The 274811-nt window shown below is 56.3% G+C and overlaps 5 protein-coding genes, 1 long non-coding RNA gene and 1 pseudogene across 16 annotated transcripts; 4 read left to right on the top strand and 3 right to left on the bottom strand.

Moving 5' to 3' along the window:
• Window positions 1-36350: 36350 nt before the first annotated feature.
• On the top strand, window positions 36351-175623 carry MAN1C1 (mannosidase alpha class 1C member 1). The gene is made up of 12 exons (XM_008265652.4): window positions 36351-37004; window positions 95753-95849; window positions 145691-145806; window positions 147895-147975; window positions 153499-153593; window positions 158420-158537; window positions 159557-159650; window positions 163846-163961; window positions 169804-170023; window positions 171856-172028; window positions 172799-172914; window positions 173613-175623. Exons 1-12 carry the CDS (start codon window positions 36507-36509, stop codon window positions 173737-173739), a joined length of 1851 nt encoding a protein of 616 aa, XP_008263874.4. The 5' UTR covers window positions 36351-36506; the 3' UTR covers window positions 173740-175623.
• On the bottom strand, window positions 109015-110080 carry LOC138850709 (uncharacterized). The gene is made up of 2 exons (XR_011390835.1): window positions 109387-110080; window positions 109015-109233 (listed from the first exon to the last, which is right to left on the bottom strand). It is a non-coding gene; the product is annotated as an uncharacterized lncRNA (long non-coding RNA).
• Window positions 175624-188296: 12673 nt separating the features above from the next.
• SELENON (selenoprotein N) lies at window positions 188297-200107 on the top strand. Its single transcript, XM_070079057.1, has 12 exons — window positions 188297-188500; window positions 188942-189059; window positions 191966-192099; window positions 193429-193638; window positions 193847-193971; window positions 194406-194543; window positions 195109-195190; window positions 195274-195462; window positions 196461-196566; window positions 197627-197739; window positions 197838-197939; window positions 198723-200107. The coding sequence occupies exons 1-12, from the start codon at window positions 188315-188317 to the stop codon at window positions 198891-198893; spliced, it is 1674 nt and encodes a 557-aa protein (XP_069935158.1). The 5' UTR covers window positions 188297-188314; the 3' UTR covers window positions 198894-200107.
• Window positions 200108-202822: 2715 nt separating this feature from the next.
• On the top strand, window positions 202823-215795 carry MTFR1L (mitochondrial fission regulator 1 like). 7 transcript variants are annotated; one of them, XM_017346584.3, is made up of 7 exons: window positions 202823-202961; window positions 204923-205052; window positions 205532-205636; window positions 209246-209355; window positions 209574-209785; window positions 210960-211281; window positions 214798-215795. In XM_017346584.3, the coding sequence occupies exons 2-7, from the start codon at window positions 205029-205031 to the stop codon at window positions 214901-214903; spliced, it is 879 nt and encodes a 292-aa protein (XP_017202073.1). In that variant the 5' UTR covers window positions 202823-202961; window positions 204923-205028; the 3' UTR covers window positions 214904-215795. The 7 variants fall into 7 exon arrangements, with proteins under 7 accessions (XP_017202073.1, XP_002716155.1, XP_069935161.1 ...); XM_002716109.5 differs by having other exon boundaries at window positions 202823-202990; XM_070079060.1 differs by having other exon boundaries at window positions 202825-202961; window positions 210996-211281.
• AUNIP (aurora kinase A and ninein interacting protein) lies at window positions 214854-243147 on the bottom strand. 2 transcript variants are annotated; one of them, XM_017346582.3, is made up of 4 exons: window positions 242956-243147; window positions 220638-220779; window positions 217293-218105; window positions 214854-215036 (listed from the first exon to the last, which is right to left on the bottom strand). In XM_017346582.3, the coding sequence occupies exons 1-4, from the start codon at window positions 243031-243033 to the stop codon at window positions 214930-214932; spliced, it is 1140 nt and encodes a 379-aa protein (XP_017202071.3). In that variant the 5' UTR covers window positions 243034-243147; the 3' UTR covers window positions 214854-214929. The 2 variants fall into 2 exon arrangements, with proteins under 2 accessions (XP_017202071.3, XP_017202072.3); XM_017346583.3 differs by lacking the exons at window positions 214854-215036; window positions 220638-220779 and having other exon boundaries at window positions 217090-218105.
• LOC138850312 (G1/S-specific cyclin-E1 pseudogene) lies at window positions 223678-225906 on the top strand (annotated as a pseudogene).
• A 2713-nt stretch (window positions 243148-245860) lies between the features above and the next one.
• PAQR7 (progestin and adipoQ receptor family member 7) lies at window positions 245861-262462 on the bottom strand. Of its 4 annotated transcripts, none has more exons than XM_051856860.2 (2): window positions 262244-262462; window positions 245861-247828 (listed from the first exon to the last, which is right to left on the bottom strand). In XM_051856860.2, the coding sequence occupies exon 2, from the start codon at window positions 247804-247806 to the stop codon at window positions 246769-246771; it is 1038 nt and encodes a 345-aa protein (XP_051712820.2). In that variant the 5' UTR covers window positions 247807-247828; window positions 262244-262462; the 3' UTR covers window positions 245861-246768. The 4 variants fall into 4 exon arrangements, with proteins under 4 accessions (XP_051712820.2, XP_051712821.2, XP_008264144.2 ...); XM_051856861.2 differs by having other exon boundaries at window positions 262175-262266; XM_008265922.4 differs by lacking the exon at window positions 262244-262462 and adding an exon at window positions 252489-252646.
• Window positions 262463-274811: the final 12349 nt, after the last annotated feature.

Below are 274811 nucleotides of genomic sequence, written 5' to 3'. Positions count from 1 at the left end.
CGAGCTGGGTGGTGCTGGCCTGGGGCTGCCTCCTCCCCCGCCTCCCTGCAGAGCAGAACCTGGGCCTGTTTGTTTACTAGGCAGTGACCCTCGGCCCCTGGCCTTCAGGTCCAGCATGGTGACACTCGTCCTCACAGCCGTGCCACACGCTGGGTGGTCCCTGCCCTGATTTCCAGATGGGGCAGCCGAGGGTCAGGGGAGGAATGAGGTGACCGGAGTCTCACAAGAGCTGGGCCTGGGACTCTGACTCCAGGGTCTGCCCCACACCAAGCCTCTCCTTGCAGAGCGAAGGGCATAGCCAGGCCCAGCTGCCCACAGTCCGCTCTGCCTTGCCCATAGCCTCAGCCGCACAGCACCCTGGGAGCTGCCAGTGCGGGGCTCCGGGCGCAGGCAGTGGCCGGAGCAGAACCTTCCCGCCCTTCCCAGGTGCTGCCCTTCTGAACAGGTGCCCTGGAGGACCTGGCAGGGCTGTGTCTCATCCCTGCGGGGCCCCGTCCTGCCCCAGGGGCGTTGCTAGCCTGTCGGTGGGTCCCCGAGTGGGCTCCTCGGGAGGGAGGCTTCCCTGGGGCGTGGTGAGGAGGAGGAGAACACGTGTCTGGAACAGTGGCCGCATCTACACATGAGCTAGTTGACGCTGCTGCATAGCGAGCGTGCTAGTAGATGTTATTAGCCCATTTTCCAGACAATGACACTGAGGCACAGAGGTTATATGAGTATATGACCTGCCAGCCTCACAGAGCTGGTAGGAGGCAGGTCTGGGATTTGGAGCCCAGGTGTTCACGGTCTCCCAGGGGTGGCCCTGCCTCTCTGCCGGTCACTGGAACATTTGGGGGACATGATGACCTGACTGATGGAGGAACTTCCAAGCCCAGCAGAGAAACCTTAGCCAGGTGACCAGCTCAGGATTGCTAGGCCAGGTCAGTGCCTTCGCTTCCAACCAGGTCAGCTGTGGGCTGTGGCCTAAGTCCTGTTGCCAGGCAACAGCTGACCGTGCCTGCTGAGTCCCAGCGTGGCCTGTCTCCAGGTGGCTGTGACATAGCTGCCCTTGTGACAGCCCTGTGCATGGGGTGGGTTTGCACCATCCCAGCAGGGCGCTTAGGAATGGCAGCTGGGGGCACCAGGGCAGGCCCCTGGGAGGGCAGAATGTTCCAGATGGGCCTTGAAGGAAGGCTGGGAAGGTTGGAGACTTCCTTTGCTAGCCTGGGAGATCTGTGTGGCCAGGGCCTGTGTCGGGTTCACCCCATGGCCTCCATGCCCAGCATAGCACCTGGCACAGCCTAGCAATCTGTCAGTCACTCGGCATCAAAAAGGGGGAGAACCAGGGCTGGCGCTGTGGTGTAGCGGGTAAAGCTGCTGCCTGCAGTGCCAGCATCCCACAATGGCACTGGTTTGAGTCCTGGCTCCTCCACTTCCAATCCAGCTCCCTGCTAATGCACCTGGGAAAGCAGCAGAGGATGGCCCAAATACTTGGGCTCCTGCACCCATGTGGGAGACCTGGAAGAAGCTCCTGGCTCCTGGCTTCGGATCATCCCAGCTCCAGTTGTTGTGGCCATTTGGGGAGTAAACAGCAGATAGAAGACCTCTCTCTCTCTCTCTCTCTCTCTCTCTCTGCCTCCCTATAACACTGCCTTTCAAATAAATAAATAAATCTTAAAAAAAAAAAAAAAAAGGGCAGGGGAGGGGAGAGAAGGTGCCCAGACAAAGGGCAGCCTCAGTCCACTTTCCTTGTCACACGTCGCCCTGGGCCTGGGTGCTGCGGGTCTCAAGCCAGCAGCCTCAGCGCCCACCCAGTCCTGATTTAGAAAAAAATGTGAGGTCCATACCTCCGCCCTGAGCGAGGGTCTTGGATCTTGCTTCTTCAGAGAGAGCCCTGTGTGCCAGTGCTGGAAGAGCCCCCAGGGCCTTGCAGCTCTGCTCTCAGGACCGCCCTCGATGGCACCCTGTCTAGTGCTCCATCGGCCATGGGAGGGAGAAGCCCCTCTGTGCTCTCTGGGAGAGGCTACAGAGCTCACCAGGAAGTGGGAGCGACTGTGATGAGAAGAGGCAGGCAGAGGGCCCTGGTGACCCCCCCACACGCACAGTGAGCTCCCGGTCATCATCCGCCTCTCCAGGGCCCATCTGTCAAATGCAGCCCTGGAAGAGCCGGGCTCCTGATCGCCAGCGCTGGCCCTGGAGCCGCAGGCAGCACTGCCTTTGAGTCCCAGGTTCGTCCCCCGGCTGTGTAAATGGCTTAATGGTCTGCACCTCAGTCATTCCACCTGAGAAATGGGGTGATGACAGCCAGAACAGGGATGCAATGAGGTGCCCCGGAGTTGCTAGATGAGTTAAGGCTTGTAAGGAGCTGGGAGCAGCTCCCGCTGTGGCCATCTGCTGTTGGCTGCTGGGGGGCTGGGGCGGGGAGGGGCAGGATGTACTCCCACCCAGGAGTAAGGCCCACCCAGGGCGGCAGACTCAGGGGGAGACGGGCTTGTACCCCGATGCCACCCAGGTGCACGCCCTGCCCCTGCCCACCAGGAAACTGTGCCCTGGGGGGAACTAGAAAGGCGATCGCCTGGGCTGCAAACATTCCCCTCCCTGCTTCAGAGAGGAGGGCTTTAGTAAAGAGGGGCGGCTCATCCACCTGCTGGGAGGGGCAGGGTGTGAGGAGGTCCCTGTGCAGGCCGGGGGAACAAGGTCAACGCTGCCCCCGCTGACCCTGGCGGTCACAGACCATGGGAAGGGGCCGCTGGACAACCAAACCCCCCGCTCCGAGACACAGGAGGCGGGTGGTGGTGGGGGAATGGCTGGACAGCTCAGGGCTGGGGTGAAAGAAACTGCAGGCAGTGAGCTCAGGGACCTTGCTGCTGTCCCAAGATGTGGCCAGTGCTGGGCTCGGCATTCGCGGGGCCAGCCAGGTGAGAGCCAAGGCTCGCGTGAAGTGACCAGAGAGAGAAGTGACAGGGCCAGGACTGGGGCACAGATCTGCGTGCACGTGAGAGCTGGGTGGGGGAAAGAGCTGTGGGGTAACACCGTGGACTACACAAGCCCCCACCCTCCCCCGGTGCTCAGGACACGGCAGCTCCCAAGACAATGGGAGCCTGGCTTGCTCACAAAGTGGACGTTCCTGGGTGCAGGAACAGACCCTGCCCCCGGCGTGTGGCATCAGCACTGAAGGAGCAGCGGGGAGGGGGCAGAGGCCACAGCTGCTCCACGCGGGGGCTCAGGGGTCCCTGCCCAGAGACCTGCAGGAGGCAGGGCGGTGAGTTGGGAGGCTGGCCAAGAGCCCGGAACACAGGAAACAGCAGATGCAGAAGCCCTCAGTGGGCCTCATGGGAAGCAGGAGGGGGGCAGGCGTGGCTGCAGAGGAGGAAGGGCCCTGAGCAAGGGGCCAGAGGGCAGGCCCCGGCGAGGGGCTCCAGGCCAGAGCCGGGCTCTCCACCTGCTCCGGAGAGAGTCTCGCGGCTCTGTGCAGGGGGCTTGAAGACCCGAAGGCTGCACATGAGGGTGGACTCAGGTTCTCTGAGGCTCTGGCTTCTTCCAGGGTCAGACCCAAGAGGAAACAGGCTCTGGACCTGACAAGGGGCAGGCAGAGCCTAGGGTGGGGACGACCCTTCCTCCCGGTGATGGTGACAGATGCCCCTGTGAGAGGCAGGCCCAGCCCCGCCCCGAGGCCTGCAGCAGCGCCCCCAGCAGCAAGGCCCGAGTAAAATCAAGAGAGTGCACGTCTTGAATGCCACTTCATCGCAGTGAGCTTGTCGATCCAGCTCATTACATTTAATTAGAATTATTTAATTAGAATCTTAATAAAAGAGTAAGGCAGGAAGGAGGCCGGGAAGCCGAGGAGAGGAGAGCTATGCCTCGCTGAGCGTGGAAGGAGGCCCGGCCTGGGAGCGGGGCTGGCGGAGGGGCGGCCAGGACGCCTGCAGGAAGGTGGGGCCTCTGCCTGCGGCTGCGTTGGGACCACAGGGACCCGAGCACCCAGCCTCCTCCCGCCCTTCCTCCTGCAGCTGCCTCAGGTCCTGGGCCGAGGGCGCTGGGCACACGCAGACGCGTGGCACCCATTGCCTGCCCTCCGGGTGCCCTGCACAGGAGGAGGTCAGCCAGGGCAGGGGCGTCTCCCCCCACCTGGGGCAGAGAGGCTCTAGAGCGGGGCTGTGTGCCGAGCAGGAAGTGGGCGAGGGCCGCCAGCACGTGAGCAGGGGCAGCGATGCGTGTGGGGTCCTGGAAGGACAGGGAAGTGGGGTTCGGAGCAGGGATCTGTAGCCGGGGACCGGTTCTGCCGGCACCGCCCTGGCCGGTTCTGGCAAGTTCCTGCGGTACGGTAGACCGGCCCTCAAAGCCTCGTGTCCCCTCTGCACAACCAGGGAGAAGCCCAGGGAGCCCAGGGAGAAGCTGCAAGTGTGAGAGAGTCACCCCAAAGAGTTTGGGGGCTCCTACTATACACCCATCTCCAAGTCCTCCTTTCTGAAGGACCCCGTTTTGGGGCCGGTGTTGTGGCGCAGTGGAGCCAGCCACCACTTGCAATGCCAGCATCCCATGCCAGAGCGCCAGGTGGAGTCCCAGCTGTTCTGCCGCCTGGCCAGCTCCCTGCTCATGCACCAGGGAAAGCAGCAGGTGATGGCCCAGGTGGCTGGGTCCCTGCCACCCAGGCAGAAGACCTGCATGGCCCAAACCAGTCACTACCTTCTTGCCTGGGCTCTACCCAAGCTCCACCAGCAGGTGTAGCCCTCTCCTTTCCCCCCTCCTCTTCTCCCCCATCTCTGCCTCTTCCTTCTTCCCTCCCAGGCATAAACAAAGAAGCTCATGGCCTTTGTTTGCCCCCGCCCCGCCCCCTCGCAGGGAACCTGATCTGAGATGCAGCTGGCAGTGGGCTGGTGTGCCACCTCTGCAAATGAGCACGCACCCCGTGATTTCTAACATTTTCTGCTCTCCATGGTGCTCACCGTGGCCACTCCCAAGCTACCAAGAGGTCCTGGAGTTAGCCCACGTACCATCTGTTCTCACAGCACCGGCACCCACAGGGTGAGGCCCACCGGGGGACGGCAGAGCAAGAAGAGCACCTGCTGGCTCGCAGAGGGCCCGCCCACCCCTGGGCCTCCCCTTGCACGGCCCGGCCTGTGCTGCCAGGCTGCAGGGCGAGAGGAGAAGAGGACCCGGGCAGCTTGCAGGATCGGTCGGCCTTTGCGCAGCAGGCAGCAGAGGAGGCCATGGGGTTTGGCACACAAAGGAGCAGACCTTGCACTTGGCTTTTCCACAGACCTAATCCTGCTGCAGGAAAAGATAAGAGATTTAGCCCAGTTATAGGAAGTTCCTAGGCTCCCGTCTCTGCCTGGAGCCAGGAACCAGGGCACTGAAGCTTGCGATTCTTCTCTCGTAATCTCCCCGTGTCTTCGGAGCAGCCAGCTGTCTTTGAAATCTGCCAGTCATGCGTTCAGGGACAGTGAGGTCTCAGGCCCTTGGAGCTCCACCTTCCATGGTACTTTGCTCCAGATGGCCACAGGCCATAATATAATCAATCAATTAATTCGATTAGCTGTTTCGCCACTACATCGCACCGGCTGCCAGATTCCCATCCCTGGACACAAGCCGGATTTCTCCCTCTCTCGAGCCCCGACTGGACCAGGTCATTATCTCCCTCGTTCCCCTGAGACTGTGGCACCTGCAGCCCACCTGCTTCGACCGCCAGGTTGCCTGGTTGAAAACAATGGGAACTGACTCACTAATTGAGGCAGAACAGGGACTTGCTGGGAGGGCGCCAAGTTGCTTGCAGAACTGAGGGAGAGTGGGAAGAAGCCAGGGGAGGCTGGCACCGCGGGCAGAGGCAGGGCACCCCGTAGGAAACATGTGGCTCCGCTGCGGCACCAGGCCACTCCCTGGACACCCCCCACCAGTGAGCACCACTGTCCTCTGTGGCTCTCTATAGACAGCTGACAGCTGACAGCCTCTCCTGGCCGCCTGGGGCAGAAGGCCAGAGCTGTCTCCCTCCGAGCTTCACCCTACGGCGTGGTCTCCAGGTAAGAAAGGAGAGCGAATGCTGAAAGGGAGAAAGAAAACACAGCAACGGGGCCCGGCGCTGTGGCCCAGCGGGTTAAGCCACTGCCTGAGATGCTGGGATCCCACACCGGAGCGCCGGTTCCAGTCCCGGCTGCTCCACTTCTCATCCAGCTCCCTGCTAATGCACCTGGAAAGGCAGCGCAAGGTGGCCCAAGTGCTTGAGCCCCTGCCACCCAAGTGGGACATCCAGATGGAGTTCCTGGCTCCTGGGTTTGGTTTGGCCCAGCCTGGCTGTTATAGCCATTGGGGGAGTGAACCATCAAATGGAAGATTCTCTCTCTCTCTCTCTCTCTCTCTCTCTCTGCCTTTCAGATAAAATTAACAAGTCTTTAAGAAAAAAAAAAAACAAAAGAAAGAAGAAAATGACAAACCAGTAAATGGCCACCTTGGCTAGAGACTACTGGCATTTCCACTGCTCTGGCCCCATTCGGTCTTCACATTTGTCTTTGAGAGGTGTCACGTTTTTCAACCCCGTTTTATCAGCGAGGACACAGGGTCTGAGCGCCTCTGTCAGTAAGGACTGCAAGGACCGGGCTGGACCCGGGTCTTGGCAGAGGCAGGCAGAGCTGAGCAGTCTGCAGGCAGGTCCTGGAGCAGGGGGCCATCCGTGGACGGCAGCAGCCATGTGAGCTCAGCACACAGTGTGTTGGGAACACGTGTTCTCTGTTCAGCCTCAGTGTGCAGACAGCCAGCCGGGGTGCTGGCAGCACTGACCACCAATGGTGTGGCCCCTTGCCCTGGGATCCAGGAGAGCCCTTGAGCTCTGCAGAACAGGCGGGAGCCGCTGCCCCACGCTGGGGAGAGGAGCGGGCGTCTGAAAAAGAGGGAGAAGCAGCCAGAGCCCATGCATCCACACAGGGGCTCAGCTGGTGGCCCAGGTCTCGCCTGTGGGATGGGGGCCTGGGGTGGTCTCCCAGGGCGGAGCTGCACCTGCTCCAAGAGGGAGCTCCGTGTGAGGGCTGTGTCCCCCACCTCAGGCTAAGGCTCCCCTCTTGGATGGGGCGGGCTTGAGGAGCAGGACCAGCAGAGCTGCGTGGCCGTGACTGCCTGGAAGGGGAAATGGAGACCCACAGAGGGGCGGGACTTCATCTCCCCCACCACCCGGAGTGACAGCTTCCGGCCTCCCAGCCAGGGGGACTTGAGGTCACTGGGTGGGGTGTGGGCTGTCCCATGCAGGTTCCAGAGCCAGGAGGGAGGCTCTGGCTGCTGAGACAAGACACCGCCCCTCGGCCACGCCTCCTGTTGTTATGTCCTAGATGCTGGCGCCCTTGGCCAGGTTTCTCTTGATTGCCTCATCCCGCTGAGGCCGACAGATGCACACAGCTGGCAGAGGGCGCTGGCAGTGCAGGCCTGAGCCCCGGGAGGTGGAGATCCTGGTGCAGTCTGTGCCCCCACCTTGCCTGACTGTGTGGCCCTGGGCAGTGCCGTGACACCCGAGGCTCTGGGCTCTCTCTCAGCCTCCTGACTCCAGGATTTGGGGGAACACAGTCTGATTTTGGGATACTTCTCCCCATCTATTGTTAAAAATATTTTTTAAAATTATAGCAAAATGTGCATAACCTAAAATGTACTATTTCTAAGTGTGCAGGTCAGTGGCACCAAGTCCTTTTGCACTGTCCTAAAACCGCCACCACCGTCCACCTCCAGAAATTCTGCCTCATCCCAGCTGAACCCGCATGTTTAAATAGCAGCGTTATTGTGATGTCATTCACACATCGTAGAGTTTGTACATTTAAAATGCACATGGGCTGGTGTTTAGCTCACGTCACAATTGATTTTTTCAACATTTCCATCACCCCCAAAAGAATCCCCCCTCCATTAGGAAAAGAAAAAGGGCTGGCACTGTGGCGTAGCGGGTAAAGCTGCCGCCTGCAGTGCTGGCATCCCATATGGGCACCAGTTCGAGTCCTGGCTGCTCCACTTCAGATCCAGCTCCATGCTATGGCCTGGGAAAAGCAGTAGAAGATGGCCCAAGTGCTCATGCCCCTGCACCCATGTGGGAGACCTGGAAGAAGCTCCAGGCTCCTGGCTTTGGCCTGGCCCAGTGCTGGCTGTTGTGGCCTTCTGGGGGGTGAACCAGCAGCTGGAAGATCTGTCTCTCTCTCCCTGCTGCATCAACCCCTGACCCTGTACTCCAACTTTCAAATAAATAAATAAATCTTTAAAAAGAAAAGGAAAAGGGAAAATTTTTATTCCGCGTTCACCTCCTTCCTCTTCAGTACCTGCCTTGCTTTAGGTGGACCTGAGTTTCCAGCTGTATCATTTCCTGTCTCCCTAAGGAGTTTTACGAAGCATTTCATGCAAGGCAGGCCTGCCGCCCAGGAACTCCCTCAATTGTCGTTTGGGAAAACCTTTTCTTCTCTTTCCCCTTTGAAGGATAATTTTGCAGGGTGAAGAATTTTAGGTTGATGGGCCTTTTCTTTTAATAATGTCTCTTTCTTTCTTTCTTTCTTTCTTTCTTTCTTTCTTTCTTTCTTTCTTTCTTTCTTTCTTTCTTTCTTTCTTTCTTTCTTTCTTTCTTTCTTTCTTTCTTTCTTTCTTTCTTTCTTCAAGGGAGAAAGGAGAGAGAGATCTTCTATCCACTGATTCACTCCCCAGATGGCCAGTCCGAAGCCAGGAGCTTCATTCAGGTCTCCCACATGGGTGCAGGGACCCAAGCACTTGGGTCATCTTCCACTGCTTTCCCAGGCACAGTAGCAGGGAGCTGGATCACAAGTGGAACAGCCAGGACCTGAACTGGTGCCATGTGGGATGCTGGCACTGCAGGCGGTGGCTTAACCCACTACACCACAGCACCTGCCCCATTAACAATTTCATTGCTTATTTATTTGAGGGAGAGAGACAGATAAACAGAGAGACAGAAGGCAGGGAGGGGGAGGGCACCCCCATCTACTGGTTCCCTCCCCAGGTGCGTTCTATGGCCAGGACTGGGCTGGGCCGGAGCTGAGCGTCCAGAGCTCAGGGCAGGTCTCCCACACTGGGGCAGGAACCCAAGTATCGGAGCCATCGCTGCTGCCTCCCAGCACCCGCGTTAACAGGAAGCTGGAGTCGGGAGCCGGAGCAGGAAACTGACACGAGGCACTCTGACACAGGACCAGGGCGCCTTCGCTGGCGTCTTCAATGCTGGGCCAAACGCCCACCCCTCGCCCTCCACTCTCCTCTCCTCGCGCGGTTTCTGAGAAGTCAGACCTAGTTTTCTTCCAGGAGTCCCCCCCCCCCCCGCCCCCGCCATCTCTGATTGTGTGCAATTTGAAAACAGCATGCCTCCACGTGGTGCTTTGTTCTTCATCCTGCTCTGTGATGGCCGAGCTTCCTGGACCTGTGGTTGAGTGTCCGGCGAGAATGTAGGGAAATTCTCAGTCATCATTGCTGCGGGCGTGGCTCCTGCTCCTTTCTCTCGCCGGCATGGGTGTGCCACACCTTCCGTCTCGGCCCCACCCCTGTCTGCTGCAAACCCCATCCACCCTCCTGCTGCCCGCATCTGCCCGCGTCCTGCTGCACCTGCGGCATGGAGGGAGCCCGGCACCGCAGGCCGTCTGTGACCGCTTCTTTCCTTGCTGTCAGGAAGCTCCACCCATGGAGCCCTCGTGGTGGAGTAGAGCGTTTGGCTGCCTTCTGCGACACCGGCATTCTGGCTGCTCCGCTTCTAATCCAGCTCCCTGCTAGTGTGTCTGGGAAGGCAGCAGGTGGTGGCCCAAGTCCTTGAGCCCCTGTAGCCATGTGGGAGACCTGGACGATGTTTGTGGATCCTGGTGGTCTGGCCCAGCCTTGGCTGTTGTGGCCATTTGGAGAGTGAACCAGCAGACAGAAGATCACTTTCTTGCTCTCTGTGTACCCCGCCCTGCCCCCGACAACTCTGCTTTTCAAAGAAATCTGTTTGAAAAAAACTTAAAAAGAAGATGCATAATGACCAACATGGAGGCCCCCTCCAATCCTCTGGGGGAGCAAGGGTGAATTTTCTGTCTCTGCTTGAACTGGGGCACCCATCCTCTGCCCTCCAACATGGTGCTCCTGGCTTTGGGCCTTTGGACTTGGACTGGATGACACCAGAGGCTTCCCTGGATCTGTAGCTGGTGGACGTGATGGTGGGACGTGGCCTTGCCACTGTGTGGCCAGTCCCTGTAATGAATCTGCAGCCTCTTGGTTCTCTGGAGAATCCTAACACACTGAGCTCCAGGGCTGCACCACGTGGCCTCCGGCACAGCCTGGAATGATCTCGGCTCCCAGCAGCATGGCCCACCAGTGCTGACGTCACCTCTTCCGCACAGACCGGCCTGTCCAGCAGAACCGCTCTGCTAAGCTACCAACGGCAGGACAGAAGCGGGTCTCCAAGGCCCTCCAGGGTTGTCCCGCATCAGAAACACATGCTTCGGGGCTGGGGTCTGACGCGGTGACTGGCGTGCTTTGGGGACACCCATACCCCACATGGGAGCACCTGGCTCTGAGTCCCAGCCCCACTTCCCATTCCAGCTCCTGCTGATGTACACGCCCTGGAGGCAGCAGGTGGTGGCCCAAGGACTCTTTCCCTATCCCAAGGTTTCTGCAAACAGTTGGCCTGGGGCTGGCATGGGGCCTCCCCTCCCTGCACCGACTCTGGGGCTCCTGGAAGCTGTCCACTTGGGAGACCTGAATGAAGTTCCTGATCCTGGCTTGGGCCTGGCCCAGCACCTACTGGTGTGGGCATTTGGGGAGTAAACCAGTGGATGGAAGATTCTCTCTCTCTCTCTCTCTTTCTCCCTCTCTCCCCCCACACACACCTCTGCCTTTAAAATAGATTTTTAAAAATATATGCTCCGGGGCCAGCACAGTGGCACAGCAGGTTAATGCCCTGGCCTGAAGTGCCAGTGTCCCATATGGGCGCCGGTTCGAGTCCCAGCTGCTCCTCTTCTGATCCAGCTCTCTACTTTGGCCTGGGAAAGCAGTGGAAGATGGTCTGAGTCCTCAGGCCCCTGCACCCACGTGGGAGACCCGGAAGAAGCTCCTGGCTCCTGGCTTTGGATCAGCGCAGCTTTGCCCATTGTGGTCAGCTGGGGAGTGAACCAGCAGATGGAAGACCCCCCACCCCACCCCCGGCTCTCCCTCTCTCTGTAACTCTGTCTTTCAAATAAATAAAATAATTTTTTTTTAAAAAGAGTTGTTTGTGAGCTTTGGATAAATCGATGAGAAGATGACGAGATAAGGACCAAGAGCAAGGTACTGTGCAGGGTGGGGGCCTCTGGGAAGGAACCCTGCTTCTAGAAGTTACTCCTTAGGGGAACAGAGGCTCATTAGTAGATGGAGTGATAAGCAGCAGCCAAGGTAAATGTTAACAGGAAGTGCCTCCGTGGGCTCAGGCGGGCTGTGCGCAGGTGCAGAAGTCACCCCTCCCCCCAGTCTCAGCCGGGAGCCTCCTCCCTGCACCCAGAGAGAGGCTCGCTGCTCACCAGAGGCTCTGCCGGCCCCTAAGTGCTCCTTAGACGGAGCCAGCCTGTGCTCACCTCAGGGCCTTCGCCCTGGCTGTTCCTTCCCTCGTCCCTGCACCTCCCGCAGGTCCCTGGACAAAGGTCTCCGCCTCTGAGAGCGCCTTTTGTCCCCAGCCTACAACGGCAGCCACTGTCCCCACCACCGCCCCGCTTGCCTTCTTTTTAAAAATGTATTGTTCATTTATTGTCATTTCATTTGGAAGACAGATCTCCCATTGGCTGGTTCACTCCCCAAATGCCTGGCAGCTGGGCCAGGCTGAAGCCAGGAGCCCGGAGCTCCATCTGGGTCCCCCGCGTGGGTGACAGGAGTCCATCTGCCTCCCAGGGTGCACATTAACAGGAAGGTGGCATTGGGAGCCGACCTGGGACTCAAACCGAGGTGCTCCAACAGGGATGCAGATGCCCCAAGTTGTGTGTGGGCTGCTCTGCCAAACACCCATCCCTCCATCCTTCCCTTCTTAATACGCTAACCTAGCCCTGCTTGAATTTCATGAAAGCATTTATCACAACAAAAATATATAAATTTTTAAAAGAGATCTATTTTATTCATTTGAAAGGCAGAGTTGAGAGAGAGAGAGCTCGTTCATCTGTTGGTCCACTCCCCAAATGTCCACAATAGCTGGGGCTGGGCCAGGCTGAAGCCTGGAAAACCAGGAGATTCATCTGGGTCTCCCACGTGGGTGGCAGGGGCCCAAGCTCTTGGGCCATCCTCTGCTGCTTTCCCAGGTGCGTTAGCAGGGAGCTGGATCAGAAGTGGAGCAACCGGTACCCATATGAGACGACAGTGTCACAGGCAGTGGTCTTATCCAATGGGCGTCAATGCTGGCCCCTGTATTTTAATTTTAATTTTATTTATTTATTTTGCCATACTCCTTCATCCTAAAGGAGAAGTCAGACAAGCATAGTTATTTTAAGTAAATAATAAATAAATAAATAAACAAATTCCTCCTGTTTGTTGCTGTGTCTTGAGCACTTAGAACAGGGCCTGGCACTTAGCAGTAGGTTCAGCTGTGCTAGGTGAACAAGCGAGGGGTGGGCGGTCCCTGCCTCAACCAGCTCCCCCTTCCCAGGTGACACAGGCCTGGGGCAGAGCGACATGATGACAGGCAGGGCGCTCTGGGAGCAGCGGCCGAACCTTCCCACCCTGCTGGAGTTGGGCAAGGGTGGAAGGCTTCCCGGAAGAGGCCACATCTCAATCAAGAGCTGAGGGTTGAGCAAGGGCTCTGAGTAAGGAGGGAGGAGGAGGGAGTTCTGGACAGGGCTGTTCAGGTGCAAAGTCCCAGAGGCGGGGAAGCCTGGAACGTGAGCAGAGCGTAGAGCGTTTGCAGTGGGGCGGGTGTGAGGGCGTGGAAGGGGCTGGGCTGGGCGCCAGGCGGGAGGGAGGCGGCAGGACCAGCCAGGGTTTCTGCATGCTGGCGCGTCCTCAGCGTTCACCATCTCGGGAATTTTGCCGCGTTCAGCATCTCTTGTCCCAGTGATAAACGCTTTTCACTTAGTGTTTTACTTACAACTGAATCACCTTACTTACCTACATGCATTTGAAAAGGAAACCTTCTATGAAGCAATTCTAAATTGGGCATAGACACCAAACAGCAGCAGAGCCAAACCCAAAGGAAACAGTGTTGCTTCCATCTCTCGTCTAAGGCTCTCATCCCCAAGGTGGATTAGAGGCCCGCGTTGGACAGGCAATTTGGAAGCCACCTGGGACAGCTGGGCTCCGTATCAGGGTGCCCGGATCCAAGTCTCAGCTCCACTCGGGATGCCAGCTTCCTGCTCACACACACCTGGAAGGCAGCAGGTGACAGCTCAAGAACTTGGATTCTTGGCTCCCATGTGGGTGACCAGGATGGAGCAATCTCTCTCTCTCTCTGCCTTTCAAACAAATAAACTAAGTAAATAAATGCAAATTTTGAAGAAGGGAGATTAAGAAGCATCAGTGAGGTGTTCCAGACATGACAGCGCCAGATGGAACGTTCTCCTTGACATCAAGTCGGGAAGACTGACGGATGACTCAGACGGGAGCGTCTTTCTCACCACGGGGCTGGGGCTCCGTGTTGCTTCAAGCTGTGCCTGGGTTTCTTATAAGGTTAAATCAGTAACTAAACAACGTAACCCTGCAATGCACAACCAGCGGTGCACTTTCTACACCTAGACACACTCCTTGTAAACTTCTCAGGTGCCTTCTACTGAATGGGAAAAGGGGATGGAAGAGAAAATGAGGCAGAAGGCCAAGAGAACCAAATGAGCCATCAATCAGCTTCTACCCGCCACTCCTCCTGTGCTGTCCAACTGCCCGCCCACTCACACACCAATGCCTGCTCCTCTACTCACCTGCCAAGTACAGGTGCCCACTCTCTCCACCCCGATACGCTGCTGAGCAGCCCCATGACCCTATCTGCCCACGCACCCATCCACGTGCTCACCAGACCGTCCATCCATCCGCCTCTCTGTGTGCCCCACACATTGCCACCCCACACCGGCATCCTGACTCCTGGTTCTCCTATTGATTCTTAGTCTGTTTCGTGTTGCTCTGACAAAGTACTCGGTTAGGGGTGCTTTATACAGACGAGAGGTTTACTTAGCTCACGCTTTGGGAACACGTTCAAGAACGTGACGGTGACATGTGCTTGGCTGTGGTGAGGGCCTTCTGGCTGTATCATGGCCTGGCAGCCGGCATCATGCTACAGGGGGAGCGAGAGAGATCCAGGGGCCAGGCTTGCCCTCTGCTGCAGCCCCCTGCCCTCGCAGGCGCTAACTGGGGTTGCTCAAGAACTACATGAACTGGGTGGCGCCCCAGTGACCTAATTAGCCCCACAAGGGCCTGAGCCATAGCACTTTCCATGCCAGAAGCCATGGCCAGGACCCCTTTAGTCGACTTCGGATTTGGGGCCTCGCTGCTCCCTGCTAGCTCGGTCTTTTGAGCTATCTCCTGGTTCTCCCTGAACAGAGTCTCGGGAGAGCGCCTCATCCTTGCTGCCCCCAGCCCCTCCCCCTTGCACTCCTCCCACCATGCTCTCATTTGCCCCTTCCCTTACCAGGGCCCAGCCCTAGGTTGTCAAACCAGAAAGGGACGGCTGGGGCCACCAAGCCCAAAGCTTTGCATTTCTCCTTGGGAAAACCAAGGACTAGCGGTGGTGGTGGGTGGGGGGACAAGTCACTCAGGGCCGTGGGGCCAGCCGGTGGCAGCATCGGGGACCTTGCCTTCCCCAAGCTCCATCCTCCAGGTCCTTTGACTCCTCCTGGAGCTCTCAAGTGGCCAGGCCTGGGGCATCCTGGGACTGGCTCGTCCAAGCTTTTCCACTCAAGGAATGGGGGCTGGCCTAGGCTGACTGCCCACGTGTCCATGTGGCCAGAGAACTACACCCCAGTGCCCTCACTGCGGCAAGTCCGGCTCTCGTTCAAGGCCGCACAGCAGGGAAGCGTCAGAGCGGGGCCTGACCCAGGTTTCCTGGTCCCATTGCTGAGCACCTGCTGGCCTTAGCGGGCCCGAGTTCTGGTGGCGGGGGAGAAGGAACGCTCTTCTGTCCCCGGAATTCCTGGCTCCAGCTTGGAGATGGACCCCAGCAACTGTTAGGACCCGAGAAGATCTTAACCTCTCTTTTAATCAGATTTTTAGTCAAATGTGATCCTTGGGCCCCAGCAGCCCAGGGGAGGTGGCAGGCACACCAGTTACACCGCAAGTCACTCCTTCCCAATTGCTCGCTCTCTGCCCCACTAAATTCTTTTTATTATTATTATTATTTTTTTAATTTTGACAGACAGAGTGAACAGTGAGAGAGAGAGACAGAGAGAAAGGTCTTCCTTTTGCCATTGGTTCACCCTCCAATGGCCGCCACGGCCCGCGCACTGCGGCCGGCGCATCGAGCTGATCCGAAGCCAGGAGCCAGGTGCTTCTCCTGGTCTCCCATGGGGTGCAGGGCCCAAACACTTGGGCCATCCTCCTCTGCACTCCCTGGCCACAGCAGAGAGCTGGACTGGAAGAGGAGCAACTGGGACAGAATCTGGCGCCCCTGACTGGGACTAGAACCCAGTGTGCCAGCACTGCAAGGCGGAGGATTAGCCTAGTGAGCCGCAGCACCAGCCATCCCCACTAAATTCTCCCCATTACAGTTCAGAGAACCAAGCACACATGGTTCACTGGGGTGGGGGATTTTGTCCCTGAAACTGAGAAGTCCCACTTGGGAGCAACGCGAGATGTGCTCCCTCCGACCCACAGTCCTGACTGCTCTCCTCTGCCGAGTGTTGGGCTCTGTGGCCCCTCTGGCTCAGCTGTATCCAAGGTTGTCTGGGCGCTGGCGCCACGCCCCACAGCACCTGACGCATCCTGGGACCTTCCACCTGCTCTTCCTGTTCTGCTCAGGGTTTCGGGCTCACCAACAGTCCCTGAAGCTTCACCTTTGGTTTCGTTTGTTTTGTTTTGTTTTTGCAGTGCAGCTTCGTACCCTGCCCCTGCTTTAAACATGAGAGAGACTCACGTTTGTAGAACATAACCTGCTGGCTCTGGAATCAGGGTACCTGGTTCAAACCTCAGCTGCACTGCTGACGGGACCTCAGTTTGCTCATCTGCAGAATGATTTTATCAAATAACAGGAAGATCAGTGGAGAGGCTTACACTGGGATCTGAAGAAGAGGGCAAGAAGAGAGAGCAAAGAGAATCTTGGTCAGAGAAGGCCAGCATGAACAAAGGCCCTGTGGCCATAGAGGAAGTGGAGCACTTCCCAAGGACTAAAGAAGACCCGAGGGGCTGGCGCTGTGAATCTTCTGCCTGTGCTGCTGGCATCCCATACGGGCGCCGGTTTAAGTCCTGACAGCTCCTCTGTGGATCCAGCTCTCTGCTATGGCCTGGGAAAGCAGTGAAAGATGGCCCAAGTGCTTGGGCCCCTGCACCTGCGTGGGAGACCCAGAGGAAGCTCCTGGCTTCAGATCAGCCCAGCTCTGGCCTTTGTGGCCATTTTGGGGAGTGAACCAGTGGGTGGAAGACCTTTCTCTCTGTCTCTCCTTCTCTCTGTCTGTAACTCTATCTTTCAAATAAATAAAATCTTTAGAAGAAGAAGACGACGATGATGATGATGACGACGAAGACCCAGGACTGCAGAGACGCTGCAGCTTCGCTTGCCCGGCGTCCTTTGCCGTGTGCCTTCCTGCTGGAGAGGAGACGCCCGACGCCTCTGAAGCCAGGGGTGAGGTGCCATCTGTTTCCACCGATCAGGTGCCCCACAGACCTTACCGTTCTGAGGCGGAGGCTCTGCGTCTCTGGCTTTCGAGCTAACAGAGTCCCGGGGGGGGGGGTGCTTTTCTGCAGCAGCTGTGCAGGGTCCAGGGTCTAGCTTCGCGTTTTGTGAGTGTAGGGAGGAGCTCAGGCTTCCGTGGATCAGGGCAGAGTGTTGTCCTGGGGTCAGCGATGAGCAGGACACCTGATTCCTCTGCTTGTTCATGGCTGAGGTGGCAGCTCCGGAGCCAGGCCTGTCCTGCAGACTCCCCCGGGGGCCGTTTCTGGAAGCTAAGCCCGGAGCCAGCCTCTCCAGCCATGCCAGCAGTGCCAAGTACCTTTTCCCTGCACGAGGGGAAATTCATGGGGAAATGGAGATAAAAGATAAGTGTGGGGACCAGCATAGCAGGTAAAGCTGCCGCCTGCAGTGCCGGCATCCCATATGGGCGCCAATTCTAGCCATGCTGCTCCACTTCCAATCCAGCTCTCTGCTGTGGCCTGGGAAAGCAGCAGAAGATGGCCCAAGCCCTTGGGCCCCTGCACCGTGTGAGAGACCCAGAGGAAGCTCCTGGCTCCTGCCTTCAGATCGGCTGTTGCGGCCAAATGGGGAGTGAACCAGCAGATGGAAGACCTCTCTCTCTGTCTCTGCCTCTCCATAACTCTGTCTTTCAAATAAATAAAATTTTTTTAAAAAATAAGCTTATATTGGTTAAAAGAAGTTGAAATCCACAGCCAGGGTTTTCGTCATCCACGTTTTCTGTGACCTTCTTGCAGACCCCTCACCGTCTGCTCCTTTTTACTTAAACAAGCTGCAGGGTCTCTGTGACCTGAAGCCGAGACTGGGTGGACTGGAGAGCCACACACTCTTCCCACCACAGAACCACTGAGACACAGGGCTCACTGCCCCTCCCTTCAGCGTGCCTTGGGCCTGTGTCTTCTTAACAACAACAAAAACATTGGCAGAAGTTACCCTCGCCTGGACATTAAGAACCAGGAGTTTCTGGGGCTGGCATTGTGCTGCAGTGGGTTAAGCCAATGCTTGCAATGCCAGCTTCCCACACAGGTGCTGATTTGAGTCTTGGCTACTCCACTTCCAATCCACCTTCCTGCCACTGTGCCCGGGAAGGCAGGAGAAAATGGCCCAAGTCTTTGGAAGCCTGCACCTGCATGAGAGACCTGTACAGAGTTCCAACATTGCATGGAGCACACTCAGAGTAAAAATCTTTTGTTGTTTACCTGAGTTTAAATTTACCAGGACTTCCTGTCCAGCATTTCATCCGATAAATCTGGCTCGCATGGGGCAGAGTCCATGGCCCTAGATGACTTGTCCTTGTCCTGTGGGAGAATTTGCTGCTGCAGAAGTCCCCGGACTCCAGCTGGGTAGACAGGGACAGGCACAGCTCCCCCTGGCTGGGCCACCTGGGGTCAGAGTCAAGCAGCCTCCCACATCCAGCTGATCGGCCCCAGTGCCCAGACTTCCACCATCGGAGCCGATAGCTCAATCTTCGGGAGCTGTTGATTTTCACGTGGTCAGCAGAGTGCTTGGCTGCCCTGGGAGGTGGGAGCCGCAGGAGTTTCTGCTAGCAGGAGGCAGTGGTAGGGTGCCCTCCCAGGGGCCTGGGGGAGGCAGGAGGAGGCCGATGTCTGCCTGGGTGAAGCAGGGGAGGCACGAGAAAGTGGGACTTTCTGAAGAGAAAGACTCTATGGGGAGGGGACTCGGGTGCAGCGGAGGCCAGGTGGGACACTGGCGTCCCCTCTCAGAGCAGCTGGGCTCCAGTCCCATCTCTGCTTCCAATTCCAGCTTCCTGCTCATGCTGACCTTGGGAGGCAGTAGGTGTCGGCTGAAGCAGTCGGGGTCCTGCCAGCCGCGCCTGGCAGAGCTGAATGGAGTTCCCAGCTCCTGGCTTGGGCCTGGCCCAGCCCTGGCTGTTGTGGGCATTTGGGGAGTGACCAGCAGATAGGAATTCTCTCTCTCTCTCTCTCTCTCTCTCTCTCCCTTCCTTCCAGGGGAGGGGGAGAAGAGTGAGACTCTGGGGCAAGCCTTCATCCCCTCAGCCTGAGTTCCCATCTCAAGGTGGGCGTGGTCAGGGCGTGTCCCCCCAGGTGGCCTGCCCCTTCACGATCTTCAGCTCCCACCGGCAAACTTTCTTCTGGGTTCTGCGAGGCTGCCTTTGGGGACAAACCCACTTCTGCTGTGCTTCTGTGTCAGCTCCTGTCCCGACCCCAGACCCCTGGGGCTCACCAGGGTACCCAGAGCAGAGCGGGCTGTTTATGTCCAGGCACGGCCCAGGTGCCCTTGAACCTGTCCCTCCGACCCCAACCTGCACTTCCTTTCCTTATTTTCATGTGTTCTACAGGTAGAGAGACGGAGATAGACAGAAATGTTCCCAAGTGTCTGCATTGGCTGGGGCTGGGTCAGACCAAAGCCAGGAGCCAGGAACTCAGTCTGGGTCTCCACGTGGATGGCAGGGACCCAGGTACTTGAGCCACCACCTGTTACCTTCCAGGGTTGAAGCTGAAATCTAGAGCCTGAGCCAGGCGTTGGATGCGGGACACAGGCATCTTAACGTCTCAGTGTAAATCGTTTTCCATCCATAAAGCAGCAACTGGTTATAGGAAAAGCAAGGAAGGAGCTGGCATGGTGGTACAGTGGGTTAAAGCCCCAGCCTGCAGCGCCAGCATCCCATATGGGTGCCAGTTCCGATCCAGCTCCCTGCTAATGCACCTGGGAAAGCAACAGAGTATGGCCCAGGTCCTTGGGCCCCTGCACACACATGGGAGACCCAGAGGAAGCTCCTGGCTCCTGGCTTCGGCCTGGCCCAGCCCCAGTCATTGCAGTCATTTGGGGAATGAACCAGCAGATGGAAAACCTCTCTCTCTGTAACTCTGCCTTTCAAATACATAAAAAAAAATCCTTAAAAAAAAGGAAAAAGCAAGGAAGAGAAGGGAATCACTGTCTTGCTTTTAGCGTCTCCTCTCCTTGGTCTCCTGTAGAAAGAAGTTCATGGAAATGCATATTATGAAAAAAATTCGCACCAAAATGAACTTATCATTAACTCTGCTTGTGCACACTTTTTAAGTTACCCTTGCGGAGAACTGCTGAGCCTTCGGGGTTCTGCAGATCAGTCAGGTGATTTCCAGCGTTCCCCCGGCAGGTCAGGGGATGGGGTTCTCAGTTCCACTGAGTTACAGCCCATCGGTCTGCTTCCTGCCTTCCAAATTTTGCTTATGTTATTTCCTCCTCTGTGTTAATTATCCATGTGGTTTTATGTCTTTAAAAATAATCCTTGTTGCCTTCGCATTAGCGGAGTGCCAGGAGGGAGCAAAGCTATATGTGTGTGCTCAATCTGTCTTATTTAACAAGAATTCATCGTCGGTCTAATCTTCGCGGCAGTACCAAGGGGCCAAGAACACGCAGTGGAGAAAAGACAGTGTCTTTAATAAATAGCGCTGGGAAAACTGCTACGTGCGTGCAGAAGAATCAAACTGAATCACCGGCTCGCACCTACTGCGACCTAAAATAGAGTAACGACCCACGTGTAAGACCCAAAAGTGCAAAGTTAGTAAAGAAAAGGGGGTGAGGAGCGTTACACTCTGGTTTTTGGATGACCTCAGAAGCACAGGCAGCCAAAGCAGAAAGAGGCCAGTGGGATTCCCTTGAATTAAAAGCCTCCCTATAGCAAAGGAAGCAGTCAACGCAGCGAAGAGACAATCTACGGAGTAGGAGGAAATATTTACAAGTCAAACATCTGATAAGTGGCTAATATCCAAAATAGGTAAGGAATTCAACCAACTCGGTAGCAAGAAAACAAATGATACGGTTTTCCAAATGAGCCAAGGACCCGAAGAGACGGTTCTCGGGAGGACGGCTTTACAGAAAAATGCTCCACATCTCTTGTTATCAGGGAAACGCAAATTACTATCACCGTGAGAGGTCAGCACACACCTGTTGGAATGGCGATTAGCAAAAAGAAAAGTGTTGTTGAAGACGTGGGAAAGGGGAACCCTGGCGCCCTGCTGGTGGGGAGGAACGTTAGTGCTGGAGCCATCACTCACTGTGGTAGAAATCCTGAACCAAACTACGGAACACTGAACCACTGTGGGCTCAGCAGTGCATCCTGGGCGCGTGTCTTGGGGAATGAGATCAGCACGTGGGCGAGACACCTGCACCCCAAGGATTGCTGTAGCATCACCCGACCCAGTGTCCACCAGCTGGGTCAAGAGAACACGTGCAGATATTCGAGGGAGTGTGATTTAACCGGTAAACAGGAGGACCTCTGTCACTTGGGACGACATAAGAAACTTAGAGGAAGGACATAACGTTGTGTGACCCAGGTCAGGCACCTAGAGACACACACTGCACAATCTCACTTCAGGTGGAATCTTGAAAAGTGAGACTTGAGAAGCAGACAGTGCAGAGGCTGGGAGGGGAGGGGACTGGGAAGTCGTTGGTCCAACACACAAGATCTCAGGGACCAGCATCGCGGCACAGTGGGCTAAGCCTCTGCTTTTACAAGGCGCTGGCATCCCATATGGGCACCAGTTCTTTCCCTGGCTGCTCCACTTCCAATCCAGCTCCCGCTAATGCGCCTGGCAAGGCAGTGGACGATGGCCCAAGTGCTTGGGGCCTTGCTACCCATGTGGGAGAGCAGGATGGGGTTCTGGGCTCTTCAGCCATTAGGGGAGTGAACCAGCAGATGGAAGAGCGCTCTCTCTCGTCTCTCTCTCTTTCTGTCACTCTGTCTGCCTTTCAGATAAATAAATAAATCTTGCAAAAAAAAAAAAAAAAACATACAAAATTCCAGTCGGTCAGGCGGGACGAGGGATCAATTCGAGCGCTCACCTGCAGGCCAAGTGGCCCTGGCCGATCAAGCGCGCTGTGTACTGGAAGACCGCTGAGGACAAGTTCTGAGTTCTCACCACAAAAGCTGAGAAGTGTGTGAGGTAACGCACGTGTTAGTGAGCCGGCTTTGGCCATTCCGCAGTGTGTACACACATCAAAGCGCCGTGTTGTGTGCTTGTTGTCCATAAAAAAAATTTCAAACCACCAAGGGGCCAGTATCACTTTTCTCACTTCCTAAAGAGGGAACCTGAGGCTTGGATGTGGGAGAGCGAGCGAGGCGAGCGAGGCGGAGCTGGCGCCACCACCGGCTGCCTGCCTCCAACACTCTTCCCACCACCGTGCAGCGCGCCCTCCTTACCTCCCCAGAAGCTGGTCTCTTGTGTGGGGAAACCCCGGGTGCTGGAAGGAGGCCTTGGGGTGACGGCTCCTCCCCCATCCCAAGGCGCCCCCAGAGCCCAGGCAAACTATGCACCATCACGTGATTAACCACAGGAAGGGACCTGCTGCGCCCCCCACAGTGGACTGGGGGAGTGAAGTCCGCTATATCCAATTTTTAAAAATAAAGACTTATGCCAGCGCCGCGGCTCACTAGGCTAATCCTCCACCTAGCGGCGCCGGCACACCGGGTTCTAGTCCCGGTCGGGGTGCCGGATTCTTTCCCGGTTGCCCCTCTTCCAGGCCAGCTCTCTGCTGTGGCCAGGGAGTGCAGTGGAGGATGGGCCAAGTGCTTGGGCCCTGCACCCCATGGGAGACCAGGAGAAGCACCTGGCTCCTGCCTTAGGATCAGTGCGGTGCTCCAGCCACAGCACGCCAGCTGTGGCGGCCATTGGTGGGTGAACCAACGGCAAAAGGAAGACCTTTCTCTCTGTCTCTTTCTCTCACTGTCCACTCTGTTAAAACACACACACACACACACACACACATTGTTTAGCAACACCCCTCAAAAAAAATAGACTTATTTATTTCGCAAGTCAGAGTTATATAGATAGAGGGAGAGAGAGAGAGAGAGAGAGAAAGAGAGAGGAGATCTTCCACCCATTACTCACTCTCCAGATGGCTGCAACAGCCAGCGCTGGGCCAGGCCAAGGTTTGGAGCCAGGAGCTTCAATCCATCCCACCTGGGTGCAAGGAGCCAAGCACCCGGGCCATCTTCCACTGCTTTCCAGGCGCACTAGCAGGGAGCTGGATTGGAAGTAGAGCAGCCAGGACTCAAACCTGTGCCTATTTGGGATGCTGGCCTCACAGGCAGCAGCATCAGCCACTATGCCACAACACTGGGCCCCGGTATATCCATTTTTTAAAATATGATTTGACTGTTCAGAATAATGCAGAAGAATATTTAATTTCATGGGAAAATGCTCCTGACTTATTGGTACATGGAAGAAGCCAATTTCTTAGACAGGAACCGCAGCACAATCCCACTGCTGCCGTAGCACACACATAAGTAACAAATTAATTAAGAAGGAATCAGTGTTTGTGTGCTGTGGCTGCAGAGCCCCCACCAAAACTCACGGTGCGGTCTGACCTCCACAGTGAGGCACTAAAGGAGGGAATGTTAACCGCACTGACGGCGGGAGGAGGGCCCCGGGAGGGGGTTCAGGTTCAATGAGCCATAAGGGACTCCTAGTCCCGGGGCCTGTGGCTTCGTGGAAGAGGATGCAAGAGCTGGCTAGGACCCTGTGTCACCACGTGCCGCGTCACCCTGGGCTCTGCTGACGCCTCCCCTGATGGGGCCCTCTAACACCTTTCATTCTTCACAAAATAGCTCAGCCTGGGGCCAGCGTTTGGTGCAGCAGCCGGGGAAGCCTCAGCTTGTGACGCCGCCTCCCATATGAGCGTAGGTTCGAGTCCTGGCTGCTCTGCTCCCAATCCAGGTCCCTGCCATGCGCCTGGGGAAGCAGTGGATCATGGTCCAAGTGCTTGGCTCCTGCTCCCACATGGGAGACCTGGATGGAGTTCCTGGCTCCTGGCTTCAGCCTGGTCCAGCCCTGGCTGTTGTGGGCATTTGGGGGAGTGAACCAGTGGATGGAAGACCTCTCTCTCTCTCTCTCTCTCTCTTTCTCTGTCACTTTGACTTTCAAATAAATAAACAAATCTTTCACAAAAACAAAGGACGGTTACAGAGACGAGTGATGGTGCCAGCTGCCGCACTGAGAAGATGTTTAGCAACAGTTACAAGGGAAAGCTGGCAAGTTTTACATTATGTGTATTTTACCACAACTTCCTGAAAATCGGAAAACACAAAAAAGCACACTCAACAAATGGCAAAATATAACTAAGAAGAAAAACACCGAGACAAGAAAAGTCATCGGCATTTTCCCGCCACCACGAGCCTCGGCGTTGCGGTCCCCAGCCAGCGCCCAGAGCCCAAAGGACCTCTGTGCATCCCAGGTAGGAACTCAATCCGCAGGGCTTGGTCTCCGCCTCCTCCCCGAGACCCCTCCTGCCTTGGACCTCAGCTGTGCCCCACCCACCCCCGACTGGGCTCAGTGACCCCCCTCACTCGAGCCACGCAGGCCACGGGGAGAATGTGACTTCTGCGGTCACCGGTTTTGCTTTCCTCTCGAGCTGGGCCTCTTGACTATTTTTTTCTTTGAGGGGAAGTAGGGGCGAGCGGATTTGCTAAGCGGAGGGAACACCAGCTCAGGAAGGAAGCTCCCCCGGTGCAGACCCAACAAGGAGAAAGGAGCTGAAACCCAGCGCCGCTGTCCCACGAGACTCTGGAGTTCCTTTTTCGGTTGTTGTTGTTGTTGTTTATCTTGTTTTTTAAAGACTTATTTATTTGTTTGAAAAGCACAGTTACAGAGAAAGGAGAGAGAGATTTTCCATCTGCTACTTCACTCCCCAAATGACCACAGCCCAGGCCAGGCCGAAGCCAGGAGCCAGGAGCTTCTTCAGGGTCTCCCTTGTGGGTGCAGAGGCCCAAGGTCTTGGGCCATCCTCTGTTGCCTTCTCAGGCACATTAGCAGGGAGTTGGGTGGAGCAGTCGGGACTCGAACCAGTGCCCACATGGGATGCCGGTGTCTCAGGCAGAGGCGTAACCTTCCACACCACAGCGCCAGCCCCTGGGGTTCCGTTTCTACAGATCCTGTGGACAAGGGTGCGGCTTTATTTACACAGCCACGAGTTTCCGACTGTGAGACTCAGCAGCCATCACAGCTGGGCCAGGCGGTCGGGTGCCCACCGGCTTCTGGAACCTTCCAGTGGGGCTGGTCTGCACAGAGGCATGCTGGGATGCAAGCCATGCACCAGCTTATGAAAGCTCGGTCTTGGACAACGTGGGTTACCCATCTCACGAGTGACTTAAAAGGTTTACTTATTTGTTCAGAAGGCAGAGAGACAGGCAGACAGGCCTTCCCTCTGCTGGTTCACTCCCCAGGTGCTGGCACAGGGCTGGGACCAGACTAGGCCAAAGCCAGGAGCAGGGATCTCCATCCAGGTCTCTGACGTGGGTGGCAGGGACCCAAATACTTGAGCCATCACCCGCTGCCTCGGGGGCTCTCACTAGCAGGGAGCTGGAAACAGGGGTGGAGACACAGGTGTTCTGATAGGGACACAGGCTGCCCAGGCGGCAAACACCCACCCCTGATTTTTAAAATCATGATCGAAAAATGATGATATTTTGAATATATTGAATTAAATAAAACTGTTATTAAAATTAATTCCACCTTTAAAAATGTCCTGAAAGTCAAAAACCCAGGATCTCAAAACTTCAGAGGTTTCAGTGGCTCGAGACACAACACACAGCTCCACCTCTGATGTAAGCTCCAGGCCGGCACAGCCAGTGCAGACCTGCAAGGCTCTGCTCATCACACAGCGACCCTGCCCTGTCAGTCACTGTCTGTCACCTTGCCAGTGGCACTTAGAGCTTTGTCCCAGAAGGGACAGCTGTCTGCTCACAACCCATTGGCCAGAACTCATCACATGACTCAATTCAACCACAAGGGGGCAGAGCAACCCTACTATGTGTCTGACCTGTTTCTGATCCAGACACCCAGCAGGTGACCGGCTCGGTACAGGCTTCTCATTTGCTTAAAATACATAGAATAGAATAGAAGAAAATGCATAGGCTAATAAAACACATAGACCAGGATAGAAAAGGTGGATGGAATAAAATGCGAAATATGGTGCACTTAAAAGCTCTAAATACTAGACTGCATTTAAAATTTTCCTAAATTATAGTTGAGGAGGCACAATAAATATTTGTGGAATGTTGAAATTTCTTTCTGAAAAGGAATCAGGTTTGTGTGTGTGTGTGTGTGTGTGTAATGTACCTGTTTCTTTGGCACCACTACTATCAAAACTCTTGCCTGTTGATTATCTTGTTTAGGAGTTTATGAGGGTTCTCTACAGATAAAGAAACCAGCTTATGACAGGTGTGGCTGACCCACCCAGGTCACTCCATCAAATGCAGAGTTGCGATGTGGGGACAAGTCCAGTAACTGATGAAACTCCCTCTTCAAATCCCAATGTATTGGGGCCGGTGCTGTGGCTCAGCGGGTTAATGCCCTGGCCTGAAGTGCTGGCATCCCATATGGGCGCTGGTTCTAGTCCCAGCTGTTCCTCTTCTGATCCAGCTCTCTGCTATGGCCTGGGAAATCAATAGAAGATGGCCCAAGACCTTGGGCCTCTGCACCCACATGGGAGACCCAGAAGAAGCTCCTAGCTCCTGGCTTCGGATCAGTAGAGCTCCGGCCATTGTGGCCAATTGGGGAGTGAACCAGTGGATGGAAGACCTCTCTCTTTCTGCCTCTTCTCTGTGTGTATGTGTAACTCTAACTTTCAAATAAATAAATAAATCTTTTAAAAAATCCCAGTGTATTTTGTTTATCAACCTCAAACCTGAAATTTCTATTCTTTACTGATTTTAATAATACTAGCGTTTAACACATACCTACTGAGTTTAGCAATGTCATCATGGCTACCTGATGGACAAGGAAACAGGATTCAAACAGGTGTGCAGACTTGCCCAAGGTTATACAGTCACGTAGACGGAGGACTCAGGTTCAAGTGCAGGTCTCTGAGAATAAAGTGGTAACCATGATACTCTCCTGCCACTCTGGCATATTTATCTGGTTCTAGAAAATTCTGGGGACTGGTGCGGTGGTGTAGCAGGTAAAGCTGCCGCCTGCAGTGCCGGCAGTATGTATGGACCCCAGTTCGAGTCTTGGCTGCTCCACTTCTGATTCAGCTCTGTACTATGGCCTAGAAAGCAGTGGAAGATGGCCCAAGTGCTTGGGCCTCTGCACCTGTATGGGAAACCAGGAAGAAGCTCCTGGCCCCTGGCTTCGGATTGGCCCATCTCGGGCCGCTGCAGCTATTTGGGGAGTGAACCAGTGGATGGAAAGTCTCTCTGTCTCTCTCTGCCTCTGCCTCTCTGTAACTCTGCCTTTCAAATAATAAATTAAAAAAAAAGTCTTGAATGACAGAAGGGGTACTTTTTTTTGGGGGGTGGATTTCCCATGAGCATTTGGCCCAGTGGTCTCTACTCAGCAACGCCTGCCTTGGGCCCTTCTTATCATCCTAACCCTGAGGGGATGAGCACCTGGAGACAGAGTTGAAGCCTCTGCTCCCAGTGGTGAAAAAAACAGATATCCAAACAAAAACTCCTTGATATCATCAAATTACACCAGGGTTGCATTTTAACGATACTGTTTTATTTCTAGCTCTATGAGGCTCGGTGCAAGCTTTTAGAAGTGCGTTTTTATGAGATTCAAGGATATTTATTTTACATGCCCTTTAAAAAGTGCCAGTACCATAAATAACAATAGCTAACATTCGGTCCCTGCTTTATGCCAGGCACTCCGCTAAGACATTAGCATGGATTATTTCTTCTCATCCTCACAATGTCAGCAAGGTAACCGTGGAGATGAGAGCCCCGACAGCCTCCTATGCTTGTGCAAGTGGCCTTGTTGGCAGACACAGCTGGAACAGGGACGGGAGGCAGAGAGCAGTGGTCAGCAAGACAGCAAGGTTCAAGGAGCATCCTGCAGAACGGGCGGGCACCTCTCCGCCGGATCAGAGAAGTGCCCGGTCTAGGCTCAGCCTGGGCGGTGGGCCCACTTCTTCCTCCCCACCCCTGGGTCATCCACTTGGTGCTGGGCAGGGAGGATTCTCCCGGGGAGCTTCCTTAGGGGGAACACTGGAACCACTGGTAAAGTGACTGGGGCACGGACAGCACTGGGCAGCTTCCAGGGCGTGCTTTTGAGGCCACCCCATTCCTTCCCGCAGGTGCTTTGCTCCCCTTCCCTTCCCTTCCGCCCCTCTCATGCACACAGGCTGACTTCTGTCTTCCCATCTGACAGCCCAAGCCGGGATCCTCAAGTACAGAAGAGAACTGGCGCCTGTCCTGCCCCACTCGGGCTCCGCAGATCCCTCCAGGGCGCATCTGCCTCGATCCACCAGTGGGTGGAGCAGTCTCAGGGCTCCTGGAGGGGAGGCGCTTCCCTGCGCAACACTGAGCGCAGCGGAACCTCTGCCAGCAGCCAGGACTGTCATGGTCCAGCAGGAGTCACAGTTGCCAGGAGTCAGCGTGCGAGTCCCCCGGATGGATTCTCACAGGGACCACGGGCACAGTGGTGGATGTGGGTGTCACCCTGGAAACCTTGCCTTGCAAGGGCTTCGACTGGGGGACACGAGGCAGCACTGGTCCTTTCTGACTCTTGTAACGCGGTTCACACTGGCGGAGTGCTCACCAGACGTTTACAGACACAGGCCCCTTACATCCTCACAACCGCCCTTTGGGGTGAGTACCGCGATCACATCCATTTCACAGATGAGAAAACTGAGGCGAGCAGCTTCCCCAGGGTCTCACTGCTGGCAGCTGACTGAGTGTAGACTTGAAACCGGCACTCTGACCTCCCCACTCTGACCCCACCCCTCCGAGGGTCTGTTCCCCCTTCTCCAGCACACGGAAAACTTGGCTTTGGGGATAGGCCCCGCCCGGCCCCTGTTTCCTGGAAGGATGAGTGTACCGGTTGGTCCCCACTCTTGAGATCCACTGTCTCACTAAATGCACTCATCATCTTGCCCAGGTGTTCATTATTATGAGCCCCATTCAACAGATGGCAACATTGAGGCTCAGTGAGGTCAGATGGAGATCAGCCTGGCAAGATGTGACAAAGGCAGGATTCAAACTGACGCCAGTCTCTCCTCATAGCCTTGGTGCTAAGCCAGCCTTTTCCACCCTCTGCACTGCTGCTGTGTGGGGCTGGAGCAGACTTGGTTGTGGGCCTGGGGTGGACACGGGAGGATGTGTACTGGCAGCTCTGACCTGCACCCCCTGGACCCCCGCTGTACTTCTTCCTCGACTGTGAGCTCCTCCCCAGGCATCTCCAGGCAGTGCCAAAGTGTGTGGCGGAGGAAGGATTTGACCCCTGGCTGGGACCCCCCCAATCCCCTGTACCTGCTGAGCCCCTCGTGCTGGGACCCCCCAGTCCCCTGTACCTGCTGAGCCCCTCGTGCTGGGACCCCCCAGTCCCCTGTACCCGCTGAGCCCCTCGTGCTGGGACCCCCCCAATCCCCTGTACCCGCTGAGCCTCTCATGCTGGGACCCCCCCCCCAATCCCCTGTACCCGCTGAGCCCCTCGTGCTGAGAGCTGTGGGGAAGGGCTGCCTGATGGGACTGCTCTGATGCAGGGCTGGGTCTTGGGCCAGAAGCAACGTTCATGCTCTTCTAATGGGAGTTTGAGAGCAGGTGTTCCCGCGACCCTGCCACCGGCCCCACTGCACTGCCTGGGTACTGCCTGGGTGCTGCGGCGCCCGGGACTGCTGAGGGCTCTCTAGGGACTAATGGATGTGCTATCTCAGGGCAGGCTCCACCCCAAGTATCAGTGTCTGTCCTGCGTTGGGCAGCCACTGAGGAAGCTGCTTGCGGGCAGGAGCTTGGCTTTATCGCAAATCTTTCCTTCTAAGTGGGACAAAGGATTCAAATGCCCTGTGCAGGAGACAGGGGAGCCCCTGACAGTCTGCTGTCACTGCTCCCATCTTTACTTTTGTAAGGTTTTATTTTGTTTGAAAGGCAGAGTTACAGAGAGAGGGAGAGCTTTTTCCATCCATGGTTCACTTCCCAAATGGCTGCAGAAGCCAGGAGCCAGAAGCTTCTTCCAGGTCTCCACTTGGGTGCAGGGGCCCAAGAACTTAGGTCATCAACCGCTGCTTTTCCAGGCCATCAGCAGGGAGCCGAATCAGAAGTAGAGCAGCTGGGACTCGAACCGGCCCCCATATGGGATGCCAGCACTGCAGGTGGTGGCTTAACCTGTTATGCCACAGTGCTGGCCCCACTGCTCCCGTCTTAGCCAACACCTGCCCCCTTCCTCAAGGCTAGAGACCCGGGAGTCGTGGCAGATGCCCGCTCTCCACCACTGCCTGATCCCCGGCCCTCACCCAGTCCTGTCAATTTTGGTGTCTAAATGTGGCTTGCTCCTCCCACTGCCCCAGTTTCACCCAACACAGCCTGTTGCCATACACACCAGGAGACACCCACCTCATCTACTCCCGCCTTCTGCCGTGTACCCACGCCGTAGCTTAGCCAGAGTAGCCTCTGAAAACTGCATCGGAATCCACTCCCCTGCCCCCACATTCCCATTTCTGTCCTAAATCATCGAGTGACACTTCCTGTCTTGCTCCATCAATGTTTCTTCTGCAGACATCCTGGCTTCTTCTACTGCCCAAAGTGTCACTTTCCCTCCACCCCAGGGCCTTTGCAATGCTGTCTGCTCAGCCTGGGCAGCTCCACTCATCCTTAGGGAGCGTCATCCTTTACCGGTTAAAATCGGGTGGGAATGCTCACCAGCGCTGGTGGCCAGAGCCAGGGTTATTCCTGGAAGGCTGCATTCGTGGGAGCAGGTGGATTTCTTTCAGCCCAAATTCGCTCTTCCCCAATCGCAAGCCGGCAGGAGGACTTTGAAAGGAGAGGGGGAGCTGGGCGAGGTGGGGGAAGGTAATGGGGCTGGTTGGTGGGGGCATGGCAGCTGCCCGGGCTCCCTTTGATGGTCATCCTGGCGCCAGGATTGGGTGACGCTTCCTTTGACGTGAAGCTCAGCTGTGTGTAACTGGTGGCTATAAATTTTCTCCTTATCTAGCACCCTTAGGCTTTATTCATTAGTCATCTGAGCAGACAACGTGCTTAGTCACATGGGGGCGGTGTGTTCTTGAGGACCGCAGGGCCTGGCCACCTCCCACCAGACCTGAGCCTGGGCTGGGGGCCGGCGCCGTGTTCTTGTGGCAGGTGCTCCTCCTTCCTTGCTCTTAGCAGGGGGCTACCCATTTAAACTCTGTGCATTGGGAGCCATGTGTTTGTTTTCCTTGGTCCTGTATCCCCACATCCTAGCACAGTGCCAGGAAGCCAGCAGGTGCTCTGTGCATACTCATAGAATGACTGGATGAGCTGGTGCAATAGTTGCAATGCAGCCAGGAAGAAGGTGCCCCAGACCAGGGCTCCCCCTCCTTTCCAGTCCAGGGCCGTGGACTCTAGACAGCAGGGGGGACTCTAGAGGCTGACGGTGGGGGTTCAATCTGCCCTCTGCCAGTTGGGCTGTGCAGCGCTGCACAAATTCTTTTGCATCTCTGTGCTTTCGTTTCCTCCTTTGTAAAATGCCCGTCCTAATAGCGCATGACTCACGGGGTGGTTGCAGGAATGAACAAGGGAGATAGTTTGATATGCTGCACAGTGAGCGCCCATTCATTTTAATGCTAACATTATTAACCAAGCCGGGATCACCTGCACCTGGTTTCCTCTCTGTCGCAAATTATTCCATGTGTGACTCTGACCAAGTCACGCCACACCCCTGGGCCTCCACTTCCCCACCTGTTAGATTGGGACCTCAGGGCCTACCTGGGAGACAGGTGCTGAGAGGGCGTGCCAGGCTGTGAGAGAAGCATCTGGCAGGGTGTCTGCTGCCTGGTGGCTGCTGCCTGCCTGCCCGGGCTGGTCCACAGCTGCCTTCTAGACAAGAAGCTGCAGGAGGGTGGGCTTCACGTCGGCCTTATTTGGGGCTGGGGCTCAGTGAACAGTTCTTGCCCGAGTGAATGGATGTCCCACCCAGGATGAGTGCAGTACCTGGCACCGACTTTGACTAACTGTTGGTCGGCAGACTGTTTTAGAAATGGCCGTTTGGGGCCGGCGCCGCGGCTCACTTGGCTAATCCTCCGCCTTGCAGCACCGGCACAACGGGTTCTAGTCCCAGCCAGGGCGCCAGATTCTGTCCCAGTTGCCCCTCTTCCAGGCCAGCTCTCTGCTGTGGCCAGGGAGTGCAGTGGAGGATGGCCCAAGTGCTTGGGCCCTGCACCCCATGGGAGACCAGGAGAAGCACCTGGCTCCTGCCTTCGGATCAGCGCAGTGTACCGGCCGCAGTGCGCCAGCCATGGTGGCCATTGGAGGGTGAGCCAACGGCAAAAGGAAGACCTTTCTCTCTGTTTCTCTCTCTCACTATCCACTCTGCCTGTCCAAAAAAAAAAAAAAAAAAAAAAAAAAAAAGAAGAAATGGCCATTTGGTTCTGGTCCCAGTTGAGTTTCTGCATTCAACCGAGAAGGACTGTGATGGTTAATCCTATGTGGTGCATTCCAGGGATGTGCAGGTGGCTGGGAAGACGGCATCGCAGGACAGGAGCGGCTCTGAGTCAGCAGAGGGAGGAGAGAGCTGCCCTCACCACTGTGTGCAGAGAATGCAAGGCAGAGGAGGGCCAGGCCGAGCCTCTTGCTGGCCCCGGGATGCCCACCTGCTCTCGCTCTCGCACCCGGACTCTTGGTTCCGAGGCCCTCAGCAAGATCTCACACTGCTGGCTCCCTCGTCCTCGGGCCTTCTGCCTGGGACTTGAGCTGCTCCGGCACAGGCCCGTCAGCCTTCCTGCAGAAGGGCGGCAGAAGACAGATTGCGGAACTTGTTGGCCACCACAATCACATGCGTCAACACCTCATGGTGAATCTGTTTCTTTTTAAAAAAATTTTTATTTATTTATTTGAAAGAGCTACACGGAGAAAGAAGGAGAGGCAGAGAGAGAGAGAATCTTCCATCTACTGGTTCACTCCCCAGTTGGCTGCAACAGCTGGAGCTGTGCCAGGAGTCAGGAGCCAGAAGCCAGGAGTTTGGGTTATCTTCTGCTGCTTTCCCAGACCACAGTGGAGAGTTGGATCAGAAGTGGAGCAGCCGGGATTCGAACTGGCGCCCATATGGGATGCCAGCATCTCAGGCAGCAGCTTTACCGGCTATGCCACAGTGCCGGCCCTAATGAATCTGTTTCTACGTCAATCTACATCCTTTTTGTCTTGTTTCTCTGAAGAACATCGACTAGCGCAGGTAACTTACTAACTTGTTCCAAATCTCTGCCAGCCTCAGTATTCTTATATATAAAACGGGGCTTATTAGCATCTACCCGATAAGGTTGTTCTGACAAGTAAACCAGGCGACATGCACTCCCCACATGGAAGATGTCGGTTCACTCCTGTCCCCTTCTCGCAGCCTCAGCTTCTTCATCTGTTGAATAGACACCCACTCATTTGTTCATTCACTTACTCAAAAAATAAATAAGTAAAAGCAAAACTCAGGGCCCACATTTCCTGCCGGGGGAGCTCTGTGTGCTGTGAGACAGCTCATCAACAGTAAACACGCATGGGGGAGGAGGCACCCAGTGTGTGAGCTCTGTGGAGGCTGGGGTGTGCAGAGAGGGGGCACTCGGGGTTCCGGAGCGCTTGCTGTCATGGGGAGACTGTGAGGGTCACAGCATCACCAAGTTGGCCCACTGTAGCCCCCTGGATGGAGTTACAGTTGTGGTCTGCGGGCTCCAGGTTTTGCAGCCTGTGTTTGAAACGCAGGGCAGTCCTGGCACAGCCTGTCCACCCTGGCTCTCAGAGCGTCTCATGCCCCAGTGAGCATTGTTCAAACAGACACTGCCCTCAGGGGCTCAGCTTGCTCCCGCCCCCCTTTTTCCGGCTCCTACCACCATAGGGGCACTGAACAGGGACTCCCCTCCATGACTCCGATGAAGAACAATGCAGAAGATGCCTCCAAGCAGTGCTGGGAATTCCTGGTTCTCCAAAGTCAAGACTGGCCTGCCCGAGGGGGGGTCCAGGGCAGAGAGGCCAGGCCAGGGCTCCGGGCTCCTGCACCCAAGTAACTCACATGCACTTTCTCCTCTTCTCCTTCCTCCTCTTCTATAAATTTGTGCTTTTCATCCACTAAAGCTGTTCCAATGAGGTGGTTTTTTTTTTTTTTTTTTTTTTTTTTTTTTAAAGATTGATTTGAAAGGCAGAGTTATGGGAGAGAGCAAGAGAGATCTTCCATCTGCTGGTTCACTCCCCATATGACTGCAATGGCCAGGGCTGGGCCAGGTTGATACTGGGAGCCTGGAGCACCACCCTGGTCTCCTATGCCGGTGCAGGGGCCAAGTATCTGGGGGCCATCTTCCTCTGCTTTCCCAGGCTCCTTAGCAGGGCGTTACATCGGAAGTGGAGCAGCTGAGCTCGGCGTCACAGGCAGAGGCCTGACCCACTGCGCCACACTGTCTGCCCTGGCTGGCTTGCTTCCTTCCGCTGCTCAGAGCTGGCTCCAGGGAACTGACTCCTGCCAACCAAACTCAGGAGAGACTGAAACACTGGAGCTAGAATCTTACAGTTAAGCTGGGTGAATCTGTGGGATTGGGAGGGATTCTTCTCCTCCAGTGAGTAAGTATTTGCACCTGTTCCCCCCACAGTGGTAACAGTGGGAAGAAATGTATATGCCAGGGATATTTAAATATCAGGGCTGGGTCTGCTGTCATTGGTCCAGCCTGAGGTAGGAGGGTGTGGGGGTCCCAGCGGCCCCTCAGCAGCAGGCACAAGATTTAGGAGGCCAGAGCCTGCTGGACAGCATCTTGTGATGGGGAAGGCCCCCCTGTAGATTCTCATCAACGCCGCGTTTCATTTTAAATTACAGCTGAAAACAGACACCTTCTCTCTCTCGCCATTCCACCTCTTAATTTGTCTCTCCCTCTGCTGTTATTTGTCTAAAATGTTTTGACGAAAGACCCCCCACCCGCCCCCGCAGCACAACGGTGCTTTGCCCTGGGGTAGGCTTAACAGAAGAGATCGGAGGAAAGTGTGAGGGACGGGGTCCCTGCCTAGTGGGGGTACCTACGCGCAGGTGTCTGGAGGTATCTGCTATCGGCCGCGGCTACATGGGGGCCGCGTCAAGGTTTGCAGGGAAATACTTCTAAGTCTATGAGGACTTTATGATCACATAATCACTTGGGCGTTCGCACCTGAGTTAGGTGTGCGAGTGGGCTGAGTGCGGGCTCTGCGTGTACATGCATTCACGCACAGAAGCGCACGTGTGCACGCATTTAGCTGCACGGATGTCACCTGCTGTGTGTGGGCTCCTGCGCACACACCAAGCTCGCTCTCTCTCTCTCTCCCTCTCCCCCTGCCCCACCAGGGATCCCGGCCCACACTGGAGTTGTGGGGTCTGTGGGAAGGCACGGGGACAGCGCCTTAGACAGACCCAACTGTGGCCCCAGCCACCAGTGACCCTCTTGCGGCAGAAGCTCCAAGACGCCCTGGGCAGCTCCGAGGAACGACAGGGGCCACCCCCGACGGACCGAGCCCTGCAGACTAGCCCGGTCTCCAGCCCCCTCCGGGGCTGCGCGGGCGGGGGCGGGGGTCTCGGTCGCTCGGGTCCAGCGGTAACCAATGGGCGGCTGTGCCCCTACGGGGATCCCTCCGAGGCAGCCAATGACCTCGCTCCGCTCTCCGCCCCCGCCCCCGCCAGCCCCGCGCAGCTGGACCATTGGTGCCGGTGGGACGGGGGAGTGTGCGCGGCGCGGGTCTTCGGGCAGGGGGCGTGGCCTGAGTCGCGTCTCCCTCCGCACCCCGGCTCAGCCCCTGCACCCCCAGATTCCCAGACGCGAGGCCATTGGCCGGGCGGCGGCGCCGCCGGTGCGGCGGTGGTGGCGGGGAGGGGGGAGTCCGGACCTCGGGGCGCGCGCAGGTGGGCGTGGCAGGAAGGCGGGGCCTGGCGGGGGCGGGGCCGCGGGCGCTGTCGCAGTGAAAGCCCGGGCGGCGGCGGCGGCGGCGGCAGCAGCAGCGGCGGAGGCGGGCGGCGGGTGTGCGCGCGTGCGGGACGCAGGCTCGGCAGCCGCGGCGGCTCAGCCTGCGGCGGCGGCAGCGGCAACCCGTCTGGAGCGGCCGCGGCGAGGACGCCAGCTGCAGCGGGGGAGGTGCAGCTAGGGCTGCGCGCTCCGAAGAGCCGGCGGGGGCCGGGAACAGGTGATCCCAGCGGGAGCCCCGAGCCCTGCAGAGTTGGCTGGGCGGGAACCCGCGCTCCCGGGTGCAGCTGCAGCTGCCCAGCCGGCGCTCGGCGCCCGGCTCCAGACCCGGGCTCGAGCATCCCCCGGCTCGCGGGGCCTCGGGGAGCACCCCCGCCCCTGCAGGCTAGGAAGTGCAGGCTCCGGCGGCCGGGCCCCTCTGCGCGCCCCGCGCCCGCTGCCCCGCGGAGCAAAGTTGTGGACGTGTCCCGAGAGCCGCGCCCGGGCGCTGTCGCGACTCTGCGGGCTGTGCCTCGAGCCGGCCCCCTCTGAAAACTGCCTCGGAGGCGGAAACTTTGGGCGCCGGCGAGCGCGGGAGCGAGGCCGGGGCCCGGGCCTGCGGACGGCCCTCGGCGCGGCGGACGGCATGTGACGGCCCCGGCGCGGCCGCAGCGCGGGAAGGCGCGGGCCCCGCGGGCGGCGGGAGGGGCTGCGGCGCGCGGTGACCGCTGCGGGCCCGGTCCCGAGCCGCGCGCCCCGCTCTCCTGGGCCCCCGGCGCGGGAGGCCTGGCTCCAAACTCGCTGAACTTCGGGGACGGTCTCCGAGGCGGCGGCCCTGCCCGGGGACCCCTACGGCGGGCGGCCTCTGCGGGCCCAGCGCCGCGCGGACACGTGCCTGGTTGCCCAGCGCCGCCGGAGTCCTGCACGGCGCCGACAGGCCCCAGCCCAGTGTCCAGCCACCATGCCCTGGAGGAAAGCGCCGGGCTTGGCGCCGGCCTCCCTGTGGGGGCTACGGCTGCCGCAGAAGTTCCTCTTCCTCCTCTTCCTCTCGGGCCTCGTCACCCTGTGCTTCGGGGCCCTCTTCCTGCTGCCCCACTCCTCTCGCCTCAAGCGCCTTTTCCTGCCTCCGCGGATCCAGCAGCCTGGCCTGGAGGTGGTGGCTGACATCGCCGGCCACCCCCTGGCTCGCGAGCAGGACCTGCTCCCCAACCCGGCGCCCGCGGCCCCTGCCCCGGGCCAGGATGGCCCCAGCAGCCAGTCCAGAGTCCGTCGCAAGAAAGGGTGGGCGCGGCGCGCGCGGCCCACGGGCGCGCGGAGGCTCCCGGACGATGGCACCCGGTTCAGCTTCGACTTCAACGCGTTCCGGAGCCGCCTCCGGCACCCAGTCCTGGGGAGCGGGGCTGAGCAGCAGGAGGAGTCCGGCAGTCCAGTGCGAGCCCAGCGCGAGAAAATCAAGGAGGTAAGGAACCCGCGGGGAAGCCAAGACCTCCTGGTGTCCCCGTGCGCTGTCCCTGGCCCGTGGCGCGCAGTGGGCCCTGGATGTAGCATTTCTACAACCTGCACACTTTTCCACCGTGAGCCTCCAAACCCTCCGACCGCCTGCCGCCCACCCCCAGGCTCTGGGCTTCCGGTCCAGTTCTCAGCCCTGGTGGCCTCCACTCCTCCCCTTGGAGTTGCTGGTGAGAGTGGAGTTAGGGTCATTAGTTGGCACCCTCAGCTTGCCACCTGCCGTGGTCGTTCTCTTGACGGGCCCTGACTTCTCCAAAACCCCTGTGGGGACCGGCTACCTGGAAACCCAGGACTGCGGCCGGGTGTGGTGCCCTGTAATGAATTTGTGAGCAGAGACGCTGTGCATTCTTGCTGGCCGATTCCGTGGAGCGTGGGAACTGTAGTACATCCTTGTCTGGGATGTGGGAATGACGGAGCAGTGCGGAGAGAGGGGTGATGTTCCAGGAGCCCTCAGATTATTGGTTCTTGGGCCACTTTTCTGTAGGGCTGGGACCAGGGAGGGATTTAGAAGGAGCTGTCTTTAGAAGGAGTCTTAGTTTAAGAAGTCAAAAGCAAACATGGTCTTGCCACCTGGTGAAGATGGTTGCCGCGTGGCCACGGGTGCCTGATATCCTGCTGGACCCCTGTTGGAGCTGCTTGCAAGGGGTTTGTGCTCAGCAGTGCAGCGGGGGCTGCAGTGACACCCCCAGGCCACGAGGGGGCTGTGGGCCCGGCCACCGGGCCAGGGTCTCCTCCCTAGGAAGGAGGATGCTGTGCCCGCCCTGGGGACCCAGAAGGAGAGAGCTGCTCGGTCGGTCTGGACGTCTCGGCTTGCTGCAGAGGCGGCGGCAGGGCTGTCCTGATTTCGAGGGCGCTCAGGCAGCCAGGGTCAGGACGCGGGTGGCTAAGACCACTTAGCAGGGATGGTGGCGAGCTGCACTGTCCCTTCTTATGTGAAGTCGCCTCTCTGCCTGCGGGCCTCGCATTTGCACTTATCTCTGCTGCTGTTCTGTGCTAAGCCCTGTGTGGAGACTCTGTCTTAACTGGCAGTCACAGGGGATTTCGTGAGATCGAGATCAGAAGCCACCAGAAAGCCAGAGTACTTGGTGTGTGTGTGTGTGTGGGTGTGTGTGTGTGTGTGTGCGCGCACAAGAGCCTGTGTGCACGCTTGTGCTCTCAGTGGCTTCCAAATTCTTGTTGCAGTTGCAAAGGCAGGTTGAAGGCCGGACTTGGCAGGGGCTCCGCAGGGGGCTTCCTGTCTCCCTTTTCCGTTTAGCAGGTATCCTGTGGTGTCTGACCTGGCCCACCAGAAGCTCCCTTCTCCAAGCTGCCTGTGCCCTGCCAGACCTCCTGGGAGGGCAGGAATCCCCCGGAAATGACATATAAATTGCATGCATGCAGTTTTTCATGGGGTGTACAGAGCTGCCATCAGATTTTGCTAAGGATCCCCAAAAGGATTAAGAATGAACTGCTCTCCCCCTCGAAAGACAAACCGTCCACCCTCGCATCCAGACGTGTGACCGGTTCCTCAAAGCCTGGGCTTGGGAGCCAAGGCAGGAGAGGTGGGCCAGCTAGCAGGGGCTTGGCTCTTGCCTTCTGTGTGAAGACAGCCTCCTTTGCCAGCACAGGCTTGCGGCGGTGACTTGCCGCTGCCGTGGGGGCAGGGGAGGAGGTGCGAGGACTACGCTGTGCAGGTGGGCGTAAGCTAACAGGATGGGAGGAGGGCTCTCCCCATCTCCTTGCACCCCTGGTAGTAGCTGGAGGCCTGCTCGCTGCCTGCCACGTGCAGCTGCCGTTGCCCCAGCGGAGGGGCTGCTTTCTCTACACTGTGCCTTGAAGCGTGGTGTGTCTACAGGCTTCTCGGATTTGACCTCCCCCTGCACCGTCCAGGAAAGTGGGGCAGAGTATGTGGCTTGGCTGTGAACACAGACTTTGTGCCCTGCTGTCCTACCTGAGCGCCTGGGGCCGCTGCCGGAGGGCCCCCGAGTCCCTCTGGTTTACATGTCTGTGTTGTGCCTGCGGGGAGACTGCTGGTGAGCGGTGCCTTCACGGAAGCGGCTGTCGCTGTCCTCTCGCGTTTCTTGGCAGACATGGAGGGAGTAGATCTCAGGAGCACAGGGGAGCTGGCATCGGATGGAAAGGGTCCTGTTCTTGCAAGATGGGTTGTTGTTGTTTTGAGTCAGAGTCACACACGGAGAGAACAAGAGGCAGAGAGAGAGAGGTCTTCCATCCACTGGTTCACTCCCTAATTGGCTGCAAGGGCTGGAGCTGCGCTGATCCGAAGCCAGGAGCCAGGAGCTTCTTCCGGGTCTCCCATGCGGGTGCAGGGGCCCAAGGACCTGGGCCATCCTCCACTGCTTTCCCAGGCCATAGCAGAGAGCTGGATTGGAAGTGGAGCAGCTGGGACTCAAACCGGTGTCCATATGGGATGCTTGCACTGGAGGCGGTGGCTTTACCCACTATGCCATAGCACCGGCCCCACAAAATGAGGTTTTATAAAAGTGAAACAAACACACCCAGGTTGTAGCTCCCCAAAGTGTATTTGTGAACATTCTGGTTGGAGAGATGGATGCGGGCACGGGGTCTATGCTGAGAAGGGGGCTCTGAAGCTGTACCCCCCAGGCATCCGGGCATGGGCAGACACTCACTAGAGCCCACTGGGTTTTCTTCACTAAAACCTTGGAGAAAGCAAGGTGCGGAGAGGGGCAGCCCAGAGGACGCGGTGGAGTTGCAGTTCGGCTGTGGTGGTCTGGCTCGAGGCCGGCCGCCTCTTCTCCTCCCCGGGCCTTCCTGTAGAACAGGCCGGGAAGACGTTTGTGCCTGCAGCCCTGTTCCTTCAATGGACAGGGTCTCGTGTACAGTCGTGTCCTCAGCTGTTTCAACCCATCTCAGTCCCATGCAGTCTGGGACGATCGTGTGGTGGTGGTGATGGTGAGGAGGTGGGGGTGGAGGAGGTGGTGGAGTGGTGGTGATGGTGGAGGGGTTTGGGGTGGAAGAGGTGGTAGCGGTGGGGTGTGGTAGAGGTGATGGAGGAGGGGGTGGTGGATGTGATGGTGGCGGAGGTGATGGTAGAGGTGGTGGTGGTGATGATGGTGGAGGTGGTAGAGGTACTACAGGAGGAGGTGGAAGTGGTGGTTGTGGGTGAAAGTGGTGGTGGTAGTGGAGGTGATGGAGGAGGTGGTGATGACGGTAGAGGTAGTGGAGAGGATCGAGCTGGTGATGGTGACAGGGGTGATATTCACAGTTGTATCCCTGGCACATACCCAGGAGTAGGGTATCCGAGAGCTGATGAAGTTCTTTGCTCATATCGCCCAGTGAACCTGGGAGATGGGAAGAATGGAGTTCTCAGCCAGTATGTGGAGGCAGTGTGGCCTTGTGCTCAGTCTGCCTTTTCAGATCCAGGGATGGAGTCAAGTTCAGAAAGTGACTCTTCTCACCTGTGACAAGACTTGGTGCTGCACGAGTATGGCTCCTCCGTGGTACATCCCGGTGGAGGAACCCAGCCTGTCTGCACCTGCTGTTGAAGGTTGGCTGCTCCTCTGGGCAGCCCTTCCAGGAAAGGGGGCTTTTTGTTCAAAGGAACGTGATGCTGAGCCCCCAGGGTCCCATTGGCTGGACAGATGCAGCCCTACTCTGAGTGCAGGGCTGACTGAGAAGAAAGGGGGCTGACTTGACCCATCTGCTGGCCCCTCTGCCCAGAGCCTTTATGCATCACTGTGTGTGTGCAGTCCTACTGAGAATGCAACCTGGGTTCAAGTCCTACCACTCCATCGACTCTGACCTTGGGGGAAATCCCTGTTTGTCACGGGCCTCACCTTCGTGGCGAGCCCGAGAGGCTGCTGCGACTCTCTGTCCCCCTGGTCTCACTTGGGTACCATTTGTTTATGAACTTGCTTAAGTGCCTGGCGTGGCTTAGATCCTTGACTGAGTGGCTCCGCTAAAGACCTGCAAGTTCCCGTTTCGGTTGTTGGTGACAGAGGCTGGGTCTTCTCCCTGATGGAATTCCAGGGAGGTTCAGAGTGGGAGCTACAGCCAGGTGTAGGGGCCCAGCAGCTAAGCAACTCAGAGAGACTTTTGGAAGTTGCGGTGGATTTCCCAGTGCAGGTCTGACTCGAAAGGAGTAGGGAGTGATTTTTTTTTTTCAAATGTTGATTTATTTATTTGAAAGTCAGAGTTACAGAGAGAGAAGAGGCAGAGAGAGAGAGAGAGGTCTTCCGTCTGTTGGTTCATTCTCCAATTGGCTGCAACGGCCAGAGCTGTGCCAATCTGAAGCCAGGAGCTTCTTCCGGGTCTCCCACATGGGTGCAGGGGCCCAAGGACTTGGGCCATCTTCCACTGCTTTCCCAGGCCACAGCAGAGAGCTGGGTGGGAAGTGGAGCAGCCAGGACTTGAACCGGTGCCCATATGGGATGTCGGCACCACAGGCGGCAGCCTTACCCACTACGCCATGGTGCCCTGGGAGGTGATGCTCTTAAGAGAAAGCTTTGACGCCTGGCTAGCAGACACCCTCTGGGCTGCCTTGAGTTGTCCCCGAGTGCCCGCGAACACCCCACTCTTGCGGTCCGTGTCTGCTGCGCTGTCTCCAGGACACTGCTGGTTATGACAGGTGAAGGTGTCTGAATAAGTCATCTTGGCAAATGATCTTTGGCTCCCCATTAAAGGGCTGGTTCATTAGTCGTGTGTGGTTTCTCTGTGCGTCTGATTCATCGTTGCTGGTGCCAGGGACAGGTGGGAAAATGAAAAGGCCTTGTGCTCTTTGTAGCGTGTGAATCTGAGCCTGGGAGATGTTCAGGATAACTGATAGCAGACACAGCTCAGATTTAACTGCCTTCCTAGGAAGAGCTCTGAGCTGCAGATCCACCGACGACCCTTGCGTTCCCTCCCATCTTTCCATGTCTTCAGTTTCCCTCTTGTCCTGCTCTAAGCTGCCTTTCACAGAGCAGGAGCCTGGCCTGCGAGCCCTGGGGGGGTCCCCAGGGAGACCTTCCATCCTAAGCCCCGCCCGGCACCTCCGCCTTCTTCCCTAGAACTCAGTGCACGGTTGGAGTGAAGCTTAGAGCTTGCTCCTGCCGGGTCAGGCAGCTTAACGCCTGCAGGGTGCCGCTCCCTGCTCTGGATGGATCTGCACTGTCCCTTTGGGGGATTAGGCATTCCAGTGGCAGTCGCTTCTTGGGCCTCACATCCTTAACTCCGTCTTCAGTGTTGAGGCTAGAAACAAATAGAACGATAACTTTTACAAGTCAGCTGCTTATTTCACAGTACAGTTAAGGGGGTAAGAATATAGATTCCCCTGTGGTTTTCATAGTGACTGATTTACATCCAAGTTCAAGAAATGCTTTTTCTCTAGCTTTCCCGGAAGACTGATCCATTACTCCACCAAAAATAAATATTGTGATGTATATCAGGCATACTTTGCTCAAAGGGACTTACATCTTTTCTCTTATTGCAAAAAATAAATCAGGCTCGCCGATTGTAAAGCCCCGTGGAAGGAGGCTGCTCGCCAAGCCAGGTGGGTGCCCAGCCTTGGCAGGTGCTGGCTATGCCCTGGGAAGGCACCTCTCTGTGCACCCTGAGTGAGTGTGTGCTCTGGGAAGCGCTGGGAGCCGTGGGAAAGCCCCTCATGCTGCCTTGCTCTCATCGGCCACACCTGAAAGGCTCAGCGAGGATGGAATGAAAGCACAGTTGCCCTGGTGGATTCTGGGTATTTAGCACACTACTTGAAGAAAGGGGCCACGTGTGGAGCAGAGGTCAGTGTCATGAACCAAAGATGACGATGATTCCAGGTCTGTGCACCTGCAGCCCCAAGAGACCTGGCCTACTGAGACCAGAAGCCGTGATTCTGGTTCCCCACTGCCCCTGGGCCAGGAGCTCTGTACATGGGAGTTCGCATCCTTTGGGGGAAAGAAAGGACAGGATTTTGCTGGCCCTGTGTTGCCGTGGCAGGTGATGGCAGGTGACACCAAACTGAAGGCTCCTCAGGGAGTCCTGAGGCCTGCAGAACCTTAGCTTCCCCCCTCTCCCTCTGGGGCGCCGGCCAGCAGCTCAGACGGTGTGGTTTCGGTGTTCTTAAATTCTGAGTCGTTTCAGCCGAGATTGCTGTAAGTCCGCCCTGTTTTGGTAGCTCCGCCTGCCAAGAGAGCTCTGAGAAGCCACAGAAAGCACCGCGATGGCGGCTCCGGTGCAGGTGTTTGCTGGTTTCTAAGATCTGGGCGGAGAGCGCCCCACACCCGGCACCCAGGCAGGCACGTGGGCGGAACAGCTCTTCCTCACGAGGATGTCTCCCACCTCTGCAGCTTCCGTAGTTGAAGGTGGAGCAGGGCCCGACAGCAAGTGTAACCCCGGCCCGAGAAACTTGGGCATATTGACTTGTACGCTCTGGGAGTCAGTCACTTCACCGGTGAGCTTTGCAGGCACGGTTTTCACTCAGTAGATCGATTTTCAGTGGCCAAATGGTAGTGCGGTGGGCTGCAGGGGTCCAGGTTCTTGCCTTCAACACAAAGAATTTGAGGACAAGGTGTAGGTAAAAGTCAGTAGAGACGCAGGATTTACTTAGCATGCAAAGCAAAAACACACACTCAAGAAGGCGTGTGGGTCTGCCGGAGAGACGGCTGCACTCAGCGGGGTTCAGGTCCCGCCTCTGTGGGATTTGGACTCTGGGTAGAGTTTAGTCGAGGATTCATAAGGGGTAGAGTCTGGGGCAGGACTTGCTCTTTTCTGGAGATCTGAGAAGTGTCGTGGTGTCAGGTGCATGATGGGAGTAAGGGAGTAGGACTGTCAGCCGTGGTGTTGGACATTAGGACGAGCTCAGAGATCCTTGCAGGGATACGGCTGGCCAAGCGCTGGTTTTATGGAAGCTGTGGCTTTCCACTGCGTGGGGTGGGGAGGGTTTGGGCCGGGGACCCCTGCTGCTTCCTGCCAGCTACTTCCTTTCCCCCTCTCAGAGGTCTTCGTCCCTTCGTCCTTACAGGAGGTCGTGGGGGGAGGGTCCGTCTCTGTAACTTCATGCTGTCGGGGTGTCCGTGGTCCCTGCCTACCCAGGGAGTGACAGCCCCTGGCCCACTGCTCTGGAACTCGGTGGAGGAGCTGCAGGTTCACCACCAGGCGTCGGCAGTGGCTGTGGGCCCTTACGGCACCGGCTTTACCCGGAACTGTGGCATTCTGCAAGAGATGCGTTTGGCCGTCAGGAGGAGCCTCGTGGGCCGGAAAGGAGCAAGATGAGAGCTGTGGGGGAGAGGAGCAAGCACTTTGGGCTGCTTCCCAGGGGGTGGGAGCCGAGAGAGCTCCCTTTACCGAAGTCGTGTCGGTATCAGTGTGTTCACTCAAGAAAAGGCCTTTTATGTACATCCGAGTTTAGCTAAGAAAATTTAAAGATTAATCAGTATGTATTGAAGAGACTGAAAATCAGCGTTAGCCTGGCACAGATGGCTTTAAATATTTTCATCCATGTGATTACTAAGAAAAGAGTCAGCTGGACCTGTTTAATTTGGGTCATGAAGAGATGCAGAAAAAGATCATTCGCTGCTTCTGCCAGCCGTCAGCGCTGGCCCAGAGGCGGCCTCGGGAGCCTTGCAGGCGCTGCCCTCCCCAGGCTGTGCTGAATCTAGTCATCAGCAGTGGGGCCCAAGAGTTATTTTATTAGCGCAAAACTTAGTCGGAACTCAACAGTTTCTAAATAAAAACGTCAATAACAGCGGAGCTCCAAAATTTGCTGAATTAAATAATCCCCAACTGCCTTTAAACTGCTTTATTTTTAGCAGCATTGCTAAGAGGCTGTGCTGTGTTTCCGGCTCCGACTATAGGTTATGCGCTTGGTGGAAATCGTGACTCAAAGGCAAGGCCGTTCCTCTTCCCCAGGGACAGAACTGTCCATCCTGTGGCCTTCTCTTCTCTGGTAGCTATTTCCATGACAAGTGCTTGATGACCACCTGGCAGAACGCAAGCCGTAAGGGCTGTGTTGTGGCACAGTTGGCTAAGCCACTGCCTACCATGCTGCCATCTTGTATAAGCTCTGGTTGGAGTCCCAGCTGCTCTGCTTCTGATCTGGCTCCCTGCTAATGCACCTAGGAAAGCAGCGGAAGACTCGGGAGACCTGGTTGGGGCTCTGAGCTCCTGGCTTTGGCTTGGACCAGCCCCAGCTCTTGTGGCCATTGGGGGAGCAAGCCAGTGGATGGAAGATCTCCCTAACTCTGCCTTTCAAATAAATTGTTTTAAAAATGCAAGTGTAGGGCCGGCGCCGTGGCTCAGTTGGCTAATCCTCCACCTGCGGCGCTGGCACCCCAGGTTCTAGTCCCGGTTGGGGTGCTGGGTACTAGTCCCGGTTGCTCCTCTTCCAGTCCAGCTCTCTGCTGTGGCCCAGGAATACAGTGGAGGATGACCCAAGAGCTTGGGTCCCTGCACCCACGTGGAGACCGGGAGGAAGCACCTGGCTCCGGGCTTCAGATTGGTGCGGCGCCGGCTGTAGCAGCCATTAGGGGAGTGAACCAACGGAAGGAAGACCTTTCTTTCTGTCTCCCTTTCACTATAACTCTCTCTCTGTCTCTCTCTCTCACAGTCTAACTCTGACTGGCAAAAAATAAAAAAAAATGCAAGTGTGTTATATGTATGTATATATGTACATATCTATGTTAGTGTGTATATATACAATGTGTATATATAATGTACATATATATACACACATACATATGTAATGGCTAAAGCTCCAACATAGTACTATTTAGAAAATATTTCATTAGAATATTTTTGTAGTCCTTACAATGAGACATTTTGTTGGCATAAATAAGACTTTAGAACTTGGTGATAACTATACTCACATGAAAATATTTTTAGTGAGAATTAGTGTGCATAGTTTGCTGCCTTAAAAAGCGAATGCATTATTCACAAATGAGGAATCTAAGTTTGTTACAGTTGATGCATGAGCAGTATTGGCTACACAAGGAGACTGTAGCTCATAGAAACAGAATTTTTTTAAAAATTTGTTTTATTTGAAAGGCAGGTGGGGGTGGAGGGGGGGAGAGAGAGATCTGACTGCTGGTTTACTGCCTAAATGCTCGTAACAGCCAGGGCTAAATCAGGCTGAAACCAGGAGCTAGGAGCTCCATCCATGAGGGGCCCAGACACGTGAGCCGTCATGTGCTGCCTCCCGGTGTGTTAGGGGGAAGCCGGACCACAGGCAGAGCAGCGGGGCGCGCACTAGCGCTCTGAGAAGGAACGGCCATCGCAAGCAGCAACTTAACCCGCTGTGCTAAGGCGCCCACCCCAAACACGATGGTGGCTGTCACTAGATCTAAATCAATGCATTTTTCGGAAGTTCTTTCTATACGTGGGCATAGGTTCAAGTTCAGAAACACCTGACACGTTTCACCTGCAACTTGAGACAGAACGATTCTGTCGGTGGTAGGATCGAGGGTCCTGCACGTGTGGCGGGATTTGTAAGGACACGTGTGGCGAATGTCGGCAGAGGTGTTCCTGCTTAGATGGAGGTGGCGTACGTGAGACGTGAGGGCCTTGCAGTCCCACAAGTTCAGCCGCCTTTACGTTTAGCGCTCACACAGCTCAACGTTAATTTTGTTCATGGCCTGAGACAGAGGCTGCGGGTGGTTCTCTCAGTGTGGCATCCGGTGGTTTTGCACTGTTTGTTGAGAAACTTTTCCTTTCCCCGTTGCACTGCTTTGATGCCTTTGTCAAGTTAATTGACGTCTCTGCTCCTGAGCGGTTCTGTTTCCGACTCTCCTTTCTGCTGGTTTGTCTTTATGCTGCCTCGTGCTATCCTGATGCTGTGACGTGATAGTAAGTCTTGAAAACAGGGAATGCATTCCTCCATCTTTGAAATTGCTTTTCAGGTTGCCTTGGCTATTATGGTTGTTTGCATTTCTGTCCACATTTCAGATCATGCTTGTCAATGTCTATGAAAAATCCGGTTGGGCTTTTGATTTAATTTGCCTTGAATCTATAGAGTAGATTGGAGAGAGTCGTTATCTTAATACTGTTGGGTCTTTCAGTCTCTGAATGTGTTCTTTCTCTCCATTTATTTAGATTTTCTTTAACTTCTCTCAGTTGTGTTTTATAGTTTTCAATTGAGACAATTTGAACATCTGTTATTAACTATATTTCTTTCTAAAAACTATTTTCATTTTTTTTATTAGAAACAATGCTGTGTTTTACATTTTGTGCTGTTAATGGTATTTTTATAAGATTTATTTACTTACTGATTTGAAAGGCAGAGTGATGGAGAGAAAGTGAGAGAGAAATTTTCTATCTGCTGGTTCTCTCCCCCCGTGGCCACAGCAGCCGGATCTGGGCCAGGCCAAGGCCAGGAGCCAGCAACTCCATCTTAGACGCCCACATGGGTGGCAGAGGCCTGGGTACTCGGGCCGTCGCCCGCGGCCTTTCCCGGGGTGTGAGCAGAAGTGGGACAGCCGGCGCTCCTGGGATACTGGAGCAGCCCAGCCTGCCGTACCACTTCCTGGTCCTTGCGGAAACGCCCCTCTCTTCCTGGCTTGCCGAGCGTTTGTTTTGCTCTTTAATCAAGGGTGGAATTGAATGTTGTCAAATTCTTTTTCTGCATCTGGGGAGATAGGGATATGGTTTGCCTCTTAATTCTGTTGATGTGATGAATCATATTGATTTAAAAAGAATGCTAAGCTAAACTTGCGTTTTATTTTCTGATATTTTGTGGAGGAGTTTGGCATCTGTGGTTATGAGAGATAGTGGTCTATAGTTTTTTTCTTGGTAAGCCTTTGTCAGCATTATGTTGGGCCCATAAAGTGAACTGAAAAGTGATCTTTTATTCCATTTCCTGAAGGAGTTTGTGGAACACTAGTTCATCTTTCCTAAGTGTTTGATAGAATTTACTGGGAAGCCTGATAAGGGCCTGCGAGATCTTCTCTTGGGAGGTAGGATGTTTTAAAGTATTAATTGAAGTAAGATACAAGAGTACTTTTAACTCCATTTTCTATGATTTTTAAAGCTAAGTTTATTTCTTATCTCTTTTGGATTAAAAACCATTATTTCTTATTCGTGTGTTGATGGGGCTAAGTTAGGCAGGTCTGAGGTCATGTGTGTGAGGTCACACACTTGTGTGTCTGAGATCACATGTTCTATGTGTCTGAGGTTCCCTGTGTGTGGTCACTTGTATGTATCTGAGGTCACATGTGTGAGGTTCTGTGTGTGTCTGAGGTCCTGTGTGAGGTTGCATGTGTGAGGTCACATGTGCCTGGGGTTACATGTGAGGTCATCTGTGTATGAGGTCACATGTGTCTGAGGATAGATGTGTGTGTCTGAGGTCACATGTGTGAAGTTCCGTGAGTGTCTGAGGTTACATGTGTGAGGTCACGTGTGTGTGTCTTCATTCATCTGATAATTGCCTGGGACTGAAATGTCCAAGATGGAAGATAAGATTTATTTATTTATTTGAAAGAGTTACACAGAGAAAGCGAAGCAGAGAGAGAGAGAGAGAGAGAGAGAGGTCTTCCATCCGCTGGTTCACTCCCCAGATGGCTGCAATGGCCAGAGCTGCGCCAGTCTGAAGCCAGGAGCTTCTTCTGGTCTCCCACACAGGTGCAGGGGCCCAAGGACTTGGGCCATCTTCCACTGCTTTCCCAGGCCATAGCAGAGCTGGATTGGAAGTTGAGCAGCCAAGACTCGAACCGGCACCCATATGGGATGCCAGCACTGCAGGCGGTGGTGGCTCTATTTGCTACACCACAGTGCCGGCCTGGATAAGTTTATTTTGATGCAAAAAAAAAATTGAAATCCATGTGTATGAGGGGTGTTCAAAAAGTTCATGAAAATTGCATACTATGAAAAAACGATTCATGGATTTCAAAGGTTTTTGTATCCAAATGAACTTAGCCTTTTCAAAGATTATTTATTTTAGAAACAGGGAGACACATGTCTAGACAGAGAGCAAGCGAGCCTCTACCCACTGACTGGTTCACTCCATCCGCTGCTTACTTCCCAAATGCTGTGAAGGCTGGGGTGGGCCACGGCTACAACCAGGAGCCCAGAGCTCAATCCCAGTCTCCTCCGTGAGTGGTGGGAGCCCGATTACTTGGGCCGTTAATTCTGTCTCCAGGGTTCACACTAGCAGAATCCTGCAGTCGTGATCCAAGGCGGGTGTTGAGCCCAGGTGCTCTGGCACGGCACAGGACACCCTGACCACTAGGCCGAGCTGCTCTTCCTCCCCTCCCACCCCTACGCTGCCAAATTTAGTTTTTTTCACAGACTTTTTCAGAATCTCTTTTCCTGTATTGATGTTGTCAATTTGACTTTCAAGGAATTTGTCTGTTTTACCCAAGTTGCAGACTTTATCACAGCGAAATAGTTCTGAGGTTTTTGTTTTCCTTTTAATGTGCGCGCTTGTCCCCAGTGGCGTCCTAGTCTCCGTGCCAGACGCTTGCCCCTGTGTCTTTGTATTTACCGGGTACCCTGTCACCAGGGGCCGGCACTGTGGCGCGGCAGGTTAAGCTGCCTCTTGGATGCTGGCATCCTGTATGAGTGCTGGCTCAAGTGATTGTTTTAATAATTAGAATTTCATCCTGTCCCATCGACCTTGAAGTAGTCTATGGTTTCACCGCTAACTGTAAGCTCTCACAGCTGTGTGTTTCCACCTGCCCTCTCCAGCATGTTCTGTGGCTGTCATCTATTCAACACGTTATAAATATTGTAACACAGTGGTATCATTTTTGCTTTAAACAATCAGTTGTCTTTTTTGAAAAAAGATTTATTTATTTGAAAGTCAGAGTTATGGAGAGAGAGGGAGAGACGAGAGAGTTTGTCCATCTGCTGGTGCACTCCCCAGATGGCCACAGTGGCCAGGGCTGGGCCAGACTGAAGCCAGGAGCTTCTTCCAGGTCTCCCACACGGGTGCAGGGGCCCAAGGACTTGGGCCATCTTCTGCTGCTTTCCGCCATAGCAGAGAGCTGGATCGGAGGTGGAGCAGCTGGGACCCGAATCAGTGCCCATATGGGATGCCGGCACTGCAGGCGGTGGCTTTACCCACTACGCCACAGCGCCAGCCCCTATTTTGCCTTTTTTTTTTTTTTTTTTTTGACAGGCAGAGTGGACAGTGAGAGAGAGAGACAGAGAGAGAAAGGTCTTCCTTTGCCGTTGGTTCACCCTCCAATGGCCGCCGCGGCCAGCACACCGCGCTGATCCAAAGGCAGGAGCCAGGTGCTTATCCTGGTCTCCCATGGGGTGCAGGGCCCAAGCACTTGGGCCATCCTCCACTGCACTCCCTGGCCACAGCAGAGAGCTGGCCTGGAAGAGGGGCAACCGGGACAGAATCCGGCGCCCCAACCGGGACTAGAACCCGGTGTGCCGGCGCCGCAAGGCGGAGGATTAGCCTATTGAGCCACGGCGCCGGCCCTTTTTTTTTTTTTTTAAAGAGTATTTTTGCTGGATATGGAGTTTGAGGTTGACTTGTTCTTGATGCAGAAGATCGGAGCCTTTGGTTGTTTCTGGTGAGACGCCACGGGCATTCATTCTCCCTGGCCATGGGTCTTCGCCCTGGGGTGGCGCTAGGGCTCTCCGCTTGTCTTCGGTTTTTGGCAGTTTAGCCGTGCTGTGCTTTAGGTGTGGTTGTCTGTCTGTATCCTTCTTGGGGTTTATTGAGCTGTCTTGTCCGTGGGTCATTTTTCATTAGTTTGGAAGAAGTTTGACCTGTGTTTCTGCGTACATTTTTTCTGCCTCCCCTCCCTCTCCTTTTGGAACTGCAGGTTCAGGTGAGTGGATTGCTTGGTGCTGGGCTGGAGGCCCGAGTCTGTGCAGGTTCTTTGCAGTGTTTGTCGCTGTGCGGGAGTATGGATCGCTGGTAGGAACCCAGCTATAAGCTTACAGAACTTTGCATCCGTAGGGTACCATCTGTTGTTAAGCCACGCAAGAAACTTTCAGTTTGAGTAGTTTTTATTTGTTGAATTTCCACGTGGGCCTCTTTATGGTTTTTGTTTTTCTGAGATTGCTCATGTGTTCATTCATTGTTTCTGTATTTTTCTGTCATTCCTAAGGGACATTATATCATAGCTTTTTTCCCTAAAATGGAAAACAAGTATTTATTTGCAAGTCAGACACACACACACACACAGAATGTGAACAAGAATGAAAGGCCGTGTACCACTCCCATCCACTGGTTCCCTCTCCCAATAGCTACAGCAACCAGGGCTGCTGGGCCACATCTGGGAGCCAGGAATCCGTGCAGAACTCCCGCATCGGTGAGAGGATCCAGCTGCCTGAGCCATCGCCTGCACCACCTGTGTATTAGCAGGAAATCGGGATCGGCAGTGGCGCTAAAAGCTGAACCCAGGCACTCCTGTGTGGAGTGCGGACATCCAACGGGCGTCTTATCTGCTCCGCCCAGTGCCTGCCCCTGTGGTAGCTTTTTAAAGAAATCTGCTGTTCCCAACACCATGGCCATGTTTGGTCTATCTCTACCGACTGTTCTGCCTTCTTGTTAAGGGTCACATCTCTGTCTTACCGTGTCCAGCTAGGTTTTTAATTCTGTGCCAAACATGGATGCTACTTTTTGTAAAATTCTAGATTCTTCTGCTCAGATTTTTTTTTCCCTTTCTTTTTGTTAACTTGTCAGCTGTCACTTCTTGGAGCCATCAGGATGCCTGCCTTTGACTGCTTTATTCTATAGTCTTCCTATTTTGTTCTTTTCAAACCTGTAGTTGGCCAGGTAACCATTTAACCCAGATTATTAGCATTACATATGGAGCACAGGTAAGCAGACGTGGAGTAGATCTCCAAAGATTCCTGAGTCAAATGTATGAACCTAAATGGACAGATCTAAGCATAGTTTAGATATTTAAGGATTCTTATATTATAATTGACATTGGGTGAGTATAGTATAATTTTATGCAAAAACTATGTCCCAAATGGAGACAACAATTCTCATAAAGGCCCTAATTCCTGGTTGATGCCATCTTAAATTATTTGTGCATTTTTGCTCATTTGCTTTTTGATGTTGGAAGAAATGTTTGTTGGTATCTGTAATATTCCAGCAGCTTCCATTAATGTGATTTTCCTCTCAAGATGAAAAAATCCTGTTAAATATTTTCTCTGGGCTCTTTGCCTTAAGTCTGATGACTGCATTTTAAAACTTGGTTTGTAGATCTTTACATTAAGAAAAAAAAAAAAAAAAACCCACCCCCATAAGCCAAACTGCTGAGTCACACAGAAGCCAAACTGCTGAGTCACTGATCAGAGGGGAAGCTGAGTGGTCGGTGACCGCTTGTGTTCCGGGAGATCTAATCTCAGCATCCCTCGTTCTTTCCTTTCAATGTGAGGTCGAGTCCTATCTCCCCAAAGGCCACCTTCCATGTCACTTGTCCCGTTTGGGAGGGGCTAGGGTGTTGAATACGAGCCTTACGCCTCTCATTTAAGATCCGTTAAGACCCCTATGCCTAAACTTTGCCAAGCAAATGCTGACTTCTGGGAAGACATTTCGGCACCTCCTTTGTGGTGCTGCACTTGTGTTCTTGACCTAAATCAGCAAATCTGCCAGGTTTCCAGCCCTCCCGAGAGCCGGTCTCCGTGTCTGCCGCATGCCTCCCCCAGCCCTGGGGTAGTCTTGGTGTTTAATGGTGAGAATCAGTGCGCAGGAAGACTGGAGTTTCTTCCCTTTAGTGCTGGACCTTTCAGAGCCCAGTTTGTAAAATACAATCAATTTTGCTACTTCAGAGAATAAGGAAAACCCTTTATGGAAGAAGTTCATGGCTTGGCAGAAAAATAGCAGCTCTGTCTGGAGACTGATGCAGCAGTCAGATAGAGTGCTTCTGGGGTGTTCAGTGCCGGGCGGCGTGGAGCTGCCACACTGATCCTCGGGGAACGCGTCATCTGGTGGCTTTGCCGCAGTCCTGCTGGGGGTCTGTGTCGGAGAGGCGGCGATCCCGATGGAGCCGAGGGAGGCCGACATTGGACGTTTCCTGTGATTAGGCACTGGATTAGATTACAGCGTAAGAAGCCCCTCTGTGCTCTGAGTGCAGAGCTCTCAAGCTGACGCCAGTGGGGGCAGGATTCTAGTTTGTCAACCTGGAATTTTTAGTCTACTCTCATGTTAGAGCAAGGGTTCCTGGGTCTGGTGCTGTGGTGCAGCCGGTTAAGCCGCCTGTGGCGCCAGCATCCTATCTGAGCACCGGTTCCAGTCCCGGCTGCTCTGCTTCTGATCCAGCTCCCTGCTAATGCTCCTGGGAAAGCAGCTGAAGATGGCCCGTGTGCTTGGGTCCCTGCCACCCACATGGGAGACCCAGATGGAGTTCTTGGCTCCTGGCTTCAGCTTGGCCCAGCCACAGCCATTTAGTGAATGAACCAGTGGATGGAAGATCTCTCTGTCTCACTCTTTCTCTCTCTCTAACTGCCTTTCAAGTAAATAAATAAATCTTACAAAAAGAAAAATAAAAGGATTTCTGATTTCTGATCTTTGGCCCACTCCTTGTCTGTTTCTTTAAATGATTATGTATTTATTTGAAAGATGGGGAGGGGCCAGAGACATCGTCCATCTGCTGGCTTACTCTCCAGTTGTCTGCAATGGCCGGGGCTGGGCCAGGCTAAAACCAGGATCCTGAAACTCCATCCAGGTCTCCCTGCTTTATGCCACAGTGCCAGCCCCCCTCATCTTTTGAGTGGAAGCCTGCTTTGAAGGGGAGTGGATACTGGCTGTTGTGACCACCCACTCCTAGGCAGAACAGGTCCGAGATTCCCTGTGTGTGTAGTATTCTAAGGAGAGCCCCCGAGTATCCCATGAAGGGTTTAGGTGACCCACTCAGCAGCGCTGTGACAGAGAGAACGTGGACCGTGATCCCGTTTTAGTGCCGGGAGAATGAAAATTCTGAGAAGGGAAGCAGCCTGTAGTTTAAGCCGCGGTGCCCCGACTTCACCTCCCGCCAGTTTAAGCCGCGGTGCCCCGACTTCACCTCCCGCCAGTTTAAGCCGCGGTGCCCCGACTTCACCTCCCGCCAGTTTAAGCCGCGGTGCCCCGACTTCACCTCCCGCCAGTTTAAGCCGCGGTGCCCCGACTTCACCTCCTGCCCTGCTGCTTAGTTTGAGTTCCTTCTGTTGTGACACCTGAAGGCTGATGGGTGACAATTTAGAAGAAGAGCTTTTGCTTTGGAATAAAGTAGAAATTGTCATAGTGTTGGTAGACATTCAAAAGGACTGGTCCTGGGGTGGGTGTTTGGCCTCGTGTCTGACATCGGAGTACCCAGGTTCAGTTCCCGACTCTGCTTCCTGACTCCAGCTTCCTGCTAATGGGGCCCCCAGGAAGCAGCAGTGCTGGCTCTAGTAATTGGGTCCTTGCCACCCACGTAGGAGACCTGGTTTGAATTTCCAGCCCCCAGCTTTGGCCTGGTCCAGCAGCAGCCACTGTGGGCATTTGGGAAGTGAACCAGCTGATGGGAGCTTTCTCTCCCTGCCTCTCAGTCAATCAGTCCATCAGTCGTTTTAGAAAGGGCTGATCTTTGACTCTTTAAAACACGGATGCTAACCTTCGTTTCTGCCTGGAATCGTCTAGGGGATTTTAGTAAACACAGATGACCCAGTGTCTCCCACTCGACCACACACAGATTCACCTGGTCTGAGCTTCCCGGGTGGTTCTGGTGTGCAGCCGAGCCGGGCAGGGGTCTGGCGCTGCCAAGGCAACTGCAGGCGGGACTCGAAATTCAACAAGCCAATGGCAGGCTAGTTTTTAAGTTGACATTTTTGTGCAGCCGACAAATGCTGCTATCAGTATCCACAAGGTCCTTGGCGCAAGGAAGGTTCCCCAGCTCTGCCCCAGGAGGGCTGACTCCTTTGTTCCCTTTTCCCCCTGCTGAGAGAGGTTGGGGATTTTCTTTCTTTCTTAACCCTTCCACCGAGATTGGGTAAGGAGAAAGCTGGGGAAGACTCAGCTGAAACTCAGTTTTCCAGAGCGAGTCGCATGCATTGTGCTCAAGAGAAGCCTGGAATTTATTAACAGAGGAAACGGCCGCTGTCAACACTGAGCCCGTGTTATACACCTGAGCTGGAGGAAAGTGAAGATGGATCTCCGGCTGCAGGGAGTCTCCGCGAGCCATGCGGTCAGGTCCCAGAAGCACTCCGGCCGCGTCCAGATGTGTGGAGGCAGGCGGACGGTGCCGAGTGCATAAACACCTGCCTGTCCCACCTGAATCTTTCTCGGGGGAGCAGGCGAGACAGAAGGTGCTGAAATGAAAACATTTGTTGTCCAGCGATTTCCCAGCAGGCCTTCGCTCCCGCGGCTTCCCGTGCCTCTTTCTGGACGTCCAAGTGGGCTTTCGCAGAGCTCTTCAAGCCTTGCGGAAATCCCGCGGGCAGCAGGGCAGGTCGCTGGCTGTCACATCCGGGTAACTGATGGACGCGCTGGGGAAGGAGACACTGAAGACGTGAAAGAGCAGAACCCAGCCCAGGTGTCGGACTCAATGCTGTGCTCTCTCTGGATGCCTGTGCCCTGCCAGGTGCTGTGGGGGACTTAGCCTGAGACTCGCTGTCTGGGGGCCGTCGGATCCGCCTGAAGTGGAAGCTGCAAGAGGCGGGACTATTCCACGGAGCACTGGGAGTGCCTGCTCGGGGGCTTCAGGTCGCAGGGTCCCTGAGCGAGCTCCATGCAAGAACCCTGTGCATGCTCAGCCGTTGCCGACTTGCCGTGTTTCTCCAATCTGTCCCAGTGATTTCTAGCGAATTCTTTGGCTGCTGCAGCAGCCTATGAAACACATCGCGTTCGTCCCACGCTTGTTTTATTCCGGCGTCAAGGGGTGGACATTTAGCCCAGGAACATGTACAGAGAGCCAGACTTCAGAGAAGAAATTTCTCTCTGTTGTTGCCTCTTAGATGAAACCGCGCGCGCATGCTCGGCGGCCGCTGGCTGCAGGAAGCGGTGGTGGGGCTGGGGCTTGGCAGATGGCTGCAGCGGTGCTTTCCCGGGGGCCTGTGTGGGAGACGCGTGTCTGTGTGTTGGTTTTCATTTGTGTGTTGGTCCTGTGTTCATCTTCTGGAGGTACCCAGATGTCATGGTGATAGATCGAGTGGAAACGACTCATTTGTCAGGGTTCCGTGGGGGACGTGGGTCCCGTCTTGTGCGCAGTGGAGTCTGAAATGTTTAATTAGATGCTGAGGCACTTCTGCCTGGGTCCGTCTCTGCCGGTCCTCCCAGGTGGGTGCCGTTCCCCAGGTTGGGGAGGGACTGGGGGCTTCCCAGGCTCAGCGTCTCTGCCCTGATCCCCTGGTCATGTCCCTCATGCAGTCCTCGGTCCTGACTAGTCCTCCCTGCTCCCTGTCCCAGAAAAACTGCTTTTGTGAGGCTGCTGGTGTTTCCAGAGAGCCGTTCGGGTTGGAAATCTGGTTGCCAAACAGGTCCGAACCAGACTCTATGAAATAACGTAGCTGACAGGCGGAGAGAGGAATGTCAGCTCCCTGCTGCTGACCTGTTGTGTCGCAATCCAGCTTTGCCGTGGCACGGGCTGTGCCCGAGATCCCGGGGGTGTCATAAGGGGAGGCGCTCCCTCAGCGAGTGGACCGTCCAGTTAGCCTGGCACACAGGTGTACACGATGTAACAGGTGTCGAAGGTGCAAGCAAAGGGTGAGGGGTCCTGGGGTCACCTCAAGGTATGAGCTAGAGGCCTGGGGCAAGGGTGGTGTTCCTGGCGCATGTGGGCAGTACTGGGAGGTATTGTGGCAGGCTGGCGAGCAGCTGTGCGTGCTGAATCTTTGGAGGTGTTACAGGTGTGGATGTGGGACGTGAAGGTAGCAGTGGCTCATGTTTCTACCTGGGGCGGATGGTGCCATCAGGAAGGGGGACAGTGGGGCTGGCGCTGTGGCATAGCGCATAGAGCCACTGCTGAGATGTCGGCATCTCCTATGGGCACCGGCTCGTGTCCCAGTTGTTCCACTTCTGATCCAGCTCTCTGCTAATGGCCCAGGAAAAGCAGTGGAAGATGGTCCATTAAGTGCTTGGGCTTCTGCCACCCGCATGGGGGACCTGATTGAAGCCCTTGGCTTCTGTCCAGCCCAGCCTTTATCATTGTAGCCATCTGGGGAGTGAACCAGTGGATGGAAGATCTCTCTCTCTGTAACACTGCCTTCCAAAATAAATGATAAATAAATCTTTTAAAAAAGGGATTAGGGACAGTGAGAAATCACAATGAGGTGCTGGGGCTGGCACTGTGGCATAGTGGGTAAAGCTGCTGCCTGCAGTGCCGCCATCCCATGTGGGTGCTGGTTCAAGACCCGGCTGCTCCACTTCCGACCCAGCTCTCTGCTGTGGCCTGGGAAAGCAGTGGAAGGGCCCCTGTACCCATGTGGGAGACCTGGAAGAAGTTCCTGGCTGCAGATTGGCGCAGGACTCCCCACTCTGACCTCGTCCAGGAAGGGCTGGCTGCTCTGAGCTGTCGGTTTTCTCATTCCGGCTGAGGATGCTCACGTAACTGTTTCTTCTCCTTGCCTCTTGCCAGCCCCTCCTTACCCCAGCAGAGTGCCCAGGGCTGTGCCTCTGCCCCTCGCTGGAAACAGGCCATGCGCAGCCCCGGTCAGGCCCCACACTACAGAGTCACGGTGTCTCCATCAGAAAAAGAAGGGACCGTGTGCACGTAGAGAAGGCGTGGCTTAACCTACATCGTTGTCCAGGAATGGAAGGAGCTGTGGGTGATGAGGCTGCTTTTCGCAGCGGCCACGGGCAGCCTGTGGCCGACGCCGCCCCGTCCTTCTCGGCTCGTGGCCGACGCCCCTGCTGGCATGCTCGTGTTTTTCTTGAAAGCCAGCCGCAGAGCACTGGAGGGGGGCAGAGCGCTGCTGGAACTGCCTCCCGAGGAAGCGCTGAGTGTGCCGCCCCTGGCCGCGCTCCGGCCTCCCCCTGCTCCCCGTCTCCTGACTGGGCCGTGCAGCCAGGGAGAGCCTGAGGACTCGGGTGCCCGAGCAGCCTTGACTTGCAGCCGGGTGGCCTTGGCATTTCCTGCCTTGTCCAAATCCTGCTGCCTTTTTCTTTTTAAAAGACTTAGTTATTTATTTGAAAGTCGGAGTATGGGGAGAGAGGGAGGGAGGGAGAGAGATCTTCCATCTGTTGTTGGTTCACTCCCCAAATGGACGTGATGGCCAGGCCTGGGCCAAGCCGAAGCCAGGAGCCAGGAGCTTCATCCATGTCTCCCATGTGGGTGCAGGGGCCCCAGCACTTGGGGCTGCGGCTCTCCCAGGAGCTGGGTCAGAAGTGAAGTAGTGGGGACACAAAACAGCGCCCACGGGCTGCCTGTGGCCACTGCAAAAAGCAGCCTCATCACTCACAGCTCCTTCCGTTCCTGGACAACGATGCAGGTTAAGCCATGGGTAAAAATGTGTCCTTCAAGTCATCTGAGCATGTACGATTCAGTGGTGTTAAGTACGTTCACAAGGTTACGTGGCCACCACAACTGTCTGGTTCCAGAACCTCCCCCCCCCCCCCGCCCCGTGGAAAGCCTATGCCCGTGAGGCAGTCCCTCCCGAAGTCCCCGGTTCCCGGGAGCCGCCAGCCTCCTCTCTCTGCAGATCCCTCCAACCCCGGGCATCAGCTGCAGTCACCGGGGTGTGGCTTTCTCACATCTGTGCATGTGTCGGGTTGCAGTTTTTTTTGTTTGTTTGTTTGTTTTTAAGTTATTTGGAAGTCAGAGAGGAGAGAAGAGAGATTGATCTTCAGTCTGCTGGTTCATTCTCCAAATGGCAAAAAGCAGCCAGGGCTGGGGCCAGGCCAAAGCCAGGAGCCTGGACCCTCATCCGGGTCTCCCACGAGGGTGGCAGTGGCTCAAGCACTTGCACCATCTTCTGCTGCTTTCCCAAGTGCATCAGCAGGGAGCTGGATCAGAAGTGGAGCAGCTGGAACTCGAACTGGCACTCATATGTGTGCCAGCAGTGGCTTAACCTGCTATGCCACCATGCTGGCTCTGGTCTCGTGTCTTTTTATATCTGAATAAAAGTCCCCTCTGTGGATAGAACACTTTCTTTCTTTTTTTTTTTTTTTTTTTTTTTTTTTTTTTTTTTGACAGGCAGAGTGGACAGTGAGAGAGACAGAGAGAAAGGTCTTCCTTTGCCGTTGGTTCACCCTCCAATGGCCGCCGCGGCCGGCGCGCTGTGGCCAGCGCACCACGCTGATCCGAAGGCAGGAGAGGAGCCAGGTGCTTCTCCTGGTCTCCCATGGGGTGCAGGGCCCAAGCACTTGGGCCGTCCTCCACTGCACTCCCTGGCCACAGCAGCGAGCTGGCCTGGAAGAGGGGCAACCGGGACAGAATCCGGTGCCTCGACCGGGACTAGAACCCAGTCTGCCGGCGCCACAAGGCGGAGGATTAGCCTAGTGAGCCGCGGCGCCGGCCTGGAACACTTTCCTTTGCCCTGTTGGAGGGCGTCTGAATCGTGTCCACCTCCAGGCTATTGTGGATACTGCTGCCGTGAGCATTCACAGGCCTGTTTTAGGGTGGACCCATGGTTTTCATTCTTGTGGGTGCAGACCTAGATGTGGAAGTGCTGGGGCACGTGCTGGGGCTGTCCTGGGTGTTGAGGAGCCGCCAGGCTGTGCTGCCTGTGGCTGCACCGCTTCACGTCCCCATCAGCTGGGAGGGGAAGACGGGAGCTTGGGGGATGAGTGTGGCAGCTGCTGTGACCTAAAGCAGGTCTGCCGAGAGCCTCCATGCAGGGGAGCTGGCAGCAGCAGGCAGGGGTCCCAGGGCCTGGGGGACACAGGTGCAGCTCAGCTCGGGGCAGCCCAGGGCCCCTCCAGTTTGTCACAAGGGTGTTGGGCAGGCAGGTGACTTGGATGGGGTGCGGGCACTGCATGGTGTCTTAGACGGCTGATCTGAGTGATGCCTGTGGGTGGGAGATACTTCACCCTGAGCCTGGGATGGTGGCAGAGTGTGGCCTCACCTGGGGAAGACAGGTTACAAGGCAGAAGGAAGGGGTGGGCGCAAGGGCAGCCTACACCCTGGGCTGAGGTGGGGAGTGAAGGCACTTCTCGGAGCCCCAGCATGGAACCGCTGGGCCCTCAGCATGGCCGCTGATTGCTTCCCAGCTGGGGCTAAGTTCTGAATCAAGATGTGAGGGGAAATCACGCAGGGTCAAAACTGCCCTTGAAAATCTCTCGTTTCCGGGACCCAGGCCCCCGGGAGCTCAGAAGTCAGGGCTTAGCGTCTCCCGTTGGCCTCTCAGCGGTGGCTTCTCGTTCAAGGAGACTGGAGATGGGGGAGCAGCTGGCAGACAGGTGGAACGTGCGAGGTACATGTGTGTGCTATGGACCCTGGGCCTCTGGCTGCTGACCAAGGGAAAGCAAGGGGGCAGGGAAGACCAGAAAAGCTGACCCCAGGGCCCTTGGGGCAGGGGCAGGTGCTGTGGGGGCTGTCCCGGCACCCCTTGCTGTACCAGGCCCCGGGACACCATAAACCTGCAGCAGCCTCACCCTGACGCAGGCAGTGTTGGGTGGGCGCCTGTCGCTGTGCCCGTGCACCGAGGACCTTCTAGAACAGTGCTCCGGTTCTGCAGTGTTGCGGGGTCGTAGTGATGCCCCCACACCCCGGCCTCCTCAAAGCATCTGGCAACAGGAAGCACATTCCTGAGAGAGAGAGCGGCGTTCAGAGCTGTGCTTAGGAAGAGACAGAACTGGGCCGTGCAGCTGGGACTTCTGGCTCTGGATTCAGCATTCTTTTCTTGCATTCCAGCTCTTGGGGAAGCTGTCCGATAGTGGTGCCAATGCGTTCCTCCTCTCTGTGTCAGAACAGATGATAACCTGGGGGCCACCTGACCGGGTTCCTGGGGAAGCGTCAGGGCCGTATCGGATTCGAATGTAGGTGGCGTTTTCTCTCCCTGGCCTCTGGCCAGACACGAGATGGCTCTGTTCTCCCCCGTCTGCCCAGGCCCTCGAGACCTCTGGCTGTGCCCCCATCTCTCCGTGCCCCCTTCTGGGCAGCAGCCTCCCAGGGAGACAGGCAGGCCCTCGGCTGACTCAGCTGCAATGTTCCAGGTGAGCCTGATACGGATGTGGCACTGTTAGCAGCCTCTTTTGCAGCCCCAGCTCCGAGCAAATGGTAAGCTCCACTCGAGGGCAACATTCAATTATGAAAAATCTATTTCTCTTGCCACATTCAAAAAGTCTCCTAATGCGCCTTTGTGCACACACAAATTTAGTGACACATCGCTAAATGTGTATGTGGTTGCCATGGAAATGTCTCTCTTGTAATGTGGCATTCCAAGAGCAAAGCCAAGGGAAGTTGTCTTTGTAAAGAGAAGCAGAGCAGAACTTGGCTAATTGTCATCACACTAATCCCCAGACTGTCATTCTTCCCCCACTACCTGTCTCCTGTTTCCTGTCGGCGACTTCACAGCGGAAGCCAAATCGGTGTGCGGGCCCGGGTCTCTGCCGTTCCCTGAGGAATTTCACATGCACCGTTCTTAACCCTTCCACCAGGCCCCAGCCGGGGGGAGCCCAGGTCTTGCTGAGTTTTCCCCTGGCAGCCCAGAAGGTGCACCGTTCTGCACCGACCAGCACCTGCCGCTCACCGCTCGCGAGGCGCCCCAGCTCCCTTGGCGGTGTTTCTGGGCTCGGGTCTTCTGATGATGCCTCGTGTTTCCCCTGGATACCGCGAGCTGCGGTTTTTGTCTCTGGGACACGTGCAGGACCTGACAGCACACAGCATGCCGGTACTAAGGCACTGTTTGAACATCAGAAATCCCAGCGAGGGGCCAGCGTTGCGGCCCAGCGGGTTAAGCTGCCACCTGCATCCCATAGGAGTGCCGGTTCGAGTCCTGGATGGTCCATTTCTGGTCCAACTCTCTGCTAATGGCCTAGGAAAGCAGTGGAAGATGGCCTGAGTGCTTGGGTCCTTGTACCCATGTGGGAGACCTGGGTGGAGTTTGAGGCTCCTTGGGTTTGTCCAGGCTGCAGCCATTTGAATAGTGAACCAGCGGTAAGAGCTCACTCTTCCTCCCTCCCTCCCCTCCCACTTCTCTTCCTCCCTCCCTTCCTCCCTCCCCACTTCTCTCCCTTTCTCCCTCTCTCCCTCCCTCCCTTCCTCCCTCCCTCCCTCCCCCCATTCTTAGAAATCTTAGAAAAGAAGGGGGCCAGTGCTGTGGTCTAGTAGGCTAAGCCTCCACCTGTGGTACCAGCATCCCATGCAAGTGCCAGTTCCTGTCCCAGCTGCTCTCTGCTGTGGCCTGGGAAAGCAGTGGAAGATGGCCCAAGTCCTTGGGCCCCTGCACCCATGTGGGAGACCTGGAAGAAGCTCCTGGCTTCTGATTGGCACAGCTGTTGTGGCCATTTGGGGAGTGAACCAGCAGATGGAAGACCTTTCTCTCTGTCTCTCCCTGTCTCTCTAACTTTCCCTCTCAAGTAGATAAATAATTTTTTTTTTTTTTTTTTTTTTACAGGCAGAGTGGACAGTGAGAGAGAGAGAGAGAGAGAAAGAGAAAGGTCTTCCTTTTTGCTGTTGGTTCACCCTCCAATGGCCGCCACGGCCGGCGCACTGCGCCTATCTGAAGGCAGGAGCCAGGAGCCAGGTGCTTATCCTGGTCTCCCATGGCCACTGTACTCCCGGGCCACAGCAGAGAGCTGGCCTGGAAGAGGGGCAACCGGGACAGAATCCGGTGCCCCGACTGGGGACTAGAACCTGGTGTGCCGGCGCCACAAGGCGGAGGATTAGCCTAGGTAGCCGCGGCACCTGCCTGATAAATAAAATCTTAAAGAAAGACACAGAGTGTGGAGGAAGGTGGGGAGCCCCCCACCCCTGAGACCTAAGTCAGGTTGGGAGCCTCTTGTCTTCCTGGCTCAGCCTCGGGCTAACTCTACCTTCTCCCCCTCTTCCCCTGGCTTCTTGGCTGAGCCGTCTGTGAGCAGAGAAGTCCTTGAATTTCTGGGCCATTGGGCTGATCTTTGGACAAGGTCATTGGGCTGCATTGGCCTCCCCCAGTTTGGAGGCTGGTAGCTAATCTTAACAGTTCTGAAGTTCAAGTGTAAGTGCGTCTTCCATCAGGTTCAGTCTTGAGATGGCCTCGGGGCTTCAGAGGCCAGCTCCAGCTTACACACGTTTCTATTCCTGGCATCCAGCATACCTGTGCCTTCTGGGGCTGGGGGTGGTCCCAGAATGCTGGCCCCTTGAGGGTCCCTCTCAGTCCCTGGGGTTCTCAGAGCCCACTCGCTGCCCTGCACCGGATGGCAGCCTCTGGCTCCTGTCTGAGGTCACAGGGTGAACCTCAGGTGAGCGTCTTCCAACTGTGTTACTTTTAATACTGATAATAGGGTGCTGCATCTTGTCCATGGCTGGACTGGCTCCAGGAAGACTTTTTGCCACTGGCCTGGCTGAGTTGCTAAGTTGGAGAGACAGAACCAGCTTCGGCTCAAATCAGCAGCCATCAATGCTGGACTGTTCCCCGCTCCCACCCAATCATGTACATATACCTCCATTCCCAGCAGAGCCTGGAGGGTCTTGCAAGTACCAGGGGTCTTGTGGTCCTATAAGAGTGGTCCTCTTGCTTCCATAAGTCGGTCTTCAACATTGTTTCTTACCCAGCCTCGACTTCTCCTGTCCTCCAGAGATGGACCAGAAGCTAGCTGGCCCAAGCTGTGACCTCACTGAATGTGAGTTTGCCAGGAGCCGGGGGCACCCAGCAGCAACCCTGTGGGCATTCAGAGCCTTGTGCTACCTGACGGTGAGTGCTGGCACTCACTGCGCTGAGGTCTCCGCCTGTGACCCCCGCTGCAGACTCTGCGTGTCGTTTTTTGCTTCTGACATTGTCCTGAGCTTATTTTAGCCCCTGTGTTGGGAGCGCGTGACTTTGCTAGAGAGAGACTCTCTGGCTTCTCGGTGGCCTCGCCGAGTCTCCCTTCTCCAGCAAGACGCAGGACTTGCGGGGACAGTGGTGAACTCCGCCGGGGACAGCAGGGAGCTTGAGTTTGACACATCACGTTCTGCAGTCTCTCCCTCCGCCCTTCTCAGCTCTGGTGGCTACCAGATGCGTGTGTTATCGGTGGCAACACGGAGAGCCCCTGCGCCTCTCTGCTCTTAGCTTGTGCAAGTAAATACCAATTTAGTCCTCACCAAAGGAAAACGTAGGAGCCTCGGTTGCCGCTAATCCACAAACCCTGTAATTCTCGCCTGGAAAACCCGGCTCTCCTGCTTCAACTCAGTTTCAGTGGCAAAGGCTAAAGGGAGGCTTTATTGCTCTTATCTGAGCTTATTTTTCAACTTATTTTTTTAGTTGTTCATCGAGTAAATAAGAACCCCTCCGAGGAGACTGCATGGGACTGGCTTAGGAAAAGACGGGCCAGTCCACGGGAAGCTTGGTGCTGGAGTGGTTTCCTGCTGGGCAGAGACCAGAATAGGGTCCAGCAGCCAAATGAGCAAGCAGTCTGGAAATCGGTGGGCCTGAGAACGGCGGAGGGCTGCTGCTGACTCCAGGCGTCACCTCCGGCCTTTCTTCTGTCCCAGAAGGGCAGCAGCCGTGGGGCTCAGGGGCCAGGAAGATGAACTTCCTAGGGAGAGAGATGGGGGTCGTGGTTCTCCTGGGCCCGAGCCCCAAGCCCGCTCATCTTTCAACCTCTCCCGGGTTAGGAGCTGGACAGCTTCCTGTTCCCATTCTTCCTGGGCATTTGTAAGCAGCCCTCCTAGTGGGTGGAAGAGAAAGCCAGTGCCCTGGGCCAAGGCTCCTCAGAAGGTGTCCAGCCCCTCCTCTGGCCAAGGGACCGTGGCCCAGGGCACAAATCCTTTCTTAAAGATGCTGAGATGGGCGTCGTGGCCTCGTGGCAAGCATCCCATACCAGAGCCCCAGTTTGAGTCCCCGCTGCTCCGCTTCTAATCCCGCTTCCTGCTAATGCACGTGGGAAAGCAGCTGGAAGATGACCCAAGTGCAGTGCCTGGGTCTCTGTCACACACATGTGAGACCCAGATGGAGTCCTAGGCTCCTGGCTTCGGCCTGGCCCAGCTCGGCTGTTGCAGCCATCTGGGGAGTGAACCAGTGGATGGAAGACTCCTCTCTCCCTCTCTCTCTATAACTCTACCTTTCAAATAAATAACTTAGGGAAAAAAATGTGTTTTCCACAGGGAGAGACAAGGACGCACTCTGGGCCCGAGTGCTCAGCAGGTGCTCAGGTTCGACAGGCTTATTCTCCCACCACAGACAGATCCTTGCATCAGGTTGGGGCGCGGGGGTCCCTGTCCCGAGGCTGCGACCTGAGCTCAGATGTCAGGTCCCGTCTGTGCTGTGGGGGTTCCACCAGGCTCGTCTTGGGGTCTCCTGACTGGCAGGTTGTGGACGTGGCACAGCAGTGGAGTCCTCCCACTGAGGCACAGAGTGGTCCTCGTCCCGGAGCCGAGGGACTGTCCAGGGCCTTCCGAGGCACTTGGGAGCCCAGCCAGCCTGTACTGCTGCCTGGCTGCGGCCACGCAAGGCCAAGTGCCTCCTCCCCTGGAGTGGCCCCTCCCTAGCAGTTCTTGGCACTTCCCAAGGACTCCTGCAGGCCCCCTCTCCAGGGTCTGGGCTGGGAGGCCTCAGCCTGGGTGCCAGGGCTCCTGGCCAGAGGCCTAGGCAGTGCGCGAGGGACCCCGCCCCTGGTGGCTGCCACCGCCCCGGTTGCTGTTGGGAAACAAATGGCTTCTCTGACACCGGGCCTCTCGCAAGCACCCTCGCTGCCAGAGAAGCCTGCTCCATGGGGCGGAGTCGCGCTGTCCCTGGAAGTGAGACTCCGCTAATGTGTTCTCAAGTTCTGTTCCAGCTGGCGCCAGCCGCTCCCACCCCGCCGGCTGGAAGGCCCCCAGCACCTGCTCGGGCTTGGGCTGAGCGGCTGGCAGCGCTTGGCACGCGGCTGGCTGTTCCGAGCCTTTAGCGGGGCCATCTTTTTTCCTGCTGCAGTGGGTCTTGACATGGTCATGGGGTGCCCGGCCCAGAAGCACAGTGTGGGGCCCTCCCTACCCTTAGCCCCGCCCCGCCCCCACCCCATCAGTACACACAGCGTGCACCTGTGCCTCACATAGAAGGTACCACTGCCTCAATTTTCTTTACTGCACAATGGGTAGCAATGGGAACAGGCTTAGTGGTGGAGTATGCATAAAGTGCTTAGCAGATTACCTGGCACACAGTAGGTACTTCGTAAAGATTAGTGTCTATGGTCGTTCTTGCCTGAGACCCCTGGCCGTTTTCCAGTGCTGCCAGCTCTCCGAGGGGCCTTGATGAGAAACTACCCTTTGGTGTTTGATTGACCTCTTGGGTCGACTTACTCAAATTCCTCCAGAATGGGTGGGGGAGGTCCTCCAGCTTGAGGTGGGGAGCATCCCGGACTGGCCCTCTTGGGCCCCCAGGTTCAGGTCCTTTCCCCAGGGCTGGGCCCACCCCCTGGCCTCGGCTTCTCCTGGGAAATCTGCCGGCTGGCCTGGGAACAGAGGCTGAGGCGTGTTTGGGACTGAGGAGGGGGGCCCGCTCTGTGAAATGCGCCGTGTGCCTCCTGCAGCACTGCTCAGCCAGGCCAGGCTCGTCCGTCTTCCAGGCGACATTTGTCGGTGTCACAACTGGGGTTGCAGCTGGCATTCTGTGGGTGGGGGCCGGGCAGGCTGCTGAAGCATCAGACGTACAAGGCAGCCCTCCATGGCACAGGACCCCAGCCCCGAACGCCAGCACTGAGACACCCTCATCTGCTCCCCCTGTGCAGCGGGAGGAGTCTGGGGACTCCCAGGCTGTAGGAGCGACATCAGCCCATGGGCCAGCCTGAGGCCTTCATCCCTTCATGTCCCCCAGCCCAAGGACGTGGAGTGGCTCTTACTGGTGTGCTGCATAACTGTGGGCAAGTTCACTGACCCCTCCGGGCCTGGTGTCCTCGCGTGCACCGCGGGTTTTCTTTCCAGGTGAAGATCCGTCAAAGCTGTGAGGTCTTGTGTAGGTGGATTGTTGTTGTAGGGGACCCTGGGCTGTTGCGCTGGGCCACGAGGCACCTGTCTCCTTGCCAAGGGTCAGGCTTTGTAAAGGGAAATCCGTTCCTATTTTTATTAGGGGTGGGGGGTACTGCTGAGTTGAGGAAATTGTACCAGCTGGGTGGGTGCTCTCCCCCGGGCTCACCCCAAGGCTGTCCCCAGGCTGTTCCCCAGGCTCACCCCCAGGCTCTCCCCCAGGCTGTCCCCCAGGCTCACCCCCAGGCTCTCCCCCAGGCTGTCCCCCAGGCTCACCCCCAGGCTCTCCCCCAGGCTGTCCCTCGGGCTCACCCCTGGGCTCTCTCTGGTCCTAGCTGTTGCGGAAGCAGCTTTCCTCTTCCCCAAATAATTTCCCTTTCTTTATGCTTTGCAAGTTTTGTTTGAATTTGCCTGTGGCCACGTGGGGAAGGCCAGCCGTCTGGCAGGTGCAGGGCTCATGTTGAGCCTGTAGATCTTTGATGCTTCCAGAGTGCTGTGGAGTTCATAGGGACACTGGCTGTGCCTCTGGCCATGGAAGGGGCTTAAAGCAAAGCAAGGCCTCACAGGTTTGAAGCAAACCATCTTACAAGCTTGGCTGTCTTAGAACAAAAACAAGACCCAGAATGGTTGGGGGAGCTTCAGAAAATTTGTGGCAAATTAGCATTTTTTAAAAAGATTTATTTTATTTATTTGAAAGAGTTACAGAGAGGTAGAGAGGTCTTCCATCTGTTGGTTTGCTTCCCAAATGGCTGCAACAGCTGGGTTGTTCTGAAGCCAGGAGCCACGAGCTTCTTCCGGGTCTCTCATGTGGGTGGCACAGGTCCAAGCACTTGGGCCATCTTCCACTGCTTTCCCAGGGGCACTAGCAGGGGGCTGGATCAGAAGTGGAGCAGCTGAGTCTTGAACCTGTGCCCACATGGGATGCTGGAGCTGCAGGCCGGGGCTCTGACCCTCTGCGCCACAGCACCGGGCCCCTCATTCTCTTTTAAATTCTCCTAAACCTTTTGAAGCCTACTTGTAGCTCTGGTTGACCACCACAGCTGGCTTCGTCCCCAGGGTCAGGGATTACGGAATTAATTTGCCATTGCTTTTTTTTTTTTTTTTTGACAGGCAGAGTGGACAGTGAGAGAGAGACAGAGAGAAAGGTCTTCCTTTGCCGTTGGTTCACCCTCCAATGGCCGCTGCGGCTAGTATACTATGGCTGGCGCACCACGCTGATCCGATGGCAGGAGCTAGGTGCTTCTCCTGGTCTCCCATGGGGTGCAGGGCCCAAGGACTTGGGCCATCCTCCACTGCACTCCCTGGCCACAGCAGAGAGCTGGCCTGGAAGAGGGGCAACCGGGACGAGAACCCGGTGTGCCGGTGCCACAAGGCGGAGGATTGGCCTAGTGAGCCGCGGCGCCAGCGCCATTGCTCTTAACTCCCCCAGGTCTGTTTCATCTCTAGAATCATGGGGACAAAGCCAGCTCCCCAAGTCGCCTTCCTGCTGCCTCTCATTGGGTTCTGGATCCGTGGGACGTAGGGAGGAGGGAACCTGAGCGGGTGCAGGCTGCTCTTCCAGGGTTAAAATTGCGCCTTCTGACAGGTGTGTGTGGGCGAGCCACAGAAACGAGCCGTCTCCTCGCCTCCGTAATTAGCACCCCAGATGCTCTCGGAACACCGGACGGCCGGGTGAGTTGCAGGGACCCGCAGGCACTTGCAGTTTAAATCTCCTTCCTTGGCTTCGAGGGAGTGAGCCAAGTTTGACAAATACAAATGGAAAGATGTTCTCCGGCTCGTTCTCGGGCCCCTGGGGACAGCATGTGACAGCTGCGCAGGTCTGGCTACCTGGCCGCTCTTCCTCCATCCCTCCCAGCCCACGGCTTCTCTGATCGTCTCGTGCACTTCAGACCCTGTTACTGCTGGACGGACTCTCTTCCTTTTGAACATAGAAAATGCCATTTTCCCCTCCGGGACTTGTTCTGGGGGTTAATCAGAGCACGCGGAAGTTCGTTTTGCTCCGGACACTTCAATTTCTCCCGTTCCATTTTGATTTAAAGAAGGAAATCTAGCTCTGGAGGCTGACTGTAGGAAATCACTCCGGGTGTGGGGGGAGGGGAGTGGGGCTGTGGCCAGCAGTATGTCCTGGCCTTGGGTTGGGGGGTTGCTGGGAGCTGCACCCCCTTTTCAGGGGGCTCCCAATGTTCTGCGCCACCCGTGGCTGTGGGTGCCAGGTTGGGATTGTGTCTCTTTAAAAGACACTGTTTTGGCATTTGGCTACAGGTACATTTGGCATGGGCCCCATGGCTACTGATTTGCCAGTTTTAGCGTTGGCTGAAACACTTTCCTTGACTTATCAGGTTCAGCTTCATGTTTGGCAGAAATACAGCCGAGTGTGGGATCCTTTCTGGGGTCCGCACCTCCCGCAGTGAATGACATCATTCCCGGCCTGCTCAGTTGTGGGGTTCGTTTGAAAGTGCTGAGAGGGGTCACATGTCTGGTCACGCTCCCGAGCCGGCATCCAGCTGTCTGTCTGGGTTTCCTGGTCCGAGAGGAGTCAAGGAGAGAGTGAGGGAGGGGCCCACCTGGCTGTCAGCCAGGCAGAGGACCAGTCTCTGGGTCCCCATCCCTCAGCCTCTAGGCGAGAGCCGATGCTTAGCACACACCCCGCCGTTGGACTTTCTGTCCTGAAAACCCCCTTTTCCAGGAGTGCAGGAGCCTCAAGGCCGAGCCCGCCGCCCTGCACACGCGCCTCTCTTAGCACCTGTTCCCAGCGCTGGGAGTACGGGCCCCGGGGCTGGCCGTGTCTCAGACAGTTCTCACCTCCCGGCGAGGCCCACGTATGGCAGCGGGTGGCGCGCTGCACTGTTCTCTCTCAGGAAGTCAGGTCCTCCGTGCCTCGTCACCTGCAGACTGCGGCCTCACCCGGCTCGCTGAGGCTGTGCGGGCTGTGTGCTTCTCTTCTGCTTACATCCCGTGTGGGAGGCTGGGGGCTGCCCAAACACACACACACACACACACACACACACACACACACAGAGCCGTCGAAGAAGGAGGGCGGTGACTGCCCATCACGCTCTGTTACCCACGGGGCCCTGAGCGATCCGCTGGGTGAGTTACTGCTGTGCCTTGGATGTGTCAGCCTCACCGGGGTAAAAACACCCATGCACCTGGTGCCGCACCAACCCGCTGGTCGCTTGCCGAGCGACGTGGTGCCGGCTCTGAGCTCTAGGCTGCGGCCTGCCTCCTGGTAGAGGGAGAGGGGGATCCCCCTTCCAGAGTGATGAAGCCAGCACCCTGGTGCTCAGCAGTGGTCTCCCGCCCAGGTTCCCCTGCCCTGGGCCTTGGAGCACAGTGCCTGTAATCCAGGAGCACCTGGCCCCACGCTGGGTGGCCCAGCAGGTCTTCGCAACCTGCAGACAGCAGCTCAGTGACCTCCATGCAGGGGAGGGCTTTGGCCAAGGTGGTGGCTCTGGAGACGGGGTGGGTCTTGTTTACAGGAGGTCAAGGCCTGGAGAGGTTACGCAACTAAAATGCTGCTCGGCCAGTGTCTGGGCCCTAGAGCCGGGATGACGCCAAAGGAGCCTCGGCTAGGTTAGCCCATCTGCCCTTGATCCCAGGTGCACAGGCTGCGGCCTGAGGGCTGGCGTGGTGGGGAGGGGCCCCGTGTCGAGATTGTGCAGGGGGTGGGATGAGCGGGAGACGACACGGCCGGTGCACACCCAAGCCTGCCTCTGAGGCTCCTCGGATCTGCCCACCCAGCCCTCTAACAGGGCCCTCTTTCAGTCTCGCCTTTGATCTGGAACATGGTCCTCCAAGGTTGCCTCCCTTCCCCGTGAAGACGGCGGGGCTCTGGGGGACAAGCCTAAGCACAGTGGTGTCATGGATGGCGAAGCTGGGGCTTGTGGGGCCCGGGTCGTGCGGACTCCAGGCTCCGTCCCGCACCCCCAGCCCTGGTGCACCGTGCTGGGGATTCTTGGCTCTCCTGACCCCCAGGCCTGATCGTCCTATGGGGTGGGCTCTGGGCTGCGGCCTGGGGTGATCTCTGTTCACTGAGCTGCTCTCCCCTGCCCTGGCCCTCCTAGCTGCTCCACCCAGCACTTCTCACTTCCCCAAATTCTATCAAGCTTAGAACCACCACTTAGTGCCGCCAGGAGGCTGGGAGAGGGTGTCCTGCACTCTTGCGTCCTCTGTCCCTGACCGGCCATGTTGTCAACGGCACTGGCCCTGCAAGGATTTTCCCAGCACGCCCCCCTCGTTCAGCCCAGGCCCCTGTCCAGGGGAGAAACATGGGGAGGAACCAGAGGCCGCCGTGGGGCCTTTCTCCTTCCCAACCCCCGACTGAAGGAGCCACCCGCTCACTCGGCTGTTCTCTAATTTAACCACAACTGCTCCCAGCTGGGCTCAGCTGGGCCGCGGGCTGGGTTTCGGTTTGCCTTGTTGCTGAGCCAGCGCCACCGGCAGCTTTCTTTCAAAGTCAGAAAAGTCACTCACGTCTTTGTCAAACAGATGAAATTCTGGTATTTTAAAAAAATGTTGTTTATTTAAAAGGCAGAGCGACAAAAAGAGACTTCCCATCTGCTGGTTGATCCCCCAAATGCCCACAACAGCCAGAGCTGGGCCAGGCCGAAGCTGGGAGCCAGAAATCCTGTCGAGTCTCCCACGTGAGTGTCCAGGACCCAAGGACGTGAGCCATCGTCTGCTGCCTCCTGGACTGCATTCCTGCACACTAGCGGGAAGCTACAGTCGTTCAGGAGCAGAACTAGAACTTGAACCCAGACACCAATAATGGGATGCAGTGTCCCAAGCAGAGGCTTAACGGCTGCACCAGTGCCCGCCCCCAGTTATGTTTTTGTGGTTCCTACTGGTTAAATGAAAATAGCAGCCAGTGTTCCGGTTGGAAGTGTGTCCGGAGAGCTGGTGGGGACACACACACCACGTTGGAGCTTTGCTGCGCGGCCCGTGGGTTTTACCACCTCCTTGCCTTTGCGTCTGGCTATTTCCTCTGACTGTCATGCCCAAGTCCCCTTACATTCGCTGATTCATTTATTTCACAAGTATTGAGTGTGTGCAGTGAACAAAACAGACACAAGCGCAAATACCGCTCTAGTGGAGAGAGAGAGGAAGGGCGGCGACTCCGTCCTGCGTGTTGGCAGGCCCTGCCCCCGCTCCTTGGGGGCACAAGTGTCCCCCTCTGTCTCTTAAAAACCTTTTGTAAAATTTTCCCGTTACCTGAGCCATCGCTGCTGCCTCCCGGGGTGCACAGGAGCAGGAAGCTGGAACCCAGGCGCTCTGATATCCCAGACAGTGAGCCGCTGTGCAAGGCACCGCTGCCCCGTGTCTTGGTCTGCTCCCCAGAGCGTGAGCTCTGCCTCCATGGGGGTCGCGTCCTCAGCCTCACATGGATGGGGCTGAGTCTCAGCTTGAGGAAGGGGTCGGAACCGAGTCGTGGATGAGTGGCGAGAAACCCGGCGTGACGGCCGGGGGTGGGGGTAGAGCAGCTCTGTGGGAGAGAGAAGCCACACTGGGGACTGGCTTCCTCCCAGTCTTGTGACTTGTTAGCTCTTCTCCATGCTGTGTGTGGGTTTGAAGGAGATCTGAAACCTTTGCACCTCCAACGAGTTAAAAATACTTAATATGAGAAATATCCCAGGAGCACCTGCTCAGTCTCCCGTCTGTTTGTTCAGCAAATACAAGTGCCTACCCAGCACCAGGTGCTGCAGGCTCTGTGAGCTGTGATGCCAAGTGCAGTTTCTCCCTTAGAGAAATTTGCGAACTTGCACGGTGGATTATAATCCAAATTGCTGGCCAATGAGCATAGCGATCAGGATGCTACAGAAGCCATTCCCCTGTCTCTGAAATCCTCAGCCCACCACCCCAGATATCCATTGTCCCCTCTCTCTGTCCTCTCCCTACTTGGCATGGCCCTGGGTTTGTAGTTGTACATCTGTGTGACGTGTGTGTATGTGTGTGTATAATTTTTTTTAAATTTTACTTTGATAGCATAATAGAGGGAGTTACAGAGAAAGAGAAATATTCTATCTGCTAGTTCACTCCCCAAAAGGGCCAGGCCTAAGCCAGGAGCCTGGACCTCCATCTACGTCTCCCACATGGGTGGCAGGGGCTCAAGCACTTGGGCCATCATCCACTGCCTCCCAGGCAGGGAGCTGGACTGGAAGCAGAGCAGCCAGGGCTTGAGCCGGCACTCACATAGGATGCTGATGTCACACAGGCAGTGGCTTAACCTGCTGAGCCACAACGCCAGCCCCGTCTGTCTCTCACAGGAACGGCAGCCCCAGGAGGGCAGGCACCCAGGCCCGTCTGGTACACAGCGCTCAGCCCGAGGAGGCGCTCAGGAAACGCTTAAATGAGCAGAGGGAGGAGAGAGCATGGCGGAGGGAGATAGGGAGTTGGGTGTTTGTGAGAGACCTCAGGGGCCATCCGGGAGCAAGAGGCTTGAGTGGAAGAATGAAGCCTTCGTTCTTGGGCATCAGGCTGGGGAGACCAGACTCCTGGCCAGGCCGAACATTGCCTCGGCTGGGTAGCTTTTTCTTGCCCTTCTCTGTGGATGGGTTTCTGTAACCGAACACAGAGATTTGCTTTCCAGCTTTTATGTGACTTTTTTTATTTTAAGATTTAGTCATTGAGTTAGAGAGATTGTCCATCTGTTAGTTCACTCCTCAAATGGCTGCAACAGCCGGGGCTGGGCCAGGCCAAAGCCAAGAGCTAGGGGCTTCTTCCAGGTCTCCCATGCCAGTGCAGGGGCCTGAACACTTGGGCCATCTGCTGCTGTTCTTTCCAGACCATTAGCAGGGAGCTGGATCAGAAGTGGAGCAGCCAGGACTCGAACCAGCATCCATATGGGATGCCAGCATCGCAGGTGGAAGCTTTACCTCCTGTGTTGAAATGCCAGCCCCATGATTCTTATTTATTTATTTTTTGGAGTCATAGACCCTTGTGCTAGTCAGATAAAAACTATATTCTCCTCAGAGTAATACTGGTGGCACACACAAGCACTCACACATGTTAAGTTTCAAGAGGTTCACAGGTTCTCCGAAATCCATTGATAAATTCCAAACCAAGAACCTTGCTTTAAAAAACATGATCCCAGGGCTGGTGTTGTGGCATGGCTGGTTAAGCCTCTGCCTGCAGTGCTGTCATCCTATATGGACACTGGTTCAAGACCCGGCTGTTCCACTTCCGATCCAGCTTCCTGCTAATGTGCCTGGGAAAGCAGCAGATGATGTCCCCAGTCCTTGGGCCCCTGCACCCAGGTAGGAGACCAGAAAGAAGCTCCTGGCTTCCGCCTGGCCCAGCCCTGGCCATTGCAGCCATCTGGAGAGTGAACCAGCAGATGGAAGACCTCTCTCTGTCTCAACCTCTCTGTGTAACTCTGCCTTTCAAAAACAAAAACCATGGTCCCCCCAGCAGCCGTGCACCCTGTCCCTCCAGGGCCCCTGCTTCTAGATGGGGGAGATGAGTGGGAGGTGACTGGGTTCACAGGCGTGAAGACAGCGTCCTGACTTGCTAGGACCTCTGGAGCGGAGCAGAGCAGGTCCCCTGGACGTTGTGGGGAGGGGTCAGCCTGAGCCGGGAGTGGCAGCTGCTGCACCACAGAGCTGCCCGGGGACTGGGGCTCTGCCCTCACCCAGCAGGCTCGCCGCATCCTGGAGACTGTTTTCCAAACACACACTGAGAACATACACAACGTTCTGACTCATTGTCTGATTGTCTGTCTCATTGTCTGATGGGGAGACAGAAGGTTCGAAGTCTGGTTCAGCAGACTGCGGCTGTGTGGTTGGTTTCAAAGGAACCAAACCCAGTCCTGGGCCTTAATGGAGAGTCCCGGGGGCATTTGTTAAGCCCCCGCTGGGGGTGGTCAGGGACTGGGTTAGCGCTCCCGTTCTGGGTGGAGGGGCCCTCAGCGTGCTCTGTGCTCTCCTGTGCTGGGTCACCGGGCCTGGGATCCCCTGCTGAGGGTACCCACCCTCCCCTCTCCAAATAAAGCGTTAAATCCCTCCCTGGCTTTTAAAGCTCTGAACTCTGGAAGCCTGTGTTTGTGTTCGGTTTGTTGCTGTTATTTCTGTTTTGATCCCTGTTTTCCACATTAGGGCATTTGACAATGTGGATTTTTAGATACCAGAATTGTTCAAAACCCTACAGTTCCAGAGTTTGCCTGGAAAACAGTTGTCAAGGAAATAGATTTTGCAAAACATTTCCTCCCCAGACAGCTGTCTTTTCCCCTGTATTCCCACACTGAACATTATTCTCCTGTGTAGTGGTGGCAGGTGAGTTGTCTAGCCAGCATCTAATCGTGACTTAAAGCCCTGGCTGGCACTTGTGCAGCTCAGCAGCCAATGGTGGACCAAGTTCAAGTTCAGGGAATAGGGCATCTGAAATGTTCTTGGACACAAGGGAATGACGGAAGATTTCTTGGCCCTGGCCTACAGATGGGGAAATAGGATTCCGTAAGCTCTATTAGCAGACATGGTGGGGCATGATAAATGGAGTTGAAACTGTAACACGTTGCTCCATTAGAAGAAGGAATGAAGGCTGCGGTGGGAAGGGCTCACCTGAGGAGATGCCTATCTTATGATGAGCGGCACCGGCCAGCCAGGCAGCAGCCACTGCTACTCGGGGAAGCCGTCCCGAGAGACGCGCCGGAGCATGGCTGTCCCACTCCGTGCTGAGCCGGGCTGGCGGCTTTAATTAGCGTGTGTGAGAACTTAGTCAAGAAAGTGCCAGCCCGGTTAGGTTCTGGCACTGACCCTGGCAGGTGGTTAATTACCAACCTCTGCTTCTCCATGGTGCACACAGCCGTGTGTAGACAGTTGGAGAGCTGCTGGCAGTGGCCGAGCCGGGGCCCTTTCTCTCTATAATGCCCGTTTCTGTTGGGATCTGTTGCGGGAATCTTTATAAAAGCGATTGCTCTGGAATGCATTATCAATGTTACTCATTTCGGAATGTTGCCTGGTAACGTTGCTTTGTGCCCACGACCCACCTGTTCCCGTCGTCACAGGCTGAAGAAGTGACACCTCCCCTCTCCCTTAGCCATTTCACCGTCACGATGTTCCAAAGAGCTATTTTAAGGGTTGCGAAAGCCCGGTCGGTGGGGTGAAAAATGGGTAGCCTGCGTCGTCAAAAAGACTTAATTTCAACCAGTCATTCTTCACCATGCAGCATCCCCCAGGAGCAAAAAACGAGGGCTCCTAAGCACCCTGCCGCATCTGCTCTCCTTTCTGGGTACCGCTCTGTCCCATCGCAGACCACTGTCTGCCCTGGGGCCCAGCTGCAGGAGATGCAAGAAGGTACAGGTCCTCAGGTTTTTGACGATTTCCACCCTAAGAAATGATTGCTGATGGGGAAGTAGGGCATTAGATACGGCAGGTGGAGCCTCTGCACCCCTGTGGCGCCAGGTCATCATCTTAAATGCCCCATTTGTGGGAGAGATGGTGGCTGTTACCATGTCCAGAAGTACTCAAAAGTCATTCTCTTTAAAGGTCACGTTGGTGGAGTTTTCAGATAATACTTGGCATTGCTGTTTTTTTTTTTTTTTTCCTTCAAGTGGAAAAACAGCTGCCCCGGGCTTGGGAAGGGGTCACCCACTGGGCTTCAGATCTCAAGTTTCATCTGTAACCCCATAAAATTGGTTATTGCTTAAAGGTAATTACATTCCACATTGTTCATGCTAAACTCTTGAGATGGACTGATTGGCATATTTAAATCTTGTCTCCCAGGCATTTGCTAATTATCATAGCCTTGTTGGGGGGAAAAACCTAATCAAATAGCTGTTTAGAGATGCTCTGCATTTTAAAATTTTGCTGCATTCATAGGAAGAGAGAAAATGTGCCTTTGATTTTCCTCTGGTTCTTTCCCTGACCTCAAGCGGGTTTAAACTTTTAATGGTTTAAATGGCCCTTGCTAATCACTCGGGAACCATTGTTGCATTTAAATTCTCGGTCTTCTTGCATCATCTCTATCCTGATGGCTTCCTTACTGAGCCACTTCCCATCCAGGAAGGAGGCTGTTGAAATCCAGCTAATGAGGCTCATCTTTTTATCTGTTTTAAGTGGTCCCAGCTAGGCCTGGAGTTGAAGCTGAGAGCAAACGGTAACATCTTTTTCAGGTTCATAAGTGGAAGATCAAGTCCATGATCAAAGTCAGAGAGGTGTTTCTTCCTCCTGCCAGGGAAAAGGAAAGCAAAAGGAGCAGCCCCTCGGGTCAGCAGAAGCCACTGTTCTTGGGAAAGGCACCGAGAGGCGGGCGTTTCGTGCAGTGGATAAGTCACTGCTTGGGAAGCCTGCATCCCATTTCAGAGTTCCTGGTTCGAGCCCTGGCTGCTCCAGTTCCCATCCAGCTCCTATGCACCCTGACAGGCAGCACGTGTGATAGCTGAAGGGCCTGGCCCCCACCACCCACATGAGGGACCTGGATGGAGTTCTTGGCTCTTGGCTTCAGTTTGGTCCAGCCCTGGTTGTTGTGGACATGTGGGGAGTGAGCCAGCAGGTGGAAGATCTGTCGGTGTGCGGCTGGCGCCGCGGCTCACTAGGCCAATCCTCCGTCTTGTGGCGCCGGCACACCGGGTTCTAGTCCTGGTAGGGGCTCCAGATTCTGTTCCGGTTGCCCCTCTTCCAGGCCAGCTCTCTGCTGTGGCCAGGGAGTGCAGTGGAGGATGGCCCAAGTGCTTGGGCCCTGCACCCCATGGGAGACCAGGATAAGTACCTGGCTCCTGGCTTCGGATCAGCGCGGTGCGCCAGCCGCGGCGGCCATTGGAGGGTGAACCAACGGCAAAGGAAGACCTTTCTCTCTCTCTCTCTCTCTCTCTCTCTCACTGTCTACTCTGCCTGTCAAAAAAAAACCAAACCAAAACAAAACAAAACACTGTCAGTGTGTCTCTCTCCTTCTACCTTTCAAACAAAATGAAAATTTAGAAAAAAAAAGGGGGGAGGGGAGGCACTGAGACTTGGTGTTGTTTAATGAGCGGCAGCTGGGGGAGACCCTGCCCCCTTCCCACAACAGCTGGCTGACTTGACTTCGTGGGACACAATGGCTTTTTCCAGCCTTTGTGCTCGGTGTGAGCCCACCTGGTGGTTTACTCCTTTGTGTAGGATGTGTAGCTGTCAGCGACAGAAATCTTACCAAGGCCTTGCTTTTGTAGGGAGGCTCTGAAAAGGCCCAGGCTGGTACCTCAAAAGCAGCAACAGGGAAGAGGGATTCTGTGTCGGTTTTGTCGAATCGCCTGTCTGGGCTGTCAGTTCATTTGTCTCCCTTCCGTGGATGGTTGTGTTTTGCCCACTCGGCAGGAGCTGCCACTCCCCGCAGCAGGTTCCCAGGCCCTGGCAGGGAGCCGCAGAGCAGGGGGCAGCTTAGGAGAGAGAACCCCCCAGGCCTGGCAGGAGCCAGAGCGCCAGAGCCGGAGACAGGCGCGTTCAGCTCTGGGGATGCAGGAGCGTGCGTGGATTGCAGGGATGACGCGGAGAAAGCCGCGGAGCCAGCCCGAGGCCCGCCTGAGCTTTGATTCCGAGCCTTCAAACAGCTCAGACAATCTGTGCCACTTGCAGATCTGAGTTTCCGCTTCCTCCGCCTGTCCCATCAGCTCACCACGATGAGAGTCTTTTGGTTTCGTAGTTAATTGTTCTTTTGTATTCTACTTCAGGGGTTTGAAATCTGAGTGGCTGCTGTCTCCCCGGCTCCTTCCTGTGTGATCAGGTTGTCTTTTAGCTCGCGGCTGGGGGGAGCCCTGCCAACAAAGCACTGTGCTTCCAAGCACCCTGTGAAATTCAGAAAATACCACGGCCCCTTGTGAGGAATCCAGAAGTGGTCCCGCACTTCATCCATCACCGCAGACCTAGAAAAATGAGAAAACCCGCGTGGAGCTGTGTGATCCGCGTAGACCAGGGAGGCTACAGGGTGGCGGCTCCTTGGCTTCCTAGCGGACCAGAGCCATTTCCTGCGGCTGAGCCAGCCTCTTCACCGCTTTGGAATTCTCTCCCTGGGGTGCACCCTGAGCAGTGGGTTTTGTAAGCCCTTTTAGCCCACACCCACACGACACCCCCCCCACACACACACACAAAAGCAAATATGTGCTTGGAACCCTGTTGATGAGGACTTAGGAGGAACAAAGAGAAAACCCCAGTGCACTTTGCAGGTATAAATGGCAAACAGGAGGAGCAGCCCCTTTCTCTTTGTAAAAAGATTAATTGAGGCCTCCACTCCGTCACCTTCCTCGCCCTTACCTTCCCCACTGGGTCACCTCTGCCCCCTTCCGTGCTTCTCTCTGCCCGGGGCTTCTCTTTGTTCAGGATTCTCCTGCGCGTTACTTTCTGCTGCCCCACACATGGATGTGCGCGCCCTGCAGGTCGCCATTGCTGCAGGCACCAGCGCGTGCGCCCCAGTCGGTGGAGGGTCTGTCCATGTTTTCTGAGTGGATGTCAGACGGGGAAGGTGAGAACAGCAAGAGGCAGAGGTTGCGATCAGACAGACCTGGCTTTGAAAGCAACCTCTGCTTATTGGCTGTGTGCCTTTAGAGTAGTTGCTGAACCTCAGTTTCCTTGTCTATGAAATGGGCTTAACATCTGCTTCCCTGCCTGGCCGTGGTGGCTTAAATGGCACAGAGGCCGGAATATGGTGGTGCTCATTAAATGCTGGCTTACCCTGCAAGCCTTGATTGAGATAATTTTACTAGACAAGAAGCAGAGCCCTCCCGTGCCCTAGTGGGTCTTGGGCCAGGAATGGATCTCCCAGGAGAGTCTGGCTGAGCCTCTTTTGGCTTCGGGGAGAACCACTTGGAAACGCAGATGGCTCCAGGAGCTTTAGCACAGAGCCCCCAAGGACTCTGTCCCCAAAACCTGGCATCCCAAGAGCTGATGACACCAACTAAGACAGGGACTCCCGCCCTGGCCCAGGGCTCCTTGTGAGCCGTAGGCCCTGAAGCAGGTGCCCAGAGGCCGCGGAGCAGTCTTCGGCTGGTGATAGGGGCCTGGCCTCGGCAGGGTCCTCTCCTCAGGAAACCCAGCTCCCTGCCTCCAGCCCAGCCTCTGCCACCGGCTTTGGTATTTTCCTGGTGCCTTTTAAACCCTTCAGGCTTCCTGTGTCTGCCTCCTTCCTGTTTCCAGGCTCGTCATTCTCTTCAGCAGGCTGAGCCTTCAGGGAGCGGATTTGGGCGTTGCTCATTTTCAAAGAGCAGCAGACACGAGGACGGCCGCCTGGCGCTGGCACGGGCCGCAGCCAGCCCTTGGTTGGTTGTCTGTGTGCCGCCGTCTGGGGTGCTGGGTTGATGTTTTGTTGCTGTGGGGAGCCTGGTCAGACGGAAGAGGCACAGCCTCTCAAATCAGCCAGACCCCGGCTTCCGACGCTGGCTCTGCCACCTGCCAGCTGCATGGCCCTCGGCGTTGGGACACGGAGGGGCTCGTCCCGCCTCACAGGGCTGCTGGGTGGGAAGCAGTCTGCTGTCCTGGCTGAATGCAGGCTCCCGAGCCACCCTCTCACGGCAGTGCCTGGCTCTGCCTCTGTCCTGTGTCCTCAAGCCAGAGTGCTCCAGGTTGTAAAATGGACCGTAAGGGCGACCCCACCTGGGCGTGGGCTCAGCACACTGGCAGTGCTCAGTGGAAGTCATTACTGGGTGACGGGCGATGCCTGAGCCATTGGGGGGACTGCTGTGCTCTGTGCCGGGGGTGCGATGCACAAGGGAACGGCTCACAGCACTCCAGGGCAGCGAGACAGACATGAAGGAGATGAGCACCCTGCAGAGGTGTGGTCTGCGCACACCACTGGCAGGGGCTGTGTGAATGCCAGCATGCTTGTACCCAGATCCTGGATGTCAGAATTCCTGCTGCAGACAAGTGCTATGGAGGAGTGGAGCGAGTGCTGGAGATCGGGTGGTTGCCTTGTTCATCTGGTTGTTCCTTGGCAGGTAACAAAGGTCCTGGGATGGCGTCAGGTTCCTGTTGCCATAGGAACAAATGTGCCTCCTGTCACAGCTCTGGAGACCACGGTCTGACATGGGTCTCAATAGGGCTACATTCAGGGTGTTGCCCAGCTTGTGTTCCTTTCTGTAGGCTCTAGAGGGGTGTGTTAGTGAGGGTCTCCGGGGCAGTAGAGCCAGTAAGATACAGATACATGACTCGGACGGACAGATGGACAGACGGATGGCTAGATGAATGGATGGACAGGCAGATGGATGGATGGACGGACAAATGGGTGGATGGATGGAGGGATGGACAAATGGGACAGATGGACAGACAGACAGGCTAGATGGACAGATAGATACATGGACAGACAGATGGATAATGAAATGGACAGGTGGATGGAGGGAAGGTGGGAATGGAGTCACGTGACTATGAAGGCCTGAACAGGCTACCTGCAGGCAGAAAAGCCCACAGTGTGGCTCAGTCCAAGTTCACGGCCCGAGAACCTGGGGAGCTGACATTTAAAACTGTTGGTCTAAGGTCAGAGGCCTGGGGTCTGGGGGCTGAGAAGGCAAGTTCTTGAGTTCCAGGGCTGCAGAACTGGGGTTCTCATGTCCAACCGCAGGAGAAAGGGGTGTCCCAGCTCCACAGAGCGAGCAGATTCACCTTCCCTCTGACGTTTTGCTGTCTGGAACCTCTGCTGATTGGATGGTGCCCACACACGGTGCGTGAGGGCAGATTTTTCTTTTAAAAAAATCATTTATTTGAAAGTTACACATACACTGGGAGAAAGAAAGAGAGAGAGAGAGAGAGTTGTTCCATCTGCTGGTTCACTCCCCAATGGCTGCAACAGCAGGGGCTGGGCCAGGCTGAAGCCAGAACCTGGAGCTCCATCTGGGTCTCCACATGGGAGCACTTGGGCCACCTTCTACTGCCTTCCCAGGCACATTGAAGGGCACTGGATTGGAAGTGGGGCAGCTGGGACTTGAACCAGCGCTCCTGTGGGATGTCGGCATCGTGAGTGGCAGCTTAGCCCTGTGCACCACAACACCGGCCCCAGAGGCAGATCTTTCTTACCCAGCCTGCTGACACACACCGGCCTGTCCTGGAAGCTTGCTCACAGACATGCCCAGAGTCATGCTTAACTGGTTACCTGGTGTCCCTTGGTCAGTTGAGTGGACACCTACAGCCAGCCACCGTGGTGGGGAGAGGGTTCCTTCCCAAGGCTGCCTTCCCAGGCTTGTGGTCCGCTTCCTCCACCTCTCAAACCTCACATAGCAGGTGGCGTCTCTCTCCCATCTGCACCTCGTTCCTTTGACCCTGGCTCCTGCCTTCCCACCCCTCTCCCTTAGGAGGGATCTTGGGATTACCTTGGGCTCCTCTGGGTGTCAGCCTGATCGCTCCCTGTCGCAGGTGGCTGGCACACCACCCTCGTTCTGTCTTACCCTGTAATCTGGTAGCCCCGTCCATGATCAGCGGTTAGGGCCTGGGCATCTTTGGGGGCTGTTGGTCTGCATGGCTGGGAGGGGGTGATGCATGTTGGAGGTGCCATTCAGAAGCCCCTAGGGATGAAGTAAGGGGCGCTGGGATGGGTGGGGAGAAGCCACCGGGCAGGCGTTTCAGGCTCCGTGCCTTCGGGGGCTCTTGGAGGCTCCCACACAGAGGAAGGATGTTCGGTGCTTTGTGTTTTCCAAGACTCGCTCAGTTTGAGGGTCTTCAGGCAGTTCATGGAAGATGTGTGTTAAGGAAGAAAACTGTATGCGTGCACTTCCGAATTCTGTTGCACCACAATAAATGTTATCTTTTAACTCCATTTTCCGGGAGCATTTTACCTGCGTGTGAACGTCCCGATGACTCCCAGGAGCCCTGGACCGGGGTGACGGACCCGTATCACAGCCTTTAAAGGGATGAGCAGGTGGGGGCAGAGAGGCTCAGTGTCCCGTCAAAGGACACACAGCTGGGTGGCGCTGGGGTCAGAGTCAGCTCTTGCCTGCTGCTCCCCACTTCCTCTTTTGGAGCGCCTCCCACAGGTGTGCTGGGAACTGGTCTTGCCTGTGCACCCCTGAAAAACTTCCCGGTGCTCATTTGGTTGGCTTTCCACCCTCAGTGTGTAGCCAGCACCCCGCTTCCTCCCCTCCTCAAGTGCATCCTTCCTGTGGAGGCCCCATTGTTCTGTCTCCCTGTGGGACTGGGTGCTTTTCTGTGGGAGAGAATTCTCCTTGAGCCCTGAGGGTAACTGTCTGCCTGTGGGATGCAGCTTCTTTGTCTGTAAAATGGGGGCACTGCCCCCACTCTGCCTAACTCAGAAATGACCAGAAGGCATGGATGAAGGAGGCAAAGCGCTTTGGAAGGGTGGAGCCGCCCACGCACAGGAGCGTGTGTTTCCTTGAACAGGCCCTGCTGAGCAGTTTCTCGTTGGAGTTTCACCTGCAGGTGCTCCGAGGCCCTGCCCGTGCTGCTCATCTTTGCCCTGGCTCCTGTCCCCTCTCCCTGACCTGTCCCTCAGCCTGTGAAGGGATGGGGACAGGGGCGGGGGCAGGGACGAGATGCACCTAAATGCACTGCTCCTGGGTCTTGTGACCACCTCCACCGTTACACCTGTCTGCAGACTGCACCACGGTCAGAAAGACCTCTCCCCAGAGAGCGTCTCACCCCTTCTTGCTCCGCCTCTGCCCTCCCCCTTCATGGGCCTTTGGACAGTCCATGTGCAGGAAGTCAGAGCCACGGGCCAGTGGGTCTCTCTGTCCCGGGCATGCCCCTCTCTTGTGGTCTCAGGACAGGAGCTGCCCAGGGGAGGTTCCTGGGTGCCCAGCTGTGCTGTGGGAGAGCAGGGATCGGGGCCACACCACAGTTTGCCTTCGTCCCTCTGCGTCCGGTAGTCCAAGCAAACCCAAAAGCAAGAGGCTGGAGGCAGCACCTCCCCCTACCACATCCTGACTCCCTGCACAACCAAACCCCCGCCGTGTCCAGCTTCTGACTATAGACTGGGGCCTCTTCAGCAGGCGCCCATCGCATCGCACTGGTCCGTGGAGGGGGAGAACCAGACGCCTGACGCAGCAGGTTTCTGGCGACCAAGCCGTCAGCCGTGCTCAGTCCTCAGGGCTGTCTCTATGTAGTCGTTAGACCCCAGGATCGTCAGAGACCAAGCCCGTTCCTGCACAGCCCCTGCACACGGGGCCAAGTGTCACTGAGGGGCTGGGTGTCACAGTGTGAGCCCTGGTCTTTAACGACAGGGAAAATCCATTTCCTTCTTGCAGCTTTGCGACGGGGCCACTGTGGTTCCGGGTCACTGCCAGACCAGGCCCACATGTGTGTGCCTTGTTTTTAAAAGTGGGGAGGCATCTCATCCAGGGCTCACCCATCTCCTCCCCAGCTGCACCTCCGAAGAACTTCCTGGTGCTCGTTTGGTTGCTTTCCATCCTCGGGGCGCGCTGCCAGCACCCCGTTCCTCCTGTCCTGGTCCCATTGTTCTGTCTCGACGTGGGACTCCGTGGATTCAAGTGCTTTTCTGCAGGAGAGAATTCTCCTTGAGCTCTGAGGCGGGTAGAAGAGAATCTTAAACAAAATGATCATGCCTGCCTTGAGCTCGTAAATATTTTTCATGCTACGGTTTCGTGTCATTGTCACTCGTTCAGGTGGACAAGAACATCCTTTGTTGCAAAGAACTGAAGTGGCGTCCGGGGCCCGGCTTCCACGGCTCTGCCGGCGTCTCTGTCGTTGGAGCTCTGTGTCCGTGCCTTTGTGGGGTGCGGGTGAAGGGAAGGCTTTGCGTTTGCGTGTGCACAGCGTGGGCTGCTGCAGGGGAGGGGCTTAGCGAGAGCACCTGCAGCTGCCCCGGTCTGGCAGACAGCACCACGCACACGATGTCCGTGATGGTGACGGTGGCCCCCGTGCATTTCTGGAGCCCGGTGGGGACAGAGTCATGCCTCCTGACTCCTGCAGCCCTGTTCTGGAGTCTGTGCTGAGTCTTGCTCTAGTGCTGGCTGCCACAGTCCCGTTAGCTCCTTCAGTGCCCCGGCCCTCAGTCCCGGAAACACGATGGCTGCTGTCCTGTTAATTTCCGTGTCCCGGCTGTCCGTGGTGTGTCACTTCCTGTCTCTGGGGAAGTTCATACGTGCTTATTTTAAAATGTGGCTTTGGGAGTAGATGATGTGTCTGGCCCTCAGTTTCTGTTGACTTTGAAATTCTGCATCTGCGCTTGTTTGTTTCTTCTGCTGAATGGGCTGCTCCGACCCAGCCGTGAAGACCTCCTCTTTGCCAGCGAAGTCGAGCTCACTTCCAGCTGTCCAGGCACCCTGCTGGGTCACTCCCTAGATGACCACAAAGGCCAGAGCTGGGCCAGGCCCAAGCCAGGCGCCTGGAGCTCCATCTGGGTCTCCCATGTGGGTGCAGGGGTCCAAGTACTTGGACAGGGAGCTGGATCAGAGTGAATTGAACCGGCGCTCTGATATATGGGATGCTGGCATCCCAGGCGGTGGCTAAACCTGCTGCACCACACTGCCGGCCTGTGTATTCCGTTTCTTTCTGTTTCTTTTTTCTCATTTTAACAATCTTTTTTTTTTTTAAAGATTTTATTTATTTATTTGATAAGTAGAGTTACAGACAGTGAGAGGTAGAGACAGAGAGAAAGGTCTTCCATCCGCTGATTCATTCCCCAGATGGCCGCAACAGCTGGAGCGAGCTGCACCGATCCGAAGCCAGGAGCCAGGAGCTACTTCTGGGTCTCCCATGTGGGTGCAGGGGCCCAAGCACCTGGGCCATCTTCTACTGCTTTCCCAGGCCATAGCAGAGAGCTGGATTGGAAGAGGAGCAGCTGGGACACAAACTGGTGCCCATGTGGGATCCCAGTGCTGCAGGCAGAGGCTTCGCCCACTAAGCCACAGTGCCAGCTCCAGCGATCTTCCTTTTCTACATTACAGCTATTTCTAGATATTTGTTACAGAAAATTAAAAAATATAGATCGATGAGAAGAAAAAATAGAAATCACTGAACTTCTCACTCTCAGATACAGCCACTGCCAGTCTCCATTTCTGTGTATTTTCCTTCACCCACAGATAAAACTATGAAGCTTTTTTTTTTTAAAAATTAAAAATTTATTTTCATTTTATTCAAAAGGCAGAGAGACGGAGAGAAATTTGCCACCTGCTGTTCATTCCCTAAATGCCTGCAATACCCAGGTCTGGCCTAGGCCCAGGCCCAAGCTAGGAACCTGGCACTCCATTGCTGATCTTGCACAGGGGTGGCGGGGACCAGGCACAGGAGCCAACTGCTGCCTCCCTGGGTGCACACTAGCAGGAAGTTGGAATTGGAAAGGAGCAGAGTTGGGACTCGAACCCAGACACTGCCCTGTGGGCTACGGGTGTCCCAAGCAGGAACCTAACAGCTGTGCTGTGTATCTGCCCCCACCAGCAAGCTTTATAATATAGAATTTGATATCCTGCTTTTCAGCTTAATGTTTTTTTGTTTGTTTGTTTGTTTGTTTTTGACAGGCAGAGTGGACAGTGAGAGAGAGAGAGACAGAGAGAAAGGTCTTCCTTTTTGCCATTGGTTCACCCTCCAATGGCCACCACGACTGGCGCGCTGCGCCTGGCACATCGTGCTGATCCGAAGCCAGGAGCCAGGTGCTTCTCCTGGTCTCCCATGGGGTGCAGGGCCCAAGCACTTGGGCCATCCTCCACTGCACTCTCGGGCCACCGCAGAGAGCTGGGCTGGAAGAGGGGCAACCGGGACTAGAACCCGGTATGCCGGCACCGCAAGGCGGAGGATTAGCCTATTGAGCCAGGGTGCCAGCCTTCAGCTTAATGTTATACAATGAACATGTTTGTTTATCACTAAACATTGGAAAGCATCATTTAAAATTTCTGTTTATGGGTCCGACATTGTGGTGTAGCAGCATCCCATGTGGGATGGGATTCCTAATCCTAATGAGCCTGGGAAAGCAGTGGAAGATGGCCCAAGTGTTTGGGCCTCTGCATCCATATGGGAGACCCTCCTGGCTCCTGGCTTTGGCCTGGCCCAGCCCCAGCCATTGCAACCATTTAGGGAGTGAACCAGCAGATGAAAGACCTTTCTCTCTCTCTCTGCCTCTGCCTCTGCCTCCGCCTCCGCCTCCGCCTCCGCCTCCGCCTCCCTGCCCCCTGCCCCCTGCCCCGTCCAGTAACTCTGCCTTTCAAATAAATAAAATAAATCTTTAAAACATTTTCTCTTTACTACAGTGCATATCCTGTTTATTTAGCCCTTGCATAATGATTTCTGAACGGGATGATACTGATTGAGTGAAGCCACCGACCTGCATGAATCAGGAGATGAAGTCTGCCAGGAGCTGTGCCGTGCACCAGTGCTTGCTTGTGGGTAGGGCCCTCGGCCCCGGGAACCGCTGAGCTGTGTCTTCGCGGAACTGTGGAACCGCTCTGCACAGTGTGGGCAGGACGAGCTGCCCGGGCGCGGTCTTCCAAAGGGCACGTGCATATCCGTGACCTTTCCTCCTAGCAGTTTCCTAGAGAAGAACTGGAAGTATCTCATGCACAAAGATGTCCTCTGTGGCATTATTTACGGTGGTCTCACGCTAGAGATCGCCGACATGTCTGGTTCTATGAGAAGATGATGAAGTAAATGACAACACATCTTCTTGCAGGGTCCTTGTAAGGCCATTAGAAATGATATGAACACAGCCTTTGCAATAAAATGGAAAATGCTTATGTCATAATCACGGGAAGAATCAAAGTTAAAGAGGTGGAAAAAGAATAGAAAGACACCAAAATGAGGATGGTGGTTAGAGCGGAGGACAGGTGCCCCTTTCTGCAGTGGGTGCGTGTACCCTCTACGTGAGAAGGTAGATAGGCAGGCCCAGCGTTGTGGTGCAGCCGACTCAGCTATCGCATGCAATGCCGGCATCTCACATGGGTGCTGTTTTGAGTCCTGGCTGCTCCATTTCCCATCCAGCTCCCTGCTAGTGCTCCTGGGAAAGCGGTGGAAGATGGCCCAAGAGCTTGGGCCCCTGCACCCATGTGGGAGAGCCAGATGGAGTTCCAGGCTCCTGGCTCTGATCTGGCTCAGTCCTGGCCATGGTGCCCATTTGAGGAGTGCATTTGTAAATGCATTTGGAAAATCTCTCTCTGTGTGTCTCTCTCTGTAACTCTGCCTTTCAAATAAATGAGTAAATCTTTTTTTTAAAGGTAGATGGACAGATGGATAGATAGATGGATAGACCAGATGAAGGATGGATGGATGGACAGATAGGTAGACAGGTGGAGATCCACCTTATTTTTGAAATGACCTGAAAGGATGCTCCGTCCATTCTGTGCTGTAACGGAACACCTGTACCCCAGCCAGGGCTGGCACTGCGCTCACGGGCCGGGAGGCCCAAGCACGTGCTGCCCTGTTGGCTTCTGGTTGAGGGCCTCGTGTGGTGTCACATTGTGGAGGAGACGCAGGGAGGGGAAGAAGAGAGAGGCCACAGTGGTGGGAGACGGCACGAGAGAGCAGAAGGAAAAAGCTGTGCTCGCATCCGAGCAGCCCGCTCTCGGAAGCACCAGCCAGTCCCGTCCCACGGAACCCCTCCTGGGGCAGCGCCCCCACGCCCTGGTCACCTCCGCCATCGCAGTGCCGTTGGCACGGGGCCAACCTCGGGCACAGGAACCCTCCCCCCGGGAACCAACCACACCCAAACCGCGGCAGTGGACACAGGCAGGAGAGCCGGGGCAGCGGGCCCCCAGCCTTCTGGAAAACGCTCAGGACCACAGAAGGAGCCTTTGGATTTATTTGGGGCGGGGGAGGGCGGGGAGAAGCAGGAAGAACAGGTGTGCCCCTGGTTACGAGTGGCAACGTAAAATCTCTAGTGTCTGATCTGTTTGCTGGGCTCCAGCCTCTGACTGGAGTTGGGGGCTGGGGACCTACACGCAGAGCCAGCCAGGCTCCGAGCAGCTGGGGTAGGAGGAGTCCCGAGGAGACTGGCGCTGGGCACGCTGTCACCATTGATAAAACATGGGGAAATCGAAATGGTTTAATGGATACATTTGGGTGATAGTGGAATCCCTAATGGTTCTGAAAAAAAACAAGTTCAGACCCTAACACAGACCTCACGTTTGCCTTTCCCGGATTCCTCAAATGTTAACGTTTTATCCAGTTCCCTTTCTCTCTTTTGCTCATTCACTCTGTGTGTGTGTGTGTGTGTGTCCCCTTCCCAGGGTGTCACTGCAGATCACACACACACACACACACGTACACGCACGTGGCTGCTTTCTGAACCACTGAAAGTGGCCTCCCTCGGTGGGAAGTCCCCCAGTCGTCCTCTTCCAGGACCTTGCTGTTTGTGAAGGGAGGAGCCACTGGTGTTGCAGATGCCAGTTGTCCGAGGTTTCTTCCCCAGCAGTTCAGGTTATGCGTTCTTGGCAGAATCGTCACGGAAGTGATGTGGTATCTGTCTCTGTGCTCGTGTCAGGGGCTTGGACCCAGGGACTCCCAGATGTGAGGTCTGGGATGTTAAGCTAGTGTCTTAACCGCTGCGCCAAGTGCAGCTTGATTGAGATAGAACTCACATGCTATAAAATTCACCTTTACAAAGTGTAGGAGTCCGTGGTTTTGAAGTGTAGTCACAGTCGCACAGTCATCACGTTCCACTTTAGAACATGTTCCTCACTCCAGAGAGACTGCACCCCTCCCCACCCTCGCCCCAGCAGACACTGGCCATGGAATCACACAGGCCTCACCCCTCCCCACCCTCGCCCCAGCAGACACTGGCCATGGAATCACACAGGCCTCACCCCTCCCCACCCTCGCCCCAGGTAGACACTGGCCATGGAATCACACAGGCCTCACCCCTCCCCACCCTCACCCAGCAGACACTGGCCGTGGAATCACACAGGCCTCACCCCTCCCCACCCTCACCCAGCAGACACTGCTCTGCTTTTCTGTCCGTGTGGATCTGCTTCCTCTGGACGTCTCTGGAATCATGTACTGGGTAGTGTTTTGTGTCTGGCTTCTTTCATTTATCATAATGTTTAAAAGTTCACATTTTATTTATTTGAAAGAGTTACAGAGGAAAAAGGGAGCAACAACAGAGAGAGAGAGAGGTCTGCCATCTGCTGCTCCATCCCCCAGATGGCTGCAACGGCTGGACCTGGGCCACACCAAAGCCAGGAGCCAGGAGCTTCTTCTGAGTCTCCCACATGGCTGGCAGGGACCTAAGACTTGAGCCATCTGCTGCTGCTTTCCCTAGGCCATTAACAGGGAGCTGAATTGGAAGTGGAGCAGCTGGGACTCAAACTGGCACCCATGTGGGATGCCAGTGTCACAGGCAGCGGCTTTACCTGCCGTGCCACAACACGGGCCCAAAGTTGCTCATTTTTAACATATACAGGCCTTTGTTCCCTTTCATGGCTGAATAATATTCCACCCTATTATGGATATGCCACATTTTCTTGATCTACCCGTCAGGCCTTGCACATTCAGGCTCTTTCCACTTCGGGGCTGTTACAGACAATATGCCTGTGAGTATTTGTGCCTACGTCTTTGTGTAGACGTGTGTTTTTATTCTTCCTGGGCATGTGTTGGGGATCCCCAGGCCGCATAGTCCTACTCATGCCTGTGACTTGTTACAGTTGAAGGGGTGCAGAGCAAAACCAGCAAAGGGTCAGTAACTGGGCAGCAACCGAGAGGAACCGCGCGCAAGCTTAGCTTCCCCCAGCATGGAATCGGGACCCTGGTAAGAGGCTGTGTGCCGCGGGAGCTCCGCAGAGACGCGGGGCCAGGGTTTCCGGTGGGGGCTGGTACGGAGGCTCCCTCTGCCTGCATGAATGAAACCCAGACTCCCAGCAGGACTGCAGGTGTCTGGCGCGCGCCGTGGTGTTTGCACCGTCTTGGCACAGGCACTCAAATCCAGCTGCCTCTTCCCGCATGAGTCGCAGGGCACGCCATACATGGATTTTTTTTTTCCAAACTGTTTTCCTTCCCACTCATTGTGTGTGAGGGTTCCAATTTCTCCAGCGTGCTGGATGACATCCTGTCGTCCGTCGTTTTGATAGGAGCCATCCGAGGGGGACTCATGGGTTTTTAAGTTCGTGATTTTCCAGCCTGAGAACAAAAGCGCGCCGCTCAGAGGACGCCCAGAATGAGCGTGCTCAGAGCAGTCGTGCCGGTCCAACCCCTTATTTCCTTTCTTTTTTTTTTTAAAGCAATTTTTTCTGTACCAGGACAGAGTGTTTCTGTGTATCAGCCTTGTCTTTCACAATATCTTCATGTGCAAAAATGGAGCCCCGGGGCTGCGCTGATGGCAGCTTCCTCGGTGCTCCGGTCCGGGAGGGGAGCCCCAGCCGCCGGCCTCATACAACAGTGTCTGTTCCTTCCCGGGGAGGCAGGGAAGACGGCCCCGTCAGGTTTGCAGATTACCTGCAGCCGACGCGTGTGCGCACACACACACACACACACAGTCACTTGGTGAGAGCTGTTCCAGGAAGATCCTGACAGCGTGGAATGGTGGGCAGAGTCCCCTGATGTGGAGTTGTCAGGGACCCTCCCACCCTCCCACCTCCCCTCCACACCTACGGGATCGTGGCCAGCGGCAAGCAGGGCGAGTCCAGTCCGTCCTTGGGTTTTGAATCACTAAGGAAAGAATCAGCGAGAACAAACGGGCCCCACCCACGGTCTGGGGACACCCTGGGGCAGCCGTGTGTGGGTCTGTGGCCTCAGAGGCCATGGTGGGTGAGCCGTGCCATAAGGGGAGGTGCTGAAGGGGCCGGGCTGTTCTGCCAGCCAGCAGGCAGCTTCCGATGCCTGCAGGGTTGGATCTCCACGGGAAACCAGATTTGGACGGGCTGAGAGAGAGCTCTGCCAGTGCTGCGTTCCGGGGGCCGCGTGGTCAGGTGGTGAGCGCGCCGTCGCCGGGGAGGCTCAGAGATGCCTAGTCCTCTACGAAGGAACTTCTCCGGGGGCAGGAGGTGGCCCGGGTGACCTCTGAGGTCTTCAGGCTGCCCAACCATGAAGCAGGAACTGAACACCTGTAAAGAAAGCCAAGGTGGGGGTCGCCAACGGCGCGGTCACCAGTTCTACGGGGCACAAGTTTGTGTGTCTGGGGGGTCATTTCTGGCCCTCCCAGTCCTCCTGGCCTTCGGGACACTGCCCCTCGACACGTGACCTTGCCCCCTCTAGCACACCTGCTGCCCGGGAGCTGCTCGTCTCCTCCTGTTGGCCTGTTCCACGTTCACCCTTGGGTTTAGCTGTGATGTGTGGTGTCCATCCAGCGTTCTGGTCGGGTGTTAAGCTCCAGTCAGTTTTCTTGTTTGTTCTTACCTTCATTCCACAAATGGTAATGCCAGGATAAGTTGCGGGCACATGGCAGTGAGTAGGGGAGGGTGACTGACCAAACAGATGCGGGTCCAAGAGGCTGACCGCTGGCTGGTGCCCAGGGCTGTGCATCAGGAACCTGGTGCGAGTCTGGTTACAGGGCCTGGCTGAGACACGGCTGGGAGGGAGGTCCCCACAAAAGCAGCCCTTCGGCTGGGCCCTGGCAGGAGAAGAAGAGCTGGCAGGGGGCGGGCAAGCAGCTGAGAGCATTCCCATCACTGCTGCCACCCACGCTGTGGCCCCAACACAGCACAGGGCTCCCGGCGGGTGTGTGGTTAGGGTGTGCCAGGGATGAGAGAAGGGTCACGTGGCTGGGAGCGTTCCCAGGCCCTGGCCGAGCCCTCCAGTGTTAGGGGTGGGAGGGGCATGTCTCCTGTGGGTTTGCACCTAGAGGCAGAACCCAGTCCCAAATGACATGGGGGTTGCTGGTGGGTGTGATGCTGGGAGAACGGGCCCCATTGCAAACATCTGCCTGTCCCTGCGATGTGATTACCCAGGTCCCAGCCCCAGACCTCTGTTCCTCCTGTCACTCAACACCCTCCCACCCTCCCACCTCCCCTCACCCTGGCTTGTAAGCCGGAGCCCCCAGAGGAGAGAGACCCAGGGAGGAGGCCGGTCCCCCTCAGGCACTCCTACCCGGCAATTATTTTCTGTTATTGCCAATTCAAGATAAGTAGAAAATAACAGAGGAGTGGAACCGGGACTCAAAGCCCACACCAGGCGCCTGGCATGCGCTCCTGTGATGTCTGCGTCAGGCCAGGCGTGGGCTGGGGCTGCCGCCTGGCCGCCTGTGCAGCCCTGGCCACTCTCCACCTGTGAGCCCCAGTGTCATCGGCTGTGAGTTGTGGCACTGGGCTGTTCTGCCCCCTCACGGAGAGTCCAGGCCAGGACGTGCCAAGAAGAGGTGGCTTCCGAGGTTGGCACCAGGAGTGGCTGAGCACGCAGATGTCCTAGAGAGAGGGGCCCCGAGGCAAGAATCACGGGCGGGGGAGGGGAGGAGAGGGACAGAGGACAGGGTCTGGAAGGGAAATGAGCCACAGAGAGAATACACGTGACCGACAGGGCCCTTAGAGGTGGTCATGGCCCTGCTGCGTCAGAAAGCCAAGGTCCTGGGGCCGGCACTGTGGCTTAGTGGTTAAAGCTGTTGCCTGCGATGCCAGCATTCCATAGGGGTGCTGGTTCAAGTCTCACCTGCTCCACTTCCTATCCAGCTCCCTGTTAACGCGCCTGGGAAGGCAACAGAAGATGGGCCAAGTGCTTGGGCCCCTGCACCCACGTGGGAAACCTGGATGAAATACCTGGCCCAGCCCTGGGCATTGAACAGCCATCTGTGGAGTGAACTAGTGGATGGAAGATCTCCCTCCCTCCCTCTCCCTCTCTCTCTGCCTTCCAAATAAATAAATAAATAACTCTTCAAAAAAAATAGAAGAAAGACAAGTTTTTGGGTCCCACTGCAGACCCAGTTTTGTTTTTGCTCCTCAGTAACTCAGGGATGGTTAAAGCTCTCTCCTGGTTGTAACAGTCCCCGGCCCCCGGCCCCCGGCCCCCAGCGGTGCTGATGCCTGCTGACATGTGAGAGCTAATGACCTGGCTGGCTGGGAGAGGCCTGGAGAACCAGACAGGCGCCCTGGAGGCCATGGAGGGAGGAGAGCAAGTGTGCTCATCACCCCTGTCACCCCGTCACCCCAGTCACCTCTGTCGGAAGTGGGCGTGGCCTGGTGTACTTTCATTTAGACTTTTTTTTTCAGTTGCCAAATGGTCATTCTATCAGGTTGTTTGAGTGCTAATTTCTCCTTGTTTGCAATCCAGAATCATTACCTGAAGTGTGCTGGTGTGAGTGTGAGTGTGAGTATGAGTGTGTGTGTGTGTGTGTGTGTGCGTTTCCAAAGCTCTTCGGCAGTTTCCTGGGGGCTGTCACCAGCGGAGCGGGGGAGGAGCTTTTCTTCCAGGCTGCCAATTCTGAACATCTCGATTTTGGTTTGTTTGGGTTGTGGCTCGCTCTGTGTTTGAAGTCTGGGTGCTTTATTTGTAACAATTGTATTTTTCTATATCCTCTAACTCCAGGGGTGTCTCCTTCTCCCCGCTCCCCCTGCGTCTGCCTCCCCCGCTGAGCCCTGGGACGGGCGCCTTGATGAACAGAGCAGGACAGGCGCTCTGACCGTTCGTCAGTGTTTTCCCTAGAATAATTCAGAACAAAACAAAACCTGAAGAGCATTTTTCCATTTTTTCTTTCACATCTCTCGTGCTGCATCTGTAGATAGAGCTCCGGTTTTATCAAATGCACCGTCCAACCCTGTGTTTTCTGGAGAAAAGGAACCTCAGTGACTTGTTGAGAATGTGGATGCCGCCTCACGCACACACACTTGTTCTCAGGCTGCGCAAACCCCTCCCTCGCCCTCCTCCTCCTGGCCAGCAGGCACACCGGGCCACGTGCAGCAGAGGTGGGCTCGAGAGCCAGGCCCCTTCTTTGTCCTCTGTAGCTCATCTAAACTTCTCAGGGCTGCCGCAAGCAGGCCTCACGATGCCTGGCGCCGGAGGCCTCAGATGAGCAAATGAGACAGGGAATTCAGTTGCGTGCTGCAAAGGTAGAGCAGAGGTGGGATTAGAACCCAGGCCTCTCTAGACTGCAGCCTGAGATTCTTGCATTGCACCTGGCTGCTTCCCCACCCCCGCCCCATGCCTCCCCCATATGCCCATGGCCCCGTCTCTGCCCCACTGTCACCCCAGACCTCCGCTCTGCTGTCCCCCTGCAGCCTGCCGTGCACAGACAACAGGCAGGCGTGCACCGTGCAGGCAAATGAGGGGGACCTCGGGCACCAAGCAGTGGGGGTGGGTCATCGTCGTCAGCCTCCGGGTCTCGGCACAGATCAGGGGACGAGGTGCTGGTGGTGCCGCTGAGAGGCTGCACAGTGGCTCTCCATAGGAAGCACTCGTGCACACACCCGGTGCTAAAGTCCACGCGCCCGTGGCTGCTTGTGTGTCCCAAGCCTGTGCTGGGTGCTGGGGGAAACCGAGGCAAGGAAAACGTAGGATTTGGCCTCTGTGAGCTCCGGAGTGAGGGGCACAGTGACCTGCTGGGGTCTCCGGAGCTGGGGATGCCGAGGAAGTCAAGGTAGCTCGGAGAAGCTCATGCCAAGACCGTGGCTTTGGGGGATGCACCTAAGGCTTCAGAGCCGGGGGCATGGGTTCGACTCTCAGCTCCCTCCGTGGCCTGTCTTTGCCCTGGCACCTTACTACAGTGTGGGGTTAACAACACCTGGCTCAGAGGTGGTCCTGCTCGGGGATGGCAGGCGCTACTCAGCGAGGCTTGGTTTCAATCCCTGCAGCAGAGGGTGGCTTCAGGCCAGAGCAAACCAGTGAAGGCTTCACGGAAGAGGTGGCTTTTCATGTGGCCCTGAAGCATGGCTGGGATTCAGTGGGTGCTTTCTGTGGCTCCTCTAGGAAATCTGCAGGGAGACTCTGGACGCCCGGAGTTCTCCCGGGAGAGTGACTTTAGGCAGCTGTAACCGAGTAGAGCTGTGGTGAGATGGAGCCGCCTTGCCCAGTTCGGAATCCTGGTGCAGAGGCAGCGCGGCTGAGCGGTGCGCGGTTGGTTCAGGAAGCGTCACCCTGGGCTGTTTCTCTTGCAGATGATGCAGTTTGCCTGGCAGAGCTACAAGCGCTACGCGATGGGGAGAAACGAGCTCCGCCCGCTCACGCGAGACGGCTACGAGGGCAGCATGTTCGGTGAGTCGCTGTCGCCCGCCACCGAGTCGGGGCGCCCGCCGAGTCCCGGTGCTGAGCCCGGTTCTGTTTCCGGTTTCCGCCTCCTGAGCTCTGTACCGTTTTCTCCAGGGCCGGGGCGCGGGGGAGGGGGAACTTCCGGGTCTGCGTTCCTCCTCCTGGGCTGTCCCAGAGGCTTCCTGGGTTTGGGGAGAGCCAGGTGCTGCTCTGGGACCTTGGCGATGCCACCGTTGGCTGTGTTAGGGCAGCGAAACTTGGCGCTGTGAGCCGGGGTGGCACAAGGTGTGTTTCACCGGAGGAGGTGACTGAGTTTAAACCTGTGGCTGGAGAGAAACTGATCCCGGCCCGATGACACTGGGCACCCTTGGAGTCAGGGGACACAGGGAGTCTTGCACGCACTGCTCAGGTGACCACAGAACAGCCATGCGTCAGGGCTGCGTGCTCTCGGTGTCTTTGCCTTATCCTGGCTGGGGAGTTCTCCAGAGCCGGGGAGCCTCCCTCCATCTTAGAGGGACCGCGAGGTGCCGGGCATGGCCTCAGATTCCAAGCACGATGCCCACCGCAAGGCCCGCTCTCCTCCCTGCAGGCCTTCCAGGGAGGGCAGCCTGTGGGGACACAGGAGCTGCGTGGGGCTGGCGAGGGGAAATGCGCCACCCGACCCTCACCCCTGAAAGACACGCGCTGCTCCAGTCAGGAACCAAGAGCCACGTCTGAGATGGCTTCGCCGGGTCTACCAGGGATGGCCCTGATGCCGACGGCCTCTGGCCCCTTCCTACCACCGAGCCTGGCAGAGCAGGGGCCGCCTGGAGTGCTGGAAGGGATCTGGAGCTGGAGTCAGGAGGCCTGAGCACAAGTCCGCACCGTACACTGAGCTGTGTGGCCAAGTCCAGGTGCCTTAGCCTCCCCGGACCCCTGTTCATTTCCCCTTCAGACTGGGGCTGCCATGAGGAGAGAGGTGTATGGACACACAGAGGGCCGGGCAGGTGTGAGTGGGGTACAACGTGTGTGGTCAGCGAGTCTGCCAGTTGCCACAGCGAGTCCCTGTGCGCTCTGAGGTCCCCGAGTTGTCTGTCTGCCGGGAGCAGCCTTGGCAGGGTCTGGGAGCCCAGCACCTGCCGTCCTCCTGGCCGTGAGGCAGCCAAGGAGCCACCATGGCGGCCGGCTCCTGGGAAAGGAGGAGGCAGAGGGAGGAAGCAGGCAGCAGGCGGGGAGGGCTGCTCTGGGTTTACTCACTCGTTCTCTCAGCCAATGCGTGTGGGTTGCCGTGCCCAGGGCTGACTGCCGGGGCTACAGCGGCCAGTGGCACAGAGAACGCATCAGCAGCTCTGCCAAGACACGCGCTGGCCTCTCTGGGCTGTGCCCGGTGCTCTCCGAGAGAGGCACAAGCAGAGGCAGCCCCAAGCGATGGCAGGAACGGACATTCCTGGCCTGGCTGCCGCACTTCTGCCAGCCAGACCTCGCTTCAAAAGCTGTGTCTTGGTGGTGTGATCCTGCGAGGGCATCTCTCCCTGAGGCTGTTCCTCTGGGCACTGAGACCAGCGGCCACCTCGGATCCCGAGTCCAGGGCCTGTGTGGTACACGGAACCTGGGAGCGGGTGGGAACTGTGGTTACCATTGTGGGTCCGGCGATCCAGAGGCTCCTGGCTCAGCCGCGGGCTGGGGCTGCGGGAGGGGCTCTGGGTGAGTGGGCTGCCAAGGGGCTTTGCAGCTCTGCTCCCAGAGGTAGAGGAGAGCTGGACTCGGCCGCTTGTCACACCTCCGCTGCTTTTCCTGAACCCGTGGGGGCCGCTGGCTCGTGTCATTCCTGGGCTCGGCCACTGCTGTTTTCGGGGACCTTGCTGTAGCCAGCCCTGCAGACACGGGACGCTTTGGGCAAGGTCAGCTGAAGGCAGTGCCCACCCTGCCCAGTGCAGCGGAGCCAGGAACACAGAGCCCCACCCCCACCCCAGCAGCGCCAGTGCTCGGGCTGCACGTGGGCAGTCTCGTCCTGGGGCCTGTGGGCTTGCACGCACGTGGGAAGGATGTGAGGGCAGCCGTGGGCCTGGGCCTGGTCTCTGCAGCGTCTCACCCAATGGCGTCCCCTCCCGACCGCCTGTTTGTTCTTCCCTGAGTCTCTTCTTTCTTTGAGGACAAGGCCTCTGGGTCAGCTGTCTCTCCAGCCAGATGTGTGTCCTGAGCAGTTCAATGTCAAAGCGACTTCCTTTCACCCGTTTCTGGCTCAGCAGGCCCTGTCAGCACCACTCCTGAGACCCCCGTGGTCCCCAGCAGAGGACATGGCCTGCTCCTGGCCCTTTGGCTCAGGCCCAGGCAGATACCCGCTCTGTCCCCTCCTCTGAGAGGCGGCCAGATGGGACAATTAGTGTCCAGCCAGGTGGCAGGAAGAGCAGGGAGGTTTTTTTGCATCCTGGGTGGCCTCAGTCTCCGCATGGGGCAGGGGCCCCATCTCCAGTCCTGGGGTGGCAGAGAGGAGATGGCCCAGCCCCCCGCCAGGCACAGAGCAGGCATTGATGGGGGCACTGTCATCGCTATGCAGTCACAGAGGGGAGTTTGCAGCTTGAAGACCGCGTCGGGCAGTGAGGCAGGGACGGGGTAGCCCTGGGCCGTTGGCCAGCAGCTTGGTGCCGTGAGAGTGACTTCTTCACCCGTGGAGAGGGCAGGTGTTCATATCCGCTGCTGAGACGCGGAGGACCAGCAAACAAGCCGGCTAACGGGCACAGAGCCAGGGCCGGTGGCTTGGGTTTGCACCTGCTCTGCCAGTCACCAGCAGCAAGTTTCTTAACTTCTCTGGCCTCAGTTTTCCCAGCTGCGAAAGTAGGACAACAGCAACACCTCTTTCATGGAAGCATTTCTAGAACAAAGTCGGCCAGTAGCCGTGATGTGCTTGCATTCACGCCGGGCATGTAGAAGCGTCATTTGCGTGTCCCCTGCTTGGCTTTGACCGGGGCATCCCCTGTCCCCTGGGCCCAGCCCTGATCCCTCCTGCCCTCAAGTCCCCAGGGCAGAGATCTTGGTGGGCAAGGCACCTCTCCCCTTCATGTGAGCAGCCTCTCTGGGATTGTCCCCAGGGAAGAGGGAAGGTTAGGGCTCAAGGCCTTGACACAGATCAGCATCCTGCCAGCCTAACGGTTTCTGGGCAAGTTACAAGTGACGGATACTTCAGGAGCACTCATCTGGGGCTGGTGTAGTGGCGTAGCAGGTAAAGCCGTCGCCTGTGACACCAGCATTCCATGTGGGCGCTGGTTCGACTCCTGGCTGCTCCACTTCTGATCCAGCTCCCTGCTAATGCGCCTGGGAAAGCAGGAAAATGGCCCAAGTGCTTGGGCCCCTGCACCCATGTGGGAGACCCAGAAGAAGCTCTGGGCTCCTGGCTTCAGCCTGGCCCAGCCCTGGCTATTGTGACCATCTCGGGAGTGAACCAACGGTTGGAAGATCTCTCTGTCTCTCCGTTTTTTCTTTCTCTGTAACTCTGCTTTTCAACTGAATAAAACATAAATATTTAAAGGGAGGGGCAGCGCTGTGGTATAGCAGGTTAATCCTCCACCCGTGGCTCCAGGATCCCATATGGGCACCAGTTCATGTCCCAGGTGCTTCTCTTCCAATCCAGCTCTCTCCTATGGCCTGGGAAGACAGTGAAAGATGGCCCAAGTGCTTGGACCCCTGTACCCATGTAGGAGACCTGGAGGAAGCTCCTGGCTCCTGTTTTTGGGTTGGCCCAGCTGTGGCTGCTGTGGTCATTTGGGGAGTGAACCATTGGTTGGAAGACCTCTCTGTCTCTGTCTATCTCCCTCTGTAACTCCGCCTTTCAAATAAATAAATAAATAAATCTTGAATAAAAACAAATGCAGCACTCATCTTTGCAGCAGCCAGCATACTCAGGAGAGCTGCATTAACCCTTTGCAGCAGGGAGCCTTGTCACGGGGCACAGAGTCCCGGGGTCTCGCTGCTGCAGGGCCTCTGGTGGGGACTCACACCCTTGTTTTAGAGTGTGGGGGGGGGCAGGCTCAGAAGGGACGAGACCTGCCTGAGGTGACAGCTCGTGAACGTCGGTCCACGGCTGGGACTCCCTGAGCCCGAGTCCCAGTGCTCTGTGCACCACCTGCTCTGAGCTTAGCCAGGCTGTTGGAGACGACATCGTTGCAACCCAGGCCCGCAGCCGTGGCCTGGTCACCACCAGGAGCTGGGAATTCTCAGGGCTTCAGGAACAAACTGCCCTTCAGAAGGCAGTCATACCGGGGCCACGGACTCCGGGGCCACGGATTCCAGGGCCACGGACTCCGGGGCCACAGACTCCCTCTGCATGCATCCTGTCGGGCACCGCAGTGGCGTTCTCCTGTGTCCACCTCACAGCCCTCGTAAGGTGGCTGTTACCCAGCTCCTCTCCAGTTCACAGAGAAGGAGCTGAGGCTTGGCGAGTGCAGGGACTCGCGGCAACTGAATCCCGCATCTGTGAGTCCAGGCTCCACGTGCTGCCCACCTGGAGCGTGGCCCTCGGAGCTGCTGCCCCGCTGCCCTGTGGACGGCGGGGAAGGTGCACGCCTCACAGTAGGGTCTGCCGCTGCCCATCTCCAGCTGCCTGTCTAGGAATCGGACGTGAGCTGAGGGGCGGAGCTTAGAGAAAAGACTCATTTCCCTTTCTCTTCCACACAGGAGAATCTTTTGTCTCATTCCCGTAGCCTAAGATCACCTACCTGCAAAGCACGCGTAGGTTGGCTTCCAGCGCGATGACTGAGAGGGGCAGGGGTCTGAGAACCAGGTCAGCCCGAGTTCGAGTCCCAGCCCTGCCTCTGAGGTGCTTGAGTGGTTCTGAACATCTCTGCTCCGTCTTTGCCATGGGGATGGCACCTCCATCACTGAGCAGCTCTAAGGACTGACTCAAGCTGATGATACAAAACAGCCAGGACACAGTGGTTCAGTGTCAGCCGCTGTCATCACTACATTTGTTAAAAAATACTAATGAGCGTAATTAGAGCCCAAGAACGCCCAGTGCCTGGCGCGCAGCAGCCTCTCGATAGATACCGCGGCCCACGTGAGTCCCCTGCTGCAGCCTCTGCCCGCTGTTCCCCTCCCATCCCTGGCCTTGGCGTGGCTGGGGCCGGGCTGGCTCTGCCGTGCACGCCCTGTGCCTCGAAGGCACTTCAGCCACCCTGACCTCCGGCCGCGCAGTGCACTGAGAATCAGCAAATGGACCCTGTGCAAGTAGTGCTTCTGCTTAGTCAGCAGATCTGACCCCGGGGAGGGTGGAGGTGTTTACGCGGCCAGAGACAACGCCCCCCTCCCGGGGTAACCACAACCATGAGAGCCCCGCGTGGGATTCCACCTCCGCCCTGAGAACCCCTTGCTAGAGCTGATGACCAATTCCCTGTTTGCTGGGATGACTGATGGCCTTGAGTGAGCTAAGAGGCAACATGAACACGGCATGGTTTTCAGATCACAGGCGGGGAGTGTTCGGCCTTGGCAGAGAGAGAAATCATCTCCGCCTTGTGAATGGAGTAGCTACGATGCTGGAGAGGGAATTAATCCAGGCCCCGGGATGGCAGGTTTACAACTGCAGTTGCTTTGTGGTGTCTTAGCAGTGCCTTCTACTGACTGCTTACACTCTCCCACGTGTGAGCACACACACGGGCACACACACATGTACACACGGGCACACACACATGTACACACACACATACGTACACACAGGCACACCGGCCTCACTGGGTCCTTCGTGGAACAAGCGTTCCTCCACCTGCACGTCCCCCTTGCAGCTGCAGCGTAGCCGGCCCGTTGGTGAGAACCCCCGCGTCGCAGCCTGCCATGGATCTCCCCCTCGCCTGCTCTGGGTTTGTTTCTGGGAGGGAGCAGATTTCATGTCAGCTGGGGGTTTCAAGCCCAGCCCCCCCATTTCCCAGCTGACCACACATCTCTCTGGGCCTCAGTTCACGCCCCTGTGCCCGGGGGGGTTGGCACCCAGGAAGTCCTCCCCAGACAGACACGCTCCTCGCCACACCCTGCCCAAAGCCGTTAGCCTCTTTGGGTTGGGAACCAGAGCATTTTGATTTATCTGGTGAGAATTCCGTCTTTTATGAGTTTTGGTTTTTGATTTTCCCTGGAAAAATCAGTGTCAGGCTGCATTGATCCCTGAGCATGGCGGGCCGTGGTGCTTTGAGTGATTTCTTTATTATTATTTTGTCTTGTTTTTGTGAAAGAACTGTGGCCAGCCTGGCGCGCGATGATGTTGCAAGGCCTCAGCTAGGACGGGTCAGGCCTCAGGGTACTCACGTGTTTTGGGGCCGGAGGCAGTGAACGCCCAGAGGAAGTGGAGCGGAAGTCCTGGCCACCAGCAGACAGGCCTCTCAACGGGAGGGGGTGGGATGGAAACAGTGACCACCCGCTCTGAAGGACGGGCAGAGCTTGAGGGCGCCAGACAGCAGCTGCGGCCCCAGGGTGGTCTCCCCGTGGCCTGAAAACGACAGATCCTCGGCCGGCTTCTGACAGCCAGCGTCCCTTGGGTCGCCGTGGCTGACTGTCTAAGCCGAGTGCTCGTGCCGGAGCCGCCTGCGGGGCCTTGCCACACTCCGGCCACTGACCGCCCATGCCCCCGGCTCTGCCCTCTCCTCCCACAAAACCCTGTTTCCCGAGCGCTCTCTAATTAAGATGCATCTTGGCCGCCTTCCCTCTCTCTCTCTCTCTCTTTAAAAGGCTTCCCACCAGCACGGAGCATGATTGATTTCCCCAGAAAGGAGTAGCAGGCTGTTGGACAAAGGAAACTCGAGGTTAGGAGCGGCGGGGCCGGCGCCGGCCGCCTCCCTGGGGCCCGCCTTTCTTCACCCCTACGAGGGGGTCTGCGTCCAGGGCCCTCACGCCCCTCTCTGTGGTCCTGGGTTGACTGTTTTTCCCTCTCCAGCTCTGGGAGTGTACTTGGACTACTGCTGATTCTCTTGGAAGCTGAAATGTTAGCAACAAGTCTTGTTCCTGTCAGGAGCGTAGTGAGTCAGGGTATCTATTCCCAGAGCAGGTTGCTGGGGATGCATCAGATGATTCAGATTGAAACTGACATTCCCTCCTGGTGGCGGTGTGTTCCGCCCACTTCCCAAAGGCCTTCCTTCCCTGCAAGCAGGGCTGCACCTAAGCAACCAGCCCCGCGCCGATGCCAGCCACTTGCCGGGTCGCCCAGCAAGCCGTGTGACAGGTGTGGGGGCCGCAGGACCCAGGTGCCGGGGCCGGCTGTGTTCTTCACAGCCATCTCATCCGAGGCCTGAGGCTAGGGGATCCATGCCAAGAGGGGTAAGGACTCACTGGAGGCCTGATGGGCAGGATTTGAACCCTGGTTTCCTAACTTGAACCTCTTCTTAAACGCAGTTTTTTAAAAACTGTGCTATAGGGGCTGGCGCTGTGGCGTAGTAGGCTAAGCACCTGCCTGCAGCATTGACGTCTCGTATTGGGCACCAGTTCATGTCCTGGCTGCTCCCTCTTCCGATCCAGCTCTCTGCTATGGCCTGGGAAAGCAGTAGAAGATGGCCCAAGTGCCTGGGCCCCTGCACCCGCGTGGGAGATCCAGAAGAAGCTCCTGGCTCCTGGCTTCAGATCAGCTCAGCTCCAGCCATTGTGGCCATTTGGGGAGTGAGCCAGCCGATGTCTATAACTCTACCTCTCAAATAAATAAATCTTTAAAAAACACACACACAAAAACTGAGCTGTATTGGATACCTAGATTAAAAGGCACAGTTCTTACGTGCCCAGCTCATTGGATTTTATGTGTGGGAGCTCCTGGGTGGCCACAGGAGCAGACAGCGAGCACTCCCATGGCCCAGGAAGGCCCCCTTTGGTCCCCCCCGGAGTTGCCGCTGTTCCGACGGCATCGCCGAGGGTTAGTTTTTCTGCTTTGGAACTCCACCTCACGCTGCACGTGCTCGTCTGTGGTTTGGTGTCTTCACTCCTTCGTAGCCCATTCTATGTCAAGTCTACGCGCCCATTCGACCGTTCCCGGACGTCTTTGCCCCCGGTATTTGGCCGTTCCGAGTGAAGCTGCTGGAACACTTTTTGTTTAGTTTGGTGATTTTTTTTATAGTGTATTCACAGATTTGCAAACATCGCCATTGACCGTTTCAGGTCATTTCCATCGTCCCTAAAAGATACTCTGCACCCATTAGCAGTGACTTCACACCCCTCCCTGCCCCTAGCCCTCCCCGGGCGGCTGCCCAGCTCCTCTCGGTGCCCCCATGGATTTGTCTGTCTGGAAGACTTCGTGTAAAGGGTACAGCGTGTCTGGTCTTTGGTGACGGGCTTCCTAGGAGGCCGAGGTTTCGAGGTGTGTTGATGGGGCGGGTATCAGGACTTCATCGTCCTCTGACTGCAGAATTAGTCCCTGGAGTGGCCGATAGGTGTTTGCTTGTTTCTGCTTTTTGATTGGTTGGTTTTGCCTTTCTGAACGATGCCGCGTTTGAACCATCAGGTGTTAAGTTACTCCGTGGGCCGGGGTCTTCATTGCCTTGGGTGCGTGCCTGGACACAGAGTCACTGGGCCATGTGAGAACCACGCACGCAACTGCCAGGAGCTGCTGGCCTGCTTTCCACACGCCTAGTAGCTCTGTGCATTCCCACTGGGAGCGTTCCGGGGTTAGGAACACTTTTGTACCTTTAGAGGTTGTTTTTGTTTGTTTTTGTTTTTTATTTCCCAGAAATAAGCTGGCATTTATGTTGGGATACATCCCAGGGTGTGAATCGCTGGGTCACACCCCGTGAGCTTGGGCCAGATGCTGTCAGGTTAGAGGTGACGCCGGTGGCGCCCCCCGCCGCCACTTCCTGCCGACACACCTGTTGTTCCAGTCGCGCCCTTACCCTTGCCAGCACTTGCCATTGTCCGTGTGTTCACTCTAGCCTCCTGCTGCGTGTGGCTGCCCTGTTTATCAACCCCACCACGTGCAAAGCCCCGGCTTCCTGGCCCTGTGCTCCCCAGAGCTGCCCCCCACTGCCTGCTCAGCCCTGCTCTGGAGGGGGTCCTGCTCTTCCTGCCTTCATGTGGGGGTGAGTTGGACCCTCAAATGCATCTTTTTTTTTTTTTTTTTTTTTGACAGGCAGAGTGGATAGTGAGAGAGACAGAGAGAAAGGTCTTCCTTTGCCGTTGGTTCACCCTCCAATGGCCGCCACGGCCGGCGCACTGCGCTGATCCGAAGGCAGGAGCCAGGTGCTTCTCCTGGTCTCCCATGGGGTGCAGGGCCCAAGCACTTGGGCCATCCTCCACTGCCTTCCCAGGCCACAGCAGAGAGCTGGCCTGGAAGAGGGGCAACCGGGACAGAATCCGGCGCCCCGACCAGGACTAGAACCCGGTGTGCTGGCACCGCTAGGTGGAGGATTAGCCTGTTGAGCCACGGCGCTGGCTTCAAGTGCATCTTACAACTGGCAAAGGCCCCTCTCACCCCCCTCCTCACAGTCTCCCCAGCACCACGGGGCAGCCACTGGACTTCCAGTCCACCCCAGCTGGGGCACAGCCGGCTTCAGAGGGAGGAAGTAGAACTCCCCCAGTGTGCTGGCTTCCGGGAAAGGGATATTTATGGGACAGGTGTTGAGCTGGGAGTCAGGAAACTGGGTTTTCTGAATGCTGGCTCTCCCTGTAAATCACCGGTCCGGGGCCACGGCTGCTCTCTCAGCCTCAGTTTTCTCTCCTGTAGAATGAGGTGGACGCTGGGACCCGGGAGACCACGCCTTTGTGGGTCAGTGACTGTTCAGTGCCTGCTGGGTACCAGGCTCTGTTCTAGGCACAAGGCAGACACCCCCGTGGCCCTCCCCAGCTACTGGGGAATTGGATGCGTGAGCCCCTGGTGTCAGTGAAGGCAGCACGACACTCCTTCCTGGAGGGCCGGGCTTCCTGGAGGAGGACGGTGAAGAGGCATGGGAGGGGGTCACAGCACAGAAGCACACGTGCGGAGGGCCAGAGGGGAGACTGAGCAAGACCACGGCCCCTCCTCAGGCTTGGAAGGGTGGTGGTTGAAATGCGTGAGAGCCTGAGAGAGACCACGTGTGAGCAGAGGCGGGCCTGTACGTGGGTCCCACGAAGGTGAGCAGAGGCGGGCCTGTACGTGGGTCCCACGAAGGTGAGCAGAGGCGGGCCTGCAGATGGGGCCCCGACAGCTGCCAGTGCTTCCTCCCCGCGCCCGCCCCGAGCCAGGGGCCCTCTCCAGCCCTCAGGCTGTGCTGGGACCCAGGCAGGGCACCATGCAGCCTGGCTCCCTGACCTGCGGGCTCTTGGGCTACTTCCCGGTCCTTAAGCAGCAGGCGATTGGGCCACTTCTGGGTGTGCCACACCCTGGCCGCAGGGAGTGGGGGTGGAGACGGAGGTGCCCGAGTCACGGCCACTTCTCAGGACCTCGGAGGCAGGAGGATGGGTTTCCCGGCGCTGGACAGGGCTGCTCTCCCAAGCATAAACAGTCCCATGAGAACCCTGCGGCGATCAATAGAACCGTGGAAGGATTCTGAAAAGAGGGCCCCGCGGAGGGCAGAGAGAGCCGGAAGTGTGTTGTCAGCACAATTTGGCGCTGGCGCTCAAGGCTGTTTTCCTTTTCATCAAGTCTGAGAGGCGGTTTGGAGCCCCCGCCTCCCCGCCCCATTAATGACTGGACAACACTCGGCCGCATTTTCTCCCCCAGCGACTCTGAATTCTTGGAGCAGACCACGTGGGGATAACTGCCGAGGGCCCCCCAGCCCCTGGGGCACAGCCCCCGCCTGCACCTTGTGCCCACGCCTGCATCTGTGCGTCCGTCTGGGGCACACCTCCCCGTGGAAGACTGTCCCAGAAGTGTGCCGGCTAGCGTCTCACCGCCGCCAGCCCCCCACGGCCTGCACAGACGGGAGCATCCAAATTACCTCTAGTTTCCATTCGGTTCAGCAACTTTGTTCCATGTCTGAGTGTGTGCCAGGCTCTGAGCTGGTGCGGAGTGGGGAAGAAAGTGTGGACAGGAGCCAGGCCCAGTGGGCTGGTTGGTGGCAGAGCAGATGGTGCGCCCGCCCCGGCCACCAGACAGAGGTGTGCCCGGGGGCACAACCATAGAGAGAAAGCCACCTCCCGGGAGGGCTCCTCCCGCTTCCTGGGACTGCTTGGAATGTGTTTCCTTTCATCCCGTGTGAAATGCAGAGTCCCAGAGAGAGCTCTCCACGCACGGGTTCACTCCTCAAATGCCCGCAGTCATCAGGACTGGGCCAGGCTGAAGCCAAGAGCCAGGAGCTCCATCCGGGTCTCCCACGTGAGTGGCAGGAACCCGAGCACTTGAGCCTTCACCTGCCGCCTCCCAGGGTGTGCGTTATCAGGGAGGGGGACCCTGTGGTCTCCCTGCTGTGTGCTGTAGGGGAGCCACAGAAATGCAGAGTTAGAAGGGAGGGGCGGAGTCCTGGGTGCCAGAGGTGCTGGGTTAGGTTCACCGGACTTCAGTGAGATGCCTGTAATGGGCGGGGGACAGCACAGGCCACGTGTAGGAGGCCGTGCCAGGAAGTGTTGTGCTGCAGACCATGGGGGGCGGGGGTGGGGCTGTTCCCTCTCCATGCCTCTGGGCTGGCCAAACCCTGTGCCACACAGTCCTCCACTGGGCACTGTGCCCAGGGCCCACAACAATGTTGTGATTTTAATTTCCTTTAAAATGAGAAGAGCAAAATGAACACCACAATCCGTTAAGCCTGGATTATCCTCTTTCTTGTGCCCACGTAATTGTAAACAATGATTTTTAATATTTTTTATGGAGGAAGGCGGCATTGCCAGGGCCCAGAGACATCGTAACATAGTCCTGCTCCTGGTCCTGGCCTTCCTCACCGTGAGGCCTGGAAGCTGGCGCCTGCTTGGGCTGCTTGAGAGGGACCCCTTCCTTCTCCCTGTTGTCCCGAATTGGCGGGAAGGCCACGGCAGTGTGGGCTCTTTGTGTTAATGTTGAACCGGAAGGGCTTAGCCATGGTGCCCGCCTGCCAGGCCAGGCGCCTTCTCGTGAGTTTGGTTTCTCTGCAGCTCTCACCACGATGAGGAGCTGTGACTCCCGCCCCCCTCCCCGCTGCACACCTGCTACAGACAACAGCGCGGCCCTTCACTGCCCGTTTCCTCGGCCTCTGCACGGGGACCTCGGCTTCCTGTTTCACCACCCTGCACAGCACCACGGGTACCAGGCCCAGGCGAGAGGCAAAGCAGTGTCTGTGTGTTCTTTTGGTTTGAAGGCGGCCACGAGGTCCGTGGGTGCCTCTCACCCTGGCCCCTGGCTCCCTCTTCCCATGTCGGGCATTAAACATAAAGCCACGTGGTTACTTTTACCTTCCCCAAACCGAGGAGGACGAAGTCCCCCATGCCGCAGGCCAGGCTGGCGTCCCTGGGGGGCGGCCTGAGCAGAGCGTGAGCACGCAGCTGTTGGCTCTGGGTCTTGCCCAGAGGTGGCAGTGAACCACGCCTGATGTGACTCCATTGAAGAGGCCTCGAATTCCCAAAACACAGACCACGCCTGGAATAAGTGCAAAAGCAGGTGGGTCATGCAGCCCACAGAGACTCCCACTCCCCCAGCTCCCTGACTCTCCCTCCTCCTCCAGGGAGCAGGGCTGGGCAGCTCCTCCTCTGGGGTCACCCCCTCCCCCGGCAGCATTCCAGGATCTATAGCTCCACCCACAGGCTGGGGAGAAAACAAAACCCTGGGGTTTGGAGGATCCTGGTTTTTTTGAGGCAGTTAAGCCCATTGGTTAGGAACACAGACTTTGGCACCACTTCTGGCTGTGTGACCTTGGGCAAGTGGATCAACCTTTCTGTGGCTCAGTTTCCCACAATTACTCTGCAGATTTTCCCTACTCTGAAATCTGAAATGCTCCAAAAATCTGAAACTAAATACATATACATATATATATATATATATATATTTGAAAGGCAGGCAAACCACAGAGATCTTCCTTCCACCGGTTCACTCCCCAGATGACCGTAACAGCCATGGATGGAGCAGGGTGAAGCCAGGAGCACGGAGCTCCAGCTGGGTCTCCCACACGGGTGTCACTGCTGCCTCCCAGGGCACATGTTAGCAGGAAGCTGGGACCGGACATGGAGCTGGGACCGCAGCCCAGGTACCCCAGTATGGGATGCGGGAGGGAGTGCCAGCTGGGGCTTTAACTCCCGCCAAACACCCACCTCAGTCTGAAACATTCTGAGTATCCTCTCTGCTCAAAAAAGCCTTGGATTCTAGGGCATTTTAAAAAAATTTATTTATTGTATTTAAAAGAGTTACAGAGAGGCAGAGGCAGAGAGAGAGAGAGGTCTTCCATCTGCTGGTTCACTCCCCAGATGACCACAATGGCTCGAGCTGCGCCAATCCTAAGCCAGGAGCCTGGAGCTTCTTCTTGATCTCCCATGCGGGTGCAGGGGCCCAAGCACTTGGGCCATCTTCTACTGCTTTTCCAGGCTATAACAGAGAGCTGGATCAGAAGAGGAGCAGCCGGGGCTCGAACTGGCACCCATATGGGATGCCAGCACTGCAAGTGGTGTCTTTCACCCAATATACCACCAACCCCCCTAGGGCATTTTAGGTTTGGGTTTTCTGATTAGGGATACTCACCCTGTAATGTCTATGCTGACATTCCAAAACCCCCGAAAACTGCAAGATCTGAAACACTTCTGATTCCAAGCTTTCCTGGTAAGGGGATTACTCAGCCTTTACCTACTTCATAGAGTGGTTGTAGAAATTCAGTTAATTCATTGCGAAGGCAGCAAGTAGGTCCAGTAAGCAGCAGCTGCCTTCGCCGTCATCATCTCCTTCATCATTAATGCTGGCAGGGCTGGAAGCAGGGGAGTTGGGTCCCACCCTGCCTGTGTGACTTCCCCGTCTCTCCCTGGGATTCAGTCTTTCATCCTGTGAAATGAGCAGCTGGGCGGCTGGTGCCTCTGAACCGGGAGGAAGCAGCAGAATTCCCTGCTGGGCTTTTGCAACATGAACTTCAGGTTCCATCCCCAGAAATTCCAATTCCGTGCGTCTGGCACTGGGCCAATGATCTGCATTCAAAATAGAATCTGCAGTGCCAGCATCCCATATGGGCTCCAGTTCACGTCCCGGCTGTTCCACTTCTGATCCAGCTCTCTGCTGAGGCCTGGGAAAGTAGTGGAGGATGGCCCAAGTCCTTGGGTCCCTGTACCCGCGTAGGAGATCTGGAGGAGGCTCCTGGCTCCTGGCTCCTGGCTTCAGATCAGCGCATGGCCAAAGGACACGGGCTGTTTGTGATGTTGCAGCCATCTGGAGAGTGAACCAGTGAATGGAAGACCTCTCTCTCTTTCTCTCTCTCTCTCTGCTTCTGCCTCTCTGTAACTCTGCCTTTCAAATAAATAAATTAATCTTTAAAAGAAAAAAAAATAGAATCTCTGGGAGTGGCCACTGAGTCCAGCAGTAGACACCTGCATTCAGCATTGAAGTGCTTGGGTTTGAGTCTTGACTCCGGCTCCAGCCTCCAGCTTCCTGCCCCGGGAGATACAGGGGACCGCTCAAGTTACTGGGTTCCTGCCGCCCACGAGGGAAATCTCAATTGAGTTCTGGGCTCTTGGCTTAGGTTTGGCCCAGCCCTGCTATTGCAGGCATTTGGAGAGTGAATCAGTGAAGGGGGTGGGGTGGGGAGATCCCGTTCAAATAAAAACAAATACCCAGGTTAGGAACCACAGTTACAGAACCAGGGTAGAATCCTGAGGTGATGCCCCCCCGCCACCATATTCGCCTTAGCCCAGGCAGTGCTTTGCAAAGGGCGAGCCCCCTGCCGCCTCTGTGGGTGCCGAGTCTGTCACCTGAGGGAGTGGGGTCCTGCTTCACTGGGGTGGCAGCAGGAGGGCAGGGCTGGCCTGGAAAAGGCCGCCTGGTGTGGGCATCCCGAGCCCGAGGGCTTTTCACACAGCAGGTGTTGGGGTCGGCCCTTTGCAAATAGCAGTCAGCTGTGGTGTGACAAGAAGGTGCTGGGGCGATCCTGTCTTGGAACCCAGGGGACTCTGTGCAACTTCGTGTAGCTTCTGAAGTGTGGTGGAAAGCGGGCTGGGGGTGCGGATGGACGTGTGGCAGCCCCCGCCTCCTGCCTGAGGCTTTTGGGTGTCTTTGGTAAGAAAAGCCTTGCAGGAACTTTATCATCACAAATGGCCCACGTCCTTCGGCCCTACAGAGTCCTTCACTCCCTCGCTGTCTCCCAAGGCTGAGGGCACGAGTCTCCCCGGCCCGTGCAGGCTCCCCTTTGGGTCCTATCCCGCTCTTGCCCAGCTGTCGCCTGTGTGGGGAGATTGGCTGTGTGTTTCCTGGAAGACCTGCTCTGCCTCTGAAACCGGCCCTGCCTGGGCCTGGCCCCGGAGCCCCAGCACAGCCCGGCCGCCCGCGGTGCAGGTGCTGAGAACAGGTGGCTAAACAGACGCGGTCCCAGGGCAGGAGAAGGCAGCAGCAGGCGGGGCTCCGGGCCGCTCGGCGCGTGCTCGCTCAAGCTGCAGACTGCACAGTGGAGCTGCCACGGCTGGCGCACGGAGCCACTTCACTCTGGCGTCTGTGTCGAGGTGGCGTCTTGCCGGCTAAGCGTCTTGTCAGCTTCAATGCCGCTGACAGAGCTGTGACACGGATGGTGTTTAGCCTCTGTGGTTACCCCGACCTCCAGCTGATGCCGTGCTGGTGTCCCCTCTCCGTCCGCAGGGCTCATTTGCGTCCCACGTGTCACCACAGCGGGCAGGGTCTCTGCCGGTGAAGCCGTAATTCCTCTCACCCTGAGCCGGCAGGCGGGCTCCTTTCGCGTCTGGTTGGGTGCTGATTTTCAAGGTTGGTTTCTCGCAGGATGGAGTGAGGAGGGAGGCTGGCGGGGTGGCTAAAGATGCTCATGTCCCAGCTTGTCCTCAGACACAGCGCCCCCCGGAGGTGTGCTCGTCCCTGCCCTAAAGGCTGATGTTTTCCGTGCACCCTCTCAGGCAGGCAGGGATGAAGGCTGAGCAGATCCCCTTATCCGTGTTAGATCAGGTGCGTGAAAATCCTCTTCTTTCTTATCTTTTTTTTTTTTTAAGATTTATTTATTTATTTGAAAGGCAGAGTAACAGAGAGGGAGAGACAAAGAGATCTTTCATCTGCTGGTTCACTCCCCAAGTGGTCACAATGGCCAGGGCTGGGCCAGGACGAAGCCGGGAGCCTTGCACATAGGTGGCAGGAGCCTAAGGACTTGAGCCGTCTTCCGCTGTTTTCCCGGGTACATTAGTAGGAAGCTGGAGTGGCAGTGAGCAGCCAGGACTCGAACCAGCGCCCATAGGGAATACTGGTATTGCAGATAGCAATTTAACCCCTGTGCCGCAGTGCCAGCCCTGTGAAAATCCTTTTTTACCCTTAAAATTATTCTACCTCTGTTTTCCTTTTTAAAAATGGTATACATGATATACACCTATTGTAGAGAAATTAGAGGTTATGAATAAGAATGTAAAGCTCGGGGCCGGCGCTGTGGCGTAGCAGGTAAAGCTGCTGCCTGCAGGCCAGCATCCCATATGGGCACCAGTTCAAGTCCTGGCTGCTCCACTTCCGATCCAGCTCTCTGCTATGGTCTGGGAAAGCAGTGGAAGATGGCCCGAGTCCTTGGACCCCTGTACCCACGTGGGAGATCCGGAAGAAGCTCTTGGCTCCTGGCTTCGGATCAGCCCAACCCCGGCCGTTGTGGCCATTTGGGGAGTGAACCAGTGGATGGAAGACCTCTCTCTTTCTCTGTACTTTTGCCTTTCAAATAAATAAATAAATCTTAAAAAAAAAAAAAAGAGGATTAGGCAACACGTGTAAGCACTAGCCACGTGCTAAGTGCTTTACATACGTGCCTAGAGACTCCTGCAGGTGATTCCGTGCAGGGCGTCCACATTTCACCAGTGAGGAAGCAAAGACAGAGGTCAGCACCTCGGCCTGGGTCGCACAGCTGCAGATTGCAGAGCCGGGGTCAGAACCCAAGCAGCTTCTGCTGTGAAAGGGCGGGTGTGTGTGTGTGTGTGTGTGTGTGTGCTGTGTGGCCTCCTGCTGTCAGGTGGGAGGGTGCCTGCCCCGCCCCCTCACACCACAGTCTCCAAACCGAGAGCGGAAGAGCAGGAGTTGGCCGTGTTTAGCGTTGTCCCTGGACCCCTTCCTGGATTCCCAGTCCCTGGGAGGGGCTGTCAGGGCCTGGAGGAAGTGGCCAGTGCAGCCGTAGGGGAAGTTGTAGGCGTCCCTGGCTGAGATTCAGGGGCTGAGCGAGCGCTGTGCCTGGGGCCGGGTTCCTGCAGGGCCTGGGCTCTGGCTGCAGAGAGAAGCCTTGCCGGCCAGGACAAGGGCAGGCACGAGCAGCCCGGGAGTGCGAGCCCTGGGCAGGGAGGGTGCTGAGCAGGTGGCAGGGCCCAGACAGGAGCTGTGGGCCTGCAGAGAGCCACTGGACTGGACAGCTCCAAGACCTGTCCTCACAACCGTCCCTGGGCCTGGCTGGTTGTCGGTTGCTCTGCCCTTTAGGGAGAACCAGAGGCCAACTGCCTTTGCCAGGGAGCCAAGGGGTGCCATGTGGCCGGTCCTCATGCAAGGCAGAGTGGGACCAAGCATCTCTGGGCAGTGGAGGCCTGGTGGGGGTCCCTCCTTGGCCGCCTTGCGGGGGCTGTCTCTGCCCAGCAGGAGAGAAGGGGGAGGCCTTGTCCTCTGCTCAGCCCAGGCGCCTCTCCCCGATGTATCCATAGATTGAGCTTGATGATCCGTGCTGATATTCATCCAGCTAATCACGCGAGTTATTTCTGCAATTTAGGCCTTCGAATAAGTGCACTTGGTTGCTGAATGTGTGATCAGCCACAGATTTCTCATTCTCTAAAACCCAGGGAGCGGCAACCCCAGCGTAGAAAGCCACGGGCACGAGGCAGAGATTTCCAAAGCGTGGAAATCAGCCCGCGCAGAGAGTCTGCCCCTGGACCTCCCATCAGGCTGCCGCTGGGCCAGCTGTGCCCCGGCGTTGCCCGTGGGGGGCTTATCTGAGAAGCCGCAGGAGGGTGGCAATCAATAGATAACTGCTCACATTCCTTTTGCTTAACCAGAGCTTTGGTTTGCCTCTGGAGGAGAAGATGCATCCGAGGGCCTCCAAAGGGAGGGTTAGGCCTGACACTGGGAGGCCAGCATCCGACTCTCACTGCCTTGGCCTTGGCTGCAGCCTTGAACTACTTTTCCTCCTCCCCTGTTTTTTCTTTTGTTTTTATTTTGAAATATTTATTTATTTGGGGCTGGTGTTGTGGCGTAGTGGGTAAAGCTGCTGCCTACGACTCCCAGCATCCCAAATGGGTGCCAGTTTCAGACCTGGCTGCTCTACTTCCGACCCAGCTCCCTGCTAATGTGCCTGGAAAGCAGTGGAAGTTGGTCCAAGTGCTTGGGCACTGTACCCATGTGGGAGACCCAGAAGAAGCTCCTGGCTCCTGGCTTCTGCCTGGCTCAGCCCTGGAGCTTGTGGCCATTTGGGAAGTGAACCAGCAGATGGAAGATCTTTCTCTCTCTCACTCTCTCTGTCTCTTCCCTCTCTGTGTAATTCTTTCAAATAGATAAATAAACCTTAAAAAATAAGATTTATTTACTTGAAAGTCGGTGCTACAGAGAGAGAGGGTTCTTCCATCCACCGCTTTACTCTGCAGATGGCCACAATGATTGGGGCTGGGCCAGGCTGAAGCCAGAAGCTTCTTCTGGGTCTCCCATGTGGGTGGCAGGGGCCCAAGTACTTGGGGCATCTTCCACTGCTTTTCCCAGGCCCTTAGCAGGGAGCTGGATGGGAAGTGGAGCAGCCGGGACATGAGCTGGTACCTATATAGGGTGCTGCATCACAGGCAGCATTTTACCCGCTACACCACAGTGCCAGGCTCCCTTGTGTGTTCATAATTTTGTCGTGGGCATTGCCACCGGCTGAGTCCCTGGTTCAGTAAAGCAGTCACTGACTGCGCGGGACTTGTCACTCATTCGGTCTTTTGTTCATTCAAGGAGCCGCTGTTGAACTATGGAGTTCCAGGGACTGGAGTAGGCACTGGAGGTTTCAGAGGTAAACCGGACCTGGGCCCTGCCTTGCCCTGCCTGTGTCCTCTCGGGGAAGAGGGCAGCAAACGTCAGAATGCAGGAGCCTGGGCCGGGTGTGGGGTGCAATGTGACATCGCCCTTGGGATACCCCATCCCGTATCACAGGGCCAGGGTTCAAGCCCCACCCACTCTACTTCTGATCCCACTTCCTGCTAAGGCCCCTCCTGGAGGCAGCAGACGACGAACCAAGACCTGGGCCTCTGTGGGAGACCAGGATGGAGTTCCCGCTCCTGGCTTTGGCCTGGCCCGGCCCAGGCTGGAGCAGGCACCTGGGGAGTGAACCAGCAGATGGAAGGTCTCTCTCGGTCTCTGCCTTTCAAATAAAATGAGAATCAATGAATACAGTGCAGGTGTGGGAAGCAGTACTGGGATGAGAAGAGAGGAGGCTGGAGTCCCTGGCCTGTGGCTGCGTGGAGAAGCCGGGGGGGAGGCGCTCAGCTTCCATTTCCCGTCCAGTCAGGCACTAGCTGTTTGTTCCTGCCTCTGCGGGGCGTCAGGTGCCGCACGCTGGGCGCCCTGCACCAGCATTCTTCCTGTGTCCGCGGCCAGGGCCCTGTGGGCGGAGGAGCCGGCGGTGAGGCTGTGCAGAGGGCGGAAGCCGTCTTGGCCGGGCCCCAGGAGCACGGCTGCCTGATCGGGCCCTGGGCCAGCTGTCATCCTCCAGACAGACAGGATCATTGTCTTTGATCAAATCTTGTTTTACAAAACAAACCTGCTAGACTGATGGAAGCGACTCCTGCTCCTCTCAGGCCTCACAGAGAGGCTGGCCCGACGCTGCCCCAACCTCCCACAAATTTGTCATCACTTACAGGACTGGGACCCCAGGGAACCCTGATTTTAGAAAGTAGTTCTCTGGGGCTGGCCCTGTGGCATAGTGAGCTAAGCCTCCACCTGCAGTTCTAGCATCCCATAGGGGCACTGGTTCGAGTCCCGGCTGCTCCTCTTCCTATCCAGCTCTCTGCTGTGGCCTGGGAAAGCAGTAGAAGATGGCCCAAGTCCTTGGGCCCCTACACCAGCGTGGGAGACCTGGAGGAAGCTCCTGGCTCCTGGCTTCAGATTGGTTCAGCCCTGGCTGTTCCAGCCATTTGGAGAGTGAACCAGTGGATGGAAGACCTCTCTTTCTCTCTGCCTCTTCTCTGTGTCTCTGACTCTACCTCTCAAGTAAATAAAATCTTTAAAAAGAATTAAACAACAAAAAACAGAAAGTAGCTCCCTGCTGCTGCTATGGAGTTTGGAAGCCTGGGCATGAAATTTGTTTTGCCATTGTGATGCTGGGAAAATCCACTCACCTTCCTGGGTCTGTCTTCTCATCTGTAAAATGGGTATGGTACAGGTCACTCGACTGTGGTAAGGATTGCATAAGGTGGCAGAAAAGCACCCAGCAGTGTGCAGATTCCTAGCGCTCTGCTCCCTGGCCTCACCTCACTTGTGGGAAGACGTGAGATATCATAGGAACAGCACTGGACTCAGTGTCAGGAAAGAGGCCTGTGTGTGCCCTCTCTGGCCTCAGTTTCCTCGTCTGTAAAATGGGAAGAACAGTTCCTAACTCCGGCAGCCTTGGAGGGCTGGGTTAGAAGGAGTAAGAAAGAAGGCTCCTGTGGAAGTGTCTAAAATAGAAAATTCTGGACTCTGATCCCCGCCCCTGGGCTGGCGGTGAGTCAGTCCCGAGGGACCACCGTCCTGGCCATCGTCTGAGAGTCCCTGGGAAACTTCTTACTCAGTCAACTCCAGCTGGGCCTCTGGTGCTTGCATTTTCCCGAGCCAGCCCTGGGGAATCCACAGAGCTGAGGCCGTCCCCTGGGGAATCCACAGAGCTGAGGCCGTCCCCTGGGGAATCCACAGAGCTGAGGCCGTCCCCTGGGCGCTGAGCCGGGGAAGGCAGGAAGGTGGCCCTGCCCCACCACACAGTCCCCCGACGAGGAGAGGTGCAGGCCGGGGAGAGGTCACCCGGCCCGAGCCCGGAAGGCAGGTGGGGATGGCATCCTCGCCACCCTGCCGCGTAGGCGGCATCTCCTGCTCCAGCTGGGGCACGCGGGGCCCCAGTGCAGCCCGTGCAGCAGGCGCCCGGAGGCCGAGCTGGTCTAGAACACCCTCCTGGTGTTGGATTCATAGCAGCAGCTCCAGGCCCTCCATGCTGCATACAGTAGGTAATCAATAAATGTCTGCAGAAGCCGTGCTGGTCAGGCCAGCGTCCCAGGGACTTCTTGTCCACCCTCACTGTCCGGCTCCATCATTCACACTGTGTAGCCAGCCAAGGTGGAGCAGGGTGACGGAGCGAGGAGGGCTCCGTTGCTCCATATTCTCGCCGGGGCTTTTCAAGTCATCTGACGTTCAGCCTTTGTGGAGCGAGGGTGCTCTGGATTCTTTGATGAACCCCCTGAGTTTGTTTCTTTCCACATTCTGCACCTGCGTTCAGCCCCTCCCCAGGGGCGTGAGCCGGGCTTCTGGGGTGGGACTGTAACTGGGGGCGGATCTGCCTCACCGGGCCTCGGCTGCTGCATCTGTAAGACGGGGTTGGGGCCCCAGGTGCTGTAAGATTCCCTGTGTGGCTGTTCGTGGAAGGCCGGCGCAGGCGTTCAGCGGGGTCAGCCGTGGCTGGTTCTGTCCATTTGCTTTGCTGCCTGGCTGATGAATGGCAACACCAAAGGTTTAAGACGACTTTGTGAGAGAATTTGATAATAATAGCTAGCTCCTATTGACCACTGACTGTGTGCTCAATGCCTTGTATAGATTACTATTACGAATCCTATTGATTTCCATCATTTTTCACAGATGGGAAAAGGCCAGCGTGGTTTGCTTTTCATGTCGGAACACGTAGCTGCAGTTTGTGGAAACCCAGCTGCTTTCTAGAGGGGGGGTCTTACTGGGAAATGACGAGATGCCTTTGACCTTTTGTGGCTCCTCCATGACCTTCATGTCCCTGCCCCTGCCCTTTGTTCAGAACCTCGGAGCCGAGGACTCCGTGCAGGTGGGAAGCAGTGGGCTCCTGCCGGAAGCTCGGGGCTTGGTGTAGTTGGAAGGGCCCTCGGCGAGCGGTGCTGCCCTCGATGCCCGCACTGGCCGGTGTGGTGACGGGGACGGTCCCTCTGGGCCTGCGGGTCCCCAGCTGTTCAAAATGCTGAGCTCCGTTAGTGCCTGCTGTGTCACAAGCCACTCTGAAACTCAGTGGCTTGAACAAAAGCCATTCATGGTTTCTCCTGTCTGTGGGTCTCGCCGGGCTAATGCAGTGTATGTGGTCAGCTGGGGGCCGCCCAGTCCGGGGACCTCACTCGGATGGGGCTCAGCTCCTTATGTCCTCGGTGTGCTGTTTCTCGTGCAGAGACTTGGTCTGAAAGAGCAGGTGGATGTGGGTGTGGCCTCGGAAGACCCCTCATCTCTTACGGGGACAACTGCCGAGTCACGTGACCAAAGCCATAGACATGGGGATGATCGGGAACAACCTTGCAGTCAACCATGCTCAGATCCCGCCCGCCTGGCGTGGCTCTGGAGTGAGACGGCTCTTGGAGCAGGCTGGGAGAAAGCAGCTGAGCCCCTGTCTGGGGACGCCAGTGCTAGACACACCTTCCTGGCTCGGGGATAAATGGGCCAGGTACCGAGTCGCTGTCGGCTCTCAACTCCGCTCCACTTGGTCAAAGAGGCAGCATGAATGGACGTGTTCTTACTGCATCACACATTCTGCATCTATTGAGCACCACTGTGTGCCAGTCCCAAGCTGAACCTGCAGGAGGGTGCCAGCCCTGCTTGGCCCTTTAGGGTACACAGACATGCACACCATCACAGTGTGGTTGCACAGATCCAAGGCCACGGAGAAGGCGTTCCTGGGGCCCGTGTTAACACAACCGCAGAGGCCGGCCGGCCTGCCTGCATTTCCAGCTTCCTCCAGCTCTGTGCTGGGGCAGATCCGCGGGCCTTCCCCCACAGCACATGGTGCATTGGGAAGCTCAGGGCCTGGCAGCCCCATTTAGGATCCGTGGCATTGGGGTTAGCCCCCTCCGGTCCCCTTCCCCCCAGCCCGGTCCTGGGCCACCAAGAAATGCACCAACAGAGTCGGGGGTCCCGAGCCAGCTGCGAGACTGACAGGGTCTCCTCCTGAACTGCCATTAGCTGCCGCGAAGCAAGGCCACGGTCACCCGTGCACCTGCAAGCAGCTGGTGCGGCAGAGGGAGTGACACCAACCTCGCATTTCCTCCGCCCCTCCTCAAATAGACGACCAGCTGGCATTTTCCTTAAATACCGCTCATTTGTAAAAGGGGGAACGTTGGTGGCATTCAAGTCGATCACGCTGTAAATGCGGAGCGGCAGAGGCCGTGTGAATGAGTCCCTCAGCAGAGTCCTTCGGAGTGAGGAAGTGACGAGGGGACGTGCTCACTCCTCCTGCTGCTGGGGCGCACACCTAGGACTGCGGCCGTGTGTCTGCAGCGAGCACTCGGTTCCCAGGGCAAGGGGTCTTCAATGAACAAGATCAGGTGTCGGGTGGTCGGGGGCGAGGCCGGCCCAAGGCCCAGACTAACAGGAATGTCTTTCCCTTCGAAAGTTAAAAAGTGCACAACACGTGTATCCCATTACAGTTCCTTCTTGATTTGATAATTAGGGAAAAGCTTTGTTTAAAAGTAGAACCGTTCTGGCTGTGGTCCATGCCCAGGCCTTTTTTGCACTAAGGCCTCTGAGACGCATGGAAACATTTCCGTAGCGATCCTGGTCAAAATGCACGCTCCAGCATTGATTTTTTGTAGCTGAAGTGCAGTATGTGTTTTGCATGAGCTTCTGAAAGCTTAGATAAATGAGGTGGCTCAGAAAGCAGATAAAAAAATATGGGAGGAAATTATACCGATCCAAAAGAAGATAAATGTCCACTAATTCTCAGATTAACATTTTAGACTCCTGTGTTTTCAGAGGGGGATTTTTGCAGTGCTGATAACGTGAGGTTGGTTTACAGCGTCACATACCAGGTGGAATCAATGAGGCCTTGTTTGAGTTCTCGGAGCCAGCTCTGCTCACAGGGGAGCGGAGGTAACGCCCGACCCGGTGGAGCCCTGGCCCCTGCCTGGTGCGGGAGCTGGCGCCGCACCTCACGTGAGGTATTACAAGGGTGATGTTGCCCTTCAAGGTTAACTGTGTCCATCTTTCTGGGTGGTCAGAGTACTGAAGACCCAAAAGGGATTTTCAGGAGGTGGGGAATGGCTGCCCGTGGACATAGAAGCCCACAGGTCATTTGTTCTGGCCCTAAGCATCCACAGGTAGCACTCAGGGTTGAATACATGTACAGGAGGCTAATGTAAGTTGATGATTTTGTATGGCTGGTGAATGATGTCATACAGATCCAAATGGCCCTCAGCAGGAAAAAGTTCCTCCTGTAAGATCATCTGATTGGAAGTCACTAGGATTAGCCTTCAGGCACGGCTTGATCCAGGGCTCAAATGAAGAGCCAGACCGTTTCTGTGTCCCTGGGTTGGCTTCATTCTCAGATCGCTGCTTCCTCCAGGTTAGCGACTTCAGCCTCCGTCTACCCAATCCGTCTGGTTCAGAGGCACTGGAGCCACTTTCTTGGTTATTTCAGTCTAAGTCCCAAAGTTAGGAGTCCTGGGTTTTCACTGGGCCTTGGCTCTGTGCCTAACTCACCGTGGGTGCCGAGGGATGAAAGGGGTGGACTGGGCGGAGCACAGACCTCGCGTTCATCCCTGTGGCTGGGGGTACACACAGCCCTCCCCCAAGCAGAACACAGCACTGGAGTTGAGGATGAGGGGAGGGGCCCCAGGAGGCCACGCGGGGACCTGCACACCGGCCACCTGGGAGGACGGGGGGAGGCTGGGCGGCGAAGCCCCTGACCTGCTGCGTCGGCCTTTCCTTCCCTCCTCCTGGGGATACCTGAGCACTCAGCGGGGCCGGGCAAGGCTCACTGCGGGGAGCAGGAGGGTCGGGCCCTGCCTTCGGGAAGCATCGTGTCCGTCCTGTGCTGGCGCTTCAACAGGCCCTGGTCTTCGGCCACCCGGATGATTTTTCTGAGCACCTGCTGTGTGCCAAACCCTAGAAACAGAAGGGGGGAGACCCTCGCCTCGAGCAGTGTAGGGCGGAGCACCGACGGTGCTGTCCAGAGCGCCCAGTGCACCGGGCGGGGACCTCAGCACCGCGCCTTTCTCTGCCTTTCTTCGATACGTGAGAGTTGGGTTCTGCTGGAATTCATGGAAAACTCCAAGCAGCAGGCGCTTAAACAACATAATTTTATTTCTCTCACACTTAAAGTCCAGGGAGTCTGTCCAGGCCTGGAGCAGCGATGTTGCCGTCATCATCGACGTGGGTTTCAGTAGTGGCTTCTCCCTTGTGGTCCAAGATGGCTGCCATGGCTCCAGCCATCATGACCGTCTGCTAGCCAGCAGGAAGGGAAAAGAAGAGAAGACAGTGTCGCTTTTCTTAGCCTGTTTTCTGGAGGCTGCACACGCTGCTTCAGCTGGCATACTGCTGTGGGACTTTGCTCACGTGCCTACGCCCAGGATACATGGTCTTTATTCTTGGAGCCTTGTTCTCAGCTACAGTTGTAGCTTGTTTCTTTCCTTCTTCTTCGTTATTTTATTTGAAAGGCAGCGTTGCAGGGGTTGAGGCAGGGGGACAGATCTTTGATCCACTGGTTCTCTCCCCAAGTGGCCGCAGTAGCCCAGGCTGAATCCAGGAGTCAGGAACTCCATCCAGGTCTCCCATGTGGGTGACAGGTGTCCAAGCACTTGGGCCATCTTCTGCTGCTTTCCCAGGTGCATTAGCAGGGAGCTGGATTGCAAGCCGAGCGGCTGGGACCTGAACTGGCACTCACATGAGGTGCTGGCCACTGTGCCGCAATGTCAGCGCCGTAGCTTACCTCTATAGAAGTCAAAGATAATTGATGTTAGGATCAAACAGGAGATTTGGACACACTCATGTTTGCTCTGACTGGCCCTTTCTACTGCATGTCTCTCAAATTCAGTTTTTTAAAAGGTTTATTTTCTTTTTATTTGAGAGGCAGAGTTACACAGAGAGAGGAAGAGACAGAGAGAAAGAGAGATCTTTCTTCCTTTGGTTGACTCCCTAAATGGCCACAACAGCCAAGGCTGGGCCAGACTGAAGCCAGGAGCCAGGAACTTCTGAGTCTCCCATGTGGGTGCAGGGGCCCAAGCACTTGGGCCATCTTCCACTGTTTTCCCCGGGCGCATTAGCAGGGAGCTGGATCAGAAGTGGAGCAGCCAGGACTTGAACCAGTGCTCCCATATGGAGTGGCAGCATCACAGGCGGCAGCTTTATCTTCTGCACCACAATGCTGGCCCTCAAATTCCTTTTTTTTTTTTTTTTTAAGATTTATCCATTTATTTGAAAGCGTTATGCAGGGAGAGAAGGAGAGGCAGAGAGAGAGAGAGAGGTCTTCCATCCGCTTGTTCACTCCCCAGATGGCTGAGACAGCCAGAGTTGAGCCGATCTGAAGCCAGGAGCCAGGAGCTTCCTCCAGGTCTCCCACGCTGGTGCAGGGGCCCAAGGACTTGGGTCATCTTCCACTGCTTTCCCAGGCCACAGCAGAGAGCTGGATCAGAAGTGGAGCAGCCGGATCTTGAACTGGTACCCATATGGGATGCTGGCGCCACAGGCGGTGGCTTTACCAGCTACATGAGAGTACTGCGTCCTCAAATTCATTTTTAAAGACGAAGCTTTTGGAACTGACACACCGGCATCCCATATGGGTGCCAGTTCGAGTCCTGCCTGCTCCACTTCCAATCCTGCTCCCTGCTAATGCCCTGGGAAAATAGTGAAAGATGGTCCAAAATGCTTGGGCATCTGCACCCACATGGGAGACACTGAAGAAGCTCCTGGCTCCTGGCTTCGGATTGGCCCAGCTCTGGACATTGTGGACATTTTAGAGTGAACCGGCAGATGGAAGACCTCTCTCTGTCTCTCCCTCTCTCTGTAAATTTGCCTCTCAAATAAATAAATATTTAATAAAAAAAGAAAAATACCAAGCTTTTAAACTGCCTCCTCCCTAAAGTCTCCTTAGTTTTAATCCCAGTTGGAATCAATAGCTCTATCCACTTTTTTAAAAACTTTCAGTTATATTGAGGTGTAGTTGAATGCAATAAACTGTACCCATTTTAAGTGTGCAGCTCAAGAGCATTCTGGGAAAAGCTTTTCGCCACCACCGGCATTGATGTAGGGAGCACGTTTTGCCTCTGAGAGTCTCCTGCCCTTACGAGTCATCTCACAACTTCCAGCCTGGATGATCACTGCACTTTCTGTCACTCTGGATTGGCTTGAACCTCGGAGGGGCCTGGAATCCTGCAGCGGGGCGTCCCCCCGGGCATCGTGGCTCCAGGTCACGTGTGTTGTCGGATGGTTCAGTATTTGCTCCGTCTCCTGGCCGAGTGGGATTCCATTGCAGGGATGGACCACGATTGGCTTTTCCCGTGGGCCAGGTGCTGGGCTTGGGGGCGGTTTCTGATTTGGGGCTATTGGAAGTGAAGCTGCTTTGAACATTGGTGGGCGGCGTTTGGTGAGAGTGTGTGTCCCGAGTGGCACCGTTGGGTCCTGTGGTTGGCAGGTGTGTGACTGTGTCAGAAGCTAGCACCAGGTTGTTGGGGGTGCACGTGCCATTCCCTGTTCCATGTTCCACATTCTCGCCGGCACCTGGGTAAGCAGACTTGCTTTTTCACAGCTGTTCTGGTCTCCCTCTAGTTTTATTCCCACACACAGACATCCCATCCCCCATTCCTGCCAGCACAGTCAACACAATAGTGACCCTCCAGTGCTGGACGACGTGACAGCTGTGTGCCCGCGCTGCCTCCTGACCGACCCCTCCTCGGTTTTCTCTGGAGCGACTCCTTGTCTTGGGCGCTGCTGAGCTTGCACTCCCCCCTGCTGTGTAGCTGACCCCTCCATGAGTTCAAATCGTTGGGCACTACTCAACTTCTTCCTCTTGAAGAAGTCTCTCCTGGGGGGCCGGCTTTGTGCACCAGGTGAAGCCACCGCCTGTGACACCAGCGGTCTCACATGGACACAGGTTGGCGTCCTGGCTGCTCCACTTCCGATCCAGCTCCCTGCTGATGCGTTTGGGAAGGCAGCGGAAGATGGCCCAAGTGTTTGGGCCGCTGCCATCTACGTGGGAGACTCAAAGCTCCTGGCTCCTGGCTTCTGGCCGTTGCAGCCATCTAGGGAGTGAACCAGAGGATGGAAGACCTCTCTGTGTCTCCCTCTCTCCGTAACTCCGCCTTTGAAGATAAATTAATTAATCTTGAAGGAGAAGGAGTCTCTTGCGGTGCCGTCCATCTTGTCCCCTCTGGAGACGGTGACGCCAAGGGCTGCTGCACGCCTCCTGTCTCTGGGGATCTTTTTACTTCTTTTTAAAGTCGTTTTGTGGATGCGCAGTTTATGCTTCGTGAAAGTTACCCGCCGTGGTGTGCTGAGCTGTCTCTCCCGACAGGGTTGCGTAAGCGGCGTCACGGTCTAATTATGGAACATCTTCACCTCAAAAGAAAAACTCGCTGCCGTGTCTTGTCACTTCCCATTCTGGCTGCCAGCGCTAGGCAGCCACTGAGCTGTTCCCTCCGGCTGTACGTTGGCCTTTGTCGGACGCGGCCTAGAAATGCAGCCCTCCAAGCTGTGGTCTTTTGTGCCTGGCTGGCTTCTTTCACTGAGCGTGGTTTTGCCAAGGTTCGACAATGCCCTCGCGTCATTTCTTTCCGCTACTGAGCAGGGTTTCGTAGCGGATCCACCACGTTTGGTTTATCCTTTGGCGGGGGGAGGGGGGGTGGACGTCTGTGCTGTCTCTATTCTGCCTACGGTAATGCTGCTAGGAACAGTGTTGGCCAACTTTGATGTGAGTGTGTGTGTTTGTTTCTCTTGGCCACAGAGGCCAAGGTCATGTGACGGTTATGACAATTGCTGGTCGTGCTGGACTGTTTTTGAGGAACTGCCCAATTGGGTTCTTTTAAAGGTATTTTTATTTGAACATCAGAGTTATAGAGAAAGAGGAAGAGACAGAGATCTTCCATCTTCTGGTTCATTCCCCAAATGGCTGAAATGGCCAGGGCTGGGCCAGGCAGAAGCCAGGAGCCAGGAGCTGCATTTGGATCTTTCACATTGCGGGCAGAGGCCCAAGCCCTTGAGCCATCATCCTCTGCTTCCTGGGAACATCAGCAGGAAGTTGGGTTGGAAGTGGAGCATCCAGGACTCAAACCAGCGCTCTGATATGGGATGCCAGCATCAGAAGTGGTGGCCTCAGGGCCGGCGCTGTGGCGCAGCAGGTTAACGCCCTGGCTTGAAGCATCGGCATCCCATTTGAGCACCAGTTCAAGACCCAGCTGCTCCACTTCCGATCCAGCTCTATGCTATGGCCTGGGAAAGCAGTAGAAGATGGCCCCCAAGTCCTGGCTTCGGATCGGCGCAGCTCCAGCCATTGCGGCCAATTGGGGAGTGAACCAGCGGATGGAAGACCTCTCTCTCTCTCCCCCTCCCTCCCTCCCTCCCTCTCTGTAACTCTTTCAAATAAATAAATAAATCTTAAAAAAAAAAAAAAGTGGTGGCCTAGCTTATTGGAGCTTTGCAGTTTTTTAAATGGGGACTGTGCATCTTCTACCTCTGTTCTTTCCTAAGACTATTGGACTGCTGTGGGTTCCTTGCATTTTGGGGTCAGCTTTCAGCTTCTGCAGGGCCACCGCCTGGTTTCGGTAGGGATCACGTTGCAACTGTGGGTCAGTCTGGGGAGCCTGGCCGTCGTGACCATGCAGAATGTCTCTCCCTCGAGTTAGGCCTTCCTTAGTTCATCTCAACAGTGTTTTCTAGTTGTCAGCAGACAAGGCTTACAACAACTGTAAGAAGTGTATACTTAAATATGTTCTTTTCAGATCTATTGTAAACGGAATTGTTGTCTTTCATTTTCGGACTGTTCACTGATGAAAGATAAGAATCCGATCTGTGAGCCCTAAGAATGCCTTAGTAGATGCCTTCAGACTCTGTTCACAAGACAGGTCCAGTGCAGACGCGCGGCCTCAGCCTGTCTTTCTGGCGTGGATGGCTTCTGTCTCTCTCCCTTGCCTGATGCAGCTCAGTGCTAAATACAGAAGGATAGCCTCTGCCCTGGTCCTAGGGGGAAGCTGGCCGCCGTTCCTATTGGGTGTGATGTCAGGGGACTGGCGCCGGGGCATAGCGGGTAAAGCCGCGGCGTGCAGTGCCGGCATCCCATATGGGCGTGGGTTCGAGTCCCAGCTGCTCCCAGTGTCATGCATAGTGGATGACACCGCTGCCTGTGATGCCAGCATTCCATCAGGGCGCAGGTTAGAGTCCCGCTGCTCCAATTCCAATCCAGCTCCCTGCTTAGGCACCTGGGAAAGCAGTGGAAGATGGCCCAAGTGCTTGGGCCTCTGCTCCCACGTGGAAGACCAGGATTAATCTCTTGACTCCTGGCTTTGACCTGTTGCAGCCTTCTGGGGAGTGAGCCAGGAGATGGAAGATTCTCTTTCTCTCTCTAATTGGACTTTCAAATGAATAAATATTTTTTTAATAAAGAAAAGCAGTAGGACCCCTAGATCTGCTGCCAAGAAAACACCCCCCCCCTCATTTCATCCAAAAACTGAGACACAGAAAGGAGTGGGACAGTGGGACAGTGGGACAGTGGCCCCTCGGGCTAAGTGAAGGTGTCCGGCCTGTCCCATGGGATCCCCAAGCCCTCTCGCTCACCCAGCTCTCAGAGAGCTACAACAGGGGCCCTCTCCCTGGGCAGTGGACTGACAGTGCCCCCCACACAGGGTCAAGCCCGCCCCAGAGGAGCTACCTGTGAGGCCTCAGTGCATGTGGCCCACTCCCACACTGGAGCCCCCACCACCTTGTTTCCTGCCCCACAGGCTGTCCACTGCTCAGGGAGACCACGCAGCCAACAGCACTGCTCCACTGGAACGTGGCAAAGGGGCGAGACAGCAAGTGGAACAGGCAGGTGCTTTTCCCAGCCCACGCTCCCGTCCCGCGTTCTGTCATTGGCTGAAGTCGGCCACGTGGCCAAGCCCAGGGCAGGAGGACAGATACCAGGTGTGCGTGCAGCAAAGGGTGAGGAATCAGGGCCGCAGCGACAGCCTCTCCGCTCTGGGTGTGTGGCCGGCCCTGGAGCAGGGACACCCGCCGTGCTCAGAGCTGCTTCTGCTAACCCAGAGCCTTCTCCCTAAGCAGGCGGGCTGGGTCCACCCCCTGCTGTGCTCTCAGCTGAAGGACTCGCTCCTTAGCCAACGGCTCGGAGGAAGTGCCGCCCGTCTCTGAGGCCGTCAGACGTGATCTCCCTCTGATAGGACAGAGCCGTGCGTTCCCTGGGCCCAGCCGGGACTGTGGTTCAGAGGCGGCCGATCTAATCTGCTTAATTATTTGATTCAATCAAAGTTGGCTTAATTATTTTCCTGCTTCTCACCCCTTTTGAATCCATTCTGGAAACTGATTATGTCTTTAACACCAGCCCAGAGATAAGCATTTCAATTGGGAAATGTAATTAGCCAAGGAAAATGAACTTGGGACTGCCTTTTGTCAGAGGACCATTAAAACCCAGTTCTGGTCCATACAGACGTGGTGTGGACAGAGGATGAGGTTTGCTCCTCTTGTGACCCAGAGGGCCCAGCAGGGAGTGGGGAAGTGGGCATCTTGGGATCGTTCATTTTTTAAGAAAAAAATTTACTTATTTATTTGAAAGGCAGAGTTTCAGAGAGAGAGAGAGAGAGAGAGAGAGAGACATCTTCCATCCTCTGGTTCACTTCCCAATTGGTGGCAATGGCCAGGGCTGGGTCAGGCCAAAGCCAGGAGCCAGGGGCTTCATCTGGGTCTCCCACGTGGGTGGCAGCAGTCCAGGGACTTGGGCCATCTTCTGCTGCTTTCCCAGGCACGTTAGCAGGGAGCTGGATGGGAAGTGGAGCAGCCAGGACTCCTGGCACGCATCTGGGATGCCGACGCTACAGGTGGCAGCTTTACCTGCTACACCACAGCAATGGCCCTGGGATCTAGGCCAGATCTGGATGCTATAGAGAGGCAGAGGGAAGTCGGCCGTGTCCTTGGCCACCAGAGGGTCCTTGTCCTGGAGGGAAGCCCTAAAGCACTCTGGGGACACAGAGAAAGGAGCCACTGACTCCACCTCTGGGAGCTTGACAGATCAGGGGACCCTGAGCGGTGCTTCCCAGGCAGACAGGAGCAGACGGGCAGAGGACACTCTGTGCAGGGGCGTGGTTGTGTGAGCACAGCGGTCAGGGACCGCAGGGGCTCACGGGGCCTCCTGGACGAGGCATGCAGTGAGTCCTGGCGTCACCCCACCTCACTCTTCCGTCCCCCTCTCCCCCTCCAATCTCCCCTCCACCACACTTTGACCTCTAGGCAGAGTTATTAGAGGTTCTCCTAACACCTTGTTTGAGTGGAAGTTTAAGGTATATGACTTTTTTTCAAGATTTATTTATCTATTTATTTGGAAGAGTTACAGAGAGAGATCTACCTGCTGGTTCACTCCCCAAGTGGCTGCAATGGCTAGGGCTGAAGCCAGGAGCTTCATCCAGGTCCCCAACGTGGGTGCAAGGGCCCAAGCCCTTGGGCCATCTTCCGCTGCTCTCCCAGGCACATCAGCAGGGAGCTGGATGGGAAGTGGAGCAGCCAGCATATGAACAGGTGCCCATGTGGGATGCCAGCTTTGCCCACTCTGCTACAGCACTGGCCCAGAGCTGTGTGACTTTTAAGGGAGACGCTGGCCCATCTGGAAGCTGGAGATGGACTCGGGGAGGCAGAGGAAGGAGGGTAGTCAGGCAGAAGGCACAGCCCTGGCGGCTCCGCTCTGTGGCAGATTAAACACAGCGTGACTGTGGCATGAAATTGAAGGTGGGCGGCGAGCCCCCGGCTGGGCTGGGGCTGGATCTCAAAGGGCCTTTCAGGGCACTCTGTGGCCTCGGCCCCCAGATGGGGGGCTGCCTCTGAACACTGCTGCATTGTTGGCCGATGCCCCAGCCCCTCTCCTGCAGGTCTTTGCTTTCTCAAAAGCTCTAAGAGCTCAGCACAGCGCTCTCTGGTTTGCTTGGATCTCTGCCTGAGACCCGAGACCGTCTGGAACGCGGTGGGGTGGAGAGGTTACCTGGCCAGGTGGCTCTTGCACCTGAGATGGGAAGGGCCCCTCCTCCAGGGCCAGGGGGCGGTGGAGCCACCACACCTGCACCCGCCTGGTTCCTAGTCACCTAACCACCCTTAGCTGCTCTCACAAGGAAGAGTTTCGCCAAGGACCTGAGCTAACAGAAGCTGGCAGGCCCTGCCCCACTCTGAGACGCATGCGCATGGTCCAGCAGACCCCGCCCATCTCAGCCGTGTACCCATGGTCTCTGTGCAGTCTTCTCAAGCCTTCTGCTTGTAGCATAGATTTTGTTTTTTAAAGAGAATATTTTTTGAAGATTTATTTGTTTATTCAAAAGGAAAAGTGATAGAGAGGGAGACAGAGACAGGTATCTCTCCCATCCACTGGTTCACTCCCCAAATGACCACAACCACCAGGGCTGAGCCAAGAACTAGAGGCTCCATCCTGGTCTCCCACGTGGGTGCAGGGACCCAAGCACCTGGGCCGTCTTCCACTGCCTTCCCAGGCTGTTAGCAGGGAGCTGGATCGGAAGCGGTGCATCTGGGTCTCTCGCTGGCGCTCAGATACAGATGTAGGCGTTGCGAGCAGCAGCTAACCCCGCTGTGCCACACACCAGCCCCTCGGTGGGATCTTCATGCCTCTTGCTCTGCCTTCCCTGGGTGGAAGCCATCTTGCCTGTGAAGTGACTGGTGCAGGGACAGAGCACTAACCCTGTGGGCAGTCAGGCCAGAATTTCTGCTTATTTGCTGTCACTTAATCTTTCTGAGCCTCAGCTTTGTTTTCAGGAAATGGAGAGAACATAGCCACTTATGCTGTAGAGCTGTTAGGATTAAGAATAAAATTCTCGGGTGCTGTGGCGCAGCTGGTAAAGCCGCCGCCTGCAGTGCCTGTATCCCATATGGGCACTGGTTCCTGTCCCGGCTGCTCCTCTTCCTATCCAGCTCTCTGCTGTGGCCTGGGAAAGCAGTGGAAGATGGCCCAAGTGCTTGGGCCCCTGCACCCGCGTGGGAGACCCAGAAGAAGCTCCTGGCTCCTGGTTTCGGATTGGCGCAGCTCTGACCATTGTGGCCATTTGGGGAGTGACCCAATGCATGGAAGACCTCTCTCTCTGTCTCTGCCTCTCTATAAAAGATTTCAAATAAATAAATAAATCTCTATATAGACCTCTCTCTCTGTCTCTGCCTCTCTATATAGCCTTTCAAATAAATAAATAAATCTTTAAAAAAAAAAGAATAAAAGTCTGGGTTTAGGTCTTAACTCGCAGGATTTATTAAACGTGGGCATTATGGTGGCTCTGCTGCCTGGCTCAGATGGCCACTAGTGGACAGCTGAGGGACCTCAGGCACCGGTCATGGGATTTCTACAAATCTCAGGGTTTTTTCCACCTGTGCTCAGGGGAGTGTCAGGAGCAAGCAGAAGTGTGTGTGGGGACTGTGGGGACGGGTGCTACCATCCAGGGTGGGCCATTTGGGGGCTCCTCACTGGCCCAGCTGGCGTCGGAGCAGGGGACGTGGCCAGGGCTGTGTCAGCACCAGCCGCTGACTCCAGGCCCCAGGGAGTGAGCAGGGACCTGGGGATGTCACCAGAGGCCAGAGGCCTCCGATCTCATCATACTCCACCCAGGCCTTCCTCCTGCCTCCCTGCGGGGCCTCACACGGTCTTGGGGTCCAGGCAGAGTGTCCACCGCCCTCGTGGCCTCCCGTCCTGAGCCCTGAGCCCAGCACACAGGCTGGGCAGAATGCTCAGCCCCGGGCCAGGTTCTCCACGCTGTGCACTGTGCCAGGCCACGTGGGGGCTGGGCGGAGGCGGACATGGGTTTGGTAAGGCATCTCCCTGATGTGTCTGAGGCAGGCGGGAGTCTTCTGGGCACAGAGTGCAGCTTCCCGTTAATGAGCTGTGAGAAGCTGGAACCGGCTACAAGGGGGAGGCTGGGCCGACTCCTTCCCAGGGGAGCCCCCAGCAGGTGGAAGCCAGGCGCCAGCCTCCTTGCTCAGGGCTTCAGAAGTAAAGCCTGGAGCGAGAGCCCAAGGTAGGGTCAGGACGTGCCGGTGGCCTCGAGCCCTGGCCGGGAGCTTCTCCCCTGCTCCTGTTCTCAGGGCCACCAAAGGCAGCAAGCCCTGGGAGCATAGCACCCACGGTGTTCGTGAGAGAGACTGCGGCTCAGAGAGGGGCGGGCGCAGCCGAGCGCGTTCTGCTTGGTGGTGGTCTGCCTGGTGGTGGTGTGTCTGCTTCACGTCAGGCAGGCGGCCGTAACAGATCAACCCAGAGACCTGCACAGATTGAAATGACGGACCTCGATTTCTCACTCCTAAAGAGCCCCGGGGTCGGGGTCAGGGTGGGGGTGGGGGTGGGGCTCTGCTCCTCCCTGCCGCTCGGGGACCCAGGGTGCCAGAGGTGCCTTCACCTTCCGGTTGTGACCCCCAAGGTCAGCTTGGCTGTGGAGGACCCCACAGGTGGTTTTAATGGAGCAATCCTCCAAGTGGCATAGGTGGCTTGTGCCCCATCCCACGGGCCAGAGCTTGGCGCGGGCCCCACGGAGACACAGAGCCAGCCGCTCCAATGCTGGGGACCCTGAGCGAGCGCTCCAGTGGGGTGGTCACTTAGACATCCATGACAAGCACCTGGCGTGGTCTGAGACCCAGGGGCAAGTGCACCATGAGGCTCTGGAGTGCAGGAGGTGCCTGGATCCCCACGCTGTCCGAGCCTTCTCCGCACACCTCCCGGTCAGCCTCCAGTTCACGGGCCGCCCGCAGCCCCGCACTGCTGACACCTCGCTGCTCCCCACTGCCCTCAGCACGGGGGCCGGCCCCTGCCCCTGCATCCACCACGCTCCCAGGAGGGCTGCAGCTTGGCCAGCAGCGCTGCCTCCCCCACCCTCTCCCTCCACGCCCTGAGCTCCTCCCTCACCAACATTCATCTCAGGGCCCTTCACCTGCTGGGCCTGCCTGGAATGTGCCTCTCCTGTCCCTCCTTCCTGACCCAGACAAAGTCTCTGTGGAGGCTCCCACCAGCAGGCGTAGCGGCTCAGCAGGCGTTCTTTGAGAGCTTACTCTGCTCCTGGCACTGTAACAAAGACCTTATGGGAATGAGCTAAGACCTTATAGGAATTAGCTGCTTCGCCCCTGAGCCTGTGGGGTGAGCATCCCATGTTACAGACAGGATCCTGGGCCTCAGAGAGACACAGGAACCTGGGTGAGGTCCCACAGCTGGTGAGTGTTGACGTCAGAGTCCAAAGCTGGGTCCCCAGGGGTTACAGCCTGGCCCTGACCACGGCTCCGGTCTCCTACCCTATTAATGGCACCTGCCACAGGGCGTCCTGATGGCTTGCGTTTGGATGGTTCACTGTGAATTTACTTTCTTTCTTTCTGAAGGCAGCTGGAGTCTGCGAGGGCAGAGGTCAGGCCCGAGCCATCCGGGTGTCTCCCCATCTCCCTCGCCACGGTGCCCACCGCCACCACGGCCGAGGTCTGGGTGGTGATCTTCCGTCAAACAAATCCTTCGCCCTCTGAGAACCACTTATCGTCTGTCACAGTCCCTCCTTGCCTGCCTGTCAATTTTTGAAAGTTACCCTGAAACCACGTAGAAATGATCCGAGAGGCATGGACCGGCCTTCCCCTGCGAGATTAAGTAGGATGGCGTCTTACTGACTTGAGCCGTGCCTTCGCAGATCGACAAAAATGGATTAGCATGCATTTCTGAAAACCGTCTGCTGCCGGCATCAGGCTTCCGGCGTGTTCTCGGTCGTCCTGGCAAACCTTTGCTGCGCGTGACGAGCCCTGGTGGGGGAGGGGGAGCTGTAATTGCTCGGTCACCCGAGGGTGCTGCCTCCCGGGTTCCCAGAAATGACTTCTCCAGGAAAACCTGGAAGCGCTGCCGGGGCTCGATCTTTAGGAAATTCAACTGTGTGTTTTCTCCGAAGCGGAGCGAGCTGTCTCGGGCGTGTTGGCTGCATTAGTGAATTGCTTTGGCCCGAGCTCTAAAACAGAGCCAGTTCTCAGCCAGGAGGCACGCCCAGGGCTGCCACACGCCGGGTGGGGTGAGCAGGGCAGGGGGCTCTCCCTGCACCAACCCTGCCCCCTCCTGCTCCCGTTTTTTGCCAGATTTTATTCAAGGAGTCCTGTGCCTGTCACCTGCCAGGGGGATGTCTTTGGTCCCTTGGGCAGATACAGGCTGGCTGCTGGCTCAGAGAGGGCAAGCCTCTTGGTTGTGGTCACACAGCCTGTAAGCCACAGAGCTGAGTCCGGATGCTTTGAGAAGAAGCCTATGATTTTCCAACTAAAAAGTCAGGTCACTCGCGGGCGCCCCCTGCAGCTCATCTACATGGAAAGAAGCCAACCTCATCAGGCACCTGCTGGCGTCAGTTGCCTCTGTGACGTTCCGTTATCCCATCCCACAGAGGAGGATGTGGGGACCACACAGCTGGCCAGAGGTCACACCACTAGGAGCAGGCCACGCAGATCTGACCTGAGCCCACCTGGAGCCAGGGTCACTGCTTCGCCTGTCCTGTGCCGGGAAGCATCTTTCCGGGCCCCTGCCCCCCAGTAGGTGAGCGAGATGCAAATGTAAAATGAGAGCGAGTAGCTTTTCAGGTAAAGGCAGGCAGTGTGCTGGCTTCTGGTAGATTCTGGAAGAGTCTGTGGACCAAAGACTTCGCTCACTGCCAGGAATGGAGCAGGCAGGTCTCTCTGGGCCGGCTGCAGAGAGCACCCTGGGCCGGCCTCTGCCCCCGCCTACTCTCAGCTCCTCCTCCTTATGCCTGCAGGTGAGCTGCGCCTATCCTTACTGGGGACCCACTATGTTCCTGGTGCTGTGCTAGGCACCAAAGAGGAATGCGGAGCGTCTCTGCCTTCCAGGGCTCCACTGTCAGACACAGACCCAGCACAGACCCTGGCTCCTGGGAGACAGCCTGGGCTCAGCCACGGGACCCAGGATGGCATCAGGAGGACGTGTCGCCCCTTGAGGGGGTCACGGGGAGACTTCATGGAGGAGGCAGTGCGAGGCTGGGCCTGTGTTACAGGGAGGCTCCTGCAGAGGGTACCAGGCCTCCAGAGAGAGGCACCCAGCCGCTCTCAGACAGGCGGCAGCACCTGTTCCGGGGGGGGGGGGGGGCACTGCTGCAGCCACAGGTGTGAGACGTGGCCAGGCCCTGGCGTGGGGACTCTGGGACCTGCTGGAGCTGGCTGTTCCCAGGAGCTGTCTGCACAGCAGCAAACCAGGAGCCCCCAGGGCAGGCGTGGAGTCCCGGCTCCCCAGTCACCCACCGCAGGAAGTCGTCGTCGTCCTCTGGGCCTCCGTCTCCCCTTCTGTAGAGCAGGGGTGGGAATTGTGAGGCTTAAAAGAGGGGCTGCCCACCAGGTGCTCAGCGCTCGGGCTTGGTGGCTGTCAGTCATTGCCGTGGTCATGGCCAAGGCCAGCCTTAGGCAGCTGGCACGGCAGCGTGTTGCATGCTTTCAGGGCCTTGGGGTCGTCTACAAGGTGGGGGTGTGGTTGTCCCATTGTACAGATGAGGAAACTGAGGCTGCTGTAACTGGCAGATCCAAACTTGGGTCTTTGTGGCCCATTCCCTGCAGCCCAGCCAGCCTAGCAGCTGGAAGGACGCTGGCTGGGGGCTGCGCTCTGTGCCAGGCTCTCCAGGCGCAGTCCCCGCATCTCTGTGTCTCGGGGTGAATGGCGCCCTCTGATTGTCTTTCTGATACTCCTCGTTCATCATCTCATTATCTGGGCCCTGCATCTGGGCCTCTTGGCGCTGGCCCAAGCCCATGTTTGGCCATGATCAATGCATAGCTCTGTGTGGCCACAGTGTACACTCACGACGCCGCTGTGACCCTGTCACACCCCTGGGCCAGGAGGTTCTGGCCAGGCAGAGGCAGCTGGCGCTCCCCCGGGCCTGAGAGGGACAGCTTCCAGCACCCCGCCGGCCACTGAATTCTCCTTGTTCCTGGACAGGGGAACAGCTGCCCCTCCCCCAACCCCTACTCGCACCCCAGCCGCCTTCCAGGGGTCTTGAAGCACAGACCCCGGTGCTCCACCTCCCTGTGCCCCATCTGGAAGTGACCAGACCAGGATAGGGATCTGTGTGGTCAGCCTCATGTCCTTGCCCTCTGCTCCTCTCCCCCTGTCTCACTGCTGATCCGAAGCCAGGAGCCAGGAGCTTCTCCCATGTGGGTGCAAGGCCCAAGGACTTGGGACATCTGCTGCTTTCCCAAGCCATAGCAGAGAGCTGGATCAGAAGTGGAGCAGCCGGGACTCAAACCAGGACTTGAACCGATATGGGATGCTGGTGCTGCAGGCGGCAGCTTTACTTGCTATGTCACAGTGCTGGCCCCTAAAATATATCTTAAAAACAGAGCTCTCTGCTGTGGCCCGGGAAGGCAGTGGAGGATGGCCCAAGTGCTTGGGCCCCCGCATCTGCATGGGAGACCAGGAGGAAGCACCTGGCTTCTTGCTTCAGATCGGCGCAGCGCTGGCCGTGGTGGCCACTTGGGGAGTGAAGCAATGGAAGGAAGACCTTTCTCTCTGTCTCTCTCTCTCTCACTGTCTATAACTCTGCCTGTCAAAAAAAAAAAAAAAAAAAAAGAAGAAGAAGAAGAAAAGAAAAAAGAAAACAGAAACATGGCTTGGAGGGCATGGTGTCACCAGCTACTTCCACACAGGTGCTGGGTAACAACAGACTATTCCACGGTGAGCAGCCCCAGCAGGGAGGGCTGGGTTGGGGGGGGGGCTGCAGGGGCTGGCATTCGACGTCTCCAGGCTGCGCTCCTGTGGGCCATCAGCCACTGCTCTTCTCCTTGGATTTGGTTCTCTGTGCGTCAAAAGGTGGGCACCTGCGGGAGCAAGCCCCTGACCCTGCGCACGCGTCCAAGCCTCTGCTCGGATCCTGTCCAGGAATCCCACTGGCAGGTGTCATAGCTCAGCCAAAAGCCCCCGGGGGCAGCTCAGTTCCCTGCCCGCTGTGAAGCCCAAGCAAGTTACCTGGAAGAGCCCTGGCTGGCGGGACGGGGTGTTCACTGCGGAGGGGGAGGGGGAGTGGAGTCTCTGTGATCTGCCCAGACAGGGAGCAGCCTCGGGAGCCCGCCAAGCTGCAGCCCACTTGTGCTGTCTGCTGGGATGAGTGGCTGGGGGCTTGGGATTTTACTCTTCCCTCATTGTGGCAAGAAGAGCGCCGTCATCATATGAGGTTATTTTTTATGTATGTATGCATTTGAGAGGCAGACAGACAGGGAGAAGGAGAGATCTTTCATCCGCTGGTTCACTCCCCAGTTTCCTGCAACAGTCTAGGCCAGGCCAGGCTAAAGCCAGGAGCCCAGAACTGCACCTGGGTCTCCCATGTAGGTTGCAGGGACCCAAGTACCTGGGGCAGTCGCAGCAATCTGGCTTGGAAGCAGAGCTGGGACTTGATCCCAGATACTACAGGATGGGATGCGGGCGTCCCAAGCAGAGACCTGTCCCGCTGCACCACAGTGCCATGTCAGATTGCTAAAATGCCACGGTCCCTGCCCAGCTCCGTCCTGCCCTCCGTGGGGCTCACCCTTCTGCCTGCCTGGTGCAGAGGCGGCATCACCATCCCCTGCTGGGCCACATATGTGGTTTTCTCTGCTGGCCCTGGGCCTAGGAGTCCCGGCTGTGTCCCATTCTCTTGCCTGCTGAGTGCTGGGTGGTGCCTGTCAGTTGGTCTTTGCATGGGTTCATCTGAACTCATCCCCACAGCCTCTGCAAGGGAGACCTCATCACCCCATTGCACTGAGTCCCAGAGTGCTCTTGTGAGTTGTCCAGGATCACCAGCGAGGAAGGGACTCGGCTGGGACTGGAACCCACGCACTGTGCCCTGCGGAAGCTGCCTCACAGGAAGCCGCAGGCTCTTGGGTGCAGAGGGGGGTTTTGGTCCACTTCTGCCCTGAGCCGCCGTGTGAGTTTGGAGATGCCAGCTCCGGTTGCTCCACCTGCCCCGTTTCTTCGCCCGGAGTCATCCCGAGAAACGAGCAGTGCAGAGCCTGCTTTGTGGCGTCAGTGGGAGCTTGCACCCCCAGATTTCCAGGTCACACAGCACCCTCAGCTCAGGCTTCAGAGCCAACAAATGAAACAGGAGCCTTCCACACACACGTCCTGTTTTCCCACAGAGAGCCGTATCCGGCCTCATCCGGCAGCCGGCCGGGGCAGCAAAGCCTGGCGTCGGCTGGGGACGGTGGAGGGAGCCGCTGGCTTCCCCAGGACCCTGCCGTCTGTGCCTGCCAGTTCTGGCTGCCACCACCCATGCTGTGTCTTCTCCGGGGCCCAGAGGCCTTGTCAGGTGTTTGGTGGTCCCCGGCCTCTGCCCCGGTCACTCAGTCATTCATCAGCCACTTGCTCTTGCCTGCCTTGTGCCCAGCCTGGGGGCAGCTGCCGGCACCGTTGTCCCCGAGCATTCCCGAGCTTGGAACAGAGGTGTTGCACACAGTGGGAGCAGGGCTGCGATGAGGGGCACTGGAGCAGGGCAGGGCAGGGCAGGGAGGCCTCCGCTTTGCTTGGAGGCCTGGGATGCCTAGGGAGAATGCTTAATGCGTGAGCAGAGGCCAGGAGGACGAGAGGCCGTTTCACAGAAGTGTTTGTGCATTTCATGCTGCCGTCCTGGAATTCCCGCCACGGGGCCCCTGTGATGCACAGAAACGCCTCTGACTGGGAAGTCCCAGCTCAAGGGCCCGTGCTGCTGTGTCACCGCTGGCAGGAGGCAGAGGGCAGGAGAGGGCCTGGGCACAGGAGGGAAGGGGCCGGAACTCACCCATCCCTGGGGGCACACACAGCCCTCCCCACCTGAGCACCTCTTACAGGTCCCACTTCTCGATCCTGTTCTGTTGAGGATTCAGTTCGCCCTCGTGAACTTGGGGCACATGATCAGACTGTAGCAGGGGGCGTCTGGGCAGAGGGGCCTGTGCCGGCAGGCAGCCTGGGTTCAGTGTGGGTGCAGCATCACAGGGCAGGGGCAGTGGGGCCGTGAGGCTGGAGGGGTTGCCAAGGCCTGGCCCGAAGCTCTGCACGCTGTGCCTGTGAGTTTGGACGTGGAGAACGGGGAGGGTGGGTGAGGGTGGGGGTGGATGGGGGTGGGTGGGTAGGGGGCTTGAGGGCTCTGAAACAGGACAGGGACATGGGCAGATCTGGTCGTCTTTCCTTAATCAGCCCCTACCCAGGCATGGCTCCTAAGAAATGTCTTTCTGGAGCCGGCACTGTATCATAGTGGGCTAAGCCTCCGCCTGCAGTGCCGGCATCCCATATGGGCTCCAATTCATGTCCCAGCTGCTCCTCTTCCAATCCAGCTCTCTGCTCTAGCCTGGGAAAGCAGTAGAAGATGGCCCAAGTGCTTGGGCCCCTGCACCCCCATGGGAAACCTGGAAGATGCTCCTGGCTGCTGGCTTTGGATTGGCGCAGCTCCGGCTGATGCGGCCAACTGGGGAGTGAACCAGCAGATGGAAGACATCTCTCTCTGTCTTTCCCTCTCTGTAACTCCACCTCTCAAATAAACAAATAAAAATCTTAAAAATATAAAAAGGAAGGGAGGAAGGAAGGAAAAAAGAAAAAAAAAGGAAAAAGGAGAGAGGAGAGAGGAGGGGAGGGGAGGGAAGGGGAGGAGAGGAGAGGACAAATATCTTTCCCTCCAGAGGCTGCAGGTGGCCTTTGCCTGGAACCAGGCAGCCTCTGAGAACAACCCAGGACGCAGCCAGCAGACGGAAATGCAGGGCAAACACCGCTGCTGCAGAGGACAAAATTAAAAAAAAAAAAATTAAAAACCCAGCCCAGATAGAAAGGGAAAGGTCACCACCCCTAAAACGGCTGAGTGCAGCCAGCGCCCCGGCACCAGGTGCTGTGTTACACAGTGTACTGCAGGGTAGCAGGCTTGTCCCTCTAATTCATCTTCCTGGAACCCACGTGGCGGAACACTCCCATCTACCGCAGCACTAACGGGCAACCCCAAGACTAACGGCTCAGGGGGTCAGGAACCCAGAAAGGGCACAGCAGCCCAGCTCCTCTGTGCCCAGCCAGGATCCACAGGCCCTGCGCCGGGAGGGGCTGGAGGTGGGGCTGCCCCGGCAGCCCAGTCACCAGGAAGCTGTCTCTGTGTGTCTGGAGTGAGGCTGGCTGCGGCCCACGCTCAGATGGGACATCAGTGGGACGCTCGTTTTCTCCCTGGGGCCACCCGGGGCTTCCTCACAGTATGGCTGCTGCTTCCAAGAGGCAGGAAGTAGATGCTGCCAGGTTTCCTGAGGTCTGGGCCTGGGAACCAGCCCGCCATCCGTGTGCTTCATTCTGCTGGTCCTCGGGCCCAATGGGCTGCCCAGGTTCGGGGGAGGAGCCAGGGAGGGGAGGGCTGCCCAGGTTCGGGGGAGGAGCCAGGGAGGGGAGGGCTGCCCAGGTTCGGGGGAGGAGCCAGGGAGGGGAGGGCTGCCCAGGTTCGGGGGAGGAGCCAGGGAGGGGAGAGCTGCCCAGGTTCAGGGGAGGGCTGCCCAGGTTTGGGGGAGGAGCCAGGGAGGGGAGGGGAGGGCTGCCCAGGGAGGGGAGAGCTGCCCAGATTCAGGGGAGGAACATCATTCCTGCTGGGGTCTGGAGAAACCACAGCAGCCATCTTTGGAAAGTGGTCCCTGTGTCGGTTTATTCAGAAGCTGAGAAAAATAGGGGTGCTGGTCCTCCTTTTGGGGCCGGCGCTGTGGTGTAGCAGGTAAAGCCGTCACTTGAGTGCCAGCATCCCAGATGGGCACCAGTTCGAGTCCCAGCTGCTCCACTTGGATCCAGCTCTCTGCTATGGCCTGGGAAAGCAGTGGAAGATGGCCCAAGTGCCTGGGCCCCTGCACCTGTATGGAAGACCCAGAAGAAGTTCCTGGCTCTTGGCTTCAGATTGGCACAGCTCTGGCCACTGTGGCCATCTGGGGAGTGAACCAGTGGATGGAAGACCTCTCTCTCTCTCTCTCTCTCTCTCTCTCTGCCTCTGTCTCTCTCTAACTCTGCCTTTCAAATAATAAATTTAAAAAAAAAATTTAAAGGCAGAGATACATAGAGAGAAGGAGGGTGAGCCAGCAAGAGCTTCCATCCACTGGTTCACTTCCGGAATGGCCACAACATCCAGGGCTGGGCCAGGCTGAATCCAGGAGCTTCTTCCAGGTCTCCCACATGGGTGCAGGAGCCCAAGGCCTTGGGCCATCTTCCACTGCTTTCCCAGGCCATAGCAGAGAGCTAGATAGAAAGTGGAGCAGCCGGGACCTGAACCAGCACCCACATGGGATGCCGGCATGGCAGGCAGAGGCTTAGCCCACTACACCACAGCGCTGGCCCTATGTGTTGTCTCTTCACAAATTGGGGAAAGTCTCACGGAGCCCATCGATCAGCTGAAAGCAGCCATTAATGTGTGGCTCTGGGGAGACTGGTAGCGGGCCACACCATGGGTGGTGCTTTCCTTCTAACTTCTTTGCTGAGTTTGTGTGGCCCAGCCCGACCCATTTCCCTCTGCTAACGCGTCTCACACAGACTTCGTGAGTGGCTGAGTCGGTGACATCCGGGTGGGCAGGGGGCAACCTTCTGGGCATCGTGGGGGAGGAGGAGGTTGCGGGTGCTGGGTGGGTGCCACCGTAGAAACTGACGTGCTGTTGGCAAGAAGCTGTGTGCTGCTGGGCAGTGTGGGCACCCTGGCCAACCTGGGCACAGCCTGGGCGATCTGCTTTGTCGGCACCAGCCTCTGGGGCTGACCTTGCCCAGGACATGGTCATCGAATATGCTGTTCAGCAGGGCACCCCTGTACCCCCTCCCCGCACCTGGCCCACAGCACACACCTGTACCCCCTCCCCACGCCTGGCCCGCAGCACACCCCTTACTCCCTCCCCGCGCCTGGCCCACAGCACACACCTGTACCCCCTCCCCACGCCTGGCCCGCAGCACACCCCTTACTCCCTCCCTGCGCCTGCCCCATAGCACGCCCCTGTACCCCCTCCCCGCGCCTGGCCCACAGCACACACCTGTACCCCCTCCCCACGCCTGGCTCGCAGCACACCCCTTACCCCCTCCCCGCGCCTGGCCCACAGCACACCCCTGTACCCCCTCCCCGCGCCTGGCCCACAGCACACACCTGTACCCCCTCCCCACGCCTGGCTCGCAGCACACCCCTTACCTCCTCCCTGCGCCTGCCCCACAGCACACACCTGTACCCCTTCCCCGCGCCTGCCCCACAGCACACACCTGTACCCCCTCCCCACGCCTGGCTCGCAGCCGGGCACTGAGGATGTGAGCGAGCCTCCCCCACCTGGCGGCAGGGCCTTTTCTTCCCAGAGACTCCGGGCCCCTGGTGTGTTCCAGGCAGCGGCAGGAGGCACTGAACAGGTCCTCCCAGGGAGCTGGAGGCAGAGAGCAGTGAGGCCCCGCTGGTGAAGGCTGGGCGTGGGGGAAGGGGCAGTGCTGGGGCGTCCTGTGAACAGGGCCTAGGGAGGGAGCAGGGCTCAAGGAGCAGAGTGCGGCTGAGGAGGAGGCCAGGGGCCAGGGCATGGCCGCCAGCAACCACCAGGACGTGGGCTTTTCCTCCAAGCCAGGTGGGAGCCACGGGAGGGTTTTGAGCTCACGTGACTTGCATTTTCATCGGCTTCCGTGGTTGCCCAAGCCAGAGGCCCGAGGAAGTGCTGCGGGCGCCCTCTGGGCAGGAGGAGGTTAGCTGTGGCATCCTGGGAGCTCGGGAGAGGGTGTGGGCACTGGCCGTGCCCGGATGCCCATGGGACTTGCTTGGCAGAGGAGCCGCACGTGCCGCGGTGTGGGGAGGCCATGGATCTGGCTTCATTAGGAAGACAGCTCAGTTGGTAGCATACAGGAGGAGAGGGGAACAGTCCTGGAGGCGGGTGCACATCCTGGTCAGGCACGGTTATCTGGCAGCGGAACCGGCGGGGCCCCACAGACCCTGTGGAGGGGCCGCCCGGAGCTAGGCACTTCTGCTTACTGTGTTCAGCCCACACGCACCCAGCTCCCTCCCATCCACCACTCCAACCCTGCCTGCAGGAGGCCTGGTGTCATCCCCATTACACAGATGTGTATACTGAGGCGCTGAAAGGTGCTGACTTGCCCCAGCTGACAGCAGTACGTGATGGAGTCAAGACTTGAACTTGCGTCTCCCCGACACCAAAGCCAGCCTCTCTCTGAACCCCCGTGTGAGGCTGCCTTGGAAAGGCTTTCTTCAGGAGCCGGGGGTCAGAGCAGCATAGTGGGCGCATCCCCCACCTCCCAAAGACGGGGGCCGAGAGTCTCCCACACCCGGCCGCCCTCCCCCCACCCTGGCCAGGCTGCTGTTCCGGGAGAGTGAGGGTAAGAACGACGGACCGATGTGTGGAGCACGCAGGCCTGCCAGGCGGGTGCGGGCAGGTTTATCAGGTGTGTTTCCGCCAGGTGTGTAGATGAGACTGACCCGGCCCAGGAGCCTGCAGCGGCCCCCCAGGGCCCCAGCCCAGGGTCTCAACTTCGTTTTCCCAATGAGGACTTTGATGTTTACAGCAGCTGTGTTGTTGGTCTGCGCTGAGATGTGAACCCGGGGCCTTCTCCTCCCTGGGTCTGCATTCCACCCTGGCACCCAGCCCAGCCCCATTGGCTCCTTGCCTAGCAGCCATGGGCCTGTTTACGGACAGGGCTGCGGAGCTGCCCCAAGGCAGCCGAGGGGGCAGATGGGGTGAATTCCAGGGAGCCCCTCCGCCCCTGCCCAGCCTGGCCGCTCGGTAACCTCTGGCCCAAATGGAAGGCTCTTCCCTAAGTGCCTTGCTGGCCTGCAGCCCAGCACCATGCTAGGTGGGGGCAGGGACGGGAGCGCAACCCAGACAAGGATCCAGGAGCCGTGCCAGGGCCTTGCCAGCAAATCTCTTAGCAAGCTGTCCCCAGAGACGGCTGGTCACGAGGAGCGGGGCCTAGGGGCAGGGGGCCCCACGGGGTGAAAACAACCGGCAGCCCAGGGCCAGAGTCAGAAACCGGATCCCGTGGCCACCTCCCTGACCTTACACAGCCTGGGAGCGGTCAGTGCGGGTGGGGTGGGGTGGGGTGGGGTGGGAGTCCGATCCCAGGTTGTTTTCCCAGAGAACCCAGCCGCACGTGTGCAGTGCAAAGCCCGTTGTGTCTGGCTCCGAGCAGGGCTGGTGCTCCCTCGGTCTCATCCCGGTGCCTTGTCTAAGAGATAAACGGGTGAGGCAGCAGGATCTCGAAGACTCGGCCAGGCCCTAAAAGCACCCCCCTGCAGAGCCACGGTGTGCACTCCCAGCCGGCACCCAGGAGCCTGGGCTTGGCTCGGCCTTGCTGTGCCCTGGCCTGAGACGTGGGCAGGAAAAGGATGCTCCCAGCAGCCTTGTTCAGCCCCGACACCCTCAGGGAAGGATCCACGCCACTTTGGGGCTTGCTTCCTCTCAATCCTGAAGCCTGGCAGGGGCTGGCTTTCTGGAAATTCACTGGAGCCCAAGGACAGAGCCGTGGGTTCCGCAGCCCCACCCCCTCCCCCGGGGCCCACGCTGCCTCCCTGTAGGGAAATCTGTAACTTCAGCCTCCTCTCCTCCAGCTGTGCCCCCCTCCCTCCCCGCCGCCCGTTCTTCCCCAGGCCCTGCCCTCTGTCAGACCTTGCCTGGCCCAGAGAGTAGGGAAGTGTCTCAGTGTCTCTGCGGCAAGGTCAATGCCGCCAAGGGCGGCTGGGGAAGCGCTAATTAAGGAGGCGAGATGCTGACCCGCAGAGCCTGCACCCGGATTCAGGTGGGGTCAGCATGTGCCAGGACACCCTGGAGCTTCTGCCAGGGCCTGCGGGCTGGTGACACCGCGCTCTCAGCCCCTGCAGCCGGGGCGCTGAAGCCGCCATCACCATCATCTCAGTACTGCGTCTGCACCTCCACCCCTGCAGGCTCGGCCAGGCACTGCTTGAAGCAAGGGGTTCCTTCTAGTTAAGATTTCTTTCTTTCTTTATTTGAAAGGCAGAATTACTGGGGGAAGAGAGAGATCTTCCATCCACTGGTTCACTCTCTACCTGCAAAAGCCAGGTGCCTGGTCTCCCACGTGGGTGCAGGGCCCCAAGCCCTTGGGTCGTCCTCCGCTGCTTTCCCAGGTGCATTAGCAGGGAGCTGCATTGGAAGTGGAGCAGCTGGGACTCAAACCGCTGCTCACGTGGGATGCTGGCATGGCAGGTGGCAGCTTAACCTACTGGGCCACAACACCAGCCCCCAAAATATCTTTTTTAAAATTTACATCTGTATTAAACATGTACAGGCATTTTCCTTGTTGTTACTTCCTAAATGCATCCATCCTGACACCTGTTGTAGAGCATTTATGTTACGTTAGGTGTTATGAGTCACATAGAGAGGATTTAGAGAGCCTGGGTTACCTGCAGATACGCTGCCGTTTCATGTAAGGGACTTGGCCCAGCCATAGATTTGCGTATCTGTGCAGAGTTCTGGAACCAGTCCCTGCAAGGACTGGTCCCTCTGGTAGGTCTGTAGTGGGAGGCGGTCACCTCTTCCCAGAAGCCCTCCAGAAGGCACCGGCTGTATCTCTGTGTCCCTTCCCTCTTCCTCCACAGTTCCCTAGGCTCCAGGCTCTGGCTGTGCAAGGCGAGGGCTTCCTCACCACCCTCCTGCTTCGTTCGGGTGGGGAGAGCTGTTGTTTGCTGCTACTCCCAGGTCAAGCAGGTGCAGGGGCAGAGGCTGGGCCTCTTAGCTCTTTGTCCTAGAAGGCCAGTGACCATGACATTTTTGGATTGTGCACTTTAATAGTATGTTTGCCCGAGCTTTTTTATTTCAGTGGGAATAAGGTTAAACCCATGAACTGGGGAAGCGAGCGCACCTGCAGTGCCAGTGCTCAGGGGTGACCGCTGGACCACACCCGTTAGACGCAGTCTGCGCACTCACACTGCATGGCAAGGGTTTTTAAGATTTACTTATTTGAGAGTCAGAGTCACAGAAAGAGAAGGAGAGGCAGTCAGAGAGAGAGAGAGAGAGAGAGAGAGAGAGAGAGAGAGATCTCCCATCTGCTGGTTCTCTCCCCAGGTGGCCACAATGGCTGGGGCTAGGCAAGGCGGAAGCCAGGAGCCTGGAACTTCATCCTGGTCTCCCATGTGGGTGGTACTTGGGCCATCTTCTGCGGCTCTTCCCAGGCCATTAGCAGGGAGCTGGACTAGAAGTGGAGCAGCTGGGACTTGAACCAGCACCCATATAGGATGTGCCAGTACTGCAGGTGGCAGCTTTACCACTACACCACAAGCCTGACCTTCGTGGTGGCATTTAAGAGGTGAATGACACTGCTTTTTTCTTTGCAGCCTGTTTTTTTCTTACTTTTTCCTTTCTGTCTCTAAGTAGAATTGGAACATTTTTCCCCAGACTTTCTCCATTATCCATGAGACTGCAATATGGATCTTCCTGGAGACATAGCTATGAACATCTTTGTTTTGTCTCAGAATCAAAGTCAGAGGACTTGCATGTCTGGTGGGATTTTTGTAGGCACTTCAGAGAAAAGTGGGGTGCTTGGCTGGTCCCCTGACCCACAGGAGAGTGAACCAAGGCCTGGGGTGGCTCCGCCTGGGACCTGGGTCTCTCCCCATCCCTACGCCGCTGGCCGTGTCTTTGCAGCCCTCTGGGTCCCAGCCTCACCTTTGCTGGCAGTGTTGGAGCGCCCTGGATCAGGCCTGGGGTGCGTGCTTTGCCCAGAGCCTGCTCGGGCACTTTGGGGGCTGGTTGAGATGGGGGTGGAGAGGCCAGGAGTGACCTGGGTGCCATCTTGGAGTCTCTGTGCCTGCAGGAGGCCTCAGCGGGGCGACCATCATAGACTCCCTGGACACCCTCTACCTCATGGAGCTGAAGGAGGAGTTCCAGGAGGCCAAGGCCTGGGTTGAAGACAGTTTCCACCTGAACGTGGTGAGTCCAAGACCCTCTGGGTGTCAAGGCCAAAAGCGGCCCAAGAGGTCAGTGCCGGCTGCCCCTGAGAACCCTGGAACCCAGAGACACGGAGGCTCTCACCTCAGGCTGCACAGCCGACCTGTCCCAGAACCACGTTGCATGGTCCATGCTTCATCCCCTCCCTTAACGCCAGCCTTGATGTGGGGACACCCCCGCCCGGCCTCTTCCCCGGGAGGGAAGACCCCACCGCTGTCCCTTCCCTCCCTGTGGGGTCAGCCGCCTCTCCGGGGCACACTGCCCACCCCTGGGCAGCCTGTCGTACACAGCTAGGCTGGGTGGGGTAGGCTGGGGGGTTGGGCTTGGCCCCTCAGGGCTACCCCAGCCTGGAGCCCCACTGCACTGCATGTGTGGGGTGGGGGGCTTCCAGCTACAGGTTCACCCGCAGGGCTGTCTAGGCTTCACCACACAGGTGTCTCTGGTCAAGGACAAGGCCTCCAGGATGAGCCCTAGAAGTCTGAGCTCCTTGTGGATTTGGGAGACAGGTGGGAGGGGAGCCAGGCTGTGTCCAGACGTGCTGCGGGGCTCCGCCAGTGCCAGGCCGCGGCAGGAGTGAGGCACCTGCCCCTTCGCAAGGCCAGTGCGCCAGCACAGGCTGCCTGCAGACACGAGCTGGGGCATCTGCAAGCTTCCATGGGGCCAAGGCCCTCTGGAGTCCTGGCTTGAACCCCCCCAGCCTTGGTGTCCTCCGCTCCAAGACGGGAGCAGTGACAGCAGTGCCAAAGGCATGGGCCGAGCTGCGGATTGAAGACAGCAGAGGGTTTAAAGGCCATGTATAACACTGTGAAGTCTGATACAGCTGTAGCTTGGAGTTGCCATCATGGTCATGGTCACCTGGAGTGTCCCAAGGCTGGTCGGGGCCTCTGGTGACCTGGGAGGTGGGGGCAGGGAACTTAGAATCCTCCCACCCATTCCCTCCTTCTTCACTGAATTGGAGGAAGCAGAGGCAGGAGGAGGAAGGAGCAGCCTCGTGAATCCCCACCCCCACCCCGCTGCCTCTAGACAGGAAGTGGGCATCAGGCAGCTTCCCAGGGGCCTGGAGCACCTGGGGACACTCAGGCGGGCTGGCGCAGGGTGGTGAGTGTCCCCGGAGGAAGGCAAGGTGGAGTCGCTCCTCCGCCTCTCTGAACCTTGGCTCTCATCTGGAGAATGGCAGTGAGCCTGGCAACCCGCCGGACCGCTGCGAGGGTGGCTTTGTCAGTGGACTCCTCTCCCAGACGGAGGGCGCTGGCGCTGGTTACCAGTCATGAGAGCTGTCAGACAGCAGGTGCCCCACGCGGAGCCCTGCCCTCTGCAGCAACCGCGGGACCCCGCTCTGGCAGCCACTGCACCTGCACCACCCGTGGCTTGCAGCTGCCCTGCACAGAGGTGGTAAACACAGGCAGGGGGAGGCCGGAGAGCATGCCTGAAGCCACATTAGGGGTGCGGTGGGGTTAGCCCTTCGCACCCTGATTTTCAATCTCAGCTGAAGAAAGAGAGATGATGAAGGCAGGTGTCGGTGTGCCCCTTGGGCCCTGGAACTGAGGCCCGACACACTGCAGGTCATTGCACACGAATCTGCCTGGCACCTCTGTCCAGCCCTGGGCCTGCCCCGTCTGCCTCTCAGCCTCATTCTAGAACCTTCTGGTCTGTCACCCTGGGGGGGGGGGGGCTCAGTATCCCACAGGGACACCCCCAAGAAGAGCAGGAAGCCCAACGGGAGGAGAATTTTCCTCCCCTCGGGCTAAGCCTCAGCCCAAGCTCCAGCGCCTTGGACAGCAGCCAGGCGTAACCTTGCTCCGATGGCCGCGGGCAAGGGCTGGGGAAGGAAGCCAAGCCCAGTGTTTATTTGGAACCTTTTAAGTGTTCAGTGGCGGCCGCCGCCTGGCAGCTTCCGATCCTGCTTAGCTTGTGCTGTGAAAACTGAGCATTGCCCGGCCCCTGAGGCAAGCCCTGTGCCTGGTGCAGGTGTGTATGTGGGGGGGTGCAGCTGGGGGAAGACAGTGTTTCGGAGCCCCACGGGCATCTCACATGTGTCCCCCTGTGCACCCCCTGCTGTGTGTCCTGCAGAGCGGAGAAGCATCCCTGTTTGAGGTGAACATCCGCTACATCGGAGGACTGCTCTCCGCCTTCTACCTGACGGGGGAAGAGGTGAGTGCTGGGAAGAGCTCTGGGGAGCATCCAGTCCCCACGGGACAGCGGAGGCCCACAGCGAGCAAGGGACGGCCTGGGACCCCATGGCTCCCTGCTCCCTCAAGAGCCCGTTTGCCAAGTTCCACCTGCAGACTCCTCATCCTCCTCTCTGCTGCCTCTGTTTGCTGTCAGGCAAACACAACTGCTGCACAGTTAGTAAGCTCCCCAGAGCCCACGATGGATCTGCTCATCGGCCACTCCAATCAAACTCCACGGTCACCCTGCCCTGTCCTCCAGGCCAGCCCCAGCCACGTCTCCGCTCCAGGCCTCAAAGGGGACTGCAGGGGAAATGGGGCAGCCACTGCTGGTCAGGCACTGTAGGTCCTAGGCCATGTTCCTGGCAGTGGAGTCAGCTTCCGGGAGGGGCAGAGAAGTGCGGCTGTGAGAGCAGGTGCATGGGGGGGTGGTCTGCACCTCACTACCCCCAGTGCTCACCTGCCTGTGACCTGGAGCGCATCCCCTCTTCCGTCGCTGGTCTGGTGCTTTCCTTGTCTGCTGCCCTTGGCTCCCTGTACCCAGAGGCCAATAATTCCACCTGCCCCCAACCTGGGGCTCATGGAGGTGAGGCAGGCACCAGGAAGGCGCCTCTCCTCTCTGCCACTGTTGTCTGGGAAGTCATTTCCACTTCTCTCAGTGGTGCAGGCAGTGGGCCGAAGTCAGGGCTGGGAGGCCACAGGCTGGGGGCCACCGGCTGGTGCCTTCTCTCTCAGTGGCCGTGGCCTCCCTGCATCCATGGAGCACGCTGTCCTCAGCACGGATTACTGCCTGTACCATTTTGTCCCCAGTAACCTGCAGGTGGGAGCCCTTGGCTTTGAGCCACCTGAAGCCTGAATTTCATATGAAAACCCTAGGAGAGGGAAATGACTGGAGGAGCAGAGGAGAGGTGTCCGTGGCCTTAGTGGCGTCTGCCAGCCTCCTGGGTGGTGGGGAGGAGAGGGGGCAGCTCGTGGCTCACAGAGGTTGGTGTGGGGTTGGCAACGCAGGAAGGAGCCGCCCCCCCCCCCCCCGAGGGCGTCTGCGACTCTGAACTCCCTTCAAGGTCTTGACCATTAGGGACCATCAGCCGGACCTTCAGGACTGCACGGGAGCCCCTGGGACTTAGGGACACTCGGGAGGCTCAGGGAGGGGCCCACGTGGCTGAAGTCTGTCCGTGCAGCCCCTGCCCTCCACCTGCAGCCCTCCCTGGCCTCTCCCTGCCCCACCCTCATTGTGGCCGCAGGCCTGGTGTGCACACTCCCACCGGGTCCTCAGCAGCCCCCTCGTGTGGCCACTGTCCCACTCGCAGGTAACAACGCTGAGACTTAGAAGACGGGACTCTGGGGCTGTGCTAACTCTGGCTCCTGACCCCTGGGGCCTCTCTGTGTGTGCTGGGGTCCACCCTGGCCCTGTGGATTCAGCCTGCTCATCCCCTGGATTCAGCCACACTCTCGGTGCCTGTGGAGGGGGTCTCCGCCCTCTACTGTGTGCAGCGAGACTGTCGCCGGAGGCCCCGCCCCTCCCCTGGACCGAGCCCTTTCCTGCCCCTGCGGGCAGCTGCAGGAGAATCCCAGGACTCCAGCCGCACTAGCGGGACTCCAGCCGCACTAGCGGGGCTGGCGCAGCACTTCACAGTTTGTAGGGTGCATTCACTTGCACACAGGCCTCGTTTGATTTCTTTCTTTCTTTCTTTTTTAAGATTTATTTGAAAGGAAGAGTTACAGAAAGGCAGAAGCAGAGAGAGAGGGGTCTTCCATCTGCTGGTTCACTGTCCTCCCCCCCACCCCAAAATGGCCTCAACGGCTGGAGCTGGGCCAATCCAAAGCCAGGAGCCAGGAGCTTCTTCTGGGTCTCCTACTTGAGTGCCGAGGCCCAGGCACGTGGGCCATCTTCCACTGCTTCCCCAGGCCACAGCAGAGAGCTGGATCGGAAGTGGAGCTGCCGGGTCTCGAACCGGCGCCCATATGGGAGGCCAGCACTGCAGATGGCATCTTTACCAGCTATACCACAGCACCAGCCCCCCCCCCCCCCCCGGCTTGATTTCTATAAAACCATGTGAAGCAGCGGGGCACATGCTACCATATGTGCCATTGTGCAGCTGGGGAAACTGAGGCTCGGAGACTACACGGCTTGCCCAAGCTCCTACAGTTGCTGAGAGGGAACGTGAGAACCAGGCTCCTGCCAGGGCCTTCTCCACGCTCCAGCACGGCCTTCTTGCTGCTCCCTCTCACCGCGGTCTGGGACCGTGGCCACGGAGGCCATGTCACTGTGCAGGAGAGCCACTGACAAGCTCCAGGGCCCTGGGCAAGGTGCTCCTCTGAGGCTCAGCTTCTCGTCCCGCAGTGGGCCAGCCTCTGCCCCATAGGCTGTGGCAAGAGCCGAAGGTTGTGTGGACGACACCTGGCGTCTCCTCACTGCCAGGGTGGCCGGGGGACGGCCGCTCTGTTCCAGGGTGAGCGCTGCTGTCCACGTGTCCCACAGCAGCCGCCCTGAGGTGGGGGAGACCTGGGGTGCCGCTGGCAGCGGGGCCTGCTCCGAGGCTGCAGCCTCCCAGCTCGGCTGCACCGCGTTCATGTGCTCTCCGCAGGCAGCTGCTCGGGTGTGAAATGATCTCTGAGCCTCACGTGAGACAAGGCCCTTTGAGGCTCTGAGCCGGTGGCCTGCAAACCTGGCTGCCTGGGCCCCGAGGGCACGTCCTGCGTACTTCTGGGGGGACAGAAGCTTTGAATAGGATTCCAGACCAGTTCCTGCGGGGTTCTTTGAAAGGCCGGTCCACTGGTTCATACCCACCCCCACCCCCAGTGCCCACAAAGCCTGGGCTGGCCAGAGGCCAAATCTGGGAGCTGGAATGCAGGTCTCCCCCCACCCCGGGTTTCAGGAACCCAACCACTTGAGCCACCACTGCTGCCATCTCCAGCCAGAAGCTGGAGTCAGGAGCCGGGTCTGGGCATCAAACCCAGGTATTCTGATGCAGGGCGCAGGCGTCTTACCCAGCACCTTAGCTGCTAGACTGACCGCCCGCTTCTACAACAGGTCCCATGTGGCTGGGCCTTGCCCACTTTGGCACGTACTGTCCAACACTGGACCCTATCATCGTCCCTGGCCTGTGGTTGCCAGCCCCCAGAGGCCTCCAGTCCACATCCCAGTCTGAAGTGTTCTGAACCTCCTGCCCCACTGCATTCACAACAGATGGCCATTGTTGGGGGGGGGGGACAGAGGGGGGCCTTGCTCTGCTGCCCCTCAGGAATTCAACAAACTGGGCCCCGCTCAAGCTCCGGAAGTGGAAAGAGAAGTGTGGTCCCACTGGAACACTCCCTCCGGGGCCTGCATGAGCACGGTTCATGGTGATGGCTCTTGGCCCCTGCCACCCGTGGGACACCCAGAGGGACTTCTAGGCTCCTGGCTGCAGCCTGACCCAGCCCTGGCTGTTGCAGGCATTTGGGGACTGAACCAGAAGATGGAAGATCACCCTTGCTCTCTCCCCTTCTTGCTCTGCCTTTCAAAAAAAAAATGGCTTTTTTTTTTTTTTTCTGACAGAGTGGACAGTGAGAGAGAGAGACAGAGAGAAAGGTCTTCCTTTGCCGTTGGTTCACCCTCCAATGGCCGCCGCGGCTGGCGCGCTGCTGGCGGCGCACCGCGCTAATCCGAAGGCAGGAGGCAGGAGCCAGGAGCTTTTCCTGGTCTCCCATGGGGTGCAGGGCCCAAGCACTTGGGCCATCCTCCACTGCACTCCTGGGCCACAGCAGAGGGCTGGCCTGGAAGAGGAGCAACTGGGACAGAATCCGGGGCCCCGACCGGGACTAGAACCCGGTGTGCCGGTGCCGTAAGGCGGAGGATTAGCCTATTGAGCTGCAGCGCCGGCCAAAAAAAAAATGCTTTTTCAAAAGGAATCTGCTGGGAATTGGTTCCAGGACTCCACTACCCCTTCAATACACACACAGACACACACACACACCCCTACAGTAACCAGACCCCATGGATGCAAATGTCCCTTTTGGAAAATGACATAGGAAGATTTGTACACCTGCACACGTGGTCCTGTGCATGAAATCATCTCTGGGTGACGTACGACACCTAAAGCCAATGTAAAGGCCACATGAGGAGTCATCGCACTGGATCAGCTGGGGAATGCGACACTGGAAAGTCTGTACCCGCTCCGCACAGAGACGGCCTCTGCTTTAAAGTTTTGTCAGCCTTGCGTTGGACTCCTGAGATTTGTAGCCTGCGGGCACCGAGAGAGAATCCAAGGAAAGTGAAGTTACCCACGGCGCCCGCCCTATGGAGGCCTGTGGGCCTTGTGCTGCACTGGCTTGTGGCCGTGGACTTGGGAAGAAGCTGGGGCTCCCTGTTGTGGAAGGCTTGTCTCCTCGGGCACAAACCCTCGCTGTGCTGTTAAACTCTCTCTCGGGCAGCCTCACGGCGGCGGCGTGGTCTCCACCGTGGGAACGAGCCGTGTGTGAGCCATCAGCGTAGTTCAGCCTTTTCCTGTCCACAGCACCCTGATTGATGTATATCTCCTTCAGATCGGTCGCTCCAGGGAGTCGGAGGCTTGGACGGGTGCCCTGAGGCCGTCCCCTCGTGGCTCCCTGGCTGGTGGTTTAGGCTGAGCCCTTCCTCCTCTGCCTCTGATGGGGGCAGAGGGCAGTCAGAAAGTCAAAGGGGGGAGGCCTTTCACCTGCTGTCCCCTGGAGGAGCAGTGGTTTCTGGATCCTGGGCACTGGGGTAGCCTTGGCTCCCTCTCCACTTCCAGACTCATCTCAGTGGCACTGCTCCTTCCCCACATTTCTTTTTTTAAAGATTTATTTGAAAGGGAGAGACAGATCTTCCGTCCACTGATTCACTTCCCAAATGGTGGTAACGGCTGGGGCTGGGCCAGGCCAAAGCCAGAAACCAGGAGCTTCTTCCAGGTCTCCCACGTGGGTGCAGGGGCCAAAGGACTTGGGCCATCTTCCACTACTTTCCCAGGCCATAGCAGAGAGCTGGATCAGAAATGGAACAGCCAGAACTCGAACTGGCCCCCATATGAGATGCCGGCACCACAAACAGCAGCTTAACCCGCTATGCCACAGCGCCGACCCCATACTCGGCTTCTGGCACTCTGGCCCGCCCCAGGGTGGACAGCACTGACCATTGGAGATCCGCCCCATCTCAGCCAAGTCTTCTTCTGGGTTTGGAGGGAACGCCCCAGCATGTGCCCATACACACACGTTCCCAGTGCTCACCTAACCCAGTACAGCCACTGAGCCCTGGTCATCGTCTGGACACCAGGGTGTCCATCCTTTCCCCGAAGTCCGTACCTCCCAGCAACCCGTGAGGAGGCCCACATCAGCCTTGTTTTACAGATAAAGGAGCTGAGGCTCTCCTAAGGCCACGCAGCCAACTAACTGCAGGACACAGCACCGCCTTCCCCCACCCCCCAGATCTGCAGCCTTGATGGCTTTGTCCTGGGAGTGTTCCTGTCCCAGCCGGCCTGGAATCTCAGTGCCCTTGACCCTTGCATTACAGGTGTTCAGAGTAAAGGCCATCCAGCTGGGCGAGAAGCTCCTGCCAGCCTTCAAGACCCCCACAGGAATCCCAAAGAGCTCCGTCAACTTCAAAAGGTAGGACCCCAGCCCCTCTTCGCCGGGGGTCCAGCTGTGGGACCTGTCTGGAGGGGACCTGGTAGGGAGTCCCGGGGGCAGGTGGTAGATAAGCCCAGGGGAGGCCCATGTTTGTCAAACCCATCCTGTTACAGATGTGGAAACTGAGGCACAGGAGAGGAAGAACCCTCCCTTGGGAAGCACAGCAAGTCTGGGGCACAGTGAGGACCTGCTTGGCCAAGGACTCTCCCAGACAGGTGTTTGTCCCACGCCTGGATCTCAGGGTTTAGGCCACGCAGACCTGGTGGTCTGTCGTGGGTGGGAAAGGCACCTGCCCCTCACCAACACCGCACAGCGCTGAGGGCCCTCCCAGGCCCGCACCCTACTCCCTCCGTCCCCAGCTCAGGTTCGGGAGAGCAGGCACAGCCTTCCCTCCCCTACGAGCAGGAACCCAAAGTTGGTGGGCGGGGAGCGGGGGCATCTCGGGAGCCCGGCTGTTCCTGGGACAGGAAGTCTGCGTCCCTGTGTCACGTGGGAGACAGAGAAGGTACGCGGCTGTGGTGCTGAGCGGCCGGGAGCTCTCTGGGGCCGTGCTGAGGCCCCTCTGGCAGCCCCAGGCCTGGGAGGAGGGAAGCCATAGCACTCGCATTGCCCTGGGCTCGCCGTGCACCTCCTGGATTGAGTGCTTCTCAGTGGGCTCTGACCTCACGGGCGCTCCAGCCAGCTGCCTGGGAGGGGGTGGGGCAGGGGTCTTCGCACGTCAGCCTCGGTGGCAGTGGGTGCTTGTCGTGCCCCGCACCGTCACCTCCCGCCCTGTTCTGTGGGAAGGCAGCATTCCTGGGTGTGGCCTCATCCTCCGTGCCTGCCGGGCTCAGAGCCGGGCCTGTGGGCCTCTGCTCAGATGCCTGCCCCATGGATGCTGGCCCCAGCGGGAGTTGGCCAGGTGTTGTGGCGCAGGGACACAGCCTGTCCCTCTGCGTGCTTCTCCCGAGGCCTGGGATGGCAGCACCTCCGGGTGTCTGTCCCGGGGCCCTCGGACCACGCTGCTGATCAGATGCGGCTCCTGGCCCTGCTGGGGAAAGGAGTGTGTTTATTCTAGGCTGTTTGTGGCTGGGTACATATGTAAGCGTGTGCGGATCTCCTGGCAACAGCGCCCTTTCATTTTCGAGATAAGAGAGTCCACTGCTAAAAAGGCCTCCTCCTCCTGCTGGGGACAGCAGCCAGGGACGTCCAGGGCTGTGGGGCTGTGGAGTCCACTCCTCGGAGAGGGCCTGCTGCTGGGAACTGGACCGCACGCAACAGCCCCACGCCGGCCAGGCTTGCTGTGGGCAGCTCTGGGAGGAAGGGTGAGAGGTTGGGCCCCACAAGTGGGGAAGGTGACCAGGTCTGCCCCAGCACTGCGAGGCGGGGCGGTGGGCAAGGCAGGGCCAGCCGGGACCTTGGACCTGCAGAGACCCCCGGGCTGTCTGGGAACACAATGGTGGCCAGTCCCCAGGGCCTCTGCGGTGGAGTTGGTCTGTTTTACTTGCTCTGTCTTAGACGCAGCCCCGCATACAAGCGCCCGACCACCACCCACACGGATAAATCATGCAGGCTGTCACGCAAGCCCACCTCTGCCTCTCTGCATAGGCACGCACATGCACACACAGACACACAATCTTCATACTTGCCAGTTCCTATCAGCCGTCCTCTGTGTGTCAGCGCCACGTAAGCAGGTGGCATGAATTCTGTCTCCAGCCCCATGGCAACCACAGGGAGCCGGTTTTACCAGTAGAGAAGCCGAGGCCTGCAGAGGGGAACGAGCTTACCCAAGGTCACACAGCAAGGTTAGGATCTAGGGGCCAGCACTGTGGCGCAGCGGGCTAAGCCCCCGCCTGCAACACCAGCATCCATATATCCAAGCACCGGTTCGAATCCCGGCTTCTCCACTTCCAAAACAACCTCCTACTAATGTACCTGGGGGGCAGCAGATGTTGGCTCAAGAACTTGGGTCCCTGCCACACACACGGAAGATCCAGGTGGAGCTCCTGATTTCAGCCTGGCACAGACCTGGCTGTTGTGTCTATTTGGGCAGTGAACCAGAGGAAGGGAGATTCATTCATTCTCTCTCTCTCTCTCTCTCTTTGCCTTTCAAATAAATATTTTTTAAAAAAAATGAATTAGAGGGGCTGGCATTGTGGCACAGCAGGTTAAACCTCTGCCTGTGACACTGACATCCCATATGGGCACCACTTCATGTCCCATGTCCTGGCTGCTCCACTTCCCTGCCAAACCAGCTCCCTGCCAATGTGCCTGGGAAAGCAGCAGAGGATGGCCCAAGTCCTGCCACCCGTGTGGGAGACCCAGAGGAAGCTCCTGGCTCCTAGCTTAGGCCCGGCCCAGCCCTGGCCATTGTGGCCATTTAGGAAGTGAACCAAGCAGATAGAAGATCTCTCTCCTCCCTCTCTGTCTCATGCAAGCTCTCTCTCTCTCTCTAACTCTTTCAAGTAAAAAAAAAAATCTTAGAAGAATTAGACTCCAGCTCTGTCTGGCTGCAGAGTTGATGATTATACCATCCGCGTGCGCCTGTGCAAGTGCAGGTCCGTGCGCACACACAAGCTTCAGCCAGGCTGCGGGCAGGCCCACGTGTACCTAAAAGACTGGGACGGGAGGTGAGGGGAGAGGGACAGGGCTTCCCCGGCTGCCCGCAGGCTCACCAGACTGTCCAGAGGATCTGGTCTTGGGGTGCTGCCCAGAACAGGCTGCCTTTGGGGTACACAGTACCTCGGATTTGGGTTTGGACTCAGCTCTCTCGCTCACTGTGTGTCCTTGCAGAAGTGTCTCCCCCTCTCTGAGCCTAAGTGCCCACGTGGGAAATAAAGAGGGTGACATCTAGAATTGGATATGAAGATAAAATAAGATACCAGGGCTGCCTGGCACAAATTGGGAAATTAACAACAATGGAGCAAACAACACACAACTCGCATGTGTGCGATTACATGCATGACCGGGGCGGCAGGGGCACCACCGTGTATGAGTACGGATGAGGGCGTTGAGGTCGAGGGAGGTTGACCAGCCTCCCTGAGGGGTCTCGCTGGGACCTTGGGGCGGGGAGGGGGCAGCGTTTGGAGCCAGGCAGGAGAGAGGGACAAGGACGCAGCCACCTGGCCACCTCTGCCCAGGGCAGGCCCCAGTACAGGAAGCCCATATGGGGAGGTGAGCAGGGGAGGAAGGAAAGAGAGGCCCTGGGGGCGGGGGGTGGGGATGAGAACAAAAGGTAGCTGAGGAACTGGCTTCTTTTTTTTCTACTTGAACTTCCTGCAAAAGCGGGAAGGATCAATTATGCAGGAAACCCTGTGTGGGCACCCGGGCTCCCACGGAGATCCCAGCCCCAGCCCGCGGGGAGGGGCGGGCTGATGGCGAGGAGCACCTTGGGGCCCTCGCCCCCCACCGCAGGCTCTGGCCTCCAGCTCCTGACTCCTGCAAGTGGATGGCCTGGTGATGCACGCACAGCGCCTCAAGCCCTGGCACACTGTTCTGCTTGTCTCCAGCCAGGAGCCAGGTTTCCCCTGCTGTGCCCGTCTGGTGGCAGCAACTTGCCCACGCCTGCCTCCCTGTACCCTGTCCCTGCCATCACCAGTAGGGAAGCCTGCCCCAAACTGCACCAGGGAGCCCTCCACATGGGAGGTCACACCCCTGCTCTGTACCCACACCCCCAGCTGCCTGCAGTGGCCCCATGACCCTGGCCGTCCGGGCAGGTGAGCTGTGGGACAGGGACACGGCCTACACAAACCCCCCATCCCACTCTCGGCCTCTCTCCATGCCCACGAAAGCCCTGGGCGTGGAGACTAGGCTGTGCGATCCTCAGCCTGTCTCGCGGCTGCGGAAACTAAGTTATGTGAGAGTTAAGCACTTTGCCCATGGCCTCCAGCCAACAAGTGCTTGAACCTGCCCCTTCTGCCTCCAGGCCCCAGTAAAGCTTTAAGGGAAGCCCCTAGAAAGGCCGGGTCCTTGCTTATTGCTGTGAGTGAGGGGCAGGCAGGCCGCACAGTGGCCCGGAGCGTGGGCGCTGGTGTCAGAGCCAGCTCCAGGCCCGGCCGCTCCTCTTACTGTGTGATCTCGGCAGGTGATGTCACTATCATGCACTTGAGTTTTCTCTGCAGAAGGGGCAGGTGGGAGGACTGGCTGGGAGCCCGGCTCCGCACTGTCCCTCCATAAGACAGCCAGAGCCGGAAGTGGCTGTCCTGCTCCACCAGCCCCCAGGGCCGCGCTGGGCCTTTCTCTGCAGGTTCATGAGCAGCGGCCGGTTCACAGAGAAGGAAACCTCTGCTTTAAGAGACTGCCGCTCTCTGTCCTAGCCCAGGACTTACCCAGGGTCTGGCAGCCCCAGACGGTGTGGTCGCCCCGGAGCTGCCTGCCCAACATGTAAAAGTCAAGGCCAGGGCCACTGTGTGTCCTTGGCCAGCACCGACAGTGTGGAAAGGAGGAGCCCTGCTTCCCATCTTCCTTCTGGGACCCCAGTGCCACTTATTTGCCACGTGCAGGGCCACCGATCGGAAGCCAACAGGTGCCTTCAGCCAGCGGATGGAGGTTGCATTCTGGGGGGGTCTTTGAAGTCTCTGACAGCATTGTCATTTGTCACCTGTAACACTAACATGACCCTTGTGTCAGATCTCGGGTCCCTGAGTCTTCTGGGCACAGTTTGATGATGGAAACAAAGAATACTGCAAGTCAGACAGGCCTGGGTCCAGCCTGGGTCCCTTCGCCTCCGCGCCCCCAGTGAGCTCACGGGAGAAGGATGGCCACCCCCCAGCTGAAGAGCTGCTGCTGCTGTCAGTAGGGGGTGACACTGGTGCGTCTCTTTTCAGCGGGAGCTGGGGCTGGGCCACGGCAGGCAGCAGCAGCATCCTGGCTGAGTTCGGGTCCCTGCACTTGGAATTCCTACACCTCACCGAGCTCTCAGGCCAGCAGGTCTTCGCGAAAAAGGCAAGTCCCCGCCCCCACCCAGAGAGCCGAGGGTGAGCGTTGGGCTGTCCTGGGGTATTAGACGGTGCCGTGCACGGGGCGCCCCCTCCTGGATCAACAGGTGGATCTGGGGTGGGAGCCCAGAGCCCCTGAGCCACCTGTCCCATGGTGCATGCTGATTCGTCCTGGCCGTCCAGCTGGCGAGAGTTAAAGCCAGGGTTCAAGGCCAGGATTTTGTGTCTTCCTTCCCAGGCAGATGGGCTTTTCCTCTGACGCTGCCCGCCCGCCAGCCCATCCGTCCCCCTCTGTTTACATAACCTGGCTATTGTCATCTCCCACTCGTGCCTCCCACAGAGGCCACTATTGGTGGTCTGCAAAGCGGCCCACGTTCTAGAAGCACCCACCCCTCTGGGAGAGCAAATCGAGCCCACTTCACTGCTCTCCACAGGGACAGGGGGACAGGCGAGAGTCACTGAGGTGCAAGCAGGTCCACGGCCCCAGTAATGGCCTCCACTAACAGGTGGATGGGAGCGCCGGCCCCTGGAGAGGAAGGCCTGACAGCCACGAGGCTGCCCGTCCCGCTTCTCAGCCATGGTCCTTCTGCGGCACGCGGCTGTGTGGGTCTCCAGGGGACCCTGAACTAGGTAGGACGCCAGGCAGGAAACCAAGTCTCAGGCTCGGTGACCTGCCAACAGCCACCTGGTTCCCGCGGGTCACTCAAAGTCCCTGTCGTAGCACGGCAGCCCCTGGGGCCAACAGAGACCAAGGAGGTGACCACACAGTTAACCTCTCCCCGCGGGAGCAGGCCAGGGCTGCACCGGGAACCTTTGGGGCCAGCAAGAGTGATTCAGGGGGCTCTCTACAGGGTGCCTCTCTCAGGTGGAGCCTGCTATGCCGAGGCAGCCCTCCCTTCCCGCCCCCTGGCATGGAGACACAGCCCCGCCCTACACCCCGTGCATGGGTATGGCCACCTGTCCTGGAGGGCAGCCGTCACTTGGCTTCTCTGGGAAGTAAAGGCGCTCTGGTGCCGTCTCTCGCAGGTCCGGAACATTCGCAGTGTCCTCAGGAACTTGGAGAAGCCCTTCGGCCTCTACCCCAACTTCCTCAGCCCAGTGAGCGGCACCTGGGTACAGCGTGAGTACGCGGCCCCGATTCCAGCCCCAGCCCCAGGCTCGGCCCCCGAAAGGAGCAATGTTTGTATCAGAGCCACGGGCCAGGCCGAAGCCAGGAGCCTGGAGCTCCATCTGGGTCTCCTATGCGGGTGGCAGGGACCCCGGTGCTTGATCAGTCCCCTGCTGCTTCCTGGGGTGCATTAGCAGGAAGCCAGAATGGGAAGCTGAGCCAGGACTTGAACCCACACCTCCCGTATGGAATGTGGGCATCCCAGGTGGCATCTTAACCACTGCACCACTGCATACCCCCAAGCTTAATTTAAGAAGGAAAAGTTTTCAGCAAGGCCTCAGCTATCCACAATGTAAAAATCATGAATTCTCTCTTGTATCTTAAAGCTGCAGTCTTCAGTGTCTCTGTTCATAGACTTTGCCCCTCCAACAGGTGTTTGTCAGTCACCCAGGGATGGGATTGGGGGTCACACAGGTGCAACAAGTCTCCTGGTGCCAGGGACGTGCACCCTGGGAGAAGCAGGCTCTGTGCCCTTCTAACCAAGGCCAGGTCCTCGGTCACGGTCAGCCTTTCACGGGCATTGCCTTGAGGGCCATCCCAGGACCTGCCAGAACTCCCACCTCCACTGCCTCTGCTCTTCCCCAGCCTCCAACCCCCAGTCTTGCGGCAAGGGCTCAGGCCCGGGCCAAGCAGGTGCCTGATTATTGCACAGCTTGGGGGGGTTCCCTTTGCATCTCGAACCCTCAGAGGCAGAGGCGTGGGAGTAATGGCCAAAGGCTGCAGGAGACAGATTTCAGCTCTTGCCTTCCAAAGGTGGCCTGGCTTGTCCCCAACAGGAACGGTAGCAGCGGGGTGTGGAGGGCGGCTGGAGCAGGGGTGCCATGGGGAGACAGCTGAGGCCTTCCCACCTGCCCAGGCCCCGGCCACCTGCTGGTCTAAGGAGCCTCGGGAAGTTGACCCAGGAATTTCCCCCAGCAATGGCCTCACCCCAAGTGGCCTCCTGGAAAAAGACACTTGGAGAAATGCAAGGTCTTTTCAGCCGAAACACACTGCCAAGTCCAAAAGTGCAGGCAGAAAACGAAGACTCGGATTACAGGTCGTGGCCCTGGGATGAGACAGTTGGCAGACTGCAATTGCTTTTCATTGCAAGGCCTGGTGGAGAAGGAGGGAGATGACTGCTGGCCTGAGCTGCCCCTGGACAGTGCAGCAAAACCCGTAAACAGGAGGGGGGGCTGTCCCGTGCCACCTTGACCTCAGTGACTGTGAGGGGAGCCCCGCCCCCGAGAAGTCTATTTGGCTTTCCCTGGTGCTCTGGGGAAGGCAGGTTTGGGCAAGGTTGGGCACATATGTGAAATTGTTTCTTATTAATAAAATATGAACCGGTGGCCTGCCAGAGAGCAGAGGGAGGGCTCCACGTCCCCACTGCTCTGGGCCTGCCCCCCTCCTCCTCCTCCTCCCCTGGTTTTGGTGCCGGGGTCATCTCAGGTTTTCCGGGAGGGGAGTTGGTCGGATTTTTTTGCATATGTGTTTTTTCAGCGGATGATAGCATTCCCACCTTGCACTAAGTACATTCGCGTACTTTTCTCTCCTTGAAACCTGTGTGCAGCACAGGCAGGGCCTGGCCAGCCCGTTTGCAGCCACAGCGACTGCAGCTTAGAGAGCAGAAGGAGGGCTCGGAGCTGCCTCCCACTTCTCCAGGCCTCTGCCCCCACCTGCTTCCGCCCCGAAGCTGAGCCTCAGCCCTCCGGCCACTGACTGACGGCACCGAGCTCATCTGAGCCAACCCCTCAGCCCTCCCCACCCAGAGCTCAGGGAAGGGGCAGCAGCCCCTCAACTCAGCCCCGAGGGACTCGCCTCCTTGTCCACGGTCTGCAGGGGGCAGGTGCAGGTGTAACTGCCCTGCAGGGACAGGAGTGCCAGTTGCCTGTCTGCTCCGGCCGGCAGCTGCCCCAGCTCGCTCTCTGCTGCACCCCAGACTCGAAGCCTCGCCTCCTGCTGCTGCCAAGTGTGACGCGAGCTGTCTCTGCTCTAGGCTCCTGGGTGCTTCCCCTTCTCCCATTCTACAGGTCAGGAGACTGAGGCCCAGAGTGAGCAGTCGCTGCCCTGAGCTCGTGCAGATGGGCATCTCATTCCCACTCCTGTGCTTCTCCCTGTGCACCACACAGTGATGGGGACACACACGCACACACACATGCACATACACACATGCGTGCACACATGCTCACATGCACACACACCTGCACACACAAGCTGTGAAGTCGTGGGACCTCCTAGTGACAGGTGATACACATGTCCCCAAGACAGAGTCCTGCCGTCAGCACCATGGAGCCCTGGCGACCTGGCTCCCCTCGCACACACACCCAAGCCTTAGACTGTGGCACGCGGTCAGCAGTTGCTCCAGGCGGCCCAGACCCCAGGGTTTGGCATTCGAGGCCTTGCCCAGCACAGCAAACCTCCCTTCCCTTGGTTCGCTCAGCACCACTGGGCACAAGAAGAGCCCCACACGGCCCCGCCCCACTGAGCGCCTGCAGTCTGTGGAAGGCAGAGCTGGTGCCAGCGGCCTCAGAGACAGGGCAGGCACCAGGCCTGGCGCACGCCTCACTCACACAGTCTCCGTGCACCCTGTGGGGAGGGGCCGTGAACAGGACCGTGGGGACCCAGGGACAAGACCAGCCTCTCAGGAGGTTCCTGGGCTGAAGCAGCAGACGAGGAAGGGTTAGTCGTGCAGGCTGGGAGACGGAGGGGCAGCGTGAGCCCGAGCCCGAGCCCGAGCCCCGAGGGGAGAAGTGGCTCCCTGGAAGCCAGGAGCCGGGGGTGTTCAGGAGGCAGCAGAAGCAGGGAGAGGAGCAGGTGGCAGGGCCCCGCCCTGGGGCTGTATAGCCCGTAAGAGACTCATCGGGCCTGACTCCCAGCTGTGCACGCCGTCCACACGCTGGGCCTAGCCCTGCCTGGCTGTGCCTCCCACCCCGCCTGGGAATGGGCGGGTGGGGGCTGGACCCCGAGCTGGTCCTCCTGTCTCCTCCCCATGGCTAGGTCTGGCACGCATGCTTCCTCTTGTCTGTCCCTGTGTCTGTCAAGGTGGCCGGAGGGGCGGGGCGGGGCGGAGAGGGATGAGTGGCTGCTGGACCTCCCCTTGGCCTCTCTCCTGGGTCCGTCTGTCTGGTTGCTGGACCTCCCCTTGGCCTCTCTCCTGGGTCCCGTCTGTCCTTGGCCGCCCTCTTGGCCCCTCACTCGTCCTGCTTGCCCTTTTCTTGGCGTGCACCTGCGACCTTGCTTGGCTGCAGAAGCGCGGAGGCCTTGGACCCGTGACCGAGGCTCACTCTGTCTTCCCACCTGGGAAAGGGAGCCCAGCGTGCTTGTCTTGCAGAGCCGCTGGGAAGGTAGACATCATTCAGAAAGGCTCCCAGCCCATAGCAGACGCCGCAGACAGTAGCTGTTGAAGGGTTTTCTCCTCTCTGCCCTGCACTGACCCGGCCTCCTCTGCTCTCCCCCGCGCCGCCCCCGCCTTCAGTCCCCCTGTGGCACCTCCTCTGTCTCCACTTGAGTTGAGTCGGAACGCAGAAGTGAAGCGCGTTCTCTGTTAAACCTGCCTGCCTCTGCCTCCTAGCTCGGGCGCGGCTGCAGCTGGCTCCCGCGGGCACGCGCTCCTCTGGGCCCGCCCTTCCCTGGGGTGGCACTGGCTGGAGGCACCTGCTTGCTCCCAACAGCCGGGCCTGCTCTGCTCTGGGGACGGCTCCGGCTCCTGACCGTCCTCGCTGGGGTCCTGTGGGGCTGGTGCTACCAGGACGGACAGAGCTTCTCTCCTGTCCTGCCCTGATTTGCTGAGTTGAAGCCCCGTTTATCCCGAGTTCCTCCTCCCACCCGACAGTCGTCGCCACGTCTGCCCTTGGGTAATAAAAGCTCCGAACTCCCCGCCACCAGGTTCTCTCTTTAAAGAAATGCAGCTCATCTGTGGTTCATAAGCAGCGGCTCTGCGTGCTCAGCCTGCTGCAGCCGGATGCGCGGGGCCAGCCTTGCTCGGCTCAGCCTGACCCGGCCCGGCCCGGCCCAGTTTCCTGCCAGCCCCTCAGTCGCTGCCCGTTAGATGCCGGCTCCCAGCCGTGCACATGGCTCCAGGTCCCCAGGGTGGGATACACGCTGCCACCCAGTTAGTCCCCGGCAGCCGGCACGGGCGGGTAATGACGTTCTCGCCTCTTGCCCATGACAGAGCACGTCTCAGTCGGAGGACTCGGGGACAGTTTTTATGAATATTTGATCAAATCCTGGTTGATGTCGGCCAAGACAGATGTGGAGGCTAAAACCATGTACTACGAAGCCTTAGAGGTAAGACGTACCCTGCATTCTTCGCGGGCGGGGGGGGGGGTGCCTCCCCAGCTGGGCACGTCATACCCTAGTGACTCTCCCCGAAAATGGAACACCAAGCCCAAGGGAGGTTGTTCACAGTCCCCTGGGAAGGGACAGCCGGTTCAGAAGTCCCCCACCCATGCCGGTGTTTGCTCCAGTGACTGTGCCAGACCACCAGACGTGACCGTGAGTGTGGCCCAGCCGGGGAGGCCGGGTGCAGCCTGGTCCCTCTCTGTGTGGCTGGGAGCCAAAGCAGACAGGAAAAGGCGCTCGCTCAAGGCCTCGCAGTGCAGAGCGGCAGAGCTGGCAGTGCCGCGGCTGTGCCTGGCGTGTGGCATGACGAGGTGGCAGGCTGACTGATCCCTCCGAGGAGGGGATGCAAGCAGGGGGCTGCTTAGCTCGAGATATGGAGAAGGGGGTGAGGGGATCCCACAGCCCATCAACAGCCGGCTTTGAGCCCAACTGATGAAACAGCACCGGGCAAGCTCTGGGCCTCAGTTTCCCCATAAAGTGAGTTGAGCGACCACCTGGTCCCAGCGTCCACCTCCGGCCTCTAACTGGGCTCTGGGCTTCCCTCTTTGCTCTCAGTCCCTCTGCACACAGCAGCCAGAAGAGCTGGAAACTCAGGCGTTTCCCGCGGCTCCCTCGGCACTGGCGTGAACGGACCCCTCCCCTTTGCCCACCAGGCCCCACCTGGCCGGAGCCCTGCCGAATGCCCTGACTTCATCTCCTCACTCTTTTCCCTCCGCTTCCCCAGGCACTCGAGGCGTAGTCCCACCTCAGGACCTTTGCACTCACCGGCCCCTCTCCCGGTAGTGCCAGATGCTCCTGCAATTACCTTCCCAGCCTCTCCCCCCACCCAGGCTTGCTTTCTTCCTCACCTTTATCAGTGTCTGAAACTGTCCCGTGCGCGGGTGTGCTTGCTCCATGACTCATCTGCCCCGAGTAGAACGTGAGTGATCGAGGTCAGGGGCCTCATCTGCATTTACCCCGTATCCCCCCTCCCAAAACAGAACCTGGTGCGTAGTAGGCACCCAGTGACTATTTTGTGATAAGAGAATGGGTGAATACATAAAGGATGGTTGAAGGGAAGGATGGATGGGTGGTGGGCAGGTGGATGGAAGGGTGTATGAGTGGGTGGGTGGGTAGGGGCAATCCAGTGGGTCCAGAGGAGATGGGTGGGTGGATCGAAGAGTGGGAGGGTGAGTGCAGGCAGTCCAGGGGCTGGGTGGATGATGGCTGAGCTCCGAGTACCCTCTGTTCCCCCACATTTGGCCAGAAATGACAGTACATAAAGAACATAGAAAGAGACCTCCGGAGCTGTGGGCCCTTTAAACTGTGGGCTCAGCCGTGACCTTTCCCTGCCCGGCTCCCCAGCACCAAGACCCCAGTCACGAAGCAGCTCCTGGACTCCGGGCCCAGCCCTGTCCACGCCGGGCCTCGGCAGCGCCAGCGTCCCCTGTCTGCTCGGCGCCTTTCTCCCGGTTCTTTGCAGAGTACACTTGAGCTTCCCGAGCAGCCTGGCTGCCTGCCCTCGGGGCACCCTGGGGTTGCGGCTTCAAGGGAAGAGGTGGCCATGAATTATTTAAGCAAAGCTGGGGCTGAAGGAAAGCCCTGGATGGCGCGGGAGAGGGCTCAGCCTCACTCCCACATTTGATCTCCCCGCGGATGAGCCCTGGGCGGCTCTGACCCCAGTGAAGCTGGGCCTCTGGCAAGTTTGGAACTTTGAAGAATGTCCTGGCTGTCCTCACCTTGATCGCATGTTAAACTCACCCTGGGAGTTTATGTAATCCCACATCCAGCTACACCAGAACCTCGGGGGTGGGGCCTGGCGACAGCACTGGGAAGTGTGCAGTGCCCTTGGCGACTGCTGTCTGGACAGAAGATTCTCACCTCTGCCTGCCCCTGGGGTCACCTGGGGAGCTTCTGAAAGCCCCATGCCCAAGCCACACCCCAAGCCAATCGGATCAGCTCTTCTTCTTCTTTTTTAAGATTTACTTGTTTGGGGCTGGTGCTGTGACATAGTGGATTAAACTCTGCCTGCAGCGCCAGCATCTCCTATGGGCACCGGTTGAATCCCAGCTGCTCCACTCTGATCCAGCTCTCTGCTAATGGTCTGGGAAAGCAGCAAAAGATGGCCCAAGAACTTGGGCCCCTGCACCCATGTGGGAGACCTGAAAGAAGCTCCTGGCTCCTGGCTTCTGATCCAGCTCTGGCCATTGTGGTCATTTGGGGAGTGAAACAGCAGATGGAAGTCCTCTCTCTGTGTCTCTCCCTCTCTCTATTACTCTGCCTCTCAAATAAATAAATAAATCTTTAAAAAATTACTGTTTATTTGAAAGAGCTACAGAGAGGGAGAGAGATCTTCCATCCGCTGGTTCACTCCCCAGATGACTACAATGGCCAGGGCTGGGCCAGACCAAAGCCAGGAGCCTCATGTGAGCCTCCCACATTGGGTGTCAGGGGCCCAAACACTTGGGCCATCTTCTTCTGCTTTTCCCAAGGCATTTAGCAGGGAGCTGGATCAGAAGTGGAGCAGCTGGGACTTGAACTAGCGCCAAAGGGATGCGGGTGTCTCAGCAGGCGGTTTTATTCACTGCACCACAATACCAGCCCCTCAGCTTGGAAGTCACCAGGTTAGACCTGTGTCCAGCCGGTGTGGGCATGGGAGGTGCAGGCCGGTCCAACTGGGTGCACCCCGGGTCTCCTGCAGGCAAACGCTCTGAAGTACCTGGTCTTGCTGAACACCCTTCCTACACATGATAAAGATGAAGGTCAGAGAGGCCCCGATCCCACAGTAACAAGTGTCAGGGTCGGGACGCATGCGTGGTGTTGACTGGCTCCAAACCCCGCGCTGCTTCCCTGCTGGCCAGCCGCCACGGCAGAGAAAAGTCCGGCTATCATGAAATCCCCCAGGAGCACCCAGGTGGGCTCCACAAATCATTGTTCCCATGTCATCAGCTAAGAGTCTTGGACAAGTGGAATGGTGTGCCCGGTGTCGCCCATTCCGCAGTCGAGCCCAGCGCCAACCCCAGACTCAGGGCGTGGTCCGGTTTTACTGCGACCAAAGTTGACCTTTGACTAGTGGGTCACCAGCCCACGCCATCTTCTGCTTGAGAAAGCCGAATTTCCTGTGTTTGTATCTGCGTGTCTCAACTGTGTCTCCAAAGAGACACGGGTCTGCCGTCTCGTCTTTACTGTGATTGCACAGTTCAGTTCGGGATGTGTCTGGAAGCCGTCTGCAGGGTGCAGCTTGCCCGCATCCGTGCCCGGCACCTGGGGGCCTCCCCGGAGTTCTGTGCTCTCTTCAGTTCACACCTGGTGACTCGGAGCCAGGACTTGGCCCTGTGCTAGCCCTGACCCCATGCTTAGCCACGCCCAGCAGCTGCCAGGCCTCTCCGTGCTCCCTCCACTCAGCAGGTATCCCAGCCTGCCACATCCCCAGCACCTGTCCATCTGCCACTCAGTGAGGGCGCTGGGCCCTGACAGGAGAGGGAACTGCTTTGGCATCCCTCTGAGCCTGGCCCTGCCCGTGGCTTTGCTGCCCGCAGCACTCGCAGTCCTGGGAGGAAGACGGGTGCTCATCAAACTGCCCAGCGTGACTGCCACGCTACTGAAAGCTGACAGGTGTGGGAGTAGGACGCACAGTAGTGGGGCAAGTGCCGGTGAAGTCGGGGCATCCCGCCAAGGAAGCTGCCCCGGAGGAGGCCTCACAGCCGAGCCTGACGTAACACAGTTGGGGCAGAGCAGTGGGCGAGGAGATGCAGCTCCGGGAGTCCCTGCAGCAGGCGGGTCAGCATTGCCACGGTCACTGCGCAGAGACCGCCTCTGACCTCCCTCTGCCAGGCAGGGCGCTCCCAGTGCTTCTGTCTCGTCTTTGCCGTTGGGTTCTTTGCAGACCGAGCCCATCGGAATTCTCGCACATCTGGCTTGCCGGGGGTCTGTTAGGGTGAGCTGGGCCCAGGCCCGTCTACACGGCAGCTGCCTGCCCAGCGCTGGCACTGGTAGTGGCTGATGGTCTTGAGGCGGAGAAGGGAACATGCTTGTACCCAGGCCGCTGTGGCTGGGGTGTGGCGTAAGGGGAGGGGCGGGGGACTGGCAGCAGGGAACCACAGGGACTCTGCTGGGGAATACACCAGCCCCTGAGGGTGCAGCTCGTTCACTTCTCACCCTGAGACAGTTCATGCACTGCTCCCCACTTCACACACGAAGAAACAGAGGCACACAGAGCCTGTGAGTTGCCCAGTGTTGCGGAATTGGAGCTGGTGGAGACGCACCGAACGCAAAGCGTGTGCGCCCAGAGCCATGTCCAAGGTGCCAGGTCAGACCTCAGCAATCGGGGGCGGCCTCTCAGGGGCCATGACTCGCTGGGCTGAGGCCTAAAGGCCCTGGGAGGCTCTGAGGGCTCTGAGCCAGTGCCTACTGAGCCCCCGCTCGGGGGGCAAGAGGGGACCGAGGACTGCCCAGAGCCCCTGCCACAGGCCCAGGGCTGAAGCCGTGGTAGCCCATCTCCCAGGACTGCCCACAGGGAGTCGGGCATGATGGCTACAGACCTACCTGCCCCCAACCTCCTAGCGGCCATGGCGGGTAGAGGAGCAGGGCCCTGGGCTTCCATGGGTGTGGCTGGTGGTCCTGGGCAGGCCGCTGCACCCTTTTTTCTATAGAGGGCGCTACAGCCCATATGCCTAATTGAACAAACCTTTGATAAAGGACACACAGGGAGCAGCTCTTAATTCTCCATGCTCCTTTTGGCGAATCTGATTTAAAAAAAAAAAAAAAAAGTTGTCTTCCCATAAAGACACATCCCCAGAAGTGTTGGGTACAATTTTAGGAGTGTTCTGGACCCCCAAACCCATCCATAGACCAGCTGGGCTTCAGGCTAAGACCTCCCAGCAGAGCACGTAAAGGAGAATGATAACCCCTTGAAGAATTTTGTTAAGATTTACTTTATTTATTTGAAATGCAGAGTGGCAGAGAGAAGCAAAGACAGAATCTTTCATCTGCTTCTTCACTCCCCAAATGACCACAATTGCCTGGGACTGGGACCCGCTAACACCAGGGGCCAGGAACTCCATCCAGGTGTCCCACATGGGTGGCAGGAGCCCAAACACCTGGGCCATTTCCGGCTGCTTTTCCAGGTGCACTAGCCGAGTAGCTCAGACTCAAACCTGTGTTCATACGGGATGCGGCATTGTAGGAGGTGGCAGAACCCACTGCACCCTAACACCGCCATCCGACCTTAAAAGATTTTAAGTGTTTGGCAGGGGGCTGGCGTTGTGACGGAGCAGGATGAGCCACCTCCTGCAATGCCAGCATCTGATATGGACCTAGTTCGAGCCCCAGCTGCTGCTCTTCCAATCCAGCTCCCTGCTAATTTGCCTGAGAAAGCAACAGAGGATAGCCCGGGTGCTCGGGCCCCTGCTACCCATGCAGGAGACCTGGGAGAAGCTCCTGGATCCTGGCTTCCAACTGGCCCAGTTCCAGCCATTACAGCCATTTGGGGAGTGAGCCAGCAGATGGAAGATTTTCTCTCTCTCTCTCTCTCTCTCTCTCTGCTTTTCAAATAAATAAAATCTTAAAAAAAAAAAAAAAAGTAGAAGGAAGTAAAAGTCTGTGAGACGCCTGCCCTGGCTCTAAGCACCCCCCCGCCCACAGGCTCCAGGCCTCAGCTGGCCAGCAGTGGTCAGGGCCTGGCTGGCAGGGACCACGGGGCCGCCTTTGCCTGGGGAGGAAGCCACAGAGCAGGTCCTCTGGCCATCTCCATGGTGCTCATTGTCCGGCCTCGCCCTCCCCTTCTGCTCCCTGCCCTGCCTCGCTCCAGGCCATCGAGACCTACCTGCTGAATGTCTCTCCCGGGGGCCTGACCTACATTGCTGAGTGGCGAGGGGGGATTCTCGACCACAAGATGGGGCACCTGGCCTGTTTCTCGGGGGGCATGATCGCCCTCGGCGCTGAGGACGCCGAGGAAGAGAAGAGGAACCACTACCGAGAGCTCGCGGCCGAGATCACCAAGACGTGCCACGAGTCGTACGCCCGCTCAGGTACGCCTGCCGGGGACGGGGCAGCAGCATAGGCTGAGGCTAGACATCAGGATGGACTGGAAGGAGCAGCAGGGCAGCGGTGGGTGAAGGGAGGGCTGTGTGTCCCGGCGCTGAGCTGCCGCCCTGAGTGGGGGGGGGGGGGTAGGATGCACCGAGTCCTCTGCACCCACTGGCCCCCGCGGCACAGACAGGACCCTGAGGCTCAGGCACCTTGGCCAAGGAGGAGGGTGCAGGAAAGAGTGTGCTCTGGTCCCCGAGGCTGGGGCGTTGGCCCCCTGAGCCCAGAAAACCCCTCGCCCCAAGCCCTGCCATTCCGCCTTCCCCTCGGCACCCCTCCATACTGGCGTCCCTCCACCTCCTGGAAGCACCGTTTAATCCCCCCACTTGGCCCCGAATCGTCAAGTGTGGAGTCTGAAGACGCAGCAGAGAGCCTGAGCCCAGCTCGTCTCCTTACCTAAGCAAACGGGGAAGCTGAGTCAGCCCAGAAAGGAGCAGACTCAGCCCCAGTCCCGCTGCTCACGGGAAGCTGAGCCTGGGCTGCGAGCAGGCCTGGTGATGTCCGGTTCCCCCTTTTGCACGCGGCCTCTGCCCAGACCCCCGCCGTAGTCCCCGTCTCAGTGAGAGGAGGGGACCCAAGATTGGCAGCAAAAGTCCCAGGCTCAAGCGTGGCTGCCAAGCTGAGTGGCCTCTGTTTCCCCATCTGTGCAATGGGGAGAATAGCTAGGGTCTCCCTGGTGACGCAGAGGTTTCCGTGACACGCAGTAGGGTGACTGTCAGCTGACCACACGGGGCACTGTGCGGGTGGCCAGCGGCCGCTTCTGGGCACTGCAGCTAATCTGGTTTGGCCAGAGCCGTTCCCAGGAAGTCACACGCTCGCCCTGGCTCCTTCTCTTCAAAGAGCTCGCTCTGTCAGGACCATAAGCAAACGGGGAAACTCAGGAATAGTAAAAAGCTCCTGTTTGTCTGGGACGATCGGCCCGGGCCGTAAAAGACGGCCGCTTAATGGGGCGCCTTGTGCCGGCCAGCCAGGCTCAGCCCACGGACGCCTGCCACGCTGCTGCCACCTTGGTCCCATTAGCAACTTGGCAGAGCAGCTCTGCCGTGGGAGAGGACCAAGGCGCCGGACCCGGCGCCCTGCGTGGAGGGGTGCGATGCGCTCCAGGGCTCTGAGCACCCGGGGCTGCTAACGGGACCGAGAACAGAGCTGGGCCCTCAGGGACCAGAAGGAGGAAGACCCTGCCACAGCGCCCTGAATTTGTAGCTAAGGATTCACACTCGGGAGGGGAGGAGCCTGGAGAAAGGACCTCAGGCTGACCCGGGTCACCCTGCAGCGCAGCCGCTGCTCGGACAAATACCTTAGCCTCTCTGCGCCTCAGTGTCCGCGTGTGTGTGATCACAGCGCCTAAACTTACCACCTGAAAACCCCACCTCAGGGGCTGAAGTCACCCACTCCAAGCCCCCGGCACAGCCCTCACCCCAGGGCCGGCGGCCTCTTCCCACCCGCCGTCCAACCTGAGTCTGTTTCCGGGTCACGTCCTATAGAGCTGGCATCCCAAAGTCCACAGCTGCGTCGTCTTCCCGCGCTGCCCAGACGCTCGTTGGGACGCTTGGAGCCCAAAGCCGCAAGGTGGGGAGGCCTTCAGGGCCAGCCCAGGCCAAGGAAGATGCGGTGCACCTGCCCAGCGCAGCCTGGCGGGGCCGGGGGCGGGGAGCAGCCCCGGCAGGGCCCACTCCGGGCCGCCCAGCCAGGGGCTCGCGGGCAGCCGAAAGCTCTTGTGGGACAGCTGTTTTCAGAATGTCTGACCACTCCCCCTGCTTGGCCCTTCCCGCAGACACCAAACTGGGGCCCGAGGCCTTCTGGTTCAACTCCGGCAGAGAGGCGGTGGCCACCCAGCTGAGCGAGAGTTACTACATACTGCGGCCCGAGGTGGTCGAGAGCTACATGTACCTGTGGCGCCAGACCCACAACCCCATCTACAGGGAGTGGGGCTGGGAGGTGGTGACGGTGAGTGGCGCCCCTGAGGACACACGGGCGGGCTGCAAGCCCCTGGCCCCGGCCAGCCAGGGGTCAAGTCAGGCTGACCTCTGGCTAGGCTCAGAGTGGACAGGCTCACCATGGCGGTCAATGCCGTGGTCGCAGGCCAAGAGTACCCTGCTGTGCAGGAGCTGCCCCGGGGCCCTGCAGGCCAAGGAAGGGGGTCCCGAGTGCCTTGGCCTTTGGGGCCTGGCCTGGGTGTCAGCAGGCCTAGAGCATCGGAGGCTGGGGGGTCCCGCAGGTGCTGTCCTGAGCCCAGAGCCTGGTCAAGTGGCTTTAGACCCCTCTTTTTCAGCCACTGCCTGCCTCGGGCCCTGTTTCCTGCCATTCAAAGGCCAACTGCTTTGTGCCCTGGTGCCCAGCCCACAGGCCCCCCAGGGAGTAAAAGTGGCCGTCCCACACAGAGGCAGGCAGCCCAGGGCCCACACACCTCTGGAGCACCCTGGGGGTGTGGCAAGTCCATGCCCTTTAAGCTCCGCCCACCACTATGGGCCAATCCGTGAGGTCAGCGAGTGCCCTGAGAGGCAGAGAGAGGAGAGGCAGGTGAAGCGCTGGGGGCAGCCGCCCACCTGCTCAGGGTTCTTAGAGGCGGGCGGAGAGAGTGTGAGTCCTGCGGCCTGGGCCAGGGCGGCTGAACCCCAAAAGTGTGCTGCAGCCTTCTGCTCCCGCTCAGAGAGGGGTCTGGGACTCTGGTCTGCTGGGCAGGCGTGAGTCTTGGGGGCCGCCTTCCTCCCGAGCAGGCCTTGGAGAAATACTGCCGCACGGAAGCCGGGTTCTCGGGGATCCAGGACGTGTACAGCGTCGTCCCCAGCCACGACAACAAGCAGCAGAGCTTCTTCCTGGCGGAGACCCTCAAGTGAGTGGGGGCCTGGGGGGCGGGTTCTTGCCAGAGGCACTCGGGGGCTTTGCCGGCCCCGCCCCTCACCAAGAGCACAGGACGGGTGCCCAGGAGGGATGGAGACCTCAGCTCCAGGGCTTAGGCCCCAAGGTGAACCAGGGGCCGGGCCAGTTCCACTGCACGCCCCGGGGAGCTCACCGTGTGATTTCCCAGGTTGCTTTGGTTCTTTAACCAGCCCCCTTGGGTTGCAAAATTCTCCCAAAGTACGTTCTCCTCCGCGAAACAGGGATGATGGTGATGGTGATGGTGATGGCAGTGTCAGTTCTGTGCCTCCCGCCCTGCCCATCACTGTTACTGTCCCCCCACCCCACCCCGGCAGCAGCCTCTGCAGGGTCCTGAGGTAGCAGGTGGCCACCCCACCCCCTTACTACCCCTGGAGCGAGCCCCTCGTCCCTGAACACTTTAGGATGGGGTGGGGTCCCCACACCCCGGGAGCGTCTGTCCCAGGGCCTTGTGGTCCACTTAGGGGGTGGCTCATGTACCCAGCCGGGCCTGGGAGACAGCCTGTGAACTGGCTGTGTGTGAGGTGACAGCGTGGGGGCTGGGGGCAGAGCCAGGATTAGGTCCAGTGCCCCCGACCCCAGAGCAGCGCTCGGGCCTGAGGCCTGCCTGCCCCGAGGCCCCTGGGCGAGGGCTGACGGCCGTGTCCGGCGCAGGTATCTCTACCTTCTGTTCTCCGATGATGACGTGCTCTCCCTGGAAGACTGGGTGTTCAACACCGAGGCCCACCCGCTCCCCATCAACCACTCGGGCAGCTCCGCCGGGGCCCGGCGCCCGCGCTGACTGGCTCCCGCCGCCCCGGGCTGTCTCAGGGATGCCACGCCTCTTCGGGATTTGGGACTGTTCTCAGAGGGACTGGGAACACGGACCCCACAGGGCAGACCCCGGCCAGCTGCGTCGGGCTCGCTACTCTCCTCTGTGAGGAGACAGGACTGGGAGACGCCCCGGCGTCAGAGCAGGGCTGTGGGCACGCCGGGCCCCCACATTCCTTTCTATGGAGAAATTTCTATGAAACCCACAAAGCAGCTGTCGCAGGGCCACGGGGCCGGAGGTCTGCGTGTCCGCCCCACGTAGCTGCGTCGCTTCCACTGGGGCTCTGCTTGATTTGGCTTTTTCTTTACTATTCGGTTTTGTTACGCTCTCCCGAATCACGGGCTTTCTAAGGGGGTCACCCGCCCCCCGTCTCCACCCCGTCTCTCCACGTTCAATGCCTTCGAGCCAACACTTACTCTGCGTTCATGTCCCCATCAGTTCCCTTACCATGGCAGGAGGGATCTCCTTTGACTTGGGCCCACCCAACTGTTAGGACTGGCTGTGCTATTCTCATTACTGTAATGGAAAAAAAAATCTGGGAACTAGAAAAAAGAGTTTATGGAATAACAAGAGCAAGCTCATTGCACAGGCATCGCCAGGCTTGCGACAGACAGAGGAGCCTCAGCCAGCCATTGCCGGAAGGTCCCGTGCGGCCAGCGACGCCTCTCCTCTTACCTTGCCTTAAATTGGTCCTAATGTATTCAGGAAATATGAGCTAGATGTGCATGGCCGAGGCTCAGGAGAGACCAGAGAGGAGCAGCAACTCGCCTGAAGTCACACAGCGGGGTGGGGGAGGACAGCGGGGAGCCTCACCTGGCCACCCCAGTCCTGCTTCCCAGACACAGAGGAGAGAGGCAGACAGGGCCCCGCAGTCCCGAGGGAGGCAGAGCAGGAAGGTCGCAGAAGCACCTCCGAGACAATCAAGCCAAGGTAGCAATGGCCAGGACCACCCATGGCGGGGCGGAGAGCGCAGGGGACCCTCAAGCCAAGCCCTTAGACGGTGAGGAGTGGCCAGAGAGGACATCCCACAGATCCAGACCCCCTCCACCCTCCTCGGGGCCCACCCCTTGCTGCCCCCGCCAGGGGCCCCGAAACACTGAGCCTGTTCTGCAGAGAAAGGAGTTCATGTGTTCCTGCGCCAGCGCTGAGGTGAGCACGGGCCCTGCTCCCTGACCGCCCAGACACTCGGCCAAGGGCACAGGACCATGCTCAGCCCTGCCCCAGGCTCGGCCACTCCGTCATGGCTCTGCTCATCATCTCCAGTGACCTTCGGGCTGCTGGGGCTCTGTGCCGATGACCTTAAATCCCTGCTATGTGGACCCAGGCAGGGCCCCCAGCTCCCTGGGCCCTTCTTTGCAAGCAGAGGGAGACCCTGCACCTGCCAAGGTTGTCAAAAGATGAAGTGGGAAGCCAGGGGCACAGGAAGCGCTTCCTCCTTGTTCCGGGGACTCGGACACTCCCCGCCACCCCGGCCCCGGGATCATCTCAAACAGCCATCGTGAGCAGCCCCGGTCTGAGAGGGGCAGGTCACCACACGCTTGCTTGGCGTCCAGGAAAGCGGGGCTCCTGCCACCACCTGCCCTCATGTGGAAAAACAGCTCCCTACAGAAACCTCATAGACAGATTAGGAAATAAAGCAAAGCAGACAGAAAACGCCACCATCCGTCTCTCCAGAATGGATACTGTTACGCAAGTATTTTCTTCTAGACCTTTTTCTATGAATGTATAGAATCTATGTTTTGGAACATGGTATCATACTATGCATACTATTTTCTTATAATCTGCTGTTGCACTTAACTGTGTATTGTGGACCTCTTTCCCCGTCAACAAATACACACGTATCTCATCACTGTGCCTGGCTGTGTAGTGTTCCGTGGTGTGCCGTGGCGTGTCCTGGGGCTCTGCGCCTCTCTCGCTGGGCATCTGGGGTTGGGTTCGTTTGAGATCTTAATTACAGATAACAGAAACCAACTCTGCCGAACTGAAGTGAAAGACAGGAGCTTACTGAAGTGCCACGGGGTGGCTCGTAAACTCAAGAAAGCAGCCAGACTTGAAGAAAGATGACGATGAGGATTTGGCCGGGAATTCTGCGGGGACCTGGGGGGCATCCCTCCCCCCGACCCCAGCACCGCCGTCAGAATGGCTGAATCCAGTGTTTCCAGACCCTTCCGGGCCCACTCTCCGTTTGGCCTGGGCCAGTACCCACCCCTCGCCAAAAGCAGGGCCATGGGCGTCTTGACTGACAGATTATGAAGACCCCGTGCGCTGGGCTGCAGGGAAAATGGGGTTCATTACCCAGATGAGGCCCCGCAGGCCTGTCGGCAGTCGGCTGTGCTTTTCTCAGCAGGACAAGGGCGGGGGGGGGGGGGGGACAGCACACTCGCCCTTCCCCCTCCCCTTGTCCTCATATCGCCTTCGCATCAGCTCCCTAATGTCTCAGCGCCACTCCGCGGTCCCCAAGGCCCCGCTTCCCCTGCTGGGCCCACGCCAGCGCTGTCCCTGTCTCTCCAGCGTCGGTGCCCTCTGCTTCCTTGCTGGGAGCAAATAGCAGAAGATGAATTTTACAAAATTCCTCCTCCAGGAGGGCCTTGCAGGTGGAGAAAGGTCACCCTTTAGCAACTGAGCCCCGTTCCAGGGATAAAAATAAGCCAGAGCCGCTGCGAGGACAGAGGCCCGAGCGATGCGTCACCCCCACTGAAGGTAGCAGAGCGCTTAGCCAGCTGCAGGAGGCAAAGCCGGCTTTCCCTGCAGCGGCTGTCTCCGGGCCCAGCCGGGAAGCACGCAGCCGCCAGCCTCCTTGGCCCGCGCCGCGGACAGAGCCCCCCTGCACCTGCATTCTTCCTCCATGGGCTTGATGTTGCTGCCCTCCCCAAGAGCTGGCCCCAAGCGGGGCCTCCAGAGCCCCCCAGGCCTGGGAAGGGAGCAGGGGACATCAGCCTCTTGTAGGCGCCTCCCTGGTATTGTGGTTTTCTTCAGACTTGGCCAGATTTGGGGGGGGGGGGGGCGGGAAGCACAAGTAGGAAATCCGGCGGTGCCAGTACCCCAGGTTCTAGTCCCAGTTGGGGCGCCGGATTCTGTCCCAGTTGCTCCTCTTCCAGTCCAGCTCTGTGGCCCGGGAGTGCAGTGGAGGATGGCCCAAGTACTTGGGCCCTGCACCCCATGGGAGACCAGGAGAAGCACCTGGCTCCTAGCTTTGGATCAGCGCGGTGCGCCGGCCACAGCGTACTAGCCACGGCGGCCATTGGAGGGTGAACCAACGGCAAAGGAAGACCTTTCTCTCTCTCTCTCTCACTGTCCACTCTGCCTGTCAAAAAAAAAAAAAAAAACAAAAACAAAAAAAACAAAACAAAACAATCCGGCTTCGCCTCTGCTCCCCTGGCTTTGTGGCTGCGGCTGGAGAGGGAGGGGGCCGGCTCCCACCAGCTCTCCCCACAGGAGTCCGTCCTGGAAGGGATGCACGTGGCTCACGGGACTCTGGTGGCTCGGGGAGGCCGAGCCCTCTCTGACTGCAGCCCCGTGGCACAGCTGCAGGGGAGAGGCGCCCACGCTAGCTTTTACATCTGAAAACATGGGTCTGCTTCCCTGTATTTGGAGCCGTGTTTTAATCCTGCTCAGCCTGCCTTGCGCCAGCGCTTCTCAGACTTGAACGTGTACATGAGTCACCTGGGGATCTCGTTATGATGCAGGTTCGCGTCCAGTGGGAGTGGCGACCAGCACCAGGTTCTGCTGTTCTAACAAGCTCCCTGGAGACGCTGGTGCAGCCGGGCCTGGGACCACACTCAGCGTGGCGAGGCCCCGGCCAGTGACCACTCCTTTGGTTTCTGCTACTTATTTATTTACTTATTTATTTAGCAGCCCTGGCGCTGTACCTGCTGCAGAGCGGAGAAGGGCTCAGGTGCTGGGATGGCACCTGTAGCTACTTTGGCTGCAGAGGCACCTATAGCTACCTTGGCTGCAGAGGGACCCATCTCAAAACAGGGGTGCTTATCACCTGCGTCGGCTGCTCCCCTGGTCCAGGACCGTCAGGGTGAGGCGGGAGCAGGCTGCTGGGGGCTCAGAGCCGTGTGGGTCAGGAGCGCCCTCTGCAGAGCCGGGGCTGTCCCACAAGGGAGCTGCTGTGATGTTGAGCACTTAAAATGTGGCAAGTGTGAATCAAGAACAAAATGTTAATTTTATTCCGTCTTAATTAAGCTTAAACAGCCATATGTGGTTCCTGGCTGCCGTTTTGGACAGCGCAGAATTAGAACTTGGAGAGAGAGTCCCCTGCTCTCGTCCTGCCATGCCCTCCACCCGCTGCGTCATTACAAAACGAATCCAGCTCTGAGCAGATGGTGTGGGGACCAGGGTTCCCTTGACCAGTGGTCTGCTTATTTTTTATACCTGCTCCAGCCTCCAGCTGTTTCCTGCAAAAGCCTCTGTGTTCTGTTTTGTTTTTCCTCACTCACTGTGTATCTGCACTTGGCAGGCATTAGGTCAGGTTCAAGTTTCGAGAGGCAGGATGACGCCGCGGTAGGAGACTGGCACTGCCTTGGAAACCGGGCGGACCTGCCCTTCCCTCCGTGAGCCTCTGCTTCTCCATCTCAGAGAGGGGGTGGGGTCAAGGATTAACTGAGCGCCGACCCTCACCCTGGGGATGGGAACTCAGCACCGATAGCAAAGATTGCTACTGCTACGTGAACCACTTTGTAAACCATAAAACCTTGCGGAAATGGGAGAAAAACACTGCTGTAAAAATTCCTCTTTTAAAACAAAATGCTCTAAACTTGGAGGAAACGGCATCCCCAGGCCCAGGAGACAGCAAAGTCTCAGAGCAATAAATCTGCACATTTTCTGCTTTTTGCATTGAGCGAGCATTTTGCTGTTAGCCCGGAATCTACTGAAATTGAGAAACTGGGCTGAACATTTGTTGAGTGACTGTCCAGGGGTTTCCAGAGGCTGGCCCGGTGTGGGGGATGACAGAATGCTTGAGCAGGGGCGGAGGGCTGGAGGGAGACGCTGGGAGCTGACCTGGGCGTCTGGCGGGGTGGCGGGGGTCCCTGATAAATCCTTCCTGTACCTTTAAGGAAGGCTGGGCAGGGAAAGATGGCACCCCATCTACCCAGGGGGAGACTGAAGCCCCGAGAGGCTTGCTCAGGGCAGACAGCTGCTCCTCCCTCTGCGCAGGCTCCCTGGCTCGCCCGGTGCCTGCAGTTCCCACGGCCTTATGCAAATGACCCCAGATCCAGGGCAACCCTCAGCCCTCTGCTCGGGACAGTTTCGTCTTTAACCTGGGTTTCCACCATGATGGTCACCAGTACCCCCTTCACTCTCTAAAGTGCACCCTGTGGGTAATAAATTCTCTGCCCCTCCCTGTGATCTAAGTGGAAGCAAAGATTCCCAAGGTGTTTCTTCCAGAAGCCCACGGTGCCCTGGGGACTCAGATACCCCACCTGGAAAGCTCACAGGTGTCCCAGAACCTGTCCTGTACACCTCAGGCGGAGCCCTGCCAGGGTCACAGGCTGTACACACACACACACACACACACACCCAGCTGACTGCTGCTTTTCTCTGCATCCAGCAGCTTCATGGTTCCAGAATCCTCCAGCCTTTGTCATTCATTGAGTGGCCCCGGACCCCGCAGTGGCAGGGCCCTAACCCTGCAGCTGGGGAGGACACAGACGAGACACCTGCCCCCATGGGCCGCCCTGGCTAGGGGCAGGGTGGGAGGCCAGGGCCAGAAATGCAGATGCAACAGGTGTGTGCGGAGGGCTGGCTGAGGGGGCCATAGCCAGGAGAGGGTGCTCAGGGCCCGCACACAATGTCTGCAGGAGGGCGTTCCCGGCAGAGGGAACAGTGAGTGCAACAGCCCTGAGGCAGGAAGGGGCTGGCTTTCGGAGGAAGTGGACGGTGGGGGTGGGCGGGGCTGCGTGGTGGGGGCCGGGGTGAAAGTTGAATTCTACCCTGGGGGCAGCAAGAAGGGGGGGGGGATGAGCTGCCCGCCTTTCCATTTCTGTTTCCTCTGACTTAGCTGAAAGACTATGGGTGCCTTCCCTGCCCCCTGCCTCAGTGGAAAACCCTCCTCGGGTCCCTGAGAAGTTTTGAAAAGCTGTGCCCGCCCAGGGTCCGGGGAGAACTGAGTGTTCTCTGCCGGGTCCTCCCCTTTGTGGGTTTTGGCTCTGAGGAGCCTGGGAGACTCCAAGGGCACCGGAGACCCGGGCTCTGACCCTTGGCCCTTCCCTATCCCTTCCAGCAGGCCCAGCTACACGCATCTTTAAAGAGTTATCTATTTTTGCAAAAGGGTGCATAGAGAGAGAGAGTTCCCATCCACTGGTTCACTCCCCAAGTGCCCACAATGGCACCTCCTGCTGTGACCTTTCTCCCTCCCTAGATGTGCAGAAACCAGGCTGTCTATAGGGCCTGGGGCCTCTTCTCTGGTTGAAAAAGGTCTGGATTTGTGGCAGATATTCAATCAGTGAGTCCTGGCTCTATCAGGAGTAAATATTGGTTGGGGCTGGCACTGTGGTGTAGCAGGAAAAGCCACTGCCTGCAGTGCCAGCATCCCATATGGGCACTGGTCTGAGTCCCAGCTGCTCCACTTCTGCTCCAGCTCCCTGCTGTGGCCTGGGAAAGAAGTGGAAGATGGCCCAAGTGCTTGGGCCCCTGCACCCACATAGGAGACCCAGAAGAAACTCCTGGCTCCTGGCTTCAGATCAGCCCAGCTTTGGCTGTTGCAGCCATTTAGGGAGTGAACCAGTGGATGGAAGACCTCTCTCTCGGTCTCTCACTCTTGCTGTCTGTAACTCTACTTTTTTTTTTTTTTTTTTTTTTTTTTTGACAAGCAGAGTTAGACAGTGAGAGAGACAGAGAGAAAAGTCTTCCTTACGTTGGTTCACCCCCCAAATGGCCACTATGGCTGGTGCACTGCGCTGATCCAATGGCAGGAGCCAGGTGCTTCCTCCTGGTCTCCCATGCAGTGCAGGGCCCAAGCACTTGGCCCATCCTCCACTGCCTTCCCGGGCCACAGCAGAGAGCTGGCCTGGAAGAGGGGCAACCAGGACAGAATCTGGCGCCCCAACTGGGACTAGAACCTGGGGTACTGGCACCGCAGGCGGAGGATTAGTCAAGTGAGCCGTGGCGCTACCCTGTAACTCTACTTTTCAAATAAAGAAAATATCTTTAAAAAGATTTGTTAATTTGTTTGAGAGAGAGGGAGAGACAGAGCTTCCATCCACTGATTCACTACTCAAATGGCCGGAGCCAGGAACTCCTTCCAGGTCCCCCATGGGGGTGCAGAGGCCCAAGGACTTGGGCCATCTTCTGCTGCCTTCCCAGGCACATTAGCAGGGAGCTGGAGCAGAAGTGGAGCATCAGGGACTGGAATCTGTGCCCGTATAGGATGCTGGCGTCGGAAGCAGCAGCTTGACCCACTGTGCCACAACGTTAGTCTTCCCACACTCGTGATCAAAACCGGGACAGTGCACAGCCCAGCAGGGAACAGCATCTCGGGGCCCTCAGAGTCCCACCTCCCTCCTCAAGTGACCGGCACCCTGGCTTTGCCTTGCCTGCATTAGAACTGGAATCCCACACCCTAGGTCCCCGTCAGTCCTGAGCAACCGAGTGGGGCTGATCCTGCTCCCTCTGCTGTCCTGGGCCCTGGACACAGCTCAAAGCAGGCGGGACCTGCGGAAGAGGAGCTGGGCCAGTGACTGCAGCACCTTCTGCCTGGCCCTGGCACTGACCGTGGGCAGGTCCCAGAGCCATTTGTGGTAGCGAGTGTGGAACGCGGCTCGTCCTGACCGAGCAGTGGGAGGAAGCGAGCGGCTCCACCGGCATCAGTGACTCCTGCAGATCTGCGCACCCCCAGGTCTCATGCAGGACGTGCGGCCCCAGCTGGGAAGCTTGTGGAAACGCCCTCCTGCCGCCAGCCCAGTGGAGATGGGCTGGGGCACTGAGGCCTGACCCAAGGCCTCTGCTCCCCCAGTGCCGAGCGCCCAGCTGTCCTGGGGCAGGCGTGGAGGGGCGGCGCGCTAGGCTGCTGCTTGGGATGCCCGCGTCTCATCTCGGAGGGCCGGTGTGAGACCCAGCCACTCCGCTCTCCACCCAGCTTCCTCGGAGGCAGCCTGGGGGACAGCGGACAGCGGATGATGGCTCAGCCTTGGGCCCCTGCCATCCACGTGGGAGACCTGGACGCAGATTCTGGCTTCTGGCCTCAGCTTGGCACCGACCAGGTTGTTGAGGGCATTTGGGGAGTGAACCAGCAGATGGAAGCTCTCTCTGTCTCCTCTGTCTCTCTTACTCAAATAAATAAACCTTTGGGGGGTGGAGAACAAAGCTACCTATTTGGGGGTAGTCTTCCCACAGCCTCTCCTGACCCCAGGAAGCAAATCTGTCTTCCTGCCAGGTGGGAGCCACGCCTACTGTGAGCCCTAGAGTGAATCCACTGGCTGGCTGATCCCAGCCCCAGCCCCCGACTGTGGACCCCGCAGAAGCCCCTGAGCACTCCTGGGCATGGTGGCGTCGGTGCCCTCCCAGGCAGACCACCTCTCTCCTCCCTCCTCCAACGGCCTCCCTGAATCCTGTGGCTCTCGATGCCTTGTTTACAGGCTGGCAAATGCGGAGCCCACGCCCCCCTGCCCGGGAGCTCGGAGAATCAGATTCACACCTCAGTCGCAGCACCGCCAGACCCAGGCGAGCCCAGCCACTGTTGTTCCTCCTGTGGCCGGCCCGGCCGCCTCTCACCCACCCACCAGCAGGTCCCCTCGCAGCCTCACCACAGCCCTGCCTCTTCTGCCCCTGCCCGGGTCCTCACCCGCCACCCCAGCCCGGGTCCTTGCTGTCAGCGCTGGCCTCCTGTCTCCCTCCTTCCTCTCCTGCTCCTCTCAATCCCAAAACAAACAAACTAAACAGCTTTTCTAGGACATCCTCTCTATGCCATCAGATTCACCAATTTAAAGTGTACAATTTGGGGGCCAGTGGGTTGGGCTACTGCCTGCAACGCCATCATCCCATATGGGTGCTGATTCAAGTCCTGGCTGCTCCACTTTTTTTTTTTTTTTTTTTTTGACAGGCAGAGTGGACAGTGAGAGAGAGAGACAGAGAGAAAGGTCTTCCTTTGCCGTTGGTTCACCCTCCAGTGGCCGCCGCGGCCGGCGCGCCGCGCTGATCCTAAGGCAGGAGCCAGATGCTTCTCCTGGTCTCCCATGGGGTGCAGGGCCCAAGTACTTGGGCCATCCTCCACTGCACTCCCTGGCCACAGCAGAGGGCTGGCCTGGAAGAGGGGCAACCGGGACAGAATCCGGCGCCCCGACCAGGACTAGAACCCAGTGTGCCAGCGCTGCAAGGCAGAGGATTAGCCTAGCGAGCCACGGCGCCAGCCACTGCTCCACTTCTGATCCAGCTCCCTGCTAGTGTACCTGGGAAAGCAGCAGAAGATGGCCCAAGCGCTTGAGCCCTTGCACCCACATGGGTGACCTGGAAGAAGCTCCTGGCTATTGGTTCTGGCCTGGCCTAGTCCCAGCCATTGCAGCCAACTGGAGAGTGAACCTGCTGATGGAAGATCTTCTTCTATCTCTGGCTCTCCCTCTCTGTGTAACTCTGCCTTTCAAAAAAAAAAAAAAAAAAAGTGTGCAATTTGGGGCCAGCATGGTAGCGCAGCAGGTCAGGCCTCCATCTGTGACACTGGCATCCCCGTTCAAGTCCCAGCTGCTCTGCTCTCCAGTCTGGCTCCCTGAAAGCAGGGAAAAGCAGCAGAAGACGCCTCAAGTGCTTGGGCCCCTGCGCCCACATGGGAGACCCAGATGGAGTTCCTGGCTGCAGCCTGGCCCCAGCGTGGCTACTGCGGCCAGCAAATGGAAGATCTCTTGCTCTCTCTATCTCTCCCGCCTCTCTCTGTCAGTCTGCCTTTCAAGTAAATATAATAAATATTTTTAAGCAGAAACTTCTTTTGTGAAAAGCCATACGTTTATAAAAAATAAAGCATATAGTTCAGGGCTGGCGCTGTGGTGTAGCGGGTAAAGCTGCTGCCTGCGATGCTGGCATTCCATATGGGTGCCAATTTGAGTCCCAGCTGCTTCACTTCTGATCCAGCTCCCTGCTATGGCCTGGGAAAAGCAGCAGAAGATGGCCCAAGTGCTTGGACCCCTGCCCCCGACACAGGAGACCCAGATGAAGCTCCTGGCTTCAGATGGCTTTTGAGGCCATCTGGGGAGTGAACCAGCAGATGGAATCTCTCTTTTTCTTTCTGCAGCTCTCACTTTCAAATAAATAAATAAATACATCTTTTTAAAAAGTGTACACTGCATGCATTTGTAGGATGCTCAGGTTTGCAGCCAGCACCGTAATCCAATTCGGGCCCACGTTATCGCTGCAGAAAGCCCTGTCCCCATCTGCAGCCACGGCCCCCTCCCCACACCCACCTCCACCCCCTCCACACGCCCCTACCAACCCCTCCACACCCCTCCACATCTGCTCTCCACATCCCCTCCACCCCCTCTCCACAACCCCCTCCACTCCCCTCCACACCCTCTCCACACTCCCCCTTCACATCCCCCTCCAAACTCCCTTCCATAACCCTCTCCATACCCCCCACACCCCCTCATGCCCCCTCCACACAACCCCCATACCCTCCCTCCAATCCTCCCACACCCCCTCCACACCCCCCTCCACATCCCCTTCACACACCCCTCCACACCCTCTCCACACTCCCGCTTCACATCCCCCTCCAAACTCCCCTCCATAATTTCTCTCCATACTCCCCACACCCCCACACCCCTCCACACCCCCCTCCAAACCTCCCACACCCCTCCACACCCCCTACACCCCTACACACCCCTCCACACACCCCTCCACACCCCACACACACACCCCTCCACATCCCCCTCCAAACTCCCTTCTATAACCTCTCTCCATACCCCGCACACCCCTGCATGCCCCCTCCATACAACCCCCATACTCTCCCTCCACACTCCCCACACCCCACACACACACACATACCCCTCCACACCCCCCTCCAAACCCCCCACACCCCTCCACATCCCACACACACCCCCCTCCACATCCCCCTCCAAACTCCCCTCCATAACCTCTCTCCATACCCCCCACACCCCTGCATGCTCCCTCCACACAACCCCCATACCCTCCCTCCACACTCCCCACACCCCACACACACACACCCCTCCACACCCCCCTCCACAACCCCCTCCACACCCCCCTCCAGCCCCAGGCAACCACTCATCCACTTCCGGTCTCGAAGGCTCTGCCTGCTCAGGACAGTTCACGGAGGTGGAGTCTTGCGCTCTGTGGTCTGAGGGCCCGGCTCCTGGGTTTGCCTGGGCTGCAGCACACACCCGTCCTCGCTTCCTGTGTGTCGCCACATACGAATGCCAGCCGCTGTGCAGACCTACCCGTTCTATTTACCCGTTCATCGGTGGGAATTTGGGTTGCTCTGCTTTTTGACTGTTTCGAAGGTCTTTTTAAAGCAAGCCACCCTGGTCACACCCCTACGATGTTCTCACATCTTACCTAGAATGAAACATGTTGCTGGCCCAGCCGCTGTCACCAACGTCTCCACTGTCCCAGTAACAGAGGAAAAACACAAGAAGATGAGACCACAGGGCCCTGTTCCCTGGTTCACTATCCCTGGCAGAGCAGGAATGGAACACCCCAATGTGCTCGGAGAGCAGCAGCGCCCCCTGCAGGAGGAAGGGCCTTCGCCTCGTGCCAGGGAGACAGGATGCTACTGGGGGGCAGGCACCTGTGTGTATGAGAGACACAGAGACACAGACAGCCCAGGGCTCCAGTATGAGAGAGACACAGACAGCCCAGGGCTCCAGTATGAGAGAGACACAGACAGCCCAGGGCTCAAGGCAGGCTCAAGTGGCCGCAGCCGGCAGAGCCGCCCCCTCTTCCCGCGGGAGGGTGGAGCAGCCCAGAGTGTTTACGCCTGCACCCTCGCAGCTGTGAAGCCAGGCGGAAGCTAGAGTTCAGCGCCTCCAGGCGGAAGCAGGGCCCAGGGAGAGGAGAGGACAGCGTGTGGAGCGCCTGGATGTCACCCAGACCGCACTCCCCTCCCAGCCACCGCGTCTGCAGGGCGACGCCCAGGCTCTCCACGAGCTGGCTCCCCGCCTCCTCCTCTCCCTTCACGCACCCTGGGCTCCCCTGCTTGCGGCCACTGGACTGTGTCCTGGCAACGCCACGGGCGCCACCAAGCTTCCTGCCACTGGGCCTCATCTCTGCTGTGCCCACACACAGTGGGCTCCTCCCTGCAGGCTGTGGCTCAACAGCGGCTGGACCTCTGCCCTGTGTCGTGTCTTCTGAGGCTGGGGAGGAGACCAGCGGCCACTGACTTCCCCGGGGAGGGGAGGGGAGACCCCGCTGCGTCCTCCGACCAATCCCCGATCCCAGAACAGACCAGCTGGCCCTTCGTGAACATCTGATGTCCCTGCTAAGCCATGAGATCCTCGAGGACTCGGCCCTGCGTCACTGACCTCATGGTTTCCATTTGCTGCTAGTTTTCAGCTGCCACGCTCGCCCGCCCTGGGGCCAGAAAGGAGCTGCGGGGACACCACCCAAGGCTACCTCTTGCCACAGCAGCCTCATGGGCGTGGTCCCCCGAGGCCCTGTCCTGCCTAGGGTCTGGGTTGGGAGCCAAGCCCTCTTGGGAAAGGTGCCACCAGGCCCTGCAGAGCTGACATCCCCCAGAGCCAGCCCCAAGGGCCAGCCTCTTCCCGGAAACGCACTGACCTGAGCTCACAGCTGCACCGCACCCATGCCCTCCTGCCCTCCTGAGCCCCGCAACAGGGACCAGCGGGGTGTTTGTCTTTTTTTTTTTTTTTTTAAGGCAGAATGACAGAGATCTTCCATTCACTGCTTCACTCCCCAAATGGCCACAATGGCCAGCGCTGGGCCAGGCTGAAGCCAGGAGCCATAAACTCTATCCAGGTCTCCCACATGGGTGGCAGGGGCCTAAGTCCTTTGGCCATCATCTGCTGCTTTCCCAGGTGCATTAGCAGGGAGCTGGTCAGAAGTGAAGCAGCCAGGACTTGAACCGGCACTCACAGGGGACGCTAAAGACAAAAAGCTGGAGTAATAAATGAGTCACCTGGCCAGGCCAGGGGACCACCCCTCCCTTATTTCCCAGGGGCCCGGGTTCATCCATCTTGTCTCCCAACCTGCTTTCTGCTCTGTTAGTTCTGCTTCCTGATAGAACGGAGTTTGGTTTTCTAACAGCATCTGTCGTATGCAGGGTGTCCCCAAACATTAGCAATAATGAGTTGGAAGTGGCACTGCTGGGAGGTGGGAAGCCAGCGCCAGATGTCAGCTCTTCTGTGGGTGCCCCTGAGACACGGGGCCAGAGCACAGGGCAGGGGCTGGGCTGAGCAAGCCACTCATCCCACTGACACTGTGGAGGGGCCACACAGCCCTGCGAGCACGTGCTGTTGGCATGACCGGACGCCAAGGCCAGCCAGTGGTGGAGCAGACCCCGCCTCTGCCACCGGCTGGGCCATCCCCTGAGGCCCCGGGAGGCCGGATGGCAAGAGATGTGGACTGAGATCTGGGTGCCAGAGCTCAGACGGCTTCACCTGAACACGGGTGGACAATCCTGAGTGGCAGGTGCACAGGCACTGGGGTCCACATGTCCTCGCAGCACGGGTGCTGCTGGCTGCCCGGGGCCCAGAGTCCTCCTGTGGGGGGCAAAGCAGCTGGGCCTCTGCCCGGAAGTACAGATGGAGCCCTCCAGGGGCCCCGAGGGGCTGCTGGGGACCCTGCCCACACGGAAACCTATCCCCAGACTCCACCAGCCCCCCTCCCTGAGGCTCCCCCCAAGCAGGCCCTCCCCAGGGTGCCCCAGCTCCAGCAGGGACAGCATCCCTGGGCCTAGGGAGGGGGATGTGGCCTGCTGGGTACCCGCAGCCCCTGCCTACCACAACCCCCTGAAACAGGCCACCACCCCTGCGCCAGGGCCGGGACGGGCTGGGACCACAGAGACCCCGCTGCGCCTTTTCCTTCTGTTGCTGTTGACGATGCCTGAAGACGTCTGGGAAAACAGGAGGGGTAGAAGGGAGGTGGGGCGGGTGGGATCCCTGGCAGGGGGACCGGTTGTGCCCGCCTCCGGCCTCCCCCGCACCTGCCCACTGCGGGGACCCTGAAGCCCTTTCCCCCAACCCCGGGACCCGCGGACGCACGGATTCCCACCCCCACCCCGCGGCCCGGCCCCCTTCTGCGTCCCTGCCCCTGTCTGGAGTGGCTCTCTGGACTCGGCCGGGCGGGACGGGAGCGGAGGCCTGGTGCAGGCCTGATCCACTGCAGCCGGGGAAGGAGGCCCGCGTGGCCAGGAGGCCCGCATTCCCTTCCAGACTGCACCGACGCCTTGGCCACCGCGGGCGGCCGCCGTGCGCGGGCCGGAAGCGCCAGGCTCTGGGCGAGCGCGGAGCCCGCAGCTGCAGACGGACCCCGGCCCGGCCCCTGCCGCGGCCCCGCCCCCTGCCCCGGCCCCGGCCCGGGCCCCGCCCGCAACGGCCCGCGAGTCGCGCCGGGGCCGCCCGGGAACCGCAGCCGCGCCGCCGCCATGGGCCGGGCCCGGCCGGCCGAGCGCCCGCCGCCCAGCCTGGAGCCGGACGCGCCGCCGCCCGCGCCTCCGAGCCGCCGCGCCCGCGCCCTGGCGCTGCTCGGGGCCCTGCTCGCCGCCGCTGCCGCCGCCGCCGCCGCCCGGGCCTGCGCCCGCCACGCAGAGACCCAAGCAGCCGCGCGGCAGGTGGGCTGGGCCGGGCCGGGCCGCGTGGGGTCTTGGTGGGCAGGGGTCGGGTGGGCGCAGAGGGTGTGTGTCGGGGCGGGGGTGGCTGGGCCGGCCGAGCCGAGCATCTGCCCGGGTGAGGTCGGGGCTGCCTTGGACAGTGACCGCAGACAAAGGCGCGGTGGGAGGCTGGGGTCGCAAGACAGGAGACAGCGGTGGTGCAAGAGCCGGGTGAAGTGGGCAGGCCCTGAGGGCAGGGTGGGACAGACTGCGAGGGGCATCAGATGAGGAAGCCGGGACCAGAGGGACCGGAAGGGGCTGGGGGCCCCAGGGCGGTGCAGAGGTTTGCAGGGAGACACTGGGAGGTCCTGGGGGATATGGGACCATGGTGGCTGAGTGGCTTCATCAGGGGACACAGGGAGCATCCAAGTGGTGCTCAGCCCAGCCCTTCCTCCCGAGCAGGAATCCGCGCGGAAGGCCCTGGGCACCGAAGGCTTCTTTCTCTTCTCCTCCTTGGACACGGACCAGGATCTGTCCATCAGCCCCGAGGAGTTCAGGCCCATTGCTGAGAAGCTCACGGGTAAGGAGAGGCTGGGCCTGTGCAGGACGTGTCCCGGCTTCTCTGCCCGCACTGAGCTGCAGCCTGGAGAGGAGGGACGATCCCTCAGGGGTCCAAGCGGCCCCGACCCCTCTGGCTGGTGGCTTGGGGGAGCTGCCTCCTTCCCTGCGGCCGTGAGTAGTGATGTAGTTAACATGCCTTACCCAGCTCCAGGTGCCTCACAACGCCTTCAGGGGACGTCTCTCCAGAAACCTTGGCACAGCCCTGTGTGCAAGTCCTGTGTCCTGTGTCCACAATCCTGAGTCCATCATCTGGGACGCTAAGCCACAAGCCAGGAGGGTGGAGAGCCGGGGATAGGGCCGTAGTCTGGTTCCAGGGTCCTGCGCTGGCTCCCAGATCTGAGAACTGGAGAGCACGCAGGCCAGGGGCCAGTACGCGTACTCAGGACACAAGAGCTGGTACCTGTCGCCAGCTGCTGTCACCATGTCACCCATCCCATTCCTGCCATCCATTTGTACCTCGTGATTTGGGGAGGGGGACTCGATGAGGGGCTGGAGCACTGTAATGAATTATAACTTGCCCCTCTGCCACCCGCACCCCCCACCACCGCACCGTCTGCACCCACGTCCTCTCGCATTCCTGTGACACTTCTCAGTCTTGTGGCTTTGCTACCCAGGTTGCTGGTATGGACCGGTCAGTAGGTGGCGAAAGGCACGGGGCAGGCAGCTGCGCCGGGGGCCTGAGCACCAAAGCGCTGCCCTGGGTTGGTCGGTCCGGACACAGGTTGGGTAGGCTGGCCACTTGCTGGCCTGCGACGCGTGGCCTCTGGCAGCGGGGGCAGGTCAGAGAGCAAATGCTAATTGGCCACAAGGCTGTGTATCAGTGTCTCCGTGAGGCAGGAGGCAGCAGCTCTGTCCCGAAAGCAGATGGGCTGGCAGACAGGTCAGCCCTCGTGGCCTTGCTTTTCGCTCGCATTCTGCATACATTTCTCCGAGCGTCTGCACAGCCACCTGTGCGCCCTTTGTTTACGGCCAGAGAGCGGGAGTTCCTTTTAGCCAAGCCGCTGGGCCTGCGGGCCCTTTCATTTAAAGATTTATTTAATGTATTGGAAGGGCAGAGTGACAGAGAGAGATCTTCCATCCGCTGGTTCACTTCCCAAAGGCTACAACGGCTGGGGCTGGGCCAGAGAAAGCCAGAGCCAAGAACTCCATCCGGGTCTCCCACGAGGATGGCGAGGGCCCAAGGACGTGGGCCATCTTCTGCTGTTTTCCTAGGCACGTTAGCCAGGAGCTGGATTGGAAGCAGAGCAGCCGGGACTCGGGCAGGTGCTCACTTGGGATACCAGCATCGCAGGCAGTGGCTTTACCCACTGCGCCACAGCGCTGGCCCCACTAATTTAAATGTCTTTCTCCACCAGGGGGAGAGGATAGCTCCGGGCTGTGGGCCAAGTTTTAGGAAAGCAGAGGCAAAACAAATCAATCCTAGCGGGAAACAGAGGCCAGGCAGTGGGATTGTGGGCGCGGTTCCTTTCCTGCCTTTTACAGTTTTACAAATTGTCCATAACGAGCAACGTTACAGGTAAGTCAGGAAGTGCAACTTCCTGTTTAAAAACCAAAGGGCTTTACAACGCCGAGAGGTGTGACTATTGATCTGAGCTAGCAGTCAGGCCAGCAAGGCTCACTAACAGCCCCGTGTGTTCCATCACGCCCGGTCACTCCCGGGCTTGGAGGCTCCGGGCGGCTCTGCTCTGGAAAGTGCCTGCCTGGACCGGCCAGGCAGAAATCAGAGGGCTCCTTGGGAACCGGGGCTTGCAGCAGGAGCCCCCGGGGGGTTCGCAGTCAAAGGCAGAGGCCTGATCGTGGCCCCGTCCTCTCTGACTCAGTAGCCTATGGGGTGGGTTCTGAGCATCTGTAGTTGTTTTTCTTTTTTTAACTTGCATGTTTTTTCAAAGATTTATTTTTATTTACTCATAAGGCAGAGTTAGAGAGAGAGAGAGAGCGTGCTCCCCTCTACACTCCCCAAATGACTTCAGTGACAAGGCTGAGCCAGGCCAGAAGCTGGGCACTCAGTCCAGGTCTTGCATGTGGGTGGCAGGGACCCAACTCCTTGAGGCACCGCCTGCTGCCTCCCAGGGTGCACATTAGCAGGAAGCTGGAATGGGGGTCAGGATCGGGACTGGAACCCAGGCTCTGTGATGTGGGATGTGATATGCGGGCTTCCCAGTGGCCTCTTAACTACACTGCACCAATGCCCGCCCACATCTGTAGTTGAAAGAGGCATCCTGGTGGTTCCAAGGGCCCCTGGCTGGGGACCGCCCCCGGGCTTGCATTCCGCTTGCCAGCGCCAGGCCTCCTCGCCCTATCACAGGCCTGCCCTGGGAGAGCAGATGCCGCAGACCCCGCCCCGCTTCGTTCCGCACCTGCTTTGCTCCACCTGTCGCTCGCCCCTCTAGCAGCCGGCTTCCTTCCTCCCTAAGGCTTCCTGGTGACTCCTGCACACTTGCCGGTCAGTGCACCTGGCAGGTCTGCAAGCAGGAGACTCGAGGGCTGCGGTGCAGTGGCTGCCAGTCCAGCCCCTCCTTCCACAGAGGGGGACCCGGCCACCCAGAAAGGCAGGGCTCCCCCGGGGACACGGAGCAGGGCCTGTGTGGCTTGCCCTCCCTTCTGGCTTTCATTCGCTCTGATTGCCTTGATTGAGGCCCTGTCGGTCCCAGGAGAGCCCCAGAGCCGTGGCTGGGGGTGGGCTTTGAGTGCAACGGGCCTGGGTGTGAGTCCTGCCCCCCAGCCTGGCTCTGTGACCCCTGGGGAAGCAGCTTCTCCCCCCGAGCCCCCGCTGTCTCATTCAGCGCCTCCCAGGACTGTTGGGAGCTGGAACAGGTCCCACTGACGTTGCCTTGGTGGGTCATGACAGCCACCTGCGTCCCACAGGGTCCACCACAGCCACCAGCTATGAGGACGAGGAGCTGCCCACTGACCCCAGCGAGGAGACGTTCACCATAGAAGCCCGATTCCAGCCTCTGCTCCCAGAGACCATGACCAAGAGCAAGGATGGGTTCCTGGGGGTGAGTGGGGTGGGGACACAGTGGGACCCCCTGCACGCACCCACACCTGGCCCTGTGCCAGGTGCCCACTGTGCCAGGCCCTGGGGCTCTGGTGGCTGTGATGCTGTCCCTGCCGTCTGGACCCATAGTCTGGTGGGGGAGCGGGAGATAGAAGTGAGTCCCTGCTGCAGGAGGGGGAATCTGGGATGGCTTCCTGGAGGGAGTGACATCTGATGGAGACTGACCACAGGGTAGGAAAGTGTGGTTGGAGGAAACAGCAGTGGACACTTCTTGTCGGAGTTTCTTTCTGTCCATCTGTCCTGTCTCGGCCCGCAGGCCCCTAGCACAGTGCCTGGCACTGACAGGTGCTCTGTTGGGTGCTGATGGAGCAAACCTGCGGTTCAACCCCTGGCAGAGTGTGGCCAAGGAGGAGGCAGACAAATGCTGTCCCCATCAAGGCCCTACACCTGCCATGGGCTGGAGCTACCCAAACTCGGCCCCTGCCCCCTGCTGCTGCCCCTGTCCCTGCCCCTGCCCCTGCTCCCTGCCCCTCCCCCATCCCCTGCCCCCTGCTCCCATCCCTTCCCCCATCCCTGCTCCCTGCCCCTACCCCATCCCCTGCTCCCTGCCCCCTGCTCCCATCCCTACCCCCACCCCTTCCCCCATCCCTGCTCCCTGTCCCTCCCCTGTCCCTGCCCCCTGCCCCCTGCCCCCTGCCCCCATCCCTGCTCCCTGCCCCCACCCCCCGCCCCTGCCCTCATCCCTGCCCCTGCCCCCACCCCCACCCCCGCCCCTGCCCCCTGTCCCTAGGTAGGGGGGAGCCATGGGAGGCGCAGCTGTCACCAGGGGCCCCTGAGGCTCCCGGGCCCTGCCTCTGAGCCCCAGCTCATCAGCAGGAAGGGCCTCTGCCCAGGGTGCCTCCAGGGGCCGGGTCGGGTGGCCCAGGCCTCACTGAGGCAGTGGCTGCCTTCCCCTGCCCTGTGGCCTCGTCCTGCTCTTCGCCCTAGGGACTTCCATCCAAAGATGATCACCTGCCTCTCTCTTCAAGCCAAACGGGGATTAGGGAGCCGAAAGCAAGGCTGCAGGGAGACACAGAGATGACCCCCCTGCCCCCTTCCAGTCCTGGGCCCCTCCAGCTCCCTCGGCTGCCCTGCCCTGGAGCAGCTGCTGCGGCCGGGGCTGTACCTGCTGGGCCCCAGGGATGGCCACAGGGGCTTCTCTGGCAGGACAGGGCCAGGCACGCGGCGAAAGTCTCCCCCATGCCCTCGGTTGCCTCCTCTGCCCACACCTGGGACGGGGCGCCTGCGTGCTGGTGCCCAGTGCCCAGAGCTCCGGCCCTTCCTGGCCCAGGTCTCCCGCCTCGCCCTGTCGGGCCTCCGCAACTGGACGACTGCAGCCTCGCCGAGCGCTGTGTTTGCGGCCCGCCACTTCCAGCCCTTCCTGCCGCCGCGGGGCCAGGAGCTGGGTGAGCCCTGGTGGATCATCCCGAGCGAGCTGAGCGTCTTCACCGGCTACCTGTCCAACAACCGCTTCTACCCCCCACCGCCCAAAGGCAAGGAGGTGAGGGCAGCCGCGGGGAGACCAGGGCCCCTGGCCTGGGCCCAGTGCGGTCCTGACCCCTGCTCCTGCAGCTCCCCCGCCTCCCGCTGGGCCTCCGCCCTCACCATCCCAGGGCCCCTGGGCCTTCAGTCCAGGGCTGAGCCTCACCCGGGGCCCCCAGGCCCGGAGGGAGCCCACACGCCAGTCTGGGGTCTGCACCCCTCCCCAGGTCATCATCCACCGCCTCCTGAGCATGTTCCACCCGCGCCCCTTCGTGAAGACCCGCTTCGCCCCGCAGGGGGCCGTGGCCTGTCTGACTGCCATCAGCGACTCCTACTACACGGTCGTGTTCCGGTGAGCCGGCCGCCAGCCGGGCCTGGGGCACCTGGTGGGGGGGGGGAGGGGAGGGGAGGATGGAGGGAAGGGCCCCCCCAGCACCCCGACTCAGCTGTCCTGGTGCCTCAGCCGCAGTTCCCCAGCTGTGGGTCAGGGTGCTGGTGACACCCTCATAGCGCCACACAAGCATTCAGAGGGAAATGTGGGGGGCTGGTGGCCGCCATGGTGTCATCCACACGGAGGTGTCGTCCACCCAGAACGCCCTGCAGCGGCCGTGGGAGAGCAGGGGAGGGTCAAGGCTCCAGGCGGAGGTGCCGAGACCTGGGCCCCCAAGGATGGCAACGTATGGCAGGCCTCGCGCCGCTGCCTGCCCCCTAGCCCAGCCCTCCCCACACACACAGGCGCTAGGGGAGGCTGGGGGCACCCTGGCTCAGCAGACCCCTTCCCCACAGGATCCACGCCGAGTTCCAGCTCAGCGAGCCGCCCGACTTCCCCTTCTGGTTCTCCCCGGGCCAGTTTACTGGCCACATCATCCTCTCCAAGGACGCCACCCATGTCCGTGACTTCCGCCTCTTTGTGCCCAATCACAGGTGTGACCCTGCTGGGGGAGGCGGGCTGCAACCCAGGGGCACTGAGCAGGGGGTTCCTGAACTGGGTAGGACAAAAGGATCAGCCAGTGATCAGACCCTGGCTGCACGGACCACCCACCTCTTCCAGGGTCCAGCTCCAGACTCCGCCTCGCCCAGCCCCAGGCAGTGGGTTGTCAGTCCTGGAGCGCCCCCAAGTGGTGGATCTGCAGATTGCACTGGGCAGATCCCACTCCTGCTGTCCTTGGGAGGCTGTGGAGCGAGGCAGTGGCGCGAGGATAGCACCCACTCCTGCCCCACCATGGCCCTGACCGTCTCACAGCCTCGAAGGCTCGTGGGCTGTGCATGAGACCTGGCTGGGAGAGCTGCTTGTGAACTGTCAAGGGCATGGCCGGGGGAGGCTGATGTGGCTCGAGCGCCTTGGGGAGAGGAAAGGGCCCAGGCTCTGAGGTCAGAGTCTGGCAGCAGTGAGATCCCGGGTCTACCTGGCGCAGCCTCAGCGTCAGGGACAGTCTGTGCTCCCGAGATACAGCCTGACACAGGGTGTCCTCTGCCCCGGCCACCCCAGGTCTCTGAACGTGGACATGGAGTGGCTGTACGGGGCCAGCGAGAGCAGCAGCATGGAGGTGGACATCGGCTACATACCGCAGGTGAGCACACAGGCGGCCCCGCCCCGGAGGCCCCGCCGCAGGGCCTCTCAGGGCCTCTGAGACGCCCCCCGACCCCCGCCCAGATGGAGCTGGAGGCCACGGGCCCCTCGGTGCCCTCTGTGATCCTGGACGAGGATGGCAACCTAGTCGCCAGCCGCCTGCCCTCGGGGGAGCCCCTGCAGTTTGTGTTTGAGGACATCACGTGGCAGCAGGAGCTGAGCTGGGAGGAGGCCGCCCGGCGCCTGGAGGTGGCCATGTACCCCTTCAAGAAGGTGAGGGGGCCGGCGTGCTGGCCGGAACAGCCACATGGGGCTGAGGCGGGGAGCTGTGGAGCAGCCAGTGGGCACGGGGGCTGAAGACCTGCCGGCCCGGCCTTGCCTGGGGAGCCTTCCCTGTGCTGTTTAGAACTTGGAGGGACACACTGCTCAATAGCACCCTCGGCATGCACACACCCACACTCAGACACACGGAGACACACGCATACACGCAGACACCTGTGTACTTACATAGGCACACACATAGACACACACTTACACAGATGTGCATGCACAGACGTGTGTACACACAGACACATGCATACACACATGAACATGTGTGTACTTACATAGGCACATGCATAAACACACTTATACAGATGTGCATGCACAGAGAGACATGTGCACACACGGACATGTACACATGCACACATGTATTTACATGGATATACATGCATAGACACACACATGTACACAGTGATGTGTATCCAAACACGTGGACACACGTGTACTTACATAGATACACGTGCATAGACATATGCTTATACAGGTGTGCACACACAGACGTGTGCACAGAGACACATGCATACACAGACACACATGTACTCACAGACACACATACATGGACGTACACATTTATAACGACATGCACACACAGACACATGTACACAGACACACAGAGACACATGGATACACACACATGTACTTATACACACCCACATTTATAATGACGTGCAAACACATGTGTACACAGAGACACAGAGACACACATGCATACATAGACAGCACACACTTATATATGTGTACACACAGAGACACATGCGCACACACAGATGCATGTGTGCTTACATGGACACACATGCGTCCACACAGACATATCCCTAGAAATGCACGCACATTCCCACATAGACACATAGACACACACACACGCATACATACGCGCACACACGCACGCACTGTGCATTCACAGGGCTGAGCCACACACAATAGCTCTGCCCACCTTGGCTCGGCTCCAGGTCACCTACCTGCCGTTCACTGAGGCCTTCGACCGCGCCAAGGCCGAGAAGAGGCTGGTGCACTCGATCCTGCTGTGGGGGGCGCTGGACGACCAGTCCTGCTGAGGTGAGGGGGGACAGGGACCCTCAGCCCTGTCACGTCATGCCAGCGCCACTCTCCTGGAAGAGTCCCGAGGGCATGGGGCGTGCGGAGAGGAAGCTTCCGGACACAGAAGAAGGGGCAGACTAGGCTCAGACCCCACGCTTTGTAGCCTGGCGACCTTGACAGAGTGACCCCCACCCCGTCCCCAGCCTGCGCTGGCTCCCCTCCCCCCAAAGCCAGTACTGTCCCCACCCCCACCCCCAGCCTGTGCTGGCTCCCCTCCCCCCAAAGCCAGTACTGTCCCCACCCCCACCCTGAGCCTGCGCTGTCTTCCCAGAGGACACTGGAGTTGGCCCCCAGAGCTGTGAGGATGGTGGCAGCACAGCCTGACCCTTGAGAGAGTTGCACACACGTGAGAAGGGACAGGGCACGCTCTAGGGCATCACACATGCGTGGTCAGGGGGAGGGGCAGAGGCCGGAGCAGACGCGGCCCCGGAGACCTCAGGGTGTCGGGTGTGGGCACAGAGATGAGTGCCCGCAGCCAGCCAGTCCCAGGTCCTGGGCTCCTGCTGCCGACCAGGATGAGGAAGGGGGGTGGGGGGCCCCTGACTTAGGGAGCGCACAGTGTGGTGCAGAGGCTGACGCTGAGCGAGGAAGTGCAGGCGAGGTGAGTGTCACACGAGGCCAGAGTGGCGCCGGATGTGGCTGGGGCATCGAGGAAGGCTTCTTAGAGAAAGTGACTTTTCAGCGGAGACCCTAAAGGACTGGGTAGGAGTTTGTCAAGTGACAGGAGGGTGTTCTGGGTGGAGGGACCATCTGTGCAAAGGCCCTGGGGCACAGAGAGGTCCATGGATGTAAGGGGCTGTAGCTGTCTACAGATCCCTGAGTCATGTAGACCCCCCACCCCACGCCTCCGCCCTGCAATCCAGGACGGCACCGAGGCAAATTGTGGTCACCAGCTGCTCCCCGCCTACTCTGAGGCAGCTCTGTCTGTCTCCCGGGGCAGGGCCCACTGTGGGGCCCCGGACACTTGCCCAAAGCCAGACTGTTGCTGATGGAACCCCCTTGCCACCCCTCTGGACAGGTTCGGGGCGAACTCTCCGGGAGACTGTCCTGGAAAGTTCGCCCGTCCTCACCCTGCTCAACGAGAGCTTCGTCAGCACCTGGTCCCTGGTGAAGGAGCTGGAGGACCTGCAGGTGAGCGGGCAGGTGCGCGGGCAGGTGCACAGGACAGCCCCGCAGGAGCCCGGGTCCGGCCTGGGGCGGAGAGCTCAGGAGCGCCCCTGTCCCCGCAGAACAATCAGGGGAACCCGTCCCACCGGGAGCTGGCCAGCCTGCACCTGGAGAAGTACAGCTTCCCCGTGGAGATGATGATTTGCCTGCCCAACGGCACCGTGGTAGGCACCCCCGCACCGGCCCGCGGGCCGCAGCCGCGCCCGCCTCGCCCAGCTTCGGGTCTGGCGCTGCCTCCTCTTGACTGCGAAGCCCTGAGCTAGTCTCCTGACCAGCCTGGGCCCGGTCACTCACATCCATACGTGGGGACGCTCCAGCGGGAAGGGCGACTCTCACCACTCCCTGGGCAGCAGCCAGCACGGCCCAGGGCCAGTCAGCACAGCCCTGGGAAGGAAGGGAGCAGAGCCAGGCAGGGTGCCCCAGGGGCGGGCCCAGCCTGAGCCAGGGTTCAAGGCCCGCCCCTGCCTGAGGACCCCTTGGGCGGCCTCACCCACGTCTCTCCTGGGGGCCTCACAGCAGCCTTGGGAGGCAGAGGATCTCTAGGGACAGGGAGGCTTACAAAGGCTCCGGGACGGGGCCAGAGTAGCAGACGGTGACGAGGGGCAGCTGGTGGCGAAATGAGCTGGCTGCGGCGAGGCAGCTGGGGGAGCAGCCCTGGCGAACGTGGGCAGCAGGGGTCATGGAGCTCAGGGGCGCAGGAACGGAGGACAGAGGCCATTTTGAGCGGTGGGGGTCAGAGAGGTGGTGAAGGTGACATGGGAGGCACTGGGGTTTTGCCCTGAGGCCGGGGTGGGGAGGAGCTCCATCATTGTCGGGCCCTGCGGGAGCAGAGGCAACAGAGGGTGGCCGGCGGGGTCGGGGTGGGCCACAGCCCGTCGCTGCACCGCCTTCCACTGTCGCCCCAGAGTGGCCAAGCCGGGGCCCTCCTCACCCAGCCCCTCCCCTAGGTCCACCACATCAACGCCAACTACTTCCTGGACATCACCGCCCTGAAGCCCGAGGACGTGGAGAGCAACGTCTTCCGCTTCTCGTCCACCTTCGAAGACCCGTCCACGGCCACCTACCTGCGCTTCCTGCAGGAGGGGCTGCGGCGCGGCCTGCCCCTCCTCCAGCCCTAGCTCGGGGCGCCGGGTCTGCAGCCCCCACCCGGCTCCCAGTCAGCCAAGGGTGGCGGCCCTAGCTCTGCCCCGGAGACGGTGGCATGGGGAGGGACGCGGGGACACAGGTGGGGGGACCCCTAGCTCGGACCACCAGCAGCAGCCCCTGCCCACCCACCTGGCTCTGGAAGCTGCTGGGAGCTCCCCAGAATGCACCTGGGGCGCTCTCCCTGGGCCTCGCCTCACCCCACCCAGTCACACAGCCCGGGTCCTCACCAGCTGCGCTGTCCTTGCTTTGACCCCACTCCCAGAGGAAACTTCAAGGAGCCCCAGCCCGGGCAGCACTCCGTCTGTCTGGAGCCCTCTTCCCGGCCACGTGCCCTGCTGTGCCCGATGTCCCCGGCTGGGGCCGTCCCCGGTGGACACAACGTTCCAGAGCCTCTGGGCGGCGCCTCCCTTTCAGAAGTGGAAACTGCACTCACCCCTGTGCTCCCAGCCCACGCGGCGGCCTCGTGACGGGACACCGGAGCCCCGGCAGGGACTCACGGCGGCGCCAGCTGCCCGGGCTGGGCGTGTCTCCCTGCCTCCAGCCAGGAGCCCCGCTGAGGCTGGCCCTGAACCCGGGGCCCTGCAAGACGGCTGGTGCCCCTCCGACTTCTAACTCCTTGGAGGTCTGCCCAGCAGTCAAAGAACACAAGCTCCCCCGGGCCAGCTCTGTCTCGGCCACCAGGCGTGCCCAGACCAGCTTGCCCACGACCCCCGGGGTGAGGGCCAGAGGGGCAGCACAGCCGGCTCTCCTGGGCCACTCCTGAGCCATGGGCCATGCCCAGCCTCTTTTTTATACATGCAGAAAAGCGTTTTTACAGAACTTCCGCAGTTTGTAGGTATTTTGATAACCCCGTGATGAGAAGGGAGGGGCTGTAGCCCTCTGGCAGCAGCTCCATGACAGCTGGGTCTGAAACCCCAGAGGACCCAGCCTGATGTCCCTGCTGCTGTGCGGGTGGGACGATGGCCCCTCCCTTCTCTTCAGCTCTGACCTGCCCTCCGCCCGGCCCCAGGGCGCCCTGGGAACCTGCCTGGAGGTGGGGCCTCTCTCTGCCTGCCCCCTTCTCTGTCCTCCACCCCAGGGGTTCACCTCTCCCTCACCCGCCCTCCGTGGGAGTGCCCACACGGAGCCAGCCACGTTCCCCACGCCGTGTCGGGTATAAATCAGCAGCAGGTGCTGAGCCAGCTACGATGACGCGTCCTTGTGTTCTCTCGCATCCAGCCTGCAGGGGGGCAGGGCATGGTCAGCGGGCCCATTTTGCGGGTGACTTGAGGCTCAGGAAAGGGACAGGACTCTGAAGTCACCCAGAGTGGGGGAACTGAGATTCAAGCCCACGGGTGACTCTGAAACCTACATCTTGATTGTGTGTTGGGGGGGGACGGCTTGGTGCTGCACCCCCCCCCCCAACTCCCTGCCCATTTTCCCTGGGTGGAAGGATAGCCCAGACCCAGACTGTCTCAGTCTCCCCAGGCCTGCAGACAGGCGGGGCGCACGCCAGCGAGCACGGCCAGGTTCTCCGTCCTGACGGGCTGGAGGGCGCCTGAGCTGGCAGCGCATCCCCTGAGCCTCCCTCCGGGTGCCAGCACACACCTGCCTCCCCCACCCCGGCAGGTTCCACCTTGTGCTGCTTGGGGAGGGCAGGCTCCACACGGGACTGTCCTAGTCCTGGGCGACGTGCTGGATGCTTGGGCTTCCAGTCTCCACCAGGGACCTCTGCCTGTGCTCCACTGGGTCTTGAGGCCCCCAGCCGCCTCTTGTCCTTGCTCTGCCACCTCCCTCCCTGGGCCCATACATGTCCTCGAATCTGTTCTCTCCTCCCCCAGTCCAGCCCCTCCGTCGATGGGACTGGCTGTGCAGAGTGGAGCTGGAATGACTGGCGACCGGCTTATCTGTCACCAGAGAGCCTGAGTGCCTTGCCAAAATGTTTGTGGTAGACCACGTGGTGAACTTACCATTTTCAAAGTCTGGTGTTCTGTATTGAAAAAGATTCTGAAGTTAACCCGTTGTCTTAGACGAAGGGCCTGAGCCAGGCCTTAGGCGATCTTTTTCAAAATTATGTATTTATTTGAAAGGCACAGAGACAAATCTCGCATCTGGTGGCTCACTCCCCAAAAGCCCACAACCCTAGGAACTAGTTGGCCAGGCCAACGCTAGGAACTAGGAACTCAATCCAGGTCTCCCATGTGGGTGGCAGGGGCCCAAGCACTTGGGGCACCCTGTGCTGTTTTTCCCAGGCCATCAGCAGGGAGCTGGATCAGAGGTGGAACAGCTGGGACATGAACGGGTGCCCATATGGGATGCCAGCATCACAGGTGGCAGCTTTACCCACTGTGCCACATTGCCGGCCAGGATTTATTCATTTGAACCCAGACATTCTGATGGGGGCTAGGGGTGTCCTACCCAGCATGTCAACTGCTGGGTCAAACACCCGCCCTCATGGATATGATGTGCACTTCAGGAAAAGACCTGTAAAACGACAAGGGAGCAGAAGAGGGAAGGGTTAGGTTAGGGTCTCAGCGCCCGGGCTCGGCCGCATCTACGGGGAGGCTGTGGGTCACAAACCACACTGCACAGCTGTGCCAGCCTTTCACATCTCGACCAACCAGCTACTGGCCTGGGAGCAGAAGAGTAAACGCCCAGGTTGGTGGGCTTCGTCCTCCTTCTGCAAGGGGAGCCGGGTGAGACGCCACAATTATACACCCAGGAGAGGCGGCATGAGGCTTGGACCCGGGAGGAACAAAGCATGATTTGCCGTCCTGGAAAAAGAGCTGGACTCTTCCAAGACGGATGTCCTCTGAGGCGTCTGGCCAGGACCAGCTTTGTATCTGCAAGGCTCTGCAAAGTGAAAATGCAAGACCCCCAGTGTAGAAATCATTAGTAATTTCAAGAGGGCAGCTGCAGAGCACTGAGCTGAGTGTGCGGTTCTGGAAATGGGGCTCTGTGGGACTGCACAAGCTGTTCACCCATGAAGCCGGCCCGGGCACACGGGATTCAGGCATTGGGACCAAGGGATTGCATCCCAGGAGCCGGGCACGGCCTTAGGCTGGGGTCAGAGAAGAAACGGTGGCCTAGGAACTAGGTGCCACCGAGACCAGGAGTGAGGGAGTTGGTCTGACCAGTGTGGGTCTCTCTGCCAGGGCTTCTGGGGTCTGGCCCGCCTAACCGATTTTGGAAGGTGCCGCCTGTAGGACCAGTGCAGTGGTGCAGTGGGCTGGGCCGCAGGGTGGGTTGCCCACAGCCCATAGTGCTGGGCTGTGCTGCTTCTGACCCCCTTCCCCCAGTGTGCAGCAGAGGATACCCGAGTACCTGGACACTTTCACCCGCGCGGGGGACCCACACGGAGTTTCCGGCTCCTGGTTTCCGCCTGGGCGGGCTGTGGCTCTTGCGGGCATTTGAGAAGTGAACCAGCTTCCCTCCCACTTTTTTTTTTTTTTTTTTTTTTGGGTCATTCTGCCTTTCAAATAAATAAACTTTTAAATATATATGTGTGTGTATGTATATACATATACATACACACACATATATATATGCCATGTGGCTGTGCGTCTAAGGGTGAGATAAAGGCTAAGACAGAAGAAAGCCCCAAAGACTGGGGAGCCCATTCTCTTGGGGGAGGCCCACGGACTCGAGGGCCACGCAGAGGAAGCGCCAGAGCCCGGGGTGGGGGGCAACAGACCCCGCATATTTTAAAGGCCGAGCTGGGCAGACCTCGGCTTCCGGAAGTCGAAGGCGTACAAACGTGAAAAGCAACAAAGCGACGGCGACCCGCGCCGGAAGCGACGAATCAGCACCCTCGGGGATCTCCAGGCGCTGCCTGCGGACGGGGGCGTGCCCCGCCCCGCCCCCTCATAGGCCGCGCCCCCATCCCCGCCCCCTCAGAGGCCGCGCCCCCATCCCCGCCCCCGCCCTGGGCCCGCCTGCCGAGGGCGCGCGGGGGCGCGGCTCGGTGCGCAGCTGCAAAGGATCGCTTCCGGGGGGGGCGGGTCAGCGGAAGTCGGGGCGGTTGAGGCCGGGCTGCTCGCTGAGGTAGGAGGGGCCGTGAGGTGAGTGAGTCCCGGAGCCACAGTCTGAGGTGAGCAGGGTCCGAGGGCGGCCGGAGAGACAGAGGCGCGGCCTTCCGGCCCGGCCGCAGGCGGGGTCTCGGCGCCAGGCGCTGTGCGGGGCCCGCGGCTCCTGTTCCCGCGCGACTTCTCGCGGGAGCCGCCGCCGTCCGCTTCCTTTGGCACGGGGAAGCCGAGTCCCCGAGAGGGTAGTTACTCCTCCGAGCCGAGGCCGACCGGAGGGTTCGGCCCTTCGGAGACCCGGCCACGGGGCCTGTGGGGCGCTGGGGCGCTGGGCTGCTGGGCAGGCGGCGAGGACCTGGCCGACCTTGATCCGGGCCGGCGGGGTGTTGCGGGGGCGGGGACGCGCGTCCTGGCTGGGTCCCAGCGGCGGCTTCCCCGCGCAGCTGCGTGGGGGCCTGGCGGCGAGACCCACCGCGCGGGGCTCCGACCGTCGGTGCGCGCCGCGAAGTTTGCGCCCGGGCCGGGGTGCGGAGACGGCCCTGCTTGGAGCAGCGCCGTCTCCCCGGGGGGACGCGCGTGAACGGAGCGTGACGGCGGCCTCGGAAGGGGCGGTGGGGGCGCAGCAGCGCCGACGGCCCAGCAGTGTTGCCAGCCCGCAGCCCTTGGGGCGGGGAGCTTGGAGGCCGAGCTGGCAGTCTCCGGCTCCACGGATGTTCGAGCGCTTAGTCTGTTCCGGCAGATGCCGTGCGGCCCCTCCGGGAACCGCAGTTCGCGGCGGTGCTGCAGGGAACTGGGGCGCCCCCGACCCGGGCAGGACGGACGGTGACGCTGGGGCCGAGAAGCGGGTGCTGGCGTCGCCTGCAAGGGCGCGGGAGGTGTGGCCGTGACGCGGGGGCCGCCCCGCACCGGCCTCGCGGGGCAGTCTGGGGTCCAGGTTCTATCTTGTCGTCTCTAGCCAGCCAGTTTTAATCATAGAACCGAAGTGTTTGGGAAAATGCCTGCAGCTGTTGCATCAGGCCCACCGGAGGAAGTGGCCGTAAGGATTTGAGACAGAGGCACTGGGGCGCAGATGAAAGGCTTGGACTGAGGAGTGGAGGCAGCGACACCCGGGCCAGCCCCGGGGCCCTTCCTCCTCCAGCTTCCCTTCCCCGACACCTGCTTTCCCAAGGGGGAGACCCTCCGGGGGAACTCGCCAAAAGAGCGGCTTTGCCAGTCTCTGCTCCGCAGTGACCTCCCCCGGCGTCCCCAGCCCTCAGGACTTCACCCCCAGCCTGCCTCGTTGTCTTCTCATACTCCACCCCTCACCTTCCTACTCCCTCTGAACTCACCCAGCCTCCTCCTCAGTGAAAGTCACTGTCCGGGTCCCATCTCAGCTGGGTGAACAAGGGAATGCATAGGAGCGGACTGCACCTGCCAGGAGTGACCCCTTCCATCTGTGGCGTGTTTAACGGTTCATTAAGCACTTAAACCCATTTCACCGAACCTTAAGGTCAAGTGGAGAACCATTCAGAAAGATTAAATGACCTGCCGGAGGCTACAAGACGGCAGGTGGCTGAACCAAGATGCAGATTTGGGGCTCTTCTCCCCCCTCTGTTCACTCTCCTGCTGCCGCTCCAGCCCCTGGCAGGGGCCCAGCAATGCTTTTCCAACCCTAAGAATGAATGCTGGGCTTGGACAGTACCTTCCTTTTGGCTCTCCCATGAACTTTGTACATACCAACAGGTTCTATTTATGTCTTTAGAACATATTTTCTATTTATGTCCTTTTGCCTCAAGAAACCTCAGGGCCCAGGGAGGTTCCCCAGGTTGGCCGAGCTCACCCACAAAGTCGAACAGAACCTTTAGGGGCCTGGATTTGGAGCCTGTGGTGGGTGAAGGCAGCCTCTTGGAGTGGTTTTCTCCTCGTGTGAAACAGAAGTCTTGGTGTAGTCGAGGCTCTGCAGGGCCTACTTTTGTGGGGCTTGTGGCCACTGAGTTCCCACTGTGGGGGTTGTTTCACAGGAAGGAAAATCGGACATTCCTCAAGATGGCCTGATGTGCAGGCGCCACACCTCCCGCCTCTCCCTGCTGCCGTGGCTGCCCTGTCCAAGTGCAGGAGCTGGCTGCGATGTCGGGAATGGAAGCCAATGTGGTAAGGGACACTCCCAGGGCAAGGTGTGGTGGGAGAGTGGAGCACCGAGCCAGCCCAAGTACAGTACGAGGTTCTGACTCCCGCAATCCTTCTCCCTGGAGGCCTGGAACTGGAGCAAGGCTGCCCTTCCATCCCCTTCTCTGAGGAATCTGCTAGGCACTGGAGAAGTTTCAGGGCTCAACGTATTTCCACCTTCCTGTGCAGAGGGAGGGGAGGGGCACCTGGATGATCCCTGTACCCAGCTAACTCCTGGCCCCTTCACTGGGCTTCCTGACACTGACTGCCCCAGCAGCAGCATGTCCCTTGGGTGCTGGCTGTTGAGGAGCCTGTCCTCACTCATAGTAGAGACCTGACTTAGCCCCAGAGGGTACCCTGCCTCTGAGATTTGGAATCCAGTCTTCCTGCTAGAGTGGGCAGGGACAAAGGTAGCTGGACTCGCTGTCTCTGAAGTTGTGGCCATCCTGTCCCTCTTTGCCTAGACTATCCCAATCTGGCAAAACAAGCCTCACGGAGCTGCCCGAAGTGTGGTGAGGAGAATTGGGACCAACCTACCCTTGAAGCCGTGCCCCCGGGCAGCCTTTGAGGTGAGTGTGCTGAGGGCGAGGAGAGAAGAGGCTCTGTGCCTCAGACCTGTTGGTGTGTGCCAAGGCCAGCTGCCTTCCTGCTTACTTTTTCATTTGATCAAGAAGTATTTAGTAAGTGGTCCAGATAGCTCCTGCTCACGGTACCTTCTGATTGCACACACACCTGCGGCTACACGGCCTTCCAGTCTGTTCATGAGTGAACACTGACATCCTGGTGGCCTCTGCTGAGACTCTGATTTCATCGGCTTCAGCAGTTTATCAGAGCAGGCCAAATCTGCATGACTGTGCACATCTGCGCTCGAGCTGTTTGCCAACAACCCGAGGGTCTCCACGTGGGTCACTGAGTGTTATATTGACTCTTGAGAGCGATCTCTTCCATCTGCTGGTTCACTCCCTAAACGGCTGCAAAGGCTAGAGCTGGGCCAGGCTGAAGCCAGGAGCTCGATCTGTGTCTCCCGTGTGGGTAGCAGAGGCCCAGGTATTGGATCATCTGCTGCTTCACCAGGTACATTAGCTTAGCAGGGAGCTTAATCAGAAATGGAGCAGCCAGGACTCAAACTGGCTCATATGGGATGCCGGTGTCACAGGTGGTAGCTTAAACCACTATGCCAGCCCATGTGTGTCTCTTGAGCTTAACTCTCTTCTTCAGCTCTAAGTCCTAAGACTTGGCCACTTAGCCACTTGTAGTGTTTCTGAGGCCTTACTCCCCCCGTCTTCCTCTTTCTGGCTAAGTCTGGCCACTCCTTTACCAGGCTACTTCAGTGTTACCTCCCTGTCTGGGAGACTTTAGCTCTTCTTCTGTAGCAGAGTTCTGCCTGGCCCAGGTCTGAGACCTCCTCCTACCCTGAACGCTGAGCAGCATCTGTCAGTCCCAGCTGCCTCCCCCAGGAACCAACGGTGAAGCATCAGTTCCAGACTGCTGGTTAAGGTGTCTGTGCTCAGGACGCTGGGACACACCCACCTCTGCTTTCTGTCTATGCAGAGGAAACCCACATACGAGTGAAAGGTGTGCCCAGGCAGGAAGAGAGTGAAGGAGCTTGTATATCAGATGCTAAAGTGCAGGCTGTGTAGGAACTGGATCTGGAGTTGGAAGTGGTATCAGGCTTGGTGTTAGTTCAGGAATGAGGTTGGAAAGGGCTATCCCATAACCCAACTTGCCAATCACCCAGAATTGCCTAATTGGCAGGGGCAGGAGGACGTGGGTCCCAGCTGCCTTGGAAGCACTGGACAACAGGGAAAGACGGCTAAGCGTGACTGACCCCGTGCAGGGTGCCCCACGCTTGGCTGTCTCCCCTGCAGGCCTTGGACAGATGCTGCCAGGCACAGGCTCCCTCAGAGCAGCAGGGAGGAGCAGTGACACTGACGAGGGGCACACACTGTGCAGGCACTTCCCACATTACCTCGGTTAACTGCCCACAGCGAAGGGACATTCACAGCTAATCCCGGAAAGCAAACATGGCTCTCCCTGAATGGCTCACTCTGGCAATAGCTCTGGGTCAGTGACACTCATCCTCCTCGTGCCCTTGGAGTGTCACTTAATTCCTGTCAGTCCCAGGTTCCCTATCTAAAAGCAAGAACTGGCAACCCCTCATCCACCTAATAAACAATTTGTAACAGATGGAATTTAACTCATGCAGGTGTGCTACTGTCTTAATTATACCTAGATTTCTGTAAATCATCTTAAATATTAAAAGGAATCTTATTTTTAAAATTTAGCCCTATAAAAATTGTGAAAAGTAGGCTGGCGCCATGGGTCACTTGGCTAATCCTCCACCTACGGCACTGGCATCCCATATGGGCACTGGGTTCTAGTCCTGGTTGCTCCTTTTCCAGTCCAGCTCTCTGCTGTGGCCTGGGAAGGCAGTCGAGGATGGCCCAAGTGCTTGGGCCCTGCACCCGTGTGGGAGACCAGGAGGAAACACCTGGCTCCTGGCTTCGGATCGGCACAGTGCTGGCTGTAGCAGCCATTTGGGGGGTGAACCAATGGAAGGAAGACCTTTCTCTCTGTCTTTCTGTCTGTCTCTCTCTCACTGTCTAACTCTGTCAAATAAGTTGAAAAAAAAAAATTGTGGAAAGTAAAATAAGTTACCTAGAATCACACCATGACACAGCCACAAGAAATTTCCCGTGGCTAGAACAGATTTTTGATGACCCTGTACCCATACATTCTTTTTTTTAAAAGATTTATTTATTTATTTGAAAGAGTTACACAGAAGAGGAGGCAGAAAGAGATCTTCCATCTGCTGGTTCATTCCTCAAATGGCCGCAACGGCCAGAGCTGTGCCGATATGAAGCCAGGAGCCAGGAGCTTCTTCCAGGTCTCCCACGCAGGTGCAGAAGCCCAAGGACTTGGGCCATCTTGTACTGCTTTCCCAGGCCACAGTAGAGAGCTGGATTGGAAGTGGATCAGCCGGGTCTTAAACCGGCGCCTATATGGGATGCTGGCACTGCAGACAGCGGCCTTACCTGCTATACCACAGCGCCAGCCCCTGTACCCATATTCTCACAATCAAAGGGCAAGATGGCCATCTCTGTTTGTTTAATAATTATTTTATTTGAAAGGCAGAATTACAGACTAATCTTCCATTCACTGATTTATTCCCCAAAGATCCAAAACAGCCAGAGCTGGGCCAGGCTGAAGCCAGGTCTGACATGGTGGCAGGAGCCCAAGTACTTGAGCCATCATCCACTGCTTCCCTGGTGCATCAGCAGGGAGCTGGATGAGATGCAGAGTAGCCAGGACTGGAACCAGGTCTTCTTGTGGGATACAGGCGTCCCAAGCAGTGGCCTAATCTGGTATACCACAACACCTGTCTCATGGCCAGCCCTGTTAAAAGATCACTCAGGCCAGCTGGGAAGGCATGGGAGACCAGGAGGAAGCACCTGGCTCCGGATCAGCGCAGCTGCAACCATTGTGGCCATTTGGGGAGTGAACCAATGGAAGGAAGACCTTTCTTTTTTTTTTTTGTTTTTTGTTTTTTGTTTTTTGACAGGCAGAGTGGACAGTGAGAGAGAGAGACAGAGAGAAAGGTCTTCCTTTGCCGTTGGTTCACCCTCCAATGGCCGCCGCGGCTGGCGCGCTGCGGCCGGTGCACCGCGCTGATCCGATGGCAGGAGCCAGGAGCCAGGTGCTTTTCCTGGTCTCCCATGGGGTGCAGGGCCCAAGCACTTGGGCCATCCTCCACTGCACTCCTGGGCCACAGCAGAGAGCTGGCCTGGAAGAGGGGCAACCGGGACAGAATCCGGTGCCCCAACCAGGACTAGAACCCCGTGTGCCGGCGCCGCTAGGCGGAGGATTAGCCTAGTGAGCCGCGGCGCCGGCCCGGAAGACCTTTCTGTCTCTCTCTCTCACTGTCTGTAACTCCATCAAATAAATAAAAATCTTTTAAAAAAAAAATCACGCAGGCCAGTACCAATGAAGATCCTAAACTATTTGTAATCCCACAAACTGTCCTGCAAGCTGTTTCCAATCAGGACCATTATTCCACCCCTTCTAGGAAGCCTTCCTGACACCCAGTACTGGGTTAGGTGCTCCTCCTGTGTATTTTGCAATGTCTAATTGGCTTTTTGTGGAGTCAGTGTTTGTTGATGAATTTTACTTCCCCACAGACCCTGCCCAACATCTCTGACCTGTGTTTGAGAGATGTGCCCCCAGTCCCTACCCTGGCTGACATTGCCTGGATTGCTGCAGATGAAGAGGAGACGTACGCCCGAGTCAGGTAGCTGAGGCAGTGGCGGATCTGCTGGGGAACAGGGACCTTCCTCCCGGAAGTGGCAGGCAGCAGTGAGAGTGCTGTGAGAGGCTGAGGGCAGCAGGGATGAAAACTGTTCACCAGAGGGAAGCAGGACCTGTCACTCTTAACGTGGATGAAGGGGTTTGTGCAGGAGTGCGGTGCCAGCTCTCTGTGACTGCTGTGCTCGTTTTCCTCTGGTCCAGGAGTGACACACGCCCCCTGAGGCACACCTGGAAACCCAGCCCTCTGATGGTCATGCAGCGCAATGCCTCAGTGCCGAACCTGCGCGCGTCTGAGGAAAGGCTCCTGGCCCTGAAGAAGCCAGCGCTGCCTGCCCTGAGCCGCACCACTGAGCTGCAGGATGAGCTGAGTCACCTGCGCAGCCAGATTGCCAAGATAGTGGCAGCTGATTCAGGTAGGAGCCCCTAAACTGGGGCTTGGGATATAGCAGGCTGTCCCCTTGTTTTTGGAGGGACAGCATAGGGTTAAGGAAAATGGTGCTCCCTGGTTCAGGGGGATTTAGGCCCACGGCTCTGGGCAGTGAGGCTTGGGCAGACTCTAGTACTCCCTTGGAGAGTTCCTAACAACCATTTTGGACTGAATGGTTTGGTTAGGAACAAATAATCACTTAACCTGTGACCCCAGGCAGATTCCTTTCCTTAACTACAAAAACCAGTACCCTCTTCTAAGTGGTTTTTTTTTTTTTTTTTTTTTTTTTTTAATATTTATTTGAGAGGCAGAGTTACAGAGAGGGAAAGAAATATCTTCTATCCACCGGTTTACTCCCCAGATGGCTGCAACAGCTAGAGTTGGGCCAATCTGAAGCCAGAAGCTTCTTCCAGATTTCCCACGTGGGTGCTACTTGGGCCATCTTCCGCGTAAGCAGAAAGCTGGACCAGAAGTGGAGCAGCCAGAGGCTTAGCCTGCTGTCATAGCACTGGCCCCTTAAGTGTCTCCATGAGCCCACAGCAGCAGCTCCTCCTGTTTATGAAGCATTCCCCACCATCACCTCCCTGTTCCTTGCCCTCTGTATCAGAGGTCACCTCCCCACTCTTCCAGGTTTCTAGTTAAGGCAGAACCAATGGAAATGGATGAGAGCCTGTCTTGACCAGAGGCATGAACACCCAATACATTAAAGTTACTGAGCATCTTGGGAGAGATGAAACTCCTAGCTCCCAAACCTTATCAGTGGGCAGGGCACATAAAAATCATGGTATTACTTAATTCCATCACATGGGAGTTTCATGGATGAGCTGCACTTACATTTCCATTTCTAGGCTATTTTTTTTTCTGTCATCCAGGAGACTTATATAAGAAGCCAGACTTAGAAATATTCTAGTTGTTTTCAGAGTTAGAAGCACTAGATCAGTTAGAGAAAAAGAACAAATGCAGGCCTCGACTCTGTCGCTTTAGTCAAAGGCTGCCATCCAATTGCTGCAGAATGGGGATTTTTAGGAGCCAAGGGTGGGAAGGACAGCGGAGGACTCCCCCAGACTGTTCCTGGCAGCCTAGGAAATGGATGTTCTCTAGGGAGTGTTTGCTTTATTCTAGCTTCAGTGTTCATCTATGCCTGTTGTTTTCTCTTTCAGCTTCGGCTTCATTAACGCCAGATTTCTTATCTCCAGGAAGTTCAAATGTTTCTTCTCCTTTGCCTTGTTTTGGATCCTCATTCCACTCTACAACTTCCTTTGTCATTAGTGACATCACTGAGGAGACTGAGGTAGAGGTCCCTGAGCTCCCATCAGTTCCCCTGCTTTGTTCTGCCAGCCCTGAATGTTGTAAAACAGAACACAAGGCCACCTGTAGCTCCTCTGAAGACGACGACTGCATCTCTCTGTCCAAGGCCAGCAGCTTTGCAGACATGATGGGTATCCTGAAGGATTTTCACCGAATAAAACAGAGCCAAGATTTGTAAGTATTCTGGTGATCCATGTACTTTTTTTTTTTTTTTTTTTTTGACAGGCAGAGTGGACAGTGAGAGAGACAGAGAGAAAGGTCTTCCTTTGCCGTTGGTTCACCCTCCAATGGCTGCTGCGGCCGGCGCACCGCGCTGATCTGATGGCAGGAGCCAGGTGCTTCTCCTGGTCTCCCATGGGGTGCAGGGCCCAAGTACTTGGGCCATCCTCCACTGCACTCCCTGGCCGCAGCAGAGAGCTGGCCTGGAAGAGGGGCAACCGGGACTAGAACCTGGTGTGCCGGCGCTGCAAGGCAGAGGATTAGCCTAGTGAGCCACGGCGCTGGCCCCATGTACTGTTTTAAAAATTGTTTTTTTATTTGAGAGAGGCAGAGACAAATTTCCATCTACTGGTTTGTTCCTCAAATGCCCACCACTGCCAAGACTGGGCTGGGATGCTGGGACGCTGGGACTCCCATCTGGGCGCGGACCCAAGTACTTGGGTGATCACCTGCTGCCTCCCAGGTGCAAATTAGCAGAAAGTTGGACAGGAAGCAAGAGTACCTGGGACTCAAACCAAGGACTCGACACAAGATGCAGGAGTTGCAGCAGCGATTTAACAGCTGTACCACAGGCCTACGCCTTTCTGAGTCACACTTGGTCAGTGATCCAGTCTAACAGATTTAAGAGCATTTTACATTTGCTGGGTTAAATCACCCCAGCCAAAGTTATGACTAGTAGGGATTTTACAAAAAAGGCTCATTCAACCCAACTTCTGCCCTGGGCGGCTTCACCACTTCAGTTTTCATACTGAGTTTCCTTCTGCCCTACCTTTCATAATGGGAGGTTGTTATCTCAAATTGGTAGGTGTTTTTGGTGGAAGGAGAATTTCTGAAGTTAGGAATCCTGCTTTAAAGTACTGTGGATGTTTAGCTGCTGAGATCAGTGCCCATCTCTGGCTCCCGCTTCCTGCTGATGGAGACCTGGGAAGCCACAAGAGCAGCTTGAGTAATAATTGGGTTCCTGCCACCCACGTGGAGACCTCGATTCTTCTTTGGCCCTGGCCTTTGCAGACACAAATGGTCCAAAATCCAAGACAACCTTGTAAATGCAGATGTTTGAAAACAGGCTTTTAAGAGTCATGAAAGCTGGTTATCAGAATGGCACAGATTTGTTTAAAACAAACAGACTCCCTAGGAAGTGAAGCAGTTTCTAACTGGGCGTGAGGGAACACCTACCTTTGAGAAACTCATCTTACAGAGAGACCCTGGAGCCCTAGGCCCATTTCTCCAAGTGTGGTCTGAGCAGTGGCATGAACTCACCAGAGGGGCTTGATATTCAAAAATGCAAGTTTCTGGACACGTCAGTTTGAGATCCAACCTTACTGGCCAGCACCCAGATTGCACAGCTCTTTGAATGCAGGTCAAGAAGCTGCCCTGAGGGCTGGGAGGTTGATGAAGTTCCTGCTGAAGGGAAGGCAACGCACCTTGTACAGAGATCTGTGTTTCCTAGGCCCCATTTCCCTCTGGAAACCAGACAGGGTCACTGCTTACTGGCAGGCTGATCCTGACCTGCAGTTCTTTAATTTTCCACATCCCCACGTGCATTTAACTGCTGCTGCTTTTGGTCACCATGTTTTATAGATTCTCATACTTTTCTGGCTTGCCTTTTGGATCAAACAGATCCCAGATCCTTATGGTCAAGATTCTTTTCTCCTTTGTAGAACAAGCTGGGCCAATGACTATGGGTAAAGGTTCAGAAATGTAATACAAAAAATAATTTTACATTCAAGGCTTAATGATTAATGACAAGTAAAACATCTGCATGGGCTGGCGCCGCGGCTCACTAGGCTAATCCTCCGCCTAGCGGCGCCGGCACACCGGGTTCTAGTCCCGGTTGGGGCGCCGGATTCTGTCCCGGTTGCCCCTCTTCCAGGCCAGCTCTCTGCTGTGGCCCAGGAGTGCAGTGGAGGATGGCCCAAGTGCTTGGGCCCTGCACCCCATGGGAGACCAGGAGAAGCACCTGGCTCCTGGCTCCTGCCACCGGATCAGCGCCGTGCGCCGGCCGCAGCACGCCAGCCGCGGCGGCCATTGGAGGGTGAACCAATGGCAAAGGAAGACCTTTTCCTCTGTCTGTTTCTCACTGTCCACTCTGCCTGTCAAAAAAATAAAATAAAAAAATAAAAAATTAAAAAAAAAAAAAAACATCTGCATGGGGATGTTCACTAGAATTATTTTTCAAGTTTAAGACCCTCTTGGGGCCGGTGCTGTGGTGTAGCAGGTAAAGCCACTGCCTGAAGTGCCAGCATCCCATATGGGCACCGGTTCGAGTCCCGGCAGCTCTACTGTGGCCTGGAAAAGCAGATGGCCCAGGTCCTTGGGCCCCTGTACCCAGGAAGCAGCTTCGGATCGGCCCAGCTATGGCTATTGCAGCCAGTTGGGAAGTGAACCAGCAGATGGAAGACTTCTCCCTAACACTGCCTTTCAAATAAATAAATCTTTAAAAAAAAATTTGAGCCTACCCCACCCTGGAGTTGGTTTTGTTCCCACAAGTTCCTGATGATATGCATGTTTAGCTATAATTCTAGGTTTCCCCTGTTGGGGAACTAGGGTAGTAGCCTCTTCCCCAGAACTAATAAGGATCAGAGGCCGGCGCCACGGCTCAATAGGCTAATCCTCTGCCTGCGGCGCCAGCACACCAGGTTCTAGTCCCAGTCGGGGCACTGGATTCTGTCCCGGTTGTTCCTCTTCCAGTCCAGCTCTCTGCTGTGGCCCGGGAGTGCAGTAGAAGATGGCCCAAGTCCTTGGGCCCTACACCCACATAGGAGACCAGGAGAAGCACCTGGCTCCTGGCTTCGGATCAGCACGGTGCGCAGGCCGCAGCATGCCGGCCGCAGCAGCCATTAGAGGGTGAACCAACGGCAAAAAAGGAAGACCTTTCTGTCTCTCTCTCTGTCCACTCTGCCTGTCAAAAATAAATAAGGATCAGAATGGCCAACTCACCAGTCACTTCCCCTGCAAACCTTGTGGTAAAATGCTCCTACGATAGGGTCAAAGGGTGGGAGCAGAAGCTTAGCCATCAGGCCAACTCTAGCAAGTTGATGGTCCTTTATTTTGCCCACACTTTGTAGCCATTAAAGAAACATTAGAAGCCAGCACTGTGGCATAGTGGGTAAAGCCACTGCTTGCAGTGCCAGCATCCCAAATGGGTGCCAATTCGAGTCTTGGCTGCTCTACTTCCAGTCCAGCTCTCTGCTATCGCCTGGGAAAGCAAAATTGGGCCCTGTGGGGGAGACCTGGAAGAAACTTCTGGCTTAGATTGGCCCAGCTCTGGCTGTTGCAGCCATTTGGGGAGTGAATTAGCAAATGGAAGACCCCTCTCTCTGTAACTCTGTCATTCAAATAAATAAAATAGATCTTTAAAAAAAGAACTGTAAAAGCATTTACCTCTAGTGGTTATTGTGAGAATTCGGTCGGGTAATGTGCACAAAGACACAAACTCAAGTATAATTTTATCTGTGATTATATCACCAGGAACCGGAGTTTAGTGAAGGAAGAAGACCCTGCTGTTCTTATCTCCGAGGTCCTAAGGAGGAAGTTTGCTCTGAAGGAAGAAGATATTAGTAGGAAAGGAAACTGACACCACTCAGCTCTGCAAACTCAGTTTCACGCTCCTGGAACTCCTTCAACAGCTGCCTTCCTCACCACAGACAGATGTTTCTGCCTCTCAGCTAGAAATCTGTAACAGTCTGGCAGACAAGCTAGAGCTTGGACTGAAAGAGAAGAGCTGGACTACATGTTTCCCATGTATCAACCTTAGCAGAAGCTAAGGCCTGGGGTTTGTGCTGAGACATTTGTTACAGGTGATTATGTATGGTGGAATGTCTCAGTTTAAGGAGATAGAAGTTTGTTTTCCCCTTGGCCCTGTATGAAATTAGGTCCTAACTGACTTAATTCACCGCATCAGACCCCATAACTGGTCTCATCGGTCACTTTGTTGTGCCCAGCTGTCACTCACTCTCAGCTGCTGCCTTGCAGCAGAGCAGGGCTGAGGGGAAGGCTGTCACAGTTTATGTACAAGTTTGCACACTGCACAGGGCAGGGAAGATCTTAATGCTGCTCCATCATAAACCTACACAAATGCCCAGCAATCACCCTTTCCCTGTCTAGATGTAGAGGTCAGGCCACTGGACCAGCTAACACTTGGGCTGCTACTGAAGGCCCTGGCTATTTTTTCTTAAGTATATTTTATAATACTATATACAACCAGACCTAGCCTCCAAGGCCCCAGAGCCTCATCAGTTTCACTGAAAACTTTCTCTTCCATGGGACTCTAGTTTAAGCCCAGTAGGAATGGGAAATGGGAAGGGAGAGAGCATACCATCCTTCCAGGCCCTTTGGGCTGGGCCAAGGTTTGTACCTACAGCACCATGCATGACACAGACGCCCTCAGGTCCCTTTCTCTATGGTATGTATGTGTGTGGGTTTAAGCATTACCCAACATTAAATGAAGGATTTGGAGAAGGACTGCATTTGCTGTGTCTGTCTCTTGAGTTGTGATTACCTAGTATCTCTTAGGAATATAGGATCCCTAAAATTTTAAGGGGTATGAACTTAAAAGCCAGGTTTCTGGCTTTGTTTTTCCTTATTAGGTCCTGCCCTTAAAAAGGAAAACTTCCAGCCAGTGCCGCGGCTCACTAGGCTAATCCTCCGCCTGCGGCGCCAGCACACCAGGTTCTAGTCCCGGCGGGGCGCCAGATTCTGTCCCGGTTGCTCCTCTTCCAGTCTAGCTCTCTGCTGTGGCCCGGGAAGGCAGTGGAGGATGGCCCAAGTGCTTGGACCCTGCACCCGCATGGGAGACCACGAGGAAGCACCTGGCTCCTGGCTTCAGTAGCAGCCATTTGAGGGGTGAACCAGCGTAAGGAAGACCTTTCTGTCTCTCCCTCTAACACTGTCAAAAAAAAAAAAGGGAAACTTCCCTAGGTGCTTTCCCCTTTCTGTAGATTTTTCCCTAAACTTTTTTTTTTTGGACAGGCAGAGTGGACAGAGAGAGAGAAAGGTCTTCCTTTTTGCCACTGGTTCACCCTCCAATGGCCGCCGTGGCCGGTGCGCTGCGCACCTGGTCTCCCATGCGGGTGCAAGGCGGAGATTAGCCTATTGAGCCACGGTGCCGGCCCCTAAACTCTTAAAAATAGTTCCAAACTCATGACCCAAGTTCATACTGAACCTAGGGCAGTGACAGAACATGCTACTGCTAAATTACTTTTTCAAACATAAAACATTACAGATTAGTTTTCTACTTCTTGGAAGACTACAAAAAGCTCTTGGAACGTTGTATTACAAAAAGACTACACACCAAAAATCTTAATTCCATTTTACCATGACCTTTTTGAAGTACCCTCATAAAATCACATTCAGACTATTACATTGCTTAGACTTTTTAAAAAAGGAGATATTGAAGCAAAATATATAACTTTAAAGTACTATACAGTTAACACTAAATAAAGAAAACAATGGAACTACTGCCGGCCTACCTCTGTCCTGCTAACTGCTGCACACTTGCGTTAGGGGAATATGCCTCTGTCTCTCAGAAAGCTATCAAGAATAATGGTCCCATTATTGGTTGAGAAGGCTTACAGCCAAAGATAAACACACACATCCTAAAGAAGCAAGGTCCCAGCCAGGCATCAGAAAGGGCGAAGAGCATAGCAGGGTCTTCCGTGCAGGGCTCAGTACCAGCACTGCCTCCCCGGTGCACACCTCACCCTTGTTCAGAGAATTCACCAGTCACCTTATGAGGGAAAGGCACGAAGCCAACACACGGTCTTAATGAGGGATACTGCCTGCTTTATTCACACAAAGAAAATGTTTGATAATGCCAAAAGCTATATCTCACACTGCCTCCTTCCCTCCTAAAAACACTTCTCACCACCAACTACAGATGTCTTCCTACATCTCTTATTTGAAGGTACTTTAGAACCAAACCCACATTAAAAACATTTACAGCTGATGCTTGATAACCTGATTACCTTCAGAGTCCTGGGTAAAGAGAAGGTCAGGGGGCAGGTGGAACTGTGTCGGCCCCACCTGGCTCAGAGCCTGAGTGCTGTCAGCAAACTGCTCCAGGCCCCGAGGGCAGCTGTTGCTTATGTTCCGGAAAGGGGCTCGAGAGCTGTGGGCGATGACCTGCTGGCCCTGAGAATCCTCAGTGAAAAGCTGACTCCATGAGTCCTTGTCATTCTTTTCACTATCCCAGGAAAACACAGAAACAGGACAAGGGCTTCGTTTCACTGCTGTGTTTTTTCCATTCCAGGATTCCCTGTGAGTCTGAGGGACCTGCCTGTTTTCTTTGGCAGACACCTTCCTTTCCAATTTAGCTTTGTCCAAGGATTGAGGGCATTTTCCCCTAGCTGGGCTGCTGTGTCTCTCCAGGCCCTGAGACTTCTTTTTAGATCCATGAAGCCATTCCCTCATGGAAGAATCCTTCTGTCCCTCCTTCTGGTCCAGTAAACAAGAACGTCCCACGTCCTGGGAAAAGGAAAAAGCCAGTGAGGCTTCACTCTGTCCGGCACAGACTAGGGTATCAGGCTGCAGCAAAGACAGCTCAGTGAAAAGTAGATTTCCCATTTTGTGGTGGCCAGAAGTCTGGAGGAGCTGAGGAGAAAGTCCCGTCTCCGGGATGTCTGCTGGGGTTGAAGTGGCAAAAGGGAGTGTCATGCAACCATCCCCAGAGCCTTGGATCAAATGGCCCCTTAGAGGGGATGCATCATTCTTGGGTTCTTTGTTGATCTGTCTTTCTGCAGGAGACGGAACACTTCTCTGGTCACCACCATTTGTCTTTCCTAGTGAAACAGGAATAAACAAGTTACTGTCAGAAAATTGCCCTCAACAGAATTTAGTTGGCTTTTTCTGAAATCAACACCAGTGACTATTACTGCCTGTTGCAGGGTTCTTAAGATTCTTCACCTAACTCGGTAGTTAATCTTCCCGCTTTCAACCTTGTTTTGCTTTCAGAATGGTCTTTCTAAAACATAAATCTTACATTCTCCTATGCAAGTGAATGGATGCTGTCATGACCTTCCTCAACCTAATAAAGTCAAACATGGTATACAATCAAACCAGCACCTACCTTTCCAGCTGAGCTTTCACATTATGTGGTTTAACACAGGACACGCCAGTGCTGCTCTTTTTATTTAACATGGTTTCTACTAAATAGTGATCCCGGCAAATATATACTCCAGAATATTATGCTTAAAGAAACACACCAACACGTACTCATGTTAGATCTGAAAGATCACATTTAGCATCCAACTCTAAGAAACCTTCTGGTGACAGTAGAAAGAACACAAGTTCCCTTCTCCTCAAACATTTCATGGAAAAGGAGTGAAGACAAAATCAGGATGCTAAGACAACTAGTAGGAAGAACAATGATAAAACAAATACTACTGTCCAGCCTGTCCACTTTACCAAGCATAAAATGGATCTTGTTCTGCTTTAAGAGATGGACGAATGACACGGAATTCCCATTCCCCTGAAGTCACACCAAGATCTAATTACAAAACAAAACAGAATGATTTCCTTTTTCCTTCTCCAAGAATTAAATTGCACAAATTTTATTTTGCGAGAATTTCCAACTTTGCCTAAGAATTCAAAATAGACCATAAATAAACTAGAATCTGTAATTAAAAAAATGTTTTCCTTGTTATACAAAGCAGAAGGAAGAAGTTCTTGCTTAGGGAGGGAAGAGAGCATTTTGATAGAAAGCAGCACTGAGAATCCCACTAAGAATTACAGCACTCCCTGCAAAGCCCTCCAACTGCAGGAGCCCTCCTCTAGAAACTCCACGCATTCCAGACCTCAGCTTTCTCCAGAGACACATGCAAGCAAAGAACCACCGAAGGATGATGAGAGGGGTAGGCATTTGGCATAGCGGTAAAGATGCCACTTGGGATACCCACATCCCGTATCAAAGCAGCTGAGTTCAAGTCCCAGCTCTGTTCTCAATTCCAGCTTCCTGCTAGTACACACCCTGGAAGGCAGCAGGTGACGGCTGAAGTGATTGTCTCTGCACCCACTGTGGGAAACTCTGAATTCCTCGTTCCTGACTTCATTCAGCCTGGCCAACCCCAGCTGTTGAAAGCATTTAGGGAGTGAGCCAACAGATGCAAAAAGTCTCTTATTTCTCTCCTCTTTCTGGTCTGCCTTTGAAAAAATAAAAATTTGGAGAAAAAAAAGGATGAGGAACAAGCCAACTCTATGCCAACCTAAGAAAAATAATCTTTCAATTTACTTTTTTTTTTTTTTTTTTTTTTGACAGGCAGAGTGGACAGTGAGAGAGAGAGACAGAGAGAAAGGTCTTCCTTTGCTGTTGGTTCACCCTCCAATGGCCGCCATGGCCAGCGCGCTGCGGCCAGCGTACCGCGCCTATCCGAAGCCAGGAGCCAGGTGCTTCTGGTCTCCCATGGGGGTGCAGGGCCCAAGCACTTGGGCCATCCTCCACTGCACTCCCTGGCCACAGCAGAGAGCTGGCCTGGAAGAGGGGCAACTGGGACAGAATCCGGTGCCCCGACTGGGACTAGAACCCAGGGTGCCGGCGCCGCAGGCAGAGGATTAGCCTAGTGAGCTGCGGCGCCGGCCCAATTTACTTTTTAATTTTAATTTTTTATTTGCCTTGAGAGGCAGAGAGAAAGAGACACAGAGATTTTCCATCTGCTGGTTCACTCCCCAAATGCCTGCAACAGCCAGGCCTGGATTAGGTTGAAACCAAAGCCTGGAACTCAACCTGGGTCTCCATGGGTGGCAGGCACCCAAGTACTTGAACCATCACCTGCTGCCTTTCAGAGTGTTCACTGGCAGGCAGCTAGAATCAGAAGCCAGGCTGGGAGTCAAACCCAGGCACTCTGATAAGGGATGTGTGAGTCTCCAAGGGGTGTCTTAACTGCTGTGTCGAATGCCTGCCCCATCTTTGAACTTTTGAGATGTTTCCTACAGAAATAACAATTAACTTGAGAAATTTTATACAGAAATAACATCAATTAACCATATACAGGTTACTCATTGTGGCCAATCCTAACCAACGCCAAGTCAACTCCCTTAGGTATTCCCAAGTCCCAAATACACCTTTCCTCACTACTGTCAGTAAACACAAACAGTTAATATTATACAGCAAAACCAGGAAAGTATATAAATGCATGTTATATGCTTTTTTCAAAAGGCAATGATTTCTTGTGTTTGATAATCTCTCTCAATAGGTCAGCTTATTTTAACGCGATGCACTGATTTCAATACTTCTCCTGAATATCCCAACATGGAAAAATAAACAGGCTCCTTTTGTCCTCCTGGATAATGAAGTATCCCCAGATGGGTCATCATACCTGGCTGCAAGGTAAAGAAGGAAGCAATGCTGGTCTGCTTAACACATGCATGTGGAGTTCTTCTTTGAGTTAAATAAATATTAGTCTTTCTCTCTTCAGGAAGCAGTGTTAGTATTTTGGTGCTTGGCTTGATTAAATGTGTCTGAAAAGGGAAGGGAAAAAAAAAACTATTAATATCAAAAGAGCTGCCAGCTGAGAGTGAATCAACACTACTGTAAATATACATATATATATTTATATGTATATATATGTATGTATGTATGTATACACACAAACACACACCCCATTAAAACAAAATACAAAAATCTGAATTCAGGGCCTGGCATTGTGGCACAGCAAGTAAAGCTCCCACCTATGACACTGGCATCCGACACAGGTGCCGGTTCAAGACCCAGCTGATCCACTTCCCATCCAGCTCCCCACTACGGCTCCTTGTAAAGCAGGGGAAGATGGCTCAACTGTTTGGGCCCCCCACACCCACATGGGAGACCCGGACGAAGCTCCTGGCTTTAATCTAGCCCAGCTCTAGCTGTTGTGGCCATTTAAGGAGTGAACCAGCAGATGGAAGAGATCTCCCTCACCCCTTCTCTATTTAACTCTGCCTTTATTTAAGTAAAATACATAATTTTTTTTCTTTCTTTCTTTTTTTTTTTTTGACAGGCAGAGTAGACAGTGATAGAGAGAGACAGAGAGAAAGGTCTTCCTTTTGGTTCACCCTCCAATGGCTGCCATGGCCAGCGCGTTGCAGCAGGTGCATCGCGCTGATCCGAAGCCAGGAGCCAGGTGCTTCTCCTGGTCTCCCATGGGGTGCAGGGCCCAAGTACTCAGGCCATCCTCCACTGCACTCCCTGGCCACAGCAGAGAGCTGGCCTGGAAGAGGAGCAACCGGGACAGAATCCGGCACCCCGACCAGGACTAGAACCCAGTGTGCCAGCGCCGCAAGGCGGAGGATTAGCCTAGTGAGCCGCGGCACCGGCCTAAAATACATCTTTAAAAACAAAAAATCATGGCATAGTGGGTTAAGCTATTGCCTGTAACGCTAGCATCCCATGTGGGCAGTGATTCAAGTCCCAGCTGCTTCACCTCTGGTCTAGTTCCCTGCTAATGTGCCTGGGAAAACAGTCAAAGCTGGTCCAAGTGCTTGGGCCCCTGCATCCACTTGAGAGATCAGAAAGATGCTTCTGGCTCCTGGCTTCATCCTGGCCCAGGTGCAGCCATTTGGGGAATGAACCAGGGGATGGAAGATCAATCTGTGTCTCTCCCTCCAACTCTGCATTTCAATAAATAAATCTTTAAAAAATCTGAATTCATATTAAAACAAAACCAATAAACACCAGTGACCCTCTTGGATCCACACTAAGCCTTTGGACTCCACTCCTGCCTATTCTCTAGGTAGTCGGAATGAGACATCTTCCACTATTTCCTGGCTTCCTGGTGATTCTTCCCACAGGATCCACATATTCCGACTATAGCCTAACCCCCCACTTCCCCACAGAAGTCAGACTAAACTAACAGGATTTGAAAGTGATTCCAGAGATGATGCATTCTCATTTGTATCTGAGGATAATCAATGATTCTACAATAGGAGCAGCTGACATATGTTCAATAGTTTTTTTTTTTTTTTTTTTTTGGACAGGCACAGTGAGAGAGAGAGAGAGAGAGAGAAAGGTCATATCCCTTTCCGTTGGTTCAACCCCCAAATGGCCGCTATGGTCGGCGTGCTTCGCTGATCCAAAGCCAGGAGCCAGGCACTTCCTCCTGGTCTCCCATGCGGGTGCAGGGCCCAAGCACTTGGGCCATCCTCCACTGCCTTCCCGGGCCACAGCAGAGAGCTGGACTGGAAGAGGAGCGACCGGGACAGAATCCGGCACTCCAACCGGGACTAGAACCCTGTGTGCCAGCGCCGCAGGCAGAGGATTAGCCAAGTGAGCCATGGCGCCAGCCTGTTCAATAGTTTTTGAACAGTCATATTGTGGTTTTAACAGCATAGCTCTAGAATCATGCAGCATGCATTCAAGTCAACCCCAATTCTGCCATTGCCATTTATTAGTTATCTGACCTATACAAATTGTTTAATTTCTGCGTCTCATTCTCGTGTTTGAAATGAGGACGTTAACAGTACCAGTTCCATAAGGCAGTCCCGCTTCTAGAACATAGAAAGCCCTCAACAACAGCTGCAATTACTAAGAGCAGGAACCAGGCTCATCATCTCAAGCCTTCTCATGCTTTCAAGTGTAGAATGGGAAGATGGACAAGAAGGTTTGGCAAGTAAATTTTGTCAATTAACTATAATTATAACCTCATCCTTTCTGTGATTTGTATTTATTTCCATTTGTTATGGAGTACCTGAGAAGCAGGGAGAGTAGTATTAGATTTATTCAGTTTGGCTGTGATTGCCAAAGAAATGGGACTTGCCAATATTTATGCAAGTTAGAAGCAGGCCTGAAAGTTGAACCCAAATCATTAATTCTAGCTCAAAGTTGACTTCATCTCAATAAGTGGTTAAAAGGAGGAAATCCTGGATTAAAATTCATACTTCAACTTGTTGCAGTACTGGTTTAGAGCTTTCTCTTCAACTATACACAACCAGAAAATTGGATCAAAGATACAGTTCAACTTTTCTTCCTTCTTATTATTTGCACGTCTTAAAGATTTTGCTTCAAATCAATTCAGTATTTTTACTATTCATTATGGCCTTCAAGTCTAGCACAAAATTTGATCCAACTTCCTTTTTTCATAATGGTCATTCTGGTACACATTTGTGTGAAGCCTCATTTTCTACACATATTGACAAATCTTGAAAACATGAAAATCCTATTTGGACCTAGTGTTTAGCCTAGCAGTTAAGACCGCCTGCATCCTCTATAAGATGGTTTGGCTTTAATTCCCAGTTCTGACTCCTGATTCCAGCATTTTGCTGATATAGATCCTGGGAGACAGCAGTGATGCTCAAGTAATTGGGTTCTTATCACTCACAGGAAGAACTGGATTGAGTGCTTGGCTCCTGGCTTTGGCCCAGTCTAGGTCTGGCCTTTGCAAAATGAACCAGCAGGTGAGTTTGCTGTCTCAGACTTTCTCTGTCCTTCTTCCTCTCAAAAAGAGAGATACAGGGGCTGGTACTATGGCATAGCAGGTTAAGCTTATGCCTATGGTACCAGCATCCCATAGGGGTGCCGGTTTGAGTCCCGGCTACTCCACTTCTGATCCAGTTCCCTACTAATGCATCTGGAAAAGCAGTGGAGGATGGCCCAAGTGTTTGGCCATGTGGGAGCTCCTGTCTCCTCGCTTCGGATAGGCCCAGCTCTGGCCATTGCAGTCATTTGGGGAGTAAACCAGTGGATGGAAGAGCTCTAATTCTGACTCAAATAAATCTTAAACAAACAAATAAACAAACAAACAAAAAAAAACGAGAGAGAGAGACACACACACACATACTCTGGGACTGTGGGCTGTTGGCAACTGGGTGGGTGACAGGCCACATGGGCCCACTGGCCATTTCCCAGGCAGGAGGCTGCCACCACTTGCATGGAAGAGGAGGGTGCTCAAGACCCTGCAGTGATCACCCTGCTGTCCAGTTGGTGCTCTTAGGCCTGAAGTACAAGCCTAAAAACTCCACATCATGCCAAGGGAAGGGAGGGAAACAGAGGTATGCAAAGGAACAGAGCATCATGAATGAAGGCAGCACCAACTTATCGTCGCTGCAGATGAAGAAGGCAAATGTGGCCTTTTGTTTGCTTTTGGCAGGATCAAGATGAAGAAACTGCCAAGTTTGACAAGACTGTGAGAGGCCAGAGTAGCAGTCAGCCTTGGGACAATGATGCAGTACGTGTAAACCCCTGCTCCTTGATCCCCACACCCAACAAGGAAGAGGATGAACTAGTACATGCATATCCCACATTTGATCCTCAGGGTGTCATACCATCCAGAGCCTCACTGCTGCCTGTACTGAACTGGGCAGAGAGAGGAAGTCTGGAAAGTCATGTTACACGAGGAAAAGAAGTACTTAGGGGATAAGCACTTTTGCAGCAACATCCTCTTCTGCAGCCTAAAACGCGAGCGATTCTTCTGGACTGGTTAACGGAGGTACGTGATGTCTATAAACTCCACAGGAAGACATTTTACTTGACACAGGGTTTCTTTGATCAGTGTGTGGCAACACAAGAAAATATTGTAAAAACACTTGTTCAGCTTACTGGAATTTCATCTTTATTCACTGCTGCTAAACATGAGGAAATCTATTCTCCCAAGTTGCATCAGTTTTCTTGTGTTACAGACAGGGCTTGTCCAGGTGATGGAATAGTTACCATGGAATTAGCAACAATGAAGGCCCGTAAGTGGCAATTAAGTCTCCTGAGCCCCTGTGTCTTAGCTGAATGTATACAGACAGGATGCCTATCTAAATGATGAGTATGAAGTGCTACTGCCACAGTATCCCCAGGAAATCTTTATAGCAACTGCAGAACTTTTGATCTCTGTCCCAGACATTGACTACTGAGGATTTTTATATAATATTCTTGCTGTTTCTGCCTTATGTCATTTCTTTTCATCTGAATTGATACAAAAAGTTTCAGAGTATCAGTGGTGTGACACAGAGAAGTGCATTAAGTGGATAGTTCCACTTGCCATGGTCATAGAAGAGTTAGGAAGTTCCAACTTAAGCACTTCTCTTGGCTGGGGCAGGGGCAGGGGCAGGGCCGGGGTCAGGGGTGGGGGGCAGAGGTTGTCCTGCAGACATACAGATCTGTATCCACAGCCTAGTTTTGCTAGACAAAGTCCAAGCAAAGAAAGCTATATGTCTGAACAAAACAGGGTTTCTCCTTTCCCCACTGGGTGCTTCCTCCCCTGCGTCTCCCCACAGGGAGTCAGCAGGGAACACTGTGACCACACCAGCACTCTCCACCACAGAGAGCCGTACAGACATGCCTGCTCCAAGCGCTCTTGTTTCTACCGAAGCAGGAGTGCACTGGCTTTTACATGTGTTTCGAAGGAAGAGTACATCTCTTCAGCAACAGTATCTCTGCCATAACACTGGGCAAGGGGAAGTGATTTTTATTGATTTTTTAAAATGAGTCGAGTACACCAGCCACCTCCAGAACACAAAGGAGTGCTCCAGATGCTGCTAAGTAGCGTGATACTTGACTTGTCTGACCATTCGCACAGTGACACAGGCATGGAGTTGAGGAGTGCCCCAGGTGTTCTGGGTATACCCTGTTACGTGTAGCAGGTGGCTGCAGACTACCACTGTGATGCAGAGCCCACAGTCTGCTGAGCTAGGGCTTGTCCTTTTCACACTATCAGTTAATAGCCTATAACACCTTTCATGGGCTCTTGTTTTCTAAGTGCTGCTATGTCTGTTTTTAATAAAGATAATACTATCTTTGAAACAGCTGGTTTTATGAGCTATGTCTGTTCATTTAAGTAAGAAGTCAACTTTCATTGTTGCTATAATTAGGTCCTCCCCCCACCTCCCCTTCATGCTTACTGAGGCACCAGTCTGTCAAGCAAATATATTGAAAAGTGAACCTTGAGAGCGAGCTTCAGGTATAGACCTGTCTGCCTTCTGAGGCCCCTGAGCTGGGAGCGAGGCCTCAGTGTGGCATTCCTACCATGGCGCCCTGTCCAAGTGGCTGCTAACATCCAGCTAGTTAGCCACTGGTGGCAGTAGAGCTGAAGTATTTTCACATCTAACAGGATTCATAGGTACAATTTCTTCCCTAGGACAGGTTAAATGTCATAAAGAATCTATGGGTTATTTAATACTCTTTTCACTCTTACCAAATCTTTTAAATAATTAATTTGATAGGCAGAGTTACAGATAGGGAGGACAGAGAGCCTCCATTCACTGGTTTGCTCCACAGACGGCCACAACGGCTAGGGCTAGGCCAGATGGAAGCCAGGAGCTTCATGGGTCTCTCATGTGAATGGCAGGGGATCAAGCACTTAGGCCATGTTCCACTTCTTTCCTAGGCACATTAGCAGGAAGCTGGTTCAGAAGTGGAACAGCTGGAACTCAAACTGGAACCCATATGAGATTCTGGTGTCTCAGGTGGTGGCTGAAACCCCTACACCACAATGCCAGCCCCAATCTTACCCTAAAAAATAAATGAACTTTTGTTTGGAGAATCTCCTAACACAGTAACTCAAATTATACTTGGGGCCGGAGGCATAGCAGGTAAGCCTGCCATCTGCAGTCCTGGCATCCCATGTGTGCACTGCTTTGAGTCCCAGCAGCTCCACTTCCAATCCAGCTCTCTGCCGTGGCCTGGGAAAGCAGGAGAAGACGGCTCAAGTCCTTGGGCCCTCCACCCACATGGGAGACCGGGAGGAAGCTCCAGGCTCCTGGCTTTGGATCAGCACAGCTCCAGCCATTACGGCCATCTGGGGAGTGAACCAGCAGATGAAGACCTCTCTATACCTTTGCCTCTCTGTAACTCTGCCGTTCAAATAAATAAATCTTTAAAAAACAACAACAACAACAACAAAACTAGACTTTTAAGAAGAAATTACAAAGTGAAGCTGTATGTGGCTCAGGGCCATGATGCCAATATACAGTCCACTCCTTGGCCGTTGATGAGTCACTCCCTGCTAATGGTCACTGTCCACTTGAAGGCCTACGGCACAGCTGGCCTTGCTTTTTTGTTGAACATTCTCCCAAGTGATTTTTCAACTCCGATGTTTCACTAACTGCTCTCCCCTATAGAGAAAACAAATACTACTTATTTTCAACTTGTTGTTTCATTTCATTTTGCAAAAATCTGTCTAAGAGAAAGAAAAACCATTAAAACCCTATACCATATTTATATGAAGTTGAGAGGCTCTACTTTTTAACACTGATGTTATAATTCTGCCAAGTTTTGATTCATTTTTCTTAATAAACCCATTATAAATCTAAAAAAGAAAAGGGGGAGACACACATTTGGCACAACAGTTAAAACACTGCTTGGGATGCCTGTATCCCATCTTGGAATGAATGGAGTTCAAGTTCTGGCTCCACTTTCAATTTGTTCCTCCTGCTAATGTATACCCTAGAAAGCAGCAGTTGTTAGTTCAAGTACTTGAGTCCCTGCCACCTACTGGGGAGACCCAGACTGAGTTCTTTCACAGCATCAATTTGGTGAAATTTAGGATGGAAAACTTTTCCAACCAGTACTGTCCTGCCTCATCAAGTTAGGCTGAAAGGATGATGCTACTTAACAAAGCGGACTGTTGAAGGAGCATGATCAAGCAAAGCTGTCAATATTCTCATCGCTGGGCATCTCCAACAACACAGCAGCTCTGTGAGTGAGTAACAGGACAGTATGCCCCATCTAAGGATCACACATATGATGGTGGTCCTATGGGATCACAATGGAACTGAAAAAATCCTATTGCTCAGTGATGTCATAGTTGTCATGTTAGAGTGCAACACATTACTCATATGTTGGTGGGGATACTGCACTGCCAGTCATACAAAAGTACAGCAATACAATTATGTACATTGCATAATACTTGATAATAAACAACCGTTACTGCTTTCCCTACTTTACTTTTCATTACTTGGGAGTGTACTCCTACTTATCAAGAAACAAGCTGCCTTGCAGTGTGCCACAGCAGTCTAATATGAGCACATCTCGTTTATTGCATCTCCTGGTTGTACTTAGAGGCTGTGACAAGTTATTGACCTAAGCCATCCAGGTTTGTGTAAGTACACTCTACTCGTTTGCACAATGAGGAAATCGCATAACGACACATTTCTCAGAACATACTTCTGTTTTTAAGCTACACATGACTGTATTAATTCAGAATTTTCTTCATTTATTGGATCAGTCCTTAAGCACAAGAAACAAAAGCAAAAATAGACAAATTGGATTTTATCAAACTAAAAAAAGCTTCTGTAGAGCAAAGGAAGCCACGAACAGTGAAAAGATAAACCTAGAGAATGGGAGAAGATATCTGCAAGCTATACATCCAACAAGGGGTTAATAACCAGAATATATAACTCAATAGCAAAAAATCCAAATATTCATCTTAAAAATGAGCAGATCTAAACAATCTTTTTTCAAAGGAAGACACATAAATGGCCAACAGGTACATGAAAAAGTACTGAATATCACTAATCATTAGAAAAATGTGAAACAAAGCCACAGTTAGAACAGCTTTACCAAAAACACAAAAGATAACAAGTGTTAGGAGTTTGTGGAGAAAAGGGAACTTGTATCCACTGTTGTTGGAACTTTAAATTAGGACAGCCATGGTGGAAAACCTCAAAACCCTAAAAATCGATCTACCATATACATGATCCAGCAATCCAACTTCTGAGCATATTTCACAGAGAAATGAAGTCAGTCCTTAAAGAGACATCTACACCCTACAGTGCAGCACTATGTACAACAGCCAAAGAAATGGAAACCACCCGAGTGTCCATCAGCTGATTAATGGATAAAGAAAATGTGCTACAAATACACAATGGAAAACTGCCCGGCAGGAAAACAGATGAAATCTTGTCATTTGCAACAACGTGATGGAACTGCCTGGTAAGTGAAATAAGCCAAGCACAGAGAGACAAGTACCTGCCATCTCGTGCATACAAAGATTCTAAAAATGTTTATCTCCTAGAAGTTGAGAGTATAACTGGTTACCAGAACCAGAAGGTGGGGGAAGAAGGAGCATGGGAAAGGGAATGGTTAAGGGATACTAAGTTAGACTGGAGTAAGAAGTGCTAGTGAGGCTGGCACTGTGGCATAGCAGGTAAAGCTGCTGCCTGCAGTGCCAGCATCCCATATGGGCACCAGTTCAAGTCCTAGCTGCTCCACTTCTGATCCAGCTCTCTGCTATGGCATGGAAAGCAGTAGAAGATGGCCCAAGTCCTTGGGCCCCTGCACCCAGGTGGAAGACCTGGAAGAAGCTCCTGGCTTAGGATCGGTGCAGCTCCAGCTGTTGCGACCATCTGGGGAGTAAACCAGCAAATGGAAGACCTCTCTCTGCCTCTACCTCTCTCTGTAACTCTATCTTTCAAATAAATAAATCTTTAAAAAAGAAAAAAAGGGTGGAGCACTAACCTGTAATGCTGGCATCACAGGCAGCAGCTTAACCCACTGCACCACAACTCTGCCCCCTGTACAGGGCCTTTAAAGGGGAAAAGGCACTAGAGCTATAGATAACTGGAACAAAATCATAGCTTCAAAGACCCATCCCAAGCCTATTTAGTTCCTTCTTGAGCAAAACCACATGTTTAAAAATTTTTTGTGTGTGTTTATTTGAAAGGCAGAGAGACAGAGAGCTCCCCTGTACTGGTTTGCTCTCAAAATGCATGAAATGGCAAGGGCTGGGCCAGGCAAAACTGAAAGTCAGAACTTCAATCTAGATCTCCCAAATGAGTGGTAGAAATCCAGCTACTTGAGCCATCACCACTGCCTCCCAGGGTGCACATTAGTAAGAAGCTGGAATTGGGAGTGGAGCCAAGTATCAAGCCCAGGCACCCGGATATACAATGCAGGCCTCCCAACCAGTGTCTTAAACACTAGGTCAAACACCTACCCACTAAAAACAACTTTCTATTTCTATTATCCTAGATTAGGTCTTTATTATTTCTTTTTTTTTTTTTTTAAGATTTTTATTTATTTATCTGAAAGAGTTACACAGAGAGAGAAGGAGAGGCAGAGGCAGAGAGAGAGATAGAGGGAGGGAGGGGTCTCTCATCCACTGGTTCGCTCCTAATTGGAGCTGCACAGATCTGAAGGCAGGAGCCAGGAGTTTCCTTGGGGTCTCCCACGCGGGTGCAGGGGCCCAAGGACTTGAGCCATCTTCTACTGCTTTCCCAGGCTATAGCATAAAGCTGGATCTGAAGTGGAGCAGCTAGGACTTGAACCAACGCCCATATGGGATGCTGGCACTGTATGCAGCAGCTTTACCTGCTATGTCACAGTGCTGGCCCCTTTATTTCTTGACTAAACGTAGCAATATCCTCCAAATTTCTCTAAGCTAACTATTCAGGGTACCACATACTGTTATACTGTAACCATTATTGGGTTAACCTTAGAAACACTTCCTATTGCATCATATGCCTTGCATAAATTTACAACAGCATGACATTTAGTTGACCCACCTAATCTCACCTTCAACCACCTCCATGTACCTTACACTTTAACTAACTCCCTGTGCAGCAAAAAATCTTCTAGAAGCCAGCGTTGTGGCACAGCCAGCCTTCTATATGGGCACCAGTTTGAGTCCTGGCTGTTTCACTTATGATCCAGCTCCCTAATGTACCGGGAAAGCAGTGAAGATGGCCGAAGTGCTTGGGCCCCTGCATCCATGGGGGAGATCCAGATTAAGCTTCCAGTTTCAGCCTTGCCCAGCCCCAGCTGTTGCGGCCGGCCATTTGGGGAATGAACCAGTGGATGGATGATCTGTCTCTTCTCTTTCTATAACTCTGCCTTTCAAATAAATAAATAAATCTTTAAAAAGAAAGTCTTCCCCAAAGAGAGATCTGGCCTTTGCCCTTGGCTCCTGAGAAGTAATCTCCAAGTCTTTGTAACGTCCAATCTATTCGGATTTCTTTTTTTTTTTTTTTTTTTTGTACCTGAGGAGCCTTGGTCATGCCAGACAGCCTAAGCTAACAAAGAGATGCATCAGTGGGGACTTTGGGCCATGAAGTATCACCTTGACCTCCACAGCGGCTGAAAACTAAAGTAGCTCCCAAAATACACCGGACACCAAGGCTAGGAGAACTTCCATGATTGGCAGTCCTCTGGGTGTACGATTTCACTGCAGTGAGCAGTTAGTGCTATCCAACACTTCACTGGAAGATGCAGGATTGGAATTCTACTCGTCTCTGCCCTAACTGCCCCTGCGTTCACTGACTTTCATCTGTACCTCTTAGGTGTAATAAACTGTGACCATGAGCATAATAGTTTTCAGTGGGATCTAACAGTGGTTTTGGGGTCCCCCAAACTTGCAGCTGATATCAGAAATGAGGTCTTGGTGACTCCCTTTCACTTCTTGTTTCAAAAACATCCCTTCTATTTCCTTCCTCTGTGGCGCTGAGTCACACTATCCCTGGAATGCCCACCTACTTCCACTGCTTTCCAACAAAATCTGACCTTTAATTCAATGTGCACCTCAAATGCCACCTCTCCCACAAAGCCTTTGTATCTTCAGTTTTGTTAAGATATAATTCATATACCATTAAACACACCCATTTAAATGCACAGTTAAGTGATTTTTAGTAAATAAGGTCATTAATAAACAAGTTAGTGGAAAAATGTATTCTGAAACATCATGGAGGTCAGCATTGTGGTATAGTTGATGAAGCTACCGCCTGTGACACTGGCATCCCATATGGGCACCAGTTCATGTCCCAGCTGCTCCACTTCTGATCTAGCTCCCTGTTAATGGCCTGGGAAAGCAATGACAGGTGGTCTACCCAACAGTGGGCCCCTGCCACTCATGTGGGAGACCTGGATGAAGTTCCCAGCTCCTGGCTTAGAACTGGCCCACTCCTGGCCACTGTGGCCATTTTGGGAAGTAAACAAACAAACGGATGGAAGATCTGTGTCTCTCCCTCTTTCAAAATAAATCCTTTAAAAAAGGAAAAATTATGCATGGGTTTCAAAAATTTTTGCACCAAAATAAACTTTTTATTTTCATTTTACTTGAAAAGCAGAGAAATACAGAGACAAATTTTCTATTCCCTGGCTTACCCCCAAATGTCCACAATAGCCAGTGCCAAGACAGAGCTAAGTCAAGAGCCTGGAACCCCATCTGGTCTCCCACGTGGGTGGCAGAGGCTCAACTTCTTGACCCATCATCTACTGACTCCCAGGATGCACATTAGCAAGACGCATCCTAAGCAGCATCTTAGTGCCAAATGCCCACCCCAATTTTACAGAAATCCTTTGAAATACCCTTCATAATCACAATGTTGTATAAATATCACTCAAACCTAATTTTCCAAAAAAGAAACCCTGTAGCCCCAGCAGTCATTCTTGATTCCCTTTCAATCACAGGCTCAGAAAACAGTTGCTATAAATTTGTCTACTCTGGACTTTTCATTTGTCATACAATATCTGGTCTTTGGTGATTCCTTCTTTCACTGAACCTCCTGTTTTGGAGATCCATCCATGTTACAGTATGTACCAGTACTTCACTCTATTTGTTGTCAAATAACATTCCAATGTATAGATATATCATTTTATTTATCCATTTATCAGTTGATGGACACTGGGTGGTTTCCAATTTGGAGCTATTATGGGAAACGACACTAAGAACATTCATGTACAAGGTTTTGTGCAGACATGTTTTCCTATCTCTAAGGTATCATCCCAGAAAAACTGTCAAGTCATTCAGTCACTAGGTTTAACATTCTGAGGCACTGTCAAACTACATATAAAGTACGATATCATTTTACGTATTTCTAGTAAAGTATGAGGGTTCCAATTTCAACTTACTAAGACTTGTTATTAGCTTTTTGAATACAGCCGTCCTAGTGAGTATGATGTATTTCATTATGGTTTTCATTTGCATTTCCTTAGACGTTGAGTATCTTTTCATGTGTGCACCAGCCATGTACACTTGTTCCCTAGAAAAATGTCTACACAAACGCTTTGCTCTTTAGTTGTCAATTTTGATGAATTCCAATTTTCCTATTTTAAAGGTAGCACTACCTAACTTAAGATCATGAATAGGGGCCCGCGCTGTGGCACAGCGGGTTAACGCCCTGGCCTAAAGCGCTGGCATCCCATATAGGCACCGGTTCAAGTCCCGGCTGCTCCACTTCCGATCCAGTTCTCTGCTATGGCCTGAGAGAGCAGTACAAGATGGCCCAAGTGCTCAGGCCCCTGCGCCCACGTGGGAGACCCGGAAGAGGCTCCAGGCTCCTGGTTTTGGATTGGCACCTCTCTGGCCATTGCAGCCAATTGGGGAGTGAATCATCAGATGGAAGACCTCTCTCTCTCTCTGCCTCTCCTCTCTCTGTGTAACTCTTACAAATAAATAAATAAATCTTAAAAAAATAAAAAGATCATGAATAGTTACTCCTATCTTTTCTCCATTAATTTTGTAGTTTCAGATCTTACATTTCACATCCCATTTTGAATTAATTTGTGTATGATGTAGGGGTCCAAAATCATTCTTTTGAATGTGGATATGCAGTTGCCCTGAGATCATTTATTGAAAAAAAATAAATTCCCATTTCCAGCCAATTAAATTATCCTGTAAATTTAAGACTTTCTTTCTGAACTTTGAATTCTATTATTTTGGCCCACATGTATGTCCTTACAAGAGCACAGAACTCTCCTAAGCACTGGCTTTATAGTAATATTGAAATCAATTAAGTGTGAATCCTCTTTGTTTTTTCTAAGCTTCTTTTGGTCATTCTGGATTCCTTGCATTTCTTATGAATTTTAAGATCAGACTGTTAACTTCTACAAAATGGCAACTGAGATTTTGATGGGGGTTGAACTGCTTCTACAGAGAAATTTGGGGAGCACTTTCTTTTTTTTGATGTTTATATGAGGGATGGGGGAGAGGGAGGGGAAGGAAGGAGGGAGGGGACTGAGAGATCTCACATCTGGTGGTTTACTCTCCCAAATGCCCAACTCAGCCAGGCTGAAGCCATGAACCAGGAACTCAACTGAGGTCTTCCACATGGGTAAGCCATCACCAATGTCTCCCAATTTATGCACAGGCAGGGAGCTGGAAAGGGGAGCAGAACCAGGACTCTGGCTGGCACCATGGATCAATAGGCTAATCCTCCGCCTTGCGGCGCCGGCACACCAGGTTCTAGTCCCGGTCAGGGCGCCAGATTCTGTCCCGGTTGCCCCTCTTCCAGGCCAGCTCTCTGCTGTGGCCAGGGAGTGCAGTGGAGGATGGCCCAAGTACTTGGGCCCTGCACCCCATGGGAGACCAGGAGAAGCACCTGGCTCCAGGCTTCGGATCAGCGTGGTGCGCCGGCCGCAGCGCGCCGGCCTGGCTTCGGATTGGCTCAGCAGTGGCCGTTTGGGGCGTGAACCAGTGGATGGAAGACCTTTCTCTCTCTCTCTCCCTTTTACTACACTTGATCTTAGCCAAAAGGCCAAAAAGCGATGTCTCCTTCTCACTGTCTGTAACTCCACTTCTCCAATAAATAAATAAAATCTTAAAAAAAAAAAAAAAAAAAAAAAGGACCCCAATAAACACCTGCCAAGGCTGCCAAGGGGCCAAGGGGGGCATTTTGCCTGTTTAAGACTCACCTTATCACAGCAGATGTGGGTCTTTGCATAAATACACAGTCCTTTCCCAGGCAAGCAGTATAAAAGGACAACTGTCCACCACGCCAGCAGAAGGGGGTGCCAGCAGGAGGGCACTAAACCTCTTTTCAGACCCCCCCCCACCCGCTGCTTGCCAATGAAATGTATTCTTCACTCCTTTATTATGTTGTCCTGTCTACAATAAAAGTCTTTCCTGCCCTGACCCACTGTCTGGGTGCTTTTTTCAAACTTAAAAGTCTACAATCTAATGTTCAGGATAGCAGCATTCAATCTTTATTAAGTATGATGTCATCTATGGGTTTTCACAAATTCTTCTTATCAGGTTGAGAAAGTTCCCTTCTCTTTCTAGTTTAATTATTTTCATCAAGAAATGGTGTTAGTCAACTGCTTTTTCTGTGTCTTCTGAGATGACCATATGGGTTTTGCTCTGACAGTTGTGGCCATTTGGGGAGTGAACCAGAGAATGGGAGATCTCTCTCTGTGCCTCTGTCTCTGCCTCTCAATAACTCTGTCTTTCAAATAAATAAATAAATCTTTAAAAAAAATAAAGTCCATTTAGATTATTTCTTCTTGAGTTAGTTTTAGTTTTTTTTTTTTCTTTTTTACTTTCTAGGAATTTGTTCACTTCATCTAAGCTATCTCAATTTGTTAGAATACAGTTGTTTACAGCATTCCTTTATAATTCTTTTCCTTTCCATAAGGTCAATAGTGATACCCCTCTTTACTTATTGTTTTTAGCAACTTGACTCTTCTCTTAGTTTTGACTAGATTAATTATTTTAATCACCAAAGGCTAAAGGTCTATCAACTTTGTTGATCTTTCCTTGTTTCCTAAGAATTAACTTCTGACTTCATTAATTTTTTTCTTTCCTACTTATTTTCACTATTTTACTTGGATTTACTTTCTTCTTTTTCTAGTTTGTTGAGTTAGAAAATTATATTATTGGTTTGATTTAAAAAAAAAAAGTTTTTAAAGACTTATTTACTTACTTGAAAGGTAGAGTTAGAAAGGCAGAGGCAGAGAGAGAACAAGAAAGAGGTCTTCCATCAGCTGGTTCACTCCCCAGATGGCTGCAACAGCTGGACCTGCACCAATCTGAAGGGGCTCAAGTACTTGAGCCATCTTCCACCACTTTCCCAGGCCATAGTAGGGAGCAGGATCAGAAGTGAAGCAGCCGGGACTCAAACCAGCGCCCATATGGGAAGTCAGCACCACAAGCGGAGGGTTTACCCACGTATCACAGTGCTGGCCCTTGATTTTATTTAAATATAGGCATTTACATCTATAAATACTTTTTTTTTTTTTTTGACAGGCAGAGTGGACAGTGAGAGAGAGAGAGAAAGGTCTTCCTTTTGCCGTTGGTTCACCCTCCAATGGCCACCGCAGCTGGTGCGCTGCGGCCGGCGCATCGCACTGATCCGAAGCCAGGAGCCAGGTGCTTTTCCTGGTCTCCCATGGGGTGCAGGGCCCAAGCACTTGGGCCATCCTCCACTGCACTCCCTGGCCACAGCAGAGAGCTGGCCTGGAAGAGGGGCAACCGGGACAGAATCCGGCGCCCCGACCGGGACTAGAACCCGGTGTGCCAGTGCCGCAAGGCGGAGGATTAGCCTAGTGAGCCACGGCGCCAGTCTTATAAATACCTTCTAAGCACAGCGTTGGCTGCTTATAAATTTTGATACACTGTGTTTTGTTTTAATTTATCTCAAAGTAACTTTTTTTTAAATTTATTGATATGAAAGAACTAGAGAGAGAGAGGGAGACAGAAATCTCTCATCCATTGGTTCACTCCCCAGATGGCTGCAATGACCAGCTCCTGGCCAGGTCTGAAGCCAGGAGCCTCTTCTGGGTCTTTTCCAGGGGTGCAGAGGCCCAAGGACTTGACTCATCTTCCACTGCTTTCCCAGGCACATTAGCAGGGAGATGGATCAGAAGTGAAGCAACCAAGACTTGAACCAGTGCCCATATGGAATGCCAGCATCACAGGCAGTGGCTATACCCACTATGCCACAGCAGCAGCCCCTCAAAGTCAATCTTTAAAAAAGATTCATTACTTATTTATTTGAAAGGCAGAGTGACAGAGAGATCTTCCATCTGCTGGTTCAGTCTCCCAAAATGGCCACAACAGCCAGGGTGGGGCCAGGCTGAAATCAGGAGCCAGAAACTCCATCTGGTCTCCCATGTGGGTGGCAGGGGCCCAAGTTTTTGACATCCATTACCTTCCCAGGCACATCAGCAGGAAGCTGGATCGGAAGCAGAGTAGCCAGGGCTGGTGTCACAAGTAGTGGCATCACAATGCTACCCACCTAAAATATTTTTTAAATAGGCTATCTTTAGCTGTGTTTTTTTTATTGACCCCCCCCCCTTTAAAAAAAAAGATTTACTTATTTGAGAGGGAGTGTTATAGACAGTGAGAGGGAGAGACAGAGAGAAAGGTCTTCCATATGCTGGTTCACTCCCCAAATGGCCACAACGGTCAGAGCTGAGCCAATCCGAAGCTAGGAACCAGCAGCTTCTTCCAGGTCTCCCATGTGGGTGCAGGGGCCCAAGCGCTTGGGCCACCCTCCACTGCTTTCCCAGGCCACAGCAGAGAGCCAGATTGGAAGAGGAGCAGCAAGGACTAGAACTGGCGCCCATATGCATTGCTGGCACCACAGGCGAGGTTTAACCTACTGTGCCACAAAGTACTTTCTAATTTCCTTTTTGATTTATTCTCTGACATCTGGTTACTTAGGCAAGTGCCGTTTAATTTCAATTTCAACATATTATACATTTTTTACTTTACCTTCTGTTATTGACTTCATGCTTCATTCCATTATAGATATAGGTTATACATTATGATTTACATCTTTCCAGATTAGGGCAAGCATTTGGTGCAGTGGTTAAGATGGGCACCTGCATCCCATCTTGAAGTTCTTGGTTTGAGTTCTAGCTACTCTGCTTCCAATCCAACTACTTGCAAATGTACACACTGGGAGGCAGATGATGGCTCAAGTACTTGGGTCCTTACCACCCATGTGGAGACCCAGACTGAGTCCTGGGCTCCCGGCTTCAGTCTGGCCCAAACCTGACTATTGTGGGCTAATGAGGAGTGAACATGTCTCTCACCTTTCAAATTAAAATGAAGGTAAATGAATAAAATTTTAAATTGGGGTAGGCATTTGACACAGCAGAATGCTCCTTGGGTTATCCACATCTCAGAGTGCTTGGTTTGAGTACCAGCTCTGGTCCTAATTCTGGCTTCCCGTTGATATACACCCTGGGAGGAGGCCTGGGTTGAGTTTCCAGCTTCTGGCTTCGGCCTGGCCCTGTCCCAGATGTTGTGCACATTTGGGGGACTGAACAAGTAAATGGGAGATCTCTCTCTCTGCCTCTCAAATAAAAAATATGTAAGAAAATACTTAGGAAAAAAGGGTAAACAAGTGAGTCACCAATCAATTCCAATTCTAAAATCTAGCCAAGCAAATAATCAAAGTTCTTTGATTAGAACTCATTCCTGCCCCTGCTAGAGAATCATTCTTGGTTCTCCATTCTGGATTATCCTGTGTTTGCAGCTGAGTTTCTCAGCCTGCTCCAGTCTGCAGAAGTTTTGGGCTCCCAAGACTTCATTTGTACTATCTCTGTCATTTTCATCCAAGCGGGTAGTAATGATACCAATGTAATTTCTTAAAAACCGAGTCTTCCATGAATAATACTGGAGTATACTCCATTAATGAAAAGCCACATCCGGGCCAGTGCCGCTGCTCAATAGGCTAATCCTCCGCCTGCGGCACCAGCACCATGGGTTCTAGTCCCAGTCAGATTCTGTCCCGGCTGCCCCTCTTCCAGGCCAGCTCTCTGCTGTGGCCGGGGAGTGCAGTGGAGGATGGCCCAACTCCTTGGGCCTTGCACCCCATGGGAGACCAGGATAAGTACCTGGCTCCTGCCTTCGGATCAGCGCAGTGCGCCAGCCGCGACAGCCATTGGAGGGTGAACCAACGGCAAACGAAGACCTTTCTCTCTGTCTCTGTCTCTCTCTCTCACTGTCCACTCTGCCTGTCAAAAAAAAAAAAAAAAAAAAAAAGCCACATCCTCCACCTTCTCTGCAGTAAGCCTCTTCTACCTTGGGCTTTGCTGAGTGATAACACCCGTAAGATGCTTGCATTCTTAGAGGTTCTAGCACTTTGAGTAAATAGTTCTGAGGGACCACCTTAGAACTTCCTGGTCGTAACAAGGTGTACAGCCATCCTCAGCGCCTATCTTCAATCCCACTGTCCTCGCTGTCCTCTAAATTCCATCTTTCCCCAGAAGTGCTTTCTTAGTTTAAGCATTTGTGTGCTACCTGAGGAAGCTGGGAATTTTCAAAATCACTAAGTTTTAGCACCTGTTTGTTTAACCTATCTCATCCTCTGCTAGCATTGTGTTACTCCCAGCAAAAAGAAACAAGGGATCACCTACAGCACTGCTTGTAAATCTTAGCCACATGACCCAGCCCATGAGGTACACTCACGCACCCTACTACAGCCAACATGGTCACTGAGCCTTCTGTAATGACAAGGATAACCTTCCCCGCCGTCTCCCAGACCTTCTCACTGTCCTCTGCACCCTCACCCACAGCCTCCTTAAAAGTCAGAATTCTAAAAGTTTCTTAGAAGCTCTTCAAGCTTTCACTAGATTTGCTTCAGTCCTTCCAGCTGCCACCTACTGTCTCATTCCAAAGCCCTTTGTCAGGTAGCATCCCACTTCCAAGACCAAAAGCTTATACAGTTTCCTATCAATGTATAACAAATTACCACAAAACTCAGCAACTTATAAAACAAACATCTTTTATCTCACTTCTGTGCATCAAGAACTTGGGAGAGGGGCCGGCACTGCAGCACAGAAGGTTAAGCCTCTGCCTGCCGTGCTGGCACCCCAAGTGGACACCTGTTCTGGCTCTCTGCTATGGCCTGGGAAAGCCAAAGCAGAGGATGGCCCAAGTCCTTGGGCCCCTACAACCACATGGGAGACTCAGAAGAAGCTCCTGGCCCAGTTCCAGCTATTACAGCCAGCGGCTGGAAGCACACACTGTCGCTCAAGTAAATTAATCAATCTTAAAAAAAAAAAAAAACTTGGGAGAAGCCTAGTTGAGTGGTTCTGCCTCAGCCTCATGAAGCTGTATTCAAGACAGCACGGGTGAGCATTTGGTGTAGCGGTTAAGACATCACTTAGTATACCCACTTCCCATATCAGAGTGCTGGGTTCAAGTCCCGACTCTGCTACCGGTTCTAGCTTCCTGCTAATGTGCACCCCAGGAGGCAGCAGGAGATGGCTCAAATAGTTGGGACTCTGCCACCAACATGAGAGACCTAAATGAGTTCTTGTCCTCACACCAACCCCACTTAGGCTGTCATGGGCATTTGGAGAATGAACTGGAAGCTAGGAGTTCTCTGTTTGCATCTCTGCCTTTCAAATAATAAAAAAATAAATAAATAAATTTTAAAAGCCCATGCCTGCACACCTCTTTCTAAAGAAGTCGCTAGAGAGTGGGGGTGGCAAGTGGGCATTCCGTCTAGCAGTTAAGCCACTGGTTATACAGCCTGCATTTCACATTAGAGCACCTGAGTTCAACACTCAGTTCCAGCTCCTAACTACAGCTTCCTGCTAATGGGGACCCGGAGAGGCAGTGATGATGGCACACGCAGTTGGGTTCCTGCCACACAGACAGGAAACCTGGATTGTGGTCCCCACTTCTAGCTTTGGCCCTGGCCCAGCCCCAGCTGTTGCAGTCATTTGGAGAGTGAACCAGTACATGGTAGCACTCTCTCTTTCAAATAAATAAGTTTTTTTAAAAAGATAATCAACCAAAGCCATCAAGATACCTCACTCAGAGGACTGCTGACATTACATGGACCTCTCCATAAGCTGCTTCCTAGTCCTCACAACACGATGGCCAGCTTCTCCCAAAGTGAGAGAGAAACAGGAGCTGCGAAGTCATTTATGATCTGGGATCAGAATTCTGACACTAACACTTGTAAGCACATTTTATTCATTAGAGTCACTAAATGTAAATGTAGTCCAACTCAAGGGGAAGGCAGTTGAGCTGCACCTTTTAAAGGAAGTATTGAAGAATTTGGGAACTTATTTTAAAAACACTACACTTGGGCCAGCACTGTGGCACAGCAGGTTAAGCTGCCACCTGAGATGCCGGCACCCCATGTGAGCACAGTGCAGGCTGCTCCACTTCCCAGCCAGCTCTCTACTAATGCACCCAGGAAAGCATAAGCAAATGGCTCAAGAGCTTGGGCCCCTGCACCCACAAGACCCAGATGAACCTCCTGGCTTCAGCCTGGCTGTTGTGGCCATTTGGGGAGTGAACCAACAAATTAAGATCTCTCTTTCTGTAATTCTGCCTTTCAAATAAGTAAATAACTCTCAAAAAAAAAAAAAAAAAAATCTTGCCACACCATAACACTCAGCTCCAAGAAGAGGGATTACAGTTAACAGTGAGCAAAGGGTCTCTCTGGCTCAGGTGGTAATGGTGAAGATAGTGAAAAATGATAAAATTCTAAATACATTTAAAGGCAGAGGCCAGAGAATCTGCTGACAAAGAAAGGGTAAAAGCTGTTGAGTATTATCAGAGTGGCATTCAGCAAGAATGACTTGGCCAAGATTTCTGGAATCTTCACATTTCCATTTCTTAGTTATGATCCATTTCTCCTTCTCTGTTACACATTTCTTTTTTTTTTTTTTATAGCCCCTAAAAGATGAAACTTCTAGAGGATTCTTTTTTTTTTTTTGGACAGAGTGGACAGTGAGAGAGAGAGAGACAGAGAGAAAGGTCTTCCTTTTTTGCCGTTGGTTCACCCTCCAATGGCCGCCACGGCTGGCGCACTGCGGCCAGTGCATCGCGCTGATCCAAAGCCAGGAGCCAGGTGCTTCTCCTGGTCTCCCATGGGTGCAGGGCCCAAGCACTTGGGCCATCCTCCACTGCCTTCCTGGCCACAGCAGAGAGCTGGCCTGGAAGAGGGGCAACCGGGACAGAATCCGGCGCCCCAACCGGGACTAGAACCTGGGGTGCCGGCGCTGCAAGGCGGAGGATTAGCCTAGTGAGCCAAGGCACCGGCCAACCACTTGATCTTCACACTACTGATCAGACTGTCCAAACCCAGCACATTCTTCCAATTTCCAGTCCCCTTTTACCTATGCAGTGAACCCTTCCCTGATAAACGCGTCAAAGTAATCCCCCAAAATCACACATCCCAGAGACCACTCACCTGGACTCAGTCCTGCCTTATTGCGGGGTAAGAGCAACCAGAACTGGGCTTGAGCCCCTGCTGACTTGACTCACTTCTTAATCTAAACCTCAATTTTCTCAACGTATAAAACGTATCTACCTGGCTGGATTTTGCGGAGTGCCTGCTAACAAGAAGGGGTGTAAAGTCTCAGAAAAGTGGCCCATGCTGAAGACTCAGTCAATGCCAGGCGTTGTAATTACCCGTGGATCTCTTTCCTCCCTAACACACCGAGAGCAACTGCACGGCAAGAACCCTGCCCTTGTGTCTGTTTTAAGCCTCGGTGTTTCATACCCCGGGATTATCTGACAGAGTCGCACAAAACAAGATAAACACATGGAAAATGCTTAGCACAGTGGCCAGCACAAAACGCTCCGTAAACACAAACCAGTAACTGCCCACACGTGTGCTTCTTCATAATGCTCACAGAGCGCCCTGGTTAGGGACAGACCGGGCGCGATCCCCTCCCCCCTCAAAGTCACTGGATCTGGGCAAGTAAGGCCTGCCACCTGGCAGGTTTGGGGCAGAGACCCTCGGGGAGGGAATTTCCCAGTGTGCACCCGTCTCCCAGTGCCTGAGCTCCCGAGAGAGCAAACTGCCTTTCCCCTCTCCCCACAGCTGGACACCCTGCCCGGCCTCGCCGCAGCCCCTGCTCCCTTCCACCCTGCTCCTCTCCACTCCTCCCCAACCCACCTCTTCAGCCTTCCTCAATCCCTCTCGCCACTGACTCCCCAAAGCTGGCCCTGTCTCTGCCCTCACTTCCCCTGGACCACCTCCACGTCCTCCCAAACTCCTCCGCCCTTTCGCCTCCGCCAGGCCCCGACCCTCGCCCCAACGTCCCACCTGCACTTTCCGCCTCTTCAGAGCCGCCGCGTCCAGCCACACGCCGCAGGCCTCCTGCTCTGGGCCTCTCCGCCTCATGGCCACCGAAAAGACCCCGCGCCAAGCCACAAAGGCGCGGACTCCGGACGCCTCTGGGCCGGCCCGGGACCGCCCCCGGCAGCATTCGGATCTCGCGCCAACGCTGGGGGCGGGGCTACGCCCCGGCCTCTCCGGACGCAGGCCCCGCCCCCGGCGGCGCCGCGTTCCTGCGTCAGGCCCGCCCCTTCCCCTAGGCCCCGCCCACCGCGCCGACCGTCGCGGGCCCTGGGGGCGCGTTACCGTGTCTTGTCAGCCGCGTGTTGCGGAAGCTGTTAGCTGAAGACGTACCCATACAGTTTCCTTTTCGCCGAACTGCATTTGTTCTAACTGTAACTACCCCGCGGCTCAGTCCTCGCCAGAGGAAGCGGAGGAGCGCGGGCGCAGGCCGGCCGTGGGGTCTTCCACACGACCCTCAGTGGTTGTCGAGGGTGTGGATTGCTTCCTTCGTCAAAAAGCAAACGCTGGAACTGCACGGAGGAGGGTGTTGGAAGCACTGGGACGGCGCGACCTTAGATTTGAAAGAGGACCAAGTGAGAACTTTGTGAATTCCGAAAGCCTCTTGGAGAAGCACAAAGTCTGCGTCCTGCCACCTGCGGTCTCCATAGTGGAATATTTATTGTTTATTATAAACAGTTGTATGCGAGGGCACTTCAGAAAGATCATGGAAAATGTAATTAAAAGATGTTCACTTTGGTGCACGAAGAGTCTGACGTCGGGGCAGGCACTGGGCTCACCGGTTAAGACGGGTTCCCTGCTTGTATTCCCTGCTCTGGCTCCCGACTCCAGCTTCCCGCTAATGAGCACCTGTGAGGCAGGGTTGACGGCAGGTGGCTGAGTACCTGCCACCAGTGTGTGGTTTGCAGCTCCTGGTCTGGGGAATGGACCAGCTGATGGGAGCTCGCTCTCTGTGTCTCTCCCAAAAAAGGCTGGGGCCAGCGTTGTGGCACAGTGGGTGGCGCTGGCATCCCTATGAGCACAACCTCTAGCTGCTCCATCCATCCACCTCCCCGCTAATGCACCTGGGCAAGCAGCAGACGGTGGCCCAAGTGCCTGGGCCCCAGTGTGGGAAATCCAGGGAGTTTCAGGCTCCTGGCTTCTGCATGGCCCGCCCAGCAGTGGCTGTTGTGGCCACTTGAGTGAACCAGCATATGGAAGAGCTTCTGTCTCTCTCTAACTCTGCCTTTAAAAAAAAAAAAAAAAAAAGGCCTGTGCCGCGGCTCACTAGGCTAATCCTCCGCCTGCGGCGCCGGCACCCCGGGTTCTAGTCCCGGTTGGGGCGCCGGATTCTGTCCCGGTTGCCCCTCTTCCAGTCCAGCTCTCTGCTGTGGCCCGGGGAAGGCAGTGGAGGATGGCCCAAGTCCTTGGGCCCTGCACCCACATGGGAGACCAGAAGGAAACACCTGGATCCTGGCTTCGGATCGGCGCAGCGCGCCAGCCATAGCAGCCATTTAGGGGGTGAACCAACGGATGGAAGACCTTTCTCTCTGTCTCTCTCTCACTGTCTAACTTTTCCTGTAAAAATAAATAAATAAATAAGATAAATGCCACATTAAAAATATATTTTTAAAACCACACAGTGTTTTTTTTGTTTTGTTTTGTTTTGTTTGTTTGTTTTTGACAGGCAGAGTGGACAGTGAGAGAGACAGAGAAAAGTCTTCCTTTTGCCGTTGGTTCACCCTCCAATGGCCACCGCGGCCGGCGCACTGCGCTGATCCGATGGCAGGAGACAGGTGCTTCTCCTGGTCTCCCATGGGGTGCAGGGCCCAAGGACTTGGGCCATCCTCCACTACACTCCCCGGCCACAGCAGAGAGCTGGCCTGGAAGAGGGGCAACCGGGACAGAATCCGGCGCCCCGACCGGGACTAGAACCCAGTGGGCCGGCGCCGCAGGCAGAGGATTAGCCTATTGAGCCACGGCGCCGGCCAAAACCACGCAGTTTTAAACAATACACACTTTCCATTAGCTTTCAATGACCTTAGTAATATGTATTGTATGTTTTATAGTATAAGATGCCCCAGAATATTATAGCAGTGAAGTGATTTTTTTTTAATTCATTTGAGGCTTTTTTTGCTTCCTAATTTTCCTTGATGCCTCATACATATATTAGTATGTGCTATGGAAGAAAGCAGCAATGTAAAAGGTAACATAAGGGGCAGGCATTTGGCGTGTGATTGAGTCACCGCTGAGGACATCCTCATCCCATACTGCACTGCCTCCGTTTGAGTCCAGCCCCACTCACGATTCCAGTTTCCTGCTAATTTGCACCCTAGGAGGTGGCAGGTGATGGCTCAAGTACTTAGGTCCCTGCCACCTTCGTGGGAGACCAGGATTGAGTTCTGGGCTCCTGGCTTTAGCCTGGCCCAGCCCCAGCTGTGGTGGGCATTTGTGGCATGAACCAGTAGATCGGAGATTGTTCTCCATCTGTTTCCCTGTCCCTGTTTCTGCCTTTCAAAAATAAATAAAATTATAAAGTCAATATATAAAGTCCTCCTTTGTTAAATTATAAGGTGGGTTTATATGTTAGACACATTCCTTTAACTACTTTAAAATTTATTTAGTAATAAAATGCCCCCACTCCCTTGCCAAAAAGCTTCATGTTACATATTTTATATGTGTGTAGTATGTGTATTAAATATATATAAATGCATACATGTGTATCTATAAAATACAGAAAGTCGTAACCCTATCCAGGCAAATATAAAACAGGAACTGCTCCCCCCTCCATCGCACCACCCCCAGGGGCCCCAGCTTCCTCAGGAAAACCTCTCCCCGACACTGCGAACAGGGCCCACCCCCTGGGACCAGAGACAGAAAGCAGAGAGGCAGCTGTAGTTACAGTCACTTTATTGCATCCAGGACCTGTCAGAGTGCAGGCCACCACTAGCTCAGCTCCCCTAACTCTTCCCTCTGCACCTCTGGGCCTTTGCACAGGTTCTTCCCGTCTGCCTATAATGTCCATCCTGTTCTGAGCAAGCTCCTGTTTACCCTCCCCAGCCCGAGAGCCTCAGGGCCTCGGGAAAGCTGACTGTTCCCTCCCCAGGGCTCTTCACCATCCTGCATCAATCCACGGGGCCCAGCTGGGTAGCCTGCCTCTGTCTCAGGAAACACTGAGTAGATAACGGAATCGTGAGCCAGGAAACCAGGAGAGAAGCTGGGAACAGGCTGCACGGGACAAGGAGGCCAGAGCGAGGAGATCTGGGGCTCACTGGGGCAGTGACTGGAGGAGTAGGGGGTCCCAAGTGGGGTCGATGTGCATCTGGCACGATCTTCTACTTCTGGGGGCTCTCCGGAGCGCCAGCACCTCGCGAACTACGGTTCAAGGGACAGTAAGATTCCACACCAAGTTTGGGCCTGCCTCTTCCCCATCCACCAATGACATCTGGATAGAGGTGGGCTGCTGAGGCCTCTCCTGCCTCTCAGCTCAAATCTGACTGTGATCCAAGTTTCACCTCTCACCCAAATAATCCGGGAGCCCCAAATTCACCCCTAGAGAGAGGCAGTAAAGGGGCGCGTCAGGATGGCCCAAACCTTCATCTCTGTCCCTCTCCCAGGACAGGGAGCTGAGGCGGGTCCAGCAGTGGACCCAAGCAGCTCTGAGCCAGTCCCCAAATCCAAGCACTGGCTAGTGCCACCCTTGGCGTTGAGTGCGCAGGGAGTCACCGCGGGCCAGACACAACCAACTTTACCAGGCCTTGTTCCCCCACTACACCTCCCTCCCTGCCAGCTGCCTCCCCCTCACTTGGTCTTCTGCTCGAGTTTGCGCCGCACGAGCTGGCTCAGGAAGAACGCCGTGAGGACACTGCTGCCCACGGTGAGCAGGAAGAGGCCAGAGAAGTTGTGGGGCCAGTGGGTGTGCAGAGGCTCATAGATGGGCCGCCGGGCCTCATAGTCCAGCGTCACGGCCTCCAGCTGAGCCAGCGTGCACAGCACCAAGAAGACGTGGAAGAGTTGGTGGCCCTGCCCGAAGACGTGGCAGCTCCCGGGGAACCAGCGCTCGGGCATGACGGTAGAGAAGAAAGCAGCAGCCAGCAGAAAAAACACCACCTGGCACTTGTGGTAGAGCAGGGCGGGGTCGTCTGCGGCAGGGTCAGGGGTCACCAAGATGCGGTGTACCACAGGGCTGATGTCCAGGGCGTAGGCCAGCATGGAGGGCACCTCCTGGCACGTGCGGCCCAGCAGGCCCCCCTTCTGGATGTACTTGTTGTAGCAGGAGCCCATACAGGAAAGCCAGGCAAGGAAGGCAGCTGTGGGCAGGAACATGGCCTGCACCTGCGAGTGCCAGGAGGGCTCGATGGCATAATAGAAGTGCGCCAGGGCACTGCCGAACTGGTACACGGCCACACCCACGTAGTCCAGGAAGAAGAAACTGTAATGCCAGAACTCGGACTTGGCCTGCAGGAGGTGAGCCAGGGCACTGAAGGAGAGGTAGGTGAAGGAGGCGATGACGATGATGAAGAGGGGCAGGGCGTGCGGGTCCCCTCGGAAGTCCACGGTCCCCATGAAGACGGCCAGCCGCAGCAGCAGCACCAGGGCCGCCAGCAGGTGGGTCCACACGTTCACAGCCTCGTTGTGCTGCTGGAAGAGCGTGCGGAAGTAGAAGCGCCAGGTCTGATGCAGTGGCCGGTAGCCCACATAGATGTACGGCTTCCAGAAGAGGGGCGGCACCTCGGCTCGGTCCACCGTGAAGACACGCTCTGGCTGTGGAGACTCCTGGGCGACCTGGCGCAGACTGTACAGGAAGTGGCTGAACTTCTGGGCCACCGCCATCGCCATGGCCGTGGGCCTGGGCAGGGAGCTGGGAGAGAGGCCAGACCAAAGTCAGGGACCGAGTGCCCTCATTACCCAGTGCCCAGGTCTCACCCCTTCCTCCCACACCCTCACACGTCCGCGGGGTCTGAGCAGGGGCAGATTCACCCCATGGAGGAGCTCAGCTTTGCGCCTGAAAGCAAGGATCGTGGTTTTGTTCCCGACGGGTCCCACGTGCTGAGTGGGATCTACTACCTGGCACGCAGTAGGTGCTCAGTCACGTAGCAGGTGCATGACATAACAAGGCTCCCTGCCTCCATCATGTCCTCTCCAGTCCTGGCTCCACAAAGCAGCCCCAGCTGCTTTCTCTGCTGAAGGACAGATGTGGCCAGGCCGAACACACGAGATGGAGGCGGGCGCTCTCAGCCCCCGTGTCTGTGCCGCCATCGGTGTTCAGCTGGTGGCAGTGATGACCTTGCTAAGAGACCGGATGTCCCCGCCTATAGCCCCTTCAGGGTGGCCAAGGCCTCCCTCCGGCCTCCGGGACTCTGCAAGAGTGGCTCCCTGCCTCCGTCTCTAGCCTCGTTGCTCAGCCGCAATGCCCTAAACCCCGTCACAGCCCCACCAGACTCCTGTGTCTGCAGCTTCGCATAAGCTGCTCTCTCTGCCTCACCCTGCATACTTGACAAACTCCTACTCATCCCTCAAAGCCCATTCCTTCTCCGAGACTTTCCTCAGCTCCCGGGACCTCCTGCGATGATCCCTGTATTCGAGTGCCTGCCGCTCTGACCCATATGACGCTTTTCATTGAGGGCAGGCAACTTGTCTCATTATTCTGCGACCCCGTGGTGCTTAGCACGTAGCTGACGCTCAGCGTCTGCTGAATGAAAGAAGAGCAGTGTTCTGACCACACTTCCTACTCTTCAAGGCCCAACTCAAAAAGCTACTTTTTCCCTGCAAGTCCCCAATGATAACAAAGCCTATAAAACCAGCCCCTTTGTTCAGCCTCACCCCGACTCTCAAGTTCCCCCACCTCCAGGCCCTCCCCACCACTGCCCATGGTTGCTTGTTCCAAACACATCCCATCTAACCCCACCTCAGGACCAGCATGCACCCCCATTTCCCACCTAACCCTAACAGTGTCACGCTCTGAGCCAGCGTCCCTTGTCTGCACTGAAATCAAAGTTTAAGTTTCCAGCATCCCCCTTTTCCCTGATCTACAATGGATTACACAGTTTAGCCTTTAAAACACATTCATTCATTCATTCATTCAGCAAACACTTACCAAGCCCTTCTCTGCCTCACAGCCTATGCTAGATCCAAGGGTGGATGGAGCAGAAGAGGACCTGATCCCTGCCCTTGGGGACGCCATGGTCTGCCGGAGGCTACAGGAGAGAAATAAGCCGCAGCAGATGCTGACCCAGCACTCGCTATGTGCCAGGCACTGTATTAAGCACTCTGTGGATAACTGACTCTTTGGAGCTTTGAAGCCAGCCTTGTGAGGTAGATACTATCAAGATTCCCATTTTCCAGATAAGGAAACTGAGGCACGGGGACATTAAGTACCTTGCCCCTCTACGCTGCCAGGAAGTCACAGGGACTCACTGTGAACCCTGCACTCCCCAGCACTCACCCTAAATGGCCCTTTGCAAAATCTCGTGGTCAGTGCTATTAGTCATTTCAGAATGACACACTGTTGCATCTGATACCAGCCGCTTGCCTCAGCCTTATCTTCCTCTTCTGTGTCATTCATTAACTCAAATATTTATCGAAAATCCTTCCAGACAACTCCCGCACTGCCAAATCAATTCCCTTCAACAAGCATATTATCCCTCGTCCACCAGATAGCTCCTGCCACTGCCTTGGCTCCCGGCCCCGCAGGAAGCAGAGACTCGGGCAGGACCAAGCACTCAAGTTCTCTGCCATCTGCAGCACCGTGATCGCCCCCAAGCCACACAAACAGTCCACACACAGCGTAAGTGCAGGCGCTCACTGTGCCAAGGCAGCGGCAAGCCCAGCCCTCCACGGCCCGGGCGCATCCCGAAGCTCCTCCTGCACCAGCGCCCTGGGGTCAGCGCTGGTTCTTGGCTCTTCCTGGCCTGGCGTGACGCAGGAGTTCAGTCAGTCACATAGCACTGCACACAGGCGAGGCCGGGACTCAGCTCCTGCCTGTTCCCAGAGAGCCTGACAGCAGGCAGCTTTAGGAAGCAGACCTTGCTCGTGAGTGAACTCATTAACGGGGGCTCTGCGTGCACCCCCTGGCCTGCCAGCGCTGGAGATCCTCCTCTCCCCAGGAAACTGGTCTCCTGCCTTGGCACTCTGGCCTCCACTCCTGGTGGCAACTTTGTCCTCTCAACTTGGAAAAGACCCCAGAAGCATCCAGGGCAGCCCCTTGTCTCCTGTGGAGACCAGACCCCTTGCCTAGAGCGGGGTGCCAGCAGGATTTCTGTCCCACCACGGGAAAAGACCAAAGAGAACGAGGAAGGTTGCTGGCCCTGTCCAGGACTCTAAGTCCAGTTTCTGTGCTCCGTATGCCACTCTTGGAACCTCCCAAGGATTAACAGCACAGGAAAGGCTCTGAGAAGTCCTGCAGCAAAAAAGCCTGCCAGCTTTTATAAAAAAATGTATCTGAGAGGTAGACACACACACACACACACAGAGTTAGAGAGGGAGCTCCCTTCTCACTTACTCCCCGGTGCCTACAACCGTCCAGGTCAGGGCAGGAGCCAGGAGCCAGGAGCTGGGAACTCAATCCAGGTCTCCCACCTGGGTGACAGGAACCCAAACACTTGAGCCATCACCACTGCCGCAGGGTCCACAACAGTAGGAAGCTGGAGCCGGAGGTGGATGCCAGGAACTCTGATGTGGTATGCGGGAATCTTAATCGGCACCCTACCCACCAGGCCAACGCCGGCCCCGCCTAGCTCTGTGTAGCTGCGTTTGCCTCACTCCCGCCAACACGGATTCCTGTCCCAGTAACGATGATAAAGCCAGTGGGGACATAAGAAGCTCTTCACTGTCGCGCTGTAATTCACTCTCCTAACCTGCCTGGGAGGTGGGGATTACAATGTCCATTCCATTGCTGTGGATGGTGATATTCAGGAAGGTTAAGAACCCTTATCCAGGCCAGCGCCCCGGCTCACTAGGCTAAACCTCCACCTAGCGGCGCCGGCACACCGGGTTCTAATCCTGGTCGGGGCGTTGGATTCTGTCCCGGTTGCCCCTCTTCCAGGCCAGCTCTCTGCTGTGGCCAGGGAGTGCAGTGGAGGATGGCCCAAGTCCTTGGGCCCTGCACCCCATGGGAGACCAGGAGAAGTACCTGGCTCCTGCCATCGGATCAGCGCGGTGCGCTGGCCGCAGCGTGCCGGCCACGGCGGCCATTGGAGGGTGAACCAACGGCAAAGGAAGACCTTTCTCTCTGTCTCTCCTTCTCAGTGTCCACTCTGCCTGCCAAAAAAAAAAAAAAATTAAAATAAAAAAAATTAAAAAAAAAAGAACCCTTATCCAGGGACCAGCGTTGTGGCGTAGCAGGTAAAGCTGCCACCTGTGACGCCAGCATCCCATATGGGCACCGGTTCACATCCCAGCTGCTCCACTTCTGGTCCAGCTCCCTGCTAATGGTCTAGGAAAGGCACCGGAAGATGGTCCAAGTGCTTGGGCCGCTGTACCCACGTGGGAGATCCGAATGAAGATCCTGACTCCTGGTTTCAGCCTGGCCCAGCGCTGGCCATTGCAATGATCTAAGGAGTAAATCAATAGATGGGAGATCTGTCTCTCCCTGTCCCTCTGCAACTCTTTCAAAATAAACCTTAAAAAGAAATAAATATGAAAATTAAAAATCACTCCTTATCTGAGGTCATGGAGAAAGAGGAAGAGTCTGTGGTAGAGCCCGGGCTTGGGCCCAGCTCTCTGGCCACAGAGCAGACACCCCGAGCCCTCTCTGCCACCGTCCTGGTCCCAGTCACGCCGTATGCGTCCCACAGAACGACTCTGGGAATCACCAGTCTCAGGCAGGCCCAGGTGCTTTCCCGCAGGCTGCGAGTAACCGACGCACCTGGGGCCCACGGTCTCTGCATCTGGGCAGTGCCGGCTCCCAGGTGTGCCAGCGCACACTCACAGCCTCCCTCCCCGCCGCATGGGGGGCCCTAGCAACACCACCCGGAGGAACAGACCAGGAGGACAGAGGTCCTGCTGGCCCGTTTCCTTTAGACAGGGGCCCCAGGCCATCCAAACAGGTCTGCCCTCAGAATTCATTCCCGTCTCCTAACTGGGCAAAGGGACCATGAGTCCAGGGGAAAGGAAGGCACAAGGGCAGGGATGCGGGTGGGTATCCGGAGGTGCCAGTGGGGCCCGCCATGCCGCGAGGCCCTGCCCTTCCTGGCTGCCCAGCCCTGTCCAGCCCCACGGCCCCCTCCAAGCCCCTCAGTGGCGCTGGGTACCTGGAGCTTCTCTCAAGCCTGGGGGCCGATGGCCTGCTGTGGGACGAGGCAAATGTGCCGGATGCCAAGCACCAGGTGGCACTTCCACAGGTAAGGGGCACCGGGGCGGGGCTTCCAGGGACTGGGGGTGTCTTGTGTGATGTCATCAGAGGGCGGGGCTGAAGGCAGCCTCCCACGCCTCTGTCCTTGCTCCCTTTATCACTCCCACATTGGTAGAAAGCCCCGTGCTCTTCTAGCCAGGCCTTGGCTGCAGAGAGAAGAGAAGCTCACCATCAACCTCTGCAGGAGATGTGCGGGGAGACCGAGGACGGCTGAAATGCCGTGACTTGCGCCGCAAGGCAAGGGCGAAGGCAGGGAGGGGCCAGGCGCCCAGGACCTGGTTAATGGATGTCAGGCCAGGGTGGCTGGTTCTGACCCCTAGGGAAGCTAGGAATAAAAGCGAAAGCAGATGTGATGGAGGCCCATGACTTCAGATTCAGAGAAGCAAGCTTGGCTCCCGATGCTGTAACATCAGCTGTGTGACCTTAGACAAGTGACTCAGCTTCTCCGATCCTCAGTTGCCCCATGGGAATCACAATATTATCTACTTCATAGATTGCTGCAAAGATTAAACCTCCTAGGACTAATCTTAGCACAGATTAGGGACCCAGTAAATGCAGCAATATATGAACCAGCCCTGGCCCGAGAGATTCGCGTGAGGTTCTCTAATGCACTCAGTCCACCTGTAGCCCTCAGTAACTGCTTCTGCTGGAAACCGCACCTCCTTAAACGCTCACCTAAACATGCGGCCAGAGTCGGCACTACGACCTTACTTAATAATTAAATTGTTCCTGGCAAAGACTTTCAGGAAAACCCCTCCGGATCAGAGCCTTGACAACTGGCACTTGTACCCAGGGAGGTGGCTGGGAAGGACCCACCAAGAAGAGGACCACACCTCAGCAGCCCCAGGGGCCCTGTCCCCAGGAGGGCACAGCAGGGGGGAGGGGTATTTTAGCAGACAACAAATCTTGGGGAGTCAAAAGGTCATTTTGGGCATTATCAAGGTCAAGAGGTTCCTACAAAAAAGCTCACAGAAAAATGGAATTAAGAAAAGAAGAACTTTAGGGGTAGGTGTTTGACCCAGGGGTTAAGGCACCATCTGGGAGGCCTGCAGCTCCTGTCAGAGTGCCTGAGTTCAAGCCGTAGCTCTGCGGATGCCAACTCTCTGCTGGTGCACACCCTGACAACACCCTGACAAGCAACAGTTGATGGCTCACGGGTCTGGGTTCCTGACCCAGCTTCAGCCTGGCCCAGCCCAGGTCAGCTATGTGCAGGCATCTGGGGAGTGGATCAGCAAAGGAAAGATCAATCTCTCTCTCTTTCCTTTTTTTTTTAAATTTATTTGACAGGCCGGCGCCGCGGCTCACTAGGCTAATCCTCCGCCTAGCGGCGCCGGCACACCGAGTTCTAGTCCCGGTTGGGGCGCCGGATTCTGTCCCGGTTGCCCCTCTTCCAGGCCAGCTCTCTGCTGTGGCCCGGGAGTGCAGTGGAGGATGGCCCAGGTGCTTGGGCCCTGCACCCCATGGGAGACCAGGAAAAGCACCTGGCTCCTGGCTCCTGCCATCGGATCAGCGCGGTGCGCCGGCCGCAGCACACCGGCCGCGGCGGCCATTGGAGGGTGAACCAACAGCAAAAGGAAGACCTTTCTCTCTGTCTCTCTCTCTCTCACTGTCCACTCTGCCTGTCAAAAAAAAAAAAATTTAAAAAAAAATTTATTTGACAGATAGAGTTAGTGAGAGACAGAGAGAAAGGTCTTCCTTCCATTGGTTCACCCCCCAAATGGCCACTACGGCCGGCGCTACGCTGATCCGAAGCCAGGAGCCAGGTGCCTCCTCCTGGTCTCCCATGTGGGTGCAGGTGCCCAAGCACTTGGGCCATCCTCCACTGCACTCCCGGGCCACAGCAGAGAGCTGGACTGGAAGAGGAGCAACCGGGACAGACTCCGGCGCCCCAACCGGAACTAGAACCCAGTGCCCATATGGGGTGCCGGCACCACAGGTGGAGTATTAACCTAGTGAGCCACGGCGCCGGCCCCATCTCTCTTTCTCTTTCTCTCTTCACCCTCTCTCTGATTTTCAAGTAGATGAAAAGAAACATTAAAATTTTTTTTAAAAAAAATTCCAAAAGATGAGGTTGAAGATTAGTTCAAGACTTCCAGCAACTGGTAAGAGTGTGATACTGAGGTCTTCTGTACCAGCCCTGTGTCCCCAGGCGTGGATTCAGACAACTGCAGACTGAAGATACTCTTGAAATGCCGTCTGTACTGGACATGTTTGTTGTTCCTGTCATTGCTCCCTAAACAGTACAGTGTAAGAACTATTCATATATTGTTTACATCACATTAGACGTTGCTAGTAACCCAGAGGTGACTTAAAGTGTGTGAGAGGATTGCATAGGCGATAGGCAAACACTGCCTTTTCTATGAGGGACGTGGGCATCCATGGATTTGGGTTCCCATGGGGTCCTGGAACCAATGCCCCCCACCCACCCCCCGCCGCCGCCCCGTACCAAGTTCCAGAGCCTCATGCTTCACTGTCCACGTGCCTTCCGAGGCCCAGGGCTCATGGTAACGACGGCTGCTCAGCCTTCCAGATGAGTCAGTATTTGTCTTCCTTTACTTGGAAAACAGCAAGACATCCCTGCACTGCCGGCTCAGAAGGCTCACTGCGCCCCAGGCACCGCATCAGGGCTTAGCCCTGCGGCTCCCTCCAGCGCCACTCACTGGGAAGGGAGATGGCCTGTCACTGTGCTTTCCTCCTACACAGGGCCCTGGGAGCAGCCGAGTCCCGGCTGCTCCACTTCCAATACAGCTCCCTGCGAGTGCACCTGGTGACCCAAGTCCCTGGGCCTCTGCACCCACGTGGGAGACCCAGGGGAAGCTCCTGGCTCCTGGCTTCGGCCTGGCCATCCCAGCCATTTGGGGAGTAAACCAGCAGATGGAAGATCTCTCTCTTTCCTTCCCTTTCTCTGTAATTCTACCTTTCAAATACATAAATAAATCTTTTAAAAAAAACAGCAGTAGTAAAATTCACCAAGCATTTACTCTATAAAGAGAGAGAGAGAGAGAGAGTCTGAAAGGGACTCAGCTCATCCCCTGGAGCAATGCACACACACAGGTCACAGTGTGTCCACAGAGAAACTTGCACTTTCAAAGGAAAAGTCCACTGTGTGGGACATGACCTGACTGCTGAAGGGAGGTGCCCCGGGGCCTGAGAATAAACACTATTCAAAGCTCCCCCCAGCCTACAGCCAGCACACAGGGAAGAGCTTTGCCTGGACATGCGGGCTACAGCAGAGCCCGGGCTCCAGATGCCTCTCTGGCAGCGTCACCATCCTCTGAGCTCACTGGGAATTCAGCCCCAGAGCCTTCACCACAGGAAGAGGGCCAGGGGCGGGCCTGGAATTCAATGAAGCCGGCCTTCCAGCAGCCTCTGGCTTTAAGGCTTCCAGACTGTACTACGCCTTTCACTGCGTTCATTCATAAATGTAACAATCATTAAGGCATCAAGCGTCTTCAACCAAGAACCAGGGGCAGGGGAGGGGAGGTGGACCCACAGGCCCACCACATACTGTAGGCGGCAGTTAGGCCCAACAGCTATGAAATCTCCTGGTTAAAAGAAGTCACAGCAGGCCAGCGCCACAACTCACTAGGCTAATCCTCTGCCTGCGGCGCTGGCACACTGGGTTCTAGTCCCGGTCGGGGCGCCGGATTCTGTCCCGGTTGCCCCTCTTCCAGGCCAGCTCTCTGCTGTGCAGTGGAGGGTGGCCCAAGTGCTTGGGCCCTGCACATGCATGGGAGACCAGGAGAAGCAGCTGGCTCCTGCCTTCGGATCAGCGCAATGCACCACCTACGGCAGTACACAGGCCGCGGCAGCCATTGGAGGGTGAACCAATGGCAAAGGAAGACCTTTCTCTCTGTCTCTCTCACTGTCCACTCTGCCTGTCCAAAAAAAAAAAAAAAGGCAGTCGCAGCAGCAGCAGCAGCAATCTTGATAGAAATTTCATCTGATTGTGAGTTAGGACACAAACTTTCTTTTTTAAAGATTTATTTATTCATTTATTTGAAAGGCAGAGTGTCAGAGAGATTTTTCTCTCCACTGATTCACATCCCAGGGCTCGGCCAGGCCAAAGCCAGGAGCCAGGAATTCCATCCAGGTCTCCCACATGGGTGTCAGGGGACCAAACACTTCGGCCATCTTTTGTTCCCTTCCCAGACACCTTAGCAGGAAACTGAATCAGAAGCAAAGAAGCCAGGACTTGCACTGGCACTCCAATATGGGACGCCAGTTTTGCAAGAGACAGCTTAACCCACTAAACCACAACACCAGCCCCAGGACATGAACTTGGTAGTAGTCCCATAGGCGGTAGAAAATCTACTAAGTTCCCATGAAACTCGGCGTCTTTCAGCAAGAAGACTCACATCTTGGGAGATTCTGCTGTGCCCTTCTAATCTCCACCTGAAACACTGCAACTTACCCTGCCACTCTCCAGCCTCGGGCCAGTGGGGACCGCGGTCGCGTGAGTGCACTGAGCCGCCTCTCAGGCTGACTTAGGAGATACTCCTTGGACAACTCTAAGCTAAAAAATTTCTAAAGATTTATTATTTTGGAAAGAGTTACAGAGAGAGAGAGAAAGAGAGAGATCTTCCGTCTGTTGGCTCACTCCCCAGATCATCACATCTGGCAGAGGCTGGGAGCTTCATCAGGATCTTCTACATAGGTGCAGGGGCCCAAATACTTGGTTCATCTTCTGCTACTTTTCCCAGGCCATTAGCAGGGAGCAGCATCAGAAGTGGAGCAGCCGGGACATGAACAGGTGCCCATATGATAGGACACCAATGTCACACAGGCAGTGGTTTTACCTGCTGTGCCATAATACCAACCCTGATAATTCTTATTGACAGGTCTCATTCCAAAAACTCAGAAGGGAGATATCAGACAGGGTATGCCGCTGCAGCCCAAAGTGAGCTGACAGCAAAGGGAACTCCCCCACCACATCAAGTCAGCTCAGCCTGCAGAACCAACGTCATGTTTTCCCCAGGCCTGCCGTGTGGCAGAGGACAAATCAGCCCTGGGAGCTACTAGTGTGCATGGGGACATCACAGCGGTTTCTTCTGGCCAGCTCCAAGACAGAAAGGCAGAGGAAGCTTAGGGTGCACTTTCAGGGTCTCTGACCCAGGCTGGGGAAGAGCGAGTCCAGCCTCCCTGGCCGGCCTGGGGGAGGAAAAGCAGCAGGTGGACAACGGGCAGCAGAGAGGCCTTGCCTTGTAAAGCTGCTCTCGGGTCCACAGCGCCCCAACATCACAAACAAAGTCCATCACCTTTAAAGCTCTGAACCCGTTCCAAAACAACAAGGCCTAAGGGAGTTGTGAACCAGGAACCATGGACGAAAACCAAACCATGAGGCGGGCCTCGTGGCAGAGCGGTATTGGAGTGCCTGGATTTGAGTATTGGCTCTCCCACTTCCGATCCGGCTCCCTGCCCACGTGCCTGGGAAAGCAGTGGAAGATGGCCCAAGTGCTTGGGCCCCTGTTGACCATGTGGGAGACCCAGATGGAGCTCCTGGCTCCGGCATAGCCCAGCTCTGGTTGTTGCAAGCATTTGGGGAGAGAACCAGAACATAGACGCATACACACGTTCTGTCACTCAGTTTTCAATAAAGATATACTTTTTTTTTTTTTTTTTTACAGGCAGAGTGGACAGTGAGAAGGAGAGACAGAGAGAAAGGTCTTCCTTTGCCGTTGGTTCACCCTCCAATGGCCGTCGTGGCCGGCGCGCCGTGGCTGGGCACTGCGCCGATCCGAAGACAGGAGACAGGTGCTTCTCTTGGCCTCCCATGGGGTGCAGGGCCCAAGCACTTGGGCCATCCTTCACTGCACTCCCAGGCCACAGCAGAGAGCTGGCCTGGAGGAGGGGCAACCAGGACAGAATCCGGCGCCCCGACCGGGACTAGAACCTGGTGTGCCGGCGCCGCAAGGCGGAGGATTAGCCTAGTGAGCTGCGGCGCCGGGCAAAGGGTGAACCAACGGCAAAAGGAAGACTTTTCTCTCTGTCTCTCTCTCTCTCTCACTGTCCACTCTGCCTGTCAATAAAAAAAAAAACAAAAAAAAAATGAAAAATAAATAAAAAAAAAAACTGAGAGGCAGATCCCAAAGGGAGAACCGTCAGATCAAATAGAATTTGGCCTAAAGCTGCCTCTGTGTGTAGGGGACGAGAACCTAAGTAATAGGCAGACAAGCTGCAACCTAACTTGAGAGTATCATCTTCTAAGGAGGAGCTGAGTCTCACCCACTCAGCCCCGGGAACCTCAGTGGCCACCGGCTGGGAACGGCTAGAACATGGAACCAGAACAGCTGCCATGCTCCTGTGCCGAACCCTAGTCCTTTCTTTGCTCAAACAAACTCTGCTAGATTTCATTTGTCTCCAGTTTTTCTTTGAATAGATGTGTTTAGGGACCAGGGAAACATAGCTGGAGTTTGGACTTCTGAGGACAGTGACCTTATTTAATAATTAAATGTTGCTCAGCAAAGACCACTCCAAGTCACCACGCTGGATTCACCAAAAACGGGCACTTGGCCCCAGACCGGAGAGAGCTGGCCGGGCAGTGAGATCCCCAGTAGTCGAGGGCCGGAAGGGGTGGACCTGGTTAGCGAGCAAGCCAAGGGCTTGTGGACGAGCCCGGGCAAGTCTTGCAGGTCTGGAAGGTTTCCAGGCTGACAGACCCCAGAAGGGAGCTCTCCAGGGCTCCACTCTCCCCTCAGCTTCCCTCCCAATTCACATGCGCTTTCTGAACTCTGGATCAACCTCCTGGCGCCCTCAGCCAAGGCTGGCCACCCCCGGTTTCTCCTGGTCTCCCCAGGTCCACAGTCCAAGGCTCCACAGCATCCCTGGGGTGAAACCGAAGGCTGAGTCGTGAGCACAGAGAAGAGCGGGCCTGGCTTTCCTGGCCCCACAGATGTCACTCCATGCTGGTGAGCCAGCCACAGAGCTACTGCTCCCTGGGCTGGGCCACACGGGTCACGGAGCAGACCAGCTCCCTGCCCCGTGCTCACCTACACAGACACCCGGGACCTAGGAAGATCCAGCCCCAGGGTGTCAGGGCAGGGGGTGGTCGCCCAGGTGGTGACCCCGGGAACCGCACAGTCACTGCCCCAAGGGTGTGCCTCCACCTCTCAGCCCTGGCAGGCTCCTTCAGGAGGAGCCGGGATCCCCAGTTTCCTGCAAGGATGGGACTTCAGGTCAGGAACTCACAAGCCATGTGACTTGCAAAAGTCCTGTTCCCCTCGGAGCTTGCTTCCTCAGTCACAGCCAGGACAGGAAACAGCTCCTCTTGGGCTCCTGCAAGAGCAGAACCTTGGTGCCCCTGCTTTTGTTGGTTTCCCATCCAGGCTCAGCCACTCAACCCGAGTGACCTTGGACAAGTCCCTTCACCGCTTGTCCCTGTTTCTCTACATGTCGATGGAGGGAGTGAATTCTCTGGTGACTTCGAAGGGCCTTGGAGAACCTGACAGTCTCAGAATATTCCTTTTAGACCTCCTGTGTGCCAGCCTCTGGCGCTTCAACAGTGAACAGCACCACTTAGAACACCACCTGCATAGAACTAATGGCCCAGCAAATCAGTCCCTCGGGGCGACATCTCCGTGAGCTTAGAACCTGACTCAGTGGCACCCGTTGTGGGGGGCTTCACAGAGCTCACGGAAGGGGCAGTTGGGACGAAGCTGGCGTCACCTATGAGAGCTGCTCCACTTCCCACCCAGCTCACTGCTAATGCGCCTGGGAAGATGCCCCAAGTCCCTGGGCACCCACGTGAGAGAGCTGGACGGGGATTCTGGGCTCCTGGCTTCCGCCTGGACCAGCTCTGACTGTTGTGGGCCATTTGGGCAGTGAACCAGCAGGTGGAAGATCCTCTCTCTCTCTCTACCTTTGCCTTTCAGATACATAAATAAATAAAATCTTTAAAAAAAAAAAAAAAGTTAGTGGGGGAGCTGCGCTGTGTAGTAGTGGGTTAAGCCTCTACCTGTGGCGCCAGCATCCTATATGGGCACTGGTTTGAGTCCTGGTTGCTCCACTTCTGATCCAGCTCTCTGCTATGGCTTGAGAAAGCAGCAGAAGATGGCCCAAGTGCTTGGACCCCCCACACCCATGTGGGAGACCTGGAAGAGGCTCCTGGCTTCGGATCCACCCAGCTCTGGCTGCTGTTGCGGCCATTTGGGGAGTGAACCAGTGGACAGAAGACCTTTCTCCCTTGTCTTTCCTTCTCTGTGTCTGTAACTCTGCCTCTCAAATAAATAAATAAATCTAAAAAAAAAAGTTGCTGGAAAATGCATATTATGAGAAAATAAAATCGGTTTCAAAAATTGTGTGTCAAAATAAACTTTTAAAATTCCATTTCCTAGGAGGTTTTTGAAGTGCCCTTGTGTAGGTACGATTTGGTTTTAATTTTACTTCCTCTTTTTGTCTCCTTTCTGGCATGCAAAATATTCATTGTTGTTTTTCTGAGCCCTCATATTCTCTTAGAGACAAGCACGCAAGGCAAAGTCTACCCTCCTTAGATAATAAGGCCAGACCCGCGTGAATGCTGGGCCTATCAGTGGTAAACCCTCGTGAGGGGCCCGAGGAGGACGGCACACAGGGCAGAGCCTGAACAATTACTGATGAGATCGGGCCACGTTGGTGACGGTGGCCTGCTGCGTACTGAGCTGCACCCGGCCCCCCCTGCTCTCTGGCCCGCCCCTCACCTGCCCTCACACCCTGCAGGCAGGTTGGCAGACCGTGTCTGGAGGGAGCCAGAACCAGCACTCCTGCCCTGCTCCAGCACTGTCCACTCCCAGGAACCCTGGAAAGCCACAAGCCAAGTTTTCAGTCCTGGCTGGCCTCCCCATCTCTCAGCAACTGGGTTACCTCCCTCAATGCAAACCAAGTCCCCAGTGTGTTTAAAGAAAAAGCCCCTCCACGTCTTCCAGAAGGGAACAGGAACGGTTTCTGTTTTCCTGTCACTGCGCGTTGGGCCTCCATTTGTACTGGAAAATGTGATCAGAATGGAATGAATAATCCCTTCAACAGGTTCCTCCTCAAAGCTCAGACGAGGGGGCCCAGGAGCAGGAGAGCAGGCCCAGAGAGGCTGGGGGAGCTGGCCAGGGTCCCCGGGCACGGGACCCCCTGGGGCAAAGGACCCCCCCACCCTGGGCCGGGGGCTGAGGCTGGAAGGCAAAGCCCAGAGGTGGCAGAAGCTCCCGACAGGATCTGGGTCTCCCTCCAACGGGGGGGGGGGGGGGGGGGAGGGCTCAAACATGGATTCAGGGCCACCCACAGGTGCGGCCAAGTGCTCCATGGAGCACTTGAAACTCCAAGGCCTTGACCTGACACAACCCCACGGGGCTCTGGGTCTGCCCCCAGGGAAGTCTCTGGGGGGGGGGGGGGTCCTTGAAGCCTAGGCCTGAGCCTTGTTGCCCCATCCCTTTCCCTAATTGGGGGGGGGGGAATCCCTCCTGCCACCAGGGTGGCGTCCCCCACCCAAGGCTCCCCGTCCTCAGAGCCCCAGAGCCCAGCTGGGACCACCCACGCTCCCTCCCCCGCCCTCCCCCATTCCTCCTCCAGGGAGCAGTGAGTTCCCCAGGCCAGCCCCCGCCCACTCCATCACGGACGCGCTCCCTCCACGGTTCTGCCTGCTCCTTCCTCCCAGCCTAGGCATCCCTCCCCTCGGCGCGGTCCTCCCCAGCCCCGCCGCCCTCCCCAGCCCCGCCGCCCTCTGCCCTCCCGCGCGGCCCCCCGGCTGCCCCCGAGCCCGGCCGCCGCGCCCCCCCTCCCCGCGCCCGCCGGCCGTGTCCTCCCCCGCGCGCTGCCCGGGTTGCGCCGCTCGGCCTCGGGTCCTTCCCCACGACCCAGCCGCGCTTCCGCCCACCCCCCGCGCCCACATACGTGCTGCGCCCGCGGGGAGACCCCCTCTGCGGCCCGCGGGCCCCCGGCTCCGCGCGGCCCCGTCCGTACCTGCGGCCGGGCAGAGCTGGCACCGCCACAGCGTCCCGGGCGGCCGAGCGCTGATAAAGGGGCGGCCGGGAGGCCCCGCCCCGAGAGAGGGCGGCGGCGCGGGCGGGAGCGGCGCTCGGGGCGCTAGGGCTGCGGCCGCCTGGCAGGGCCTGGGCGAGCCCGGGGCTGCCTGGACTTTACGCACGCTCCTCTCCAGCGCTTCGTGCGCGTGTTGCTCCCGCAAACACCGGCGCGACAGACCCCCGGAGAAACAGTTGCCCAAGTTTCTGGGCCGGGGAGTGGCGCTGCGGAGGCTCCGGCCCGTTTCCCCGCTTGAGGACGACTGGAGCTACGGCTCCCGTTTCTGGCCTGGCCGACCTCCGGGGACACGGCCCAGCATGCCCCCGGGCGCCCCCGGCTTTCTCAAGTTACCCCCCGAAGGCCGTTCTTCCGGCGGCTTCCCCTGACCGCCAGCCCCGTGCACCTGCCCGGTGCACTGAAACCCCCTGGCTGCATTCCCTGCCGGAGGGGCGCAGTTGCAGGCCGAGGAACACTGCTCGTAGTTAACTTTCGGTAAATAACGGACGCCGCCGCGGATCACCCATCCCTCCAGCAGGGTGCGGGCACCCATCTTCGGGCCGAGAGGAAGCTGCGCCGCCTCCGGGAGCTCGGCGTCCACTGGGGCAGGCCGCTGGGTGTGGGCGCAGTGATGGAGCTGCTCCGACCTCGCCGTGCGCCTCGCTCCCATTGCCTGTAACGTGGAGGCGACACCACTCCACCTGAGTCTCGTTAGGATTCAGTGGAACAACGGGCACGAAGGTTCTGTTTGCTGCAAAGCGTTAGAGGACCACGTGTTGCTGTCACAATGACAGGGAGACTGGCATGCAACTGCTCTCTTCAGACAAACCCACAGAATTAGTTAACTCTGCGTTACCCATGCAGAAAGGAAAAGTAGCATAGAAAATCCTCACTGAGAACAGAGTACAGGAGATGAAAACAAGTAAGGACATTATGGAGAAAATATTCTATTCAGTGAATATACCGTATCAGAATGGATAGCCATGAAAAACTTGGAAGGGGATTGGGTTCAGGTTCCGTTTTTGGAACACCTGCTGTGTGCTTTGCGCTGTACTGGGCCAGGTTTTGTTTTGTGTGTGTGTATGTGTTTTTCTTTTTAAGGTTTTTTATTATTATTATTTGAAAGGCAGAGAGAGATATCTTTCACCCACTGATTCACTCCCCAAATGCCCACAACAGCCAGGGCTGGGTCAGGCCAAAGCCAAGAGACCTGAGCTCCATCAGGGTCTCTCACACGGGTGGCAGGGACCCAAGTACTTGTGCTGTTGTTAGTGGAGACGGCTGGAATAGAGGTTCTTGTCTTGTGCAAGAGAGAATTCAGGCGGGACTCAGTAGAGTGGCAAGCAAGGAAGTGCAGTTGGATGAGGCTGTGCAGAAGGAATGGGCCACTCTTCTGGCGGATTCTGAGAGAGCGCCCGGCCGTTCAGACTGGGTCAAACAGGGTCACGGAGCTTAGTGGGGAGAACGCACCTGACAGCCATGAGCAAAACACCTGACGGAGCAGCCAGGCGCCCAGGAAGGGCTGAGCGTGCAGTCTGGGTGCAGATTAGCGCTTACCAGGGAACGAGGTCCAGTTCTCCCCACCAGTTTTCCCTCTCCCCACCCTCTTCTCTGGGACAAAGGGTTTGCTGGGTGTGAAACAGGGGAAGTCCCTCCCAGGGTTTTATTACCCAGCGTAGCACACTTGGCGCACAGCAGAGAGGATTCTCCTGGGCAGCTTGCTTTTGTGCGAAGGCTGGGACCACCTATGAAATCACGGGTATGGGCAGTGCTTTGTAATGAAACACACTGGGCTGCTTCCGGGGTGTGTTCGCGTCTTTTCTTTAAAGATTTATTTATTGGAAGTCAGTTAGAGAGAGAGAAGGAACAACTGAAAGAGAGAGAGAGAGAGATCTTCCATCTGATGGTTCACTCCCCAGATGGTGGCAACAGCCAGGATTGGGCCAGGACAAAGCCAGGAGCCAGGGGCATCTTCCAGGCCTCCCCCATGGGTAGCAGGGGCTCAAACACTTAGGCCATCATTTGTTGCTTTTCCCTGGCCATTAGCAGGGAGCTGGACCAGACATGGAGTAGCTGGGACACGAACTGATGTCCATATGGAATGCCAGCATTGCAGGTGAAGGCTTTACCTGCTGCACCGTACCCACCAGGCCGCCCCCAGGGCATGCCGCTGCATTCCTTTCCAAGGGTGCTTTGTTGCCCTCAGGCCCCTCTCACACTTCCTACTTAACACCAGCACCTGCCGCCCCCCAGGGTACACATTAGCAGGGAGCTGGACCCAAAGCAGAGCAGGGACTTGAGGCTGGAGTGGGGACTTGAACCCAGGCGCTCTGATACAGGATGGATTGTGATCACTCCAAGCAGCAGGCTGACCACTGGGCCACAACACCAACTTCCGGACTTGGACTTGGTTCTAGAACTTTCACTTGTTAAGTTCCCACCGTGTGCCAGGCGGTTCACTAACGGTGCCTGCGGCCACCTCCTTTAAACCGGAAAACCCTATGAAACAGGTACCACAATTAACCCATTTTACAAGTTGGGAAACAGGCTCAGACATGTGACAGAAGACATCTCATTTGAGCTTCATGCACTCTTTTGAGGCACGTGTGATGACCCCCATTTTATGGATAGAAAAACTGGTGCCCAGGGAGAAACCAGGTGTCCAGTCACATAGCTCCACAGGTGTATTCGGGTTCTGGGAAGTGGACCTAGAGGTGTGGTCGCAGAAGCCACTTAACCGTGAAACTGGCTGTGGATACTTGAGAACTGAATCAGAAAGATAATGAAACTGCGGGGCCGGCCTTGTGGCGAAGTGGGCTAAGCTGCCGCCTGCGACCCCTGCATCCCTTACAGGTGCCGGTTTGAGTCCTGGCTCCTCCACTTCCGATCCAGCTCCCTGGTGCCTGGGAAAGCAGAAAATGGCCAAGTGCTTGGGCCCCTGCACCCACGTGGGAGACCAGGGTGAAGCTCCTGCCTCCTGGCTTCCACCTGGCCCAGCCCTGGCTGTTGAGGCCATTTGGGGAGTGAACCAGGGGATGAAAGATTCTCTCTCTCTCTCTCTCTTTCTCTCCTTCAATCTCTGTAACTCTGCCTTTCCAATAAATAAATATTTAAAAAAGAAAGGAAGGAAGCAAGCCAACGTTGGTGATTGCTTCTTGCTAGCTGCCAGGCCCTCTGGATAGACCCCACCCCCACCCCCACCCACCACCATGCACTGTGGTCCCCGAAGCTGCTGTCATTTCCTCAGTGTGGGGCTGAGGACACAGGCTTGGGAGGATGCCACCTTCCCAAGGCCACCCAGTTGGCCAGTGGCATTCCTGGCCTCAAGCCTCGCTCTTATCTGCTGACTGGCACCAGGGATAAAGTTGGGACAGGAACATTTTCTCCCCCACCCTACTCTGCTCCACCTCCTTCACCAAGCCCAGGCAAGGTGAGACTAGCCCCCGCCCCCAGCACAGCCAAGGGCACCTCCCCAGCTCAGTCTGGGAGTCTGACCGCATTCTGGCCCGCAGTCAAGGCCGACGACTCACTGCCCCAGGATCCTGGACCACCACAGCCCTTTGAGCTCAGACCCCTGGAAGGGGAACCTGTCTGCCATCCAGCTGCCCTCCCAGGTAGCAGGTTCTGTCCCCAGAGGAATAAGGTCTCCAGGGGAAGCTGGCTTCCTGGGCAGGTCTCAGCTGAGTACCTGGAAGGGGGAACAGGCTTCGGAAGCCAGGTTCTAAGCTAGGAGACCGTCAGGCAGGGCTGTCCGTGGAGACAGGAGGAATGTGTGGTGCTGAGCTGACCCCACCAGGTCGTCTGTTCTTGGAGGCAGCAAGTAATGGAGCTCGTGGCGCCTTCTGCCTAGGCTCACATCTCAGCTCTGCCACACACCAGCTGTGGTCCCCTCAACCCTGAGTCAGGATGGGCCTGGGGAGTGGGTGGGACAAGACAGCATAGAGGGCTCACCGTGCCTGGCACACAGTAACTGCTCAATAAATGCCAAGCCCCGCTCTGGTTCTTCCCTCTCCTTGCCCTTTGCCGGTAAGTTTGCTGTAACCCCCGGGTTTCGAGGTGGTTTATTATGCATCACCACGTTGCCGAAGCCATTTCTGCTTCCTACACAGAGCAAAGCCAGGATTCAAGCCTCGTGAGTCTGGCTGCAGACCACAGCCTCAGCCATGCGGCCGGGGCACCATGCAGAGGGCCCTGGGAGAGATTCATGTCCTTATGGCCTCCCGGATGGTCTCCCAGGAAGAAGAGGAGTCCATGGAGCCACCAGGAGAGGAGAGAACTTGTGCAGGCAGTGGGGACAGCACATGAAAAGTGCACAGATGTGGGGGTGGGGGAACGAGCCTCCAGGTTGTGGGGCAGGAGCACAAGGGACCAGGTGGTAGCAATATTAGCAAGGGAGGGGTGGGGCTGTATCCTGGAGGCACCTAGGGACTCGAGTCTGAGATCAGACAGGGGTACCCATTGGAAGGAGGGAGCTGGGTGGGATGGGGTGGCTTCCTGCTTATTCAAGCCCAGTGAGGGGCTTCAGGGAGACCAGGTCTGGGCCTGGTGTCTGCCTCTCGCTCCAGAATCCCAAGGAGGATGGACAGGCTGCAGCAGCCCAAGACAGCAGGGGAGGGGCTGTGGGAAGGAGGGAGCAGCATCCCCAGCCTCCCAGGGAGGGGGAAGGGTACACAGAGGGCATGCTGCCCGGAGGCTAGAACTGGGGTACAAGAGTCAGCCAGTCTCCTCCAGGACCTTTAGAGTCCTGGGATGGGGGAATCCTCAGCAACTGGTGGTGGAAACACATCCGCCCCTAAGGGGTGTGCAGCAGACTCAGAGTGCCCCAGGTCATACCTCCTGGTCCAGCTCAGATGCAGCCCGAGTCTCAGCACCCCGGGCACCCCTCCACCTTCCTACCACGGGGCTATCTCCAGAGCTCGGAGCTCGGGGAGCTGCTGGGCCTGCTGGCTCAGGTACTGGCTACGAGTGCAGGCAGCCAGCAGACAGTACCCATCCAATAGTGTGCAGCTGTGGGAGAAGCCCCTGCTTCAGGCCTTAAGTCGCCAGGTCCTGTCTGTATGTCAGGCTTCCTGAAACCCGGGAGCCATCACCCTAAGTGCACCAGGAAAATACCTCCAGACCTTGCCTGGCCCTGGACTCTGCCCACTCCCTCCAGGGTCAGTCGAGGAGGAGCCGGAGCCACAGTGGGCAGCTCTGGGAGGAGAGAAGAAGCACAGAGGGCAGAAGTGGAGAAGCCGCCAGCCCTGGCCTCCCGTCCCGCTCCAGACCTACCCACCTCCTGACCTTGGCACTTGAAGTTCCATCTGCTTGGAACGCACTTTGGCCCAGACAGGACCAGCTATCTAATTTGTGGGTCTCTGTACCAAATGAAGAACCAAGCCCTGGTTCAAGATTTCAGAATTTTTGAGGAGCCGGCACTGTGGCGTAGTGGGTAAAGCCACCGCCTGCCATGCCAGCATCCCATATGGGAGCCGGTTCAAGTCTCGGCTGCTCCACTTTTTTTTTTTTGACAGGCAGAGTGGACAGTGAGAGAGAGAGACAGAGAGAAAGGTCTTCCTTTGCCGTTGGTTCACCCTCCAATGGCCACCGCGGCAGGCGCACTGTAGCCGGCGCACCGCGCTGATCCGATGGCAGGAGCCAGGTACTTATCCTGGTCTCCCATGGGGTGCAGGGCCCAAGGACTTGGGCCATCCTCCACTGCACTCCCGGGCCACAGCAGAGAGCTGGCCTGGAAGAGGGGCAACCAGGACAGAATCCGGCGCCCCGACCGGGACTAGAACCCGGTGTGCCAGTGCCGCAAGGCGGAGGATTAGCCTAGTGAGCCGCGGCGCTGGCCCAGCTGCTCCACTTTCAATCCAGCTCTCTGCTGTGGCCTGGGAAAGCAGTAGAAGATGGCCCAAGTCCTTGAGCCCCTGCACCCATGTGGGAGGCCCAGAAGAAGGTCCTGGCTCCTGGCTTCTGATCAGCACAGCTCCAACTGTTGCAGCCAACTGGGGAGTGAACCAGCGGATGAAAGGCCTCTCTCTCTCTTTGCCTCTGTCTTTCCTTCTCTGTGTAACTCTGACTTTCAAATAAATAAATACGTCTTTTTAAAAAAGCATTTTTGAGATAGCAGCAGCAGAGCATTAAACCAAACCTGGGCGCTTCTAAAGCGCAGGGCCTGGGCAACCGCCCTGCTCACCCGACCATGCAGCTGGCCTCCTGCCGGCCTCCTCGCCACCCTCAGACCTCTGCCTAAATGCCCCGAGGGGTTGGCATTTGGTGCAGCAGATAAGATGCTGCACACCCCACATCCGAGTGTCTGGGTTGAAGTCCCAGCTCCGCTTCCCATTGCAGCTTCCTGGGAGGCAGCAGGTGACGGCTCAAGTATTTGGGTCTCTGTCATCCAGGTGGAGACCTGCGTTGAATTCTTGGCTCCTGGCTTTGGCCTGGCTCAGCCCTGGCTGCTGCAGGCATTTTGGGGGAGTGAACCAGCAGAAGGAAGAGGTCTCTCTGTTTTCTTCTCTCTGCCTTTCAAATAAATACATACAAAACTAAAAAAAAAAAAAAAAAAAAAAAAAAAAAAGAAAGGTCTTATCAGAGATGCTTTCCCTGACTATCTATATGATAGCTCCAAGCCCCCTCCCCTGACCTGTTACCCACTAGGCACACTTCTCACCCTCCCCTCTGCCAGGGTATTCAGCACCCATGGCAGACCTGCTAATCCTTCCCAGAGACCATCAATTTTGGTGCCCTGTTGCTACTGGACACTTCTTCAAAACATCCACAGAAAAACTATGTGTGGATTTCAAAGTGGTTTTGCACCAAAATAAACTTGTATTACTTTGTTATACAACATGTCTGAACAGGATCTAGTTTGAAGCACTAACAAAGATAAGGGTTTGACAAGGTCCTTATCAGAGCAACATGAATTCTGCTAAAATTGATGTAAGAACGAACGTTAAATTGATGGTGAAGCTTGGCTGGAAGAATGTTGAAATGACTGATGCTTTATAAAAAGTCAGTGAGGGCGGCTGGTGCTGTGGCATAGCAGGTAAAGCCTGCTATGGGGGCTAGGGGGATCTGCACCACCAGCATCCTATATGGGTGCCGGTTCTTGTCCTGGCTGCTCCTCTTTCAATCCAGCTCCCTGATAATGTGCCCGGGAAAAGCAGTATAAGATGACCCAAGTCCTTGGGCCCCTGCACCCACATGAGAGACCTGGAAGAAGCTCCTGGCTCCTGGCTTTAGATTGGCCCAGCTCCTGAAGTTGCAGCCATTTGGGGAGTGAGCCAGCAGATGCAAGACCTCTCTCTCTGAAACTCTCTCTCTGTGTCTGTAACTCTGCCTCTCAAATAAATAAATAAATCTTAAAAAAAAAAAGTTTACAAGGACAATGACCCAAAGAAACCAGCAGTTGACAAATGGATGACCCATCTTAAGAAGGGCGCAGATGAAGCCATGGTGGCAGACCATTCACATCAATTTGTGAAGAAAAAACTCATCTTGGGGCTGGCGTTGTGGTGTTACAGGCTAAGCCACCGCTTGTGACTCCCGCATCCTATATGGGCACTGATTTGTGTCTTGGTTACTCCACTTCTGATCCAGCTCCCTGCTAATGTTAGGTAGGAAGTCAGAGATGAGCGTATGTGTGTGTGACAGAGGCCTAAGGAACTGACATCCAGGTCCAGCATCCGCATCTCAAAGTCATCCCGATAACCTTCCAGGTGCAGCCAGTATCTGCACTTCGAACATCCTGCCCCTTCTACCCGATAACCATCCTGCCCCTTCTACCCGATAACCATCCTTGCTCTAAGGCGGGGCGACGCCAGCCAGGCTTCCCCTGTCTGATAACTTCAGGGGAAAATTCAGAAAGGAATTTTACGTGTTACATCCAAAAAGTCCTTTGTTCTGGAGGAGAAGAAGGAGAGGGGGAGGGAAGGCAAGACCCATCCCCTTAAAAGCCCCAGCCTAGATGTGCACTGCGCACTCTCTCTCAGGTCCTGTCTGGAGAGGTGCCCGCCCGTTCTTGCGGATGTCCCTACCCTAATAAACCTTGCTATTCTGCTTTCCACTGCTCTCTGTCTCACACCTGAATGCTTTCTTGCATGAAGACAAGGACTTTGCTTCTCCTGTAACACTAATACTCCTGAGAAAGCAGTGGAAGATGACCCAAGTGCTTGGGTCCCTGCACCTGCATGGGAGGCCTGGCGGAAGCTCCTAGCTTCCCGCTTCAGCCCGGCCTGACCCTGGTCACTGGGGCCATTTGAGGAGTGAACCAGTGGATGGAAGATTTTCTCTCTATTACTCTGCCTTTCAAATAAATAAAATAAATCTCAAAAAAAGAAAAAATCATCTTGTTTGTTCCCTAACTCAAACAGATTAATGACTAACAGTAAAAACAATAGCCAGCACCATAGGCATCTCAACCAGCTCAGCTTACGCCATCGTGAGTGAAAAATTCCGTCAGAACTGCTGTGCTGAGATCAGCTGCAGGCCCCGGGCGGAGCCTCCGATGGAAATGTGAAACAAGTGCCTACAAGATCCAACGCGCCGCTTTGAAGATCCATAACAGCAGATGAAACTCGGCTGTTTCCAGAGATCCCGAGGGCACAGTAGGATCAGGGCAGTGGCTACCAAGAGGTGGACGTGGGCGAGCCAGACCAGTCCAGAGCGAAGGCCGTGGCAGTGTGTCTGGGGGACGCCCAGGCATTTTGCCTGTAGACTTTGTGGAGGGCCAAAGAATGATAGCAACGGCTCATTGTGAGAGTGTTCCGAGTGAGACAAGCTTTAGCAGCAAAGCTCCTGGGAAGCTGTGCCATTGCCCTTCTCCACAGCAACGTTTCTGGGCTGGGCCAAGCGGGAGCCGGGAGCCAGAAACTCCACCCATGTCTCCTGCAGGGGTGACAAGGACCCAACTCCCTGAGCCATCGCCAGGGTGTGCGTGAGCGGGAAGCTGGCATGAGAAGCAGAGCCAGGACTCGAACCCAGGCCCTCCATATGTGTGCTGGTGTCCCAGGGAGCATCACTTGCCCCTGGAGATGGTGACGTCATGGGAACTGCTCATGCTTTCAGTCAAGGGCCTGGAAGAACCAGCCCTGCGAAAGGCAGCCGGCGCCAAACACAGAACTGTTTTCTTTGGTTCTACACAAGCCCTGCCTTGTTCAGTGTGCTGGCTCCTGGTGCACACGTACACGCACACACACACCCTCACCAAATAGCACTACACCGGTTAAAGTGTGTGCTGCTGTGCCTTGCTGCTCAACGCTCCTGGAGATCAGTTCTCACGTGTTCGCCGAGGCTTCCTCCTTTGCTCGCCCCACCTCCTGATGGACATTTAGAGGGTTTCCAGTCATTTGCTGATGAGCACCCTTTCACCACCTCGTTTCACTAGTGGGCAAAGACACGGGCCTGGAAGCAGAATGAGTGGGTGAAGGGGATTTAGTAGGCATGGCCAAGCTCCTGGAGCGGTGGACCGAAGTGCCTCCTCCTCTCGCCTGTGGAGCGTGGGCCAAGCCTTGTGTTCTCTGCCCACCTGTGGGTGAAGATGGACTCTCGGTTCCCTTTCAGCTCACGTTTCTCTTGAGAGGCTGAACAGCTGTTAAAGTACATTTGAAGAAGAAATCCAGCCCAGAGCCCTCCTCCAACACACGAGCCCCTTTAAGTGCCTTATTCCCTGAGGTTTCCTGTCCAGATTCCGGGAGTTTCTGCTTTAGACAGAAGACAGAAGGCAGTGCTGTGCTCTTGTGTTTCCTCCACGTTTCGCACACACGTTTACCCCGGTGCTGGTCAGGATGAGCTCGGGCAGGGCGCAGTGACTTCAGTCGGCCTGCGTTTCTTGCCCAGGCCGCACGTGTTGGCTGAATCGCTCCTCGAGGTCGTCCCCACGCTGGGCCCAGGCTGACGCTGCAGCCGCCTCTGCAGAGGTTAAGGGAGTATGGCACAGCGGCGAAGGGAAATTTCCCCTCCACCCTCCCAAGTCTCCCTGGAATACAGTGACAGAGATGAAGCAGGAGAAAAGGCACACAAACACTTTAGTGTGCAAAGGGGGTGGGGGAACCCCAGGAATGTGATTGTGGTGTGCCTGAGCGAGTGCAAACAGAGGAGCACCACACAATCTGACCAAGGTCATTTATTGCCAGAGTGGAGAGCAGGCTCATGCCCTAAAGAACTCTCCACCCCGAAGCTCAAAGCAACAGGGTTTATAAAAGCAAAAAGCACAAGGGGAGGAGGGGAATACATGGTTGCTAGGCTGAGGGGATCCATGGTTACTAGGGTCAAGCTGACCTAAGGCCTATGAGAAACTAATATCAATTACAGTCTTGACAGTGGACGAATTACAATGTTAACGTGAATCCAGGCGCAGCCTATCTGTTTTAAGCTTGAGCGATCGTGATGGGGAGTTTCTGTGCTCTGCCAAGTGGGAAGCAGTGTGCTGTTAATGTGGGAGTACTGTTCATGTCTGAGTTTTAGATCATAGTTTCAGGCCAGAGTCTTGGGGTGGGGGTGCTTTCTCAAGACAGAGTCTCTTGGGGCCGGCACCGTGGCTCATTTGGTTAATCCTCCTCCTGCAGCACCGGCATCCCATGTGGGCGCTGGGTTCTAGACCCGGTCGCTCCTCTTCCAGTACAGCTCTCTGCTGTGGCCCGGGAAGGCAGTGGAGGATGGCCCAGGTGCTTGGGTCCTGCACCCACATGGGAGACTGGGGGTGGAGGGCACCTGGCTCCTGGCTTCGGATCGGATCGTCACAGCACGCAGGCCACAGCACACCAGCCTTTTTCTCTCTGTCTCTCAAAAAAAAAAAAAAAAAAAAAAAAAGGAAAAGAAAAATAGATGTAGTCTCAGGTGCTCTAAAATGGAGTCCCTACTGTCAAGGTGTCACTTCAAAGTGGGAGAGAGAGAGAGAGAGAGAGACCTTCCATTTCCTCATTCACTCCTCAGTTGCCTGCAACAGCCAGGGCGGGGCCAGGCAAAGCCAGGAGCAGGGGAGCTCCATCCAGTTTCCCTTGTGGTGGCAGGGACCTAAGAACCTGGATCATCATCAGTCGCCTTCCCCAGGTGCATCAGCAGGAAGCTGGGTGGAAAGCGGCAGAGCCAGGACAGGAACCGGCACTCCCATACGGAGGGGCTAGCGTTGCATTCCAAGTGGTGGCTTTACCCGTCGAACCATAACACCTACCCCAAGAGGTGGAATTTTATATGTCAATTATGCCTCAATAAAGCTGTTATAACATGCTGATTGATATCTTTTTTGGAATTAGCATCTTTAAACAATGCATTTTGAAATCTATCTCCTCACTGTCACAGGGTATCATTTTTCAGACTCACTCTGTGGCCTTCTGGGACCTACACGTGTGTTTGAGCTCTGGGCTTAGGATACGCTCACTTTGCCTGCTTTCCTGAGAGGCGTTTCCTCTTGAAGCCTGGCTGAGCCTGGCAGGGCCCCTTGGGCACAGGTATTTCCCAGCCAGAGAAAACTGGGGCTGAGAGAAACAAAAGGCCTTGCCAAGCTGCACAGGTTTTAGGCGGCAATTTTGTTGTTGTCCAGTGCAGACCGGCTTCCTGACACAAGCACCGGGAAGCAGTCCCAAGCAAGCTGCACTTGGTATGCCGCAGGCAGCCCCTCTGTTCTTTCTTGCCCAAGCCACTCCAACTCCTCTGCACACTGCTTGCAGCCTGGTGCTCTTCCCGTTCACATGTACAGGCACAATCTCCTCTTTAGAAAGAGATTTAGAAAGTCCAGTACCATTAGCTAACAAAATTCTCATCTCCTGGGGCCAGCACTGTGGCGCAGAGGGTCAGGCTGCTGCTCACGACACCAGCATCCCATTCTGGAGCGCTGGTTCGAGTCCTGGCTGCTCCATTTCTGATGCAGCTCCCTGCTAAGGGCCTGGGAAGGCAGCAGAAGATGGCCCACGTGCTTGGGCCCCTGCCACCCACATGGGGGACCTGGATGAGGCTCCTGGCCCCTGGCTCTGTCTAGACCAGCTCAGAGCCACGGTAGCCATTTGAGTAGCACAGCAGTGGATGACGTCTCTTTCTCTCTCTGTGTCATTGTACCTGTCCAACAGATGAACAAGTAAGCCTTTAAAACACTTTTTTTGTCTCTTGTTTGATCAGAAGCTTCACCACGTGCTCTGGAAGAACAGAGCCGGGTGGGGGAGAGAGAAGCTTGGAGGGGGCTTCTTCGTCCCTTCTCGCCTGTGGTCATAGCTGGGCTTTGCTGCCTTTGGAATAGCAGGTACCCTGGGTCCTTCTGTGGATTTCCAGGCAAACCACCATGCCCTCCCCCCCCACCCCGCATTCTCGGGCATGGGCAGCACCCTGGCTCAGCCTGCGGCTTCACCCCTTAGCTTCTGCACTTCCCCTTCTCCCGCCCTGGGAACAAAGCCCCTTGGGCAGGGTCCTTTTCACAAGGCTCCCACACCACCTTTCTTCCTAAGGTTCCATTTACCCGCTATGGAAGCCACCAGCCCCCACCCCCGGGACAGGACAAGAGCTGCCTGCTCCCAGAACTACTGCTTATGGCTGT

This window comes from Oryctolagus cuniculus, chromosome 7 (assembly GCF_964237555.1).
Source record: "Oryctolagus cuniculus chromosome 7, mOryCun1.1, whole genome shotgun sequence".
Taxonomy (NCBI): Eukaryota; Metazoa; Chordata; class Mammalia; order Lagomorpha; family Leporidae; genus Oryctolagus; species Oryctolagus cuniculus.
Note: the sequence above shows the minus strand (reverse complement) of the source record. Positions and strands in the feature narration are given on the sequence as shown.

Coding starts and splice junctions, on each gene's coding strand:
- MAN1C1 (XM_008265652.4), top strand. CDS start 36,507: ATGCCCTGGAGGAAAGCGCCGGGCTTGGCGCCGGCCTCCCTGTGGGGG. Junction 158,538..159,556: donor AGCAGGTCTTCGCGAAAAAG/GCAAGTCCCCGC, acceptor CGTCTCTCGCAG/GTCCGGAACATTCGCAGTGT. Junction 159,651..163,845: donor GAGCGGCACCTGGGTACAGC/GTGAGTACGCGG, acceptor TGCCCATGACAG/AGCACGTCTCAGTCGGAGGA.
- MTFR1L (XM_017346584.3), top strand. CDS start 205,029: ATGTCGGGAATGGAAGCCAATGTG. Junction 205,053..205,531: donor CGGGAATGGAAGCCAATGTG/GTAAGGGACACT, acceptor CTCTTTGCCTAG/ACTATCCCAATCTGGCAAAA. Junction 209,786..210,959: donor GATAGTGGCAGCTGATTCAG/GTAGGAGCCCCT, acceptor TTTCTCTTTCAG/CTTCGGCTTCATTAACGCCA.
- AUNIP (XM_017346582.3), bottom strand. CDS start 243,033: ATGAGGCGGAGAGGCCCAGAGCAGGAGGCCTGCGGCGTGTGGCTGGAC. Junction 220,780..242,955: donor TGAAGAGGCGGAAAGTGCAG/GTGGGACGTTGG, acceptor TTCCCTTTTCAG/ACACATTTAATCAAGCCAAG. Junction 218,106..220,637: donor CTTCTTTACCTTGCAGCCAG/GTATGATGACCC, acceptor CTGTTTCACTAG/GAAAGACAAATGGTGGTGAC.
- PAQR7 (XM_002716108.5), bottom strand. CDS start 252,364: ATGACATCACACAAGACACCCCCAGTCCCTGGAAGCCCCGCCCCGGTG. Junction 247,829..252,218: donor AGGCTTGAGAGAAGCTCCAG/GTACCCAGCGCC, acceptor CCTCTCTCCCAG/CTCCCTGCCCAGGCCCACGG.